General features: G+C 38.7%; 1 protein-coding gene across 1 annotated transcript; it reads right to left on the bottom strand.

Annotated features, from left to right (window-relative positions):
* Positions 1-1107: 1107 nt before the first annotated feature.
* Positions 1108-148817, bottom strand: LOC136878928 (very long-chain specific acyl-CoA dehydrogenase, mitochondrial). The gene is made up of 11 exons (XM_067152546.2): positions 148207-148817; positions 145415-145622; positions 138012-138230; positions 137051-137175; positions 112414-112544; positions 109901-110076; positions 96102-96365; positions 69197-69365; positions 60512-60699; positions 60223-60435; positions 1108-1389 (listed from the first exon to the last, which is right to left on the bottom strand). The coding sequence occupies exons 1-11, from the start codon at positions 148272-148274 to the stop codon at positions 1252-1254; spliced, it is 1899 nt and encodes a 632-aa protein (XP_067008647.2). The 5' UTR covers positions 148275-148817; the 3' UTR covers positions 1108-1251.
* Positions 148818-220653: the final 71836 nt, after the last annotated feature.

Below are 220653 nucleotides of genomic sequence, written 5' to 3'. Positions count from 1 at the left end.
GTAGACACACGTAAGGCTGCTATGAAACCATTTTGTTTCTGCTACCCAGCTTTATCAGGACTGGCTTCAACACTCGCGATCTTGGTTCAGTCTTTATGTGGGAAGTGTAGGATAAGAAAAAGTTTGATAAACACAGGAAAATGAAAGAGAACAAAATAACAAATACAGGTGGCAAGAACACAGGACAAACACAGAAGGAGGAAAGGCAGCAAACAGGTCAATATGCAGTAATTAATGGCTACAAACAAACAAGTGACAAACCAAGTCAGGTAGTGAGACAGGAACACACTATAGGATAAAAGCAATGACCTTAGAGAAAAGACGATAAGGACAAACATGAAAACACAAGAGCTATATTGCAAATAGTGGACAAATAGGTTGACAAGATGAGGAACTCACATTTTATAAAAACAATACTATATTTTTTAACAATAGTCTGTGCACATTTACAGGGGAAATAAATACAACAGAGTATACAAAAATTGTATTGATTTTAATGGTTCCCTGTGCTTCATGGCTGTACAACTTTATATTCTCCAGGGAAATATTTATAACTGCTTTTCAAGTTATGTAAACACTATACAATATTAATCTGATAGCAATAAAACCAGCTTTTGGATCGTTAGGCTATATGCATTTGCAGAGTTTCTCCCAGACATCGGCTGGATTGGCACACTCTATGATGAGCCCAAATGGCATGTTTGGGCAAAACTCTGCAAATGCACTCAGCTTAACAACCCAAAAGCTGAGTCTGTCGCTGTGAGATTTTGATCTGTGGCCATGAAAGCCTTTTCTTTGGAACTGTACAATGTTGCTTCTAAATTGCTGAGCAAGACAATATATTAAATTACTTAATCAGAGCAATCTTTCAAATCTTACACATTAAATATATAAAAATAAAGGGCTTTCTGGTAACTCTGTGCACATTACTAATATAGATTCAAAGTAAGATTATCCAAAATACACAAATCATTGACCCAGATAACCACAAAAATGTTAAAATACCAAGATAAAACTGTTGCTTAAAAAAGATAAAAAACAATGTACAAACCATAAAATGAGTGGCTGGTAATAATTGTGGAGTTCCCTATGACTTGCATAGACCAAATATATCGTGCCATGAAAACAACGGAATCTCTAAAGTTTCAATCAAAAAATCAGAACTCGGTCTCAGGGTGAAAAATCAGAACTCGGTCTTAGGGTGTAGCAAAACCAAGTCCTTCAGGTGATAAGTCCAGCTTTATCACCACTTCATAAGTTAAGAGGGTTCTTCTGCAGGACACCTCCAGCTTCACACAAGTTCTTCGCAATGTTGCTCATCATTGTGAAGTTGTTGAGGGTGTTACTATCCCTAATGGAGGCTAAATTCTGAGCAACCCGCTCCGATGCCTGCAACACAATATCATAAGGTAAATTAAAAACAGAACTTCCATATCAATTAAATTATAATTTTTCCTGAACACTTCAAATTTTTGCATCATACTTCATTTTTATCTTAGACTTAAGTATGAAAGTCAAAAGTAGGTTCAGTTCAATTTCATTTCAGGCCAGTTTCATCAAGCACTGTCAAAAATCCTTTAATGGAGTATATAACACCTTGTTAATATTTTAATGTGGTGTTATGGAAATCGTATCTCAAAGAACACTAGAACAAGCTAAGGTTAAGAGGTTAATGTTAACGATTAAGTCAGCAGTGTACAGCATTATTTTGCTATTTTGAACAGTCATCATCATCATCATCATCATCATCATTTCCCTTTATCCAGCTGTAGCCGGGTAGGGGCAAATATGGTTCCTCTCCACTTTCTTCGGTCTTTCCACCACTCCTCCTCCAACACTTAGCTTTACTAAGCATTGTAAAATCTTGAGTCAATACGGACAAAAAATGAAGTTTTTAATACTGTGTCCCAGTCCAGGTTTCTTTCTATAATGCTGCGTTGGATGGTATCCTTCCATCTCAATCGTGGTCGTCCACGGCCTCTCCTTCCTTGGATTTGCATTTCCATCACCTTTTTTGGCATTCTTTCGTCGCTCATTCGCTTTATGTGCCCAAACCATCTTAGTCGGCTCTTCTCTATTCTATCATTCATTTTTTCCACTCCAATTTCTTCCCGGATTTTCTCATTCCTTATTTTGTCTCTTCTACTCTTCTGTATCATACTCCTCACGAATTTCATTTCGGCTGCTGTATTCGACTCTCATCCTTCTTTGTCATTGTCCAATTTTCTGCTCCGTAAGTTGTTATGGGTACGTAATACATCTTGTATATAGTATCCTTTGCTTCCATTGGCACATCTTTGTCCCATAACATATTTCTTACACTATGATAGAAACAACTTCCAGCTTGAATCCTTTTACTAATCTCAGCATCCAGTCAAGCATTCTCCATTAATTCACTCCCCAAGTATTTAAACGTTTCCACTACTTCCAGGGGCTTGTCTGTAAGTCTAATCTGACCTTTCCCTTCTTTCTCCCCTCTAGTCATAACAAGAGTTTTACTCTTTTCTACACTTATTTTCAATCCACATTCTTCAATCTTCCCATTCACCACATTCAACTGTTCTTGAACCTTCCTGTCGTCTTCTCCCCAAATCACAATATCATCTGCAAATAACATCATGTTCATTTCTCTCCCTCCATATGCTGCTTTTGCTGTTCTCATGATGTCATCCATCACTATTGTAAACAGGATTGGTGATAAAACACTTACCTGTTTCAGCCCACTAGTTATTTTGAACCAGCTTGTCCTGCCAACTTGTGTTTTGAACAGTGCCGGGCATAATATTATTCATTTGTCACCTTTCACCAGTGGTCTTTCGCATGGAATAAGAGATCCCATTTGAAAGTGAACTTGCTTGGTGGTAGAATGAGACAGTAAAGTGCACTACGCACAGAAGAAAATTACGATGGAAGATGATGGGGAAAAATCTTCGGAGCAGTTATTTTACTTCACTGGACAAAATGATTGTCAATTTACTTTCTAAATGTGGGAGCATTATAAAATGTAAAAAGACAGGTGGTATATCCCTAAAGAGAAAAGGCATGGAATGAGGTAGCAAATTAATTCAATACCACTTTAATGTGACCACACAGTCAATAAAACAAATAAAATACCTGTATGACAAGCTTAAAAGAAGCGCAAAAAAAATTATAATACCAATATAAATGGTCTGTTATTGGACATTATAAATTTTCCAGCTAACTCATTCCTGGTTGCCAGCACACCAACCAAGACGCATGGCTAGTGCATACCGTGGAGGTCACTGCGTAGGCTACTTGGAGCCACCTGCAGTGCCAATACACTTGAGACTTTGTCTCATTACCAAAAATTGATGCCTGCTTGGCCATCAGATGATGTAGATGTTGATTCCCATAGGGAATCTGAAATATTTGTCCCGAATGAGTAAATTTACAATACCAATATAAATGGTCCATTATTGGATATTATAAATTTTCCAGCTAACTCATTCCTGGTTGCCAGCGTTTTGCCCCCGTGTGCTAGGCTGGGCTCATCAGTTGGTACCTAGCACACCTACCAAGACGCATGGCTAGTGCATACCGTGGAGGCCACTGCATAGTCTACTTGGAGCCACCGGGAAAAAAAGATTATTCGAAGGACAAGTCGGGAGAGGTGCTTATTCCAGCATCTACCTTTGAAGATTATTGCATTAATCGGTGATCAAGTTGAGCCTCTTCGTAACAGCAACGGCTGATGCAGAATATTAGGGCAAGCCACCATAATTTCTTTAGCACGAGGTATTAATGTCTCGAGGAAAGATAGCTGCTATACATTGCTTATTGTTGTTTCTTACATATTAATAAGTTAACCCTTTCTAACCCAAGGATTGAAGAACTTTGTTTTTGGATAACTTATTACTATATTCTTAACAAGCACTGCCTAACTAAGGTATGTACTACATTTCAAAATTTTGGGTTGAACCCAAATTGCTTTTTTGGGTGTAGGACTTCAAAGTCTCATCGGGCATCTAGATGCAGGTTTCTGGGTGTGAACTTATTTAAAATAATCATCTCACAATAGACACAATTACAGTACTCTTTTAATAAAAAGGACACAGGAGTACTATTAAATCAACATTTTAATGAAAGGGACACTTGAGTACTATTACATCAACAATTTGTACGACTAAACATAATGACGCACACAAATAATGTGGTTTATGAGAGAAAAACGTTCTTATATGAACATCTTCCCTGTCCTTGCATCTGATCTCCGACTAGCATTTCATGGTATTCCACGAAGCAGTTCTTCTTCTCACTGAGACACAGGAATACATTACAGTGTGAACATTTGGAATGGGGTCTCGATTCAACTTTTTGGGAGCTGCAAACTTCACATCGTCACCTACCAGGTATGAACTTTGGGTAGTGAATGCCTGTATTGCCCGTGCGGACATCGCGTGGAACAGAGAAGGCTGTTTTCCTTTGTTTTATATCTGATTTGCATATCACTGCCTCTCCAGAATTTCTTTTCTGTCCACGTGATACAGCCTTCCTTGTCAGCAACCCTTGCGCAACAGAGCGTCTGAACTCTAGCATGGTAATTTTGTCAATGAGGTCATTATACAACACATAGGCATTGACAAATGTAATATCCAGAACACCTCAAAATATCTTATGCCACCATTTCCTAGACTTTTGGTCCAATGGATACAAGGCACGAAGATGATCTGCAAGGTCAACACCTCCCATAAAATGGTTATAGTCTGACAATCTCTGGACACATTTTGGTTGTTTTCGAGCCATCTTTCATTGTTCTTTGCACAGTGGTGGTTTCAGCTCCATGATAATTTGAGATGAAGTGGACAGCTCTATCACCATTCCATTTATAAACTCCTATAACCAAATTGAGAAGTGATAATCACAATCCCCATGAGCCATCTTCTTGTCATCCACCAAGTTGTCTGGTAACCCACGTCTAGTATGGCGAATCGTCCCACAGGCAAAAGTTTCTTCTGACTTCAGTTTTTCCATTAACTTTAAGCTGGAGAAAACATTACATGTAATTAATCTCATATTAATCTCATATTTTATTTTAAAGAATTTTAATAAGGAGAAAAAATTGTCGAAAAATACAATCCTTCCCTGTCCCCAAAATTGCCTTGTTAACTGCAAAACACATTCTCCCAAACTGTATTCTGCAAATTTTGCATTTTGTTCCCCCTTGCCTTGATAAACTATGAATGAAAGAATATATCCCTTTTGGTCAATTACAGTCCACAGCTTGTAACCGCATTTCACTGGCTTCATAGGATTATACTGTTTTAGCGAGCTTCTGCCTTTGAATAGTATAATAGATTCATCGACACCTTCCCGCGTACCATTGTAAACCTCCTTATATCTGACATTTAGGCTGTTGATCATTGGTCTTAGTTTGTACAGTTTATCCCATTTGTTTTGTGGGACTGCATTGTTGTTATTCATGTGCAAAAAGCGCAAAATACCTTCAACTCTATTTCTAGACAGTCTCAGCTACCACTTTTACACCCAAATCTGCACTTGTAGCCCAATATTGCTTCCATGACGGTAAACAGTTGTAACCCATCAGAAAGTTTATTCCTATAAAAGAAAGTAATTCATCTTCTTGTAGGTTTAGAATCTTGCTATTCTGAGAAGCACACAGGCCTGATTGATAAGTTATATCTCTGATGATAGGTTTTACCAATGTCAGAAAGATATCTGTTGGTGTCCGACAATCTGACAGTAAATCATGGACAGCACCTGCAAAAGCAGAAATGCAGTAAATCATTACCAACTCTAATTTACAATCACTGACAGTTATGCAACTCATTACAGGGTAGTGATGCTAAACACTCATGAATTCTTAACTTCTGGTTGTTTGAATGGTTACGTTTTTGCAGCACTCCTTTTCTTCCAGCGGCGATCAGTTTCCGGAAATCTCTTTGCGGCATTTCTCTCAGGACCTTCTGCAGACGAACTGAATACAGAACTGGCATCATTTTTCCTTGTAGGGTTTTCAGCAAATTGACTCTCAGCATTTACAGAACCTCACAGAACTTCACTTGTACCATCATTTACAAAAGCAGATGTAAACACAGAATCAAAATTATTATGTGAAGCATTACTAGTATTCAAAACACTCAATACTGTTATTATCATCATCATCATCATCATCATTGCAATCTATATCAGAGTTTTGAGGGTTATCAGGCAAGTCTTTGAGTAATAAGTCACTTATATCAGCATCCGATATCACTTTTGACTTGATTACGCAAAAAGGATACCCTTATACAGGGTATGTCACTTGGCCACAGATGCCCGACGGTACTTTTCAGTCCCAAGTAGATTTTTACACTTCACTCTCATTACTTTCCAAGTCCAAGCCAACTCATCTCCGTACAGGCCATGAAGTCCCTTGGAGGGGTGGAAGGTAAAGGCTTCCACTATCCGAAACCTCGGCATTTGATGGAGTAGAGTGGTTAGCTCTATGCCCGGTAAAAATAGAACTGGGACTTAAAAGCCCTGCCAGCCAAGAAAGGGTTTGGAATATTTGCTTATTAAAATATAAATTCAAAGGAAGGGAGATCATAATCACATGGAGCCTTCACCTTGTATAACACGGTAGGCCTAATTTCTAATATGATTGTATTGCTGTAGTTAGTTATTAATGATCTGTCCAGTTAATAAATTCAGCATAAAAACCTCTGAATGGTAATATGAAAGAGATACCTTGCATAGTAATGAAAGCATCATTTCGTATTACGTATGTTATTGTTGCCATTCGTGACATTGGTGAAGAGGGACGAATAAAAACTGTTTTACTCGTAGGAATAAGTTATGGAAGTGTTCAAACCATTATCCGAGATGAACTCCATTTCAGAAATTTGCCTGCCAGGTGGGTACCTCATCTCCTCAACCAGGAACAAAAGACTTTACGCCAGGAAGTTTGTCAGAGACTCCTGCGTCGCTATGAGAAGGAAGGAGAGGATTTTTTGCATCGTATTGTGACTTGTGATGAAACTTGGGTGCACCATTACACCCCAGAGTCAAAGCAAGTAAGCATGCAGTGGCAGCAAAGAGATGAAGCAGGTCCGGTCAAGACCAAAACACACCCATCTGCTGGAAAGGTACTTGCAACTGTTTTCTGGGACACCGCAGGTGTTTTGCTGGTGGGTTTCCTTCACGAACAAAGGACAATTAATGCAACCTATTACTATTGCCTTTTGGATGAAGCAAAAGCTGTGTATCGCAACAATCAACGCCGGCAACCGATCCGAAACATCATTCTTCTCCATGACAACGCAAGACCATATACTACCGCTTTAACAGGGGAAAATCTGAAGGAAATTCACTGGACACCTCTGGAACACCCTCCACACAGTCCACATTTATCGCCCTCTGACTACCATTTGTTTGGACCACTCAAACAAGACCTGGGAGGACATCAGTTCAATGATGATGTTGATGCAAGTGTAGACGAGTTTGTGCACAACTGGCTCCGCATACGTCCCTCTTCTTTCTATTAGGAAAGCATCAAATTAAATGGGCATGAGAATCTTGCCAAGGGGTGTACGGTCCTTACGGAGCAGGTACAGAGAGAGGTAGATGCCGAGCGAAATAATGGATAGATTTTAAAACTTAATATATTCAGCTTGAGAATTTGATTAAGTTCCCTATTATATCTGACTCGTAGCATTCAATCAAATTAAAATATTCTTTGAACAAATTAATGTCACCTGGCTAATTGAAATACAATCAATTTTTATGATTGTCTATATTTTAACATGAATGATTATCTTTCAGTGAAAATCAATAAGTTCTATCCTGTTAAAGTTCATAAAGTTCTTCAAGTATTTGTTTAAATGACAAAAAAAATGAAATTCAAAATAGCATCTTTTCACTTGAAAAATGAATTTCCCTAGAGTCTTTTTAATATTTTAACAATTCAAAATATCGTAAATTTTATCTTCTTCTAATGTTCTGTGCTATAGTCTATTTTAGAATTGTCATTCAACACTTATAAAATGTAATGTGAATTCCAATGAGCGAAATAGTTCGTTGAATTATGAATGAAATCATTTATTCTGAAATTCAACTTGTAATAAAGTTAGTCTGTTCAAATTTTCAAGTTTGTTTTGAGAGGCACTCATATCACCTGAATTATCTGGATATAAGGACTGGAAATGTACAGAAATGCAGTTCAATGAACAGCATATGAAGTCCTTGGCAGCTGGTGTTGTCAGGCCATCCCCATGGTACCACGTTTGATTCCCACATAGTAACTACGTTCCAAATTCAGTGTCGAACCACGTTCCATCTCCTGCGTAGTAACCACGTTTAAATTCCATGAAGTCACCACATTCCAACTCCCACGTAGTCGAAATGATAGCAGGTTTATATGACCAAATAGGCACCCGGCCAGGGTTTCAACGTGTCACTTATGAACTTTATAAACACGAGAAAGTTCAACTTGTGAGTGGCCTATGCTTGTATCATAAAATTGGCACTGTATTTTACAAGGTGCATTTTCTCTGTTTAATCATTGGTAGAAAATTGTTATTGCTCATTAGATTGGATTCACTGTTCATGTTGAAGCACAGTTATAACATATTTACACACGAAAATCAAAGTCTTATTCGCCATAACAAGATACTTAATTGGCAGATATTTACAAGTTCCTATGACGGCAATGTTATACGATATCAAATACTGTTCACTTGTGATGAAGGTTTAGCCTTATTAAAACTTCAACCAATATTTATTACACACGTATTTAAGGTAATATCATGAAATAGATTAGTTTGACAGATTAAATGTTCAATTATTTCACTTGAAAATTGTCTTTATATTCACATGCTTATGTCTCATGAATGTTTAAAGTCAGTTTCATTCAAATATAAATACAAATTTATATCAATTAAATTTGTTCGATTTGCAGTTGAAAATACTAAGTCTGTAAAGTGATTAAATGTCATAAGTCTTTGACAACACTTTGAAATTATTAGTCAGTATCATATCACTCAAAAAGTTCCAAAGTTCCAACATGAGTTACTGTTTTATAAGTCTTGTCGAAAACTTTACCGCAGAGTTTGTACGATGTGATGTCTTGAGTTCGAACCTCGCGGACCCGTTCACATGAGACAGCATGACTACATGACAGCAGCGAGTTGAGAACTGAACTGACCTGACCTAGCAGAACCCCGTTCTTTTAACCAATTTGTCAAGGTCAGCTTCCTCCCCTTGTGGAAAAATTTTCTTTACACCTGAATTACTCTTAAGTCCATGGGCCAATATTAATGAAACTGCAGTAGGTTTGCATTTAAATAACGGCCGTATCTCATTATTTGATATCCCAATGGGCTCCAAAGTAAATTTCATCTAGTATGTTCGTCAATATCAGGTGGGGTTCACATGATAGTTGCATCACCCTCCTGCATGACGTAGCTTGCACGCTGTATGCATGTTCGAGCCTTTTCATTGCGCTCCTTCGCATGCTACAGTCGTCCCTTTGCGTTGACTTGCATTAAATAAAATTATGTTCCAGGCCATACACGGTTCCTGGTACATGTTCCTCCCTCAGTGAATAAAGAAAATTCAAAGGATTTTCATTCCTATGCTTCCCCTTCGATATATTTTTTTCAGGTTGGAGGCATTGTAGATACCTTCCAAAGTACCATCAATTTTTGCTACTTGGTATGCCCCATTTCTAAGAACTGTTACTATGCGATAACAAAGGACAAAATTTAGCATATATCCATTGTTCTGGGTTAGAGATAGCTGGTTTACGGATCAACACTTAATCTCCCTGGTTAAGGGGTTGACGAAATTTTCTGTTATGTTGTTGTCGCTCTCTAATTGTCGCGACACGTCTTGGTCTTATTAATGCATTTTTGGAAATCTTAGTTTCTTGAGAGATGACGATATCAGGTGGTATCTGGAGTACCCTGTTTCATGGCCTATCTAGTGTAATCCCACGATGCAAAATCTTGTTGATTCGCGAGTTGTAGAATTTACAACCTGCTGCATGACGAGGACTTCTATCCACCTCCAATGTCTGTCACTGCAGTAGATTCTACAAAACTTGGCCAGTTCCTTCATTATACGCTCGGGATGCCAAATTGAATAAAGGATATGGCGGATCCCCATATCATCCAGAGCTTGTTGAAATTCTACTGACGTGAACTGTGTTCCATGGTCTGTCAACAAATACTCAAGTTTTCCCATCCCAGGAAAGATGTTCTCCTTGAGTATCCTTAGTATGTTTCCAGCGTTGGCTTTCTGTATTGGCAACAACGTGGTATACTTTCAGAAGACGTCAACAACTACAACAACATGCCTGTTACCCTGGTCGCCTTGGGAAGAGGACCATATAGATCTACTGCCATTATTTCTCTGGGTTTCTTCAGAATTACAGGCCTTGGAAATTCTCTTAACAGATAATTGCTTCGTTTGATGCACTGGCACAAATCACAGGATCGTAAGATTCGGCGCACATTTTTTCTTAAATATTCCCACGTGAATTTCTCTTTAATCACATTAACAACTTTATCAGTATCGGCATGACCGAAAATAGAATGACAATGCCAAACAATAATGTTTCTGATTTTTGATAGCACATAAATGCGGCACTTGGTTTTAGCCATATCTATGTATTTCAGGAGTGATCCATTCCTGTAGCAATATGTTTGAGACGTGTGATGAATTCGTGGGTAATCATCACCAGTAATTGGAATTGATCTTTCAAAAAACCTGATTAGCTCCCTGCTCTTTCCGTCTCTGCGTTGCATGTGAGGTAGGTAACACAATTTACGTAAAAATTCTTCATCAGCATCATTGATGATTTCTATTGGGTGGGCTAATATTGCATCAGTTGGATTACGACTAAGTGCGTCAGCCAATATGTTCTTGCGACCTGGTTTAAGTATAACCTTTAAATCAAATTGTTAGATGAAAAGAGCCCATCTGGTCACTCTTTCATTTGTCATGTCAGATGATAAATTGAAGGTTAAGGCCTTACGGTCAGTGAAAATCGTGATAGGGTAGTCATAAATAACCTTCTTCCAAATTGTAAAGAGTAAATTATGGCTAATGCTTCCAGTTCTCTGATGGTATAAGACCTCTCATGCGGTCGTAGCTTCCTACTCATAAATGAAATAAATAATCTGCTATCGGGATCCTCAGGGTTGATTTGGTTATAACACCGCACTTATACCAATGGAACTAGCATCACATTCTATCAAGAATGGCCAGAAAGAATTAGGATATGCTAATTTAACATAGTTATTAAGCATGTCCTTGGTACTGGACCCTTTCATGTTCCTCTGTCCATTTCGATCTATTATTCTTCATTAATAATTGTTGAAGAGGAGCTGTTTCAGTGTACTTTGGGACAATGCTGTAAAAAGAATTGGCATAGGCCCAAGAACTGCCTCACATGCTTAATCCTCTGAGGTCTAGGAAAATCTACGATGCATTGTATCTTGGCAGGATTAGGTTGGATCCCTTCGCCATTAATGACATGGCCCAAAAATAGCACAGAAGTTTGGAATAATTGACTCTTCTTAGCGTTTATTTTGAAGTTCTTATCAGCAAGTTCTCGTAATACCAAGTGTACGTCTTTAATATGTTGGTCCAAAGTGTTAGAAGCTATCAATATGTCGTTGACATAAATAGTTGTAATGGCTTTGACCTCTTTCGAAAGCTGTTTTTCCAAGGCTCAGATCAACACAGCTCCCGAGTTCTTAATTCCGAATGGGAGGCAATTAAAAACATAGGTTACATTTTCGAACATGAAATCAGTAAACAACCTGCTTTCCGAATCTAAGTGAATGTGATAGTAGGGCAAAGTACCATCAAGATAACTAAAAAAGTTTTTGCCATGAAATCACCTGATAATATCTTTCAACAGAGGAGGACAGCCATACTCCAGGATCAAGCTCTCGTTGAGTGCACGCACATCTAGACACATTCTAATGTTTCCAGGATCAAGCTCTCGTTGAGTGCACGCACATCTAGACACATTCTAATGTTACCATCAGGTTTACAAACAATGCCAATGGATTGATATAAGGAGTGAGGCAATGTGAAATAATGCCATCTTTGTTCATTTGGTGTATGAGGACTATATTAATATGACAATAAGGAGCTAAGGAACAATACGATATATCACTAAGTAACATCCAAAATTCTACTGCAGTCACTTAGAACACAGTCATGATTAACCAGAAATGGTAGATATTAATGAAAATTATTAACATGAAAAAAATCTGCAAGGCAGAAACTTAGTCCTCATTTCTACTTGTGCTGAATGCAGCGAGTACATCCTTCTTCGTTTTGCCTCATGACTGAGGCGTCGTCACTATCATAAAATTCAGCTATGTAGCCGATGAACCATACTCCGCCATTCTTCCCTATCTAAAGCTTTCAATGTGGATACTCTGTAGGGGGCCATTCACCATACTTTACTAGCGCACTCCAAAGATATTGTTTTTTTTTTGTACCCATAGACAAATACGAGGTTTTCCTTTTCTTTTTTGGGTCACACAGGTAACAAGTTTTCCTTTTTTGCAACTTTTCATTTGAGGGTTGTGGTTTTTCTGCCGGTCCCATGGTGTACGGGTAGTGTGCCTACCTCTTTTCCGGAGGCTCCAGTTCGATTCTCAGCCAGGTCAGGGATTTTTACCTGGACCTGAGGGCTGGTTCGAGGTCCACTCAGCCTACGTGATTAGAATTGAGGAGCTATCCGACGGTGAGATAGCGGCCCCGATCTAGAAAGCCAAGAATAACGGCCGCGAGGATTCATCGTGCTGACCATATGACACCTCACAATCTGCAGGCCTTCGGGCTGAGCAGCAGTCGCTTGGCAGGCCGAGGCCCTTCGGTTCTTCTTCTGGCATTCTCATAACTCTGAGGATGCAAGCTCTCAGCTCGAACGTGAGACGAAAATCATTCCTCTTCTTTCCATTTGCGGTTTCACAAGAGAGGAGACGAGATCAAACATGAATTCTAACCTAGTTCTCACAGGATTATCCTTGAAGGCATTGTAAATGACGAAGGCATTGACAGCATTGATATCCAGGACCCTGTAGGGAATGGCCACAGGCCACCACCGTGTGCGCCATCCAGTGCAATAACCACACACTTTTCATCCAAGGCATCTACGCCTCCTTTGTTGCAGTTATAGTACATTCTAATTTCAGACTTATTAGTCTCTGCATTAATTGCACTGTCGTAGTGCACAGAAGATACAAGAATCATAGCTAGCCCCTTCTTTGGGACTTCAATCAATCGATCAATCAATCAATCAATACTGATCTGCATTTAGGGCAGTCGCCCAGGTGGCAGATTCCCTATCTGTTGCTTTCCTAGCCGTTTCCGAAATGATTTCAAAGAAATTGGAAATTTATTGAACATCTCCCTTGGCAAGTTATTCCAATCCCTAACTCCCCTTCCTATAAATGAATATTTGCCCCAGTTTGTCCTCTTGAATTCCAACTTTATCTTCATATCGTGATCTTTCCTACTTTTATAAACGCCATTCAAACTTATTCGTCTACTAATGTCACTCCACGCCATCTCTCCGCTGACAGCTCGGAACATACCACTTAGTCGAGCAGCTCTTCTTCTTTCTCTCAATTCTTCCCAACCCAAACATTGCAACATTTTTGTAACGCTACTCTTTTGTCGGAAATCACCCAGAACAAATCAAGCTGCTTTTCTTTGGATTTTTTCCAGTTCTTCAATCAGGTAATCCTGGTGAGGGTCCCGTACACTGGAACCATATTCTAGTTGGGGTCTTACCAGAGACTTATATGCCCTCTCCTTTACATCCTTACTACAACCCCTAAACACCCTCATAACCATGTGCAGAGATCGGTACCCTTTATTTACAATCCCATTTATGTGATTACCCCAATGAAGATCTTTCCTTATATTAACACCTAGATACTTACAATGATCCCCAAAAGAAACTTTCACCCCGTCAACGCAGTAATTAAAACTGAGAGGACTTTTCCTATTTGTGAAACTCACAACCTGACTTTTAGCCCCGTTTATCAACATACCATTGCCTGCTGTCCATCTCACAACATTTTCGAGGTCACGTTGCAGTTGCTCACAATCTTGTAACTTATTTATCACTCTATAGAGAATAACATCATCCGCAAAAAGCCTTACCTCCGATTCCACTCCTTTACTCATATCATTTATATATATAAGAAAACATAAAGGTCCGATAACACTGCCCTGAGGAACTCCCCTCTCAACTATTACAGGGTCAGACAAAGCTTCACCTACTCTAACTCTCTGAGATCTATTTTCTAGAAATATAGCAACCCAGTCAGTCACTCTTTTGTCCAGTCCAATTGCACTCATTTTTGCCAGTAGTCTCCCATGATCCACCCTATCAAATGCTTTAGACATGTCAATCGCGATACAGTCCATTTGACCTCCAGAATCCAAGATATCTGCTATATCTTGCTGGAATCATACAAGTTGAACTTCAGTGGAATAACCTTTCCTAAAACCGAATTGCCTTCTATCGAACCAGTTATTAATTTCACAAACATGTCTAATATAATCAGAAAGAATGCCTTCCCAAAGCTTACATACAATGCATGTCAAACTTACTGGCCTGTAATTTTCAGCTTTATGTCTATCACCCTTTCCTTTATACACAAGGGCAACTATAGCAACTCTCCATTCATCTGGTATAGCTCCTCCGACCAAACAATAATCAAATAAGTACTTCAGATATGGTATTATATCCCAACCCCTTGTCTTTAGTATATCCCCAGAAATCTGATCAATTCCAGTCGCTTTTCTAGTTTTTAACTTTTGTATCTTATTGTAAATGTCATTGTTATCATATGTAAATTTTATTACTTCTTTGGCCTTAGTCTCCTCCTCTATCTCGACATTATCCTTGTAACCAACAATCTTTACATACTGCTGACTGAATACTTCTGCCTTTTGAAGATCCTCACATACACACTCCCCTTGTTCATTAATTATTCCTGGAATGTCCTTCTTGGAACCTGTTTCTGCCTTAAAATACCTATACATACCCTTCCATTTTTCACTAAAATTTGTATGACTGCCAATTATGCTTGCCATCATGTTATCCTTAGCTGCCTTCTTTGCTAGATTCAATTTTCTAGTAAGTTCCTTCAATTTCTCCTTACTTCCACAGCCATTTCTAACTATTTCTTTCCAGTCTGCACCTCCTTCTTAGTCTCTTTATTTCTCTATTATAATAAGGTGGGTCTTTACCATTCCTTACCACCCTTAAAGGTACAAACCTGTTTCCGCATTCCTCAACAATTTCTTTAAACCCATCCCAGAGTCTGTTTACATTTTTATTTACCGTTTTCCACCGATCATAGTTACTTTTTAGAAACTGCCTCATACCTGCTTTATCAGCCATATGGTACTGCCTAACAGTCCTACTTTTAAGACCTTCCTTTCTATCGCATTTATTTTTAACTACCACAAAAACAGCTTCATGATCACTAATACCATCTATTACTTCAGTTTCCCTATAGAGCTCATCTGGTTTTATCAGCACCACATCCAGGATACTTTTCCCTCTGGTTGGTTCCATCACTTTCTGAATCAGCTGTCCTTCCCATATTAACTTATTTGCCATTTGTTGGTCATGCTTCCTGTCATTCGCATTTCCTTCCCAATTTACATCTGGCAAATTCAGATCTCCCGCTACAATCAAATTTCTTTCCATGTCGTTTCCCACATAGCTGACTATCCTATCAAATAATATCGAATCCGCATCAGTGCTACCCTTTCCCGATCTGTACAATCCAAATATATCAAGTTGCCTATTATCTTTAGAAATGAGCCTTACACCTAGAATTTCATGTGTCTCATCTTTAACTTTTTCGTAGCTTACAAATTCTTCTTTCACCAGAATGAAAACTCCCCCTCCCACCTTTCCTATCCTATCCTATCTCTACGATACACACTCCAGTGCCGTGAGAAAATTTCTGCATCCATTATATCATTTCTCAGCCATGATTCAACTCCTATTACAATATCTGGTAAATATATATCTATTAAATTACTTAATTCTATCCCTTTCTTTACAATACTTCTACAGTTCAACACTAACAATTTTATGTCATCCCTACTTGATTTCCAGTTCCCTGTTCCCTTATCACCGCTCTCTAGGCCATCCCGTTTCCCTGAATGTACCTCCCTATTACCCTTCCAAACAAATTTCCTAACTTATACGTACCACTGCGGTTTAAATGAAGGCCATCCGAGCGCAGATCCCTATCTCCTACCCACCCATTAGGATCTAGAAATTTCACTCCCAGTTTCCCACATACCCACTCCATAGTCTCATTTAAATACCCAATCACCCTCCAGTCAGTATCCCTCCTACACAGTATTCCACTAATAACAATCTCCGCTTTCTTAAACTTCACCCGTGCTGCATTTACCAGATCCCACACATCTCCAACTATGTTGGTACTTATATCAGCTTGCCTTACGTTGTTGGTACCAACGTGAAACACTACCACCTTCTCCTTCCCCTCCTCCCTCTCTTCTACTTTCCTCAACATCTGCCTCAACCTAATTCCTGGATAACATTCTACCCTGGTTCCCTTTCCTCCACACACTTTCCCCACGTGTCTAACGATGGAATCCCCCATGACCAGAGCCTCAACCCTCCCCACCTCATCTGATCCCCTCCTCACCTGGTCAGCCCTATCTTCTCTCACTGCTGCAGAAGCTACTTCCTCCTCCCTTTTCTCCTTCCCATGACCCTGTTCCACCTGTCTTTTCCTATCCTCTACTCTACATTTCCTTTTCCTACCTTTTTCCTTCCTCCTACTTCCACGCATCTCAGCAAAAGTTCCCTGTCCCTCATCTTCCCTCTGTTCTACCTGGAGTGACTCGTACCGATTTCGCACAGACACCTGTCCTGAATTCTGATCCTGAATAGAGCCCTTGGCCTGCAATCTCCTTCCCCTTATAACATTAGACCACCTGTCTTCTACAACTCCTCCCTTTCCTTCCCCTCCCTCTTGTACACCTACTGTAACCTGTACATTGTTTGAGGGAGTCCTATCTTCCTTCCTGTCTTCTGTGAGAATCCTAATTATCTCCCTCAAACTTTCCAACTCCTCCCTCATACCCCTCAATACCTCACCACACCCACAATAAGTACACTCGCGCTCCTTAGCCATTCTTTACAGGGGAAAAATTTTAAATTAAAAAATAAAGTAACTTATTTGCAAAAAAATAAATGAATGGAGGGATATATTGTCTGGGATAGTACACAACAATAAGGTAATTAATATACGACTACACTACAATACTACTTAGTCGTGCTCTATTTTTTTTTTTTTCCTACAACCCCTAACAGGATAAAAACTGATGTTAATTACTGAATATGGAAAGTAATACACAAGAACTACACAATTCCAAACTGCAATTAAGCCTATCCTAATTTCAACAATATTTTAGTAAGAGTTTCTACGGATACCTCTACTACACCAGTACTACACAAATATTTTACAATAATAAAATAAGCACACTAAATTCTAATAGGATATTACTCGTATACTACTGTACAGTACACTACAGTAATTTTTAAACTACTTTCAGACGTATCCTAGTTACGATACCGGTATCGTACCGTATGTCACTACTAAGCACAACAGAAATGAAATTTGCAAGAACTACTGTACTCAAAGATTACCAACGAAGCTAAATGCTTAGACAAATTATTATTAGTAGTAGGGTCTAATAGATACACACGAAAGATAACACACGAATATAGCAGGCAAGATACGGCACTATCTAAATGTACTGTATCTATACTACAATGTATCTACACTACACTATACTGCGTTTGGTTAAATGCTTAAGTATCAAAAGGATTGCCATACATGAAGAAAAACACAAATATAACTGGCAAGATACTATCTAATATATTATACCTTATCTTCACTACAATTCTATTGAAATGTGGTTATGTGATTATTACAGCTGGTGGATTACTATTATTTTCCCTACTCCACGGGACGGAGAAAAAAAAAAAAAAGTGTCCTTAATTAGGCCTACTGAAAAATACGAGGTTGTCTACAATAATTTCTGAAATATTTCTGTCAAAACTACTACTACTACTCCTCCTCCTCCTCCTCCTCCTCCTCCTCCTCCTCCTCCTCCTCCTCCTCCAGGGACTTGAACTGCAATTACTGGGATATATGAACTTTATTATTATTATTAGCTGATACCAAAGTAATGTCTCTGGTAAATCCAAATTGACATGATCCTACTTCTCTCATCTTTGATGGGAAAAATTCCAGTGGAATTTCCCGTTTATTCTTTTTTGAGAGTACTTCGACTCAGTGCTCCCCTATATGGATCTAACAGAAATATTATTGCTGAATTGGATTCTCATCAGCTCATGATTGAACGCTCTGAGATACGGAAGATTTTCACGCTCAATTTATCTGTTGCTTACCATGTAATCTCGAATACCACCCACCACCGAATAAGAGCCGCATCCTTATTTTGAAAGAACGAAATTTAAAAAACAAGTGAAGTCAAAATTATTTACAATCTTTGCTAACAAACATCAAATGATTAGAAAATACAAATAAAAGTAAACAAACATTTCCAGAAAGATATCCAAGATTTCATTCATTCATCATCAGTACCAACTTCAGAACTTTTATCACCATCACCTTCCCACAAAATGTCGTCAACGCTGTCATCCATAGCATTATAGGTGGGCCGACGTAAGGTTGCACATGACAGCTGCGCACAATGTTGGTCACACTGCAATGGCGCACGAAGCGATGTTGCCGCAGTAACAACAGCTGATTGCACGACACGTTGAGTTTTTAAAAACATGGGAGAGATATTTTTAATGTCATCGCGATGATATATAATACAAATGAAATCCGCCGACAAAAATCAAACTTTATACTCACCGTTTATTCATCACACAATATGATACAAGATAAATATACTACGAAGTTTTTATTATTGCGATGTTAGAAGGTACGGAAGAAATCGGCCGACAAGAATCTCACTTTAAATACAACAATAAATGTTAGAATAATTTACACCAGTGCTAACACAAAAGGTTTCAAGTAAAATCTATAAAATTTACGAAAATTCAGAAACCTTATTTTCATACCTGATTCAAGATTAAAGATACCCGTCTCCCTTAGTCTTGAAAATCATAGATTAGGGAGAGGGTATTGTTTATTGTAATCGTTTCATAATTTCATAATTTGTGATACATGCCGTATACAAAATTAGAATGAGTAACTTAAATAACTATTGTGAATAGTGTTAATAATTGTTACATACAATGAATGTTCATATAAAGCAGGTGCATAGAAATTGAACAGAGAAAGAATACTATAAACTGACTGTTGGAGTTCCATTCATATATAGTATTATGGCAGAAAAAAAAAAACCACAACATCTATTTATAGTGATATCTTTCCAGATTGTCAAAGATAACATTGCCTTTGCAGGCTGTTAAGAAAAAAGAGAAAACGGAAATTATTGTTATACAATACATAAAACTATTAGAACTAATGTAACGAGGTAGTTCCATGCTAACCCTTAAGCCTATGTACCTAATGGCTCTAGACTTCAACGGAGTTATATTGTCTAGGTTGCCTTAGGCACAATTCGGTTCCTGGCTGACATGTATCACATCCTTTCCTTCCTTCAATTTCCTGCTCCACCTTCCCCTAATAATGTTAAATAATTTTGCAATTCTATCCGGGTGCATCCATTCTCTGTTCAATAACTTTACAATTGTATACAACTGATTTTCGTTCTCAATTTTCTTTACATCCTCATCGTCTATGAATTTTTCTCGTATTTCCTTTGTCATAGGGCAATCTTTTATAAGGTGTGCCCATCCCATCTCTTCAGAGCATATTAAACATTTATTTTCATCCCTGTTCCTTCTATATGCTTTATTTTTATGTATCCCCATTAACCACCATATTATACCCCTCATTCTCTTTTTTGTTATAAACTCTACATTTATTCTCATTCTCCCATATATATTACAAAATTCTTCTAATGACCTCTTATTTCTACATTGTGTATCAATGTCTTGTTTTTCAATATCCTTAATTCTTAGAATTATTTTTTTACATATTTTCCACTACTCTATACATTCTTTTTCCCAGTAACATCCCATTCCAATCGTTTCTAAAATATTCCGTACCCCATCCACCCGGTATCCTTGGTTCTGATGTTTCATTTGGTGTTGATATGCTATCTGTAAAATTTCGCCCCCTTCTCGCAACTTCATTCTCAATCAATACTTTATTATCCTTTTAATAATGTCCACTCGCAGACTTATATCTTTGCACATCATTCTCACTCCACAATTAGCTGTAGAGCTGGGTAGACCCATAATTATTTTCCCAAATCTACTCGTAATTGTATCAAGTGAGTCAACCCTTTCTTCAACTCCCCAAATTTCTGCTCCATACAACACACTAGATTTGACTACTGCATTAAAACATTTTTATGCACTCTGTAGTCTGTATTGGGCATCTTCTTCTCCAGTATGCTAATAGCTGACAGTGCACTCATGCCTTTTAGCTTTGATCTATTTATTTGCTTTGACCACTTTCCGTTTCCACTTAAAATCATACTCAAGTATTCTACTTTATTGACAACTTCTAACCTCGTCTTGCCCATCCACCATTTTTCATTCTTTGATAATTTATGACCTTTTTTACACATCATTACCTTAGTTTTCTGTACATTGATTTTTAAGTTCCATTCTTGACAGTAGTTTACCACCACATTTATACTACCTTGCATACTATTGGGTGTCAAAGTGAGCAGAAGGATGTCTTCAGCAAAAATGAGGCCCGGAATATCCCGGTTCTCAAGACTTGGGTAAACCCCTGCCTCGAAGCCTTTCGATTGAAAGACATCATTTATAAAGAGTAGAAACAGTACTGGTGACAATTTACAACCCTGTTTTAATCCTACATTAGAGAATATTTCTCCAAATACTACGCCCTCCTTAGTTTTTATTGCGCACCTTACTTCTGCATATATATTTTCAACCGCTGTTATCTTCTGGGACACCCCTATCCCTCTCATCTTGGCCACGACCGCCCCTCTGCTCACAGAATCAAATGCTTTCTCCAAATCAATAGTAGTAATATATACTTTTCCTCCTTTCTTTTTTACATACTTATCTATTATTGTTTTCACTACAAAAATATTATCTGTTGTCCTCATCCTTTCTCTAAAACCTGCTTGCAGCCTCTCCAGAATCGATTCCCCCTCTGTCCACTTCATTATCCTTTTTGCTAACACCCCGGTATATATTTTACTTAATGTATCTAGCAACGTTATACCCCTGTAGTTGTTAGGGTTATTTTTATCTCCCTTCTTCTTATAGATTGGGCAGATCACTCCCTCTTGCCAAGATTTTGGGAACTCACCTCCTTCAAATATTTTGTTAAATAGTTTCGCCATACTTTCTAGGATATCCTTATTTTGCGCCAGCTGCTTCCAAAATTCGTTAGTGATACCCGAAATCGCTCCTGATTTGCCTTTCCTGGCTTTCCCTAGTACCTCCCTTATTTCTTCTTTCGATATTTCCTTATCTAATGCCGGCACAGTACACCCTAGCCCTACCGATATACCAATATCGTTTAATCTCGGTCTCCACCTATCTTCGGCCTCTAATAGTTTCTTATAGTGCTCCACCCAGATAGCCTGACTTATTACCGTCTGCCGCGGCAGCTTCCATATTCCACAAATCCCCTTAATTGTACTCCAAACTTTTCTACTATAATTTTGTTTTGCATTGCTATTTAATTCGACAACTCTCTGCTCCTGCCATTCAGACTTAGTTGCATGCAGTAATTCCCTATATTCTCTTCTCAAGTTTCAGAATCCCATCCTATGGTTTTCCCCCCCCATGCTTCCGGAACTCTTTCAGTGCTTTCATCACTTCATACTTTTTATGCCTGCATTCGTTATTGTACCAGCCTTTTCCTATTATATTCTACCCCTCCTTTATCCTCATCTTCTCCCCTGCCATCTTTACAGAATTTTCAATTATTTTAACTGCTGTACTCGTTTGGTTACTCTCGATCATTGAATCTATTCCAGCTTTCACTATCTGTCCTATTTCTCCATCATAATAATTCATAAACTCGTTTTTTAGCTCCTCTCTCCACCTATATTTAGTGACTATCTTTTCTTTGTATTTTATCATATTGCTTGTTGGTGTCTTACCCTCTCTAACTTTTATTCTGACAATAATTGGGAGATGATGAGACTCACCCCATTCCTTAACCTCCATACTTTTAATCACAGGCAACGCATTCCTGGAGCATAACGCCAAGTCTATGTTACTACCCCCTGTTTCCATAATGTATGTCAGGATCCCTGATTCGTCGCCATGCCACCTTCCATTCAAAATATATAGTTCTATCGTACCACATAGTTCTAGCAACTTTTCTCCGTTTTTATTACAACCCTTATCCTGGCTTACTCTCTTTTTTACATAAACCGCTTCTGTCTCCTTGTCGTATACCGGCTTCTGGTCTGCAACCCTCGCATTGAAATCCCCCATTATTAGAATGCCTGTATCCTCAAAAATATTTTGTACTCTATTGATTTCTAATGCCAACTCATCAAAGAAAACCCTTTTCGCAAATGGCGAGGTTTCAGGAGGGTTGTAGACAAAACCAATACATACCATAAGTCTGACTCATTTTCATCATACATCTTTATTCTGACCCACATCATTTCCTCCATTTCTGATTCTATCTGAATTATTCTAGCTTGCAAATCCTCCCTAACCATCACCATTATCCCACCCGGGTATCTGCCCCTTTCGGTTCGTCTCTCTTTTGACTTATAATAGACTGTAAACCCTCCTATTTCTATAATAGTTTTTGGTGGAATCCAGGTTTCCACACATGCAAGAATATGTAAGCTATGTAATAACTCTTGAAAAGCTTCATTCTGTATCTTATTCCTAAGGCCTTCAATATTGATACACCCTACTCTTATCTCTAGTTATGTCTTTCTCCCTTGTCCCTCACTCTGGCTGATCTTCTTGGACCTCGTAATCCTTGTTACACCTAGATCTTCAGTGTTCTCATCTATAGTGTTAACACCTTCTCTATCAAGGCTACCCTCATTTGCATTACATTTTCTGAGCAAGAAGTCCTTGATACTCACACGTCTGCGTTCCGGTGTTGCTTCTTTCAAAGAGTCTGCACTCAGCTGCCTCTGAAGGTTGCCTGGACTGCCTTCACTATTCGTTGTCTCAGCATCTGTTACTTCCTCTCTCTGTCCTCGTTGCATCGCTGGCTGGTTGTCCCTTGCTGCTCCGCATTCTGCTGTTCTCAGCTGCCTCGTACGTTCACCTTCCTCCCCGGCCAATGTACTCGTTGTATTGTACATATTCTTTAACTGCTCAACTCCCCAAGTCCTCGTCCAGTTACTGTCTCCCACCACTAATTTGTTGCGCCTTATGTAGGCCCTTAATCCTTCACGTCTAGCTTTGCCTAGATGAAAGTGTAGTATTTTCTGGTTCCTGAGGGCTTCTTTTTCCATCTCCTGTTTGACCCATATGTTCTCACCTTTCAACCGGCTTGTACTATGAAAAATCTTTCTCACCAGTAGGTTTGATACAAATCTCACTCTCACTGGTCTCTTGCCTTTTGTTTTCCCCATTCTCTGTAGTTCTTCTATATCGGCCTCTCTGCAGCTAATCTTCATCTTCTCGTTAATTAGCTCCAGCACTTTGAATACCAGGTCTTCTTTAGTGTTCTCTGGTAGCCCATATATAAAAATATTTTTCTTTCGAGTTTCCTCTTGTCTTTTTTTCTCCTGCCATCTCAACTCTTTTATCTCTTCCTCCATTCTCCTCACCTTATCCCTCAAACTTCATATTTCTTTATTATTTTGGACCGCCCTTTCCTATCTCCTCTTTCACCATTTCTCACAGATCGCTAGATTGCTCTCGTAATAGCTCTCTCATTTGTTCAGTTTGAGCCTTACTAAATTCCCTTATCTTCTCCATGTCTTCCCAACCAACCGCATTCTCATGATCAGGTCCAGGGTTCATCTCGAACCCTCCAATAACCAACAACACTGCCATCACTGATGCAGCCATCAAAATTGAAACCAAACTCACCTGCTGTCTGGTTCTGCCACTCATATTGTGCCTCGTATTCCTGCCTCTACCGTGCCAATGACCTATCGTCACCCGGTACAATTCTATTGAAATCCCCATGTCAGCAATCACACACTTAACAACCTTCCTCTTCGCTTGCACGATTACAACCGTCATACCTGATTCACAAAGGTAGAGGTTCGATATACTCCAGATCACTGCCATCACTACCGTCGCCTTCGTTATCATTGTCATCAGATCATCAACTCCTGACAGTCTCTGATGATGCCATGTGTTGCCATTGCCGAATTAATGAACGTTGCGACATGGCTAACTTTCTTCACCCACAAAGCCGTATCCATTCGAGCAATACTCTCCCGAACAGTCCTTTCACTTCAGTAAGGACTTATTAGTGCGTACATAATGTTTTACTTCATCCCACACTGGACCAACTCAATGAGGTTGAAGTGACAGTGGTACGGCAGCAACCTAATCACCTCGTGCCCTTGTTCCTTCGCTACCTCGTCGACTAATTTAGTCATACACATATGCGCTGGGGTATTTCTTTACCACAGCCATTCTACCAACAGTTCTTTACGGGCGCTCGAAGTAGAGGTCCTGTCCATTATTAGGGAGTGGTAAGGTGCACTGTCCATAACAACGACAGAAAGGACTTTGAGCTGTAATAATCGTACTTGTGTCTTCGTATTACACTAGCCTGAAAATAATTCCTATTACAGGAGATAGCTTCATTCGTTTCTTTCCCGGAGTGCTGTGAAACAAGTCCCTACTATCAGCCCTGTTTCCGCTACTGCTATGTACCGGTACCCCAGTCCCTTTTTACTTCTTTTCTTGGAGGCGAACACCTCTCTGCATAACAGTACAATTTGAAAGCCCTAATGTTTGACATATGCGTTCCACACCATGATCTGCGGAGAGACGGCTAGCATACGAATTTCCTCTCCCTCTCGTAAAACTCGCGAGTTCTCCGCACTAATTCTAATGCCTGACTATTAAGGGACACTCCGCGCTTCATGACTATGTTGCCATTTCCGAGATATCGCACTGCATTCGTTAAAATAAAATTTCGCAATTATCTCACAACGAAAACAAAACTTTCATAAACGCGCGAATGACACCTGACCACGTGCTAGCGGAGACAGGCAAAACGGCTACATTTCAATACGGTAGTCAAGCTAGTTATAGATGACACCACTATACTACCCATATTGCCAACAACAATCAACTGTAAATAGTTCATATTTATTTTGTGGCTCGCTTATACTTTATAACATTTTTTAAAATTATCATATTTGTGTAAGCAAATAAAAGATTATAAGCACTTTATGGCATTAAATAAGAATTAACATGAATAAAATGCGTAACTGTATCCAACAAAAAAAGTAGCAGATTGGTGATTCTGATTAACGGGTGACGTTCTTCATTTCATTTTTGTAGTGATGCCAACATGACTTACAACTGTCAAGTGCAACCTTGTGCCGACCCACCTATAGAAATGCTACATTTTCTGCAGCTCTTCTGTATAAGATCTCCAGGGATACGATTCCATGCCGTCAAAATCCACGAACACAGCAGAACTTCCAAGCGCTGAATGCGACCAGTTGGCGTCAGTGTGTAATTATCAGTCGCCATCCATTCTGTATAGAGCTGTTTCAAGGCTGCTTTAAATGGACGATTCACGCAGACATCCAGCGGCTGTAGCATAGACGTCATCCCGCCCGGAATGACTGCTAGGTCGGTTTTCCCATCCTCGATATGTTTCTTCACAGCATCTGTCGTGTGGCCGCGGTAACTGTCGAGAACATGCAAGCTCTTTTGTCCCAATAATGCACCGGGGTGACGTTGCCAGACACATTTTACCCAGTCTTCCACAAGTGAACTGTCCAACCAGCTGGAGTTCTGAGATCTGACGATAACATCAGCGGGTAGACTTTTAGGAAGCGTCTTTTGCTTGAGAACAAGGTACGGCGGCAATTTGGTTCCGTCGACGACAATACACAACATTACCATACACCGTTGTTTTTCATTACCACCTGTTCTAATGGTAACACTTTTCGCACCCTTAACGTTCCCAGTCCTGTCCACTGGCATTTCAAAGTAGACTGGCATCTGATCTGCAATGCCAATTTGGGAAAGCAAATATGCATTTTCCTTCCGCAACTGAATTATGTGATGCTGAAACGACAATAACTTCTCATCGTAGGCACCAGGAAGACACTGTGAAACTGAGGTACGCCTTCGTACGCTCAACCTATTTCTTTTATAAAAGTTACAAACCCATCCTCGGCTTGCCTTAAACACTTCCGATTAAAGTTCCTTTGCAATCTCTAATGTCTTTAGCTGACACATTTCGGTTGACACACCATATCCCAATTCCTGCCTTCCTGCCACATTTTTAAAGAGTTTTTTTTTTTTTTTTTTTCAATTTATGGAAACTGTACACTCAGTCCACGAAAAGCTCTACAATCACCACTACAGGTTAATAGCACATTTTTCTTCTTTCTCCAATCACGAATACACGACTCGTCAATATCGTATTTCCTACCGGTGGCACGTTTTCCAATAATATCAGTTTCCCGAACTACTTTCAGTTTCTCACTTGCAGGAAAAGATCGCAAACGCTTTGTGGAATTCATGTTTACACTCCGAGAACGTGCATGAGACTGACGCCAAGCGCGGAAGTAGCGTATACTGAGAGCAGAGACAGAATTGTTGCCAAGCCGCGCCGGCGGTGATGCCCGATTTACGCGCATTTGGAAAGATAAATTTCCCAAAATTTTAAATAAGTCCAGCACCCAATTTTGGAAGCAATATTCTTGAAAAAAAAAAAAAATAATAATAATTTCCCTAACTCAATTACAGTGGCCAAATTTATCTTTAAAGTCATTTTTGAAATCGAGGTTACATTTGTGGCCCTCTTCACTAACTTTTTTTTTCAATATGGCATCCTGCCGTGGAAACTGGTGTTACTAGGAATTTATTTCTCACTTGTCTTTTCCTCTTATATTCTCTGTGACTTGCTGTCACATTTTAAATTCCAATATTCTGTTTGCCTTTGAGCGCCAAGCTTCTGTTTCTCTCTTCTTCATTTGTGCTTCTCTTTAACTCGGCACGTGAAGCGCTAGTCCGTTCCTGCTTTGTGTTGCCCCCTGTGGCAGCGGGTCTAACCTCATTGGCCTCGCCAACGAGCGCACGTCTTCTTGCTTTGGGCTAGCTGCAGCTGTGAGCGAGCAGGAGTCGGCCATGATTCTCTCTGGAGTCGCCATGGAGTCAACTTGTGGAAGGGCACCCGGTGTCTTAAGGGCTTAGCCTGCAACTACGGAGGCGGATAAGCATCCTCAGATAGGATGTGATCACCCTACATTCCTTCTTAAGCTCGTCTTCAATTTGTCTGTAATCATTACTGGATTGTTGTTTCTAAGAAAATCTGCAGGCCTGTACATCTAAGCGACCTGTGCCTTCCGGGAGTGATCTGGATATAGTATTGAAGCTGTGCCAAAACGTAACATCTTTCAACTGAAAATTCAAAAATCCTTCTGGACTAAGGAATCTGCATCTTGTTGTCATCATTTTGGAACTATGCCATGAAATTTGTGAACTCTATTTGAAAATGTTTCCGTCGTAAATTTATATTTATCCTTTTTTGGGGTGGGCTTCTTCTTATGAAAATTAAAATGTCTGTTAGCAAATCGTATTATCTTTATTTGAAGAGAGTTAAACCGTCTTACCGTGTTTCGAAAGATAATGTTCCTCCACACCAAGTGTTAACCCATCCGAGTTCTTACCACAGTAGATGTACCCATTGTAGAAATAATTGTTCCTAGCAACAGTAAGGCACATTAGTTTTAGTCCATACTTGCACGACTTACTGAACATATGCATATCTTGAATCTACACCTCCCCCTGAAGCTGACCAGCATCTCATCAATACATGCAGAGGATCCAACACTGAACGAACTCGGGACAGTTTCTGACAAATGCGTCGAATACTTCAGAAATAGCTGCTGTAGGGTCGATCTCTTTGCATTCACTTCTGTCGTCAGGGTTGTCAAATCTAAGGTTTGAGGGAAGAGTTTCAAATCTGTTTTCACACATCACGCAGCGGAATATTTCCCTCCCGGTACCATCTGTCACAAAAATTGACTTTGTGCTTTCATGATTCGATTTGAAAGCTGCAGAGTAAAATAACTAACCTATGAAGGCTTTCAGCTCCACCATATCTACATTTCTCAAGTCTTGTTTGTGATTTGCACTTGCTTCTCTCTCTGGTGAGTTTTGCATTTGTCCATCGAAGAATGATACCGAGAATATAATCAGTTATAAGATGATTCCATACAGATACGGGATCAGCTTCATTACCAATTTCAACTGCACGTCATAAAGCTGGGAGTCTCAAAATACCGTGTTTCAGTGTCCGAGAATGCTTATGGACGCAGGGTTTTGATGACCATTTATATTGATTCTTGCAGTAATAATAACGAGGTTGAACTGCTTCACTATTACTTTCGTCGGAAGATTCACTCTCACTATTTTCTTCTATCTCATCATTCACTGCACTACCTACCACTTCCTAATGATTTTCACTAGTTTCAGAGTCCGAACTACGATCACCATTAATAACGATATTGTCTTCACAACTGTCTCCATCACTACAGTCCTCTTCAAGCAACTCCTGCACAACTTTAGTAAAGCTTTCACTTGTAACACGTCTTGGAAGTATCCATAGCAGTATTATTTGCGACACTAGTTCCTGCAGGTCTGTTCGTACCATAAACTTCCTTCATGAAGTATTATCACTGAGAGTATTCAAATCACACTCACTGATAAATAAAAGAGTAAGATGCGGGTTCACGGGCCGCTTGCATGCGATGAATGATGACTGACCGTTGAGACAGTTCACATCCACTGATAACGTAAATACTGAGGTCCAGTCTCACAGGCCGCTTCCTGAACATCAATCACGACTGCGTGTAACCTTGAACTTGTTACTGTCATACTACAAGGGTGAAATTACTTTTAGAACCCAATGATAAGGTAGCTAGCAGCACGAGTTATCACAACAGCGGAGTTTCCAGATGTTGAAAGTCAACCATGCCATAGTGGTCTCGGTGACCAGACCTCGGTAGTTGAAGGTTAAATTAATTAAACCAGTTTCCCTTAATTATGTCTAGTTTATTGGTATATTCAGTAATTATGTTTTCTTGAGTGTAGCATAAAATTGTATCCATCCTCTGTTCCCCTTATGGGCCATTTCTGCATGCACTGTTCGACCTTGTGACATTGCATTTTCTGCCGCGCTATAAAATGGCATCAAAAAAGATGTATCGACCACGCGAAACAGAGTTTATGCAAAGCAAACTGTGGTTCAGAAGTTCACAAGGGGCCGAACTCTGAGAAGCAGAGCATAATCATGAAAGCAGTGTGGAAGATAAGAACATTGAAATGCTAAATGGATTGTTTGAAAAAAAGAAGAGAAAAAAGAAATTATTACAAAACTAACTGCAAAGATTGAATGCTAGACGTAGACATTATCTGCGGAGGATCACAACGAAGTTGGCTAAATACAGATAAGATAGTCTGCAAGTAACTGTTAAAAAAGGAAATATAGCAGGAAATTACATATTTATTATGAAAGAACAGTGAGTGGTCAGACAAGGACCAGAATACTGATTGCTGACGAAGCAAAAGATTGCCGAATAAAAACAAGAAGAGAATTGTGAGAAGAAAGAAGATTAACAGAGAAAGAACGTCAGCAAAACGAAATATAATCTGAATTCTCTATCGATTTAAAGCAGAACTGATATTTGAGCAATACCGAACTTCATATAACATAGTTGAAAGCACTCATAGTTGCTATCAGGCATATAAGAAAAACACGAATAGACTGTTGAATTGTTGAAGACATCGATATGAACTCACACATATCATATTTATATTCTATACAGCTTAGTGCAAGAAGCCCGAGATTATGTGCTACTCGATCTGCAGTGGACCGACTTAGGGATGAGTATGCAACAGACCATCCAACCAGCCTGATGTCCCAGATGATCCAACCAACCTGATGCAGAACGGGAGACCAGCCGATCTATGGGATACAGCCGGCCAAGTGCAGCAGTAGTAGTCTGGATGACTACAGATTTAGTCAAACCCGAGAATGACAGGCTAAGTTTTCTATTATATAGTTCTTAATTAAATTAATATAGGATTTTGTGCGGTGAATATTATATAAAGTTATGTATATATATGATTTAAATAGAGTTACTGAAGTGTGATGTCAAAATCGAGTTCTCAAAGTTAAAATATGTTAGGATCAATATACCTCGATTGGAAGAAGTGATAGTGTATACTGAATGCAATGTGTTAGCTATGGAGAATTTATTACTGATAGCAGAAATGAGTAGGGTTTACCACAGCATAATGGCAGCATATGTTGAGAAATGGATATTGTAGAAGGGTCAGGTAACCTAACGTGTCATTGGTCTTCATGATAACATGATATAGAAGATATATGCTACAAATATTATTCTTAGTCGATGCAGAAACGGAAGGGAGTAATACAATATATTAGGAGGATAGATGTCATCGTGGGAAATGAGATGTGATCCAGTGAAGTGAAGATGTTTTCAATGGAAGGGCCGTTGTGGGAAATGTGTTCACGAGTAAAGGTTATGAGATATAAGAGAAATGGGTATGTTATGAAGATGTTATGAATGAAATAAATGATATGCAGGTTATAATGAAGGAAATAACAACTCGTCGAGAAGAATTTATATGAATAAGCTACAGAAGTGATAAAATAAATATGAAGAATACGTTTAATTAAGTCTGGATCGTACACAGGAAGCATTGACATGGAAAGACATCTCATTGTGGGAGTAGAGTAATATACTGAAGGGAGAGCCACCCAACACAGTTAAACGTCAAGTCAAATAGTTCACACTATATCCATATGCTGGAAATAAATATATAAGGTTAGGAATACCCTCAATAATTATCCCATGTTGATAGTGCATGAAGAATAATGTTATGATAAATTCTGACATCCATAGTTATGATTGAGGTATCCAATTGATTGAAAGACGTGAATCAATTTAAGAAGCGAATGGCATTTCATTGAAGGGAGAACTTCCACTATGCGATCAAAAATATCCGGACACATGGTTGAACATGATGTACAAGTTCATAGCGCCCTCCATCGGTAATGCAGGAATTCAATATGGTGTTGGCCCATCCTTAGCCTTTATGACAGCTTCCACTCTCGCAGGCATACGTTCAATCAGGTGCTGGAAGGTTCCTTGGGGAATGGCAGCCGATTCTTCACAGAGTACTGCACTGAGGAGAGCTAGTGATGTCAGTCGGTGAGGCCTGGCACGAAGTCGGCGTTCCAAAACATCCCAAAGGTGTTCTATAGGATTCAGGTCGGGACTCTGTGCAGGTCAGTCCATTACAGGGATGTTACTGTTGTGTAACCACTCTGCCACAAGCCGTGCATTATGAACAGGTGCTAGATAATGTGGTTGGATGGGAAGAGATGGAGAAGATAAGGGAAATCAGTAAGGCTCAAGCTCAAGCTGAACAAATGAGAGAGTTACTACGAGAGCAATCTAGTGAACTACGAGAAATAGTGAAAGAGGAGATAGGCAAGGTGACAGAAATGGTGGTCCAAAATAATAAAGAAATATCAAGCTTGAGGGATAAGGTGAGAAGAATGGAGGAAGAGATAAAAGAATTGAGATGGCAGGAGAAAAAGCGACAGCAGGAAACCCGAAAGAAAAATATTTTTATATATGGGCTACCCAAGGACACTAAAGATGATCTGGTATCCAAAGTGTTGGAGCTAATTAACGAGAGGTTGAGGATTAGCTGCAGGAAGGCCGATACAGACGAGATACAGAGAATGGGGAAAGCAATAGGCAAGAGACCAGTGAGAGTGAGGTTCGTATCAACCCTACTAGTGAAGAATATTTTGTATAATATGAGCCGATTGAAAGGTGAAAAATTATGGATCAAACAGGAGCTGGAGAAAGAAGCCTTCAGGAACCAGAAAATGCTACAATTCCACCTAGGAAAAGCTAAGCGTGCAGAATTAATGGCCTACATAAGGCGCAACAAATTAGTGGTGGGTGACGGCAAGTGGACAAGAACATGGGGGGTAGAGCAGTTAAAGAATATGTACCAACACAGCGAGTACATTGGCCGAGGAGGAAGGTGAAGGCACGAGGCAGCTAAGATCAGCAGAAGGCGGAGCAGCGAGTGACGACCAGGTAGTGAAGCGACAAGGACAGAGAGAGGAAGAAGCAGACGCAGACACAACTAATAGTGAGGCCAGTCCTGGTGACCTTCAGCAACAGCTGAGTACTGACTCCATGAGAGACACAACACCGAAACGCAGATGTACGAGTCTCAAGGACTTCTGGCACAGAAAAGGTAATCTAAACGAGGGTGCCCTCGATAGGGAATGTGTTAATACTCTAGATGAGAACTCTGATGAACCGAGTGTTACTAGGATTACGAGGTCTAAGAAGAACAGCCAGAATGAGGGGCAGGGGAAAAAGAAATAAGAGATAATAGTAGGGTGCATCAATATTGAAGGCCTTAGAAGTAAGTTACAGAATGAATCTTTTAAAGAGTTGTTACGTAGCTTGCATATCCTCGCCTGCGTGGAAACCTGGATTCCACCGAAAAGTAATGTAGAAATAGAGTTCACAGTCTATTATAAGGCAAAAGAAAGACGAACCGGCAGGGTTAGATATCCAGGTGGGTTAATGGTTATGGTTAGGGAGGATTTGCAAGCTAGAATAGTCCAAATTGAATCAGAAATGGAGGAGATGATGTGGGTCAAAATAAAGATGTACGATGAGAATGAACCAGATTTATGTATTGGTTTTGTCTACAACCCTCCTGAAGCCTCGCCATTTGCGAAAAGGTATTTCCTTGATGAGTTGGCACTAGAAATTAATAGAATTCAAAACGCATTCTAATAATAGGGGACTTCAATGCGAGGGTTCCAGATCAGAAGCCGGTGTACGACAAGGAGGCAGAAGAAGTTTATGTACAAAAGAGAATGAGCCAGGATAAGGGCTGTAATGAAAATGGAGAAAAGTTGCTAGAGCTGTGTGGTACGGTAGAACTATATTTTGAATGGATGGTAGCATGGCGACGAATTAAGGAACCTGACATACATAACGGAAATAGGGGGTAGTAGCATAGATTTAGCGCTATGCTCTAGGAAGTTAACTAATATTGATACGAAATGAAGTGGATAGTATGTAATATACTCTAGGAATGCGTTGCCTGTGATTAAATGCATGAAGGTTAAAGAATGGGGTGAGTGACATCATCTACCAATTATTGTCAGAGTAAAAGATAGAGAGGGTAGGGCATTAACAAGCAATATGATAAAATTCAAAGAGCATTAGTTACTAAATACAGGTGGAGAAAGGAGCTAAAGAAGGAGTTTATGAACTATTATGAGGGAGAAATAGGCCAGATAGTGAAAGCCGGAATAGACTCAATGATCGAGATTAACCAAACGAGTACAGCAGTTAAAATAATAGAAAACACTGTAAAGATGGCAGGGGAGAAGATGAGGATAAAGGAGGGGCACAACATAATAGGAAAATGTTGGTACAATGACAAATGCAGGCATAAAAAGTATGAAGTACTGAAAGCATTGAAGGTGTATAGGAAGCATGGGGGAGAAAACCATAGGATGAAATTTTGTAACTTGATAAAGAGAATATAGGGAATTACTGTATACAACTAAGTCCGAATGGCAGAAGCAGAGTGTTGTTGAATTAAATAGCAATGCAAAATAGAATGATGATAGGAAAGTATGGAGTACAATTAGGAGGATTTGTGGAATGTGGAAGCTTCCGTGGCAGACTGAAATAAGTCAGGCTATCTGGGTGGAGCACTATAAGAAACTATTAGAGGTTGAAGATAGGTGGAGACCAAGAATAAATGAAAACGGAATATCGGTAGGGCTGGAGTGTACTGTGCCTGCATTAGACAAGGAAATATCAGTAGAAGAAATAAGAGAGGTCTTAGGGAAAGCCAAGAAAGGCACAAAGGGAGCGATTGTAAGCAAATAGATTATGATTCGGGCATCACTAACGAATTTTGGAAGCAGGTGGTGCAGAATAAGGATATCCTAGAAAGTATGGTGAAACTATTTAACAGAATATTTGAAGGAGGGGAGTTTCCAAAATCTTGGCAAGAGGGAGTGATCTGCCCAATCTACAAGAAGAAAGGAGATAAATCTAACCCAAATAATTACAGGGGCATAACGTTGTTGGATACCTTAAGTAAAATATACACAGGTGTGTTAGCAAAAAGGTTAATGAAGTGGGCAGAGGGGGGATCGATTCTGGGGAGACTTCAGTCAGGCTTTAGAGAAAGGATGAGGACAACAGAGAATATCTTTGTAGTGAAAACAATAATGGATAAGTATGTAAAAAAGAAAGGTGGAAGTTGTACATTACTGCTATTGACTTGGAGAAAGCATTTGATTCTGTGAGCAGAGGGGCAGTCGTAGCCCAGATGAGAAGGATAGGGGTGGCTCAGAAGATGATAAGAGCGGTTGAAAACGTATATTTAGAAGTGAAGTGCTCAATTAAAACTAAGGAGGGAGCAGTATTTGGGGAAATATTCTCTAAGGTAGGACTGAAACAGAGTTGTAAGTTGTCACCAGTACTGTTCCTACTGTTTATAAATGATATCTTTCAATCAAAAGGTTTTGAGGCAGGGGTTTACCCAAGTCTTGAGAACCAGGATATTCCGGGTCACATTTTTGCTGACGACATCCTTCTGCTCACTCTGACACCCAATAGTATGCAGGGTAGTATAAATGTAGTGGTAAATTACTGTAAAGAGTGGAATTTAAAAATTAATGCACAGAAAACCAAGGTAATGGTGTGCAAAAAAGGATATAAATTGTCACAGATTGAAAAATGGTGGATGGGCGAGACGAGGTTAGAAGTTGTCAAGAAAGTGGATTACTTGGGTTTGATATTATGTGGAAATGGGAAATGGACAGAGCAAATAAAAAGATCGAAACTAAAAGGTATGAGTGCACTGTCAGCCATTAATATACTGGAGAAGAAGATGCCCAACACAGACTACAGAGTGTATTAAAATGTTTTTAATGCAGTAGTTAAATCTAGTGTTGTACGGAGCGGAAATTCGGGTAGTTGAAGAGAGGGTTCATTCACTTGATACAATTACGAGTAGATTTGGTAAAATAATTATGGGTCTACCCAGCTGTACAGCTAACTGTGGAGTGAGAATGATGTGCAAAGATATAAGTCTGCAAGTGGATATTATTAAAAGGATAATAAAGTATTGCCTGAGAATGAAGCTGCGAGAAGGGGGCATATCAACACCAAATGAAACATCAGAACCAAGGATACTGGGTGGATGGGGTATGGAACATTTTGGAAACAAAAGGAATGGGATATTACTGGAAAAGAGACTGTATAGAGAAGATGAGAATACGTTTAAAAAAATAATAATAAAAAAAAATAGTTCTAAGAATTAAGGATATTGAAAAGCATTGTATTGATGCACAATGTAGAAGTAAGAGGTCATTTGAAGAATTTTGTAATGTAACTGGGAGAATGATGATAAATGTAGAGATTATAACAAAAAAAGGGAATGAGGGGTATAATATGGTGGTTAATGGGGATACATAGAAATAAAGCATACAGATAAAACAGAGATGAAAATAAATTTTTACTATGTTCTGAAGAAATGGGATGGGCACACCTGATAAAAGATTGTTCAATGACAAAGCAAATACAAGAGAAATTTATAGATGAAGAGGATGTAAAAAAATTGAGAACGAAAATCAGTTGTATACAATTGTAAAGTTATTGAACAGAGGATGGATGCACCTGGGGAGAATTGCAAAATTATGTAACATTATTAGGGGAATGTGGAGTAGGAAACTGAGGGAAGGAAAGGATGTGATACATGTCAGCCAGCAACTGAATTGTACCTAAGGTAACCTAGAAAATATAACTCCGTTGAAGTCTAGAGCCATTAGGTACATAGGCTTAAGGTATAGTATGGAACTACTTTGTTGCAGTATGCACCGAACGGGGTACATTATTCGTATTGTGCCTTTTCCCTCACTGCCTCAAATACTCCGGCTAATAATCTAATATAAAATGTTGGATGGACAAATAAATATAATCATCTCCTAAAAATTCAGGACGACACGCAGGAAAGAATAAAATAATTACATCAACTTAGGTCTGCGACCAAATCATATTACCATCATCTGTATCTGCAAAAAAAAAAAATCATTTGTATATTCCATCCCATCCAACATGTGCATTCATTTATCTACACCGATATTGGCTTATCTCGGTGAATAACACATGAGAACCATATTTTTTATCAAATCATATATTCGTTCGCTGCACAATACCTTTCAGGGATACACATTTCAATTAACCTTTTTTTATCGTGGACTCAACTGAGAAATGCACAGCCTTTTCCCCAAATCCGTCCGCAAAACCAATTCCAATTAATTGTAACCAAGAATGAAATAGATCTTTGACTTTATCTATTGATTATTTATAAGTACTCCATCTAATATCTCTTCCAATGATGAATTGAATAAATAACAAGAATTCCAGTTGAAATCCTTATCTCCTATTTTATTGAAAGTTCGTTGTACTTGGAGTGAAGTATAATTACAATTACATATTCTGTTACATTCTTAGGAATTCCAATTCCAAATTGAAATACAATTCAATATTTTCTTATCATATTAAAAGAAATCGTTGACATTAACATATTGCTTAAAAATTATTGAAAAGTCACTGAAGTGACTGAAGCACCATGAAATATCGACGAAATAATGTTTAAATATTGCTTAAAAATTATTGAAAAGTCACTGAAGTGACTGAAGCACCATGAAATATCGGCGAAATAATGTTTAAATATTGCTTAAAAATTATTGAAAAGTCACTGAAGTGACTGAAACACCATGAAATATCGGCGAAATAATGTTTAAATATTGCTTAAAAATTATTGAAAAGTCACTGAAGTGACTGAAGCACCATGAAATATCGGCGAAATAATGTTTAAATATTGCTTAAAAATTATTGAAAAGTCACTGAAGTGACTGAAGCACCATGAAATATAGGCGAAATAATGTTTAAATATTGCTTAAAAATTATTGAAAAGTCACTGAAGTGACTGAAGCACCTTGAAATATTGGTGACATAATGTCGAAATATCAAGAATATTAACTAAGTACCACTCAAATATCAACTAGACATCATTAAAATATCATTTGAATTTCATTGAATATCCCTTCAAAATTCATATGTATGATCTTTGCTTTCTTTGTTTTCTCAAGTCTTCATTGTGTAATAACGAAAACAACATAAGTAAGTTCCATAAATACGGTTCAAAAATTACCATACAGCTATATATCGACTCAAATAAAACCGAAAATAAAATATTCTTTATACTATGTAAACTAATTTGGTCATAAAAACCATCTGAAAAAAATAAATAGGAGTAGCCTATCATAACATACATGTGCAAACAAGCTAATCAAACATCTAGGAATGCAATACTTCCATTCGTAAATAAACATCTTTCTGCGAAATTAAAACAGAAAATGGTATCGGAAATTTACCCGTCCACAAGCAGTAGTCATTTTAGTCATGAAGACGTTTCCTCCCTCCAAACATGCGTTTGACAGAACTTCAACTTAGGCTTAGCTTATTATGTGAGATTCAACCGGAAAAAAAAAAAATATATATATATGTTGACTTTCAATCGCGAATGCCTTGTTTTAGGATATAATTTTTGATGACCGTATACCATAAGTAGCCTGTAAGTTCATTAACCTCTTACAATCGTATGCATGTGCCACATAACCCGACTTCGTATACTGCTACGTAATTCACATGACGATAACATCAACTATAACGTAACATTAGCATTATGTTGCTTAAATATTACCAACTGCTCAAATCTAGTCGTATTTCACCGAATACGCATTTTGTCAATAACATTTCCTCATTACATATACACTTCCCTATCTCCATTATATAAGCCTATAATCTCTTAAGATCATAACAACGATTCCACCTAACAAAATCATTCGTTGCTTTAACTATAGTGCAGTATACGTATAATCCATTCACATAATCTCATCACCTATCATGGTTTTACGGTATTCCGTAACACAAGCAATCACATATTCTCAGCAAAACAATGCGAGTGTTAATATTTCAGGTTCTACTTACCTACTTTTGGTGTCAAGTTATCGTCAAATTAAATTCTATTAATCTAGAAGACGGTCTAATACCATTCTGCATTGCACTGGAGTTGAATTACCCAATGAAAGGCATAAATCTTCAGAATTACATCGATAACGTCGGTTTTCAAAGCTTCACATAAAATAAACAAGCACTCCTACTCGATTATAGATTTGAAACGTCAAAGACTACCTAACTCCATATCTTAAATAAGCTATAAGGATTCCTTTTTAATGACCCTACTCATAGAATTTTATCTTGAAGAATTAAACATTAACCATATTGCAATCATATATTAAATTAAATATTTACTATCGTTCATCCAAATATACGTAATTTTAACTACGAAAATTTAAATATAAGGAACTTGACTTATCTTGCTTTCGTTATTCGACTGGGATGGTCTTCATTCTGGATCTCCCGTGGCTCCCGACTCGAGTTGCGGTTCACGTCATCGTTGGTTACTGGTGACTGGCCTCGGGTGTGGGTGATGACGGCTGGCAAGGGCTCCCACCGGATTGTGATCCCATTCTTCTGGTTTAGTCAGCCATCGTATCTCCGTCGATTACGTGCGGTAAAAACATAATGAAGGATAGCATTAGGGAATAAATAATTTTGAATATATATTTTAGCTATCTAGTAAGTTATTCGTGAAGATGCAATATTTAGCCCAATACTTTAGGTATTTCTTGTTTGTCGCTAGCTTAAAGAATAAGCTGCCGATCTCTAAATCTTCTTTAAGATTTCGGCTATGAGTTCGTGTTGGCAAATCTTATGGGCGATTCACTACCTTCACGCCCGATGCTTTTACTTCGTACTTTATGGTTTATATACCGCCGTAATTATACTATTAGCAGATTTCTTCTGTGAATTCAACCTCTCCTTTTCTTGAATATCAATTCTTGCTCACAATCTCGTTCTGATGATCAATACGATTTTTTTTAAAAAGTGTCGTCTTTTTTTTTACTCGGGACAACAATCTGATTCTTTTATCACGGCCATTTGGATTGCTAAGTTCCGATCATCGCAATATCAACTCATGGCCTACTTGATTGGTTATATCTGCATTTTCTCTTTCATTATGTAACCTCCGTCATTTTTATCGCGAAGCATGGCAAGTATTAGGGATGCAACTCCCGATCATGACGCAAATCGGGCAATGAAATGGTACAAGTAGTTCTATTAGTCTGCCGTATTGCCGAATACTAATTTTCATTTTTTCCCTTTTATTAATAGCCCATAAAGGCAATATTGAGATTCTCTGAGGTTTTGTTTATAACGTGAAAAGATGTCAATATCCACAGATGTTTCGGTTTTTCTTTCATAATGCCATCTATCAACGTAACTCCAACATTCAGTTTACATTACTCTTTCTCTGTTCAATCTCTAATCATCTGTTTTATATTAATATTCATTGAATGTACCAGTTATTAACACAATTCTCAATAGTTATCTCAAGTTACTCGTTCTAATTTTCTATACTGCATGCATCACAAATTATGAAACGGTTACAATAAACAATACCCTCTCCCTAATCTATGGTTTTCGAGATTAAGGGAGACGGGTATCTTTGACTTTGGTATGCTGTTATGTATAATTTAATCCTGTACTTAAATAAGCAATAAAATTAGTTAACAAGTACCATATTTTACACTGCACAGAATTTTAAAAAGTCAGATTGATCACTAAATAATGACAATTTTATTTGTTGGTCAAGTGATGCAGAACAAAAAACGAATGGAATCGCAATAAAGCATCAAGTGACCAAGCACCATTATCTCAGATTATGACGATATATTTCAAATAACCCTAAATTGAATACATTAAGAAGAAAATTTATGTTTTTATCTTCATTTTGGTATATAATACCTCATATTTAAAAGGAAATATGAATTAATACAAAAGATATTGCGTTTGTGTCAATGTCTCAATCTACTTTTGGCGCTTGGTCAAGTGATGCATAACACCATCCAACTGATGTGTACATAAGACAATATCATGATGTTTATTTGGAATTTTGAAGGATAAAATGTCAATAATACGATTTTCTCTTTCCTAGGCTTCATATTGTATTAATAAACTGGTTGGTTAAGATTAAATGTGTGTGATATAATTATTTATAGGATGAAATTAGAATAACTTATTGATAAGTATGTATTGTGATTCTAGTCTTTCTGAAGCATTGAAATAGGTGCATAGGGATTGAGATGTCCATCACATGTTTGGATTATAAATTTCATGTATATGCACCACTCTTCGAGATTCAAGTAAAGCAAATTTTATAGTAAACATACCCTGAGATCATCTCAGTAGTCGGAGAATTTTATTTACGCCGTTATTGGACGCAAAAGGGCGCAACCTCTCTTGGTTTTAAGTAAGCTGTAACGTTCCCAATTTGTTTTTTGGTTGCTGTGGTTACCTTCCATTGTTGTAGGTCACATTAATAGGTAAATAAAGCACAAATACAGGTTAGAATTTACTCGCAAGTCATGCAAGGAGTAAGCCAGGATAGACCTGTTGACTGGACTAGAATACGGTATCGTATACGACAGGAAAACACATTTTAACATGGATTATTTAGATTACACAAAAAAACTTGAAGAAAACGTCAGGAATGTACTAGAGTGCATAGTGCACAAAAGACAAGATCCATTTTTTATATACATGGAGAGTGAGTTTGAGGAACGCTTTGGTCTTAGGAACAAATCCTTTATTTAGTTCTTCTTCCAGGTTCAACCGTATTGTTGTTTTCTGTACATTACATACAGTTTGTAGACGTTTTGAGTGCACTGCAGTATTCTTTGTCAAGGTGACTGAAATACCCCTACTCAATCCAAGGTAATCAATCTCCCAGGCAGCTAACCAACTACGAGAGTAGTTTCTGTCCTTGGCCTTAAATATCCTTCTCTCTCAGGCTGACATGAGCCCCTAGTGGTCTCTTGAGAATTCCAGAACGTATGTGTCACAGCCAGGAGGTTGGGAATTGCCAGCGCTATTAGGTATCTTTAGGTTCGTCTTGTCTGTTTATGTTGTAGCCTGCATCTTTTAATCTATGTATATTAGGCATCCAAAATTGCTGATTTCGATTTCAAAACTAAGAAACACCCAAACAATATGATGTTAAGAGGACACAAAATCAGCCATACCTAAAACCTGCTGCAACATCTCGTCAGATGCAGATAATAGTCTGAATCTTATGATTTTGTGGCTGCTATGCAGGAATCATTCATGAATGTATTTCATAGTACAATTAATGATGTGGAAATGGAAACAATTTCATAAATTCTATCTTGTCTCTGTACTGCTCAATTAAGGACTATTTAAATAAACAGAGACTTCAATGTGATGAATTTCAAGTGTTTTTACTGACTGAACCTGAAAGATCTGGGAGATTGTAGTTTCAATAGTATTATCTCCTCTGTTAAGCACATTAAAGAAAAATACAAACTAGTTGTTTTGGATGATGTGAAACTGCTTGAAGAAAATTTGGTTTGAAGTAAGAAGACTCATTTTTTTTGGAATTCTTTCAATATAAGTCATATATAGATAGGAGGAACAAGAAACAGAACACAAAATAGAATAAACATAATGGCAGGTCAGTGTGGGAAGAGGGAGCAACAAAAAGAAGAGACAAGGACAAACATGAAAACCAAAAGGTAAGGGTCACACTACTTTGAAAATAAAAGTGTCAAACTAATCTTCTATGTTATCTCAGCTCATCCATCCTCACAGGTCTACAGATATAATGATGCTATTTTACAGGAACTTTACAAGAACTGTAGTCACAGGTGTTGCATAACATTTTAAGACAAACTTTGATTAATGAACTGTGCACATAGTTTTACAACACTATTTTAGCTTTAAGGAAGTTATTTCACGATTAACATGTCTTTTAGTGACATAAAGAATATGTTGGCTATATCATGTATATTTTTACGTGCATCTACTTGTAATGCGCGTTATTTAAACAGCTTTCTTAATTCATGTATTGTCTAAGCTGAGGATGGTTTTACGCGAGCCAAAACTGGTAATCATTTATTAAATTTTGTAAAAGTACCTTTTAGAGTGTGCCACCTCTGTAATGTAGTGGTTAGCGTGATTAGCTGCTACCCCCAGAGGCCCGGGTTGGATTCCCGGCTCTGCCACGAAATTTGAAAAGTGGTAAGAGGGCTGGGAACGGGGTCCACTCAGCCTTGGGAGGTTAAATGAGTAGAGGTGGATTTGATCTCCACTCAGCTATCCTCGAAGTGGTTTTCCATGGTTTCCCACTTCTCCAGCCAAATGCTGGATGGTACCTAACTTAAGGCCACGGTTGCTTCCTTCCCTCTTCCTTGTCCATCCCTTCCGATCTCCCCCCCCCCCCCCCCCCCACCACCACCACCACCACCACCACCACAAGGCCCCTGTTCAGCTTAGCAGGTGAGGCTACCTGGGCGAGGTACTGGTCCTCCTCCCCAGTTTTATCCCCGACTCAAAGTCTCACGCTCCAGGACACTGCCCTTGAGGCGGTAGAGGTGAGCTCCCTCGCCGAGTCCAACTGAAAAACAAACCTCGGAGGTTAAACAGATTAAGAAGAAGACCTTTTGGGGTGTTGATTGGTGGAACATCCTCTGAATAATGCCTACTGTATAAAAGGTCTCCCTTCTTCGGTATCTTGAAGACTCCCTTTTTCCATTCCTCAGGGAGGCATTTTTATTCCATATCGGTGTTAGACTTTCTTCCTAACTTCCTTGTTGGCCTTCCCATATATTGTCAGCTCTGCCACTTTCTTGTTCGACTGGAGTTGACCAGTGCAATACACTGTATTCGCTTCTGGATTGATTCCAAAGTATTATATAATAGCCATTCTTTCCTCCTGGTTCTCTGTAGCCCACTATCTCTTCATATGTTTTAATAAAGAGTTCTTTGACTGTGTTCATTGTTCATTAAGGGTCTCAATCAAACCTGTTGATGATGGTTGCCTAGATGTACTTCCTCGTAAAACAACCACCACCACCACCACCTCAAACCTGTTCAATTGAACCTTAAATTCATTCTGTACTTTTGTTTTTCTAGATATCACCAAGCTGAAACTTTCCCTTCATACAGCTGCCTGTTTTATTGGAGTAACAATCTTCAACTGAAAATCAGCAATCAAGGTGATGGTCACTTTCCACATCTGCTCCACATTTATTCCTCACATCCAGGAGTGAATGTCTCTTCTCTTTTGCTTATTGCCAATTTATCAATTTGGTTTTCTCTCTGGAGATCATGTGACTCCCACAAGTGGCAGTTCTTATGTAGAAATGGTGATTCATCTATAACCAATATAAAATTACTGCACAGGTCTATGAATTTCTGGCCATTATTATTTACTTCTCTTATTCCTCGTCTACTTAGGATGACTTCTCTTCCCTCATTTTCACTACCAATTTTTGCATTTAGGTCTCCTATTAAAACCACAATGCCCTTCTTTATTCCTGTCAGTGTTGATGTCAAGCCCATCATAGAACTCATCCTTCTCTTCCTCTTCCCCTAACTCTGTTGGTGCATAGCACTGCACTATGGTTGTAGGACGAACTTTGTTTTTTATCCGTACACTAATAATTTAACCGTGTATGGTACAGGGGTCCATTCCATTATGACATTTTTTTCCTTCTTTATGATTAAAGACACCCACTCTGCTCGAATGCTGTTGATTGCTTCTCTCCCAGAGTAAATGAAGACATCACTCTCCTCTGTCCACACCTCTCCATAGCCTGCCTCCCCATCTTGTTTCACTCAACCCCCAGTATTTCCAGTTTGTATCTTTTTTGCTTCTGCCATTATCTCTCTCAGTATGCCAGTTTCATACTCTTTTTTTTTTTTTTAACTGTTAGGTTCTTCAGTTTGCCGAAACGAATTGTGAGTAATAAATTTATAAATTACCTAAAAAGAAAAGTATGTGGTAACAGTATTACACCTGAAAAAGAAATAACTTAAATTTTAAAAATGTCTCCTCCTCCTCTGCTAACTCTGTTTCCAATTTTTTTTAAGTTGTTTCTTTTACAGGTATAATACTGTTACCATGACTAATAGAATACCTAGTGTGATCACTCTACTCTCTTAACACTGTCGGTGGCCCCGCCGAAGTGTGGCACTGCAGTCACAACAAACTAGCTGTAACAACACGCGTGCCAAATAATCAACTAAGGTAATTGCGTGCGTGCGTAAAGTCATGGCAACGCCTATCGAGGGAATTTGTTTCGATATTTTCCAAAAGTCTGTGCAGTGCTTTGTGTGTACAATTAACTAGTTTTCTATTATTTCGAGAAAATTTTGTACTGTTTTGTTCCTGGTTGCAAATCGGGTTACGGAAGGAAGCCTGATGGTAGACGATTTTTTATACCACCAAAAGAAAATAATCTGTTTGCAAAGTGGACGAGAGTTACTGCGCAGAAAGATAAGCAATTTTTGGCCAAACACAGAACATATGACCTGCATTTTTCAGCAGATTTAATTAAAGATTCATAAACTTATTGAAAACTTTATCAGCCTGGTTGGCTTCATTGTGACAATGAAGATTTAATTAACTTATAAAGGCGTACTGTTTCGTAGTGAACAGTAAAAACATTCAACTTCTTCGTGTGAGGTGCAAATTAGAACTAAGAGCAGTGACTCATATTTTTCCGAATTCACCAAAATACCTATCCACTGAGGTAAAATTGTGAAAGGCACCCAGTAGGAAAAGGAATGAGGACATTATCAAAAGAATAAGGAACAAATGGCGGCTTGTCATATTCAGGTGTCGGTAGTTCTCCAAGTAATGCTTGTGTTCTCGATAGTTAAATATGCCTACGGTCCGGTTCGTTTGTGCCGATGTGATTACAGTACTCTTAAGTTTGACAGTGCGCGAGACACAGCTTGGAAAAGAGTCCTAGTGATTAATAAATGCACTTTATCTGGCCTTGTGGCTTCTCTCAACGGCTCGAGGTACTTGGTGTCGCAACACTGAAGTGAAAGGTGCGCCCGGCGGCCAAGGGAGGCCCGGCTCATCCGCAGGTATCCAGCTATGTACTAGCCGCCCTAATGCTAGCGCTCTCCGGAGATGTACAACTGAACTCAGGTACCAACCAAAGCAATCAAGGTATGACATTTTTCTATCAAAATGTGAGGAGTACGCGTAACTCGCTTGCTGACTTTAATGCTGGACTAAATGAAGGGAACTATGACTATTTGTATCAGCGAAAGTTGGCTTAACGAAACTGTAGTTGATACTGAAATATTAACAGAGATTTACATTGTATTTCGTAAGGCCAGAAATTCTGTGAACACTGTAAAACTGGATGGCGGAGGTGTTTTACTAGATGTGAAGCCTAACCTTGGACCAGTGTCGAAGACTGAGCTTGCTGGGAATTGGGAGTGTCAAGTAGTGAAAGTCAAACCCTCAACCCGGTCGTGCTGTCTTCATTGTGTGCTGCTACCTGCCTCCAGATGACCGGCTTAGTGACCTACGTCAAACATTGGGAAACATTACATCTGTTCTCAACTCGCGGGACACTGTTATTGTGTGCGGTGATATTAACTTGAGCCAATTAGCTTGGAAAACTGATGAGTCGTCGAAAGTACAACATATTATCAAACACAGAAGCAAGGAGGTATTCTTATTTCTAGAAATTATTAATGAATTTGATCTCGGTCAGATTTGTGATTTCCCAACTAGGAATGATAAATACACTGAAATACACAAGCCATACTGGAATTGACCTAGTTACAAATAACCCGCATAAAGTTCTGAAGTACGGTCAATTTCCTGTACCTGGCATATCAACTCATGACTTAATTTACCTGTTCTACTCTCTACGTGTACCAAAATACAGAGCTAAATACATTAGTTATAGGGATCTGAAAAATATCGATCTACAACAACTCCAAAATGATGCGTACAGTTTACCTTGGGAAGATATAAAGCAGGTGCAGGACACAGACATGAAAGTGAGAAGATTTAACTCTCTACTCATAGGACTATATGACAAACATGCTCCAGTTAGGCAAGCTAGAGTCACTCGCTCGCCTGCACCTTGGTTAACAAGCGATATAAAAGCAACAATGGCTCGCTGTGACGCAATGTTCCGCCGATACAAGGAAACAAATAATGAATTAGATTTCGAACAGTATCGTCTTTTACGTAACAGAACAAAGCAATTAATTCGCAATAGCAAATTTAATCACATTAAAAATGTAACACGGAACTTAAATGCACGTGAAACCTGGAACGAACTTCAAGCTATGGGTGTTGGAAAATGCAAAGAGCCACATATGCCAACTATATCTCTCGATACACTTAACTCTCACTTCGTAACTAACCCAATAAAGGAATCTCAACCTCAAAATCATATCAATATAAATAAAATAATCAGTGACCTTACAGAAAACGAAAATAATTTCTCTTTTCACTCTGTCAGTGTAAATGATGTAAAGCGTATTTTAAATTCAGTTAAGTCACAAGCTAAAGGAGCAGATAACATCCCAATAGGCTTTATAAAAAACATTATTGGCGCGGTCCTACCAATTATTACCCACATTGTAAACCACTGTCTCACCACAGGGACGTTTCCAACTGCATGGAAGGATGCTCTAGTAACCCCAATATTAAAGCATACCGGTACCACAGCAAATGCACCATCTGATTACCGGCCTATTTCGATTCTTCCCCCTCTCTCGAAAGTTCTTGAACGAGTTGTACACGAGCAGCTAGTAGAATTCTTAACCAGACATTCTCTTTTTGACCCATTGCAATCTGGCTTCAGAAAGGGACACAGTACTACGACTGCACTTCTTCGGGTAACAGATGACATAAGACTAGCAATGGACAAACGGCAGGTGACGATACTGACACTCCTTGACTTTAGTAGTGCGTTAGACATGGTAAATATAGACATACTATTATCCAAGCTACGCTCTCTGCATATCGGCCCGATAGCCCTTAATTTTTTTAAGTCGTACCTTACAAATCGTCGCCAGTGCGTAGTGGTAAACAATCAAAGATCCCAATGGGCTGTAAAATCATCCGGTGTCCCTCAAGGGTATGTTCTAGGGCCCTTACTGTTCGTCTTGCATATTAATGACATATCTTCCACACTTCAGTATTGCAACTACCACTTATATGCTGATGATATGCAGATATACAAACACACCACTACAAACAATTTACATGAAACAGTTCAGCACATTAATTCGGATATTGAAAGGCTTGCCGCCTGTGCTAAAAACAACCACTTACTCCTAAATCCTCGTAAAACACAAAGTATTATCATAGGAAACTCTAAATTATTACATATAATAATAAATATCAATCCTCCTCCAATCACAATCAATGACATTGCTGTACCGTACCTTAAAAATGTAACTAATCTTGGAATCTCCATCAATGAGAATCTGACCTGGAATGAACACGTAACAAATGTATGTAGAAAGGTTCATGCAACTCTATATCCCCTGAAACGTCACAAGAATTCTTTTTCTCAAAAACTTAAATTAAAATTAATCCAAGCACTACTATTCCCAAATTTAATACAGTACTAGTCAATCTAAATGCTGAACAAGCTTTGAGACTTCAGCGAGCACAAAACTCATGCATACGATATGCCTTCCAACTGCGACATGACACTCATGTTACACCATATTTCAAAACATTGGAATGGCTACGCATAAATGAACGAAGGAATTATCCCCTAATGACACTTGTTTACCAAGTGCTCTCGACGAACACTCCTACTTACCTCTCTTCTAATTTTCGTTTCCTTTCCTCATTCCATGAAATTAGTACCCGTTCTGGTTCCTTACTTGAAATTCCTCTAAGTCGAACGAATTCCTACAATCATTTCTTTTTAGTTACCGCATCGAGACTCTGGAATACACTCCCAATGGACATCGGCACCTTACTTCCTCTCATAAATTCAAATCTTCCTGCAGAAAGTTTTTCCTGGTAACATAAAACTGAGTTGTGCGAGTCATTGTGTGTATGTTGTGTGAATGGGTTTTCTTCATTTATTATTATTATTATTATTATTATTATTATTATTATTATTATTATTATTATTATTATTATTGTTGTTATTATTATTATTATTACTAATTATCACATTAATTGCTGTACTGATATGTAGGCCTAACTTACCGGTAGTCTTAGAATTATCTGTCTGTAGTATTATTTCTTTTTAGAATTTCTATGTCTTACTTTTATGTTTACATTTTTAAATTCTGTTTATAGTGGTTAAGTGTAAGAGAGGGCCGTAACCCCTAACTTCGCCACAAATGTAAGTCAGGAATGAATGAATGAATAAATAAATAAATAAATAAATAAATAAATAAATCAATCAATCAATAAATCAATAAATCAATAAATAAATAAATAAATAAATAAATAAATAAATAAATAAATAAATAAATAAATAAATAAATAAATAATTTTCTAGACTTAATTTTAGTCTCAAACGAATTACTTCGGAGTGGAGAGTGTGTCAAAACTGAAAATGTAATTCGCTCTGATCACCCAGCCATCGAAATCTTCCTGCCTATGCCAAGGACATTTCGCTTCAAAGCGCAAAACAAAGTCATATTTGCATGGAAGAAAGCTGATTTTTCTTTAATGAGGGACCTTTTATCCCTGTGCCCCTGGAATATGATTAACGAGTCCCACTCTGTGGATGAAGCTGTGAGCACTTTTTATGACTTACTATATGCGGTCATAAAAGAAAGCGTACCATTTCGAAAAATTAACATCAATATCCTTCTTGGTACGACTCAGAACTAATCCAGAAACTGAAGGAAAAAGAAAGGGCGAGAAGGAAATACAAAAGATCAGGCCAAGAGTGCGACTATGTGCAGTTTTCCACATTACGAAGTGAAGCGTGCTAAGTACAGGGACTATGTTAGGTCGGTAGATGATAACATCATCATAAGCCTTAAGCGCTTTTGGAATTTCATTAATAATAAAAGAAAATCTTCCCGTCTGCCTCCCACTATGCTAATAAATGGAACTGAAATCCACAAAAAAGATAAAATTCTAAACATATTTGCGCAAACTTTTGCGAAGTACCATTCTCCTGCCGAGCCCTGCAACTCAACTTTTTCTCCCCCATTTTCAATAGATCCAGTGTCTATTCAAACTTCTGTGGCAGAAATGACACGTATCCTGTCATTGGTGGATATTAACAAATCATGTGGGCCTGACGAGATACCTGGCATCATCCTCCATGAATGTGCTTCCCAACTGGCAATTCCACTATGTAAAATTATAAATAAATCATTTAAGAGTGGGTTTTTTCCAGCTGAGTGGAAAAAGAATTACGTAATCCCTATCTTTAAGACGGGTGATAACTTGTTCGATAATTATGGACCAGTAGTACTGCTCTCACTTTTATCGAAGGTGGCGGAGAAAGTCACATATAATCGCCTGTAGTCAGTACATAGACCCATCACAGCATGGATTTCTTAAAGGCAGGTCAACTGTTACCAATCTGGCAGTTTATTTATCTTCAATTTCCGATGCATTGGACAAAGGTAAACAGGTTGATGTGATATATACCTTGTTGAGAAAGTTGTCAGTGTATGAAGTGTCCGGGAGTATTTTCGAGTGGCTAAAGAACTACTTGACAAAACGAATTTGTTATGTCAAGTCCAAGGGTTTGATCTCTAACCCCTATGAACCTTCATCTGGCGTCCCACACAGATCACTGTTAGAGCCTCTTCTATTTGTTTTGTTCCTAAATGTCATTACTACAGTCGTTCAGAGCAGTGAATGTCTCTAGTACGCTGATGACTTGAAACTATACAAAGTCATAGAAGAAGACAGTGATGGTGATTATCTACAAGAGGATCTGAAGCAAATATGCGAGTGGTGTGATAAGTGGTCCCTTAAAGTGAATAAATTCAAGTGTGGTGTCATGTCATTTACTCGGAAATTAACACCTGTATTTTACAGATATAAAATCAGTGGAGAAAATTTAAATCGTGTGGAGCAGTTTAAGGATCTAGGTGTAATTCTGAGCAACAGGAATGGCTTATCCTTTGAGAAGCACACCGATGGTATTATAAAGAAATCTTTCAGACTCCTGGGGTTTATCAAAAGGAATTGTAAAGATTTCAGTAATATTGCATGTGTCAAAACTCTGGTTTTTTCCCTGGTGAGACCCTGTCTCAAGTATGGTTGTGAGGTGTGGCTCCCATATCAGAAAGGCCACATACACCATCTCGAGAGAGTATAGATAAGGTTCATGAAGTGGATTAGTTTCGTATTCCTGGGCATGCCACTCTCTTCAAGCAGGTATGAAGAATTCGTAAACATTCTTGGAATGAATACGCTGGCAACGCGCCGAAAATGCGCGAACGCAATGTTAGCAATTAAATGCTTGAAGAGTGAAGTGGACTGTCCGGCTATACTGGGGTCGATCCCACTTCGTGTTCCAAGCAGACGAACAAGGCAGAAATGTACATTCCACCTGCCCAAATGTAGGACGGTTGCGCATGAAAATTTTTGGCTCATGCAAGCCCTTAAGACAATAAATCAGCTGGAAGGGTCACAACATTTTCCACCACCCTTCTACTGCAATTCGTAAAGTTCTTCTCAAGGATCGAACGTGATAATTTTGTAAATTATGTAAATGATCTGTAGAAAACATGTGAAGATCTATATCTATTTGTATATGTATATTTGTATGTATATTATTTAATTTATTTTCTATTTTATTTAATTATTTAATTTAATTTTTTATTAATTTTATTTTATTTTATTTTCTATCACATCATCTGTAATTGGGATATCCTGTACGTGATAAATAAATATATTCTATTCCATTCAAGATCAGCCTAGCTATAGCCAAATTCACGGCCAGTCTAGTTCTCTTACCGATGCCCAAAAGCCAATAGTGTCACTCGAAAGGTGACTAAAGAACGCAACTCTTAATTTAATGCAAGCTAAAGGTCTTTTTCCACAGTCCAAGTTTCCTACCGGGGCAGATTAAAAACACGGAATGTTTAATGTTTCATGTGCTCTGTTTAAAAAGTTTTTTTTAAAAAGTATGTAAAGCACAATATTGCCTTCGATTTTCTAATGTTCCATTTTATCCCGTGTGTTCTCTTATTAAAGTCCAAAGATATTTCTTCGTGGGGACTAAGAATATTATTTACAGTTCTCTGACAGTATTATTCGTAAGTCTAAACAACTATTGGGTGTTGTATTTGGTTATCTGCGTATCAGTGTAACCTTCACTAAAACAGCTGACCGTGTAGCGTTGGTGGAGTGTGCTTGAACTCGGTGAATGATCTCACTAATATTCTATTCGTCATGCTGTTACCAGATGCTTTTCTTTTTCAGGTTGTGCCCGTTCGCACGTCCACGACAGATTACAAAATGGCGCCGACCGAAGGTATGGGCCATGTGATCTATTGCAAACGAGGAATAGTCACCTGTTGTGATGTTATAGAGGGCCATATACGTCATGGAATGGTCAAGTATTCGAGTAAAACGGACAGTGGACGATCTACAGTATTGTTTTCAAAAAAATAGAAAAAAACATTATTATTAAAAAATCTTCATCTTGAATCTTCACGACAACGAGAGCGGACGCAATCACCGTCAGCGGAATAATTCTTGAGCGGAAGCAAAGGATCGCGCATAAGAAAAGAAATATCTCAACGATTGAATAAGAATAAGTTTTCGTCAAGATTCAAAAGCAGTTCAGACGAAAATAGACGTACTGAAGTCGTTACATACGAAATTGCGGATACGTCGAAGAGCTACGAAGAAAAATAAAAATAAATAAAATTAAGGATTAAAGACGTCAGAGAAGAATAGCATAAATGGCTGTATACTGCAACATAATCTTCAACTTTGAGACTGACAAGAAGATGATCAAGATGATGTGCTAAATTCACGATGGACCGACCTGGGAACAATTCATCTTACCTTACGACCAGGCAATGACGAGGAAGGCGACGGGTAACCATCCGACCGAGGAAGGCAACGGGAATCCAGATAGTACTTCCAGAACGAAGGAGCGGATGACGTACCAGATGTCTAACCCGTGACAACCATGAGCGAGCTAAGTCATTCATAATATTTTATTGCATAATTTTTGGTTTGCCTACACATGTACCTTAGGTATGTGCCGATGGGCTAATTGTAGACCGATAAATATGGCAATGCAAGTGAGGATTACCAACGATGTGTGAGATCATTAAGTTCGTAGTTACGATTTAGTAATATAGCAATAGTTTATGCTATATCAACCAGAATACTTGTATGAAGCGTGAGGTTTGAAGAGAAATGTGAAACAGCTGATTGAAATGACATACTGGGAGATTATAGAGATTTCATTGAAGTAATGCTTAAAGTTGACGTCACGAATGGTTGTGCGCGGTGTAGAAAGAAACAAATGGAATTACGCATTGTTTGGTTCACAGAAAGGGCATTGAACTCGTCCGTAGGTTATGAGAAACTGTGACCTGTAAATATTATTAAGAAACTGTGTGGTATTTTAACGTAGTCGTGAAATTGCGAACGCGATATATCATTATGGAGGCTACGGTGTTAATATTAAATGGATGTTGTAATAAGAATATGATTATGCTAATTGGATGAAAGATTCGAATTATATATATATTGATATGAGATGTTTTACGCGATGCAGGACCAACGAGTACCTGCAAGTTAAGTTATGCCACACTACAAGTTTATTTTATGATTTATTTGCGTATGAGTGCCCACACCGCTGGAGCTACACAGGCCAAGGTACGAACTGGATTTACTAGTATAGATGTATGCTCGTGACGTAATCGTATGTCAGTGTAGATGATTGTAATGAACATTAGAATATTACGAAACTTTGAATAGCTGTAGTTAACCAGATGCATTACGACACCGATATATATGAGATTATGTTTTCTAAACCTCGCAGCATAGCGCTTCCATACTAATTGCAAGAGAGTATAGTAGCTTGCATTGTAGTTGAATGTTATTGGAATATAACTATAGAAAGGGACATTGAACCTAAAAGGACATGTGAATGACAGCCAAAAATTATGTTGAAAATTAGTTAGATAGCTAGATCAATTAATATTCTCCGTTTGAACGTACATTTCTTTAATGAACTTCAGCTAGGGAAAGGCTAGAGTAGGAGCCGTATTTAACAGGCACTAGGAAAGAATGCCTTAGTTCGTAAGTAGTTATCCACATACGAGATCGTTGCAACAAAATCATGACTTCGGATTTTACTCAAAAATTATCTTAATTTACTTAGATCTATTTTCGATTTCCTGTAATTTATTCAGATCTACTTAAATGTATTCCAATTTATTCAGACTTAATTTATTAGTGTATTTGAGAGGTATTTCGGCTGGATATTACGTCCAAGTGAGACTGGTATAATCAGACTAAAGAAAGTGAACTATCGGAACTAGTTATTTGTGTCGATGTTATACTTACATTGCAATTGCAAGGTGGACCTCAGATGTGTCCAGTGATCTATTGTAAATGTGTAAATATTGAACTTCAACTTCACAAAGGAACTGATCATCTTAATAATTTTAAAATACTGAATATTATTTTTCATTTTATTTTGCGAGCCAGCGTTGACTCATTCTCACGCTTATTTTCAGTCAATTTTTAAATAACGCGTCACTTTATATGGTACTTTAATGATTTAATATTTTATTAATAAATATCTTGTTATTTTTCTATAATTGCTGGTGTCATGAATTCTTTAATTACTGTCTAGTTTGTAAGTTATTTAATGGCTAAGAAAGGTACCGTGTAATTAAGTGTTCATTTAACCATGGTAAGTTCTCTCGAAGTCAATACTCTGATAAGGTTGTCGGCGATTATTATTATTATTATGTCGTGAGTAACGATAGGTGTCACCCGTGAGTTGGAATTCTCTTGAACTAACGTAAAGCGAATTCTACAGTAAGATTACATGTCTTACTTGCCATAAGTAAACCCTGAGGTATCCGCTGAGCGACTCCATTTCGTCAAACTAGGCGGCCCAACGACGAGTACGAAAATGGAGGTATCGTGTAAAGAATGTTAATTCCGTCTCTGCGGTTACAAGGTAGTTTATAAATTTATTACTCAAAATTATTTTTGACAGACTAAAGAGCCTAACAGTTTATTTTTGACAGACTGAAGAGCCTAACAGTTAATTTTTAAGTAAGTCAAAACTGAAAAGACATGGCTTCAAATATTGCCCCCCCAACCCCCCCAAAAAACATTTCATACATGGTTTTCACATTCTGGAATCCAATTAGTATCCTCTATTTCATTGCAAAAGTCATCTCTATCAAATCCAGCAGGCATAAATACAGTCTGGTTACTGTAATAAGTTTTTTTCAGGTGTGCGAGTTACTGTCCAGCACCCTAGTCCAGCGGAGGGACTACCTCCCGTCTGAGCTGGACCACATTTTTCTGTAGGGGTTATCTCCTATAGCCTTTAAACGTCTCTATTTACTACAAGGCAGTGATTTATTCCTTATCTAACCCCACAAAGAAGGGCTGCTTCCTCCGCCATCTTTGCCGCAGCAAAGGACTCCTCCATTGTTGCTGCCATTAAGCCCCAGAGCCCCTTTAGCAGTCGCTTTTCTGGATTCCTAAAGGGTCTTCACAGCTACCGTAACAGTCATGGGACAAGGAGCAATGCCCCACTTCATGCCATTGCTCACTTGCTACAATGTGGACATGGGGTTGGCCTTATGGGACACAAAAGCTGCCATTGGTGTATCGAAATATACACTCTAAATTGGTTTATGAGCTTGCAAAGGAGACATTCCTGGCTGCAGACCTACACATGAATTTTGACCTATAATCAACAACCTGCTGGACAAGACTACTACAATGAAGAGAGGAAAGATGGAAGGATCTTTAGCTGGAATTCTTTTCAACGGAGGACATGGCAGATCAATCTTGGACGGACGCTAATCAAGATCTCTGACATTTTGTAAATGCTCCGGCAGTATATGGCTACCACCATAAACTCTGTAAAACGAAAGTGCACTACAAACATCACCTAGCATGGATATGTGAACTTTGTGGCCTTTTCTAAAGGATATCATTATCAAGAGCAGAAAATGGGAAATATCTATAAATTCAGTACACCAAAGTGTAAAATCAGACACATTTCTTTGTTTCATTATACAGCCAAAACTTGTTAGGATGTTTTTGTATGGACAAAAAAAAATCATAAAGAAACTTCCTACAAAATGAAAAACAAAGAAAGAAGTGTTTACAAATATAATTAATGAAATAAAGAAATAATAAATTTTAAGAACACCAACATAGTAAAATATCAAGGAAAAACATTCTTTGAGACGCGAACTATGCTCATTGCTTACAATTATGTTTAAAGTTATTGTAGGAATGCCCAACATCTAGGTGATATGCACACGTTTCATGTGTGGATTGGCATGCACTTTTTCAATAAACTTTCATCATTTGTGAACTGTCTAGCTTTCTTTTCTCCATAATTGAATGTCCTGCAAACCACTATACGTAAGTACAGTAGGCCTAATTTATGTACGTTGTTACACAATTCACTTACAAACATAAGATCAACCACCAACATATCAGCTGTACACGTACATACCGTAGACTTAATTTACATACGTTGTTATACAATTCACTAACGAATATAAAATTAAGCACCAACACGTCACACGAGCTACTGTTGAGCGATCCAAACAAACACACACCCACATCAAAGATTGGCTTGAGACTAACACTGCCTGCAGCTGTAGGCCGACACGCTAGGGTCATGAAATTATGTTCTCTACCAAATCCTTACCCAGGCCAGTCGTCACTGGCACGTCGGGTGTGCAACGTGGCTGGGAATGCTAATTTAAATTTCTGGGAGTTACGAACGTACTAGAGTGTGACGCAAATGTGTTATCCAGGTTTCCTTAGCATGAAATTAATAGGACATGGACTGATACATTGGAATGACAACATAATAACCAGGGAAATGCACCAGAGAGGGATGTCTTAACCAGTTTTGACTGTATAAACACACACAATTCCTAGTTGGGCTCAAGACAGCAGTCATCATCATCATCATCATCATCATCAAGTTTCCCGGGTGTGATTTACAAGCGCTCTCCATTTTAGTCTATGTACCACTGCTCCTTCAAGACTTCATCCCAGTTGATTCCTTTGGATGTGATATCTTCCTTCACTTGGTCCAGCCATCTCCTACTAGGTCTTCCAACAGGTCTCTTTCCAGTAATCTCAGTATGCAACCATTGTTTTGCAATTCATCTTTCTGTCATAGACCAAACCATCGCAAACGTGCCCTAGTTATGGTCTCCTTCAGGGACTGATTTATTACAGCTTGTTCTCTAATCTTCTCATTTCTTACTTTGTCTTTCCCAGTCTTTTGAAGCATGCTTCTTAGAAACTTCATTTCTGAAGCCTGAAGTCTGCTGTCATCTTTTTTGGTAGTTGTGCATGTTTCCAACCCATAAGTCAATATAGGGACAAAGTATGTTCGAAACAGAGTTTGTTTTGATCCTAGTGGCACTTGTTTATTCCAGAGATGAAATCAAACTTGCTGATAGAATTGACTGGAATACGGTTATTTAATTCAAGCTCTATTCTGCTGCCACTTGATATTATGCATCCGAGGTACTGATACTGGTTTACTGTTTCCAATTGTACAACCCCCAGCATTATATTATCTTTACTTCTTTGTCTATTAACAAACATTGCAGCAGTTTTTGTAGCACTTTCAGTCCATATTTTTTCAGATGATCATTCCAGACGTTCAGCCTTTTCTAGACTTCCATCTTGCTATTTCCCCAGATAACTATATCAACTGCAAATGCAAATGCTTTAAGATCCATTTTGGTGTTCTGCTTCACTTCTTTTATGATTTCATCCATGATGGTAATGAATAGTAATGGTGAAAGGGCACTGCCTTGTTGCACTCCTCTAGATGTCTGGAACCAATCTGAATATCCATTTCCTACCTGAATAGCAGTCATCATAAAGCATTTTTATTCTCAGAATGAGTTCCATACATACATTCTTCTTTTTAAGACACCCCCATATAGTTGTTCCAGGGACAGTATCGAATGTTTTTTCGATGTCTAGAAACACAAATGTCAAGTTACGATCTTTCTCCCAGTGCTTTTCTAATATAATTTTCAGTGTGAATAGGAGGTCTATAGTTGATCTATCTTTCCTAAATCATATATTGTTCTTCTTGCAGTTGGAGTTCAATAATTTTCCTTAATCTTTCCTCAAGAATCTTAAATATTTTTAAACCATGGGACAGTGAGGTAATCCCTCCATAGTTGCTGCACTTCTTTTGACTTCCTATCTTGAACAGGGGAACTATAACTCCCTTAATCCAGTCATCTGGTATTTTTTATTCTATCCTACCATATTGCCCTTATCACCCTGTATCACCACTGAATTCCTTGTGGGCCAGCAGCTTTAATCATGTCTGCAATTACAGTGCACTCCCGATAATTCACGGTAATTAATGCACGCACTTCCGCGAATTATCGAAAACCGCAAATTAATTAGAATAATAACAGTAAGTTATTTATTAAATTGACCACCTAATCAATATAATACAATAGGTGGTCAATTTAATAAATAACTTACTGTTATTATTCTAATCAAATATCATCAATACGGATCAAAATGATATTTATTACATGTAACCGCAAATTATCCACAGTCATTTTTAACCGTGGTAAAAACAAAACCATAGGTTAAAATAATGAAATGTATTTTATGAACAAGCAGAAAATAATTATAACACTTCACATTGTATTGTAAAACACACTAGAGAACAATTACAAAATGTCATGTAGATTATGCCAACATTCGTATCTAACGAAAAATATCAGTCATCACTTTTTTTTTCCTTTACGTTGCTCCGACACAGATAGGTCTTATGGCGACTATTGGACAGGAAAGGTCTAGGAATGGGAAGGAAGTGGCCGTGGCCTTAATTAAGGCACAGCCCCAGCATTTGCCTGGTGTGAAAATGGGAAACCACGGAAAACCATTTTCAGGGCTGCCGACAGTGGGGTTCGAACCCACTATCTCCTGGATGCGAGCTCACAGGTGCGCGCTCCTAACTGCATGGCCAACTTGCCCAGTTTTTGTTTCTTAGACGATTGTTAATTTTTTCTAATTTTGATGATGCCTCACCTTTCTCCAGTCTTCTATAATTTTCAGTTTTTCACTTTTTTTTTTTTTTTGCTAGGGGCTTTACGTCACACCGACACAGATAGGTCTTATGGCGACGATGGGATAGGAAAGGCCTAGGAGTTGGAAGGAAGCGGCCGTGGCCTTAATTAAGGTACAGCCCCAGTTTTTTACTGATGGTTAACCTTTTATATTTCATTTTTCGACCACTCATATTGAAAACTCTTACTACTGACTTATTCGAAACTTCGAAAAGACTTCTGCACTCCGTTCACACTTCTCAAGTACAATAGCCTACAATACACTCACTGCCGGTGCACCTACCCTTCACTTGGCTTACAGTTCAGCGACTTTGGGCTGTGGGAAAAGGGAGGGTAAATTCCGAATGCATTTCTCTTTCATTGTCTCTGCTTCGAAGATTACGGTAATCTGTGCCATGCCACGCTCAGCTACATGCTCAAATGTTTCCAAGTTTGCAGTATTCTGGCAGCAGTGTGCATATAGGCCCACTGCTACATCATAGAGAAATGAGGTCCAGTTTCCTCACATATCAATGATTTTGTCTCCATGCATCGCATTAAAATTCTTTTAAACTAGGCAGAGATAATTTTAGTCAGCGTGATAATTAGTGGATGGAAGAATTAATACTTTAAAAAATAACTCTCCAAGACCCGCAAATTAAATGCAAAGCTTTATCCACACGCGAATTATCAGAAGTGCACTGTAGTTCAAGACAGCAGTGTAGGAGCATTTTAACATAAGATACTAAAAAGTTTCAGCTTTACAAACTAATGGATACAGCAAAGCTGAAATCAAGTTGCGTCTCCTCCATGATTAGAGGAGAAAGACGAGACACAGAAGAAACCGTATTCCATGTTCATGTGGGAAGGTTTATATCAGGACCACCCAACGTAGTGTTAACATCAGCCTAAAAGAACATAAGCATCATTGCAGCATCGCCCAACACAAAAAATCAGCAGTGGTGGAGCACGCTGTCTCCATCATGAAATGAAATTTGACAAAAACCATGGTACTGACTATCATCCACCAGTATTATCCTTGTATCAACCAAGAACCTATGGAGATAATGAAGTATGACAACTGTTCTAACAGAAAAGAATAGGGCCTACAGATTAATAGAGTTTGGAGACCATAAATCGCTGCCAGACAACAGAAGAATGAAGAGACTGGCACACAATGTACAAATCTTAGAAACATCAACCTAAGAGAGAAAAAGTTGACAGTGACTACCACCGAGTCTTCCTAATGCTATAAAAATTGGGCACCCACCAGACTGTCATGTCATCTCAACAAGAGCTACCTTAGTGTAGTTGATACATTGTCCCATTTAAAATTTATACACAGCCTAACATCCTGGAAGAACATCAAAGTTTGTCAGCTGGTATCAGCTGTAAAAGCCTGCACTAGTATTATGAAATATTGAAAGTTTATTGATTGCACCATATCACCACTGAAGGTCTCAAGACAGCATAGGACATGGAACATTTCTAAAGAGTGGAGGACATTTCATCCTCAACAAATCACAGAACTAAATATGGTATTTATAACTCTATATTCAGACTCTCAATGTCAGTACGTACCTCGCTACACCAGACTTGTGTCATAAGCTGTTCGTGAGCTGCAGAAGGAAGAGAGCGTTCCAGCGTCTTAGAAGCGCGAGACAACACCACAACCATTGTGTATGTATCAATTGCTGCATTCGCTAGACGATTCAACACAAACTGCTCTTCCACGATGTTGCGGCCATATTTGACAAGGGTAGACTCGATGGCAGAACTGAACATGGCGATGCTCTAAAACAGAAACACTCGTAACAGTGCAGAAGTAATAAGACACTGCACATTTGTAAGAAATTAACATCAGGCTTACCTTTGAAGCTAGGCCTGCCGACGATGCCAAGTTGGGGTGCACATGAGGGCCGAGAGAAGGTACGCTACCAAGACCAACAGAACGGAATGCTCTCTTTGTTGCCTCTCCAAAGATGAGGCCGAGATTGGCTGATGGATTCTTGAAAGCTTTCTGCAATTCTCTCAAATGTGCTCCAGCATACTGAATTCCTGTGAAGTTAAGATTATACTGCATTACTCGATTAGCATGATGTATTAAATGAGACTGTGCCTGTATTTTCCGCCGCTCATGCTCATGAAGAAGTGTAAAATAAAAACCTTTATCACAAAAACTCACAAAATTTGATAAAAACCATTTCATTTTCACAGCAAAAAATAAGCAACTCATTAAGAAAATATTTGGGAGAAATATTTTAAAAACTAGTTCTGCCCGTTCCACGACATAATATTGTGGAATTCAAATTGAATAGGGCAATAAGGACAATAACTGGTACAATAAAGTGTACCTCTACTGATTGCCTTCTGATACTAACAAGGAACCCTTCTAAATTGATACTCCATATATCAAGATGTGTCTCTGTGTACAAGTACAGTTTACTCATATATTCCATGCAAAACTTCAGCTATATACAACAAATTGTTTCAGTGCACAGGAGGAAGGACAACTTGACCAAAACAAGTTAAATATGTAAAAGTGTAACACAATTTGTTGTTTTATAACTTTTTGGAATGCAGAGGTAGGCCAAGGAAGAGAAGGAGAATTCATTGTGTGTATTTTGGAATTATTAAATGTGAATCTAGCATATTTTTCTTTCTTCTGTGGTTCAGAACTCAAGCTCAATTTTTGATTTCTTTAATTTGTTTACGAAGCATGACTACAAAATTTCATACACAACTAACAATAATACAAAGCACAGATTTTTCAACCACAACAGTGTAAATTCCAGAGAAGAATATCCGTACAGATTCAGGGGTGTACAAAAAATATGTCACCGATGTAAAATGTCTTAGGTGGGGAAGACCGGACGTTATTTTATGGTAGATATCTAGAACACATTAATGCTGAAAGGCACAAAACGTTTTCGTCTATGGGCGAACATACGAGTGCAATCAGTCATCAATTCACCACAATTGAACAAGTCCTCACCATTTTACGTAAAACAAAGAAAGGTAGCCTTCTAAACATGCTAGAATATATATACTGTAGAAGCCCGCTATATCGAGTATGGCATACAACGAGAGCTCCGTTATACCGACAATGTTTTCCTGTCCCTTTAAAATTCCTATATTAAACTGTATATTATCCTTCGGTTATAGTGAGAGCCCTATCACTGACGCATCCGTTATTACGAGCGATTAAGCGCGCGCGATTGTTTCCGTTATTGATATTTATGCACCCCAACGATTATGCTGCATGCAATCGATTATCTTCGGTATCGTTTCCTCACTATGTCCACTAGCAGTTCTCTCATCGACCTTCAAAGGCAATGTCGGAGTCGATTGGTAATACCCGTCGACTGCTGTTCTGTAAATAAAATTCTAATTGAAAGAGAACATATTTTCGTAATAAATGTGTAAATAACATCTCCGATAACAGTTCTTAATTTATTTATAAATTTATTTATTTATTTATTTATTATTTATTTATTTATAAATTGTAATTTATTTAATTTATTTATTTGTAATTTATAAATTGTAAATTGTAATTTATAAATTGTAATCTTGGTTCAATACGGACGAATAATGAAATTTATTAACTTAACAGTTCTTAACTCGTTAAAAATAAAGGCTAACTAAACGAAAGCTTAATTTTAATGATAAAGCAATTAAGTAAAAACGGGATACACCTCGAGATATGGCACAGTGCATAATTGATTTCTGAGGTTAGTTTATATTTTCTCGCATCTGGTTAAATTACGGAAAGGTTATCATGTAAATTTATAGCAAGAAGGTTATAATTTCTCTACTGGCGCTTGAAGTATGTGTTCATCATATGTATAGTATGGTTAAGTTAGGATAGGCGACGCTGTTTGAATAAGGAAACTGAAACGTTTGCCACAAAACGCGATTGATCATCATTGGTACGGTCTACTTTTCTCATTATGTGCATTTGCAAGCTCTCTCGTCAACATTCGAAGGCGATGTTGGAGTCGATTAGTAATGCGCAACGACTACTGTTCTCTAAAGAAAATTTGAAATGAAAGAGGATAACATGTTTTCGTAATAAATGCGTAAATAACGTGGCCGACAACAGTTGTTAAGTTGTTAAAAATAATGGCTGAAGTAAACGATCTCTTAATTTTAATGTTATATACTGAAATTGATTATGAATATGATACACCTCAAGATATGGCAGAGTACGTCTACATCACTGATTTCAGGGGATAGTTCATATTTTCTCGCGTCTAGTTAAATTTCAGAAAGCTATTCACATGTTAATTTTTAGTGAGGATAACTCATTTTTCTAAATGCGTTTCATATATGTTTTCATGACACATATACGGTTGGGTTAGGTGACGCCATTTGAAAAAGGAAACTCTGGAGTGATACTGTATTTCTCCGAATCCAAGAAAACATTTTTTCCTCAGAATCTCATGCGAAAAATCAAGGGTTATCTTGCATTCGCGGCCTGACAGTAATGAATACCACTGGCAACTACCGCGGTAATCATGCTCTTCTTTTAACCTCCGCCTACTTATTATAGAACGCTAGCTGTACGATGCCTGTGTGTAACGTCACTGAATCTCGGGATATAGTGAAGACAGAACGACATTCTATTAACCTCTACAAAAATATTTCTCAAGTCTGTAGAATGGCATCAAAACATGCCAGGCTTCGAATTCTTAGAGAGGCAACGGCTACTCAGCGGCAGAGTTTTAACGTGTCTACTGTACCTGACTCTTAGTAAAATTAAGTTTTATAGACAGCAGATAGCAGGAATATTTTTGTGATGGATAGTCGTAAATACATGGAACAGGAATTGCCAGCAAATTTTCAATGGGTCCTCGTCGATATTATGTTGCCAATTTTAAGTTACATGTTATTAAACACTCGGAAATGTAGAATAATTGCGCAGCCGCAAGAAAATATGGCATAGGCCTAAGCCAATATTTGGCATCGGCGTGAAGATAAAGCTAAGAAAATGTGTACTGAACAAACAATTCATTCAGTGGTCCGCAACAAGGATGCTTTAAAGAAGTCGAAAATGAAATTGTAGGTATGTGCACAAAAAACGCAAGAGTCGAATGGCCATACCGTGGCACAGTAAACTCGTTCATTGACCTTCAACGTCCGCGATTAGACCTATACATCGCTAGCCGCTGAAGTCAGCCGAACCTGGCAAGCGAGACATGCGTGTAGCTTTGTTGCCAGATCTTAAGGAGAAAAGTGAGAGCCTCTCTGTTGGTGAGGTGAAGTTTATGATAGACTCAGTAATGCTCCTTTTGACTACAAAGGCCGTTCCTAGAATCTGTATGTTAAGAGTTGTTTCTTATTGCAGGTTTTCTTTATAGATTCTGAAACCATCTGACTCTTAATGAATTTTCGTGCAGAAATCTCGTCTCTTGCACCACTAATATGCAGATATCCCGTTCCTTTATAATACTGGTAAGTTGTTTTAATTTCCCGGCCTGTAGAAGAGTGTTAATGTTCACTGTTCCCAAAAGGTGTTTTCTTTTCTTGGGTCGAATCTTCTGCATTGAAGCTCTGGGAAGCTCCGACTCTTCCCTACATGATGTTCCAGGCTCTCCAGAATTCAATGGCCTGGTTGCACTGCTCTTAGCAGTGGGGGATTTCCATTTCTGGGTACCCCCTGGAGTAGTTCTTCCTGAAGACGTTTCCATCATGCCTTCAGTTGAAGTTAGTTGGGAGGACAGGGACAGCCTGCTCCTCAGAGTTAAAACTGAGGTTGGAAGCCTCAGAGTTTGTTCTGGACCGCCCCTTACATGGGGAACAGATGCCTTTGCAGCCGCCCCTCACCTGGGAAACAGACGCTGCTGTTAGATAGTGTACTCATACTATTCCCCGAGTACCGTGCTGCCTCTTCCGCAATCTCCACCGTTCCGAACTCCATCTTCTCCGCTGTAGATTCCCTTGAGGTCTCCCCTCGTAACCCTGAGCTGGGACCCTTACCAGATGTTACACACCGGGTCAGTGTGCTCTGGGACTCTCATAGGCAGGGGCGCCAATCCCTGGGCAGGGCTGCCTCCGAGGAGGGTCCCTACCTGCTACCTTCTATTGTAATTTGGTCACCGGTATACGGTTCGTAGTCAGTTTCTGGAAATCTTGTACAGCGTAAATTAGGCCTAAATATTTTAAAGGTTGTGTTGCACTCGAGAATATGGTTTCGAATGCAAGTATCGATTCTCAAAAGTTCTCAAATGCATTAAATTATATTCAATTCTGTCCGTCACTAATCGCAATCAAATTGGAAAAAGAAAATATATCATAAAAACTTCAGATATTACGGTTATTCGTGACCTTGCGCTCAGCTGGAAAACGTGCTCGCTACACAAGGCAGTACAAGTGGGAAATGATACACACTTTTTAAATGTAACGTGCGCAAATAAAACAGCTACTGTTTTTCAGGCATTTTCACACAAAAACCGTAAAATTCCCAGTCTCATATCGGACCAAAACTGTAATAGGCAATTCAAGACCTCCCTTGGCTTTATGTATTTAGGGTGCAACATCTGTTCTGATCTCAATAACAATCTTATACGATAATATTCAAATACTAGATTTATGTTAAGGAGTAGTAGTTTCGATTCCTGCAAACACAGTGCCCTGAGGGAAGTGCCGAAAACCTGTTCGGCAGTGCAATCGAGAAAAGCAAAAATATAAACATCTAACCCTGAACATACATTTTACAAGTACGAAAATTTGACAAAACTCATTCCATCTTCAAGCAGAACTGTCGAAATGTGCTCTGTCTCCTTCCAATTGTTGTAGTCATTCTCTGCTTTATAATTTCTGAGGATTCTCTAAACATTACCACCCGAATGTGATGCTAAGATATTCCCTTATGCAAGTTCACCACCGATAGCTTTTCCAGTACAGTACTTGCTTTAATTATAGCAATGACGGGGCATTAACGCCATAATCCATAAGTATGCCATAGCTGTCCTTTCGCGAAATACAGTTTCTTAAAAAATGCTTGATCGAGGATTTAGCGTTGATGGGACTGAAATTTCTGGACAGTTGATCTGTGAAATAGTTTCTTCGAGTAATAGATAATGCAGGAAAACGTAGTTTCCGGGAACGGATAATCAAGGTTCCACTATACTATTTTACGATGGTTTTTAATTAATAATATACAGTAATTCTTTGCAAAAATTTCTTCACCTAAGCAATGAAAAAAGAAGCTGAAGGTGTTCCTAAGGAATAAAACATGTACTACTAGTCAGTTTATTTTAAGCAAATATATAGTATCAAAAAGGTGGAAATTCTCAATTTTATTGTATTCTCCTGATAAACTTTGATACAGACTATGAAGTATTTGCAATATTCCATCTCAACCAGGAGAACAACAACTCGTGAGTGGAGAAATTAATATGAAATTTCTTCCACCAAATGTAACCCCACTGCTGCAGCCTATGGACTAGGGAGTCCTTGAAAACATCAAGAGACTTTACCAAACAGAACTGATTGGAAAATAATTGAACAGGAAGGGGAAAAAGTATGGTTGATTTGTTGAAATCAATCAACATCAAAGACATTATTTACATGGTTGCTGATGCTTAGGATTGCATCACAAAAAACTCTTTGTACTATTTGTACTACAAACAAAATTGCAAGCAATGATTTGGTGCAAGTGGCTGCAGACACGACCTTCTGCAAATGTGAGAACAATAAGCGAGTGCTCAAATGTTGATAAGGAAGACATCAGGGAGTGGCTGAAAGACAAAAATGATGGTGGCTACGGTGCTATGATGGAAGAAGACGAAGGAGAAATTATAGCAGCATGCACATCTACAGCAGACAGTGAGAAAGAAGATGACATGGACAAAGACGAGGACGGAGTGATCACACCACAACAGCAGACGACACAATGCAGATTCTGACAAACATCATGGCATACTAGGAGCGTCATCAGCCCGACACTACTCCAGCTGAACTATTAATTATTAGGCGTTTGTGTGACCGTGCTTCATTCAAACACCACACGAATTTGGAACAGAAGACAGTGGACCAATTCTTTGTAAAGAAATGATGTGATTTTGTGATTAAAGATTTTATAATGTCTTGTGAACAATACTATGTACATAATTTTGTAACAACACATATCACTATAAACAGTAAGTCTGCTTATTTAAGGATTTTGTTCTGCTTATTACCTATATAACCTAGATTTTTTTATTGTCTGGATTGCCTTTGGTCCCAGTTAGTCCGGATAAACAAGGTTTTACTGTACTTGCATTGAATTGTTGGAGTAGCCTTCTCCTTTTATGTTTGTCCTGTGTTCCTAGTCTTTTACTTCATGTACCATATTTACGCGAATAATCCCCGCAAATTTAAAAAAAAAAAATTAAGGCACAAAATTGGGATGCAGGTTTTATTTGCGTCAATGTTGGCAATTTTTTTTCTTTCAAAATGAGCCTTCCTAAAGTTAGGGTGCTGGGATTTTCCAGTGGCGGGGATTATTTGCGTAAATACGGAATTTATCTTTCTGTGTCCACCTCTGTGATGTAATGGTTAGTGTGATTAACTGCCACCCCTAGAAGCCCGAGTTCGATTCCCGGCTCTGCCATTAAATTTTAAAAGTGGTACGAAGACTGGAACAGGGTCCATTCAAGCCTTAGGAGGTCAACTGAGTAGAGGGGGCTCGATTTCCACCTCAACCATCCTCAAAATGGTTTTCGGTGGTTTCCCCACTTCTCCAAGCAAATGCCAGGATGGTACCTAAGTTAAGGCCACATCTGCTTTCTTTCCTATTCTTCGCCTATCCCTTCCAATCTTCTCATCGCCCAGAAGGCCCCTGTTTAGCATAGCAGGTGACGTTGCCTGGGCAAAGTACTGATCCTCCTCAATTGTATCCCCAACCATATGTCTCGCACTCCAGGACACTGCCCTGGAGGCGGTAGAGGTGGGATCGCTCGCTAAGTCCGGGGAAAAACCAACCCTGCAGGGTAAAAGGATTTTTTTTTAAATCATTCCTGTGTTTCTTCAGCTTTCGTCTTATCCCCCACTTCCTACAGCAAGACTGAAGATCTGTCAAGATGGCACCTCAACAAATGTTGAAGCCCACCCTCTTGATGAAGCCAGGAGTCAGAAACAAGCTTGTTGATAAGGAGCTTGTTTCAGAGAAAGATGTAAAACTATGATTGAAGATGACAGAGACTATCTATTCTAAGATGTGGATATTGTCCTTGGTTTTCATGTGTGTCCTTGTCTCCTTTTCTGCTGCTCCCCCTTCCAAGATTGACCTGTCATAATGTCTAATACGGCATTTGTGTCTGTCATCTTCATAGTTCATGTACTAGTAAGTAAATGCTCAAGTAGGAAACCTAACAGGAGTAAAAACAATGTATATACGTATAAGAAAATGATGGATAGCAGTGACTTACAATGTAAGCATGCGTGGATAGACCATACATAAAAGAAACACATGGATCAGGCTTTGTCAGCAGAGGATAAAATCAGACACGAGTATTAGTACGTTAAAATAACACGGACTATGAAACCTTGATGATTCTGTGTGGACAATGCATCTCACACTTCCAGTTAATTACTGCATATTATACAACAAATTGGAGGAAGTTGATGATCTCAAACTACAGCTCTTTTTTTTTTTTTTTTTTTTTTTTGCTAGGGGCTTTACGTCGCACCGACACAGATAGGTCTTATGGCGACGATGGGATAGGAAAGGCCTAGGAGTTGGAAGGAAGCGGCCGTGGCCTTAATTAAGGTACAGCCCCAGCATTTGCCTGGTGTGAAAATGGGAAACCACGGAAAACCATTTTCAGGGCTGCCGATAGTGGGATTCGAACCTACTATCTCCCGGATGCAAGCTCACAGCCGCGCGCCTCTACGCGCACGGCCAACTCGCCCGGTAAACTACAGCTTCTCTGAAATCCTGATTTCTTACAATAAAATCTTGTCAACTGTTGTCTGAATTGCACAACAGTCCACAATATCCTACTTGACTGAATGCTACAACTGTAACTGAAAACACAATGCAAGGTGGAAGTGTTCTCAAACAAACTTCCAAGATATATTAGGATAAAATAAGAAGAACTTGTTAATCAATGAATTCTGAAACCAGGAAATAGTTCACAAAGCCTTCTTGTGTGGGAGTGAAACATGGACCCTGGGAAGAAAAGGAAAGGTTCAGCTGGAGAAGCAGCTGAGATGTGACTTTGGAAAAATTTAAACCAAACAAACTGGACAGAAAAAAAAGTAACACCACAGTGATGAGAGAAGTAAATGAATAGTGAAGTTCATCAGTAAAATAGAGTAAAGGTGAAAACGTTTGAAACCTTATGAGACAAAAGTTTCATTTGCAATATCATGGAAGGGATGATTCTTGGATAAAAAAAAGGAATGATGTTAATAAACTGCAGCCCCTATGAAGAAATAAAAATGCTCACAATTGACAGAGAAAGTTGGTTGCAGCAAAAAGGCATAGCCTTTAGTAAATGATTATTATTATTATTATTATTATTATTATTATTATTATTATTAGGACAAAAGTCCCAAAATGACTTACCAGTCAATGCTACAAAGAGGCGCAAAATGTCATTGGTTCCTTCAAAGATCCTGAATATTCTGAGATCCCTCATGACTCTCTCAAGCCCACAGTCCTTCATGAAGCCCATGCCTCCGAGGATTTGAATGGCCTCGTCTGTGCAGACCCAGGCTGCCTCAGAGGCAAACACCTGTGGGTGAAAACATGAACAGTTACTAAAGCATGTAATGTGGTATCGTTTTGAACAGTTATCCCAAGCTATGTTTTTACCATCACTTCAAGGAAAAAAGAAAATTATGGCAAAATTTTGTAACTAGGAGTTTAATTTGCATCCCGTGTAAAAACATATATTAAACTAGCACAACAACTTGACTAGTGATTTCAATGAGACATAACGTACACATTGTTAGAGTACACCAAACTCTCCGCTATGGACACAGGCTTCAGTGAGGGTTGTACAAAGCAATGTCTGATTCAAACTGGATAAAGGACTGTGTGACTTTAGCTGACATTTTTGAAAATAATTTAAATTAGGAGCTCCAATGAAAAAATATTTTAATTCATAAAACGGTAGGCATACTTAACAGCTTCAAGACGAAGCTCTCATGGAAATCTCAGTCATCAAAAGAATAAAAAAAAGAACTACTTTCACTTTCAGCATTGATAGTAATTATGTTATTGGTTTTACATCCCACTAACCGAGGTACACGAAAAGACCCTCCCCGAAGATTAAGATGATTCATGACCAAGTTGAGAAAAGTATTCGGGAGTACCCTGGGCAATGTCAGAAATTCACACAAAATAACCTGATGGCTGATCCTTTCTTAAAAGAAACATCCACATCCCAGCCCTTTTCAAGGCCACAGTTAATAATCATCTCTATTAACATAGAAGACATCACACCAGCCAAAGAAGAACTGCTACAGCCAGCACCAGTGTCATATATTGTGCATACAGGAGACCCACAAAAGTTGCAACATGCACAGACCAAAACAGTATTTAAATATTTCATTATTAAGGTCCACCTTTTCAATACAAACTGTACCATGTTTTACATACACATGGTAAATATACAGCACTATCTTTGTTCATCCAAACATCCAGATTCAATCAATCAATCAATCAATCAATCAATCAATCAATCAATCAATCAATCACTACTGATCTGCATTTAGGGAAGTCCCCCAGGTGGCAGATTCCCTATCTGTTGTTCTATCCACGGCATCTACAGACGGAAATGACATTGAAATCCTCACTGTGGAGACAGCTAACTGCACCATTTCATCCCTCTATAAACCAACTGGAATTTAATTCAGTGTTGACATACCATCCAATTTTCAAAATAACCATGAGCAGATTGTGAATGGCAATTTCAACAGCCATAGTAGTGTTTGGGGCTATGATCATGAAGATAAGAATGGAACAGAAGTACAAGAATGGGCTGAAATGAATCACCTGACCCTAATTCATGATGAAAAGCTACCCTGCATCATTTAACAGCGCCAGGTGGAGGGGATGTTACAATCCCGACCTCGTATTCAGTAGCAGCAGTATTAGCCGATAATGCGTAAAATCTGTCTGTTCCCAATTCACAGCATACACCATAAGTCTGCCAAATATTTACAGCTGTGAGACCTCAGAAGGTTTAATTTCAGAAAAGTAGACTGGTCCAGATTTGCAGAATTGCTGGACACTGAAGTGCCTTCCATAGAACCAGCACCAGAATTCTAAGACAATTTTATCAGGGTTGTAAAGAGATGCTCAACAATGTCTATTCTGTGCAGATGCCGAACAGCTTATACCTCCATCCTAACATCAGATCAAACCACCCTACTCGCAGGATACAACAACTTACTTGAAGAAAATCCTTTCATGAAGCAACAGTCGATGCAGGAAACAAACTCATTTTTTCAATGAGAGAGACAAAACGAGGCCAATGGATTAAAACTATAGAAAACTTGGATCTGTAAAGAGATGGTCACAAAGCCTGGAGACTTCTGAGATGCCTGAATAGTGATCCAATTAAGACAACTGTACATCATAATATCACTGCCAGTCAAATAGCACATCACTTACAGCTGAACAGGAAGAAAAATCACAAATTAAAAAAGCTAAAATTGCAAAGACAAGAACAAGAAGAGAATAATGACCTAATATCATCATTCAGTACAGAAGAAATGGAGCAGGCTATCAAACAGCAAAACTGGAAAATCAACTGGCTCGGATGACATAAGAACCGAGCAAATTAAGCACTTCGGTCTTACAACAAACAAATGCATTCTCCAATTCTTCAATAACTGCATGAACAGATGTCAAATCCTAAAGGTAGGGCGGAGGAGTCGAGTTATTGCTTTGCTGAAACCTGGCAAAAAAGGGAATAATCCAAAGGATTTTAGACTAGTTGCTCTACTGTGTCACCTTTATAAGTTGCTGGAAAGATTGATTTTAAACCGCCTAACACCTGTAATTGACTCATTGCTTATACTGCAGGAAGCTGAATTTTGCTCTGATAAAAGCTGTTGAATCTTACGCAGTATACAGAAGTTGGTTTTGAGGTTCCCAAGGTTAACAGGAGTCGATCTATCAGCAGCATGTGACACTGTCAACCACCAGCTTCTACTCGTAAAGGTCTATAACCTGACCAAGAATTTTAGCCTAACCAGGCTCATTGCCACTCTTTTACAAAACTGCACGTTTATTGTCGAATTCCAAGAACAGCGTTCTCGATGGATACTACGGAAGAATGGCCTTCCCCCAGGAAGAGTACTGGCTCGTACCATTATATATACAAATGACCAACTTACAGCTCCTAATAGCAGGAGTTTCTTGTATGCTGATAACCTTGCTCTAGCCACCCAGAACAAAGATTTTGAATCAGTGGAGAATACCCTTATAATGCCGTTGAAGGTCTCTCCATATACTACAGTATAAACCACCTTAAACCAAACCCCTCAAAGATGCAAGTAGGCGCTTTTCACTTGAGAAACAGGGAAACCACTTGCAAGTTGAAGATGGTATGGTCAGAAGTCGAAATGGAACGCTGCAACACTACAAAATATCTAGAAGCGACACCCGACAGATCTCATACTTTTAAGAAGCACGCAAGTCAAAGGTGTCCAATAGGAACAATCTCCTCAAGAAATTGGTTGGATTACAGTGGGGAGTCATCGTGATACCATCTAAACTTCTGCAATGGTGCTATGTTATTCTGCAGTAGAGTATGTCTGTCCTGTTTGGTATAGTTCCATGCATGCCAAACAGGTGGATGTAGCTCTTTATGAAACTTGTAAAATTATAACAGGCTTCCTGAAATCCACTCCTGTTGAATGGCTTTACCACCTTGCAGAAATAGCACCACCTTCTTTTCAAAAAGAAATAGCTGCCAATAAGGAAAGAAAGAAAAAAATTGGAGCAGGAAAGAACCCATCTTATCCATGGATACAAACCACATCCGCAACGACTGAAATCAAGGAAGAGCTTCCTTAGAACATCAAAGGAACTTACAACCACTGCCGAAAAAGCTAGGTTGCAACTATGAAAGACTAATACCTACTTTCCCACTGGCTACAAAAGAATTTTGGAAACTTTGCCTGCTGGCCTTGACTAGGAATGGCTGACTCGGAAGTCCCTGAATAGACTGAGATCTGGAGTGGGCAGATCAAAGGTTAATTTTAGCCAGATGGGGATACTCTGATAAGAATGATATTTAGTGTGAATGTGCGGAAGTCCAGACTGAACAACATTACTCCACAGTAAATGCACTGGAAGTAGCCAAGTTCTGGTCACAAATAATATAATATTTGAACTGTACCTTATATGCATATGTTTCTGAAATAAATAAATAAATAATAAATAAATAAATAAATAAATAAATAAATAAATAAATAAATAAATAAATAAATAAATAAATAAATAAATAAATAAATAAATAAATAAATCAATATCACTAACTGTATTTTTATGGTTTTTGGGGATGCCAAGGAGCCAGAATTTTGTCCCATAGGAGTACTTTTCTGTGCCAATAAATCCAGTGACACAAGACTGACATATTTGAGCACATAATGTCAAATACCACCAGACTGTGCCAGGATCAAACCTGCCAAGTTCAGGCTCAGAGGGCCAGTGCTCTACCACCTGAGCTTCTCAGTTCATCCCAAATATAGAAACTGTACCACAAAAATATCAGCTAGATATAAGTAATGTTAATACATTATTAAAACATTATTAAAACCTCCTTAGCTTAAATCTACAAGACCTGAACAGTATCCAACGTTTTGCAAATTTTCAGTACAAATTGTGACTATCCAAGGCCGCACTAGATAGACAGGCCACAAGGCTCGGACCGTGACGTCACGCTAGTGGCTGGCATTCATCATGGCAGTGTAGGGCCCGCTCTCACTTTCACCATGATATTGTTCATTTATTCAACCTTAACGATAAAATTGAACACTCCTTCAATTGTGGCTTTACTTAGGCTTGTATACTACACGAGTTTTATGCGGGGAGAAAACTGGAAGGGCAGTACATGTACATTTCTTTACGTAAAATTATGATGACATCTGTCACTTGTAACTCAACACGGTATCTTTAAAAGATTAGAACGCATAATACATATACAAAAAGTTTTAATGTTACTAGGAAAATGCATGATGGCAATTCACAACAAAAGTCTGAAACCTTTCTTAGAAATTAAGCTGCAACTTAAAACTTACCTAAGAATTCCTAAGGTTTCAGTTTGTACATTTTTATTTTCCTGAGGATTTCTTCTTCTCAGCGATGAGTTTATCTACGGTAACTTTTCTATTGTTATTCAATAATATATTACAAAAGATGTGTATACATCTGTCAACGAAATGTTTAAAACTATTTATTTAATCACAGCATGTTTAAACATTTTCGTTTTCCAGAACATTGTTGACAAGCGAAGTCAGAATTTTTCTCTGAGAATCCTCATGTAAAAACATTAGTATACAGGTTTACATTTTGTAGCTCTAAAAGAGTCTGGTACGGCACCTTTTTATACAGGGCAGGAGCAAGCCAAGGCCGCACTAGATAGACTCAGACATTTTTTTGTCTGACTTAGAGTTGTCAAAGTCAGGATAAGTTGTCAGCTTGATTAAGCCAGTTATTTATTAAGATTTTAAATAAATGACCAGTATCAAACAATTGTGTGTGTGTGTGTGTGTGTGTGTGTGTTTCGTCAAATGGATTTTGAAAAGTGGTTTGTAAATTGCTTTTGCACAGCTTTTCAAACATTTTCCTGTTATTATTAGAAATTATGCATGCTACCTTATAAGCTATAGGACTATCTGTTAATACTTTAAAGACTTGCAAAGTTAGTTCTTCTAAGAAATGTCATATTAGGTTCTTACATGGAAACAAATCAACAACGTCTTTCTTTTTTTAAAGACTGGATGACAACATAAAAGTTTGTGCAGTTGTAGCTAATGTAGTGTTATTTTCTCCGCTTTTACTACTAAAAGCAACTCCCTCTACCTTTCCTCCTAGCGGGCGATCTGGCCGTGCGGCTGTGAACGTGCATCGGGAGATAGTGGGTTCGAATCCCACTGTTGGCAGCCCTGAAGAAGGTTTTCCGTAGTTTCCCCATTTTCACACCAGGCAAATGCTGGGGCTGTACCTTAATTAAGGCCACGGCCGCTTCCCTCCAGCTGTTATGCCTCTCCTATCCCATCGTCGCCATAAGACCTATCTGTGTCGGTGCGACGTAAAGCCACTAGCAAAAACAAAAATAAAACCTTTCCTCCTTTATAGTTCAGCTCACGTTTTATGTAGACTCCATTCAACAAGTTACAAAATATGTCATGCTCCTTTAACAATTTTAGTTTCTTTTTTCAAGTAATTCCAATGTGAATCATCAATACCCGAATTTCCCTTGCCTAGTTTTGCAGTAAAAGACTGTGAATAACCAAGTGGGGCATTGTAAGAAACGTTGACTGTCTTATCTTCTTTTACGCCCCAGGAAATGCGAAAAATATTGAAGTGAACCATGTTATTAGAATACAGGAGTAAGATACTTTCTTTGCAAAGGCTATATTTAACTGTTCCTTAAAAAAATATATAATTTATCAGTAATGATACACTCATTAACTTCATTTTCAATTTCATCGATTATTTTGTGTACAGATTCTATTTTATCGTGGACAGTCACTTTTGAGTTACGAGCAGGTCTAAACAGGAAGTTATAAATACTTTTCTAATTTGACCATTTTAATATCTTGCCCCCATCACCTAATGCACGTATATCAGGGTTATAACTCATGAAAATATCATGTTTAATGGATTTAAAATCAAGAGCCTCGTTTAATGTTAAGGAAGTACCAATTTTCGGAATATTTTCCTCAGTCACATACATTTTGAAAATACAGACTTTGGCTGTTAAAGTTGACGGAAACTTTGTCCAAATCTAATTTGCGTTTAATACTGAAATTACCCTGAACGTCGTCGAAGTCCTTGATCCTGTCATATTCTTCCTCAGCTTTCTTTCTTTCCTTCCTCTTCCCGTTTTTCAAATTCTTCTTGTCTTTGAATAGGATTTTTGCTCGTTGTTGGAAGATTTTTTATACAGATAGGCAGGCACATTTTAAAACTTAGGAATAGCATCGTTTGAGAGTTTTAAATGGTTAGGTTTTACAGTTAAAAGAGACTCATCAGGTCTTTTAACGGAATCGTCCCTAATTACGAAACTTCGTCGAAGTGTTTTATGCACACAACTGAGCTTGCTTGCTGAAGGGATGAATTCGGTTCGATGGATAGCTATGATCCACTTTTGTTTCCGAAACACGCCAGTAGGAAATTTAAACACTGAAATATTAGGCTGTTTTGAACTGTAGTTTATTCTACAACCAGGTATACAACACGACGTGGCCATAATTCACAATGTTCACACACGTTTAAATCATTCAACACCATCGATAGCCTCACTGCTGCGAAGTTCAGATCAGCTTATAAGTCACTGGCGAGAAGTGAAGCGGCTGGCGACTAGTGTGACGTAGCGCCCGAAGTGGAGGGGGAGCCTTATGGCCTGTATATCTAGTTGGCCTTGGACTATCTCAGGTAGCATATGTGTATATATTATGAGAATTTTTTTTCACTGATGTTAACAAAGCTAAGACTAACAGCCAAATTATCCAGTAAGATTTTGCCTGCCAAGCTTAGACTTCACCACATTTCAAAGCCTTCTATTCATACCCTATGGAAGCCCAAATTAGAAGGACAAAAGTGAGGAGCCTTCACCTTCCTCTGAATGCCAGATCCCTACGGAAAAATGAGAAAACTTTAGCACATTCCTACAACTTATTTACTTATAGCAGGAATTCACTGCATGGCTCTAGTTTTAGAAGAAGGATTTGCTTGCCTTTTACATACAATGGAACTTGTGGAGGACCGTGGTAATAATACGAAAGTAATGTTTTATTTTAATTAATTTCTATTATTAATACATTAATGATCTTTAGGGTTACCAGAATTCTGGACCAAAAAAACCAGACACTTTTATTTTTTGTAAATTCAGGGAAATTATTTTCAGGAAACTCATAAAAATGGATTATTACTATCTAGTTAACATGGTAACAATACTGTATATGAAAAGACAACCAATGAATTTAAAACAAATTTCATAACAGCAATAATATATTTTAAAATGGTAGGCCTATTTCTCTTAGGTGTCCAAATTCTTTGCATCAAAGAAAAACCTCTCTCTACAGACTCCACAGGAGCAGAAATACCTGAAGATAGTAAATAAATTCCAAAATTTTCTCAAAATGAATTATGCTTGTAGCACTGCATTCTTTTTTCTTTGAAAGTTCAAACCACAGGCTTACTACCCTTCAGTTTTGTCCCCTCAGCATTTTCTTTCAATTTTTTAAGCACAAGATTCACAACTAATACTTCATCAAATAGTTTGTCAATGTTTATGGCATGAATTTCACTGGAAAGAATTGAATTTATAAACTCAGCTTATTTCACAACACTGCTCCATTCTCTAATTCATAAGATGAACCTATTTTGATCCAAGAAAACTACCCTCCTACAGTTCAAGATATGAAAATTATAAAAGTTCACAACAGTTTCTTCAAAACCCTATTGCCTCTCATTTCACCTTCATGGATCAGTGATGCCAGCTGGCCCCGCGGTGTAGGGGTAGCATGCCTGCCTCTTACCCGGAGGCTCCAGGTTCGATTCCTGGCCAGGTCAGGGATTTTAACCTGCATCTGAGGGCTGGTTCGAGGTCCACTCAGCCTACGTGATTACAATTGAGGAGTTACCTGACGGTGAGATAGCGGCCCCGGTCTAGAGAGCCAAGAATAACGGCCAAGAGGATTCGTCGTGCTGACCATACGACACCTCGTAATCTGTAGGCCTTCGGGCTGAGCAGCGGTTGCTTGGTAGGCCATGGCCCTTCGGGACTGTTGTGCCATGGAGTTTGGTTTGGTTTGGATCAGTGATGCTAACTTCTGTTTAGCTGCCTGAGGAATGAATTTATGTTCCCTCCAGATAATGAGCTACTTTTTTTAGTTCCTGATGCTGTACTTCTTTTTTTCGCTAGTGGTTTTACGTCGCACTGACACAGATAGGTCTTATGGCGACGATGCGATTGGAAAGGCCTAGGAGTTGGAAGGAAGCGGCCGTGGCCTTAATTAAGGTTCAGCCCTAGCACTTGACTGGTGTGAAAATGGGAAGCCACAGAAAACCATCATCAGGGCTGCCAACAGTGGGATTTGAATCCACTATCTCCCGGATGCAAGCTCACAGCCGCGTGCCTCTAACCGCACGGCCAACTCGCCCGGTGATACTGTACTTTAAAGAGACCTCGGTAGCACTAATATCACTTATTTCCACTTCAAGCATAGGATCATTCAAAAGTCGCAAAGAAGCAAGCATGAATAAACTCACTGGAAAAATATTGGGAAGGAAAAAAAAAAAAAAAAATCCTTATTACTCTTGGACACGAATTGCTACTCTCAGAAATGAAGAATGACTTTGAACCATCATAAACTAACAAGATTCTGTGCACTGCAGGCAAGAGGCTAAGAAACCTGGCACTGCTAGGATGGAGAACATTTTTTGTATTCTACACCAGCAAATTCACAGAAGTCCTTCAACTGAGCTACCCTCACAGTGTACATAGAGAATAATTGATAGATTTTCACAACAATAACTTCAACATTGCTCACAATTGTGTGCAGAATGCTGCAGATCAATACCCACCGATTTTATCTGCACAACATGAAACTATTTTGTCCTTGAGATCATTGTTCTGTAAAGTTTTGATAACATGTGATAATATTTCTGGAGTTTTACCAATAACATCATCAAATTTTAACAAGCTGATTTAAAGTCTAATGGGAACAAGAAAGGTCCACCTATTCAATACCATACAATGTTATAAAATAATTTATAACATTTTATTATTCTTAATACCGGTTTCGATGCTGGTGTGTATCATCATTAGCCATAAAATAAGAAAAACATACAATGACAAGATTACAAAAGCAATGCATAAAGTGTACAAAAATCTTACAAAATTAGGCATGACTTAATTAAAAACATGATCGTAAACTTTAACTTACAACCTAAACTGAAAAATATAGCACCAAATGTCTTAAAACTTTGTATACTTCCTCTTGACAAGAGATCTCTAAATCTAGAAGTGTTGAATAATATGCGAGCAGATTAAATTGAGCTTAGGACAAAAACTAATATCTCACTATTTTAAAAGTCCGAGAGCATATTTCCTTATTTCGTAACATTATTTGTATAAAAGATTTTCTTGCTGAACATCCACTGAGTCTTGAAGTAACAGATGCAATTAATAAGAAAACATTTTTTTGGTTAAAAAAGTCTGTCGTTAAAATAACATAACCAGTCAAAAGACGTAAAAACTTCTAGAACTAAAAAGAACATGAAGAAACTTCAAACACTGTTTTGCATTATAAAATACATGTCTTCTCTAACTTAAAGAACGTGGCTGGATTCGGTCTGCTGAGTATTAAATAACTTCTGTTTTTTAAATATTACATGAAGATAAGGCGGACGCCGTGTTTCCAGGGTACTAAACGATGTTCTCGGTTCAAAATGGGACCTGAAGCAGATAAAGAAAAAGAGGAGAATGTTAAGAAAGGCCTTTGAAAAAAAAAAAAAAAAAGTAAAGGTCCTGTCATAAGAATTAATGTGAATATGAGACTCACCTCTGACAGCGTGTATGATGTTTATAATCAAACGTTAAAGAAGACACCGAGAGCTGCAAGACACCGTGACCCATGTACCTGTGTTGGAGGGAAGGGAGGGGAAAGTAGATCAGGGGAGGTACTGAGGGGAGAGAGCAGGATAGGTAGGGAAGGTGGAGAAGGAGGAGCTTAGAACTGATGGCAATGAAGGAAGGAGGGAAGAGGGAGGGGAATTATGCAGGACGATGCGGTAAGAGGGCATGGCGTGAGAACGTTTTCTGTATGCTTTGAAAGACTGATTTGCTATTGGAAGCTTAATTGAGTCTGAAAAACGCTATCAAAAAATCGAACAAGACATTTGGTTTCTCTGAAATATCATTGAGATTTAAACCAGCATTAAAGTATTGATCCAGGTGAATGAAACAGCTCTCATTGATGTCAAGTAAAGTACCTTTATTAAGAACCTGTAAAACTGTGAGATCCTGATCAATGCTAGTAAAATTATGCCAAAAATTTTCATATGCTGCCCCATTGCTGAAAACCTATTGTATCTAACGGCATTAACGTGTTCCGCGTATCTGATTTTAAAGTTACGTCCTGTTTGTCCAAGATAAGAATTGCTGCAATCATGACAGCATAATCTGTACACTCCAGAATTATGAAAAACATTATTTGTATTTAATGAAGTGGATTTATGCCGGATGTCAATAATTCTATTATTAGTTCGGTAAGAAATCTTGGTGTTATGTTTTTTGAAGACGGTGACACTGTGTATTTGATTTGTAAAGGTGAAAGTCGAAAAAGTATTAACTTTGGGTTTCCTTCTCAGAAGGGTGGTATTAGGACGGTACTTAAACTTGTTAATGATTCTCTCAATGAAAACATTCTTGAAACCATTGTTTCTAGCTAACGCCCAAATTAAATTTAATTCAATTCTTTATTCAAATTCTTTTTTTGACATAGGAACTCTATAGGCTCTGTCAACCTGACTATTATAGGTAGCAGTTTTATGGGACAGTGTCACCAAAGTCTTCAAAGAACAAAACACCAAGATTTCTTACTGAACTAATAATAGAATTATTGACATCCTGCATAACTCCACTTCATTAAATAGAAATAATGTTTTTCATAGTTCCGGAGTGTACAGATTATGCTGTCATGATTGCAGCAATTCTTATCTTGGACAAACAGGACGTAACTTTAAAATCAGATACGTGCATTAGACACAATAGGTTTTCGGCAATGGAGCAGCATATGAAAGATTTTCGGCATAATTTTACTAGCACTGATCAGGATCTCACAGTTTTACAGGTTCTTAATAAAGGTACTTTACTTGACATCACTGAGAGCTGTTTCATTCACCTGGATCAATACTTCAATGCTGGTTTACATCTCAATGATATTTTGGAGAAACCAAAAGTATTGTTTGATTTTTTGATAGCATTTTTCAGACTCAATTAAGCTTCCAATAGCAAATCAGTCTTTCAAAGCATACAGAAAACGTTCTCACACAACGCCCTCTCACCGCAACGCCCTGCATAATTCCCCACCCACTTCCCTCCTTCATTGCTATCAGCTCTAAGCCACTCCTTCTCCTTCCATCTTCTCCTACTTATCCTCCTATCTCCCCTCAGTACCTCCCCTGATCTACTTTCCCCTCCCTTCCCCTCCAACACAGGTACATTGGTCACGGTGTCTTGCGGCTCTCAGTGTCTTCTCTAACATTTTATTATAAAACAACATACATGCTGCCAGAGGTGAGTCTCGTATTCATGTTAATTCTTAAGACTGGACCTTATCTTTTATTATCTTTTTTTCAAAGGCCTTTCTTAACATTCTCCTCTTTTTCTTTATCTGCTTCAGGTCCCATTTTGAACCGAGAATATCGTTTAGTACCCTGGAAACACAGCGTCTGCCTTATTTTCATGTAATATTTAAAAAAGGAAATATTTCTGTGCCTATTGACCACTAAAAGGCCTTCGATTGTATTCTGTGGCCGAAGTTGTGGTGTTCTAGAGGAAATGGGAATTCCGTCTCATCTCATTTCACTTACAAAAGGCTTACACGATAACAACTTGGCCGAAGTCAGAATTGATAGTGATCTATCATCAAGTTTGCAAAGTCTCCAAAGGTGTCAGACAAGGATGAATCTTATCACCGTGATTGTTTAACATCTATGGTGAATATATCATGAGGCATGCACTCGACAGTTGGGAAAGAGGATTTTCGATTGGTGAGAAGAGAATTAATAACCTCCGTTTTGCACACGACACCACACTTTTAGCCAGCAGTGTACAGGAGCTTGTCGAGATAACGGATCGTGTACAACAGGAAAGTCACTAACTTGGCATGGAAGTTAATTGGAACAAGACAAAACTAATGATTGTCAACAAAGGTGCAGAGATTCAGCTGCCACAGCACCTTAACAATCTCCAAAGAGTCTGTCAGTTTCCTTATCTTGGTTCAATAATCGATGATAAAAGTAGCTGCGAAAAATAAATCAAACGTCGCATCATTCTAGGACTACAGCTATGGTAAAATTAAAGAAGATCTGGCAAGATAGAGCAATATCTATGAATAAGAAGAAAAGATTAGTCCATTCGCTTGTGTTCACGATCTTCCTGTATGGATGCGAAACTTGGACCACAAAAGCTAAAAACGGGAACCAAATCAACGACTTTGAAATGTGGTGTTGGAGAAGGATGTTGCGAATACTGTGGACAGCCAGGCGAACAAATGATTGTCATCCGGGAAATTGGAATACAAGAAAGTTTATGCCAATTTGTGTACCAGAGAATCTTACAATTCTTTGGTCACATTATGAGAAGAGAGGATGACAACCTGGAAAAATAAATTGTCCAAGGAAAAGTTTCTGGCATAAGGACACGAGGACGGGTTGCAAAAAGATGGGTTGATCAAGTAAGAAAGATCATGGACTTACCATGGAGAGTTACTGCCCGGAAAACACAAGTACGTACAGAATGGTATAAGTTTATATAAGAAACAAAAAAGTCCTTGGGTCACGATACTCAGTCGTGAGTGGAACGACTGGAGAGAGAGAGAATACTCAACAGACTGAATCCAGCCACGTCCTTTAAGTTACAGAAAACATGTATTTTATTATGCAAAACACTGTTTGAAGTTTCTTCATGTTCTTTTTAGTTCTAGAAGTTTTTACATCTTATGACTGGTTACGTTATTTTAATGACAGACTTTTTTAACCAATAGTAAAATGGTTTCCTATTAATTGCACCTGTTACTTCAAGACTCAGTGGATGTTCAGCAAGAAAATCTTTTATACAAATAATGTTACAAAATAAGGAAATATGCTCTCGGACTTTTAAAATAGTGAGATATTAGTTTTTGTCCTCAGCTCAATTTAATCTGCTCACAAATTATTCAACACTTTTAGATTTAGGGGACTCTTGTCAAGAGGAAGTACTGTATATACAAAGTTTTAAGACATTTGGTGCTATATTTTTAGGTTTAGATTATAAGTTAATGTTTACAATTATTTTTTTTAAGTTATGCCTAATTTTGTAAGTTTTTTGTACACTTTATGCATTGTTTTTGTAACCTTGTCATTGTATGTTTTTCTGATTTTATGGCTGATGATGATGATGATGCACATCAGCATCGAAACCGGTACCATTTTATTATTCTAACATTGTATGGTATTGAATAGGTGGACCTTTCTTGTTCCCATTAGATTCTCGGTTCAATACGGAATTAACATGAAGTTTTTAAACTTGAATGAAGCAGCCAACCAGGCAAAAATTACAGCCATCAATATATGGGTTTAAAGATTAAAATTGGAATAATAGGCAAGGACATTAGATTTATTGCACAATGTATAAGGCTAAATCTTACCCCAATTTTTCTTAAGAATACATTAAAGCCAAATTTCTTACCCTTTCACTGGCGTAATGTTTACCTTAAGACTAACAAACTTTGGTTAAGAAATGAACTAAAATTTTTATATCGGAAGAAATCTTTCCTTAATCACCGTTTATATGAGGCTCACCTCAGAGCTACTGTTTTACTTACTGAAGCCCAATGGAACTCATTTCAAAAACAAACTTTTGCTAAGTTATCAGATATACTAGCCACAAAACAGTCCACACTAGACAAAAACTCAGAGTACTTTTAGACAAAGCTAATTCTGGAGGCTCTTCTTTCAAACAGACTGGAAATTAAGAACCTGATACTGAACTTTTGCCTCAATTCCATCCTCCTTTGATCAACCTCTCCAACATAACCTTGGATGAGGATGAAAGGGCTATTCTTGCTAAAGGTCCAAAGCACAACTGGCCATGTCCAAATCCCACCAATACAGTTACAAAACTTAGTCATTGAGTCAGAGATGGCTATTAGTAAAAAGCCACACGACCACATGACAACTTGAAAAAACAATTCTTTCTGAAAAACGTGCATTAGTCCATCATAATAATAATAATAATAATAATAATACAGAGCCTTTTAAAGTAAGAAAGAATATTCAGGACCTCAAGAAGAAAGAATCTGTTAACAACCTTATCATCTCAAAAGCTGATAAGGGCAATACAACCGTAGTTATGGAGAAAACAGAATACATACAGGAAACCAAAGCCTTTCCTAATAATGATTCCTTTCCAATTATAAAAAAGGACCCTACACAACTCATTCAAAGACAGTTAAAACAAATCTTAAAAGATTCTTCCTTTATTTTTACACAACAAGAAAAACAAAAGTTATTAACCATGAATCCGAGTTTACCAACAGCGAGATCACTTCCCAAGATTTTTTTTTTTTATTTTTTTTTTTTTTTGCTAGTTGCTTTACGTCGCACCGACACAGATAGGTCTTATGGCGACGATGGGACAGGGAAGGGCTAGGAGTGGGAAGGAAGTGGCCGTGGCCTTAATTAAGGTACAGCCCCAGCATTTGCCTGGTGTGAAAATGGGAAACCACGGAAAACCATTTTCAGGGCTGCCGACAGTGGGGTTCGAACCTACTATCTCCCGAATACTGGATACTGGCCGCACTTAAACGACTCCAGCTATCGAGCTCGGTATTCTTCCCAAGATTCACAAGGCCGGTGTCCCCATTCGACCTATTATAAATTATATGCCCAGTCCTCTTTACAAGCTAGCACTGTTTATTCAAACGTTTCTTGGTAAAAATTACAAATGTTTTCGAACAACTCTATTAAGAACACCACAGAATTAAATAATATATTGGATCATTTTGTTCTTAGTCCCTGTCACACTATGCACTTTTTCGACATAGTTAACATGTTTGCCAGTGTAAATACCAACGAGCCTCTTCCTATCACCAAGAAGAATCTTCTTGCTAATAGCCAAGTTAGTAAGTTCTATATTTTATGAGTCTTCTTAGCTTGCTAATTAAAAATAATTACTTTACTTTTGTTAATACCATTTATAAGCAGAATGGTCTGGATATGGGGTCACCGGCCTCCAGGATTTTGGCAGAGATTTATTTAGATTTCCTAGAAAATAATGCTACAGTTAACAATTTAACCTTCAGTAATATTCATTTCTGGGCCAGATTTGTGGACGATACTTTCGTAATTCTTGATGAACGGTCCACAGATGCAAAACCTACTCTTGATAATCTTAACAGTTTAGATCAAGATATAAAGTTTACCTTAGAATCCGAGAATAATAATCATTTAAATTTTTTGGACTTAACGGTTACTCGATCACTTTCTTCTTTTTTATATATCTATAGAAAACTTACTGAGACTGCTATCACCATCAGGAATGATTCTTCCCATCCTCAGGCCCATAAAACTGCTACCTATAATAGTCAGGTTGACAGCCTATAGAGTTCCTATGTCAAAAAAGAATTTCATTAACGAATTATATTTAATTCGGGCGTTAGCTAGAAACAATGGTTTCAAGAATGTTTTCATTGAGAGAATCATTAACAAGTTTAAGTACTTGTCCTAATACCATCCTTCTGAGAAGAAAACCCAAAGTTAATACTTTTTCGACTTTCACCTTTACAAATCAAATACACAGTGTCACCAACGTCTTCAAAGAACATAACACCAAGATTTCTTACAGAACTAATAATAGAAGTATTGACATCCTGCATAACTCCACTTCATTAAATACAAATAATGTTTTTCATAGTTCCGGAGTGTACAGGTTATGCTGTCATGATTGCAGCAGTTCTTATCTTGGACAAACAGGACGTAACTTTAAAATCAGATACGCGGAACATGTTAATGCCGTTGGATACAATAGGTTTTCGGCAATGGGGCAGCATACAAAATATTTTCGGCATAAGTTTACTAGCACTGATCAGGATCTCACAGTTTTACAGGTTCTTATTAAAGGTACTTTAGTCGACACCATTGAGGGCTGTTTCATTCACCTGGATCAATACTTTAATGCTGGTTTAAATCTCAATGACATTTCGGAAAAACCAAAAGTATTGTTTGATTTTTTAATAGCGTTTTTCAGACTCAATTAAGCTTCCAATAGCAAATCAGTCTTTCAAAGCATACAGAAAAAGTTCTCACGCCACGCCCTCTCACCGCATCACCCTGCATAATTCCCCTCCCTCTTCCCTCTTTCCTTCATTGCCATCAATTCTAAGACCCTACTTCTCCTACCCACTTTCCCTACCTATCCTATCTCCCCTCAGTACACGCCCCCCGTTCTACTTTCCCCTCCCTGCCCCTCCAACACAGGTACAATGGCCACGGTGTCTTGCGGCTCTCAGTGTCTTCTCTAATGTTTGATTATAAACATCGTACACGCTGCCAGAGGTGAGTCTCATATTCACGTTAATTCTTACGACAGGACCTTATCTTTTATTATTTTTTTTTTTTCAAAGGCCTTTCTTAACAGTCTCCTCTTGTTCTTTATCTGCTTCAGGTCCCATTTTGAACCGAGAACATTGTTTAGTACCCTGGAAACACAGCGTCCGCCTTATCTTCATGTAATTTTTTTTTTTTAAATTATTTAATACTCAGCAGACCAAATCCAGCCACGTTCTTCATGTTAGAGAAGACATGTATTTTATAATGCAAAACAGTGTTTGAAGTTTCTTCATGTTTTTTTTTAGTTCTAGAAGTTTTTACGTCTTATGACTGGTTACGTTATTTTAACGACAGACTTTTTTAACCAAAAAAAATGTTTCCTTATTAATTGTATCTGTTACTTCAAGACTCAGTGGATGTTCAGCAAGAAAATCTTTTATACAAATAATCTTACGAAATAAGGAAATATGCTCTCAGACTTTTAAAATAGTGAGATATTAGTTTTTGTCCTCAGCTCAATTTAATCTGCTCACATATTATTCAACACTTTTAGATTTAGAGGACTCTTGTCAAGAGGAAGTACTGTATATACAAAGTTTTAAGACATTTGGTGCCATATTTTTAGGTTTAGATTATAAGTTAATTTTTACGATCATGTTTTTAATTACCATATTTTTAGGTTTAGATTATAAGTTAATTTTTACGATCATGTTTTTAATTAAGTCATGCCTAATTTTGTAAGATTTTTGCACACTTTTATGCACTGTTTTCGTAACCTTGTCATTGTATGTTTTTCTGATTTATGGCTGATGATGATGCACACCAGCATTGAAACTGGTACTAAGAATAATAAAATGTTATAAATTATTTTATAACATTGTATGGTATTGAATAAGTGGACCTTTCTTGTTCCCATTAGATTCTCGTTTCAATACGGAATTAACATGAAGTTTTTAAACTTGAAAGAAAGCTGATTTAAACCCGACAGTTGGGATGAAATACCTTTCATATCTTGCTAGTCCAGGAACTAAATTCAAATCTAATCTATTAAAAACATCTATAGTTATAGTAACAAAATTAACAGCTTCAAGTTCAGTTGCAACATTCTTGTTTACAGATAGGGCTATCACATTAACTGCTATTGCTTCACTTTTCGTTTTTCCACAAGTAAACATTTTATCATACAATTTATTTAGCAAATTTGACTCACAACCACCCGAATTGAAATTCAAACCATGCTGCACAGAATTATAAACATAAGTGACCTCTCCAGCAGCACATTGTAAATCTTCAGGCTCATGTTCATGTTTGTGGGTTACTGTAGTCACATCTTAGTTCGTGAACCATAGGCAACGGCTGAGTGGCCTAGTAAGTGGTCCTGAGAGTCGGGATACCAGCTGTTGCTATGGAATGGGAGTGGGCATCTCGGACATTTTCTGAGTCATGGCCCTCCTTGTGCTGAGGCGGCTAGGACTATACAATTCACCGGTGGTCCATAACCCGTTAGAGGAGAGATCCTCACTTGGACTATGTGCAAGTAGGGTAGCATCCTGCTTCATGAATTTACCGAGCTCAGAACATTTTAAGCAAGCCTCGGACCTATGGGAGTAACGGAGTCCCACCCCCATTTGACTGGCGAGGGACTCCTTGGAAACAACTTGGCGAACAAAATGGAATTCGAGGGGAGCTATCAATATTAATGGGGCTTATGGAAGAAAGAAAGTAGAACTGGCTGAGTCAGCAAAGAGGATGCATTTGGATGTGCTAGGAGTAAGTGATATTCGGGTAAGGGGAGATAACGAGGAAGAGATAGGAGGTTATAAAGTGCACCTGATGGGTGTTAGAAAGGGAAGGGCAGAGTCTGGGGTAGGGTTGTTTATCAGGAATACCATTGCACGCAACATAGTTTCTGTTAGGCATATAAATGAGCGAATGATGTGAGTAGATTTGTCATTGGAGGAATTAGGACTAGAACTGTCTCCGTGAATTCACCATGTGAGGGTGCAGATGAGGATGAAGTTGACAAGTTTTATGAAGTATTGAGTGACATCGTCGTCAGGGTCAACAAGGATAGAATAGTGCTAATGGGCGATTTCAATGCGAGAGTTGGGAATGGAACTGAAGGATACGAAAGGGTGATTGGTAAATGTGGGGAAGATATGGAAGCTAATGGGAATGGGAAGCGTTTGCTGGACTTCTGTGCTAGTATGGGTTTAGCTGTTACGTATACATTCTTCAACCATAAAGCTATTCACCGCTACACATGGGAGGGTAGGGGTACCAGATCCATAATAGACTATATCTTAACAGACTTCGAATTCAGGAAATCTGTTAGGAATGTAAGAGTTTTCCGCAGATTTTTCGATGATACAGACCACTATCTGATCTGTAGTGAACTAAGTATCTCTAGGCCTAGGGTAGAGATAGTGAAATCTGTCTGCAAACGAATAAGGATAGAAAATCTCCAGGACAAGGAAATTAAACAGAAGTCATGGATATGATTAGTGAGAAGTTTCAAACAGTAGACAGTGAGCAGGTTCAGGATATAGAAAGTGAATGGGTGGCATACAGGGATGCTGTAGGAGAAACAGCAAGGGAATGCCTAGGAACAACTGTGGGTAAAGATGGGAAAAGGCGAACATCTTGGTGGAATGATAAAGTGAAAGCAGCTTGTAAACATAAAAAGTAGGCTTATCAGAAATGGCTCCAAACAACGGCCAAGGCACACAGGGATTTGTACGTAGATGAAAGAAACAGAGCGAAACAAATAGTTATTGAATCCAGAAAGAAGTTGTGGGAAGATTCTGGTAACAACCTGGAAAGGCTAGGTCAAGCAGCAGGGAAACCTTTCTGGACAGTAATAAAGAATCTTAGAAAGGGAGGGAAAAAGGAAATGAACAGTGTTTTGAGTAATTCAGGTGAACTCATAATAGATCCCAGGGAATCACTGGAGAGGTGGAGGGAATATTTTGAACATCTTCTCAATGTAAAAGGAAATCATTCTGGTGGTGCTGTGAACAGCCAAGCTCATGGGGAGGAGGATGATGATGTTGGTGAAATTATGCTTGAGGAAGTGGAAAGGATGGTAAATAAACTCCATTGTCATAAAGCAGCAGGAATAGATGAAATTAGACCTGAAATGGTGAAGTATAGTGGGAAGGCAGGGATGAAATGGCTTCATAGAGTAGTAAAATTAGCATGGAGTGTTGGTAAGGTACCTTCAGATTGCACAAAAGCAGTAATTGCACCTATCTATAAGCAAGGGTACAGGAAGGATTGCAACAACTATCGAGGTATCTCATTGATTAGTATACCAAGCAAAGTATTCACTGGCATCTTGGAAGGCAGGGTGTGATCAGTCGTTGAGAGGAAGTTGGATGAAACCCAGTGTGGTTTCAGACCACAGAGAGGCTGTCAGGATCAGATTTTCAGAATGCGCCAGGTAATTGAAAAATGCTACGAGAGGAAAAGGCAGTTGTGTTTATGTTTCGTAGATCTAGAGAAAGCATATGACAGGGTACCAAGGGAAAAGATGTTCGCCATACTGGGGGACTATGGAATTAAAGGCAGATTATTAAAATCAATCAAAGGTATTTATGTTGACAATTGGGCTTCAGTGAGAATTGATGGTAGAATGAGTTCTTGGTTCAGGGTACTTACAGGGGTTAGACAAGGCTGTAATCTTTCACCTTTGCTGTTCGTAGTTTACATGAATCATCTGCTGAAATGTATAAAATGGCAGGGAGGCATCCAGTTAGGTGGAAATGTAATAAGCAGTCTGGCCTATGCTGACGACTTGGTCTTAATGGCAGATTGTGCCGAAAGCCTGCAGTCTAATATCTTGGAGCTTGAAAATAGGTGCAATGTGTATAGTATGAAAATTAGCCTCTCGAAGACTAAATTGATGCCAGTAGGTAAGAAATTCAACAGAACTGAATGTCAGATTGGTGATACAAAGCTAGAACAGGTCGATAATTTCAAGTATTTAGGTTGTGTGTTCTCCCAGGATGGTAATACAGTAAGTGAGATTGAATCAAGGTGTCGTAAAGCTAATGCAGTGAGCTCGCAGTTGCGATCAACAGTATTCTGTAAGAAGGAAGGCAGCTCCCAGACGAAACTATCTTTACATCGGTCTGTTTTCAGACCAACTTTGCTTTACGGGAGCAAAAGCTGGGTGGACTTAGGATATCTTATTCATAAGTTAGAAGTAACAGACATGAAAGTAGCAAGAATGATTGCTGGTACAAACAGGTGGGAACAATGACAGGAGGGTACTCGGAATGAGGAGATAAAGGCTAATTTAGGAATGAACTTGATGGATGAAGCTGTATGCATGAACTGGCTTCGGTGGTGGGGTCATGTGAGGCGAATGGAGGAGGATAGGTTACCTAGGAGAATAATGGACTCTGCTATGGAGGGTAAGAGAAGTAGAGGTAGACCAAGACGATGATGATTAGACTCGGTTTCTAACGATTTAAAGATAAGAGGTATAGAACTAAATGAGGCCACAACACTAGTTGCAAATCAAGGATTGTGGCGACGTTTTAGTAAATTCACAGAAGCTTGCAGACTGAACGCTAAAAGGCATAACAGTCTATAACGATAATGTATAAGTATATATGCACTGTCTTGGTTCCACTAGAACCTGTAACAGTTTTGCAATGCTTCTGAATTCCCATGTCCTTATTTATGACACTACAGACACCAAATGCAATTTAAAACTGTGAATTACAAACAGTGCACATAACCTCATATTCATTCAAACTTTTATTATTTCTCTTTAGAAATGGATATTCCTTTACTAACTCAGTTGAGAAGACACATTTCCTCCCCCCACACCCCTCCTCTTCATCATCATCATCATCATCATCATCATCAAGTTACCACTCCAATTTTCCAGGTGTGGTTTACACGCGCTCTCCATTTTAATCTATTCATGTACCACTGCTCCTTCAAGACTTCATCCCAGTTGATTCCTTTGGATGTGATATCTTCCTTCACTTGGTCCAACCATCTCCTCCTAGGTCTTCCAACAGGTCTTCTTTCCAGTAATCTCAGTATGCAACCATTGTTTTGCAATTCTTCCTTCTGTCATGCGTTTGGCGTGACCAAACCATTGCAAACGTGCCCTAGTTATGGTCTCAATTTTCTCCTCATTTCTCCTTATTTATTATTTTTAAAAGAAGGAAGCCATACTTTCCGATGTTGATTTAGTTGAATGTAACTTAAAAGCTTTTCAGTCTGTCGAACACACAACTTCAGTATAAATATTACACTATAACATACCTGTAAAAAACCACACTATTAACACGTTGGCGACTATGAGACCCGCCGGCAGGTCACGCCAACTCTCTACTTCTGGACGGTGAGACCCGCCGGTGGTCTCACGACACATTATATATACACTAGAGCTGTATCGCGCGCCGTTCACTGATTATGCTTTCGTCCTTTCTGGTTCGTCTCTACATAAAACTAACTTCGTATACAGTGGGATATGCAGGGAGTACATAGGAGCTAGGATAATTAATAAATTATTCAATATGCTTGCTCCATAACTTAAATAATTTTCTGTGAAGAAAATATGTACAAATATAAGAATAGAGACATTCAGGTTAACACTGTTCAGAAAATCATAACTTTCAGTTGTATTGGAGTTGAATATATTTAACAGCATCGTTATTATTATTAATAATATAAAGAAAATTATATCGTACACATGGATTATTAAAACAGTTAATATTTTGTTAAACTAATGCACTGATGGTAAAAAAAAGGGAATGAATGTAACAATGTGAGGTACCACTTCAGTGTTGCTTGTGAAAACAAAGCAGGCATAACGATGGATTCTTGGGACAGTCCTCACAATACGTGGGCACTTTCTTGCAGTGCTTCCGAGCATAGGTATATCATGGATGCTCACTACTTCTGCGTAACAACTGATGCAACGTTTATGTACTTTTCTATTTCGGTCATCTTTTTCTTCTGTTTCCTTCAAAATATGATGGCGTTTTGGGAGAAGTGGAGAGAGTAGCTGCTTTTCCCACACTGTTCCCCAAAATTCCAACGACCAACTCCTCTCTAAATTTTCCAATTTGCAATTTCTTCCCCATTACTTCATTATGTAAAATGAGCGCATTCACAATAGCCGTTCCAAGCAGAAGTTACAGCGCAACTTTACGATACCACCTAATTGTTCTCCTCAGTACAGTGAAATAGCTGCTCAGTTGGTCAGATAAGTCAATACCTTGCTTCTTTGGGTTGTAGTATAAAATTGCTTCAGGTGTCACTACGTTTTCGCCTTCCCTATTCTGTTTTTCTGTATCAATTAGATCTAATTTATGTCTCGTAGAGATGAATCTCACATTACGTATATCTTTCCAATTTGCTACAACAATTCCAGAATTACTTTCTTTGTCAACTATCTCTCCCTTCTTCATTGATGGACATAGCAGTACATTTTTGGGAATATCTTTCACATTTTTTCTTAGAGTTACTACTAAGTGTGTGTCATTTTCTATCAAATACTGGGCAATCGACTAATTATTATAGAAGTTGTCTGTTACCAAAGTTACCTTGACGGAAGGGGTCTGGAATACACATGCTTGATTCGCAAGAGTTAACTTCAATTTTGTTTTCCACATCATCCTTGTCCTCCGAAATAATCTCTTGGGAGTAATTTAGAAATATTTTCCACATCCATGCCAATAATCTGGGAAAAAAACACTACTGTTCACTAGATACCCCAAGCAGGGATATAATGTACGATATGTCTCGAAATATAACTAATACATATCTTTGATTCATTTGAAACGTAAGAAAATAAGAAATTCAGCTCACTTACCGAGTCAATGTAAGAATTATATCAGCAGAACTGCATACACATTTAACATGTTGCTTCACAACACTACGTTCGATCAAAACAATGCTGCATAAAGACCGCCGATTTCAGTGAGGTCGCCGGTGGGTCACAGAGTGCACACGAACCCTGTGCGTTACTTGTGGACGATGAGATCCGCTGGGCGGTCTCAGCACACAGTGCACCCTAACGCCTATAGGCCATACTTAAGATATGTAATATTGTGTAATATATCCATTAGAGTTCAAGTATCTCCGATTTTTCAATTCTTTCCTAATGAATAAACCTGGAAAACAATACGCCGTCGTCAACGTGTTAAACAAGCAATAATACTGTAGTGTGTGTATTTTTATTCCATGTTTAATAGTATGTTATGCTATGGTGTAATATTTATACTGAAGTTGTGTGTTCGACAGACTGAAAATCTTATAAGTTACATTTCCTCTTTGACTTTTAAAGAAAAACTTGTTAACTTGTCATAGGCCTACTAATTTCATAACCAACAACAAGAAACTGTATCTAGGCTGAAAGAAAACAAACACACACACCAGGCAATTACTGTAATTAAGCTTTGGATGGCGTGGCTTGCATAGCGAAGTGAAGGCAAGGAGCATAGTGAACACACTGCAAAGGTATTAGAATACTGTTTTACAGAATATCTAGATCTTTGTCAAAGAAGAAAGAATGATGAACTTTGATGTTAAAAACAACATTGTGACTGGCTTTATAGTGCATATAGTGATGCAATCTAGTAACTGAAATAAAACTAAGTAATATTTCGACTTCTTTCAAGTATCCTGATGTTATCCTGATGTATCGAAACATTGACACTGCCCTTAAAATACAAACTGTCTCTAGAAAATACAGACGCCTAGCAACCATAACAATCTTGAATACGGTATCAGTATTTCGCACCTGTATACGGTAACAAATTGTTCAACACCTCTGAGTATATAATGTACATTTAAAATGTCAATTTTACCATTGCAATAAGAGTTACTGCATTTCTATCAAGGCAATGAATAATACAAGGGATTACTGATCAAAGAAAACAAAAATAAAACAATTCGAAGCATTACTAAATTTTGTTTTGTAATGACACTTAACACTCTAACGTAAATTTTCTTCCGCTACTCATTATTAATGTAGTTATCATCTTCCTCTGTAATTCCATTCCTTCTAATGCTGATGTAAATGATGCAATGCAATGGTGAGGTGAATTTTAGAAGACCTTTGAGATCCTTCAACTTTTCTGGACTGATAATATGCCCACAGGATACAACGTAGGCAAAAGCAAAACAACAAGCCATTTTCTTTCCTCAGATAGTCTGCTTTGGAATGTGAAGCGTGGTACTATCAACCTTACAGAAGATAGAGTACAAAGACCAAAAGATTCTCTCTGGCATAGAAAAAGTGTACTTTATGCTATTGTCCAGTGTCATTAACTACTACTTTTTAAAAGTCACTTGGTTCAGTTAAGTGCAAGACCATCCAAGAGGAAGAAACTGAGTGGTTTGTTTAGAAGCTACAACTTTCAGTATTGGCCCATTTAGAGTAAGAAATAAGTAACAACTTGGGCTTAACTAAGGCAAGTGGTCAAGTTAAACACTCATCAGATAGAAATATAACAAAGAACATGGTTTAACAACTGAAGAAAATTAAGATACTAAACAGTGCACAACATAAAATTGACAAAATGCCTAGAAGAAATAAACAAGTCAGAAAAAATACACCATTATAAGAAAGTTTTTACATTTATTTACTTCAAACACCTGACTTTGATAGCAGCGAAGCTCACAGTGAAATGGAGTGGTGTTGCAATTCCACCTCATTATATAGTGCAGGCCACAGTGCCTACTGGTTTGCCACACTGAACGGGCAGTTGCTGACTGGCTGTTCTTTGGCCAATGATTGAGGCATTAAGAAGCCCAATGTAAGTCGACCTGCCTTGGCGGAGACAGGCAACTGATCACCCATGGCTTTTTCTGGTCTGCCGCGGCAGAAACGTCGGGACCATCACATGCTCCTGGACCAAGGCCTACAAGCCTGGAAAACACTGATGAGCTGCTGTATTGTTAACAAGAAACCAACAATGGACATGGGCATGGAATCTGTGGCCACAAGGGAAGTCACTGATCTCACTGTTCACTTCTCTCTAGCAGACAGTCAGTATTCTCAAGGTTAAAAATGTTTTTCCTAAGGATCTACTTAACGGATTGATAAAAAACCACGTGCAAGGAAATACTGGATGTCTCTAACACTGACAAGTATAATAAAAAATGGAATAGCAGTTTTTACATTTATTCACTTCAAACAAAATGACAGACAAAACTTTCAACAACAATGAACATTATCTCCACATTGTGTATCATATCAACCCTTTCAAAACTCAAGGGGAACGAATGTACGGACAGACACTATATTAAAAGTTAGAAACTTCATTATATTCCGTATTGAACTGGGATTACAGTAAATTGAAAATGTTAAGGATCTGCCTTTTCAATCCAATGATAGTTTATTGAAGTGAGTTAGATCACATGTTTATACAAGATTGGTACTAGTTTTAACGCTCATTGTTCGTCATCAGCCAGTGAATCAACTGAGCAAATCATAACTAATCAAAAAACAATATAAAACATATGACAGCACCAACAATGACAAAAGTTAAATTTTAACAAGTTAAAATGATGAGAGTATGGTCATGTCATGTGTTTTAACTGGGTTACCTTCTCAGATTTTATAGAATTTTACTTTATGTTAGATGCACCATACTCTCATCATTTTAACTTGTTACAATTTAACGTTTGCCATTGTAGGTGCTGTCATGTGTTTTATATTTTAACTTGTTACAATTTAACTTTTGTCATTGTAGGTGCTATCATGTGTTTTATATTGTGTTTTGATTAGTTATGATTAGCTCAATTCATTCATTGGCTGATGATGACGCGCAATGAGTGTCGAAACTAGTACCAATCTTGTATAAACATGTGATCTAACTCACTTCAATAAACTGTCATTGTATTGAAAAGGTGGATCCTTAACATTTTCAATTTACTGCAGACACCATATTAGTAAGATAACTCTTTAAAAACTTGTATATTTAGTGTTTACCTTGGAAATGGCAGCCTCCAGCTGGAAGTCCACAGAGCCTCTGTCCATGTTACCACTGACCATGTACGCCAGAGACTCTGTCACGTACTGAAGCATTGCCATTCGAGCCAACTTCTCCTGGATTGCCCCATAAGAGTCGATGCGACGACCAAACTGGATGCGAGTGGTGGCATGCTCTATAGCCTTTTTTGTGACGGCTTGCATAGTACCAGACAGAGCAGCAGCCATACCAAACCGCCCATTGTTCAAGATGTTCATTGCAACCTACAAAAACAACAACTTGTCTAATTCATATGAATGTAACAGTCAGTGATAATCAGCTAACTCTTATGGTCCTGTATGAAGTAGTCTGAACAAGGTTTCTTTTTTTATAATTTTGCCAATGGTTGGCAACAGTGTGCTTCACATGGCTAATGCTTAGATCTGTTGCTTTCTATGCATTGTTTGTCCACTGACTGAATCTTAATTCCCCTTTGCAGTTACTGTTTTAAGGATGAATTTATTTGCATATGGTGTACTTATGAGATTCATCTGTCTTAAATCAATACAACTCCCAGGAAGCATAGTGCAAGTGTAGCAATACCTTACAACATTAAGAGAGACAGTTACTAAATTCTGTGTCGGAGTGGGTACCGTAAATCGAATTATTCTATGGCACAAACAGACTGGCTCAATTTCACGGAAGGGAAAAGAAAACTATGCCAACTGATGACTGCTTTCTCTTCAGAAGAAGTTATTAAATCCCGGGCTCCCTCAGGTAGCCTTATTTTGTGAACTGAGAGATGTGAGTGAATCAGCATTTGATCAATATTCTAGCAAACCTGAAATGAAACACCAGCTAACAGGACAAATACAGTACATAAAACACATCTCTAGGGACATGTAGTCATCAAGATTTGACAACAGAACAATACAAGAGTCTAGTTCTATGGCTAAATGGTTAATGGTCAGCATGCTGGTCTTTGGTCCAAGGGGTCCTAGGTTTATTTGCCAGCTGGTAACAGATTTTAAATTTCAATATTTAATTCCTCTAGCTTGGGGGTGGGTGTTTGTGGTGTCTTCAACATTTGAATTCATCTTAGGTAGGGCCCCATCCTTACAGACACTTGAGTCGCCTAAAGGGTGCAGCATTTGCCTGGTATAAAAATGGGAAACCACGTAAAACCATCTTCAAGGCTGTTAACAGTAGGGCTCGAACCCACTATTACCAAATGCAAGCTCACAGCTGTGCGCCCCTAACCACACGGCCAACTCACTCAGTGATTATAAAATATTATGTCTACAAAGACCTTGGTGTATTTGCTACAATGTGTCAGATAGAAAAGAGAGCAAAGAACACAAGGCTCAGAAATTAATTTGGAAATATAGTATGATGTACAGCTTGTCAAATGGGATAAAAATGATTGCAGAGTATGGCTATTGAACCTCATATTGCAGCAATAGCGTTGTCATGAAGTCATGTTCAGTTGAGACCAAGAGAATCCCACAGGTGTACGAGAAATTTTTCATCACCATCATCATCATTATTATTACTATTATTAGAAGAAAGTTCTCTAATGAAGGTCACTTTGAAGTGCAAGGGCAGATTCAATATACAGTAAAATACCAGTATAACAAAATTTTGGGGACCTCTGAAATTAATTTGTTATAATGAAATTTTGTTATACTGAAATAAGTCAATTCTTAAGAACTCGCCTAGTATTATATCCGTTAGACATTGTTGTTTTTAGGGGCGGAACTACGAGGTCATCCACCCTGTTATATCAGCTGCAGGATCTATATAACTTCAAAATACCCTTATATTAATAAGAGTTACAGTACCGACAGATGTTTCCAGAAAATCAGTTTTTACATTGTACCAGCAAGTCTACACACTGATCCAGAACATCATTTTTATAAAAAGTCTGTGATTTTCTTCTGAACAGATCCAGACACAAAAGCTTGTTCCAAATAGTCACCAACCACTGCACATGAATTTAAAACAGATTCTGGCACGTCACTTCATGACACAAGAAAATCTTGAAGGCTACGTGCCATGTTCGTTGCCTGCTGAAGAGTCAAGCTCTGTCGATCACAATCATTTTGGGGGTTGTCTTTCTCTTCCTCCTCATCGCATGGATCTCTATCATTCATAATGTCCTCCACAATTTCCTCATTGGTGATTTCTTTGTGGACTATTACATCACTATCTACATTGATGTAGTTGGTAAGACTTACCGTAGATGGCACATGCAACGTTGTACACAAACGCTTCCAATTCTCCTCGGTTTCCACATCATCCAACACTTCACTTTCTGCGATGTCTTCTGTAAAAACCGCTCCAGCTTTTCTAAAGCAGTTTGTGATGATGTCTGCATTCAAGGATTTCCATACAGCATTAAACATCTGCATTGCTTCCAATATACTGATGTTAATGTCTCTATTCATGGCAACGTTGCACAGCATTTGACGGACTACACGAGCTCGGTAATGCCGCTTTATTGCATGAATTATACCCTGATTCAGCAGCTGCAGAATTGAAGTTGTATTTGGAGGCAAAAATAAAACTTTAACATGCTCCAAATGGCGAGGCACACAATTATGAGAAGAGCAATTGTCCAATAATAGAAGAATTCTCCTCTTTTCGGCTTTCATCCGACGTTCCAAGCCCAACAACCACTCTTTGAATAGCACAGATGTCATCTATGCCTTAGAGTTGTGCCTGTATTCACAGGGCAGATGTTGCACCCCCTTGAAGCACGTTGGCTTCCCAAACTTCCCAATTATGAGAGGCTTCAGTTTGTCCGTCCCTGTGGAATTGGTGCACAAAAGAGCCGTGATACGTTCTTTTGAACGTTTGCCCCCAAACCACTTATTTCCCTTAAAATCAAGGGTTTTGTTCGGCATTAGTTTATAAAATAACGCAGTTTCGTCTGCATTATAAATGTCTGCCAGCAAATATTCTTTCAAGGCATCCTTTAGAGTTTCCAGCCACCATGAATACGCAACTTCCTTCGGGGCATCGTTAGCTTCACCATTTATAATTTTGTGGGATATGCCATATCTCTCCCGGAACCTATGAAGCCAACCAGCACTACCCATAAACTCAGGTGACCCAAGCGAATGTGCGAAAGATCACGCACACTCACATAACATTGGGCCATTTATTGGAATGTTTTTACTCCGCATTTCCACAAACCACGTATAGACGGCTTGGTCCACCTCCTTGTAGTCAGTTGTCCTGATCTTCTTACGCTGTGGACCTAGGGCATCAGCACCAATGTTTTCCTCTATCTTCGTTTTCTGTATTAAAAAGGTAGAAAGTGTTGACGGGCTAATGCCATACTTCTTCACTACATCTCCTTTCTTTCTGCCTTTCTCTACTTCCGCAAGTATTTTACATTTTTCACTCAACGAAAACTGCTGTCGCTTCTGCTTATCCATTTGCGATGATATGTACTTATTTATTTAACGAAATGCACATAAACTTTGCAAGTTTAATGATATAACCTTAACAGCAAGAAGTAGTAGTTCTCTAAGAGAGAAAGAGAAAACAAGCAGAAATCAGCCTGGATTTTTATTTATCTGATGCTATGACTGACCGCAGCTGGACCGGTCCAAATAATGACATGAGAAATCAAAGAGAATGTGAGAAGTGCTTTTAGGCTTTGCGAATTAAATACGAAGAAGAAACATGCAATACATGTTGTGACGAAACTGTCGCGTTCATTGGTGGATTATAAACATTGCGATCCTACTCAGCCAATAGTGTGACGTCTTACATTGGTTGATGGGCGAAGCCTATTGGTTGCGCAAAGCATAGCGTTCATTGGTGCATTGCAAACTTGGCGCTCCTACTCAGCTAATAGAGTGACGTCTTACATTGGATGACGGGCGAAGCATATTTATTTATTTAATAGCACACAAATGTGCATTAAAAGAAAAATACATTAATCTTTCGCATATTCTAGTAAAGATTTTGTTCTCCTGCTGCACTTGCTGAAATGATAGCGATCGCAATGTTTACCACACAACGTACACACACAATGTAGGGATGGTTCATGAAAGTCTGATCGCCGGCATAGACGATGGTGAAACCCATGTACCGCCAGCCTATTCAAAGCACTTCTCACGTCATTATTTGGACCGGTCCAGCTGTGGTCAATCACAGCATCAGCTGAATAAAAATCCAGGCTGATTTCTGCTTGTTTTCCCTTTCTCTCTTGGAGAACTACTACTTTTTGCTGCGTATGTGAAAGCTGCATTCTTATTTTCAAATCTTCCAGTAAAAAAGTTTCTTTGGATAATTCAAACGCAAGTCGTGATGGTGGCATCTTGGAGATGCCCGGTGTTCGTTTCAGAAATCTGGCCTTTACATTTTCAATAGTTCGAAGGTCAGACACCGTTAGTCTTTCCCAAATAAGTTCCATACCATATGTGAGAACTGGGCGAAGCGTATTTGTTACACAAAAGCGATTGCCTTCTCGATTGCGTACGGTGCATGTATGGAAAATGGCGATCATATCGTCTGAATAACGAAATAATGTAACAAGGAAAATGTTGGTCATAAAACAGGATGAATTTTGGTTTCAATTTGAGAAAATATGGTCAAACTGGTAAAGAAAAGAGCTCGATTTTAATTCGTTATGTTACAGGCGAACTATGTAATGCGAGTGGAATGTATTTTTTTGAAGACCTTGTTTGAAAAATATGATATGATGTTTTATTTTTATTGACCTAACCTGTACTGTATAATGTTGTAACATAGGCATTTTTAAATAGCAGAATTCTGTCTATAGTTCCTGGAAAGATCCAGAAAGTTACATAACTTTTGTACAGGGTGTGTTACTTTGTTGGTATGTGTTCTAGAAAGTGTGTTCTATCTATTCTGGAAAAATACGACTTTCACGATCATGCGTATTCTAGAATGTTAGTCAAAGTTCGCGATCAAAAGTAAGGTTGTGATTGGTGAGTCTAGGTGGCGATAGGGAACTCGTGCACGCTGATTGGCTGCCTCCAAGGCCAGTAATTCCTATATATAGTGAGCGAGGCAGTGTTCGAATGATTCTGTATCCTGAATTCTGTGGGTCTCGGTTTATCTGTCTGCGAGCAGCCTATCTGGTTGACGTCCCCCGGTTTCTGGGATGGCACACTCCTCGGGTAAGCATTCTTGAATTCCTTTCCTGCTAAAATTTCCGTAATGTTCCGATTTGCTTTTCATACAGGAGTCTGCCCTAACCTCGCCTAGATTCACCAAATTAGTTACTTATGACGCCTTAGTTTTTCAGCTGGGCTTACCTGTTCGTTTCCGAGGCATTCCCATTTCTTGTTTCACTAAAATATGTATATTGTAGTTTAACATTATTTACCTTGGGGGTTGCCTCTGGTAGTTCTGCATCACTTGAGGTACGCTAGATTTTGGATAACCTGTAAATTGCATTGTACTACTGCATTGGTAACTGGATGTACAGTTGATTTGAAATTTGAATTTACACTGCTACGAATAACCTATGTATATCACTGAACTTATAGCTCATAACTTGGAATGTATTTGTAAAATTATCTTGTAAATAATATTTTTAAAAACTAAGGATCACGGTGATTCATTTTGGAATCCGCTATCTAAACCATGTCCATGCCTTTGGTAGGTTCCCAGCCCTTTCATCTTCCCGGTTTGTTTTTCATTAGTTGGCCCTACTGATATTTCGTACATGTTTTGTTGGAGATCCGAGTAATGCTAGCTACTGTTTTTCCGAGTGTGTAGTGTTTTCTTATATTGTGTACTTTGCTCTTACCTTCCCCTTTTAACTCTGTTTGTGCCTTGTTTGGTGTTACCCCTGTAGTAGAGGTAACACGTTAAACTGAAACTACGAAATTCGTTAAAATGAAATATTTTAACATACAACAAATAGGAAAAAAGGAAGGGAGCGAAAAAAATATTCGTTATTCTGAAAATTTTGTTATACTGGTGTTTGTTACAGCGGAATTCTACTGTATGTACCAAGCGAAGACTGAACCAACATATTCAGCACATTTGCAACAGATCATAAAATTCCCTGCAAGATGTTCTGGAAGTGTTTCTTAGATGAAAGCCTAGGAACCTTAGTGCCAGTCAATGGCATGACAAAAAGTGACTAGTAGATCAAAATACTGGGAAGGAGAGCTTTCATGAGCTGCAGAAACTGTTTCCAGATGGCAACAGACTTTGCTCCATTCTGCACTTCAAAGAAAGTGAAAAGAATAATTAGTGACAAAAATATTTGTAGGATAGAGTGCCCAGGAAACACTTCTGACATTAATCCCTCAGGAAACGTGTGGGCTATTTCTAGATACTCAAAACGTGACTATTCCCCAAAAAATAATTGGAGTGTGGTATTATGATTATGAACTTTTAAATATGTGCTCAAAACTTATGGAATCTCCGCCAAATCATGACACACAACTTAAATAAACAGAAAGGAGGACATATTACGATTAATTCACATGTTACTGTACATGATGCTTCAATATATTTTATTTCACCGTCAGGTTAGTGCATAAAAGACTCATTTTTTTAAATAAAACAATAAGTTCATATGGGAGAAACATTTCATTTTCTCCAACTGAGGATATCAGTATTAAAGAGCTGGTGATGTACAAGCTCACCGATCTAACCCTTTCAGCCCTAGGTCGCACGTTTGTGCGAGCTGAGTTTTATTTTTCTAACTGCTAAACTAAGTCACTTCTGTGCTTCGAACTGGACTACAATGATTGTGCGGGTTCCGCGCTACATCATTCAACTGTTTTTTGTTTGTCTACCTGTCTCCAGGAAGCAGCGGCAGCAACTGGTAAACAATGGTGTTAAAAACTGACCATGTGCTCCCAAGGTAAGTGCTTTATATTTTTAAAAATACGACGTTGTTGGGCTATGTTTGGGAATGTGTCACTTGTAGACGTTACAGTTATTGATTTTATGACCATTAGTTAGTTGTAAATACAATAATATTAATTTATACTTGTATCAAAGTTCAAGTAGCACAATTGTGGCAGTCAGGCTTTGCTTCAGGTCAGTGGGAATTCTAACCTAAAATTGAAATATTACTTTGTAAGCAGTATTTTTGAATTAATTCATATTTATAGAATAACTACAATATTTATGCCCAATTCCATATTATTTAGGCTTACAGGTGTATCTGAGGACCGGATATTACATTGTTTGGACAACTCTGATATTAGTGATTATTCAAGTGATGAAGATGACTGGGCACCCACGGGATCAACACTTGTTCATGAATATGTGTGTTTTAACAATACCATTGTACTTGTGGAATGGAAAGACTCCCTAAGAGTTGTTGTTGCTTCTACTTGTGCCAGGATTGAACCCCTGGCCAAGGTAAGAAGGTGGTCCAAAAATGAAGACAAATATATTGAAATCGACTGCCCTTTTTTGATTAAGTAATACAATGAGCACATGGGGAGAGTAGATATTTGCAATCAACGAGACAGAATTCAAAATATTAAAATCAGAGAAGAGCTAAATATAGAACCGTTGGTACAGAACTTACAGCACGCAGGACTGAGATGGTTCAAACATGTAAAACGAATGGGAAAGGAACGGGTAGCAAGAAGGAATTGGAAAGAGAAGTTAAGGGAAAGAGACCAATTGGAAGACCGAGAAGAAGGTGAATGGATCAGATTTGGAAGGACATTAGAGAAGCTGGATTGGATGTGGTAGAAGTAATGGAGCAGGAAAAGTGAAAGGATAGAAAGGAGTGCAGGAGGCTTGTTAAGCACACCCAGGTGACTGGAGTGGGTCACTGATGATGATGATGATGATGATGATGATGATGATGATGGATTAGAATGCTACCAAGCATGGTTCAGGACAAAGGAATGGACCTTGAAATGATTCTCCACTTTCTGGATACAAGCATTGTTAATAGTTGGCTACAGTACCGGGAGATCTGCCGAGCAAACAAAGTTCCCAAAAGTATGATTCTTGATCTTCTCATTTTCGAATGACAGTGGGGCAAGCATTGGTTGCAACTCCAGACAGAGAGAGAAAAAAAGATGAGGATGACAAAGTTGAAGACAACCCGCAAGAAGGAGACAAAGATCTAGACGCCATCTCCTAAGCCCGTCTACGAAAAGAGATGACGGGTACGACCGCTGGCCCAATGTTGATAAAATAGCTTTACCACGCTCTTGTCAGTACGAAGCTTGTAAAAGTAGAACCAGAAACCGTTGCATTAAATGTGATTTATATTTGTGCATTTCAAATGATAAACATAAGGTAAAAAGTTGAAGAATGTTGAAAACATTTTGTGTGTGAGTTTGTGTATAAGTGGGTGGGGGGGGTAATAGTCACCATTGCTGTATATTTTTAATGTAAGTTTTGATTTTTAATCATTTTTATACTTGTGAGTAATGTTATTGCTTGTATTTTGACTGTAAAGTTTGTAAGTATGATGTAACACCTAACTAGGCTAAGCAGGTTAAGTAGTATTAACTAAAGCCTAACCAGCACAAACATGCTAGTCAGGTTTTGAAAAAGCATCAATTTTGGAATTTTTAAAATATTTTTCCGTGATTCTGCATGTCAAACAATGGGTATAAACATGCATTGCACAGAAAAATTCAGAAAAAAATCTCTCAGGGCTGAAAGGGCTAACAGAAATCAAAAGACTCAGTAAGTGGAGGTACGGTCACTGTTGATAAAAGGCAGTTTTCGGCGATAAATCAAGTACTAGACAATTTTCTTTTTCTCATGTGTTCATCTGGAACAAACCTGCATGTCTGTGACCACTCAGCGACACATATCCTCACTCAACTCTTGGAAAAAAGTCAGAATGGCCGCTTGTAATTACAGTATTTGTGACGGTATATTGACTCCATCAAATATCCATCCCCACAGAAAGACGTCCCAGGTATTTAATATTGGGGTTATGTGGTGGACAGATTGGGTGGGCCGCAATGAAAACGTTCAGGACATCGATGGGTCATCACGTGGGGCCGGAAATATTCATGCAGGAAGTTCAGAATAATATTTTCTGTGTGCGTATGAGCTCCATTTTCCCTATGGGAATCAACATCTACATCATTTCAGGACTTCAGAAAACATTTTGAAACACAGAAAACATTTGGAAACAGAAAAATGCGACTATTTTACAATCTGATAAATGATATGGAGTAAGTGAATTTCCAATTCAACGCACTGCTGAGATCTCCGGGATCTTACGACATCTGACGATTACGTGAACCCGGAACAAAATGGAGTAGCGGAAAGGAGAAACCGTACACTCAACGAGAGGGCCAGATGTTTATTAATGCAGTCTGGACTGCCTCTCTCTCTTCCTGGACAGAGGCTGTTGCAACAGTGAATCACATTAGAAACAGATACCCTACAAGTAAACTGGGTGGACTAACTGCTTACGAAGCCTGAACTGGAAAGATTCCAAATGTTTGTAAAGTAAAAAAAAATTGGATGTGAAATCTACTGCCTAAATCGATCAAGGAACGTGGGAAAATTCGACCCTCGCGGAATGAAGGGCACATTCCTTGGATATGCGGAGCAGTCCAAAGGTTTCAGAATTTGGTTACCACAGGAACGAAAAGTGGAAATCTCACGTGATGAAAAGTTTTTGAAAGGAAATAGAAAAGAGCAAAAATACAATCATGATATTTTCCCGACTCAGCACACAAACGTAGAGCACTTTGATGACGAAGATCCCAACATAGAGCCAGAGTAGGTTGATCCTTTCATCAATGTAAACGTAACTCCTAGACACACAGAACGTACAGAAAGCATCAAAGATTCAGATAATTCTGAAGAGAATTTCTTGGTTTTGAAAATGAAAAGAACCAGAAATACAACAATCTCGACATGCTCCAGGGAGACCAAAAATGATTTGTTCGGGATCACGAAGCAGGCCTCAAAAGCTTTATCAGGAACAAGGTGGAGGACAAATTGATTTGGTATGTCTGGCTGAGGTTCTAACGCAGATGGCTTGAAGCTGGCTGGCCACTGTTGGCACTGACGCTTGAACAAGCAATTACTAAAGCTTGGTGTTAAACCAACACCCGGCGATTCGAGCGTCTATGTGAAGGGTTCAGATGCTGATGCTCTCCTAATCACAGTTTATATGATGACATTTTAGTTTTATCACGGAACGCGAGAGAAACTGACGAGTTCTACAAATTTCTACAAAAGTCGTTTGAGGTCAAAGACCTAGGAGACATTAATCACTCTCTCGGGATTGAGTTTTCTGGAGATGAATCCGGTGTGACCTTGAAACAGAAGGATTACGTTATGGACATCTTAGATCACTTTCAAATAATTGCAAGCCCGTGGCCACACCAATTGAAGCTGGAGTTAAACTGTCAAGATCGAGTACAGAGAGATCATAGGTGCTGTTATATACCTATCAACTGCAACGCGTCCAGAATTTATTCAAAGATATGAGCTTCATTGAAGTTTCCATACTGAACGGAGATCACAGAGATGAGATAACTATTAGGTTCCACCTATTCAATACTAATTACGTGTTGATGTTACTAATAACTTTTATTCAACTTGGGACCGGTTTCGACACATATAATGTCATCATCAGCCATAAAATGAATCACAAATATATAAAGCAAAGAGATAATCAAAACTATTGTGGATTCACATTGAAATATGATCATTAAAAATCTTTAACCGTCCATTCACACCATGTGTTAAGATAAATCGCCATAACAGAAGAGCAACGGCATAATATATTTTTTTTTTGCTATGGGCTTTACGTCGCACCGACACAGATAGGTCTTATGGCGACGAGGGGATAGGAAAGGCCTAGGAGTTGGAAGGAAGCGGCCGTGGCCTTAAGGTACAGCCCCAGCATTTGCCTGGTGTGAAAATGGGAAACCACGGAAAACCATTTTCAGGCCTGCCGATAGTGGGATTCGAACCTACTATCTCCCGGATGCAAGCTCACAGCCGCGCGCCTCTACGCGCACGGCCAACTCGCCCGGTGCATAATGATTTAATCTGGAGCAGTGACACATTGAAGTATGCTTATAGTCTCTCACTAATCGAAAATTAACAGAAGGTTCATCAATATGTAGTCTTTGTGCATCCGTTTAATAGAAGGCTCCTACAAGCTTCCAAAGTAAAGTCATTTAAAACATTCACACATGCTATACATAAACCAGAAAATAAATACTTAATTGTGAATCTAAACCAGAGCGTCGAGAACTTATTTGAATCACTTGGTATGTAATTTATCCCTGATAAAAATTTTAACACTGATGAATATGAAATCAGTCAGAGGTAAAAGACGTTAGTCTTGTGAGAAGGAGATATAAAATGTTATATGTGGTAGGTCTGGAGGGGAGAAGACGGATTTGGGGGGGGGAAGAAAAATATCTTGTTAGGGGAGTAGTAGGTTTAAGGTGGGTCTTGTAAACAGTGTGGTAGGGGTTTGTAATGTGATAGGGTACTGTGTATTGCGCTAAATATTGACATCCTATTCGGAAGATTAAAATACTTAAATACTTTAATTAAAAAATCAAACAAAATGTTAGTTTTTTCTGAGATTTCGTTCAGATTCGAATTGGAGTTGAAGAACTGGTCTAAGTGAATGAAGCCGTTTTCTGCGACATCAAGAATAGGGCCTTTTACCTCTGACTGATTTCATATTCATCAGTGTTAAAAATTTTATCAGGTATAAATTACATACCAAGTGATTCAAATAAGTTCTCGACGCTCTGGTTGACGCATAGCATGTGTGAATGTTTTAAATGACTCTTTACTTTGGAAGCCTGTAGGAGCCTTCTATTAAACGGATGCACAAAGACTACATATTGAAGAACCTTCTGTTATTCTTTGATTAGTGAGAGCCAATATAAGATTTCTTGGGAGAGAAGTAGGTTTAAAACGTGATAAAAACAATCCAATCACAATTGTTTTACTCGCCAAAGTACCTAACAAATAATAATAATAATAATAATAATAATAATAATAATAATAATAATAATAATAATAATAATAAAATAATAATAATAATTTTTTTATGTCCCCACTTGTTTTTAACAATTTTCGGAGACGCCATACAAAACATACTAGGGTATATGTTAATAAAAATGGGAGACAACGAACGCACAAAATTAACGTTATGATAATAAACGCATTACCGCCACACCTGCAGATATCCATAAATGCAGCAAACTTTCCTGTTATTTATTTTTTCCCCTCGTGGAACTTTTAGCATTATCCACGCGATAGCGTACCTAACCTAAACAATGTGGTCTCTCTTATCTCATTTACAGCTGTTTCTGAAAATCCTGATGTGATAACTGTAGAGAACAAGCATGAAATATACTTAAAAATAAGGGTCTGGCTATCACCAACCGTAGTTATCAAAAGAATGCTACCAGTCACTATGTATTACATTTGGAAATACAACTCGTAATATAAGCTAGATATGAGCTGGTGGTTTGGCACGCTTTCAACAATATGGCTTTATTCAGAAGGAGTGGCTTCTGATACACATACACCAGCTGGGAATATCAGAGACCATCTCCAAAAACATTTGGGAAGAGCTTCACACAGTTTGGACTCTATAGTTGGCAACTAAACTATTTTTAAAAGGTTCAAAAAGACGGGGCTTCGAATGCTCTCGGTCTCAATTGCAGTGCAAGGCTGACGAGATGGCAGTGAAGATGACATCACTTGGAACGACGACACGCCAGTAGCAGGGAAGTTACTGGCACAAGACAATTAAAATGAAAGCAGTGATCAGGTTTGCTGTGTGATAGGCCTACTGCTCAACTGACAGAGACAAATGACTGGCTATTAAGTTATTTTGTATCAATACTGCATAATATGATCATACAAAACCCTTATCCCCTTTCTCTATGGGGTCGAGTGTGAAGTGAGACGAATCTTCGTAGCGAGTTGTTACAACCGTATGCCCTTCCTGATGCCGACCTGCGATGAAACGAATGACATGATATGAGTAACTAAAACGGACTTTATTTATATGTAGGCCTACAAGTCTTGTTGACCCTTTACTGACTGTTTACATATTTTAGAAATACTGCCTTCCAACGAAAATAGCCAGTATAATTCAAATACATTCATAAGTTTGTTAAAGAACAGTGTAGAATGTTTGCATATACAATTTATAGCTCTTTATAGCCTATAAGTCGTGTTCACTGCACAAAATTTCAGGTTATCGCATACTAGAACCCCCTTTACTTTTTTTTTTTTTTTTTTTTTGCTGTAAAAGTGGCGGGAAAGGGGGTCTAATACACGAGTAAATATGGTAGTACTTTTTTTTTTTAATTTTCTTCTTATACTCCACTGACTCTTTCCTTTCTTTATAGTTTGCTTGTTTTGTTTAATTTTCTCTATTGTGTTGTAAAATGGTATTACCATTAATACAGTATTATTGTTATTCCTGGAAAAGAAGAATTACAACAGAACCTCATCCCTGTGAACATTTTTGGATAATGACAAAATGTGAGGCGAGTGCCAGCAGTTGATATTTTCCAACTGAAGTATTGATAAAGACTGACTATATCAGAATGGCCCCTCAGTGAGTGTTGATGTCCTCCATCCTGATGAAGCTGGGAAGCAGAAATGAGCTTGTCAGAGCTGAGAAGAAATGAACATAGAAGAACTGGTACTGATGAGGAGAGAGCATATCTATTTGAAGATATGGAGATTATCCTTATCCTTCTGAGTTTTCATGTTTGTCCTTTGCCTTCTCTTTCAACACCAACCTGCCATTGCATTTATTCTATTATTTGTTCCTATCATTCTATAAGAAACTAAGAACTAGTGTTGTACACAGTACCTTAAACCCATTGCCAACACCTCCCAACACATTTTCGACAGGAATTTTGACATCCTCGTAGTAGACCTCAGCAGTATTGGAACATTTGATGCCCATCTTCTTCTCAGGGGGCCCGCTAGTTACGCCACCAAACGAACGTTCAACAATGAACGCTGTCACTTTATCTTTCTCTTCACCTGTTGTAAAGTAAGAAAAAGGCCCAACAAACAAGTTTATTTTTATTTTCATGGTAGCAAACAAAACAGTGAAAAACACCAAAGATTTTGTCTTGTACAGAGCTAAATGCTATGGAAAATGTTGATCAAAATGGAAACCAAATCATTGTTATGGACTGAACAATCCTTCTCATAAACAAAAATAATGAAAATTTTTGCTTTTGAACTTATTGTAAGAGGTATATCTGAAAACAAAAAACAAAATGTTTGGGTTTTTTTTATGGAACTTTCCCATGAAGTCCTTCTTGGTGTGACAGTCTGTTTAATTGATAAGTACTAGCTGCTTATTACCAGTGGAAAAAGGTTATGCAATGTTGTGTAATAAGATTTTACTTGTGGGACAGCCAGTACTTGCTACGTTCAGAATTTTTGGCAGATGTGTACATACTTTTTAAATCTATGCATCTAATAAAGAAATATCACCAAATATTGTCGTAATTAATCCCACTGACAGCAGAACTAATGAATTGTTTGTAGTATTCATGCTCAATAGTTCTCTGCCAAATTTGGTTGATGCCTGATTTTGTAATGCCCTGAAGATGGTTTTCTGTGGTTTCCCATTTTCACACCAGGCAAATGCTGGGGCTGTACCTTAATAATTAAGTCCACGGCCGATTCCTTCCCACTCCTAGCCCTTTCCTATCCCATCTTCGTCATAAAACCTATCTGTATCAGTGGGACATAAAGCAACTTGTTTTTAAAAAATGGAAAAATATATTCTCATTAGCTCATGAGGGGTTGCGTCAAGAGAGTTGTGTGATGGGTTGCGCATGATCGATTTGACCGCGGAGTACAAATTAGCTGTTTTTTGCAGCAAAATGCATCTGTATTGTTAAGGAAAAATATATCCATGAAACAAAACATTCGTTTTTATAATAGCAAAACAAGTTGTATTATTAAAGAAAACATATCCATGGAACAAAATATCAGTTTTTATAGCAAAACTCGATATACTGTTACCGTGAAAAAAAGAATCACCAAACTTGAACTCTTGAATCGATTGGAATGCCTACTCTTGCACAAGGAAGATGTCGGACAATGTTCTTAGCAGATGTTCTGTTTCTCAGAGGACAACGATATCCCATGTGTATATATATATATATTTTTTTTTTATCTTTCCCGACATACTGAGGACCGGTAACATCTGCAGTATCTTGCACTTCTTCACATGTAGGAGTCTCTCTTCTTATTTCTTGTACTACTTTTTATTCAACGGATTGCTCACTACCTGTGTGCTTAACTCTTGTACTTCTAAACTATGAACTACTTCATCATCTGAAGAGACATCATCAATAAATTCAATTGCACTTTCATCATGGAATAGCTGCTGCCTTGTAACTCCTCGGTTCATAGGTCTTTCTTCTTCTCGTTCTTCTCTCTGCCCCATAATCAACTATATACAATTTATATGCAACTATACGCCATTCTATGTACAGATTAACACTGGGCGATTTGGCCGGGCGGTTAGAGTTACGCAGCTGTGAGCTTGCACCCGGGAGATAGTGGGTTCGAATCCCCCTGTCGACAGTCCTGAAGATAGTTTTCCGTGGTTTCCTATTTTCACACCAGGCAAATGCTGGGGTTGTACCTTAAGGCCACGGCCGCTTCCTTCCCACTCCTAGGCCTTCCCTATCCCATCATCGCCATAAGAACTATGCGTCGGTATGACGTAAAGCAAATAGAATTTTTTTTTTTTTTTTAATTAACACAACAATAGTCCGGCTCTATGGCTAAATGGTTAGCGTGCTGGCCTTTGATCACAGAAGTCCCAAGTTCGATTCCCGGCAGAGTAGGCAATTTTAACCATCATTGGTTAATTTTGCTGGTACGGGGGCTGGGTATATGTGTTGTCTTCATCATCATTTCATCATTATCATCATCATGACATGCAGGTCGCCTAAGGTGTCAAATCAGAAGACCTGCACCTTTTGAGCCGAACATGTCCTCGGACACTCCCGGCACTAAAAGTCAAACGCCATTTCAACACAAAATAATCCACTGAAAAAAATAAACCTCAATACGAAACACTTTTATACTGACAACAAAGTCCGCGGACGACAAACGTTAGGAGTCGCGCACGGAGGAAACGACCAGGCTTACAAACAAAGCTCTCCACTAAGTGACTAGTAAAGGAAGGGAGAACTGCGAACCTAAATACGTGCAGTGGACGAGTCCACTGAAAGGCATAGGAGGGGAGGAAGCTTTATACCGTGAAACTTTTTTGAAAGAATAAAAATGTATGCGCCCAGTCTAAATGACTAAGCAGAAATTCCACTGAAATAACATCAGTTTACTCACCTGTCTTTTCATCTTTAACAGGAGTCTGGGCAAAGACAGTCATTATTTCTGCAATACCACCATTGCTAATCCAGATCTTGCTGCCATTCAAGATGTAATGTTTACCATCTGGAGAAAGCACAGCACGAGATCTGAAATCAACAGGGAGAATTCATCTTGCATTAAGTACTTTCATTGATATTGCTAAATATCCTCAACAGCATGTAAGCACATAGACAGCAGCATGTCCTATCAAATCTCCATAGAATAGCAAATACAGTAACTCAGAATCCTGGTTCTAACAGGCAATCCATGATTCCCAACGAGTAGTTTACAGGAGCTAATAATCTACACTAGTGTCCAAAAGTTAAGCATAATCACTAAACAAGGCCATACCGCCTGATAGGAATGTCAGACGGATTGCTGAACAAACGGAAACTGAATCGCACACTATATGTCACACAACTTGTCCAAAAAAACACAACAACTAACAAAACTTGGCAATGTCTTCCACAACAAAATATGCTGTTAATAGGGTGTATGGTTACCCCTAACGGCCACACATGCTCCACAGCGACATGGCATGCTATCAGATGGTCCAAGAGCTGTTGTAGCAGTTGATCCCATTCCTCTGAAAGGGCAATGCAAAGGTCTTGGAGGGTCCTTGATGGATGCGGACGGGATGCAATTCGCCTCCCCAATGCATCCCAGGCATGTTCTATAGGATTCAGATCCGCAGACCTCACTAGCCAGTCCGTGCGATGAATGTCTTCTCCAGCCAGAAATTCATCCACCAGAACAGCGCGGTGCGGTTGGGAATTATCGTCCATTAAGAGGAAGTCTGGACCAACCACACCTCTGAAGAGTGAAACGTGTGGTCTCAGTACCTCATCTCTGTATTTGCGAGCATTAACAGTGTTCCTCGGACCACCCATGAAGATGTGCAGGTCCGTACGGCCATTCAACATGATGCCGCCACCACCACCACCACCACCACCATACTGGTCCCGTTCCACGATGTTCCTATCGTATCGGCTACCCGGTTCTCTCCAGATTAATGTGCAACGGGAATCGTTCTGCAAACTGAAGCGGGATTCATCTGTGAAGAGCACATTCCTCCATTCATTCATGGTCCAGTTTCGATGTTGACGGCTCCACAGCAAACGGGCCTGTCTCTGTGCTGGAGTGAGCGGGACGCACACCGCTGGACATCGGGCAAACAGCCCTGCTGTTCTGAGCCTCTGGTACACAGTTTGCCGGGAAACGGCAACCCCTGAGATGGCAGCAAGCTCCGCCGACAATTGTCTTGCAGGTGCATTCCGATCCCGTCGGGCGGTTAAGGCCAGATATCGGTCCTGCTGTGGGGTGGTTACCCTTGGTTGACCTGGTACTGGCCTACGACTAACATCTCCTATGTCTTGAAATAGTCTCCAAAGCCTGGAAATTACTCTTTGTGGCACATTCGAGGACAACTTCGGACTGTGTCTTGCCTACTTCCAGGCGGCCGAGAATTCTACCCTGCAAAACAGGGTCCAAATGGCGTCATCGTGCCATTATGCTGTCACGTTCACCATGAGGCTACACTCCACACACTATAACAGGGCAAACACGACTGAGGGAATATGAGGCACAGCCACTGGCTGAGTTTACCTTGTGGTTACGCTGCTAGTCAAAGCAGGGTACACTCCTTTCCTATACAGAACGAACACATATTGTTGGTAGGTGCATATGTTGTGAGATTTGCGGTCTATTTCCTATTGTCCTGCTCACTCTTATGCTTAACTTTTGAACATTAGTGTACTTCAAAAACTTTGTACGGCCTATCTGCTCAATTTATTTTGCACTAAGCACCTGCGCATTATTTTGTTTTCACCACATAAACCATGTGCAAATTCAGCAAATACAATATTATATTACCATATTTCTCCTAATCCAAGACATTTTTTCTCAAAATTTCATATGAAAAATCAAGGGTCGTCTTGCATTCGCGACCTAACAGTAATGAACACCACTGGCAGCTACCATGGTAACCACACTGCTTCCCTGTGTGCGCGCAAATACTCGCTGACCTTTTCAACGTCCACATGTTTATTATACATAGCTAGCTTCGGCAGCAGGTTGTACAGTGCCTGTGTAACGTCACTGGTTCTCAGAAAATAGTGAAGAGAGAATGACATTCTACTAGCCTATAAAAGAACAGTTTCTCAAATCCGCAGAATTGCATCAAAACGTTCTCTTGCGATAACTGTAAGGTCGACCATAATATACTTCCGAATCACAGCTGCGCAAGAAATGTCATTCAAATTGAAATAGCAAGGATGCGACCCTTAGAATTCTTAGAAAGGATATGGCTACTCAGTGGCAGAGTTATAACGTGTCTACTGTACCTAACGTATAGTAAAAGGAACAGTAGAAATATTTTTGTGATGTGTCGTCGTATTGTAGACACACGTGGAACAGGTTATGCCAGCAAATTTTCAATGGGCTCTCGATGATATTATGATGCCAATTTTAAGTTAATAAATAAAGAATAATTTTGCAGCCACAAGAAAAGACGGCATAACTAAAGCCGATCTTCGGCGTTGATGTGAAGACAAAGATGGTTGAAAAATATATACTGTACAAGAAAGGCATTTAGTGGCCCGCAACAAGGACACTTTAAAAAACATGAAATTGTGAGGTACGTGCACGAAAAATGCAAGGCTGAAGTGGCCATAACATGAGATGCGATAACGAACGCAGACTTGTAAAGAGTAATTCCCTGAACTTTCAAAGGCAGTATCAGACAATAATGAAAACGATTACGGAAGCAGGTAAAATTTTCATGATATTTGTGTGTATTTATTTTTTCCCCAAATTAAATTTGAAATTTGTTAGCTTATGTGGGGGGTTTGGCTCTGAATTGAGTAGAGGCTAAATGTAACCTTGCATAAGACACTGGGGTGGGGGACATCAACCCTGACACAGCGCGTTCCAATGGCTGATAAGGGAAGTTCCTGTAGATATGCAGGACAGGTGTGAATAAAGCAATGCCAAATAAGCACCCGCGGATCAACTGAGGTCAAGAGGAAAACGATCAACGGTCTCAACGGCGGAGGAAGAATCTCATTTCTCAATGGCTGAGAGGGTGGAAGAACCTAGTGGAGTCAACCACGAAAAACAATCACTTCAGACTAACAATCTGATCTTACTTTGGAATGTTATTCCTTCCCTTGAAACATACAATTTCAATTGCAGAATGGAAAAGCCGCTGAAAGAAAGCACTACCCCAGGTGGCAGCTCGAAAGAGAAATCCACCATTGCGTTATGCAATGCATCGGGACCTAGGGTTCTGGGGAGTCCCAACCTCTGCAATAAGGATGAGTCGGAGCATCATTGGAATCCGTCCAGACTTAAGTTTAAACAGAAGTTTTTTGCAGGCACTTTGAATGTAAATTCTTTGTTGAAGGTTGGTAAACAGAAGGAATTAGAACTACTTCTAGATAGAAACGAAATTCAAATTTTACCAGTACAAGAGACAAGATTTTTGGATGAGAATGTGACAGAAACAAAAGATTATCAAATCTTTAAGGGTAAACCTGAGATTAAAATTACGAAAGGAATGCCACTCTTGGGAGCAGCCTTTTGTCCATAAAAGATTATTAGACAATGTAACTGTATTCAAATCCCGCTCAGAACGGATATCTCTTAACAATGAACTGCAAAAGTAAAAAGTATACTTTTATTAACTGTCATGCACCAATAAATGAAGACAACAAAAAGAACCCAAATAAAGTAGAGGAAATCTGGACACTCCTGGATGATGAATTATCTAAAATTCCAAAATCAAATGTGGTATTACTTGGCGATTTCAATGCCCAAGTTGAAAGAGACAGAATTTATAGACCAATAGTGAGAGAATATGCCGCACACCAAAGAACAAACATCAATGGAATGAGATTAATTACCATCTGTAAAAATTTTCAGTTGAAGTTAATGTCAACTTTCTTCAAGAAATTGCCAAGGAAAGCTAAAACATGGATTTTTCCAAATCCAATACTAGGTGAATTTCAACTGGATCATGTAGCTGTATCCATAAGAAACATGAAAGAAATTATGAATGTCAAGGTAGTGAGAAGCAGAGAATTTGACTCGGATCACTACTTGTCTAAAATCAAACTAAAATTCTTACCCAACAGAAATCACAGAAGAAGGGAAAGAGTAAACAAATATAACACAAACAGACTTCAAATTATACAAGAATGGAAACATTTCAGGAAGAAATAAAAGTATCTCATCACGGGAAGTGGCACGATTTATCTAAAGAAATAACCAGTGCAGCCCAGAAAACATTTGGGCAAGAAACCTTGGTGGAATCAGAAATGTGAAGATGCATTACAAGAGAGAAAGAACAATGGAAAAAGTTTAAATCCTCTGGAAAGACTGAGCACTATGACCAATTCAAACAGCAAAGGAAAGACACTGCTAGAATAATAAGGGGAGTTAAAAGAACTTTCGAAAAATCACAACTTATTGACCTGCAAGACAGTTTTGTTAAAAATAACTCTTTAAACTTCTACCAGACTTTTAAGAGTCAGTTAAAGGGGTATCAAGCACCTAGCTTATGCTTCAAAGATGAAAATGATAGACTTGGCCTAAGCAATGCTGAGAATTGTGAAATACTTGCGAAGCACTTTGATCAACTTTTAAACTGCCCTGAACCCGACCATAAGTTGGAATTCTCTCAAACAACTCAAAATCAGGAAGAAGATATACCACCCACTGATGAAGAAATTAAAGAAGTAATTAACAATCTGAAAAATAATAAAGCTAGTGGAGAAGACTCTATAACAGCTGAACTTTTGAAATGGTCTCAGTCAAAAATCATTGAAGAGCTGCAGTTAATCTTTGAAGATATTTGGAGAACAGAGAGGATTGCAGAAGAATGGAAAGTGGCTCTAATACACCCATTGCATATAAAAGGGGACGAACAAAAGGTTGATAACTACAGAGGCATCTCTCTTCTTTCTATTGCATACAAGGTATTCTCAAAAATATTGCTGAATAGAGTAGAAGTAACACTTGACAAGCAACTGGGTGAGTATCAAGCTGGATTTCGAAAAGGTAGATCTTGTTCAGAACAAATATTTAACTTAAAATCCATAATTTGCCATAGGATATTGAATTCAAGAGACATTGTTGTGACTTTTATAGATTTTAAAAAGGCCTTTGACTCTGTTGATAGAGAAACCATAGATAAAACAATTCGTGAATTTGGAGCGAAAACTAAACTGGCAAACGTAATATGTGAAACCCTTACTGACACAATTTCAAAGGTGAAATTTATGGGTGAGATATCCAAACCTGTTAAGATAAATACAGGGGTACGCCAAGGTGAAGGTCTATCACCCCTTCTATTCGACTGTGTTCTAGAGAAAATTGTAAGAATTTGGAACGTAAAGCTTAAAGAGCTTAACATTTTGCCGGTAACTTTGGGGAGAAAAACAAAGGCATTGAAATAAATTGCCTAGCATTTGCAGACGATTTCACTATATTGTCAGAAAACCTAACAAGTGCAACAACACAAATCAATCTCTTGGAAGAAATAGCCAACAAGACAGGTTTGAGAATCTCCGTAGAAAAAACAAAATTTATTACAAACATCAAGAATGCTCCAAAATTTTTGGCAACAGATATTGGTCCAGTAGAAAGAGTAACGAAATTAAAATATCTGGGAGAAATAATTCAAGAAAATGGTTTAGACAAATCTGCAGTAGAAGAAAGGGTACACAAGATGGAAAGAGCATATGGTATCACAAAGAATTTTTATAACAAAAAGTGTCTATCTAAAAATCTTAAAATAAGGCACTACACTACAGTGGTGAAACCGGAATGCTTATATGCAAGTGAATGCCTGGTACTAAACTATACATTAAATAAACTTGAGGTACTAGAAAGGAGAATCATGAGAAAAATCTTAGGCCCTGTGAAAACAACAGAAGAATGGAATTTAAGATCTAATGATGAAACATACAGGAACATAGAAAACATAACAGAAACCATAAGAAAAAGGAGATTGCAATTTTTCGGGAATATTTACAGAATGGATGATTCCAGATTAACAAAAAGGATTTTCACGTACCTTTGGGACAAAAAGGCAACAACTAGCTGGATTCAAGAAGTAAGGAAAGATTCAGAAAGAAATAATATAAGAGAAGAAGAAACTATGGACAGAGAAATTTTTAGAAAGAGGGTAGTAAGTATGGAAGGATTCCAAGGAAGATTGAACAAGAAGCCTGGTGCGAAGTGGTCCGAGGACAGAAGGAAACAGCATAGTGAAAGGATGAAAGAATATTGGAAGGAGCGGAAGAGAAAACAACACAGTATGAAGAACTGAACTGTGGCACGTGGTCCTTAGCAGGCCTCATCGGAAAGAAGAAGAAGAAGAAAGTTACATATATCGCAAAGCACTTTTTAAGCCCGATTTAATGTTTTTGAAGGAAAAAGTGGGGCTCGTCTTGCATTCAGGATCGTCTTGGATTCAGAGAAATATGATAATCACTGCTATCTCCATAATGCATGCTTTAACAACAAAATGTAATTTCCTGGAGAACTATTTAGAGTTACAAAGAAAATCCTTAATGACCTTCTGACATAAAATATGTCTATCATTTTGTTCCAGTAGAGGGTTCTTCCACAAAAATCCTCCAATAATTTTCAAGCTATAAAAGCTATTTTTTTTTATAATACCTCTCTGAAAAGAGGAAGGTCCAAAGAGCTAGCAAAGTCAGATGATGCAACAGGGAATGACGCAAGCATCTGCCGTTTTGTGATGAAAGAGGAGTGCGGACTAAGGGGTAAAATTAATATAACTCAGGACCATGACATGATAGCACGTATCGTAAGATATTTGCAATAAAATTTTACCATACTTGCCTTCACATATCGCACACGTTCGCTGCGCAGCAAGAGAGGGCTTGACAGAGAACAAGGAACAACCATAAGCATGGAAGTGTTGAACAAGCCAAAGGAGAGGGGGAGTACCAGCTGTAATGAATGAATATAACTGATTGGTTCTCCAGTAATCCTGCCCCCTTCCTTTGTACCATGCACATTTCCTCACCAGCCAAGTTAAATGCAGAGTACTATAGGTGTGTAAAAAAATTGAAAAATAGTTCAGAATTTTGTGAAAATCAAAATGTCTCAATATCTTAATTTAAAGAAGGACCAAGTGTACATTTCTAAAATATCTTAATTTAAAGAAGGACCAAGCCTACCAGAAATGAAAACAAGTAGAAGGAATGAATCACAGAGAATCAAACAAGCCCAAGATGTCCAAGACAAGGTGAAAAAGAACCTACATTCAAGGTAAGGAAGCTGAGCACTACAAGTCACAAACAAATACATCTAACTTACTGATCCTGCCTAGCCTATGGAGATGGATAAACCCAAAACCACCAAGATAATGTAATCAATATCTTAATCAACATCTCAATATCTTAATTTAAAGAAGGACCAAGTGTACATTTACAAAATATCTTAATTTAAAGAAGGACAAGCCTACCAGAAATGAAAACAAATAGAAAGAATGAATCAAAGAGAATCAAACAAGCCCAAAATGTCGAAGACAAGGTGGAAAAGAGCCTACATAACAAGGTAAGAAAGCTGAGCACTACAAGCCACAACCAAGTACATCTAACTTACTGATCCTGTCTAGCCTATGGAGGTGGATAAGCCCAAAACCACCCGGACAATGTAATCAAATCAATGGAGACTGGAAATAGTGCATTTTCAAAGGGCTGACAAGAGGGAGAGTCCAGTCAGAAAACAAAATCTCTAAATTTTAACTCTATGCATCACTTATTTCTAACATCATGTGAAACATTTTACACCCAAAAGACCTGCGGCTGTGGCTAAACACAGCCCCTGCTCATTTCAAATTTTTTCTTTTAGAAAAATTAATATTAAGTACACCACTGGGCTGTACGTTATCACAGGACTAACCATTTACCCATTATTTTGATTTTTAGTAGACAAAAGTACACAAAATTACCTACATACTAATGTACCATTTGAAATGGTTAATCGTTGAAAAATCAGAACAGGCTTGTATTTGAACTGAATAACTGAGATATACTAAAACAGTGTGTAGTATAGATCAGTGCATTTCATCAGATTGCAAGTGACTCTACTTCTCATGAAGCTGAATAATGAAACAATGCAAAGAGTTATATTTTTCCTGCCACGAGTTCTGACCTGAGAGAAAGGGGAAGGAATTAACACCTGTTGAGGTTAAAAATACTGTGGGGAGCAAGCTCCAAATAAAACAAAAATTAACTGTATCTGTACAAAACAGGCTGTGATAGTCATTTGTGACGTGTGCAATCGTCCTTATCGTCCTTAGGGTGTGGCACATGGAAATCCAGGCAAGTGGATTCACCCTTAGTTCTCATTACTACTTCGTATGTCTAGCTTTGTCTTTGTCACATCTGCTAAGTACTCACCGGGATGATATAATTCTCAGAGTGGTCTGGAGTTTTGAGAATAGAACTAATGTAAGATTGCTGCCCCAAGTTGTACTCTGTGAACTTTGAGTATAAAAGTGAGTAACTATCACAAGTATTTAGTCATCAGTATGATTCCAGTACAGTATAATTGACAAAAAGTGAAGCTATGAGCTTTCTTGTACATGTTAAAATTTAATCATGCGTGCAAGCGGACATTTCTCACTTTCGTGCTGTCTTGTGTGAGGCGATATTGCATTCAACCATTGCTGTGAGTATTCCAACCAGGACAATGTTAAGTACAATATGGAAACTTTCATTTTGAGCAGTGACAAATATTAAATCCCCAACTGTTAGCATGAAATTTTTGCATGTGCAAGCTTCATATAAATGCAACTTAAAGATTTTCAGCCTACCAAAAACACTAATTATAACACATCCAACACTAACACACCTGTAAGAAAAAAAATACAAAAACAAAGAATGACATGCTTTGTTCTAGAAGAACATCCTCAGATTCTATCAAATCAATTTAAATTATGCATATACATGTACAATATTGTTTACAATGCGTAAACTTGTTAATGATCAAGAGTTTGTGATATTATGAACGGATACTAACAAATAATGATTGTAGTAGGTTAATAACTTACAGAAATGCTTCTGTACTTATCTAAGCTGCTATTCTGCCGTCATTGAGAGAACAGAAACTGATGTAAACAAAGAACATCAAGTATCCATCTACAGTCTCCATGTTAATTGGAAACTGCCAAGCACATGGCATTAGCCACATGGGGTTATTGAGGAACTGTCATAATCTCACCTGATTGCTGTGATTACATTAGACCGTTGCCGAATGCCACTGATGTCGACATGTAAATGAAATTTCATGGTGATATGTATTACGAGATAAATTATATTCACTGTCCGCGAGGAATAAGCAACAAGCAAATAGTATATCACTTCTTGATATTTAACATCTCAGAAAAGAAATAAATTACGGAAAGCTGATGGATATGAAGTTATGCCCAAAACATAAATACGTAATCAATCATTCACAACAGAACATATAACGAAAAATTCAAACTTTTATTTAATATTTCAATAAAATGAAATTCTAGAAGGGAAGTATAGTTTTGGAAAGATAATATTTAGGAACATTAGAAATGAATACTTTCCCTAATTAGAATCTAAAGGGCGAACTCCTTCCAAGTCTGATTCCTCTCTTTCCTCTTTCTCACAGCTGCTCATATCATTTGGATGAATGACAAGACAGTCGACGTATGATGACGATGATGATGCTTGTTTTTTAAAGGGGCCTAACCTCTAGGTCATCAACACCTAATGGGACAAAATGAGACAAAATGTAATGACAATTTAAAATTCCAAAATTCATCCAATGACCAGAATTTAAAACTTGATGATGAAGAATGAATGGATGAATATGAATGTAAAATAATCAGTGGATCCAACGCACAATATTAAAAGTTTAAAAAATCCCAAAATCAATCCACTGACTAGAAGTCAAAAAGACGATGAAACAGGATTATGAATTTAAAACAATCAGTGGACCCGACCCACACTGCCCCACCTTCCCAGAAACTAACTTCACAGTCCAGAATCGAAGACGTTTGTTGTCTAAAGGGGTCCAAAATCCAGGTCAGCGGCCCCTCATAATGGTACTCATCATTAGTAAAGTAGAATCATGGTATTTCTCATGTAGCGGTACTAATCACAAGTAACGTAGACTCACAGCGTTACCTCACATTGTGGTACCACTCACAGGTAATGTACTACGCACATGTAACGCAGACCTATGGTGTTTCTCACATAATGGCACCACTCATAGGCAGTGATGCCAACTTTCTGAAAATAATATTCTGAGAATTCAAGCGGTAATGGCATTCCTTGTGTATCCTTTTGAACACTTCATACACTTAGATTTTAAAATCAACAAAAAATCGTAATTTGTGGTGTGTGATTCGTAAAGGCGTGATTATGATGGGTAATTCGTAACTATTACGATTGAATCGTAACAGTTGGCATCTCTGCATAGGCAATGCAAATCTATGATGTTCCCACAAAGGACGACGTCACAGAGATAACCGATACAACATGATGGGTCAAGCAGGAGGGCATGCATCCCCGGCACTCTTCAATTTGAATCGCTTCCTTATATTAATGACAATGAAGACAAATCGGTCTTTCCATATTTTTTGTACGACTTAAATTATCTGACTTTTATATTTTGGATATTTTTCATGTATGGTCTCATTGTGCCATGACCAGGCTAACGAACTACTCATATAGTAGTATTAATCACAGGGACCCATACTATCCCGTGATGTTCCTCACATATTGGGTACTAATCACAGGCAACGCCCAGACCCGTGGTGTTCCTCAAAACGCAGACCCATGATGTCCACAACCAGATACTGAAACATCCCAGCAAGGTTAGCCTCTTTTTATCTCCTTGGGGTATTCCAACCGAACCTGGAGAGAGGGGAGCCTCCATCATAATGGCGGGTACTATACGCAGGTACTGTAAACCAGTGATCCACGCACAAACTTATGATATTCCTCACATAGTGGTACTAATCGCAAGAAAAGTCAACTCATGGTGTTCCTTGCGTTCACAGGTAATCTCATGATTCAAAATTCAGTACCCCTTCGTCGGCCCTTTTAGTTGCCCCATACGACAGGCAGGGGATACTGTGGGTGTATTCTTTGTCTGAGCCTCCCACCCACAGGGGGTTGTGTGTTTGGTCTGCGAGATTTATTTTATTTCGCTCAAGTCTGCCAGCAAGCCGGTTAGAACCCCCCTATCCGCCACCTGGGACGCGCCACGAGGGAGTATCACCTTGCCCCCTGCTACAACAGCGTACTAAGTTCGTGGGACAATTGTACAACACAGACTGTCCAATTCCCAGAATCTCAGCACTTCCACCACCATGTGATGAAGAAAGGCACACCACATTTCAGCTGTTACACTCACCAGAGGTTCGTTAATATCCTGACTTCTACAAGTTTTATTATTACACGCAACATATTTCCTTACCAGGCTCCACACCAACACAATGCAGTAAAGCTTCCATTTAAGCCTTCAGAAAGAACAAAGAAGAGGTTAGAGATACAACATGACATGAATGGACGATGTCACCGAGATAACTGATACAACATGATGGGTCAAGCAGGAGGGCATGCATCCCCGGCACTCTTCAGTTTGAATTGCTTGCTTATATTAATGACAATGAAGACAAATCAGTCCTTCCATATTTTTTGTGACTTAAATTATCTGAGTTTTATATTTTGGACATTTTTCACATAGGGTCACATTGTGCCATGACCTGGCTAACGAACTACCTTGATGTCTCTGCGGTGGTATCAACCAATAAACGTTAACAAGAGCACATGCACAGGTTTACAGGAGGACTGGTTTTCTCAATGACAGCAATATAATCACTCGTCCATTACCTTCAGCAACTGTGTCTGGACTGCGGTCAGTGGCCTTGTCCAGTATTGGTAGCTGGCTGAGTGGAAACTTTTGTAGGTAATGAACTCTGTTCCATGGAGAGGGGAAGTAGGGGAGTAGTGTGGGCTATGATTCTTTTCATTGGAGAGTGGAGGGGAATGTTGCTTCCCCATGTTATAATGTATTTTTTTTAGGTATTAGAGAGTAAATGCAAGTTAATGATTTTGATGAACAGAAGTATGGAAATGAATTAAAGAGTATCTCATAAGACATTATTTTTAGTGATAAATAATAACCTAAAATGGAGTGGCATAAGATGCTGTGTAAATTCAGAGAAGAATATCCTAACCCACATTCTAGATATTTACGTCAGAGTAGCCTCCTGCAGAATACATTAAGCACTAATGCAAAATGTGTAAAATGTTGTTCAAAAGTTAATTTAGCAGGGTGAAGAGTTGGGAACTTTTTAAATTGGTATGATCACCGACGTTGGTTTGGTTAGCTTTTATTGCAACGTAAAATTCGACTGCTTCATTAACATTCAAAGATTTGCTTTTTATCTTCAATGTGTAAATTTTTTACGCAGTTAAAATAAATGACCTGGCCAGGAATCGAACCTGAGACCCTCTGAATTAAAACTCAACACAATGACTATTCAGCTAAGGAGATGGACAAACTTTCTTCAGATTATCCCAGGTAGGGCTATTTATGGGGCTGCTGAAGCCACACAAGCTCATTTTGGCTTCGGCCAGGGATTTAAAGCTGGATGCCCTTCCTGCTGCCACATGATTTTTGAGATTTAAAAAATCACAAGCCAGGACTGACCAGGATTCAAACTTCAGTGTTCTGGAGCCCAAGGGGCTCTTAACTTGGGAACGTGGGTTGGCGACCGCAGGCCCCTTATCCAATTTTTTGCCTTTCTTCCACTTACTTCTGACAAGCTTTTCACTTTCATCTATCCTATCTCACCTCCGTAGGTCAACTGCTGTTCTTTTCTGACCCCAACGGCATTAGGTTTACGAGGCCTAGGGAGTCTTTAGTTTTCATGCCCTTTGTGGCTCTATCTTCATTTTTTGAAGTGTCAGACCCTTCCATTTTTCCCCTCTGATTAGTGTTAATAGAGGATGGTTGCCAAGTTGTGCTTCCTCTTTAAACAATAATCACCACCATCGTCTTCCACATGGGAAACCAGCAGCTTGGCCACACCCACCTCGATCAACTGTGAGTAATGTGGAAAAATAATTAGCCCAAGAAATCACGAAAGCGGATGCTCCGTTGTCCTTAATTCAAACATTACTCGCTATATAATTTACAAAGTTTATTCCACCTACTCAATACCGTACAATAATTGCAATGTCTATAAATGCATTACAATATGTTATCAAGGTACTAGTTTCGACCCTATGTGGGTCATCATCAGCCTAAGATACACATGGATTTGCTGAAGTCCTAAGATAATTACATTGTGAAAATAAAATTTAAAAGAATGAACTGCGTATGTGATGCGATAATGTACATATAAAATGGTGGAGTGATGAAATGTTATAGATAAAATAATGTTGTACTGATCAATGACAAATAAAATTTTCAGGATTTACGTCAATTATAATTAGAGTGTAAGAATAGTATCACACAATTTTTACAATGATTAAAATATGCCCTTGTTAGTGAATACTCTAAAACTGCACTTTAAAAGTGTAATATGCCAGTTAAATGCGAAGTCCAGATACTTCTTTTGACTTCTAAATTTCAAGTGTATCTTCAGGTAGAGAACTGAAAGCTGAACATTGGCGCAGAGGGTGTCTGTCTTGCTTGAGGTCCAATATTTTTTGATACAGAAATTAAATGTATCGACATTCTTATTATATAATGGATCCTTGCTGTGGTGTGAGGAAAATTCCTAATCCAAGTTGGAACAAATAGAACCTGATGATGAAAAAGTTGGAATTAACGCAAGATATTTTAAAGGAAGGGAATGGTGAAAAACGAAGAAAGAAAACAAGAGTAGAGATCGGGCCAGCTAGGAAGACATCTGGTGAGGGGAAGTGTGCGAGTGAGAAAGCAGAGCCGTGGGAGCGAGAACGCTGACTTCCCCTTCTCGCTCAGTGTTGTGGCGACGTACAGTTGACCCGAAATATTTGTTATAACTGACATGTAACACTCCGCAGATTTTCAGTTAGTGAAATTCCCTTCCAGCTGTAAATTACAGACATACCTAGCCGAAATGAATGCATTTAGAAGTGTTACAGATGACAGATAGATTGAAGGAGTTAGAACATAAATTAACCTCTTATTACAGTAGCTGTCAAAATCGTTTCCATGTATCAATTTGCGTAGTCCTTATTTTTAAATTATAATTTGATGTAAAATTAACTTTACGACGCTGTAGATGTACAGTGTAGAATATGGTTTGCTATAACACCAGGCTTCATAACCTGAGCCACATCATGTAAAATAACTCGATAATAATAATAATAATAATAATAATAATAATAATAATAATAATAATAATAATAATAATAATAATAATAATAATAATAAGCTACAAGAAAATTGAAAAACCCTCAGAAACTATGCGAAGAAGGAGGATAAACTTTTACGGTCATCTTGTCCTCAGAATGAACTCTATAATTAACCGAACAGATCTTGACTTCTTCCGTAACCCAAAACAAAACCGAACTGTTTTATAGAAACTGAAAGACATGGTAGAATTAAAAACTACAGAAAATTCACTATTCGGTCGAACAGCTAAAGTAATAACTAAAGAAGAAAACATAACGTTCCAAAACAAATCTACATTAAAAGCCAAATCTACTTGTCTTGGAAGACGAGAAGAAATGAAGATCAGAAAGAATGAAGAAATACTGGGCACTAAGAAAAGAGCAACACACAGAGAAGGAATTGATTCAACATAGTCCAAAGAGGGTGAAACGAAATAATAATAATAATGATAATAATAAGAAGAATGTCCGCCTCTGTGGTGTAGTGGTTAGCGTGATTAGCTGCCACCCCCGGAGGCTCGGGTTCGATTCTCGGCTCGGCCACGAAATTTGAAAAGTGGTACGGGGGCTGGAACGGGGTCCACTCAGCCTCGGGAGGTCAACTGAGTAGAGGTGGGTTCGATTCCCACCTCAGCCATCCTGGAAGTGGTTTTTCATGGTTTCCCACTTCTCCTCCAGGCAAATGCCGGGATGGTACCTAACTTAAGGCCACGGCTGCTTCCTTCCCTTTTCATTGTCTATCCCTTCCAATCTTCCAATCCCCCACCAAGGCCCCTGTTAAGCATAGCAGGTGAGGCCGCCTGGGCGAGGTACTGGTCATTCTCCCCAATTGTATCCCCCGACCTAATGACTCACGCTCCAGGACACTACCCTTGAGGCGGTAGAGGTGGGATCCCTCGCTGAGTCTGAGGGAAAAATCGACCCTGGAGGGTAAGAAGATTAAGAAATAATAATAATAATAATAATAATAATAATAATAATAATAATAATAATAATAATAATAAAAGTACTTTTGCTTTAAGGCGAGAAAGCAGTGTTAGACTATGAATGTGACTTAACGATATGACATAATTATATAATTGTTCTCAGGTACAGAAACAAAATATAATTCATAAAAGGAAACAACATAATGGGTCTACATATGCTGAGTAACAACGTATGTACACGAAGATAACTTAAATGGCACTATAAATAATAAGTAATAAAATAATGACACTATAATTATTCACAAAATGAGCACATTCTTGTTTTATTATGTCCACTACATCACTTCAATTTCGCTGAGTCCTCCGTCATCACTTCTGTCGTCCTCACCGGATGACGTGTCGTCGGCTCCCAGCTGGATCGCAAAGGACTCCATAATGTCTTCAAAATGTTCCCCATCCCTTATGTTCCAGTCTTCGGCGGATTTTGACGCGAATTTCTGTCTAGTGAGTTTCTCTACGTCGTCAATAGTGAAGGTGACGTTGTGAGAAGCTACCCAGTTCTTCACTTTTGCCCACATTATTTCAGTACTGTTTAATTCAGGGTGATATGGGGGCAGTCGAATTACCGAGTGTCCGTACTGTTCATCTAGGACGTAGGTTTTGTGTGCCGGCTTGTGCAATTTGATAAGCTCATAAAGCTCATGTTGGTATATCGTCTCACGGTGTGGAATGTTCCTATTCACTAGGCAGGAGATCATCGTCACTTTATGTGAGCTGGAGGTTGGAGTACGATCTACTTCCTTGTTGTGATATGACGAGTAGTCAATTACGAGAACACTGCGAGGTGGAAGTTATCTTTCATATCTTTCATTCTCTTTTTAAAAAAAAGTCATTATTCATGTCATCGTGGTAGTCGCCACTCTTGCTGCCAGACTTCCAGATTAGCAGACAGTTCTCGATGAAACCCATTTCACCGCCAGCATGTGCAACTACCCTCCACTCAATACTGGGTATTTTTTAAATAAACAAACCTTTTGTATTTAACGTCATGTTTTTCCATTAGGATGCGCTTGTTAGTGTTAGTTTTTTCTGATGATATCCTAATGATCGAAGAATTCGCTTGACACTAGTGCTGGATCCTTTGAACTTTAAGTCTTTACCTAACTTTGCACGAATTTTTGAAACTGTAGGTAAACATTTTTCATCTAAATAAAAATTGCTAACAATAAGACGTACGGCACCTTCATCAAAGTCGTCCAATCCAGTAATATTCTTTGTGCGCATTCGGTTTTTGTTTGGTGTTTCAAACACTACTATCCATAGGTTTTCCTAATTCTTTCGTTTTTCGCTCTTAATCCGTACCAAAGAACTTTCTGACACTCCAATAGCTGCTGCTACTCTTTCCTGCACTTTTTTTTGCAATCTATCACGAACTTTTCTTCCATTGCGTCCCTTTCCATAAAGTCTATACTCTATAATGTTCAAGATTGCTGCACGAGTCTGACTCTTTAGCACCATACGATGCACGCTACTTTTAACGCCTTCCATACTGTTACAGATAGGCCTAACGTACACTACCACTAACCACAGTTACTACTCAACAGGAAAGTAGAAAGGAGAGCGCGGCAGCTGAGTGTTAACTTATGCACTGAACTGTCCTTGTAGCAGGAGCTCTGTTAGGAGGGGATACGCTACGCGAGATAGTCCAAAGTGCGCATGCGCTCCCAGATGTCTTCCTACCTGGCCCGATCTCTACTCACCTTGCGCGCACTGTGAACGACCTGACCGGTAGAGTGCAACTAAGGGAACGAGAATGGCATGGAATAGGACGGGAAGAAAGTTGGTGAAGGGAGGAGCAATCCAGTGGAGCGGGTGACGTGCGAGGGAGGGGCGGGGAAATGGGAAGTGGCTTAAGGCGGGGCCGACGGGTGGGAAAATGGTGATTGTATCGGCGGAGGACCTTGAATTAACTTAAAGAAAGATTATTCATCCACTCAATTGTTTTTTCTGAAATAGGTGATGAATAAATCAAATAAAATAACAGACTTTTCTGTTATTTCGTTACGGTTATAGTTAGCATTAAAATACTAGTCCAGATGTATATAAAAATTCTCAGTTATATTAAGCAGAGGGCCCTTGTCAGCTATTTCAAGAATGTCCATATCTAGTTCAATATTCATGAATTTATGATTATAATCGACCACATGTTGGCCGATAGCTGAAAATGTATTGTATTTGACTGAATTGATGTGTTTCAAATATCTTATATCAAAACTTCTTCCAGTTTGCCCTACATAAGAAATATTAGTGCAGGAGTTACATTTGAGCCTGTAAACACCTGATTTTAAAGTGAAAGTAGAAAAGGATTCATATTGGGATAGTTCTTTCTTAGGTGTTGTTTTGGGATGAAATTTATGTTTACTTCAGAGATGTGTACTAATAATTTTCTCATGATTGCTGTGTCGCAGGTTTTCACCAACAGTCTTGAGTCTTTCGCTAATTTTCAATGTATGCAAAATATTGTGCCATGGTTTTGTAATCTTTTATTCGATATTGGTTGAACTTTTCACGTACTATCATTTTAATGGATTCAGATTTCTCTAAATAAATGGAATCAAGCTTACCAATAATATGATGGATGATGTCAATACCACGAGGACCCATCGCTTTTATACATTCAGCAGTGATCACGTCAATGCCTGGAGACTTCCATGTGCTTAACCTGTTTATTGCCGCAGCAGTCTTAGATCTCAGAATGTTGGGTTTGTCTGATCAAAATGTACTGCAGCAGTTTCCTCTGGATAATAGGTTTGGTCACTGTATAGGTTTCCACAGTAATTTCTCCAAGTTTCTGCCACAGCCTCAATTTCCATTACTAAAAATTCACCAACAATGCAGATGGTCCATGTATGAGGTAAGAACTTCAGAGTGATCTGTGATTTTAGTGAACAAGTCACTGGAATCTACAAAATCTGCATGCATCTGTATTTCAGAGCAGATTTTATTAACATGTTTATTTTTATCTCGGCAACATTTCCTCTGTAGAGCTCTTGAGAGCTTGGTGTATCTGCTTGACGGCAGCAGAGGCATCCACAACTTTCAAAGTCAGTTAGAGTTGTTTTTCAACCAGTGCAAGCGTCGTTGGATATCTATCTCTGTCTTACTGAGAGTAACTTCCATTGTGTATATAATGGTGCATCTTTTACCAGGGTAACTGAACTTAGCCCACAGTGCCTCTGTTGGAAGTTCTTGCTGAATGGGCAGTTCAAGATTCTCAGAGAAAGCCAGACGATTGCAGACGGGGGGGGGTGATTGGAGCCGCAAACCACTCCTGGTAGCGTCTTGGCTGTTCTCAATGTTCCCAATCTTGGCACTGACATCACCCATTACTATGACTTCCCTGCCAGGGCCACGGCGACAGTGGCTTCAAAGAACGCATAAAAGCTCAATGTGTCCAGACTAGGAAATTTATTTTATTTTTGTAGCTCCTGTTTGGAACCGTGACCATCTGCAGTCGTGTTTCCAATCTTGGCATTGAAATCACCCATTACTATAACTTCCCTGCCAGGGACACGGCAGACAGTGGCTTCAAAGGACATATAAAAGCTCACAATTACTTCATTTTTGGCACCTGCAGTAGGAACATACCCCTGTAAGATATTTTGGTTGCAGGGTTTGACTGTGAATAAAGCTGTCAAGGACACAAATGAGAAATTCAAGCAAATATGTAGTCATTTCAAAAATGTTACACTGTTAGACATTAGCAAATTAAACCGAACATCTCATACAAGGCATGGCATGCACTTGAATGGACTTGGGAAGCAATATGTAAGCAAGTTAATAAGTAACATCATTACAAGTAAAGATCAGGAAAAGACTGTCCTAGAACTACCTAGTCCGGGAAATGTGTGTTAGATTCTGGACCCAATAACATTTCAATCGAAAATGTGGGTCCAGAATTAAATACCGGTAATGACTTGGAGGATAGGAATAGGCGGTTCAAAATATTTCATCAGAACATTCAGTCTTAAAAATAAAATTTTAGAATTACAAGTAATTTTAAATTCAATACAGGATGTTATGTTTATCTGTTTGGATGAACATTGGTGTAATGATGATGAACTTGAACTCATTAATATTGAAGGTTATTATCTGGCAAGTAATTGCAGTCGGGTTAATAAAGAGCATGGGGGAGTTTGTATTTTTGCTAAGTCAGGAATTGAATGTAAAGAAAGGAAGGATCTTTAAGTACATAATTCTGAATTAGATTTTGAACTAACTTCAGTGGAATTTAAGCTTCCCTATGGTAAAAGGGTAATTCTGTTAACTGTGTACCGTTCACCGGATGCTGATGTGGAGATTTTCTTAGAAAAATTAGATCAAGTCCTTCATAACATTTTCGGTAGGAATAGCAGCGCAGAAGTAATACTTTGTGGTGATTTTAACATAGATTTTGCTGAAGAAAACCTTCCATCAACATCACAACTACTGCATGTTCTTCAAAGCTGTAATCTAAAACACTTAATTTTTACACCCACTCGGGTAACTGCCACCTCAGCTACAACGATAGACAACATTTGTATTAATTTCCATTGTACTAAAATGCAAGCATCCAATATAAATTTTGGATTATCAGATCATCATGCTCAAATTTTACAACTAGAATTTGAGAATGCTAGCAAGCATTCAACCAAAATAAAGCAAGCACAATTAACTCGTTTTTTCTCTGCAGCTGCATGTGGCAGTTTCATTGAAAGCCTTAAACTTCAGACCTGGACTCCAATAACATTCGGTCATAGCATTGACCAAAAGTATAGAACCTTTTTAAGCATTTTTTTAATGGAATTTGAATTACATTTTCCAAAAAAACTTGCAGTAATTAATGAATCTTCAAAAAAGCCATGGATCACGAAGGGTATACGGATCTCAAGTCAAAAATGTAAATTACTAAGTAGATTAGCACAGCAGAGTTGTGACCAGGTTTTTTGTAAGTATGTTAAAAACTACAAATCAGTCTATCGAAGAGTTCTTAGGATGGCTAAGATAATGCACAATAACAAGAAAGTTAAAGAGTCGTGCAATAAATCACGAACCATATGGAAGGTAATCAAGGGAGAAACCAACAGACATGCAGTTGGAAATAAAGTTGCTGCCATAAAAAATGATAAGGGAATACAAATGAATGACCCTCATCATTTGGCTAATTATATAAATGATTTCTTTCTATCCCTACCATACAAACTTGAAAATGCAAATAAATCAGATGTATTACCAGAACTCCCAACCTTGGTGCAAAACTCTATGCAGTTAACTCCAGTAACAGAACTGGAAGTTTTTAAAATCATACAATCTTTGAAGAACAAAACTTCCACAGGTGTAGATGAAGTTCCCACAAAACTCATTAAAAAATGTGCTCCCTATCTGGTACAGCCTTTAACTTATCTCATCAATGAATCATTTTCTAGTGGTCAGTTTCCTAATCTCCTAAAAATAGCTAAAGTTATCCCAGTCTTTAAAAGTGGAAACTTACACGATTTACATAACTACAGACCAATATCAATACTTACTGTTATTTCAAAAATATTTGAATGTGCTATGAAAGATCGGCTTACTAAATTTTTAATCAAATATAACTTGTTAAATAATGCACAACATGGGTTCAGAGCTGGCAGAAGTACTTTGTCTGCTTTATCACATTTTACACAGTTGGTCGTAAATGCTCTTGACAATGATGAAACTGTGATAGGACTATTTCTTGACCTTTCAAAGGCATTTGATACTGTTGATCATGAAATATTGTTGCACAAATTATATCAGATTGGAGTTAGAGGAATTGTTAATGACTGGTTTAGATCATACCTGAATAAACGATCCCAGTTTGTTGAAATTACACATTGTAACAGTAAAGGGCATAATGAGACATATCACTCTCAGGTAAAAAGCATAGACTTAGGTATTCCGCAGGGTAGTATTTTGGGGCCTGTTCTTTTCTTGATCTATGTGAATGACCTTCCTCACAATAATCAAGTAGAAACAGCAGTTCTGTATGCTGATGATACAAACATAATTATTAATAATCCTGACCCTACGTCTATAGAAACTACAGCAAATACAGTCCTGTCTAGGTTAGAATCATGGTTCAGGAAAAACAAATTAACATTGAACTTTAAAAAGACCCAATACATGGAATTCAAGGCATCTAACTACCATGACAAAACTGCAAAAAAAACACAACCTTATATTAAATGCAAATGCAATTGAAAATACGTTGACCACAAAATTTTTAGGTGTCCATATAGATGAAAAATTAAGATGGGATTGTCATATTCAAAAAATAGGGAAGTCTCTGAGTTCTGTTTGTTTTGCCTTAAGGATTTTGTCTAATAGTTGTAGTGAAGAATATGTTAGAATGGCATATTTTGGATATTTCCATTCAGTCATCACTTACGCTATTGGTCTCTGGGGCTGTTACAAATCAAATCTTGATGTTATTTTTCGAATACAGAAACGAGCTATCAGAATTATATTGAGACGTAACAGGTTAGATCATTGCAGACCATTATTTAAGAGACTAAGGATACTCCCAGTACCAAGTATATACATCATGCAATGCATTCTACACGTGAAAAAAAATATTGATCACTTCAGAAAGAATTTTGACAATCACAATTACCAGACGCGAACAAGAAATAATATTTTTATCGAACACAAGAGTAAAACCATTGCCTTGAGACATGTAGACTCTGTTGGAATCAGATTGTATAATAAGCTTCCAAATACGATTAAAGATATTAGTCCCGTCAGTTCATTTACCACAGCTTTAAAAAATCTCCTGCTGAGTAGCTGCTTCTACAGTACAGAAGAATACATGATGAAGTGCTGGTAATGATGCTACTACTTATTAACTTGTAATCTAGTATATAGCCTTAAAAATATGTTAATGTCACATTGACTATGTTCACATTATTAACACCACACCAATATATTTTTATTTTGTCTTGTAAATATTGGTTATTAATATTATTTTAAAAAATTAAGATGTGCTGTCCTAACATTGAGGTATGTGGTGTTTCTGTTCTTTTTCAAAATGTTCACTGTTGTGCATATATTATTGTTAGTATTAGGAAATCACTTGACAACTCCTATACTGTTGGCATATTTCAAAATATGTAATTGTACAGTCTATGGAAGCTAAATAAATGAATGAATGAATGAATGAATGAATGAATGAATGGACTCTGATGCACAGGGATATCAGAGTGATGGCTTCATACCCCAGGATGAACTTACCAAGTCTACTTGGTACAAACATAGCCAGTGAGGTGACCGCTTCCATTCCAATAGGTTGCAGAGAGGCCTGCAATGGAAATACTGCATATTTTGAGCTCAATTTGTACAACAGAAGGGAAACCCCTATATGAAGAAATCCTCTTACGCTCCACGTGGCGACGCTTATGCTGGTTCAAGACTGGAAAGCATCTATTTTACTCTTGTATCTCTGGTAGCAGATTTCACATATGATGCCCAAACATCCACCATACCCAGTATATGATTTCACACTGCCCACCCTGCACGTGATTCATTGCCGGTCGTCAGCCGGATTGCAAAATGTAACACATTATCTCTCATCATAATTATATAATGGTTTTCTTGGGAAAAGTAATCTGGTAGTTTCCCGTTACCCTTCTGATTCCCATGCTGTTGGCTGAAAAGTAGTAGTTCTTCCACTTTCAGAGGCAATTTCTCACTCCCTGGACAAGCCCAGACCTTGGCAAGTCAAGTTGTTCGCTTATGCCAGCAAACATTTGGCTTCACAAGTACCGTGGATTTCAGTGACTTTTCCTCCACTGGGGATACACCGTCCTTCCTGAAACAGCTCCTCCACCTGGAGTGGTGGTGGCGCCTGTTATTCCTTTTACAAGGAAGTACCATTAAGTTTGGAGCCATTCACTCTTACAGGGAGTCAGGGTATTTTTCGTCGCCCAACACTCAGCATTGAGTCACTGACTGTTCATTTTACTGTACAGAGAAATTAATTTCACTTTGATAACATAGCCTACATCAATGAACATAAAAAAAGTTTTTGTTCTAGAAGGTTATCTTAAGTTAATTATTAAGTCGGGCTACCGATTAACCTAGAAACTGTGACATAGCTGTGTAAATACATGCATGAAATCATCTTCATTCAGTAAAATCTCAATAACATCTCTGAAACATTTTGTAAACACTTGTATCTCTGTACATTATCGCTGTAAAACCTCATAAAAACAAAATCTAATTAAATAGTATTGGAGAAGGCTTTAAATAAAAAATTTAAATTTGGTATGGCTGCGTACAGGTAGAAATTGTAGATTAAGGAATAGGAAACTAAAAATGAGATTTGATTAACATAAAACGAGTTGCACTGGTTGTATCTTCGAATAATATTGCAGAATATCAACATAGAGAAACAACTAAGTGACAAATTGAGTCATGTTTGTCCTTTTGTGTTTTCTTTCTGTTGCTTCTTCCTCTGCTGACTTCTCATTGTGTTTATCCCACAGTGTGTTACTATATCTCAATATATGACTTTGGCACTCGCTTGTTCCTTTCCAATACTTTTACTTATCCTTTGGGTTCTTTCTCTCCTTGTGTGTTTGTCCTGTGCACCTCCACGGCTAAATGGTTAGCATGCTGGCCTTTGGACACAGGGGTCCTGACTGACTCCCAGCAGGGTCGAAAATTTTAACCATAACTGGTTCATTCCAGTGACACAGGGGCTGGGTGTATGTCGTCTTCATCATCATTTCATCCTCATCACCATGCACGGGTCGCCTATGGGCGTCGAATCAAAAGACCTGCATCTAGCGAGTCGAACTTGTCCTTGGGCACTCCCAGCACTAAAAGCCATAGGCCATTTCATTTTAAAAAAATTTTTTTTTTGGCCTTGTCTTTTACTACAGATCTTCAACCTTTTGTCTCTTTCCTTTACCTGTCTTTATATAGCTTTCTTTTTATACTACACTTCCTACTCAATGAGTGTTAAAGCCCGGCCTCCTGATGAAGCTGGGAAGCAGAAATAAAGCTTGTCTGGGGTTGAGAAGAAATGAGTGTGCAAGAACTAACAATAAGAGAAGAGAGCCCACCTATTTGAAGATGTAGAGATTGTTGTTGCCCTTTGTGTTCTCATGTTCTTCCTTGTCTCTTTGTCTATTGCTTGCTCTTCAGATGCTGACCTGCCATCGTGTTTATTACGTTATGTGTTCCTATTCATGTTCCAAATTACAATGAGATTACCTGATAGAACCTGCATCACTGCCAGAAGAGGGCTCTGTCAAGCAAAATGCAGCAAACTCTCTGCCGGTTGACACACGGGGTAAATACTTGGCCTTTTGTTCTGGAGTCCCAAACAGGAGAATTCCCTTGAAAAAAGAAACCAGACAGCGCATTATAATGAAATAAACGTCCCATTCATACTGTTACATATTTGGTAGCAAAGTTGGATAAGTAAGGTAATTTTTTTAAATAAATAAAACTTATTTAAATCTGTCTTTTTTACTTAGGCCTACTGGTAATTTTCTTTTTATTGCCTAAATATTTCAATTTTAAACTGTGTATTTTAAATCAACTGACAATTTTCATAATATTCTTCTTTATTATATGTGTGTTTTTATTTCTTTTGGTGTCAATCCTTGGACTGGTCTGATGCAGTTCTCCAATCCACCTCCACCTTACTCCACCCCAACCCCACTCATCCAATTAATCTACATACTAACCTTGCCAGTACAGACCATCCAGCCCTCCAGATTACCTTTGTGTATGGAAATTAAAATATGTGAAAAGTGGAAAAGTGACAACACTAATAATTTCATTTAAATTATATCAGTCAATGGTATTAATATTTGTACAGTTATGAAGTTATAACACAAAATATTGCAACTCAAAATTAAATCGATACACATAGAAGAGGATCAAACAATATTATTAAAAGAGATTTATATTACACATTTAATATCATGTTACAGGACTACCATCAGATAAAGCTTTATCTGTCCCTAATTTATTTCGAAGTTATGAATGCACTGCACCAAAAGAAAAGTAATATATTTTTAGACCCACTGATGATGCCTATTTCATTTTGCTCATGCATTGTTAGACTGACATTTAAAATCATCATACTGTGAATTAAATAATTAAAAATCTTATGTCAGTTATGACCAACCCTGTATGTTAGTACGCAAGGATGTGTGTTTGTTACCTTGAAACCAATGGACTGGTGGGCTCCAAGGGTGATTGCAACACCAAGGTCGTGGGCGCCAATAATCTCAACAAGGCGTGCGTACTGAGTATTGGACAAGCCCAATCCACCAAGTTCCTGTGGAACCTGCAGAGCAAATGCTCCCATTTCCCATAACCCAGCCAACGATTTTTCTTCTACTTTCTCTAGGGCATCGTTCTTGGCAGGATCATTTACTTCCTACAATAGAAAATTCAAGTTAGAGCTTAGAGTTTAGCTCATACATCAACTGAGTTATAACACTACATCATTAACTTACAGGTTCGACAAGAGGCAGTATTAGGATATCAAACATGTTCTAAACCTGCAAAGGGTCAAAAACATGCTTTTGAATAATTTAGAAATTTGCCTCAAAATCTTAACAATGCTGAATAGTGTATACTTGGAATGAAGAAATTTGTATAGAATTTTGAAAGCAGTACAAGTTACATTAACTAAGTCTACACTGAAATGTAACAAGTAATGATTAAAAAAATGTTACAGACTTTGGGCTGGGAAGACTTGGAAGACAGGAGACAAGCTACATTGGTTTTTAATGACACACTAACATATTGAAGGTTTTCCGCAACGCAAGGAGGGGAATGGGATGGGACTGGAAGGTAGCATCCGTGGCTTTAATCAAGGTACAGCCTCAGCATTTGCCTGTTATAAAATTGGAAAACCACGGAAAACCATCTTCAGGACTACCGACTGTGGGATTCACACTCACCATTTTCTGAATGCAAGCTTAGGGAGATGAACTGCTCAACAAATAGTATGCTCCGAGTTGTCAGTGGAGAGATGGCTTGGAATGATATTAGTAAACGAATAAGCTTGAGTAGAGTTTTTAAAGTAGGAAAGATCATTATATAAATTTGGAATTAAAGAGAACAAATTGGAACAAATATTCATTTATAGGCTGAGGAATCAGGGAATGGAATAATTTATCAAGGGAAATATTCAATAAATTTTGAAGTTCTTTGAAAACATTTAAGATAAGGCCAGATAAACAATCGATAGGGAATCTGTCACCTGGACAGCAGCCCTACAAGCAGATCATTGATGACTGAATTGGTAAAGCCTTCTTTTTTCACTGTTATTTCAGTTTATGTTGGAAATTTACTACCGTGGTAACAACGGAGGTACTTCCCAGTCAACCTAGCTCTGTGTGTGGAAAGAAAGCAAACGTAAACTCGACCTTCTACCTCCCCTAGCCCCCAGCAATTCACCTTGCTTCCTGTGCTGGAAAGAGAGCTCTGACAGACAGCTTGTGAATAATGTAGTCATCTGTTAAACATAGTGCTGTAAGTTGCCCGTCTTGCATGTTGGTATTTATGTTGCGTAGTACAGTACTGCACATCTTCAATCAATTCTGCGGTTCAATTTCTTGTAAGAAAACTACCCTTGTGGAAAATTCTAAATTCCCATGGAGGGAATTAGATATTTTTCACCAATAGAGCATGTCACCAGCGTCAGTGGGTAGGGTCTGACACATCCCACTCTGAAGAGTCTAGTGTCAGACCTAAGACGAAACACTGGTTAATAGAGCAAACGCCTGAAAAGCCTTAAAATACCCTTAGCGGAAAGCTGTGAATTATTAGGAACGTAATAAAGCACTGTGATGATCTACCATATTTTTCACACTCTGACAACACGCTTTTTTCTACCCAGGAAATACAGTCTAAAATTTCCCTGCGACTCATGGTCTGATGGTCCACAGATATTTGTCACTTGTCACTTGTCACTTGTTATAGTACCATAACCATGATGAAGCTATCTAACAGCAAACAGTGGTAGAAGTGACCAGCAAAGAGGCTGGAAGTGAACAGGATGTTCTGCAGTCTCAGTTATATTGTTGGGTCACAGACGTGAATAGCACTGTAATCTATTTTGATAAGTGACAACACCATTTGTTAAGATGTTTGAATATCAATGCAGAATATGCAAAATAACATTAAAAAGGCAGAAACACACTCTAGATCACCGATCATGGAAAACCTTCAAGAAATGAAGTATCAGCAATTGTAAGAACCAGAAACTGATAACGGAAGTGAAAATCCGGACAACAGCATTTTGAGTGATGGTGAAAATGAATATATTGAGCACTAAAAATCAGTTGCTGTGTTTTAATTTTACAATGTGATATTTTGTGCCTGTGCTTAAACTATAAAGTTCCTTGATAAAATGTTGGTAGAAAAACATGCATAAATATCTTTTTTCCTTAAATTTACAATGTAAAATCAAGGTGTGCCTTACGGTCCGAAAAATAGAGTATTAATGTACAGGGCATTAGCACTAATTGTAAATGCTGCAATGAGGGCTATAATCACTAATGGTGTTTCTCAAAGAACAATATGTTAGATCAGGAAATCAAGTGCAATACTAGAAGCTACTGACTAAAGATTATCAGCTCCAGGCAATTAAAGACAACCATTCTCTTTTAAAATATCGGTAGACAACTTTGACTCCTTTGCACTGAAAATCATAGTTCATTTTACATAATTAAGAAGGAAGTTCTCATTTTGAGCAAGATCCATTTAACAGCCAAGAATGACAATCAGGAAATAAAGAAATGTTAAGAAAATTATAAAATCCATGAAATTCCTTTTCAAAAAATTCAAGAACAGAGACATTTTTAATGGGCATAACTATATCATTGCTTGGCACGGTAGAATTTCACAGACTCTAAAATGTAACTTGATTGACTTATCGATTGTTAATACTACTGTGATTTCAGTACCTGTATTGTTTGTACTATTGATAAATATGACATGGCACTTTGTTTGTTCCAGATAGGCCTGAAAAGTCTGGACCGATTGAGCTGAAATTTGGTAGATACAGCTTAAATCCCGAGTCATGCAAGGGATACTTCTGATTTTGATATATTTGACTGCTAGTGGGGGATTTTACAAGGGCATGTCACAAATTTGGACAATTTTTACCCTACATCAACTAAAACAATTGGCTCTCTTGAAAAATATAGTGCACCATGTTGCCTTGAAATTAAATTTTCTACAAGAATCATCATGTGAATTTACTTATGGTTTTCGAAAAAATTCAGCTTTCTTTTGTTTTTGGCTGTGGTCACCTTCACTAATAAATGGGCTACTCATTTCATGCATAAGTAGGGGTCTCGTGAAGCCACATTCATCATCATTTGTGTAAAGCCGTTCGTTTGTTAAAAGGCCAGCTGAAGAATGAGCGTGCCATTCTGCAGAAACTTTTTGGAGGCTACAGTTGTAGTGTTCAGTGTGCTAAGCATACTGTGGTCTGTAATTTATTTATTCAGCCATTTTCATTCTCATCGTCATTATATTATACAGTAGTCTTTTGTTAATCGAAACTAATTGGGACCGGAGTCTGTTCGGATTATGAAATTTTCGGATTATTATTAGAAAATATTTTCCGGTTAATGTTATTTTTACGTCTCGCTAACTACTTTTACAGTTTCCGGAGATGCCTAGGTGCCGGGATTTTCTCCTGGAGTTCTTTTATGTGCCAGTAAATCTACTTACACGAGGCTGACGTAGTTGAGCACCTTCAAATACCACCGGACTGAGCCAGGATTGAACCTGCCAAGTTGAGTTCAGAAGGCCAGCGCTCAACCGTCTGAGGAAAAAGTTTCTACAATACAGTACAGTACATACTGTAATTTGAAATGTCCATTCTTTAGCAGTTATATTAATAAAATACTGTATAAAATTACAGTAGGGTAGTTAAGAACCCGTAGAGGAGAAAACGACTAAAACTAGGTTAAAACTCGTCGAGTAGGTTCCAATCACTACGGCAAAAGAAACTAACAGACTTTGTAAAGATAAACGACAAGTGATTGATGGTTTATGATGTGTAATTATGTTTACAATTAAGTTATTCTAGTAAAATATGACCAACAAAATGCAAATAAATCTTCTTTCAATAATATGCTCTTTCATTTCAATAGAGATTTTTTTTTTTAAATTGAATATTTCAGTTTGGATTAACCAGACTTTTGGATTAACAGGACTCTAGTGTATTTACATTCCATGTTTCTATCTTTTTAGTATTGTGTACATAGGTTTAGGATTCATATTTAGTGAGTTTCATTTTTCGACATTAAGCACTTTAAACCTTGCTCATTAAGCCATACGAAGAACGGATACTTGAGCTAGTTACTTCCACAACAATGCGACATGATTATGGGTACGGAATGAAACAAATCACCTCCACCAATCACGTCTACCAGCTTATGGTTGAACCAGCCCTTAAACGGATATATTTACACTTCTGTATATTTACACACATTCTATTTACATTGCATCACAGAGCCACATTATCAACATCTGATTGTAACCCTCTTACATTGCTCTCATTTCTAATGGCTCTACAAATAATGGTGTCATTAGCGTACTGCACCATAGTGGATGATGCACAACCTGGTAGATCCAAAGTAACAAACGTCTATAGATGCAGCCGTATCGCACTATACTGTATCACACCCAAAACAACTTAAGTTTGGTCTGATCAGGCCCCACTGAACACAACACATTGCGTTTGACCTACCGGGAATGATCTCAACCAGTTTGCCTTTAATGTCATACTTACTAAGTTTTAACGACAGTCATCGATGAGGTACCGATCAAAGGCCTTACTCCAGTCGAGAGTTATGCAATCCACTAGGGAGATATTAGACTACTCCAGGGAATGTTGTCCCTCATCAACTGCCGTTGTTAAATGTGTAGTACAGGATTTTCCATGTTGATTGTTATTCAACAGGTCTCTTTCATTTTAAAAATCCAGTACATGTTTAACAATTAGACATTCCAAACATTTACACATAGCAGATATATATACCAGATAAGATTTCTGGGGATATACTAAAGACAATGGGTTGGGATAGAGTACCATATCTGAAGTACTTATTTGATTGCTATAGTAGCCCCTGTGTATAAAATAAAGGGTGATAGACATAAAGCTGAAAATGACAGGCCAGTAAGTTTGACATGCATTGCATGTAAGCTTTGGGAAGGCATTCTTTCTGATTATATTAGACATGTTTGCGAAATTAATAACTGGTTCGATAGAAGGCAGTTCGGTTTTAGGAAAGGTTATGCCACTGAAGCTCAACTTGTAGGATTCCAGCAAGATATAGCAGATATCATGGATTCAGGTCAAATGGACTGTATCGCGGTTGACCTGTCTAAAGCATTTGATAGGGAGGATCATGGGAGACTACTGGCAAAATTGAGTGCAATTGGACTAGACAAAAGAGTGACTGAATGGGTTGCTATATTTCTAGAAAATAGATCTCAGAGAATTACAGTAGGCGAAGCTATATCTACCCTGTAATAATTAAGAGGGGAATTCCGCAAGGCAGTATTATTGGACCTTTATGTTTTCTTATATATATAAATGATATGAGTAAACAAGTGGAATCAGAGGTAAGGATTTTTGCGGATGTTGTTGTTCTGTATAGAGTAATAAATAAGTTACAAGATTGTAACTGCAACGTGACCTCGATAATGTTGTGAGATGGACAGCAGACAATGGTATGTTGATAAACGGGGTTAAAAGTCAGGTTGTGAGTTTCACAAATAGAAAAAGTCCTGTCAGTTTTAATTACTGCGTTGATGGGGCAAAAATTCCTTTTGGGGATCATTGCAAGTATCTAGCTGTTAATATAAGGAAAGATCTTCATTGGGGTAATCACATAAATGGAATTGTAAATAAAGGGTACAGATCTCTGCACATGGTTATGAGGGTGTTTAGGGGTTGTAGTAAGGATGTAAAGGAGAGGGCATATAAGTCTCTGGTAAGACCCTAACTAGACTATGGTTCCAGTGTATGGGACCCTGACCAGGATTACTTCATTCAAGAACTGGAAAAAAATCCAAAAAGCAGCCTGTTTTGTTCTGGGTGATTTTCGACAAAAGAGTAGTGTTACAAAAATGTTGCAAAGTTTGAACTGGGAAGAACTGAGAGAAAGAAGACGAGCTGCTTGACTAAGTGGGATGTTCCGAGCTGTCAGCAGAGAGATGGCGTGGAATGACATTAGTAGACGAATAAGTTTGAGTGGCATCTAAAAGTAGGAAAGATCACAATAGGAAGATAAAGTTGGAATTCAAGAGGACAAACTGGGGCAAATATTCATTTATAGGAAGGGGAGTTAGGGATTGCAATAACTTACCAAGGGAGATGTTCAATAAATTTCCAATTTCTTTGAAATCATTTAAAAGGCTAGGAAAACAACAGATAGGGAATCTGCCACCTGGGCGACTGCCCTAAATGCAGATCAGTATTGACTGATTGATTTATAAATAAACAGATGTATACGAACTGCATGACAGTTGTCCACATTTTCTCTTTCACCCACTCTGAATACAAGAATGATGTTTGCTTTCTTCCATTCATCTGGCACAGTCCCACTGTTCATTAAGGTGTTAAATATTTCACACAGAGTAGGTGCCAATGCATCTGCACACCAGTGGAGAATTCTTACTGGCACATCATTGGGCTGTTCGCTACAAAAGGTCTGATTCTCTACTAAAGATTTGCTGAGACCTTGATAGCAGTGAAGTAGAGACTGGTTAGATGTGGGTGTGGATGGAGTGTCCTTGTCATGAAAATGTTTTTGCCCTTATCAGCTGTAGTGAAGTTATTTTTAAATTTACTGTTAAAATGTGTTGGCTTTTTCTTGGGGAGAGGACTTGAGGATAGACAGAGTACTGTTGCCACTTTTGTTTTTGATATTGTACACTCAATTTCATGAAAATTTCTACAACTATTTGCATCCTTTGGTGGGGACTGATACAGTTCCAGACAGTGTAATTAATATTCATTCCAAAACAACATTAGCTAACATACTAAAATAAATATGACAAAGCAAAAGATCAGTTCTGCAGATCTTTCGCTTTTGCAAATTGAACATCAACTTCAGAGTGTTATCGGAAGAACTGAAGCATAATACCAATTGGTATTATAAATTTACTCATTTGGAACAAATATTTCAGGTTCCCAATGGGAATCAACATCTTTTATCATCAGAACAGAGGCAGGCGATCAGCCAACGTATGAAGTAGTTCTGGCAAGAAAAGAAAAATAAGTCTTAAGTTCTAAGCAGTCTATAACTGGCCAAATTCTATAATTTATATTTCTTTAAAGGCAGTTCTTAGCAAAAATTTATCGCCAGGAAATCTCCATCTTGTCCCAAACAGAGCTACTTTATCGGACATCACAGCAATTCATATCTGTATTCCAGAAGGGATATCTTTGTTTCAAACTGTAGGTGATCACCTAAATGAAATACCAATGGTGGAATTTTCTATTGACTAGGCAGCCTCAGAACAACATTTACACAAAAATTCAGCGATGTTAATCTCATGGGAAACTGAATTGCCAAAATTACTCACCACAAAAAATTTTGAAGCAGGATCAACCAGCATCTGGAGAGTATCCCTCTGTTCATCCGTCAAGACATCAGGATACGGGAACACCTGACTTGTTTCTGCCACACCTCGAAATAAGTTCATGGTAAATGAATGGGATTCTTTCAAGTGTGGAGAAGGGGATTTGTGTTCCTCTCCCTTTCTTGCAACCTGTGCTGCAGTTGCAAGGCATCTAGAAAGAAACATGCAGGAAAATACATTGACAAACTACCACTTTAACTACCAGTTTAACCCTGAACCGCAAGAGAGAGAGAGAGAGAGAGAGAGAGAGAGAAACAAACAAGCAATGTACTCCACTTAGCGCTCATAAAATTTGTTTATGGTACCTTCCTTTCCTAACAGGGTCTATCAGAGGCCTCATTTCTTTCCCTGTCAGTGTCTCCACAGCTGAGCTAAAAGTAAGTCAAGTTATGTAGTGATCTCTGTAACCTCATGTGTATTGTTTGTAAAATTTGTCAATCACGAGTGCTGTACATAATTATGAGCGAGCACCCTAGTACTGCCACAACTATTTGAATGTGTTGCCCAAATTATGAACAGACAATAACAGAATGGTCTGAAGAAGATTTGAGTGATGTTGAATAATCAGACAATGAAATTGAAAGTGATCGTAAAACTGCCACTGAAACAGAGAGCGAGGATGAAGAAGGTGAACCAGCAGAACCAACAAGTGAAAATTCAAGTTGTATTTTAATGGCAAATACCAGACTGAACGCTGAAAGGCATAACGGTCTATCACGATTATGTATGTATGTAGGCTATGTATGTAGGCTATGTATGTATGTAAACTGGTACGGTCAACTTTAGCACCTCCACAAAATATCTGCACTCCTAGTCATAACATTGTAATTCAGCTTCAGCTATAAGTTGAAGGCAGTGTGGAACCAGTAACTGCATGGATGCTGATCTTCAGCGACAAAATGTTAAGTCTTTTAGTGCGATGGACAAATGTGAAACCGAGTGCTATGAGAAGTAGTTACCAAAGATCCACTCGACCTAAGTTACAAAATATTGTTGGCAACAAAATGAGAGCATTTCTTGATCTCCTTATTTATTTAGCTGTTCTCAAATGCAACAGACAAGATATCACTTAAGCTAGCTCTTTGCATCTGATGGCACGGGAAGAGAAATAATTTGCATTGTAATGTGTGGAATGAGATTTGCTATTATTTTGTGCAGCTTGTGTTTTGAGAACACTGAAGATAGGGCAGTATGAAGAGAGACAGATGCTATTGCTCCAATATCAGAGATTCTAAATATGCTGCTTCAAAACTCACAAATATGCTATTCATTTGGCACAAATGCAACAGTAGGCCTAAACAAGATGCTAAGTGGATTCAGACTGTAGTTTAACTTCCGAATGTAGCCTATATTGCTGTACCTAACTGATGCTAAAAACAGTTAACTTACTTGTATAATGCATATTTATGTGCAGGAAAGGACTCTGATGGAAGAGGTTTTTCTGATTAAGATAGAACATTTTCAAAGAAAACTCAATCATTTCTTTGCTTATTGAAACCAATACCGTTAACTAATCACAACATAACAGCAAATAATTGGTTCAGCCCCATACAACTTGTAGAAGAATTCATAAACAGAGAACTCAGGTATTGATACACTGAAGAAAAGTAAGAGGGAAATTTCTCATAATTTCTTGCCTTCCAAGCAGGGAAAGGTCAGTTCTTTTGTGTCACCACTGTCACACGTGCCCAATAAAAATAAAGTTGTATTTCTAATATCCTTCACACAAAATGGAAAAGCAAAAGACAGTGAAACAGGTAAAGATGAGGTGATTACAATGATTAAAATAGTACTAAGTCCAGTGTGGATTACTTTGATCAAATGTCCGCAAACTACTCGACAGAAAGAACGATGAGGTGGCCAATGGCTGTATTCTTCCAAACTGTGGATATTGCTGCAGTGAATGGATACATACTGCAGCAATCTTACCAAGAAAGTCCAAAAATGACAAGGTAAAACTATCTGAAAGAAGTACCAGGTCAGCTTACTAGGCCACACATGATGAGAAGACTATCGAATCCTAAAATACAAAGAGACATTCAAGGAATTCTTCCAAGACTTCTGAACATTTCTAAAGACGACACTAATAATGCAGAAGAGAGAATTAAGAAAAAGAAAACTTGTCACTTGTGCCCTCCATCAAACAAGGGGAAAACCTCTAGAAGGTTATGGGCTCTTTACGTGTCGCCCAGAAAACCTCATACAAGTGTAACAGGTGGGATTGGCTAGTATGTTTACAATGCACTAGGAATGTGTTGAGGCAGAGTAGAAGCGACTTGTGCTGACAGAAAAATACATGTGTATGTTCAGAGCTTGAAAATCGCATTATAACAAAGGATCACACTTTGATTCCTTTACAATTCCGTTATATGTTAAGTGTGTCTTAATACTGCACTTAGAATATTTAAACTACTCTAGTTATTAAAATAAACATTTATCTGGGGGCACTGTTCATGTTTATATTAACTGCTAGGGATCTCTGAGACCTGAAGTCTACGTTAGTGTCACAGAAAACATGTCCATAGTTAAGGGTTAAAAAAATCCTTACTTAACCTAAAATTTAACATATGACTGCACTTCCTTACTTAACCTAAAATTTAACAACCAGCTGCACTTATGGAATTCCAATGTGCTGTGACATTCCTGGAATGCCAGTTTTCAAAATTTTCTGCACAATGCACAGAATTTTACAACTCATACATTTACCACCTATTAACGTACCCTATACCACTTACCTCGAAGTGACTTCAACATACTGGACTGCCTTCTGTGGAACAACTACAAGTTGTCTAAGTCGAAACATCTTTTTTCAGCTTCCGAAACGGAACTTTACAAAACCAAAAAATCTAAGATCCTATAACGTCGACGCACGCAAGACCTCATATGAACTGCGCTATTGACACATTACCTTACAGACTAAAAGGAGCATAGCAAAAGAAAGACTACAGTATACACTTTAAAACTTGAACGTCATCCAATTGGAGAACTGATTTACGTAATGTATCCTTTCGCAATATAAAATGGCAATGAAATATCAAAAGCCCGACCTTCGTGCTGTAGTTGAATAGCTCTCGGAAGTACCATTTGGACGGTAATTTTTCATGTCAATTCAAACCTAGTTCACGCAGTTTCATACCAACTGGTCTGGAGCAAAGAGAGATCTGGAGTCTGGACGGTTAAAGTCAAGGTGCCGCACCTCAAAATCAAACTTCAGTTGTTCGTGGTTGTTCGGATTGGTGTTCTGTGGTTGTTCAGTAGCTCTGTTTGTGGCAACATGTGCGATTTAGAATTAATTTCATTAGCTCTTGCTCTTTCAAACAGATAGTTAACACCGCAGTAACTGTGAATACTGTATGTATACAGTGGGTGAAATAAGTAGGCCTATTGAAACACTGCATGTGCGACTTGGCACATATCTTTAATAAAAATACAAACATTAATACGGTACTTCATGCCCTAGTTTCTAAAGAATGGTCGGTGGATGCAGAGTGGGTCTCGGCCCAAAGATAATGAGTATCTCAGTCCACAAGTGGCCACGGCTGGTTCGTGCATTCTCTTTGGGTTTGTGGTCCAACAGCTCTGCACTCGGACCGGCCAATCGAGCAGAGGAGACCACGGCTCTACGGCTCTGCATTCGGGAGAAGGGACAGCGCTACACCTCATAGCTGACTCCAACCGTCGGCTGTCTTGAGAATGGTTTTCTGTCAAAGAGAATAAGTATTTTCTGTAGTTTTCCATTCCCCTGCACCAAGGCGAATGCCGTGTAGTTCATAGTATAGGCCACACCCGCTAACCACCTCACCTTCTCCGTGCATCTCCTTCACCGTCACAAATATCCCGACCTGAGAGACGGCGTTAGGCCCCATTCGCAAAGCAAACATAACCGTAAACTTAACGACGAAAACGTAACCGTAAAATTAACGTATAATTTGTGGTATTTTTTACTGTCTAAGAGGCCCGCCACCGCTTTCAGGGGAGGAATAAACACGTTTTAGTAGTAGTAGTTCTTAACGAATGTTGGCGGATGCAGAGTGGGTTTCGACACACAAGTGGCCATGGCTCGTGCGTAATCCGACAGCTCTGCACTCCGACCGGTCAACCGAACAGAGGAGGGATGACCACGGCGTGACTGTACTCCTCTGTATTCGGGAGACGAAGACGGGGTTGCTTCCACCGCCGGCTGTCCTGAGCATGGTTTCCCATTGTTTTCCATTCTCCTGCACTAAGGCGAATGCCGGGACAATTCCTAGTATAGGCCACGCCCGCCAAACCTTTCACCTTCTACGCACATCGCCTTCTCAGATAAAAATCTCCTGGCCTGAAAGTCGGCGTCACCGTCTAAGAGGCTCGCTTCCCCCTTCAAGGGACGAATTAAAACACTTAATAGTAGTCGTAGTCGTTCTTATGAAAGGTGAAGAACACCTACGAATATAAACTATGCAGTCTTTACAACAAAACAAAACGAACATAATTTTCTATCCGCAAAATTCATAGTCATACACGTTGTAACAATATCCTCAAACACACACAGTTTGACAATCCGTGACGTATTCATTCCCTGGGCATCACAACTGCTTGAAGCCTTCGGCATCAATTTTCGACCTTCCCTCCTTCAGATGATCGGTAAAGTCTTTTTCTTTGACTACCAGGTCCGGCTCTTTACACTCATCCAATATCAATCTATCACTACTGATCTGCATTTAGGGCAGTCGCCCAGGTGGCAAATTCCCTATCTGTTGTTTTTCTAGACTTCCCTTCAATGATCGCAAATAAATTGGAAAATTATTAAACATTTCCCTTGGTAAGTTATTCCAATCCTTAACTTCCCTTCCTATAAACGAATATTTGCCCCAATTTGTCCTATTGAATTCCAACTTTATCTTCATATTGTGATCTTTCCTACTTTCAAAGACACCACTCAAACTTATTCGTCTACTGATGTCCTCCCACGCCATCTCTCCACTGACAGCTCGGAACATACCACTTAGTCGAGCAGCTCGTCTCCTTTCTCCCTAATCTTCCCAGCCCAAACTTTGCAACATTTTTGTAACGCTACTCTTTTGTCGGAAATCACCCAGAACAAATCGAGCTGCTTTTCTTTGGATTTTTTTTCAGTTCTTGAATCAAGTAATCCTGGTGAGGGTCCCATACACGGGAACCATACTCCAGATGGGATCTTACCAGAGACTTATATGCCCTCTCCTTTACATCCTTACTACAACCCCTAAATACCCTCATAACCATGTGCAGAGATCTGTACCCTTTATTAACAATCATATTTATGCGATTACCCCAATGAAGGTCTTTTCTTATATTAACACCTAAGTACTTACAATGATCCCCAAAAGTAACTTCGCCCCATCAACGTAGTAATTAAAACTGAGAGGACTCTTCCTATTTGTGAAACTCAAAACTTGACTTTTAACCCCGTTTATCATCATACCATTGCCCACCGTCCATCTCACAACACTATCGAGATCACCCTGCAGCCGCTTACAATGTTGTAACTTATTTATTACTCTGTACAGAATAACATCATCTGCAAACAGCCTTATCTCTGATTCCACTTCTTTACACATAACATTGATATATATATAAGAAAACATAAAGGTCCAATAATACTGCCTTGAGGAATTCCCCTCTTAATTATTACAGGGTCAGATAAAGCTTCGTCTTCTCTAATTCTCTGAGTTCTATTTTCTAGAAATATAGCCACCCATTCAGTCACTCTTTTTTATAGTCCAATTGCACTCATTTTTGCCAGTAGTCTTCCATGTCCACAGTTTTTCTATTGGATTGAGGTCTAGTAACTGTGGAGGCGTTGCAAGTTGCTAGCGAAGATAATACAGCAACCATTCGTTTGTTATACGAGACATATGCTTGGGATCATTAGGTTCGTTCCAACATTCACATTCCTGACGATCGCCAACGAATTCAAGCATCGCCTTCCGCTCATACGCCAGTTTGGGATCTGTCAGTGGCTGGTCCCAAACTGCATCGTGTTGTAACACTTCGTGGACAGCTATCTGATATGTAAAAAAAGGCGTTCCGCGCGTATTTTGCGTTTATTTGCGTTGTTTTGTACTTTCGTAGAGGAAAAAACAGGAAAGGATATTTTTTTATGAAAAATAGTACCACTCTCTTGATTACCCGGTGCAGCGAACTTACGGCTATATCAAACCTGTCTGAGACATCTCGAAAACTGCGCGTGTGATGACCAATGTATAGCCCACCCTGCACCCTGCTGAGTTAATGAGCTCCATGTAATCTTTACTTGGTATGGAGAGGTTGCCAAACCACTCTCTTCAGTCTTGACTCTTTCTTCATGCCGAGTGCAGTCCAGTGACCTAGTGAGCATTATTAATAGCAATATATGAAATAACTGATATCTGTAATATTTATAACTTATCAGTTTAGCGTAAGAGCAGTAATATGTCGGTATTCTTCCGGCCGTGGGTAAATCCAGGTTCACAGTGTAACGAAGCGGAATTAAATCAGCTGCCTGGACCTTCTTCTTCTCCTTCCTCACCAAGAACTCCAACTAAAAGTGACGAAAATGTGATTGGCAGAGGTGTTAAATTACGGAAACAAACCGAGATGTTGGTGAGGAACATTAACAATTTCTTACGAGGTGTTTTAGGAAATGGCGGTATTATAACTGGTAAAAATTTAAATAATTTAGTATCGGAAGCGACAGGAATATGTGTTACTACGGTGAAAAAATAGGTAAAATCAGTGATGCCAATACCTACGTAACCCCCACTAAAAGGAAGGTTCAGAAGCAGAAATTTAAATTTGATAAAATAGACGATTTCACTCGGGATCTGCTTCGTCGAACAGTTTTTGAGTATTATAGGGACGGTAAATATCCAACAATAGGTGACCTAACAGAATCAATGAAACAGAAGACAGCTCGAACAGATTATCAGTTTCCATATGGGGCGAAGACACTTTGTCGTCTTCTGAAAAGTATGGGGTTTAAACACCTGTCTGTTCCTAAAAAGTGCTTAAAAGCTGAAACACCTGAAATAATTGCTTGGCGGTACAGATATCTTAAAGGTATTCAAGATCTTCAGGCCCAAGGTTGTGCTGACATATACCTAGATGAAACGTAGTTCGACAGTAACTGTTGCAGAATGAAGAACTGGACAGGTGATTCTGACAATTGTGCTGTAACAACCCCATTCAACAAAGGCGATAGAATCGTTATTGTTCATTGCGGTGAACGGTTTGGTTTTATGAGTGATGCTCTTCTAGTTACACATACTAAAATGGCGGATGCTCTCGCGGATTACCATGGCAGCATGAAATCGAAAATCTTTGAAAACTGGTTTGAAGAGAGGATACTACGACGCTTAGAAGGACCATCTGTTATAGTTATGGATAATGCCTCCTACCACAGCCGTGTATTTAACCCTAAACCCAATCAATCCTGGAAAAAAGATCGAATCCTTCAATATATGATCGATAACAATATTCCTGCCCCTCGTCCTGTTCCTACAACACAAGTAATCCTCGAAATTATTACGGAGAACACGCCTATTGGAGAAAGAAAATAGAAGTATGTTGTAGATCAATTGGCAGCCAGTTATGGACACACAGTCTTGCGTTTACCGCCATACCACTGCATTTTTAATCCCATTGAGATGGTGTGGGCGGAGATAAAAAGGAGGACCGCATCACAAAATCTAAGAAAGAAACCATTGGAAGAAATTATCAATCACTGAAGGAAGTCTTCATGCTCGTGACACTTGAAAAGTGGAGAAATTACATCAGCCACGTGGAGAAAATAGCTACAAGAACATCCAGTCCATTTTCGACAATGAGAGGATTTGTATACAACTACCAGATTCTTCTGGTTCTGGGGAGGAAGACAGCGTCGAGGATTAAGGTAAAATTTTAATAAGAAGAAATTTAATGGATTAATGGTTATGTTTATGATGATACTGGATTTAAAATGTTAAACTAGTAGTATTTCTTGTAATACTATCTTTCCATGGAATTGCTTGTTGTACTCTTGTTGTTGTTGTAGTAGTAGTATTAGTAATAGTAGTAGTAGTAGTAGTAGTAGTAGTAGTAGTAGTAGTAGTAGTTGTTGTTGTTGTTGTTGTTGTTGTAGTTGGATAATTATGTTTTAACTTTACTATCACACTAATGTAAGTCACCATTGCCACTTGTTCCCAATTGCGATGTATTTGTTAATAATTATAATAATAATAATAATAATAATAATAATAATAATAATAATAATAATAATAATAATAATAATAATAAGTATTTCTGGGTACCCACACGTCAAATTAAATAGTTTTACAAATATTTATGGATAATAAAATAAAATAAAGTAAATAAATAACAATAATCCAACGTACTTGAAGCTTTTTATTGTTTGCAAAACATCCCAAAGTGGGAGTTTAACGCCTTAAAGTGTATTAATTACCTGTAACTGTCAGAAGCTACCGTCTGGGCTACGGAGGAGCCAATAATTTACTAATTATGAATAGTTAATAATAATTCAGTTGTCTCTTCGTTCAATATGAATACATTATTATTTTCACTTTTCAAAATGGTTTTACATTACAAACTGTGCAGCCTATTGGTAGGATACAAATGGGATTTGAACATTCATTCTGTTAACAATTATATGATAATAGCAACAACAACAACAGCAGCAAATTATTATTATTATTATTATTATTATTATTATTATTATTATTATTATTATTATTATTATTATTATTATTATTATTATTATTATTATTATTATTATTATTGCTGTTTCAGCCTTATAATGTTCCGGCATTTACGTGAAATGGAAAACTACAGAAATCATTGCAAGAACAGCCGGAGGGATTTGAACCCACGGCACCTCCCGACTTCGGGTTACTAGCCCGTCACCCTATCACTGAGATAGTCCAGTTTTATGGGTCGTTTTAAGTTTGCGTTTTAGTATTCAGGGGTCTCTTCGTTACCTCATAACCTAGGCGACTTTAGATCGCCATAATACAATATGAACATTATTTTTTCATGTCTAAATTCCTAAGCTACAACAACAACAACAACAACAACAACAACAACAATAATAATAATAATAATAATAATAATAATAATAATAATAATAATAATAATAATAATAATAATAATAATTAGAGACGAGAATTATAGGCACTAAAAACGGTTACAATAGGCAGGCATATAGGCTCTTAAATGAGCCAAAATAGGCATGTAAATAAGCACTAACGTGTAAAATAGGCAACAAAATAGGAATGAAAAATACTTATAATTCAATGATACGCTCATCTATATATATAAAATAAGAGTTTTGTCTGTACATTGCTCAGAATTTGAAAATAATGGTATTTCTGTATCGGTCATGTCCATAGTAACAAGAAAATGCACTTTTTTTACTTTTCCGTAATGTCTGTCTGTCTGTCTGTCTGTCTGTCTGTCTGTCTGTCTGTCTGTCTGTCTGTCTGTCTGTCTGTCTGTCTGTCTGTCTGTCTGTCTGTCTGTCTGTCTGTCTGTCTGTCTGTCTGTACACGCATCACGAGAAAACGGCTGAAGAGGATTTAATGAAAATCGGTATGTGAAGTCGGGGGATGAGCCTCTACAATCTAGGCTATAAATCATTTTACTCACGCTGAGTGAAATGGTAGTTTAGGGGAAGGCCTAAAATTGAATTCTCAACTATTTATGTTATTAGTGGTCTATTGAAAATCGGTATGTGAAGTCGGGGGATGAGCCTCTACAATCTAGGCTATAAATCATTTTATTCACGCTGAGTGAAATGGTAGTTTAGGGGAAGGCATAAAATTTAATTCTCAAATATTGTTTTTATTAGTAGTCCTATCTTGATGAAAATCGGTATGCAAAGTCAGGAAATAAGTCGCTATAGTCTAGGCTGTAAATTATTTTATTCACGCTGAGTGAAATGGTAGTTTAGGGGAAGGCCTAAAATGTAATTCTCAAATATTTCTTATTATAAATGTAGTCGATGAATGCTAGATAACTAAGGTTATATAGTATTAAATTTCCTATTATTCATGTCTTATACATTGTTACCGTACTGGCTATGATCACCAAGATATTCGTGAATTTGGATTTTTGTTACTAAGTCCATATCAGCGCCGAGTAACGAGAAAATGGGTAAACAGTATTTAATGAAAATCCGTATGTAAAGTCGGAGAATAAGAAACTACAGTTTACTGTATAAAATATTTTACAAATCAGAGTCGAAAGAAAACTAAATGTGTAGGCCTAAAATATAGAAAGCTCATAACACTGATCAACAATGACATTACATTGACCATTGTTTGTCGTGATGTGCTTTGTGTCTTCTGTTGCCCCTCATCTCCGGTAGATAGGATTACTGCTGCGTACAGAGTATTTTTTATTTGATTTCCGTCGCACCGACATAGATAGGTTTTATGGCGACGATGGGATAGGAAAGGGCTAGGAGTGACTTAGGCCTTTATTAAGGTACAGGCCCAACATTTGACTGGTGTGAAAGTGGGAAACCACGGAATACCATCTTCAGCGCTGCCGACAATGGGGTTCGAATCCACTATCTCTCGGATACAAGCTCACAGTTGCGCACCGCTAACCACACGGTCAACTCGCCCAGTCGGACAGAGTGTAACAGCCTGCCTGAATATTGTTGGGAAGTAGCTGGTGAGTTATATAACTTTCTTCTATAGCATGCCATTCCCTTGGTTTATAAATTCTCTGATACTACTGGTACGTAACACACTGGATCATCATAGCATTCGGGCTATTCAATCCCTACTCTGAGGTACTGATTGGAATGAACAGTGTGCATATTTAGCGGAATAATGACAGATGAGTGTTCATGGAAATCTGCGGCCTGGTCATCCCAGCTCTGGAACTTTGGACTATTAGATTGGCACCGCAATCTAACCGCAGCACTGTTCGTTAAAAGTGATAAAACGTGCAGCACCGAGCTCGATAGCTGCAGTCGCTTAAGTGCGGCCAGTGTCCAGTATTCGGGAGATAGTAGGTTCGAACCCCACTATCGGCAGCCCTGAAGATGGTTTTCCGTGGTTTCCCATTTTCATACCAGGCAAATGCTGGGGCTGTACCTCAATTAAGGCCACGGCCGGTTCCTTCCCACTCCTAGCCCTTTCCTGTCCCATAGTCGCCATAAGACCTATCTGTGTCGGTGCGACGCAAAGCAACTAGGAAAAAAAAGTGCGGCTTTCCATTTGATCGAGTATTTTATATGATAGCATTGCTTTTAATCGCTACATTCATACTTACGTTTTTGTAATGACCTATGTTGATTTCAGTTAGAAAAACCACAAAGTCAGTCTTTCTGAGAATCCCGTAGCGAAGCACGGGTACATCAGCTAATTTACTATAAAATGAATTTACAACAAGCAACGTTTCAATATTTTCGGGTAACAATCTTGTTCTCCTGTCGGGAAGAATGTTTTGTACTGAGAGAAATATCTCAATATTACAGGAAGTGATTGGACAAAACTGCAATGAAGCCACTTCATCTGGTTTTAGTTCAGCTGCTTCATCTACCTCACCTCGTAGCACCCTGGCTAATTTTACCGTCGTTTTCCATCATGGATTCTGCTGCAGGACTCTTATGGAACTTTTTACTGACAGCGGCTACCTGCCCCGAGGTTGGGTCAACATTTCTCCTGACTTCTTCCACAACCCTAAATGACTCCACTGGGGGAAAGCCACTCGTCTCCTACTCGGTGATTGCTCCCGGCAGCTTGTTGAAGTCCGAAGATGCTCCAGTTTATGCAAGGGGGATATTAGCTCCCATCATTGCAGTGCACAGGTCTATAGAAAATTGTCGTTGGTCGCTGTTCACAGTGGACTAGTAAAAAAGCTGCGATGACAACGCTTTCTGTACTCGTGTCAAATGCATCGCAATATTTCTATGTTGATCTATATGGTATTTTTTCACATTTGATCTGAAAAATAATAAAAGTGACTTAAATTACAGTGTTCTTATATTCCTACAGCTGGGCTAATTGGCAATAATGCTTAGTATAAACATAATAATGGCGTATGGCCTCCGGAGAGGCTTGGTGCGGGTCTTTTTCTCGTAGACGGCCTATTAGGCGACCTGCATGTCTGTGAAGATGAGGGCCCTACCTAGGATGATTTCTAATGCTGCAAACGCCACATGCACCCAGCCCCAGAGCCACTGGAATTACCAATTAAGGTTAAAATCCCCGATCCGACCGGGAATCGAACCTGGGACCCTGTGATCCTAAGGCCAGTACACTGACCAATCAGCCAACGAGTCGGAAAGTATAAACATGCATTTATTTAATTTGAAAAAGAGAAAGACTATTCGAGGTGATGTTTCTAGAAGTACAAAACTTTAAAGTAGGAACAAGAGAATTCGTAATTTACATGGAAATATGTCCTCATAAATGTTCAGTTATAATCTGGCAGTTTTCTATTGAGTTCACCGGGTGAAAAAATCATAAAAATGACGCGAAACGATACATGAGTAGCGAAGAGGAGAGATCCTTCCTATATGCTTGCCAGAAACTCACCAAGCTGCCTCTAGCAGTATTCTTACGTATACCGTATAGAAGAATTAAAACGGAGGCACTACAAATGTCAGATTTGTGAACATTTTATATGTTGCTATTCGCCTGCTTTTGTCAACCGGGTCAGCTGTCTTGAAGACTATTTTCTGTTGCCTGCAATAGATCCTGCATCATGTGTGACCAAGAGGCTGCCACCCTCGTTGAAAGTTAGAAAAACGCGTGATTTGAAATTGTCGTGGCATGCACCCATAACCTTACTTTTTGTCACAATTTAGCAAAACTCTAGATGGGATGCTAGAGCTTACACACCCCAGACTCTCTTTGCTTGACCCCCCCCTTCTCCCTCAGCTCAAGGGGTACGAACCGTACCTCACCAATCCAGACCAACGGTCTTTCCACTGACCTGGTTTTGTAAAGTTGGTAGCCTTGTTAAACACGCTGTGACATCGTCCAAGCCATGCCATCATGTATGTCTAGCCTCTATATGATATCGTCCTAGCTGCACCACATTCGATCTTCAACCCATGTTTCGCGACGGCATAGCAGAAGCGTAATGGAGTTCACTAGAGCCTACACATAGCGGTGGTGAAAGTTACTCACAATTTTTAAAAATTACAGTTCATTTGTAGTCCGCTTCTGTGGTGTAGTAGTTAGCGTGATAAGCCGCCACCAACGTAGGCCCGGGTTCGATTCCCATCTCTGCCACGAAATTTGAAAAGTGGCACGAGGGCTGGAACGGGGTCCACTAAGCCTTGGGAGGTCAACTGAGTAGAGGTGGGTTCGATTCCCACATCACCGGGCGAGTTCGCCGTGTGGTTAGGGGCGCACAGCTGTGAGCTTGCATCCGGGAGATAGTGGGTTCGAATCTCACTGTCGAAGCCATTAAGATGGTTTTCCGTTGTTTCCCATTTTCACACCAGGCAAATGCTGGGGCTGTGCCTTAATTAAGGCCACGGTCGCTTCCTTCCAACTCCCAGACCTTCCCTATCCCATCGTCGCCATAAGACCTATCTGGTGTCGGTGCGACGTAAAGCCGCTAGCAAAAAACGGAAATTTCCCAAGAACTATTTCTGGTGACTTCCAAGAATTCCCATTTTTGTTCGTGGGCTAAACAGATCTTTAGAAATGAGAAGATAATACTGTCGAGCACATTTGTTACAATATAATGCACTGGAAGAAAACCGGCTTCTTTAAAATAGATTAAAAAGGCATCAAATAGGCATCAAGTTGGCAATTATACCCCAAATAGGCACAAACCCCTGAAATAGGCATTTATAGGCACAAAAAACCAACTAAATCTAACTTAAAGGAACCTGAAACAGATTTATATCTCAAAAGCCTACGTTTCTGAACACAGGAATAAAATAGGCAAATAGGCAAATTCCCGTTTCTAATAATAATAATAATAATAATAATAATAATAATAATAATAATAATAATAATAATAATAATAGTAATAGTAATAGTAATAATAATTTAGTTTACATCGAAAAGAATAAATTCCAAGAAAATGTTTTATTCCTGCTCTGGCTCGTTTGGTGCTAATGAGGTAGACGATTTGGCAACTCTGACTGCGGCAGACGTAGTAAATCCTATTAGCCCCTAATAGGCATCGGGCTGCCGCTGGAGGGTAGTGGTGTGAGGCGAGGTCGTTATGTTTTGTCCCCAACTATACCACAGAAAGATAAGAACTTGAAATCCAAAACACAAGACGATTCCAAATCGTTCTTGTTTTTAATAACTAAGGGGAATAAATGCACAGTTCACCGTCGCTGAGGTACTGGTATACGACCGCAATACAATAAATTACATCCTTCCGTAAAATCATTGGAATAGGTACATTCTTCACCCAATGAGTACATTTTATTATTATGAACAAATTAAATAATAATGCTATTGTTTTCATGCCCCACTAACTACTTTTTCGGTTTTCGGAGACGCAAAAGTGACGCTATGTTGCCCGACAGGAGTTCTTTTACGCGCCAGGAAATCTAACGAAACGAGGCTCTTGTATTTGAGAACCTTGTAAAATATACAAGGACGCTAACCTGGTGAATTTCATACATATTTTCACACGGTCCTTAATGCCTTTTATGTTGGTCACTTCTTTTGAACTGATCTGCAATTTCTTCAGCTGCCAAGCATATAACCCGGAAGTGATTTTAAAATTCCTCATCGTCAATATACTGCGGGACTGTTTCATACGAAAGGTAAGTTTCGGTTAGAAGGTTTATGTTTTAATATACAAATATTACAAGTTTTAAATTAGTAACTAACTTGTAGGTAGCTGTGACACCTATCATGCTCTCATTTTTCTACCATAAGAAAAAAATGTTCATGTTTGTGGGTTACTGTAGTCACGTCCTAGTTCGTCAACCATGGTCAACGGCTGAGTGGCCTAGTAAGTGGTCCTGAGAGTCGGGATACCAGTTGCTATGGAATGGGAGTGGGCATCTCGGACATATTCTGAGTCATGGCCCTCCTTGTGCTCAGGCGGCTAGGACTATACAATTCACCGGTGGTCCATAACCCGTTAGAGGAGAGTACCTCACTTGGACTATGTGCAAGTAGGGTAGCATCCTGCTTCATGAATTTACCGAGCTCAGAACATTTTAAGCAAGCCTCGGACCTATGGGAGTAATGGAGTCCCACTCCCATTTGACAGGCGAGGGACTCCTTAGAAACAACTTGGGGAACGAAATGGAATTCGATGGGGAGCTATCAATATTAATGGCGCTTATAAAAGAAAGAAGGTAGAACTGGCTGAGTCAGCAAAGAGGATGCATCTGGATGTGCTAGGAGTAAGTGATATTCGGGTAAGGGAAGATAATGAGGAAGAGATAGGATATTATAAAGTGTACTTGACGGGTGTTAGATAGGGAAGGGCAGCGTCTGGGGTAGGGGTCATCATCAGGAATACCATTGCACGCAACATAGTTTCTGTTAGGCACATAAATGAGCGAATGATGCGGGTAGATTTGTCAGTTGGAGGAATTAGGACAAAAATTGTGTCCGTGTATTCACCATGTGAGGGTGCAGATGAGGATGAAGTTGACAAGTTTTATGAAGCATTGAGTGACATCGTGCTCAGGGTCAACAGCAAGGCGATTTCAATGCGAGAGTTCCGTACATTATTTTTTTCTTTTTCTGTACAACACACAGAGTGTGATATGTTTTTTTTACAGTGCATAGAGTGTGATTCTGGGAAAACAATAGAAATATTGTTCTACTCATTTTTGTTCATTCCGTGCATTATTTTCTTTTCTTTTCTGTACAGCACATAGAGTGTGATATGTATTTATTTTTTTACATTTCATAGAGTGTGAATTTTGGCTTAGGTTGGACATTGTTATTTTCTCTTTAACGGATCAAATAGGTATTCTTACTGTAGATCTGAGAAAATAACAATAAATAAATAAATAAATAAATAAATAAATAAATAAATAAATAAATAGAACTGAAGGTTACGAAAGGATGATTGGTAAATGTGGGGAAGATGTGGAAGCTAATGGGAATGGGAAGCGTTTGCTAGACTTCTGTGCTAGTATGGGTTTAGCTGTTACAAATACATTCTTCAAGCATAAGGCTATTCACCGCTACACATGGGAGGCTAGGGGTACCAGATCCATAATAGACTATATCTCAACAGACTTTGAATTCAGGAAATCTGTTAGGAATGTACGAGTTTTCTGCGGATTTTTCGATGATACAGACCACTATCTGATCTGTATTGAACTAAGTATCTCTAGACCTAGGGTAGAGAAAGTGAAATCTGTCTGCAAACGAATAAGGGTAGAAAATCTCCAGGACGAGGAAATTAGACAGAAGTACATATATATGATTAATGAGAAGTTTCGAACAGTAGACTGTATGTGTCAACAAGGCCAGGTGGATGCATGGTGTAGTCTTGCTCCGGAATTGCATAGGTGATAATATATGTTTATTTTTAAGTATTTATGTCTTTATTATGTATGTTGAAAGGTGGTGAGGGAGAAGTATGGAGAAATGATGGTGTAAATGGCAAGGAAAATGGGGAAAGGGTGAGATGGACTCACCCGTAAGAAGTCGGGGTGGGAAGGGCCCAAGACCAATATACCTATGCTGGACATGACATGAAGACACTGAGGATGGCTACTGGGTGGCCCTATCATTGGGGGTCACATATCCGGAGTATCCGACGGACTTCACGGCATGTCCAAGGAGTACGATTAGGAGTGGAATGGTGAGAAGGAGAAATTGTCATCTGGTTAGATCTTGGGGCCTTCAGGAGGTCTCCACGGGAAGGGCCGGTCGAGTCATCACTGGGAGGGTGGCCTTCTTCTCACCAGGGGTGATGACTTGGCCAGACGGTAGGTTATCATGTGGTGTTCTTTTCTTTTTTTTGTTTATAAACTGTGGTGTCCTTTCATTTCTTTTAGGTATATTAACTATGTCTGTTTGGTTTTAAAGTTAGTAGTAGTTTGTGTGTGTGGCTTAAGATGAACGATGTTATTTTTCTCAGTCAACGGATCGATTGGGTATTTGTGTACTGTGATCTTGAGAGAAATAATAACAATAAAGTATTAAAAAAGTAAAAAAACAGTAGACAGTAAGCAGGTTCAGGATATAGAAAGTGAATGGGTGGCATACAGGGATGCTCTAGTAGAAACAGCAAGGAAATGCCTCGGAGCAACTGTGTGTAAAGATGGGAAAAGGCGAATACCTTGGTGAAATGATGAAGTGAGAGAAGTCTGTAAACGTAAAAAGAAGGCTTATCAGAAATGGCTCCAAACAAGGGCCGAGGCAGACAGGGATTTGTACGTAGATGAAAGAAACAGGGCGAAACAAATAGTTGTTGAAACCAAAAAGAAGTCATGGGAAAATTTTGGTAATAACATGGAAAGGCTAGGTCAAGCAGCAGGGAAACCTTTCTGGACAGAAATAAAGAATCTTAGGGAGGGAGGGAAAAAGGAAATGAACAGTGTTTTGAGTAATTCAGGTGAACTCATAATAGATCCCAGGGAATCACTGGAGTGGTGGAGGGAATATTTTGAACATCTTCTCAACGTAAAAGGAAATCATCCTGGTGGTGTTGCAAACAGCCAAGCTCATGGGGTAGAGGAAAATGATGGTGGTGAAATTATGCTTGAGAAAGTGGAAAGGAGGGTAAATAAACTCCATTGTCATAAGGCAGCAGGAATATATGAAATTAGACCTGAAATGGTGAAGTATAGTGGGAAGGTAGGGATGAAATGGCTTCATAGAGTAGTTAAATTAGCGTGGAGTGTTGGTAAGGTACCTTCAGATTGGACAAAAGCAGTAATTGCACCTTTCTATAAGGAAGGGAACAGGAAGGATTGCAACAACAACAACAATAATAATAATAATAATAATAATAAAAGTAATAATAATAATAATAATAATAATATCGTTGAAATAATGTATCCCATGATTGTGAGCTAACAAAACGTTACATAATTGAAGAGTAAATATGCCTACATATCACCAGCTGTTGCGTGTAGTTAAATACGTCATAGGCTCATTATGAATGTCTGAGAATGTAATAATAATAGTTACTCACCATTGAGTTATTAGTAAATGTGTACTCTTGTCTTGGAATTGCACGTAAACATATCTACCGCACAACCTCGTCTTTCGGAAACTTAATCCATGCACTCCGTTATCACTGTCGCAATTCTCCTTACAGTTGAGTATGCAACACATCAGTACCATTACGTACAACTGTATTAGCAATTGGCACCATGAAACGAATTAAAATTCTTCTAATTTCAGCGTTACATGGCCAAACTCATTGCTGTGTTATTACTGAAAAGGTTCAAGCTTGCCTCCCGATGCTGACGTCACAGTATAATCCCAGAACAGTTGTAAGCGTAGCCGACTACAGTTACAAGCAGGAGTCATGTATAAAAAAAGTAATCGCCACGTAACGAAATACCCCAGAAAGTAAATATCGCCGCCCGATGCTCTTCTTTTCTCTTTTTTGTAATGGCTGATCACTGCTGCCAACCTGCCTGGTTACATATTAAAATCACCAGACATAACCATAACAAACTAACCTCAATGTAAACACCGATAATAAATGTTTCCCTACCCTAGTAAATGATAAAAGTTAATATGAAGTAAATCAAGATATTCATAATTAAGTCGGTTTCCACGCTCAATGAGAAATTAAGAAAATAAACACCCTTTCTCACTCAAATTAATGTTACATATATCTGTCTTTATTTTGATATACAGTAGGCGTACTATAACCATATTCTTGAAAAGATGGGCGTGTTAAACGATGCAATTTATTTAATAAGTCTTTGCAGTGTGATTTTCGAAAGTTTCAGACATCCAGTGACTTCCCTTTCTTTTGCGCGAACATTTCCTTCTCTCTTCAATACCGGTAACCAGTAAGGAGTGAGATTGGGCATATTTTCAGCCTGCAGGCTGGTTATATCTTCACGGTTTTCAGGAAACATATAGGAATACTGATGTGCCAAGCTACGTGAACGGAAATTAGGTCAGCTTTCAAGCTCACTGCAGAATTGAATATTAGTTCTACTATCTACTTCTATCGTTTTCACATACACCGAGGTGCCAGTATTTCGTCCCGCAAGAGTTCTTTATGTACCAGTAGATCTAGACATGAGGCTGGCGTATTTGAGCACTTTCAAATACCGCCGAACTCGAATTCGCCAACCTGAGCTAGTCATACATTCTCTCCTTCACTCGCTTAAATTATAAACATTTCCTGCCTTTATTCTGATGTATGCATTACTATGACTGCATTCTTAAAGGAAGGGGGGAGGTAATATAGATTGTATAATCAGTTGCGATTTCTGCAAGTTCAAGGACTTACCACATAAGACATATGTCCTTCCTTTTAATAATAATGCTAACAGCTTTACATCCCACTAAGAACTTTTACGGTTTTCGGCATTTGGCATTTTAAACATATTTTCAGCTTACAAGTTGGTGTATCTCAAGCTTTCAACATTACAGAAACCAATGTACAGGAGCACTATGAGTCAAACAACGTTACCAGATTTTTACGTATATATTGGCTTAAATCACATGAAGACAGGTTGTGAGGCAAGAATTGGATAGGAAAGAGGGCTAGGCGGGTAAAAAAACTTCAGACCTGCCGACTGTGGGGTTTGAATCCATCACCATCTCCTGAAACCAAGCTCACAGCAATGTGATCAAACTGCACAGCCAGTTCACTCAGTTTCCTATGACGCGTAATAGGCCTACCACATGGGCGACCCACTTACCTGTATATGGATCTTCAATTCTTCAATTATACATGTATGCAAAAACATTATGCACCTTAGTAAGAGGTACTTCCCTAGTTGGTTCTCTGATTGGTGCACGTATAACAAATATGTTTGGGAAGAAATACTTTTATTTTATATTTATTTATATCATAAAGGAGTCATGTTGTCATAGCAAAACGAATATGCAACGAAGAAATGAATCCGAAGAGATAAGCATTATTTACTGCATTAAATATTAGTTTATTTACATGTTAAGCGATATGTAGTAGTAGTAGTAGTAGTAATAATAATAACAAACGTGTGCAATAAGGAAAAAGGAAATAAATACAAGTAAATATAAATATAATGTACAACATTTAAAGCCATTCCCATGGTCACTGAATTACAAAGCAGGGGTATGAATAAACAAACATAATAAACACGAATACTAATATTTAAAAAGCAAACAGCAAAGTCATCTCCGTACAAACCATGAAAGCCATTGGAAGGGTGGAAGGTGAAGGCTTCCACTAGCCATAACGTTGGCACTTGGTGGGGTGGAGTGGTTAGCTCTACGCATGACCGCCTTTGCCCCAATAGTTAACCTGGTACTCATTTATCATACGCAAAACATTCCTTCCAAATTACGTTAAACCCCTGTCACTCATTTATTATTATTATTATTATTATCAATAATAAAGTATTAATAAATTGCAAATGGGAAATATCCCGGTGGCAACGGTCACTTACAGTAATGTGATAATAAAGTTAACATAATTACCCAACTACAACAAACAAACAAACAAACAAACAAACAAATAAACAAACAAACAAACAAACAAACAAACAACAAGAGTACAAGAAGCAGATATATGGAAGGAAAATATAACAAGAATTACTGCTAGTTTAATATTCTAAATCGAGCAACATCATATACAAATTCACACACAACTTAAGCATTTACAGTGCTTAACAATATGGCTTACAATATTATAGGTTGACCTTACTACTAGCTTAACATTATAAGCGATAATAAAGTGAAGTTAAACCGTAATTACCCTACAACAACAACATTACAACAAGCAAGAAATACTACTAATTTAACTTTCTAAATCCAGTGTCATTATATACATATTCACACACAACTTAAGCATTTCCAGTACTTAACACTACAAATTACAATACTATAGATTGAACTTACTACTAGCTTAACACTACAAGTGATGATAAAGTTAAAACATACTACCCAACAACTACAACTCGAGTACAAAAAGGAATTCCATGGAAAAAAAATATTACAAGAAATACTACTAGTCATCTAAATCCAGCATCATGTACAGTTTCATACACAATTTAATTATTTCCAATACTTGCTACTATGGCTTACAAAACTATAGATTGAGCTTACTACTAGCTTAATGTTACAAGTGATAATAAAATAAAGTTAAAAACATTGTTAATTAACCAAGAACAACAACAATTACAAAAACATGAGTACAGCAAGCACTTCCCTGGAAAGAGAATACCACAAGAAAAAGCCTCCCAGTTTCACAATCGAAACCAAGCAGAAAATCACAAATTCAGTGCCCGTAATTTACAACTTTTACTTTTCATTTTACACAAATGGTCTTCTTAAATGACTTGATACCAGAAGGGAATCTATCAAAGACTGCCGCAGGTAATTTATTCCAATCCCTTATGGTCCTGTTGACGAAGGAAAACTTGCCCACATCCGTATGCTGGTTTCTGGCCCTAATTTTATGCTTATGATAATTTCTCGATAAATATGAGGGAGGTTCTAACCTATTCCTAATACAACTCCAAGCAGCCATTCCCGTATAGCTCTTATAAAGACCACACAGGCGAGCTCTAGTTCTTCTAGATTCAAGACTTTCCCAATTAATGGTATTCCTCCTATTCCCAGTTACGAAACGCATCGCTCTTCTTTGAACTTTCTCTAGGGAATTTATTAAACCCATCCTGTACGCATCCCAACATGCAGATCCATGTTCGAGAATGGGTCTTACAAAGTATTTATAAAATATATTTAAACCTACTAGGGTGGTGAACACATAAATAAGAATTCCAATGAAAGTATTTTCCTTCTGGACCTTCATGCCAGACAGATTTTTTTTAAACAAATTTTTTTCACTATAATATGATTTATCTATAGAGCAAAACCGCTATGCAGTGTGCGTCTCATAGCAATCAAGATGTAATTGGTAATGTACTATGTATCTGTAGAGCCTATATATGACTTTTTACAATTACCTCTAAAGTGAATTTCGGCTGTGTGACAACGCTAAAAAGACTATGGACTTTGAGATTGGCATTCCTGAAGAGGGTTTTATTCTTCCTATATAAAGGAGACCATGTAGCTAATCCACCTTCATTTCAGCCACATAAATATTCAGCAAAAATTGCAAAATCACATTAGAGGACAAATACAATTTTTTAAGTAGAAATAGTCTGGAACATAGATTAGTGAGGTTGGACATCCTGCCCGTCATCATTCAGGAGTCGCTGTTGAACATACTGTACTTGTCAAAACTAGTAAGTTTCTATTTTACACAATAATAGTGAAATGTTGATGAAGACGACATACACCCAGCCCCCGTGCCAGAGAAATTAACCAACGGTGGTTCAAATTCCCCACCCTCTCGGGAATCAAACCCACACCCTGTGACCAAAGGCCAGCACGCTAACCATTTAGCCATGGGGCCAGACAATAATAGTGAAAAAGCATGTTCACTGCAGCTATTGTTGACTGGATATTTCTTCCCTTTAAAGAATAGTGAGTACCACGAATTAATATCATGTTTTATTGATTCCTGTAAACTTTGTATGTACGGTTTTGGTTCGCCAGTTCCTAGCATATCTACTGAATGAAAACTTTGTAGACCAATGGATTCAGTTTTATGTTTATTGCCTTCAGTCGTCACGACATTGCTTTCAATGACAACAGTCGCTCAATTACAAATCCTGTCGAACCTAACCTAACCCCGCGACAATTAGTGGTTTTCGATGGATCACTACCTAACCGGTCATTATAATTTGTTTTCGGTGGATCACAACCAAACCTGTCCCTATCAGTGGTTTTCGGAAGAATACAGTGGTTTTGTCACAAGCCAGTACAGACTCTTGAACAGAGTATTGGGTATCGTGGAAATTAAACTCAATTTCGGTTTCATGTACATTACAGTTTCTCTAAGATATATTGATAGTAATTCAGTCATGTACGACGACGATGTATTTCATGGTAAAGACAGCTGCCTCTGTGGATCAGTGGTAGAGTGACGGCCTCCGAATCCCAAGATAGCGGGTTCAAACCCGGCAGAGGTAGTCGGATTTTTGAAGGGTAGAAAAAAGTCCATTCGACACTTCATGGCGTACGATGTCGGCATGTAAAAGATCTCTGGTGACACATTTGGTGTTTACCCGACAAAATTAATTAAATCTCAGCCACAGACGCCCAAGAGAGTTTCGGTTTACTCGTTCTGCCATCTAGTGGGCCTAGAGCAGGGATGGCGAACCTATGCCACGCGTGCCACTGGGTGACACGCGAACATGACATCGGTGGCACGCCACATGGACATAATAATGTTTTTATATACGTCTTGTACTACAGACAATGCATATCTTATAGTGTTTCACGTATAAGAAATAAATATCGAAAATCTGAATACTTGTTCTATTCGGACGTGCAATATGGCAACACTGCTACACTAATACGTCTGAAAGTCAAGTGAGATAAGTGTCGTTTTCTGGTGGTTTTGTATACGGACCTTGCAAACATGTTTTCAGTGCCGAAAAAATGTTAACAAAGTTAGTGACTGGATTTTTCAAGAACAGTGGACAAGGGAATTCGGATGGATAGAAAGATGTATTGCCTGCGTTCGGAAACAAGTGTATTCCCTACATTTAATGCAAAGCGCCATTTCGGGACTAATCATTCAAATGTTTGTTCCATGCCAAATGAAGATAGAGAGTTCGTTTCACAAAATATCGCACTTTACACAAAATAAACTAATTCTTTTACAACATATTTCGACCCGAGGAATAATATCAGTGTGGCTGTTATATCTGTCTCACTGCATAGTACAGCATGCATGGGAAACCGCTTTCTGACAGTGAGTTCTTGAAATAAACTGTCTTATTGACGTCCGACACATTATTTGAGAACTTTCCTAACAAACAATTAACAGAATTAAAGGAATGCCAGCCAGCTGAACTGCTGTCAAGGATAGAATAATAAGATTGAGTGAAGAAGTTTCGGAGCAATTGAAAAGTAATTTGGATAACTCCCAGATGTATGCAGTATGTTTTGATGAAAGCATGGATGTGACCTTACAAGCGAGGATAGCTGTCTTTTTTTTATTTTGCTTGCTTGCTTTTTGTTTAAAGGGGCCTAACATCCAAGGTCATCGGCCCTTTTCCGATTTTCTTGTGAAAATGTGATGAGGGAGAAATAAGTAAAATTGTTGAGCATACGAACTACGACACCGTGGAAAGATAATGAAGCTAAAGGAGGAAGTGAAGTCCATTGGAAATATTCGTATTTTTTTAAATTTTTATATCTAATCTTTATTTTCTTACAATTTGTTTCACGTCGCACCGACACAGATAGGTCTTATGGTGACGATAGGAAAGGAAAGGCTTACGAGTAGGAAAGAAACCACCGTGGCCTTAATTGAGGTACAGCCCCAGCATTTGCCTGGTGTGAAAATGGGGAAACCATGTAAACCATCTTCAGGGCTGCCTATAGTGGGGCTCGAACCCACTATTTACCGGATGCAAGCTCACAGTTGCGCGCCCTAACCGCGCGGCCAACTCGCCCGGTAATAATTTTTAATGACGAACTATGTTACAATGGGAGCGTATTAGAATATATATATTTTTACAAATAATATTAGGTACCGGTAACTTATTCCAAAAACTTACATATTTAAAAATGTATTTTTTGCAGTATTTGCAAAATACGACCCTGCAACACGCAAACAATTATATTTACAAGATATCTAAAATGTAAATAAATCAGTAAATAAATAAATGAATAAATAAATATTATGAAATAACTGGAATTTGGAAAGGAAGTCGCGGATGGGAGGGGGTTGTAAGTTGTAGCCATTTCTTAAAGGAAAATAACAAGTGGCACAGTCAACAGTGGAGAATAATAAACCCGACTTAAAATGGCACACTAGTTGGAAAAGGTTCGCCATCCCTGGCCTAGAGTATAACGGAACGTCAAAATTGACGAGCAGACAACCAGATGGCGTCAACTTGAAATGTCTGCACACGGTAGCTGAGGCCAAACGATTATTATTATTATTATTATTATTATTATTATTATTATTATTATTATTATTATTATTATTATTATTATTATTATTATTATTATTATTATTATTATTATGGTAAAGACGAATTACTTTGCAATGCTATCTATCTTAATGGTAATGTACTATGTACCTGTACTAATGTAGGCTACTGAGTGCATGATTCGAAGCAGTGTATCGATTCATTCAAGTGTCCGAGTGAATCGATTCACAGGAACGGCAAGCTCACGGCACACAAATCATGCACAATCACGGCTCAGTGAGCCACGCGACACACACGGCTCCTTATCGGCACACTGGACACTGGCGGGGAGCCGAGCTTTCGCTGCAGCGAGACACAGTGAATCATGGCACACTGAGAGAATCGTACGCAGTCACGGATCAGTGAGACACAACACACACACGGTTCATTATCGGTACACTGGACTTCGGAGCTGAACTTCCTCTGAAGCAATACATAGAGAGTCATGGTACACTGAAAAAATCGTATGCTATAATGGACTCTCGAGCTCAGCTCATTTGAAAATAATACCTACTCGCATTCACTGTCCTCTTCTTACAGGGAGTTTTAAACAATACATGGATTTATTTGCAGTGTTAAAAAGATAGAACACAATTCCAAAGTACCTAGGTTGTAAGTAGGTAGGCAATTAGGTTATTCTAATTACTGTATTAGTTTAATCAATCAGTATCTTTATAACTAGTTGATGTTCGACAATTACTTAAACTCAGCTCTCTAGCCTCCACGCCTGGCTGAGTGGCTCAGACGGTCGAGGCGCTGGCCTTCTGAACCCAACTTGGCAGGGCCGAGCTCAGTGCGGTGGTATTTGAAGGTGCTCACCCTCGTGTCAGTAGATTTACTGACACATAAAAGAGCTCCTGCAGGACTAAATTCCAGCACCTCGACGTCTCAAAAAAACCCTAAAAGTTGATAGTGGGAAACCATTTTCACACCAGGCAAATGCTGGGGCTGTACCTTAATTAAGGCCACGGCCGCTTCCTTCCCACTCCTAGCTATTTCCTGTCCCATCGTCGCCATAAGACCTATCTGTGTCGGTGCGACGTTAAGCAACTAGCAAAAAAAGATGTTTAATCAGAAAACCAGTGGGCTACTGTACATCTCCTGTAGCCTATACAAAATACGACGATTTAAAAAAAGCCTCTGCTGATAGAAAAAGACATTTTCAAAGATGACCGAGTTAGTTGGCGGTGCGTTTAGGGTCGCGTAGCTATGAACTTGCATTCGGGGAATGGTGGGTTCAAATCCTACCGTCGGCAGCCGTTAAAATGGTTTTCGGTGGTTTCCCATTTTCACACCAGACACATGCGTGTGCTGTACCTTGATTAAGACCACGGCCGCTTCCTTCCCACTTCTAGCCCTTTCCTATCTCTTCTATCCTATTTGTCGCCATAAGACCTATCTGTGTTGGTGCGACGTAAAGCAAATTGATTTATATTTAATATGTGGGCTACTTATTGTGGACACAGGTATTTTTATATGTAATTCTCTCTATATATATACAGTATGTATGTGAGTTGTGACTTTCAGAGAACTGTGGAAAACCATTAGACAGTGTATAAAATTTGAGTTATGTCAGTATTTTAACAGGCGTACAATGTTTACATCGTGTATTGATGACAGAGTGCTGTCTCCCTCTCTCTCTACCCCCCCCCCCCCCGCCCGCTCCTCCGCGCATTGCGCCACAGCAGTTCTAGATAATTTCACTCCGATTGGACACTGATCCCCACCTGCACATCTATACCGCCCTGTAACATGTAGATACACAATTCCCACAATTTTGAAATGTAATTTCGTTATATCTGAAAGGACGGGGCAATCAGAAATGTATTATTTCCAAGCAAAGTTATAACATTCTTAATCTCATGGAATGGCTCTTACAATGGTACAGCTAACTCCTCGGCTTCTCTTCCTTCTTCTTCATCATCTTATTCATCTTCCTCCTCTGATTCACTGCTTCCATGATGAATGACTAGTTCCTCCACTTCGGGAAGATCTCTCACCTCATTATTGTATAACTCGACAATCTTCTTCTCAGTGTGTTTCACTTCATTTCTCCACATCTCTGCTGTCACCTATAAGAAATATTGAAGTATCACAACCTGACAAGTATATTATAAACTCCACTTGCCCATATCCAGTAAATAAGATTTCCACTTGGCCTACCTGATCAAGAGATTCTTTCCACACAGCTGTAGCTCTGTCCAATCCGTGACCAGGTCTTGAAGCCAGTGTTTTGTTATAATACTGTTTTGCCACAGACCATACAAATTCGATGGCATTGAAAAATGAGTGGTATGGAGGAAGTCGTAAGACAGTATGGCCTTCAGTGTGCAGCATCTCGTCAACAATGTACCTGGTTTTAAAGAAACAGAGAAATATTGTTATGCATACATGAAGTCAAATACACGAGTGTAAACAACATTATCTAAACTTATGTTCACATGCTTCTGTACCTCTTTAAGTGACTTCGATTCATATTACACAACTTTGCAGCTCATCTTTTGTAGCATTTTCTGGTGGAGAAACTCCATTCTGCCTTAACCATGACTGTAAATTAAAGGAAAAATAAAAATTAATTTCTGTAACATCATTAAACATCATTCAGTAGAAGGAAATATTCAATGAAGTATAATTATCACTAATTGATCCTTCCTCCATTTCGTTGTTGGTTGATGCTCAACAAGCTTACAGTGATATGGTGCATTATCCATTACAACAACACAGGGTCCTATATTTCTTAATCCTATGATTAATTGCATTTTCACCCACATCTGAAATTTCTCGCTCTTCATAGCACCATAGTAATCCTGATTTCTTTTCAAGTTTGTAGCAAATATCAAATCAGCACCTGTAAGAATTTTAAGTTTTAGTATGAAGTTATTTCTTCTAAAAAAAGTATTCCCCTAAAAATATGATTTCTGTTGAACGATACAAAAAGCTGTCTGATTTTAAGTGAAACCAACTACTATGTAGCAAAGTCACCTGATGATGAGGTCAATGAATTACTACTTACACTACTTTATCGTAACATCTCTCATGAATGTGTCTCCATTAGTAGGCCTATTAGAAGTCCACGATCACTTGCATTAAAGATATACGTATAAACACCCATTTCAATACCTTAGAACAAATGTAATTGCTGCGAACACTGAACCTATATCAGGCAGTAAGAAATAAGAAGCTTGGAAGGTGTTTAACAGTCAGGTATCAAGCACTGATTCAGGTGGAGATTGTCGAATGCAGAATAAACATAATAAATAGGCCTACAATACAAGTAATTTACTGATACAAATATCCAGTAATATTATATGAAAATACACTGAGTAAGTTTTGATTGAAGTACCTCTCTAAGGTTAATCATTGGCCTAAAGTGAATACCTGCAAGTCTTTAATAACCAAGAGATCCCTTAACAGTGGAGAAGTCAAAATCAAAAACCACATACAGAGCTCAATGAGCGGTAAGTTATAATGCCACTTCCAATCTAGTGCCAGTCAATTTCAATCAATCAGTCACCATTGATCTGCACTTAGGACAGTCGCCCAGGTGGAAGATGTAGTTTCAGGGATAGGCCTAGTATTTTCTTCAATAATTGCAAAGAATTTATAAATTTATTGAACATCTACCTTGGTAAATTACTCCAATCCCTAACTCCCTTCTTTAAAAAAATATTTGCCCCACTTTTCATCAACTTTATCACTGTACTGTGATCTTACCTACTTTTAAAATACCACTGAAACGTAATGTACAATGTCATTCCACACCACCTATCCACCGACAGCTCGGAACATACCACTTAGCCCAGCAACTCGTCTCCTTTTACCCAAGTCTTCCCAGCCTAAACCCGACAAAATTTTTGTAACGCTACTCTTTTGTCAGAAATCACCCACAACAAATCGTGCTTCTGTCTTTTGAACTTTTCCAGTTCTCAAATCAAGTAATCCTAGTGAGGGTCTCATACACAGGAACTGTACTTAAGTTGGGGTCTTATTAGAGACTTATGTGCCCCCCCCCCCTACATCTGTACTACAAACCCTAAATACCCTCATAACTATGTAAAGAGAGATCACCTCACTATAATAAAATGAAGTAAAATAAAGTAAGAACATACCAGGTACAAAGACATCTTTCGTTCCAGCACGAACAATAACCAGTCTTCCTCCCTCACACAGGTCGACGAATTACTCCTTGAACATCATGTCCAGATTTGTGTGGTTTATTCCAGGAGTATGTGGGTGACCCTGAAAGAGAAATGCACAATTGAAACCAAAGACACTTGATGAAGATAAATTATTCCAAGATTTTTTATATAAAATGTCATATATAACATATATATTCACCATTCATAAAAATTCAAGTCTCATCCAAGAAAACAACAGATTTTGGTTTCTCACTGTCCTTATTACGCATGTATTCCCTCAGAAAACAGGATCTCTTAAAACAAATGTCTTCATTTTCTCTAACATACGCATAGGGATCACCTTTACTCCACACAAACCCCATGGCCTTCAAAATTCTTCTTAATGATGTTTCGGAGCCCTTGTACAAATAAGTGTCATAATTTGCTTTCATGTGGTCGAAAACCTTTCTTACAGTTACGACTTCTCCTGTGGGAAGAAAAAAGAGAGTTACAAGGGACTCAAAAGAGCTGTATGACAATATATGCACAAAACATTTCTGGGAGCTTATCTGACCTGCGTGCCAATTTCTATAAATAATGTTGCAATAGATTCCTTATGAAGCCACCTTACCTTTATGTAATTTATCATAAATAAACCTTGCTATCGCTTCCTTAGAAAAACTGTCTATGCCGGTCACTGGATGTTCACGCTTCCGGCGTTTACCTAGTGTAGAAAACTCAACTCTCTTCTTGAAATTTCCTATTACTTTTCGGACTAAACCGAAACTACACTGTAAGAATACACACACAGAAATATATTACATACACGTCAACAGGAATACACAAAGGTTAAGTCTACAAACCGTATCGAAGTCGACACAAGACATGGTATAGGCCTAGGCCTACATGATCAGGTTAGGTTAGGTTCAGAATGAAATACTGCTCCATTTCAACTGATTGTCATTATGCCAGAAACTTATCATAGAAACAAGATAAAAACGAACACTTACCCCAGTTAATAATACAACTCTTGCCATTAGCTTCGTATCACTACGACTGATACCTTCTTCGTCGTCTTCGTGTTTCAATTGCTCGTAGCAATGTACAAGCATTTCTTGACCTGATGGTTGTAAAGGACGTAACCTAGGTTTCCTTTTCGGAGGAGTTCTTGCAGATTTTTCTTCCTTCTTAGACATCCCAATCGAATTCTGTTCGTATAAGTATGGGACGAAATAGGAACGTAATTAATAAAATGATGTGCTCATCATTTCACGCAAACTATGTTATTAAATGCATTATCCGAACATGCCACAATTCTACTTACCTGGTATTAGCCAGATAGATTTACAATCCCACAGAAAAAGAAAATATACTTTAAATATTCTCGCAAATGTATCGCTAGTGACTTTCTTCTTCTTCTTCTTCTTCTTCTTGAAAGGTGTGGTTGGACTCATGTGTTATCGTCCAGTCACGAAAACATTAATTACTTAACACTGACACATGTATCACTCGTATTGTACTTTAAAAAGTAATAGATAGAAAAAAAGGAAAAAAACATTCCATAGGAGTCACACAAGGAACGATGATAACATATAGACAGAGGGTAAAGAGATTTATATCCTACCAAAATTATGATAAACATTTTGCAATGGAAGGGAGAGCATAAAGAGACTGTCAGAGGATTATAATATAATATGTGCTTCATCAAGAAACTGATTTATGCTGTTCACAAGAGTAGGAGTTAGAGAGGATAATAAACACGAAATACTTGTGGGGAAGGGGATGCCCATGTTAAGCAAAGAGGATAGGAAGCGCTGGCGGGGAACATCAAAAGCAGGACATTGTAACAGAAGATGATTACTGTCAGTATCAGACAAGCCACAAGCACAGGAAGTTGGGGAGGAAGATGAAAACGATTTTTATATTGGGGAGTAAGGGCATGATTAAAACGTAGACGTATAATAGATGTGATATGGCGTCGAGAGTACGTACCATAATAAAACCACGGTTTAAGAGTAATAACAGGTTGTAATTGATGATAAAAGCATCCCTTTTCTCGTGACGTTTCATTCCAATCGGACTGCCAATGTTGATATGCTATATCCCGCACTTCATGAATGAGATCAGAAGGGGGGATCGCAAGAAAAAGAGAGGGGGATTGTTGTGATGCTCGTTTAGCTGCCTGATCAGCAGTCTCATTCCCCATGATACCAGAGTGACTGGGAACCCAAACTAGAGTTATATAAACACCAGAACGAGTAAGGATATATAAGAGATACTTAACGCTATATAAGTACCAATTAGGGGAAGAGAGAGGCGAGCATAAGGCATGCAGAACATTTTGTGCATCCGTGAAAATCGTAACCTTATCATAAGCATGTGACCTGATGGTAATGAGGGCTTGTCTAATAGCAAACAATTCGGCGGTAAAAACAGAAAAGGCAGAAGGGAGGGAAAACTCAGAGAGAGTATACGGTTGGGGGATATAAAAGGCTGCTCCAACGCCGTGTGCTGATTTTGATCCGTCAGTAAAAATACTTACTTCCCTTATGTAGAGGGAAAGTCGAATACGTTTAGTTGCAAGAGGGGAAAGAGGAGTAGAATGTGTTAGACAAGAAAATGATTCAGAAGAAGATATAATTACTTGAGGACAAAAGGACTGACTGTCATAAGGGATAGAGTATAAAGGCAATGTGGGTAAACGGAGGAGCTCATCTTCTCTTGGTATAAGAGAACGAAATGCGGTATATAAAGCAGGGACACGGTTTCCACGGGGAGATTTGAAAGAATAATAAGAATGTAAAAGTCGTAGCTTGGGGATAAGCTGAGACCGGGTGACAGTAAAATGTTTGAGGACATACTTAGCGGCTATAGTCTGTCGCCGAATCTTTAAAGGCTGTTCACCGGCTTCTATTAATAAGGCATTGGTTGGTGTAGTTTTAAGTGCTCCTAAACAGACACGTAGTGCGCGGTATTGTATTGTATTTAAACGTGCAAGGGTAGTAGCAGAAGCGGTGTCGATAAAAAGAGCACAATAATCTAGTAAGGATCGAATAGTTGCTCTGTAACTTCGACGGGTGATCGTACGTAATATAGAAATAAAACGATCAGTTTTACGTTGAAGAGAGACCACATAAGGAGTCCATGATAATTTGTGGTCCAATATGACTCCAAGGTAGGGATGCTGATTAACAAAGGGGATAGTAAGACGATCAAGAAGGAGAGGAGAACGGTTAGGTGCGCGAGTATGGGTAAATAGGATTGCAGCACATTTGGAAGGCGAGAGTGAGAAACCATGTTCATGTAACCAGAGAGCAACCTCATGAAGGACGCATTCTATTTTTCTCCTACACACATCAACACTATCATGTGATACGTATAAAACATAGTCGTCTGCGTAAGCTAAAACTCGTGCGTTCTTTGTAATTATACGTTCTAAATCTCGCATATAAAGCGCAAAGAGGATACTGCTTAGTATATCACCCTGTGGGACTCCATGCGAAACGTGTCTTCCTGGAAACGGGGGGTAGGGGGATTTGAGAATGAGAGTGCGAGAAGTATATAGGCGTTCTAATAGAGAAATAAAAGCAGAGGGAAAGCCAAGCGAATCAAGGCAAGACCATAATAGGTGTAAAGGAACGGAATCATAAGCTCCTTGAATATCAAGAAAAACAGTAATAGTGCTATGTTTACGATGTCTAGCTAGTAGGAGATCAGTCAACAAAATATTGAGTGGATCTTGTGTGCTACGTCCTTTAAAAAAGGCATACTGATATTTAGGAAGGATCTGATGTTTCTCCATAACCCAGAGAAGACGCCGTAGTAGAATTTTTTGAAAGAGTTTCCTAACACAGGAACTTAAAACAATGCCACGATAACTTAAAGGAGAAGAGGGATCTTTCCCAGGTTTAAGAATTGGGACTAAATGAAAGTTGTTCCACTGTGCCGGTACCTGTAAGGTGAGAAGGATATTATTAAAAAGAGAAAGTAAGACAAGAAGACCGGTATGGGTTAAAAGTCGGAGCATAGTGTAAGTGATACTATCAGGACCAGGAGATGAACTACGAACTACTTGTAAAACGGACTGTAATTCGGACAGTTGGATGGGTTGAAGTAAAACAGAAAATTGGGGGGATATGGGACGGAAGGAAGAAAAGGTAGGCGGAATTGTGAAGTCAGGTGTTATAGAATATAGAAAAGAAAGAAGGACATTAGGCAGAATAATCGAATGCGCAGGGTGTACAGAAGTAACACGGGTAAGTGCGCGAATGGCGTTCCAAAGGGATGTTGCAGATACGCGATGATTAAGAGAGGAGATGAAGGTCTTCCAAGACTCGCGTCTCTTTGCATTAAATATGCGTTTGATACATGCATTATGACGTTTCAATGTTAAATAATTAGCTAGTGTCAGATTCTTACGATACAATTTAAATAAAGCTGTTCGCCGCAGTATTAACTTGTGACATTCGTCGTCCCACCAATGTATTTTCTGATAAGGACGGGGGCAGAGGGAGGGGATAAATTTGAATGGATGGAAAGTCTCAACATATGAAGAGAGAATGCGTAGAAGGGTAGGATAGTCTAAGGTATTGGGCGTGTATTGAAGGAAATGGGTGTGAAGGAAACTACAATACGATTGTTTATCTAAATTTCGGAAAGACCGAATATTACTGAGCTGAGAGGGTGGGGATGAGGAAAAGGGTGGTTTACAAACACCAAAAGAAATAATAATAGGGAAATGATCACTCAGATGAGTGTCACTGAGTATATGCCACACGGTATTAGGAGTCATGTGGTCATGGCAGAGCGAAAGATCAACAGAACTAGGGGGTGAACCAGGAGGGGTGAGTCGAGTTGGGGACCCGTCATTTAAAAGGGTAAAGTGATGGGATTGAGTTGCCGTAAGAAAATTTGTCCCTTTAGATGTATCTTTAGAACTACCCCAGGCAGTATGGGAACAATTAAAATCACCAAAGAGAAAAACATTGTCTATGGAATCAAATTGGGTAAGGAAGTGGGACCAGTGAGAGGTAGAGATATAAACATCAGGAGGACAATACACATTGATGAAATATATATTTCGCACGATAATACCTAAAGCAAGAGTATTTGGAATGAAATGCGTCAGAGGAAAGGGGACATATGGAATAGACTTATGAATAAAAATGGCAAGGCCTTCACTTCCATTAGTATCAAGGCGTTCGACACGAAAATCAGGAAGATGAAAAAGGGTGTTTGCATAAAACCACGTTTCTTGTATTATAATGATGTTAGCACATGTTTCCTGAATTAACAGTTGAAGTTCATGCTTTTTATGAAAAAGACTTCTAGCGTTCCACTGCAAAACGCGTATCATATAGGGTAAGGATATGAGCGATGCGATCTCGTAGTTGATAAATTACCGGTGAAATGGGAGACTCTCCTCCCACATTCTGAAGAAGCAAGAATAAGATTTGTTGGATTTCTTGATGTACTTGGTTTCTTTGTATTAACAGTTGAGAATCGTGGGATCGGGGCGGGTAACTAGGACCCAAAGTAGAGGGAGGTGATGCTGTGGGAAGAGAAGATGGTGTTGTAGCAGGCGGAGGAGAAGAAAATGGAACCCGGCCCGTAGAACCAGGGTCAGGGCGTACCAAGGCAAGATAACCAGTTCTATCATAACCCGGAGTCAAAGGCGGAGGGGCAGATTTCTGGATTGCTTGTGTAAATTTACGTTTTCTAGAAAAATCTTGAACAGGGGAAGAAGAGACTTGTTCTGGTACCAGGGGGGGAAAATCCTGGGGGTGTTGAGACGGATGATAATGAGGGAGGGAAGTCTTGTTCTTAGCATCTTAAAATGAGATATGTTCCGTGCTCATGACCTTCTTTATCTCTTGTTGGTATTTGTGTTCCGGACAAGTTATTGCTCCCGTTGGATGTGGGCCTTTGCAATACACACATTTTGCAATTTGAGATGTACAATGATCGGTGGCGTGCTCCATTGAGCACTTCCCGCAGCGTGCTACCTGTGCACGACATTGGGCCTGTGTATGACCATATCGGAGGCATTTTCTGCAAAGAACAGGGGAAAAAATGAAAGGCTCAACATGCAAGTAGACTTGGAAAAGAGACACTTGTGTAGGCAACTTTTGGGCTCGAAAAGTAATTTTAATTGACCCAGTGGGGACATAACCAACACCATCATTGGAAACAATGCGACGATTGAGACGTTGTACTGCTTTAACCGGTACGGTTGAAGTAAGATAAAGTCGAATGTCGTCTTCAGAAAGGTTCTTATCCACATCTCGAATAATCCCTACACGAAAAATATTAGATGACGGGATGTATGCCTTAAGATGTAGAGATGTGAGCAGAGGGTGGCACAGAAAATCGTTGGCTTGGCCCGCATTATTAAAAATTATTTGTAGGCGATTACGACCTTTACGGGAGATAGACTGGACGGGAATATTACGTTCATAAAAATGTCTCCCAAGGGCCATAGGATGGAGTTGCACTAAATTTTTGTTTTCCAGAGATTCAACGTACACAATATAAGGTCCAAGGTGTGAATGGGAATACTGTTCACGTTCCATAGGCGGCAGTACATTGACACCATTAGAATTAGAATTTTGTGATAATTGTGAGTCTGTCAAAATTGATTGAGTTGCCAGGTTTCCAGAAGATTCGTCTTGCATCCGAACTTCTTCCTCCTGCGCGACAACTAACTTATCTCCTAACAAAAGGCTATCACCTCCACTGGAGGCAGCCATAATAACACACGGCACTAGCACTAAAACAAGAAAAAAAGAATCCTCACAACCAAATACTGAAAACACGGAGCACACGACTAAGCGTATCGTAATGTGTAAGTATTAGGTAGCGACTGGAGGCACAAAGTTCTTCAAAATATACCAGTAAATAAACTTCAAACTATTTGCTGAAGTTCAAACAACACCTCTCACGGTTGCCAAGGAAAACAATGCTAGTGACTTTAAAGGCAATCCGGTGGCAACACGCAATTCACGCTAGAACAGATACTGAACGTTGCCAACGTGCCAGATTAACGGTAACAGTAAGACGTCGTATCGGCAAGTAGGGTCCCTAAACTGTATGGTTACCGACACTGAAAAAGACCCAACAGCAAGAAAAGTCACTATAAATCAATACCTTAATATTACAGGGGAGAAAGGGTAAGGTTGCACCCTTAGGGTACGTCCTTACACGGGGACGACTATAGGTTTGGCAACGTCCAGTGGAGGCCAAGGTGAAAGCGCGGGATCTCTCCGTGTATGATGATGTCTAGTGAACTTCGTCTCGTGTTTCGTTTAATTTTTCACGAAAATGTTCGAGTACCTATATATAACAAGATAAGTGATAGAGTAAGCATACGTAGAGCCTATATCGAAATAATGTGAAGTAGTTAGTGGGTCGTTAAATCAATAACGTTATCATTTGTGATGGTGCGGACTGAATTTGGCTCATCAATAAAATGTTTCGTGTATTCGCAGATACCCTGAAATGTGTTCTCATATATTGTAACAACTGTAGCATTAAAAAGCGTTTTGTTACGTACCTTGTTTAGTTTTCCTTCAGACGAGGAATTAAAACAAAAATGGGTTTTTCATTTTAAACGGGATAATTGGGAACCTTGGAAGGATTCAGTCGTATGCATAAAACATGTTATACACGAAAGTTTTTCAACAGGGGATAACATTTGAATGGATGAAAGCCATAACGGTATAAGTAGCATTTTGGTCATTCAGAGAAAAAGGCATTTAAACATTTTAACACTCATATAAAGCATGCTATTTGTAGTTATACCACCCATCACAAGAGCACAGAATATTACCGCTGTCGTATCTCTTTGTTGGTGAAAGGATACATCCTCCCGGAGTTACATCCTGCACTTATTTTTTAAATGTCACTTATACCGTTATGGTTTTCATCCATTCATTTGTAATAGTAAAGTCAACGTAACTATACTACCAACTAAACCTAATGAGCTTCTCCCTGTTGCATGTCCAATTATTTTCTCAAATTTGCCAAAATATTTATCATCGAAAAGTGTTAATAAAAGATCCTGAAGGTAGGAGCCTGGAAATGTAGAGTAGATTAAACAAGGAGATGGATGATATGCCAAATGTAATGCATTTACTCAAAATTCACCAAAATATGAATGTCACTGTATATGTTATCAGGTGTTGGCAAAAGAAATGACATGTTTAGCAAATGGTAAAATATCAAAGGGGTCTCAACTAAATGCATATTTATTAAATTATATAGGAACCACTCCTTGTAGTGTTAGTGTTAAATGTGTACAAATAAATATATTAAAATGCTTCACAATCTCGTAGAGTATCGTGAGGTAAGCAGTGATAGTAAACTCTTTGTCTTGGCTCATATGTTTAAGGCAACAATGAATTGAAATGTCGTATGGCTTTTAGTGCCGGGTTATCCCAGGACGGGTTTGGCTCGCCAGGTGCAGGTCTTTCTATTTGACACCCGTAGGCGACCTGCGCGTCATGATGAGGATGAAATGATGATGAAGACAACACATACATCCAGCCCCCGTGCCATTGGAATTAACCAATTAAGGTTAAAATCCCCGACCCGGCCGGGAATCGAACCCGGGACCCTCTGAACCGAAGGCCAGAGTCGGACAAAGGCAACAATTCGAACTTGGCACTAAAAGGGCCGGGCTGATTGGCTCAGACGGTTGAGGCGCTGGGCTTCTGACCCCAACGTGGCAGGTTCGATCCTGGCTCAGTCCGGTAGTATTTGAAAGTGCTCAAATACGCCAGCCTCGTGTCGGTTGATTTACTGGCAGGTAAAATAACTCCTGACCGACTAAATTCCAGCACCTTGGCGTCTCTAAAACCGTAAAAGTTGTCAGTGGGACGTAAAGCAAATAACATTATTATTATTATTATTATTATTATTATTATTATTATTATTATTATTATTATTATTATTATTATTAGTTTTACGTCGCACCGACACAGATAGGTCTTATGGCGACGATAGGACAGGAAAGGCCTAGGAATGGGAAGGAAGCGGCCGCGGCCTTAATTAAGGTACAGCCCCAGCATTTTCATGGTTTGAAGGGAAACCACGGAAAACCATCTTCAGGGCTGCCGGCAGTGGGTTTCGAACCCACTATCTCACGGATGAGAGCTCACAGCTGCGCGCCCCTAACCGCACGGCCAACTCGCCCGGTGTTTATTATTATTATTATTATTATTATTATTATTATTATTAGCACTAAAAGGAAAAAGAGTAAGGCCCTGCTCAAAAAGTTTCGTTTGGAACTGTGAAAGCAAATTATTTACTGTCAAGGAACTTTCAAATGATAACTCAGAAAGACGGTTCAGTCAGTACTTATAGCTTATTGGTTGTAACTACAATGTTACTGCACCTCAAGCCCTAGAAAGTGAGATGAAAATTAGGATTAAGGATGTTCTAGGGTTGCGGTGGTGGTGGTGATGGTGATGGTGTGGAAAAGTGAGGTTTGGCTGTAGCCAGTTAGAAATGTCTGATTCCATCAAGACAGATGTTATTGGGCTCAATATGGAAATAATAAACAAGTTAGACTCACATTTAACACGTGAATTTTTTGGTGGGCATTTGGAGATGTCAGGGGTAATATGCTGTACATTTCTGGATATACAATAAAGACAGAATCCAGAAGGATAAGCTGCGACACTTGTTTAGGTCAACTGCAGAGTAATGAAACAGGGGATCCCTATTTTGAAGAACTTCAAAGAGGTGGGTTAGTGGTGCCATCACATTGTATTGTGTGTGTTTGCAGAACAGTGGTATACGAAGACCATCTGGGTTGTAAAATTTATAAAGAATTTCTGTTTTCTCTATCCTGAGCTGCTTTAGGAAGAGATGACAATCAACAGTTCTGATTTGAACGCCGTCACTGTGGGCGTGACAATAATGGTGCGATAGATTTTTTATTGTCTACATTTTCCAATGTCTTGTTAAATAAGTGCTGAAAGCAGATGAAGAACACGAGTTATGTCAGCAGTGAGGATAAAAACACTAAACGGAGGAAGCTTTCAACGCTCCACAATAATCGAGCTTGTGAGTACTGTTCTTAAAGTGTTTTGTTTTTATTCATGTAAAATGTGTATTTCTAACTTCAGTGAATGAATTTACTGATGTGTGTTTCTTAGTACCATTTTACGAAGAGTGTGCATTTATCACAATCATCGTGTTGGTCTGTAGTGAATATGGGTGAAGTCATTCAGAATCGGACACGTCCCCTTTTCTCTCGGCCTCCGCTTGACAGATTGGTACAGCTTGCCAAGCGTATCTTCCGGCTTTAATTGTAAATGGCTCTGGTTGTGAGGCCTTAATCTAGGAGGTGTTGAGCTACCCCGGTTCCAGTAATACTGCCAACTGCGTCTAGCTCGAGCGGTCGAGGAGAGAGGTTGCGTAGTGAAGTGCGTGCTGTAAACATGGTCGGCATTGAACAGTACCGGGTCGCTATTGGGAAATGGCAGGCAAGGCAGAAGAAGGAGACCAGGAGTGGATTGGTGATAAGTACGGACGGATTAAAAATGAGTGAAGCGGTGCTGGTAGTGACAGTGATAGCGGTGCTACTGGTTATTGGGGGGGTGGAAGTAAACCCAGGCCCAAATACCAGTGGAAAATATAGTACGGAGGACTTGGCCGCACTCAGGGTGGTTGTAAGTGAAGTTATGCAGGAAAAGTGTCAATGGGATAAGGTGCAGGAAATAAAAGACATGATGAAGGAGCAAAGAGAAAGGAGATAGGGAACATGAAGAAATGGCTTGAAACGAAGACAGAGGAATCGAGCAGGAGATTAGACAATAATGAGAAAGAAATCGAGTTATTGAGAGGGGAAGTGAAACATCTGAAAGAGGAGGTGATGAAGATGAAGAAAGAAGTCGAGGGGTACAGGCAGGAGAGATTGAAAAAAGCCATATTTATATATGGAGTTGAGGAAGGGGCGAAAGAGAGCAAGATTGAGCTGATATCTAAGTTGGTGGAAGTTATACGTGATACAATGAAGATAAACTTTAGTGAGATAGACATAGATGATGTAGAGAGAGTTGGTAAAACCAAAGGTCGGAGGCCAATTAGGGTTAAATTGTGCTCATCCTTAATGGCAGAAATTGTGTTAGGTAACAGCAAGAATTTACAAGGACTGAAAATAGGGGTGAAAGGAGACATGGGAAGAGAAGGAAGTGAAAATATGAAGATCTTGAATAGGCACCTATGGAGAGCGAGGAACCAGGGGCTAAAGGCCCGAATAAGAGGTCTGAGGTTGGAGGTGACAAACGGGCGATGGGTTAGAGTACATTCAGTGACGAAGCTAAAGGAAATGGACGAAAACGAGAGGGTTGAGTGTGGTCAGAGGACAAGGCAAGATGGGAAGAAGAAAGAAGAAAAGAAGAGGAGGAGGGACGTGGCAGGAGAGGAGAGCATCTCAGAAGAGAATGGGCAGTGCAGCCGGGAGACAGAAGATCAAGATAGTGAAGTGGACGGTGAGAGTGAGCAGCAAGAAACTGGGAGAGTAGAGTGTAGCGGTGCAGTGAGCAAGAAAGGACAAGGGAAGGTGGATTCAGAAGTCCAAAATAGTGAGGGGGTGAGTGGGGGTGAGCAGCAAGAAGCGGTGAGAGCAGGGTGCAGTGGTGTAGTGAACAAGAAAGGTCAAGAGGAGACAGATCGACAGGAAGGTAAAAAAAATTATGAGTAAAGTCAGAAGTAAGAGCTTAAAAGACATATGGGGAAAAGTACGTAAAGGGATGGAGGATACAGAGGACGAGAGGTCGATAACTACTAGAAGTAAGAATAGAGGGGGAGACCAAGAAGGGAGGGAGGGAAAGTTATAACTATATTGGAAAATAGGATGTGTGAATATTGAGGGACTAAGGAACAAATTAGGAAACAAGAACGTTCGGGAAGTAATTGAAAGTTTTGATGTTGTGGCACTCTTGGAGACGTGGTTGGAAACAGGGAGGGAGATTTCATGGAAGGGGTTTAGATAAAATATAAATATAGAAGAAAAGAGAGGAATAAGGGACGAGCACCAGGAGGGATGATAGTTCTAATTAGGGAAGAAATTAGTGAAAGAGTAGAGGATATAGAGACTGATATGATGGAAACCATATGGCTGAGATTGAATTTGGGAGGGAGTGAGGGAAGGAGGAAGAAAATAAATCTAGCTTTTGTTTATTGCCACCCTAGTAATTCAGCATATGCAAATAAATATTTTTTGAAGAGTTATTGGTGGATATTGGTAGGATAAGGGGAATGTACCCAGGTGAGGAGGATATGTTGTTATTTGGGGATTGGAACGCGAGAATAGGGGAACAGAGCACAGTTCATAGTAGGGAGGATGGAATGTGTTTGTTGGAAAGTAGAAGGAGTGAGGACAAAATTACAAATAGCTATGGAGAGAAGCTCCTAGAGATGTGTGCTGTGGGAAATTTGTATATTCTGAATGGGTGGATAGAGGGTGACAGGACTGGGAAATTGACATATGTTACTGAGAAGGGTGGTAGTGTGATAGATATGGTTTTAAGTTCGGAAGGGTTGATTGAGGAAGTTGTACGAATGGAAATAAGAGACTGGATTGAATCACATCATTTCCCGGTGAGGGTTATGCTGAAAAGGGAGGAAGAGAAGTGTACAATGAAGGAAGATGAGACAATGATAAACGAGGGAGTGGTTATAATAAGTATAAATGGACAGAGAAGGTGGGCCGGGATTGGAATAGGGTAGTTAAAGAGGAGTTACATCTTCTGAAATATGGGTGGGAAGGGGCGTTAGAAGAGAATAATACTGATAAAGCCTTGGAATTGTTGCTACATCCAATAAAGATGATAGCGCAGAAGGCGAAAGCTAGAAAGGGAAATAAGAAAGAGGGGGAAGAATGGTTTAATAGGGAGTGTGAAGGAATGCGGAGGAAGGTGATGGACGCGTTAGGAGAATATAGAAGGAAAGGTGGGAGCCAAGAAAGGGAGTTTTTCTGTAGATTGAGGAAGGAGTATAAAAAGAAAATCTCTGAGACAAAAAAGACGTGGTTAGAGGAACAAATGGAAGCCATAAATAATGACTGCAAGACAAATAATTTTGAGAGAGTTTGGGATAAGATTAATAAAATTATTAAGGGTGGAAGGAATATAGAGAGAACGAGTATTGAAGAAGTGCATGGGTCAGGCACTTTGATGAGTTACTAGGAAAAAAGGGGGATGATAGATGGAGAGGTTCGGGAGAAGAAGTAATTTGGAGGAATAGGAGAGTGGCAATTTATGACCTGGATAAAGAAATCACAAGAGAGGAAATCCTGAGAGTGATAAGCAGAGCCAGAGCGAAGTCGGCCGGGGGGTGTAATGGTATAAATAACAAGTTTTGGAAGGAAATTAGTAAAAATGAGATAATGATAGAGGGCATGGTTAAACTATTCAATAGGATATTTGAGGGAGGTAATTACCCTAAGGAATGGGAAACAGGAATTATATGCCCTATATACAAGGGGAAGGGTAATAGGAACAATGTGAACAGTTATAGAGGTATATCTCTGTTGGATTCTTTGAGTAAAATATATACTGGGGTTTTAGCGAACAGAATAAGCGGGTGGGCGGAAGAAAATGAAATTTTGACAGATTACCAAGGGGGATTTAGGAAAAAGAAAAGAACAGTGGATTATATAATGATAGTAAAGACTATTTTAGAAAAGTATAAGAATATGGCTAGAAGTACGGTTTATGTAGCAGCAATAGATTTTGAGAAAGCTTTTGACAAGGTGAATAGAGAGGCCCTATTAGAGAAATTAGGCAGGCTAGGGATTTCGGAGAAGATGTTGAGGGCAGTGGAAGAAATATATAGGGTTGTCAGGTTTTGTGTAAAATTGGGAGAAGGGAGACTGAGTGGACCATTAGAGTCCAAGGTGGGTTTAAAACAAGGATGCAAGTTATAGCCAATACTGTTTATTTTATTTATCAACGATATTTTAGAGGGGTTTGGGGCAGAAAATTGGGCGGTACCAGTAATTAATGGTTTTGAAGTACCAGGACTGATATTTGCGGATGATGTGTTATTGATGACGCTAACCTCAGGGGCGATGAATAGGGCCTTAGAGTCAGTGACGCTATTTGCGAGGAAATGGGGATTGAAAATTAATGGAAATAAGTCTAAAATATTAGTAGTACAGGTGGATAAAAGAAGAAAGATAGAAGGTAATTGGGTAATTCAGGGAGAAAGATTGGAACAGGTAAGGAAGTTGGAATATCTAGGAGTTATTTTTAATGATAAAGGAACTTGGAGTGACCAGATCAAAAGGGTGAAATATAGAGGATTGGCAGCCTTAGCCTCAGTCAGAAATTTGCTAGTCAAGTACCCGGGGATCAGTTATAAAACACTGGGACTTGTGTTCAGGTCGGTAATCGTTGGGAGGGTATTATACGGCTCAGAAGTTTGGGGGCTGGATGAGAAAAGAGAGGAACTAAGAAGGATTGCTAGTAGTTTTGCTAAGTTAGTAATGGGCTTACCGAGGTGTACAGCAAATGTAGGGGCGGAATTAATGTGTGGGGAGGATTTGGAAGCAGAGGGTGTGAAAAGAATAGTTAGATATTGGATGAATTTAAAAAGACAGGAAGGTGGGAGAGTATTACAGGCAGCATATGCACAGCAATTTAAGAGCATGTATAAGGGTGGATGGTTAGAAAAAAATAAAGGGATATTTGGAGAGGATAGGATTAGGACACCTGTGGGGGGAGGTTTGGTCGAAGACAGAAGTGAGAGGGATGAATATACTGGAAAGGAGAATTAGAGATATCCATAGGCAGAAATTATTGCGGGAAAGCAGACTAAGAAATTCGCTGACGGTTTTGACGAAAATAGAGGAGATAGCAGGGTTGAATATTAGATACGTCGATAGGTCAAAACGGTATGGGATGATGTGGTGGCTTTTAGGTTTGCAAAGGAATAAAGGGTGGTTACAGGGGAGGGATAAGACAAGATGTGTACTTTGCGGAGATGTGAATGGTGATTTTCACTTGCTAAGAGACTGTGAGGTAACGAGGGGGTTAAGACATGGTTTATTGAGTGCCGAGCATCGGGAAATATTGGGGAGAGGGGATAAGAACGCAATCCTGAGATGGATTATTACACAATGGGAGAAAGGGTGTGAATTGAACAGGTATTTATGTGCGACAAAAAAGGCATGCGAGAGTAAAATGAAGGAGAGTGAGTTAGAGGGTAGGCAGGGGAATAGGGGGGTGGAATAGTTATGCATATAAGGGAAGGGGATAGTATGATAAAAATTCTAATGGATTAGGGAATATAGGGATAGAGTACTTAGTTATGTGGAGTTGGGAAATGATACAGGATTGCATGGTCTGTTTGTTTTAAAGTTAGCTGGAATGCAAGTGCTGAAATGCTGAGTGTTGTTGTTTGAGGTCAGGAACAATAATGTGACGCAAGCACAGAGCACAATAAGGACACTGGATGAATATGTTTGAACATTGAGTGAGGGACTGCTACAGCTAATGACTGCTAGATATTATTCTTATTCTTATTATCCTTATTATTATTATTATTATTATCATCATTCTTTATTATTTATTTTACTTTGCATGTGAACATGTATAGGGGCGAAGTCGCCTGTTATGTTCAATAAATGTATGTATGTACTGCCAACTGAATGGAAATGAAATCTAAATTGAATCGATAGTATGATCGATCGATATGAATTTTCTAAAACTTTATTATCTTAAGCCAAAAACTGTGTCACACAGTGACGTGCGGTGAACATATTCATTATCCCAGCTGCAAAAATTTTTAAATATAAACAATAGTAGCCCCACCACACTCTCTAAAGTCAACATTTCCAATTCATAAGGCTGCATTTTTCGTAGAAAGGTCTACCTGAGAATGAACTCAAAGAATATTTTCAACCACACGCTCGCACATACTTCCAAATTGATATTCACGGCAGCGACGACACCATCATAACTTCATCTATAGCAGATTTTAAACAATGTACTTACAGTTTCATCCGGTGACGCTTCGTGATAGTACAGTCATGTTTTCGACAAAAATACACTAGGACTAACTATTTGTTTTTTACTTAAAAATCCTAATCTAAACTAATCAGCAAAATTTAACTGGTATTTTACCGTCGTTGAAGTCTTATAGTTTCACTCGCATTCTGAGTATACGTACATCAACGACAAACGAGAGAGAGAAAATATTTGTCACGACGTATAACACACATTGTATTAATGAAGAATGCCACAGAACTCGCGATCCTTCGGCTATAATTCAAGAGGAAGATTCAATATTCACTATATACCACCATCACAGACAACCATTCACGCTTAACTCTGTTTGTGCTTAGTAAGAACATGTTGTAATTAGGATACGTCTGAACGTAGTTTAAAATTATTGTAGTGTTTTATAGAATCTGAAAGTAGTCAGAACGCAGTTTAAAATTATTGTAGTGTATTGTAGTATCTGAAAGTACTCTGAACGTAGTTTAAAATTATTGTAGTGTATTATAGTATCTTATTAGCATTAGTGTACCGAGCTCGATAGCTGCAGTCGCTTAAGTGCGGCCAGTATCGAGTAATCGGGAGATAGTGGGTTCGTGCCCCACTGTCGGCAGCCCTGAAGATGGTTTTCCGTGGTTTCCCATTTTCACACCAGGCAAATGCCGGGGCTGTACCTTAATTAAGGCCACGGCCGCTTCCTTCCTTTTCCTAGGCCTTTCCTATCCCGTCGTCGCTATAAGACATATCTGTGTCGGTGCGACGTAAAGCAAATAGCAAAAAAAAAAACAATAGTGTGTTTATTCTATCTCTGTGAAATATTTGTGTAGTATGTGTAGTATCTGTGTTATCTGTAGTAAGTCTCTTTTTAGCATTATGTTACAGTAATTAGGGTAGACTTATCTACAGGTTAGAATTGGGTAATTCTTGTGTATTATTTTCTGTTTTCAGTAATTAACAGCAATTTTCTTCATGCTAAGCTGTTGTAGGAAAGAAACATCGTACAACTAAGTAGTATTGTAGTGTTGTAGTAGCCTATATTAAATACCTTATTGTCGTGAGACCTTTGTGAACTATCCTAGACAATATTTCTTTCCTTTCATTTTTATTTTGCACAGAATAAGTTAGTTTTCCTTTTCTTTTCATTATTCAGTAAAGCAAAAGGAGTGCATGTGTAGGAACTCTGGGTGAGCCCAGGCATTAAGGAGTATGAGGGAGGAGTTGGAGAGTTTGAGGGAGATAATTAGGATTCTCTCAGGTGACAGGAAGGAAAGTAGGCCTCCCTCAAACAATGTACTGGATACAGTAGGCATAAAAGAGGGATGGGGAGGAAAAGAGGAGTTGTAGAAGACAGGTGGTCTAATGTTTTAAGGGGAAGGAGATTGCAGGCTAAGCGCTCCATTCAGAAACAGAATTCAGGACAGGTGTCTCTGAGAAATCGGTACTCGTCACTGCAGGTAGAACAACCGAGGGGCACAGTTATAGCCTAAGCAAGCATCACGTGCAAACGTGCTGGGTCGAGTGTGCCGGTAGAGCGGGAGTGGAATGTGAACGGTGAGTTCAAGAGGGAAGACGAGATTGAAGAGGAAGATGATTGGTGTGGAACAATATAGGGTACCGGTAGTTATCGGAAGATGGCAGGGTAGAAGGAAGAAGAAAACAGCCAAAATAGAAGGAGGTAAAGTGGAAATAAGATAGGTGACATGATATTGGTGGTAGCGGTGATTATGGTACTGATAGGGGGCGAGGAAGTAAAGCCCGGCCCGACGCCGCAACGAGGTGGGAAGATGTGGAGGTCATAAAGAGGGTGGTAAAAGAGATTGTGGAAGAAGTATGCCCATTTGAACAGATTAACAATATGATTCAGGAACAAGCGGGTGTTCGAAAATATGAGGCATTGGATCCAGGGAAAAACAGACGAAATAATGACGAAAGTGGGATACAACGAGAAATTGTGTCACTCAAAGAGAAAATAAGGAATATGGAAGAATAGGTGGTGAAGCTGAAGGAACGCAGGAAGAAATGCTTATTTATATATGAAGTGCCGGAAGAATAGGAGAGGACAAAGTGATGACAATTTACAAAGTTGTGGAAGTGATCCAAAACAGAATGAAAATTAACTTCAGTGAAGTTGATATAGACGATGTGGAAAGGATAGGTAAAGCGCAGGGTAACAGCCCGATAAAAGTGAAGTAGTTATTCACCCTGATGGCGGAAATAGCGATAAGAAACGCGGGTAATCTACCGAGTACAAAATTTGAATTATGAGATACATGGGAAGAGAAGGGATTTAAGAATATAAATATATAGAAATATATAGAAACATTTAGGGCCGATTGTATAAACCGCTTGATCTTAGATCAGAGACGAAATTGATCTCGGTTCACGCAAAACTCGGATATTTTTATATTGTATAAACGTTAATCTGAGATCAATTCGCACTGAACCAAGGTCAATTTTGATTGGAGAAATTTCTCCGATCTAACTCCTTGATCTTAGTTCAAGGAGTATTTTTTTCTACCTGAGATACAAGAACAGCCGATTGTTAATAAAATATTACCTGTGTTGTTACGATAAATTATTAAAAAATACACTGAAGTCTAACCTCAAACATTGCTAGCTATAGTTGTTGTCCGTATATAGGCAACATTACGCTTCTTTTACTGCAGTATAATGTAATAATTCTATAACATAACCTCGATAAGTTGCTTACGTTATTATCTTATCTCGTTTGTATTTTACAGATGTCTGATTACTCTGATTTCTCAGATGATGAAAATGATTAATTTTGTCGGGTTCCCCGTGTGTTCTGTGGAAGAGGAAGTCCAATGTGAGAACTGAGTGATAAGAAGTTTAAACTGAGGTGTCGCTTGGGAAAAGATACCGTGAAACAGCTAGAACTCAGCTTCCGTGATATTCTAGTTAAACCTACCAAGAGAAACAAACCTTTGTCTCCAATGCATATGTTATTACTAACTTTGAGATTCTTTGCCACGGGAAGTTTTCGGTTAGTCGTTGGTGATTTACTGCATGTAGACGCAGCGACACTCTGCAGAACCATCCATCGTGTATATAATCGTATTGCTGCACTGAAACACGAGTTTATCAAAATGCCTTCCGAACAAATTTACGTGAGGAAAGCCATGCGTGATTTTTTTCTATGTACAACATTTCTCTGGTATTCTAGGTGCTATAGATTGTACCCACGTAACTATAATATCTCCTGGGAGTGATAACGCAGAAGTTTGTAGGAATCTTTCTGGGTGGTTTTCGTTAAATGTCAAGTTACTTGTGATGCTCGGCTCAGGTCCCTAAATATCGTAGGAAGTTAGCTAGGATCTGCTCACGATAGCAATATCTTGATTAATTTATTTATGAGTGCATGCTCAGTTCGAAACAGAAGACATTCCAGACGGCATACTCCTGGGAGACAATGGCTATCAGTGTTGTCGTTATCTGCTGACTCTAGTACTCCATGCCGAAACAGCTGCAGAGTGAGCTTATAATCGAGTCCATAAAGCAACCAGGTCAGCAATAGAAGGCACATTTGGTGTTGTGAAAAGACGGTTCCCTTGTCTCAGTATGGGGATAGGAGTGAAGTTACCTCGTGTGTTTTTTAGAATTGGCTTTACGTCAAAATATTGCTTTACGTTATCAATTTTCAGCCAGCGGACCTGAATGTATAATTTTTAAGCCTGGTGCGTGAATTAAAACCGAATGGTATCTGACAGATATTCTATATGGTCAAATTCCGTATAAAGTCAGAAAAGGGCGTACTTTACCCATTTGGAGCCAGTGGCACTGTAGCCTGGCAGGAAGTCCAAAAAATAGACACCGGTGCCCGCTGTGGTACTCAACGTATTAAAGCAGAATATTTTAAACATCTTATAAAATATTTTCAGGCTTTTTGGAACAATAAAAAATACACATTTTTCATTTTTTTAGCACACAAGATCTGCTTCCTATTCATTATGTCTCTGAGTGATCTCACTGATGGCTCTGTCAACGTTCTCATCTCACAGTGGAATTCTATCCCAGAATCAGCGAGCACTTGTTGAAAAGCAACTACTTCACCGTGCCTGGAAATTGCAGTTTTGTTGAAGCGATTTGTTTCCAGGGGAGATGAGTAAGTGGAATTTATTCATCCTGCTTTACTGATAACATTAATAAATCATACCTACCAACTTTCCCGATTTAGGCGGTTTTTTCCGCCTCCCGATTATTCTATTATTTCTACCGATTTTAGCATTTTTTGGTGAACTTCAAACATTTGTTTTCAAATCTCGCCATTTCAGCTTTTTTTACGCGAGTGACTGAAATTCCTTCGCTCTTCGGCCGCTTTTAAACGAAATATCTACGTTCATTAATGCGAGAAATGTACACAAATGTGCGATGTTTATTGAAACCGGTATATCGCGATGCGTATATCGATCGTCAATCTCTCGTTCTCGCGTGCAATGTTCGTGTTCGTTTACACAAGACCGACTCCGTCCGGTCTTGGTTTACATCAGTCTAGTCGATTCTAGAGACTAGTCGCTAGATATGGAGTCTTTTTTAGTAAATTAGTGATAGAATTTCAATGATAACGAATAGTGACTTTTCTAAGATTTTAGGAGCCATTTGGAGACAATTCTGAATAATTTTAATCTATCTCAGAATAAATAAAGTAAGAGTGTCTGTACATTGCTCAAAATTTATAAAGAATGATATTTCTGTACCGGTCGTGACCGCAGTAACAAGGAAAAATACGTGTATTAATATTCCGTAATGTCTGCCTGTCTGTCTGTATGTTCGCGCATCATGAGAAAACAGCTGAAGGGAATTTAATGGAAATCGGTATATAAAGTCGGGGAATAAGTCGCTACAATCTAGACCATAAATAATTGTGTTCACGTGGAGTGAAATGGTGGTGTTATTTTATTATTGGCCCTATCGATAAATACTATATAATTAGTTATATATTATTAAATTTCCTATCATTTATGTCCTATACATTGCCTTGATATTGGCGGGAAGTAGCTGGGGAGTTAGATCTCTCTCTTCTTTAGCATGCCATCTCTCTGGTTCATAAATTTTCTGATACTACTGTTACGTAACACACTGGTTAATCATAGTATTCCAGCTACTCAATCCCTACTCTGAGGCAGTGATTCGAATGAGCAGTCTGCATACTTTAAATGAAATAATCACGAACCTTTTACTTTGGCGTAACAGGGGGTGAGGTAATACTACCTTGTGGCGCGTTCCAGGTGGCAGATAGGGAGGGGGTCCTAACCGGCTTGTCGGTGGACTAAAATAGAAATAGAATAGCTCCCGTGGACCAAACACACACCCCTCTGAGGGTGGGGGGCGCAGGCAATATATATATCGTATGGCTTTACAAGTACACAAAAAATTTAATATCAAATGGAAACGTCCAAATTTGACAACCAGTCCAGAGCAGTCAGAGTCACTTGGTGTAGAAGCCTCAGATCACCGTTAAATGCTCGAAGTGGACACTCCTTAACAATGTGTTCGATTGTCTGCTTCTCCGCTCCACAGTCGCAGTCAGCAGATGAACGGAAACCCCATTTCTTCAACATGTAACCACACCTCCCTTGACCCGTCCTAATTCGGTTCAGCTTCGACCAGGTTTGACGCGGCAGTTGGAATCCTTCAACCTTCATTGTTGGATCTTGAACTAAGTGAGCGTTGTTGGGTGGCTGTTCATGCCAACGCTGTCGCCATGTCGAAAGAACTGATACTTTTAAAATCAATCCAGGGTGGTTTGCGTGTTTTCAGACGAGTTGTTGGTGGGTGCTGTAGGGCATCGTACAAGGGAGAGTTCTTATGAGAAGAGATCTTCTTGAGCAAGTTTACCTTAGCTGCTTTCCTCCTTAGATCTGGTGGGGAAATATTAGCTAAGACAGGTAACCACTGAATGGGAGTAGATCTGACAGTACCAGTGATAACTCTCATGGCTTAATAACGCTGGACATCAATCTTTGTTGTGTGAATGCTGTTTTGCAATACAGGAGCACAGTATTCACCAGCAGAATACACAAGAGCGAGTGCAGCAGTGCATAAGGTGTTGGCGTCCGCACCCCAGCTACTTCCGGCAATGTCACGGAGTAGATTCACTCTGGAGCCAAGTTTCTTAGATAACGTGATGCACTGTTGTTTGAATGTCAAGGACGGATCCAGAGTGATTCCTAGATATTTGGGATTGTAGTTATGCGGTACTTTGGTTCCGTAGAAAGTCATTTGTAGCTTTCTATGTGCTTCCTTATTATTTAGATGGAATGCAGTAACCTCAGTTTTATTTGGGTTAGGTTGAAGTCTCCATTTATGGAAGTAATCGTTCAATTTCGCCAGATCACTTGTCAGTACATTCTCACAGTGCAATTAAAAGGGGTAACCTAGGGATGTTTGAATTAGAACCATGAGACTACTTATAATTAGTACCACCACGCCTGGTCACTTTTACTTGCACGTAGTAAAACTATGTTAGGTACACAATAGATTTGTGATTAGTGTTGTAGGAATAAAAATAGGACAATTGAGTAGTATTGTAGTGTCGTAGTAGCCTATATTAAATAACTTACTGTTGTGTGTTCTTTGTGAACTAACCTAGAGAATATTTCTTTCCTTTCATTTTTATTTTGCACAGAATAAGTTATCTTATTTTTCCTTTCCTTTTCATTATTTAGTCAAAAAATGCCTAAGCAGTGCGAGTGTAGGAACTGTGGGTGTGGCCAGGCATTAAGGAGTATGAGGGAGGAGTTGGAGAGCTTGAGGGAGATAATTAGGGTACTCTCAGAGGACAAGAAGGAAAGTAGGCCTCCAAACAATGTACAGGATACAGTAGGTGAAATAGAGGGATTGGAAGGACATGGGGGGAATTGTGGAAGACAGGTGGTCCAATATTTTAAGGGGAAGGAGATTGCAGGCTAAGGGCTCCATTCAGGATCAAAATTCAGGACAGGTGTCGGTGAGAAATCGGTACGAGTCACTGCAGATAGAACAACCGAGGGAAGATGAGGAACAGGGAACTGTTGCAGAGAAGTTAGGAAGTAGGAGAAAGGGAAGAGGTAGGAAAGGGAAATGAGGAGTAGTGGATAGGAAAAGGCAGGTGGGACAGGGTCATGGGATGGAGAAAAGGGAGGAGGAAGTAGCTTCTGCAGGTGTCAGGAAAGATAGGAGTGACCAGGAGGGGAAGGAATCAAATGAGGTGGGTAGGGTTGATGCTCTGGTCATGGGGGATTCTATCGTTAGACATGTCGGGAAACTGTGTGGAGGAAAGGGTACCAGGATAGAGTGTTATCCAGGAATTAGGTTAAGACAGATGTTGAAGAAAGTAGAAGAGAAGGAGGAGGGAAAGGAGAAAGTGGTAGTATTTCACGTTGGTACTAACAACGTAAGATAAGTAGGTATAAGTACCAACATAGGTGGGGATGTGTGGGATCTGGTAAATGCAGCACGGATAAAGTTTAAGGAAGCGGAGATTGTTATCAGTGGGATACTGTGTAGGAGGGATACTGACTGGAAGGTGATTGGGGATTTAAATGATACTATGGAGTGGGTATGTGGGAAACTGGGAGTGAAATTTCTAGATCCTAATGGGTGGGTACGAGATAGGGATCTGCGCTCAGATGGCCTTCTCTTAAACCGCAGTGGTACATATAAGTTAGGAAATTTGTTTAGATGGGTTATAGGGAGGTACATTCAGGGAAACAGGGTGCGCTAGGCAGCGGTGTTAAGGGAACAGGGAATTGGAAATCAAGTAGGGATGACATAAAACTGTTAGTGCTCAACTGTAGAAGTATTGTAAAGAAAGGAATAGAATTAAGTAATTTAATAGATATATACTTACCAGATATTGTAATAGGAGTTGAATCATGGCTGAGAAATGATATAATGGATGCAGAAATTTTCTCACGGAACTGGAGGGTGTATCGTAGGGATAGGATAGGAAAGGTGGGAGGGGGAGTATTCATTCTCGTGAAAGAAGAATTTGTAAACTACGAAAAAGTTAAAGATGACAAGCACGAAATTCTAGGGGTAAGGCTCATTTCTAAAGATAATAGGCAACTAGATGTCTTTGGAGTGTACAGACCAGGAAAGGGTAGCGCAGATGCTGATTCAGAATTATTTGATAAGATAATCAGCTATGTGGGAAACAATAAGGAAAGGAACGTGATCGTAGCGGGTGATCTCAATTTACCAAATGTCAATTGGGAAGGTAATGTGAACGACAGGAAGCATAACCAACAAATGGAAAATAAGTTAATATGGGAAGGGCACCTGATTCAGAAAGTGACGGCACCAACTAGAGGGAAGAATATTCTGGATGTGGTGCTGGTAAAACCAGATGATCTCTGTAGAGAAACCGAAGTAATAGATGGTATTATTGATCACGAAGCTGTTTTTGTGGTAATTAAAAATAAATGTGAAAGAAAGGAAGAGATTAAAATTAGGACTGTTAGGCAGTACCACATGGCTGATAAAACAGGCATGAGGGAGTTTTTAATAAGCAAACATGATCGGTGGAAAACGGTAAATAAAAATGTAAACAGACTCTGGGATGGGTTTAAAGCAATTGTTGAGGAATGTGAAAATAGGATTGTACCTTTAAAGGTGGTAAGGAATGGTAAAGATCCACTATATTATAACAGGGATGTGAAGAGACTAAGAAGGAGGTGCAGGTTGGAAAGAAATAGAGTTAGAAATGGCTGTGGAAGTAAGGAGAAATTTAAGGAACATACTAGGAACTTGAATCTAGCAAAGAAGTCAGCTAAGGATAACATGATGGCAAGCATAATTGGTGGCCACACTAATTTTAGTGAAAAATGTATAGGTATAGGTACTTTAAGGCAGAAACATGTTCCAAGAAGGACATTCCAGGAATAATTAATGAACAAGGGAGTGTGTAGGTGACGATCTTCCAAAGGCAGAAGTATTCAGTCAGCAGTATGTAAAGATTGTTGGTTACAAGGATAATGTCCAGATAGAGGAGGTTACTAGTACTGTACCCTTGAAAATTGGTAATTAGGCTGTATGGGAAGAATAGTTTATTATCGGGGTGGAACAATGCATTAATTTATCATTCAGGAAGGAGATTTCAACTCTGCACTGTCTCCGCTCGCCAGCGGCAGAACAGGTTTTTTTCCCGACGAGCCGGCAGCAGTCTTGGGTTTTTTGTGTCTTGTTCTAGACCCCAGCTGTGTGACACATGACTACAGGTTTACCAGGCCAAGGGCAATCAATATTTTGAGAATCGATACGTCATGATATTTCATCAATTGGATTGGAAAGTTAGCTCGATCGCAAGATTTCAACCAATGGGATTAAACTAACAGACACACCTACGTCTTGAAGAAATAAATACCCGTGTATCTGGGGAAATTTGCTCTTTTTATTCCTTACTTTTCTTCGCTTCGCTGACTTTAGCTGTTTTACCTGGCTAATTGCTTCTTGCAAGAACTTGTCTTCGTAAAATAAAATTGCCTGTACTACTGGGAGACGACCTACACGACGTTGGAAATTATAGGCATCCATTTGACGAAAGATGGCAATATTTATGCTTCTGAGGAAATTTTAAATTGTAATATTTGTTTGAAACGTCGCAGTTCAGATTTCATTAATAATCTGAGGAACATTAAAGTACGTAGAACTGTGCCATCATAAAGAATCGAGTGTGTGTGTTTGGAATTATTACTAAAACAAATTTATTAGTTTCAGCTTTTTACCAGAAGACGGAAGATCGCAAGCAGTCCTGAATTATTTCGAAGGATGGAACCTCAACGTTACGAAGGAATCTATAACTGTTCCACAGTCTAGCTCGAGCGGTCGAGGAGAGAGGTCGTGTAGAGTAGTGCGTGCGGTGAATATGGTTGGCATCGAGCAATACCGGGCCGCTATTGGCAAATGGCAGGCGAAACGGAAGAAGGAGAACAAGAATGGATTGGTGATAAGTAAGGACGGATTAAAAATGAGTGAAACGGTGCTGGTAGTGGCAGTGGTAGCGGTGCTACTGGTTATTGGGGGGGTGGAATTAAACCCAGGCCCAAATACCAGTGGAAAATATAACACAGAGAATTTGGCCGCACTCAGGGTGGTTGTGAGTGAAGTCATGCAGGAGAAATGCCAGTGGGAGAAACTGCAGGAAATAAAGGACATGATGGAGGAGCAGAGGAAGGAGATAGGCAACATGAAGAAATGGCTGGAAACGACGACGGATGAATCAAGCAGAAGAGTTGACAATAATGAGAAAGAAATCGAGTTATTGAGAGGGGAAGTGAAATATTTGAAAGAGGAGATGATGAGGATGAAGAAAAAAGGGGAGGAGTACAAGCAGGAGAGATGGAAGAAAGGCATATTTATATATGGAGTTGAGGAAGATGTGAGGGAGGGCAAGTTGGAACTGATAGGCAAGGTGATCGAAGTTCTACGTGATACAATGAAGATAGATTTCAGTAGTGGTGACATAGACGATGTAGAGAGAGTTGGTAAAACTAAAGGACGGAGGCCAAATTAGGGTAAAAATTTTTTCTACCCTAATGGCAGAAATTGTGGTAGGTAACAGTAAGAATTTACAGGGACAGAAAATAAGGGTGAAAAGAGACATGGGAAGAGAAGGAAGTGAAAATATGAGGATCTTGAATAGGCACCTATGGAGAGCGAGGAACCAGGGGCTAAAGGCCCGAATAAGAGGTCTGAGGTTGGAGGTGACAAACGGGCGATGGGTTAGAGTACATTCAGTGACGAAGCTAAAGGAGATGGACGAAAACGAGAGGGTTGAGGGTGGTGAGATGACAAGGCAAGATGGGAAGAAGAAAGAAGAAAAGAAGAGAAGAGACGTGGCAGGAGAGGAGAGCATCTCAGAAGAGAATGGGCAGTGCAGACGGGAGGCAGAAGATCAAGATAGTGAAGTGGACGGTGAGAGTGAGCAGCAAGAAACTGGGAGAGTAGAGTGTAGTGTTGCAGTGAGCAAGAAAGGACAAGGGAAGGTGGATTCAGAAGCCCAAAAGAGTGAGGGGGTGAGTGGGGGTGAGCAGCAAGAATCGGTGAGAGCAGAGTGCAGTGGTGTTGTGAACAAGAAAAGACAAGAGGAGACAGATCGACAGGAAGGTAAAAAAATTATGAGTAAAGTCAGAAGTAGGAGCTTAAAAGATATATGGGGAAAAGTACGTAAAGGGATGGAGGATACAGAGGACATGGAACGGTATAGGTTGGTTAAAGAAGGAGGAATGGAGACGAGGGATGAGAGGTCGATAACTACTAGAAGTAAGAATAGAGGGGGAGACCAAGAAGGGAGGGAGGGAAAGTTATAACTATATTGGAAAATAGGATGTGTGAATATTGAGGGACTAAGGAACAAATTAGGAAACAAGAAAGTTCGGGAAGTAATTGAAAGTTTTGATGTTGTGGCACTCTTGGAGACGTGGCTGGAAACAGGGAGGGAGATTTCATGGAAGGGGTTTGTGATAAAATATAAATATAGAAGAAAAGAGAGGAATAAAGGACGAGCACCAGGAGGGATGATAGTTCTAATTAGGGAAGAAATTAGTGAAAGAGTAGAGGATATAGAGACCGATATGATGGAAACCATATGATTGAGATTGAATATGGGAGGGGGTGAGGGAAGGAGGAAGAAAATAAATCTGGCTTTTGTTTACTGCCACCCTAGTAATTCAGCATATGCAAATAAATATTTTTTTGAAGAGTTATTGGTAGATATTGGTAGGATAAGGGGAATGTTTCCAGGTGAGGAGGATATGTTGTTATTCGGGGATTGGAACGCGAGAATAGGGGAACAGAGCCCAGTTTATAGTAGGGAGGATGGAATGTGTTTGTTGGAAAGTAGAAGGAGTGAGGACAAAATTACAAATAGTTATGGAGAGAAGCTCCTAGAGATGTGTGCTGTGGGAAATTTGTATATTCTGAATGGGTGGATAGAGGGTGACAGGACGGGGAAATAAACATATGTTACTGAGAAGGGTAGTAGTGTGATAGATATGGTTTTAAGTTCGGAAGGGATGATTGAGGAAGTTGTAAGAATGGAAATAAGAGACTGGATTGAATCACACCATTTCCCGGTGAGGGTTATGCTGAAAATGGGGGAAGAGAAGTGTACAATGAAGGAAGATGAGACAAATGATAAACGAGGGAGTGGTTATAATAAGTATAAATGGACAGAGAAGGTGGGCCGGGATTGGAATAGGGTAGTAAAAGAAGAGTTACAACTCCTGAAATATGGGTGGGAAGGGGCGTTAGAAGAGAATAATACTGATAAAGCCTTGGAATTGTTGCTACATCCAATAAAGATAATAGCGCAGAAGGCGAAAGCTAGAAAGGGAAATAAGAAAGAGGGAGAAGAATGGTTTAATAGGGAGTGTGAAGGAATGCGGAGGAAGGTGATGGACGCGTTAGGAGAATATAGAAGGAAAGGTGGGAGCCAAGAAAGGGAGTTTTTCTGTAGATTGAGGAAGGAGTATAAAAAGAAAATTTATGAGACAAAAAAGACGTGGTTAGAGGAACAAATGGAAGCCATAAATAATGACTGCAAGACAAATAATTTTGAGAGAGTTTGGGATAATATTAATAAAATTATTAAGGGTGGAAGGAATACAGAGGAAACGAGTATTGAGGAAGTGCAATGGGTCAGACACTTTGACGAATTACTAGGGAATAAGGGGGATGAAAGATGTAGAGGTTCGGGAGAAGAAGTAATTTGGAGGAATAGGAGAGTGGTAATTTATGACCTGGATAAAGAAATCACAAGTGAGGAAATCCTGAGAGTGATAAGCAGAGCCAAAGCAAAGTCAGCTGGGGGGTGTAATGGTATAAATAACAAGTTTTGGAAGGAAATTAGCAAAAATGAGATAATGATAGAGGGAATGGTTAAACTATTCAATAGGATATTTGAGGGAGGTAATTACCCTAAGGAATGGGAAACAGGAATTATATGCCCTATATACAAGGGGAAGGGTAGTAGGAACAATGTGAACAGTTATAGAGGTATATCTCTGTTGGATTCTTTGAGTAAAATATATACTGGGGTTTTAGCGAACAGAATAAGCGGGTGGGCGGAAGAAAATGAAATTTTGACAGATTACCAAGGTGGATTTAGGAAATAGAAAAGAACAGTAGATAATATAATGATAGTAAAGACTATTCTAGAAAAGTATAAGAATATGGCTAGAAGTACGGTTTATGTAGCAGCAATAGATTTTGAGAAAGCTTTTGACAAGGTGAATAGAGAGGCCCTATTAGAGAAATTAGGCAGGCTAGGGATTTCGGAGAAGATGTTGAGGGCAGTGGAAGGAATATATAGTGTTGTCAGGTTTTGTGTAAAATTGGGAGAAGGGAGACTGAGGGGACCATTAGAGTCCAAGGTGGGTTTAAAACAAGGATGCAAGTTATCGCCAATACTGTTCATTTTATTTATCAACGATATTTTAGAGGGGTTTGGGACAGAAAATTGGGCTGTGCCAGTAATTAATGGTTTAGAAGTACCAGGACTGATATTTGCGGATGATGTGTTATTGATGACGCTAACTTCAGGGGCGATGAATAGGGCCTTAAAGTCAGTGACGCTATTTGCGAGGAAATGGGGATTGAGAATTAATGGAAATAAGTAAAATATTAGTAGTCCAGGTGGACAAAAGAAGGAAGATAGAAGGTTATTGGGTAATTAAGGGAGAAAGATTGGAACAGGTAAGGAAGTTGGAATATCTAGGAGTTATTTTTAATGATAAAGGAACTTGGAGTGACCAGATCAAAAGGGTGAAATATAGAGGATTGGCAGCCTTTGCCTCAGTCAGAAATTTGCTAGTCAAATACCCGCGGATCAGTTATAAAACACTGAGGCTAGTGTTCAGGTCGGTAATCGTTGGAGGGTATTATACGGCTCAGAAGTTTGGGGGCTGGATGAGAAAAGAGAGGAACTAAGAAGGATTGTTAGTAGCTTTGCTAAGTTAGTAATGGGCTTACCGAGGTGTACAGCAAATGTAGGGGCGGAATTAATGTGTGGGGAGGATTTGGAATCAGAGGGTGTGAAAAGAATAGTTAGATACTGGATGAATTTAAAAAGACAGGAAGGTGGGAGAGTATTACAGGCAGCGTATGCACAGCAATGTAAGAGCATGTATAAGGGTGGATGGTTAGAAAAAATAAAGGGATATTTGGAGAGGATAGGATTAGGACACCTGTGGGGGGAGGTTTGGTCGAAGACAGAAGTGAGAGGGATGAATATACTGGAAAGGAGAATTAGAGATATCCATAGGCAGAAACTATTGGGGGAAAGCAGACTAAGAAATTCGCTGACTGTTTTGACGAAAATAGATGAGATAGCAGGGTTGAATATTAGATACGTCGATAGGTCAAAACGATATGGGATGATGTGGTGGCTTTTAGGTTTGCAAAGGAATACAGGGTGGATACAGGGGAGAGATAAGACAAGGTGTGTACTTTGTGGAGATGTGAATGATGATTTCCACTTGCTAAGAGACTGTGAGGTAACGAGGGGATTAAGACATGGATTATTGAGTGCCGAGCATCGGGAAATATTGGGGAGAGGGGATGAGAACGCAATCCTGAGATGGATTATTAAACAATGGGAAAAATGGGTGAATTGAACAGGTATTTTTGTGCGACAAAAAAGGCCTGCGAGAGTAAAATGAAGGAGAGTGAGTTAGAGGGTGGGCAGGGGAATAGGGGGGTGGAATAGTTATGTGTATAAGGGAAGGGGATAGTATGATAAAATTCTAATGGATTAGGGAATATAGGGACCGAGTACTTAGTTATGTGGAGTCGGGTAATAAGACAGGATTGCATGGTCTGTTTGTTTTAAAGTTAGCTGGAATGCAAGTGCTGAAATGCTGAGTGGTGTTGTTTGATTTATTGATTAGGTGTAGGTCAGGAACAATAATGTGACGCAAGTACAGAGCATAATAAGGACACTGGATGAACATTGAGTGAGTGACTGCTACAGCTAATGACTGCTAATTATTCTGATTATTATTATCCTTATTATTATTATTATTATTATTATTATTATTATTATTATTATTATTATTATTATTATTATTATTATTATTATTATTCTTTATTATTCATTTTACTCTGCATGTGAACATGTATAGGGGCGAAGTCGCCTGTTATGTTCAATAAATGTATGTATGTATAACTGTTCCAAGTCTTCATCTGCTGCAGCCATGAATAACTAAAATGTGAGGCATCATTCAGCCAAGGGGAGAGTATTACTCGAGATGAAACCTGATCCATTTTAACTGATCATCAGCCAAGTCCAGAAGCCATGTCCACAACAGATAAGATTTCAAACTATTTTTTTCTGTTCATCTCTTGTAATAATATTGTAGACGTAGTCCTTGTTTAGATATTGGCGATAATTTCTACTAGTCTTTGTAGTTAGAAATTTTATTCTTCTTTCACTGGTGTTGGTAGAATTTGATGTCTGAGAGAGTGTATTTGAGACCTGTATTTTGTCTTACTTGAGTGCGTGCTTCGTAACATTTTCTCACTGTCCCAGAATTAACATAGGAGAGTGATAAAATTATTTGACCCACTCGTTAATAATTATTAATTTATTAAATAATTTTCAGATAATTTTGGAATTATTTGGGACAGAATATCGACGTCTTCTGTAAATTTAGGATTTTCCCTTGATGATATTTGTGGTTTATCATAGATTCGAGATAGGATAGAGTCATCTATGATTTCATTAAGCTATAGCCTACGATGACGCGACCGCGCGCGCATAATAATAATAATAATAATAATAATAATAATAATAATAATAATAATAATAATAATAATGACGTTGTTACGGTCTAAAAGAGTATATAATTGTCATGAGTATAATTATTACTGTGTTTACGAGTGATTAAAATGTGCTCTAGTTGAAGTAGATGTAGGCCTGGAATATGGTCGTGACTTGAAGGTTCACATTTTACATTTGCTGATATTTTGGATTTTGAGACTTGTAAATGGATTTTATGATAGGATTTTATTTGTGTGTCCGTTACATGAGTCGATTAAGGAAGAGAGTATGTCTTTGAACATAACTTCTTCTTGGGAAGCACATATTGGTCGATGTTTTGAGAGAATTGGAGAATAATAATATTGAAGTCGTGACTCATAGACCGCATACGCGAATTCTTATTTATCTGAGACTGTAGGCAAATTTAAGGAATTCCTAGTGATGATTTCTATTGTAAAATTCTCCTGGAACATCGTTGTGAATTCTATTTCATTGAAAAGTGATAATCCTTATACCATCACAAGTCAATTGATCGTAATGATAGTCCTTATATGACACCGTCATCGGGAAATTTTCTCAAATTTCAAATAATTACAAAAATAAAAATCAAGGGCTAGGTTTCGTTAAATTTATTTGATAATATTGCCGTGGACCTAAGCTCGAATGTGAGATGTATGAATGGATGATATTTTGTAAATATGATTTTTCATGGTGATATTTCGTCATGATATGTGTACGCAATACGCGTAAATTTCTTGGATTTTTTGATGTTTTGCGGTGAGCCTATTTGACTCAGTTATAAATCTTTAAGCGATTTTATGGTGAAATAAGATAGATTAGGATCTTGTTCTTCGAGGAAAATGTTTAAGCAAGGATCATGTCAATGAACTAAGCTCACAAAGTGTAAAAAGAGTAACCTAATACATCGTAAATTTTAAGCATTGTGAGTTGTGCACAATATTGAGTCGATTTATACAAGATTAAAAATATAATATGTTGGATGAAGGATTTCAAACTAATTTAATTAAGTAATCTAAAGTATAAATAACTTATCAGAATAATATTTAATCAAAAGTGTACCGGGTGGTACGCCTCCACGCCGCTAATTCAAACTTTGCGCCAGTTGAAACTCCTCTACTGGAGGAAGTCTGAACTTTATCTACTGTGTTAATTCTCAAGTTTCTCAGAAGATGTCCCTACTTGTAAATTTTGAAGTTTCTGAACTGGGTCGTTTTCGATGTATTTTTGTTTTGCCTGTAGTAAGAAGTGTGGACATTCTCTTCCAGATGGCACTACTGAAGGACTACAATTATGCACCCTAGTGCGAAGTGAAAGAACTGTGTTTTTTGGAGAAATTTTGAATTCATAAGTTTGGTCTTTGTTAAATTTCTTTCAGTTATTATTTAAGTTGGCAATATTAACCCTGTCTTTCCGCCAGTTTTGAATTTGACCAATAAGGAATTTCTGTAATTAATTTTCCACCAATAATGCGTTTCTTCTTCATCTAGTGTAGGGTTTTTCGTTGTTAGCCAATAAAATTCTTGTGGGAGGGTGTTCTCATTCCTGAAACGCCTCGAACTTTCCACGAGGGTATATAAACTGCTGATTTTCGGGTCTCCGCGCCACTTCAGTAACATCTATCAGTGTGTAAAGTACGTAGCAGGGGGCGGGAAGCGCCTCTTTCTTCGGGCAGCAGTTCAACCACCAGGTAATGGCCGTTTAATAACTTCTTTTCTTGCTAGCTCAGCAGTTTACCTCTCGGGGCAGGTCCGAAGCCTTTTTACCATGTAACTTTCCCTAAAATGTAAAGACACTTGGTACCAATTCTATCTTTCTGAACTACATATTGGGATAGAGAGTGCTTAACCCTCTCGAGCTCCCACTCATATTGCGTTGAGGTGAACTTATTTTCGCAACCGTTTCTTCCTTAATGTAATGTAAATTGTCTCCTTCTATAGGTCACCTCTTTAGTATGGGATTAGCCCTTGCTTTAGAGCCCTAGCGCCAAGTAGGTTTTAAATAAAGTGTAGTAGGAGTACAAGAACGCCTCCTCTCAAGTTGGTATTTTTAGAGGCCATGTAATTGACCTGTTTCTTTACTTAATAGGCCTCAGTAGGTTGGGTATTTTTACCCCTGTTTTCATGTACTTGGAGGACAGCTTGAAAGTGGAGTTTGGTGTGGCCTTTGATAGGCTTGAACTTAAGAGCGGGTTGCTCTTTCTTAAAATTTGTTTCTGCGTGCCTCGAGGAGGCTTTACTGCAAGAGCTCCAGGGCATGATTGGGGTCTTCTGCCCCGTTGTTGAATTTGTATATAGTAAAGTTGAGCTCATTGCTCAAGAATTACGTGTCTGGCTCTCGGAGCCCAAATCCTGTAACACTGTAATAATTGTACATTTTTGCTTGGTTGCTTTGCTACTCTGTACCTGCCACTCTTGTTATTTCTTGATTTTGCAAAGAAAATATAACCTTGTTAAATTAACTTTAATTTCGTATTTTGAGACCTGTTCAACCCAGCACCTTCTTTCACCTCTGCACATCCACAATACTCCGTAACAAAAAGAAATGATTATTTGGTTTTTGCTATGAGGTTAAAGTTTCATTGATTTATGAGTAAATAGCAAAAATATTGTCAATTCAAATAATGATTTAAAAATCAGGTTTTTAATATATTGAGATAGGATTTTCTCAAATAAGGAGATAATTAATTTTCTAATGCGATTTAGTAAAATTCAGTTTCATATCTTTGCAGACTGTAATTTGGTGGAAAATTTCGTATGAATTCCAGCAGGGAAGAATTAATTATATTATTCCAAGATTTTAAAATATTAGATGGTTTTTGGAAAGTGCTACTAATTTTTTAATAAATGTTAAAACCCATTTTTAGTGTTTTTTCATTTGTCGTCAGTCCTTAGATTACCCCTGTCCTCAAAAACTTTTGCGTTGCCGTTTAGCGAACGTTGCGCTCCCTGGGACTCTCACTCAGCGGCTGAGCTACCCGGTAAAACGGGGGCAGTACTAAAGAAGTATTAAAATTTACCTGACAGCAATGACATTTACAGTAAGATACAAAAGTTGAAAACTAGAAAAGCTGCTGGAATTGATAAGGTTTCGGGGGATATACTAAAGACCATGGGTTGGGATATAGTACCATATCTGAAGTACTTGTTTGGTTTTTGTTTGCATGAAGGAACTTTACCACATGAATGGAGAGTTGCTATAGTAGCCCCTGTATATAAAGGAAAGGGTGATAGAATAAAGCTGAAAATTACAGTCCAGCCAGTTTGACATGCATTGTATGTAAGTTTTGGGAAAACATTCTTTCTGATTATATAAGACATGTTTGCAAAATTAATAATTGGTTTGACAGAAGGCAGTTTGGGTTTAGGAAAGGTTATTCCACTGAAGCCCTACTTGTAGGATTCCAGCAAGATATAGCAGATAGCCTGGATTCAGGAGGTCAGTTGGACTATATTGCGATTGACTTATCTAAGGGCTTTTGATAGGGTAGATCATGGGAAATGATGTTATTCTGTACAGAGTAATGAATAAGTTACAAGATTGTGAGCAACTGCAAAATGACCTCAATAATGTTGTGAGATGGACATTAGGCAATGGTATGATGATAAATGGGGATAAAAGTCAGGTTGTGAGTTTCACAAATAGGAAAAGTCCTCTCAGTTTTAATTACTGCGTTGATGGGGGGTGAAAGTTCCTTTTGGGGATCATTGTAAATACCTAAGTATAAATATAAGGAAAGATCTTCATTGGGGTAATCACATAAATATGTTTGTAAATAAAGGGTACAGATCTCTGCACATGGTTATGAGAGTATTTAGGGGTTGTAGTAAGGATGTAAAGGAGAGAGCATATTTGTCTCTGGTGAGACCTCAACTTGAGTATGGTTCCAGTGTAAGGGTCCCTTACCAGGATTACTTGATTCAAGAACTGAAAAAAATCCAAAGAAAAGCAGCTCGATTTGTTCTGGGCGATTTCCGACAAAAGAGTAGCGTTACAAAATTGTTGCAAAGTTTGGGCTGGGAAGACTTGGTAGAAAGGAGACGAGCTGCTCGACTAAGTGGTATGTTCCGAGCTGTCAGTTGAGAGATGGCGTGGGAGGACATCAGTAGACGAATAATTTTGGATGGTGTCTTTAAAAGTAGGAAAGATCACAATATGAAGATAAAGTTGGAATTCAAGAGGACAAATTGCGGCAAATATTCGTTTATAGGAAGGGGAGTTAGGGATTGGAATAACTTACCAAGGGAAATGTTCAATAAATTTCAAACTTCTTTGCAATCATTTAAGAAAAGGCTAGGAAAACAACAGATAGGGAATCTGCCACCTGGGCGACTGCCCTAAATGCAGATCAGTAGTGACTGATTGATTGATTGATTGATTGATTGATAGTACCGTCAGTGTGTGAATCAGGGTGCGTTTTACAGTACCGGTGATTAGTACCACTCTATGAGCAACACCTTGGGTCTGCCTTGCCTATGGTTATTAGCCACTACGTGAGGAGCAGCATGTTTTGAATTCTGGTCAGTGGATGATTTTGGACTTTTAAATTATCATTACATTGTACCATTAAGGGCCGATGACCTAGATATTAGGTCCCTTTAAATAACATGTATAATTTTAAATGGAATAATGACAAGGGAGTGTTCGCAGCTGTCTGCAGCCTGGTCATTCCAGTCCTGGAACTTAGAACTGTTAGATCAACAATGTGGTACTTTTCTTTAAAAGTGCTGTTTTACATTTTATCGAATATTTCATTTGCAGCATTACTTTTAATCGTGACATTCGTACTGACATCATTTTAATGACCAATGTTGACTTCAGTTGGGAAAACTATAAGGAAAGTCTGAGAATTCCATAGCGAAGCACGAGTACATCAGCTAGTTATTTGATCCAAATAGCATTGTGCTTCGCAAATCGCGTGGGTGCTTGATGCAATATATTAATGCATTTGCTAAATAATGGCATTTAAGCGAATGACCGATTCACACATGTGGAGCATGGGTTCGTACTATTTTTGGACGGCTTATCAGGGACTGATTATCTCACTCGCATACTTCCTGCGAGGTAATAGAGGTGTGTAATTTTCAGCCTTGTAGCCTCGTTATAGCAACAGTCCGGCTTTGAGACAATAAGTATTATAAATATATCATTGTATTGTATTGCGCAAGACATGTAGATTAAGTAGTTTTGACCAATTTTATCTCCTGATTTTCATATCAAAATCTCCAGATTTTTGGTTTTGTAAAGTTGGCAGGTATGATAAATGGTTGATTCATAATCAAATGAAAAATAGGTAGGCTGTATTTAGTATTTACATAACAATGTTAAATACACCTATTGCAAACTTGGACAAATTATGAAGTTCTTCGCTTATTATGTTACGATAAGTGATAGTGTAAGAAGTAAAGTCTTTTAGTGTAGGTTCGGTAAATAGATTGAGTGACTACTTGTCAGAAATTGGTATCAAGGAGGAGGATATAAAAGAAAGGACATCATTTAGGAAGAAGGTTGCGGGAATGAGGGATGCGTCTGAAGAGCAACATGCGAAGCCACGGAACATCTCGGTGGAAGAACGAGCAAGGAGAAATCAAAGACTCAAGAATCTTCGGTGAGAGTGTAAAGAGAAGGGTATCAGTCTGCGTTATAGAAGGAAGATTGTGTAAACGTGGCCCACAAGTGGCTGTATCGATAAATATATACACTGACAGAGCAAATGTAATGGGATAGCGGAGCACTGATGCGCAGGTGTGTTGTCTGCGCACCACACGCCCCCTGTGACAGGGGCAGTTGTGTAGGAGACCTTGTGAGCAGTGGCTGTGCATGTGACAGGTGTAACATGGAACGTCGTCGTGGGTTGACACCGTTCGAACGGGGTACGGTGGTCGGTGCCCGACGGATGGGAAGTGCGATTTCGGAAGTGGTGCGGGAATTCGGCTTCACACGATCAACTGTGTCCAGGGTGTATCGTGATTGGTTGAATGCGGGTGTCACCGTCCACAACAGATGAACGACCGGCCGTCCAGCCACCCTCGATGACCGTGACCGGCGACATCTGAGACGGATTGTGTTATGTTCTGAAAACTCTACTAAATATATTTATTCAGTACTTCACATTATTTTATTAGGACATGCATTTGTTGCACAGCATGGCATATCTATTCATTACAGTGGAAGTACCAATGAGAAGAACAGCTGTTCTCTCCAGAGAGTATACATCTCTGTGTCGTTACGCTGTTGTTACTAGCGCACTCACTGATTTTTTTAAAAATACACTACAGATTGTCAATAGTGACAGACGGGCAACCATGCAACAAATCACTTCTGAATTCAACACAGGCCGTGCTAGACACGACTCCCAGTGGACAATCCGTAGGAACATGGGTTCTATGGGGTATGGGATCCGGCGCCGCATACGGGTGCCACTGTTAACCCAACGTCATCGGGCACGACGACGCGCATTTGTCGTCAGCCACCATGGACACTGGAACAATGGCGTAACGTGATATGGTCGGACGAATCACGATTTCAACTGCACCATGCCGATGAGAGACACCATGTATGGCGCAGACCATATGAAGCGATGGATCCCGCCTGCCTCGAAGGTGTGGTCCAGGGCGCTGGTGTCTCTGTTATGGTCTGGGGTGCATTTTTCTGGTATGGAATGGGCCCCCTAGTTGTTCTGGAAGAGACTTTGAATGGTACACGGTATGTTGAGCTGCTCGGAGACCATCTCCACTAATTTTTAACCTTCCAGCGCCCAGACGGTTGTGCGGTGTTTCAAAATGATAACGCGCCGCCATATCGCTCCCACGTCGCCCAGGAATGGTTCCAAGAATATGCAGCGGAGGTCCAGCGACTGCCATGGCCATCCAAGAGCCCCGATATGAACTGTATCGAGCATATCTGGGATGTCTTGGAACCTAACCTCCGTGCCATGGATCCTGCACCCACGAACAGACCAGCATTGGCGGCCGCTCTGCAAACGATTTGGTGTCAGCTGCGTCCAGAGGACTACCAGCGACTTGTCGACTTTCTTCCACGGGGTCTCACTGCAGTTCGCAGGGCCGAGGCCCCACACGCTATTAGGTGACTATCCCATGACATTTGCTATGTCAGTGTATAGATAGATTAAGTGACTGCGAAATTAGTTATAGTTCAGTTCTTATGAGTTTCGACTTGACATTTGAGCGCTGCCACTTGGCGGAGGCTAAGTGAATTAATAAACAGCAATCATAGGCAGTTGACCGCTCCGATAGAGCGCGTTAGACTCGAGTTCCGGTTACCGGTGTTGTCTATCTGTAGTTTACTATAACCACGTGCTATCAGCTGTTTGTAGTATTGTGCTCAGTTCTCTTCGGGGTCACTCGGTCATTCTTGACAAAGCATGAACAATGTCGGCTAGAAGTGATGAGTTGATTGAGTGGTTGAAGGAGCACAGTATTTTGGTTCGCGTTGATATGAGGAACGGGTGTATCTCACGCATCTTGTGAAACAAAGCAAGCCCTAGTACCCAACTTACGTGATTAATGAAATTGCCAGGAGGCATGGACATAAAGTTGTTCGTCACTCAGAAATGAGTGTCATATTCCCTTTGTAGGTTTTTCTCCAAATACAGTAGAGACAATACACGACACTCAGCGAGATATCGAGGGACAGCTATTAGAGTTCTCTCTAGCGGATTGACCTGAGAACTACTGATTCTGTCATAAGAGCTCGTGTATTTTTGTGTGAAGTTTCTGGTGTTATTTATGCGTTTTCAGTGAGCTGACATAATTAAATAGTAGCGTGTGTCATTCCTTGATATCTCCTCTCAACATGAGGGAAAAGGTATGTGCTGTGTTTGGCTGCAGTAACTATGAAGTAGAGAAGAATGCGCGGTCTTTCTTCTGTTTCCCTCGTGACAAGAAAATGTTAGTAATATTGTGTTTGCATGTATATTCTTCCAGAGACAAAGATATTTTTATAGCACTTCATAATCTTCTGACCTGCTCGACCCATATTTTAACTGGCTTAAAATATAATACGCAGATTTTTTTGTATAGTGCAGCAGTTAACCTTCAATACCGACGTGTTCTTGTAGGTGTGACCTGTGGGTTTGATTTAATTCAGGAAAATACATATGCATATGAGTGTGGCTGGTTGTGTTCCAAGTTACCCCATTTGGAATGCAGTAATGCGTTGTCTAACACTGAAGAAAATATGGGTGATTTAAGAAATGTACATATTTTGTTGAAACAATATGATGATGCAAATTTGCTTTACCCTAATATAATGGCATTATGGCAAGTATTGCTTATAGGGAAATTTTGAATGTTTTTGAAGCTAAATTTATAGATTTTCTTTCTGTTAGTAGGCTTCAAGTTAAAAGGAAAATTGCACAGCTCTTAAATGTAAATTCATTGAATCATGTGTGTAAGAAATGTGTCGTAATTTTTGTTGACAAGTGTTTTAATGTGATGATACAATGCCTTTAATTGAGAAAAAAGAAAAATATAGCCATGAACGTTCAGGCAGGAATTCTGAATCTAAAAAAGTAATGCATAAATGAAAGATCACAGCAGTCCATTTCACATCTTGATTATATGTCTAATTTCAGTCTTTAAATAATAACCTGTTAAATAATTCTTCATTCATTTATCCAGAATTGCTTTAGCAACTTTGAATGTAATATCTTAGTAACACTTTCTTTCTAGACGTAATTTATTTATCAATTTCCATATTTCCATTGATATTTGAATTTAGCACGAATTTCCAGGTTAAGCCACTAGGAGCGCCACTTGCGAATTGTCTCCCATTTTAACAAGGCTAAATCCGGAAGTGTCGCGTATTGTCTCGACTGTATTTGTTTTTTCCTTCCTTTGGAGAAATTGAATCTATTAAGAATGCGAGCTCTTCTAGATAGTGAGTAGAAATTTTTCTTTCATTTTCTCGCGTTTTATCTGTTCGAGCATTGATCCATTTTTATCTTATAGCCTCATCCTAAATATGTTATGCATTATTGTTAATTTTGTGTGTGTTATGCATGTTCCTACAAAGAATAATTTATTTTGGACTCATATTTGAGTATATACGGTACCAGGAAGGCCTAGGCCCTGGCACATATCAATTGAAAAAACTTTATTTCAGCATACAATTTCCGTCCGACATGCAAACAGCTGAGCGAAGTAACATTCCAGTACGTACCAGACTCCACGAGTGAGCCAGGCGAGGTCAAGTGACGTCACCCACCGCTTGAAACTTGCCTACCCTAGAGATATTTCTCGAAATAATGTTTCTTTCGTGAACTTTTTAACGCCTTAACCGATTTGAACAGGACCAACGCTAAATTGTAGCAGACATCGTAAAAGTAAAATCCTGTAAATTTCAAAGCAATCTGTCCAGTAGTTTTTGAGTTATAACAATATAAATTTTAAGAAGATTGAGCACTCTCGGTCACATGAGTCAGAACGCCACCCCTCCCGGCGCAGATATATATGCCACTTTGTCAGGGCTGACAAGCAGTGCAGAGTCGTGGGCAGTGTGTGTGTGTGTGTGTGTGTGTGTGACAGAGGGGAGACTGACCCTCGTACAGTCTGTCAGTGCAGTCTCGAAGATAGTACTTTCCGTCGCGTTTCGCGGAGACGAAATTATGGGATAATCAATTGCCGTCGCACTTGTAAAAGACGTCGCACCGTACCGGTACTTAGTCGATCGTGCCGCGACTACCATATAATTCACAGACATTTCGAAATATAACACGTGTGAAATCATTGAAGTACGAAGTCAAATATTTGATATTCACAGACTAGAACATGACGTGTGGACTTAGTTAATTTCACATAATATTGAACTACTACAATAAACAGAAACTGTCGTGTACAATAACTAACTATTCTAGGACTCATTTCTTCTAATACAGTACATCCTTGAACTGTGTCTCTTTATTTACGTAGTGTTCGTGCCATATTAGGACACGACTTACTCCAGTGATAAACTTGGTGAATATTAAGAACTTTTTCTAAGGTAATATAATATTATCACTACCAGAAAATCAGTGTTATCTGCTAGGACAGTGATGAGAATTATTACACGTTGCTTTTTCAAGTGTTTCAAGTGGACGTTCTCAGTGACGATTTTAAATAATTTTTTTTATGCAGCAAGGACTGTAATTATTCATTTAACGCCATAAAATTAAAATACGAACTGAACTGTGTTTGACAGTGAATGATAGCATCTGTAATTACTACGCGCGCCAATTGAACTTTCCGAGTGCTAAAATCACCTCCACGAGCATCGGAAAGCTTTGTGAAATTATACAAGATCCAGCTACCTCAAACATCATCTCATCTATGGTACCCATCGAGGGACGTCAACGTGGTTTCTTCGTGGAACATCGAGTTCGAATAACTGTACGCACTCCGCGGAATGTTCCAGACTCCCATTCTCCAAATCAACATTTGTAAGCCAAATTTTCTTTACTAAGTGAGTAGTCACAAACTGACTGACTTTTTCTTATCAATCTTGAACAGTGATTTTCTCAGTGCTGCGTGTGAACAATATTTCGTAGTTTTTCATCATTTCTCAAAAATTCATCTTTAATGATAAATTTATTTTTCAAAATTTAATATTCATATTACATAGAAGAACTCTAGGATTTTCAAGTGTTCTATTTTTCAAGGCTAACAAACTAAGAAACTTTCAACAGAAATTTAAATTCTTATTTCAATTTTCAATTATAAGTGTGTGTTCATTTCATGAGTTAATACTTAGAAAGACTTTAGGTGAAGAACTGACACTTCGTGTTTTCACAAAAGTTAGAAAGACTATAGGATCAGTGATATTTATTTTTCTCGAACTGAATTCAAGAAAACTTACGTTTAAACTTTTGATTTCAAGGGAAAGATCTGAGTCCTATATTGATATTGCAGGGTAATGAATCATTCAACATTAATAAATTATTTGGAAAAAGCATAACCATCTATTATTTGCCCTGCGATTCTATCCTGCTCTGTATCGGCTCCAAAATCAACTTCCACTACCTGAGATCCTTCTCATGCCCTAAACCCAAGAACTTTTCCTAGTACAATACATTTCTGTTCATGTTGCGTCTCGTGAATCAGCTGTTTGTACTCTTAACAATTTGGCATCAATGTCTGACTTCTGGTTAACTGTCAAGTCGAAACTCGTAGAAACGGAACTATATATTTAAGACAATGTCACCTGTGGAGTAAAAAAAAAAAGGCTGCATGCACAAATGAAAAATGAAATCCACAACCTGTTTCCAGTCATTCGACCGGGTCAGGAATGGAATGAATGAAGCCCCCATCTAGTGGCAAGGATAGAAACTGCGCTGGCTGACGAAGCCTGTCGCACTCCTCTGGGGCAATGATTAATGACAGAGAAGAAATGAAATGATATTGGAGTGTGTCGCTGGATTGAAAGATGACAGAGAAAACCAAAGTACCCGGAGAAAAATCTGTCCCGCCTCCATTTTGTCCAGCACAAATCCACACAGAGTGACCGAGATTTGAACCACGGAACCCAGCAGTGAGAAGCCGGTGCGCTGCCGCTCGAGCCATAGAGGCTACTGCATGCACAAGTAAAAGAGATAATTTATAACGTGATGAAGTTCATGCAGTCAGCTTTAGCGAGGATTACAGAAGCAACGGGAGTATCTTTAGCACTTGTCATTAAAATTGCGCGTGAAGGCATTAATATTGAAAACAAGAGAGCTGGTTACATTAAATCTGGCAGAAATAGAGCCGTGCGGTTAGTTTCGTGCAGCTGTGAGCTTCCATTCTGGAGGCAGTGGGTTTGAATCTCACGATCGGAAGTCCTGAATATGGTTTTCCATGGTTTCTCATTTTCACACCAGGCAAATGCTGGGGCTGTACTTTAAGGCAACGGTTACTTCCTTCCCGCTCCTAGACTTTCCTTTCCCATTGTTGCCATAAGACTTACCTGTGTCGATGCAACATAAACGAAATTTAAAAAAAATCTGGTAGACTTATTGTTCCCAGGTACATCTATAAACTTGGAAACACTTGTTACATTCAGAGTTTTGAATAAGTTGCACATGATTTTTCTCTTGTGTTTTGTTATTCACATTTTGTACTAGATTTGCTCTATCCTGCCATGAACAATAAACTTAATGCCAGATTGTGTTAGAATAAAGTCAGTTTTTGACCAGTCTGAATATAATGATAATGACATATGATTTAGTATTAATCTGTGTGTATTAAGTAGCCCTAGTGTTTTGTTACAACCATTTATTTACTGTTTATTCATTTGTTAATGATATTTTGTTATTAAAATATTGCAAATTATGTCTGACAGTTACTCGCCATCCAGTAACACAAGTCTGCCTCTGTAGCGTAACGGTTAGTGTTTTTAGCTGCCGTCCTCGGGGGCCTGGGTTCGATTCCTAATACAGCCAGAAATTTACGAATGACTTATGTGGTTGAAATGGTACATGCTGCTCACCTCCATTGAGGGTTGCCTGAAAAGAGCTGCACCACCTTGGGATGAGGGCACGAGTTTACTTTTACTATAGGCAGCTGTATGTGGTTGAGGGCAGTAGGAACGGAATGTCAGGAGAGGCTATTACGGGGCAAGACAGCAGCAGGCTGCGAGAGTTAATGTGTACCGGCTTGTTGAAATCTAAACTGATATTTTTGTGATCAGTTATAGCAGTGACCTCTGATATCACACGATTGCACAGTTACTGTGACCCATCTCTACCTATAGAATCAATCATATAAAAAAACAGTATTAAAATAATTTCATCCACTCCTCAGTAAAAAAACAAATAGTCTACTAAAATCTCCTATTTCAAGCCAAACTATATTTCAACTGATAATGGTTCTGAGAAAATCCTCTGCACGAAGAGTTAAGAGGTTACACATGATATGGTCTACAAGATATTATGAGAACAGCCATGATTTCTTCCGAGGAAAGGTTTCATTTCTTTTTCACCTGGGATAAACAGTCTACAATTTTCAACTAATTTCTTTATAAGCCAAAGTCTTTACTGAAAATAGTACAATGGTTCTTTGTGGAATGAGACATTAAATCTTGGATAGTACTGAGCATTTTACCATATTACAGCTGAACATGAATAAAGAGTATTAATTCTGTCTTTGATCCAAGATTATTTTCTGCAGGTATGCAAAGTGAACCAATTATCATACCATTATAGATAACATCACACCAGACTTGAATGCAGGATGGCAAAAAGTACAAGTAACTCTGTAAAGCTGCTTTATTACCTGGCCTACATCTGGTATTATGCTGTCAAGGTAAAATAATCAAAGGGACATTCTAATTGAAGACTACAGCATCTTTATTCTCTTGAACTGTTTCACTTGAACATTTTGACATTAACTTGCATTCAAGGCAAATGGCTCAGAAAACATTAAAAATGTTAAACGCGGACAAGCTCCTATAGCTCAATAGTAAAACATATGAGATAAAACCGAACTGACAATTTCTTCAGTTAATGCACCATCACATTGCCACCTGGTGACTCACAAAGTTAAGACTACATTGCTGCCTAGTGACTGAGACCTGGGTGATCTTCAGAAAATAAACCATTTCTTTCATCTCTGCCTGAAGAAACTATTCCTCCTTACTATGTCTGATCAGATGATATTTTTAATTACAGTTATTTCTGTTACCAATGTTATTTAACATCTACACCAATGACCAACCACTTCTGGTGAACACAAGAAGTTTCCTGTATGCATTAGCAAGTCAAGGGAAATCTTTCGAAGATGTTGAAGCCCACCTTACAGATGCATTGAGAGAATTGGATGCCTATTACTATAACGATCAACTTTGTCCAAACCCAGCAAAAACCCAACTGTATGCATTTCATTTAGAACACAATCAACTTAACATCCCTTGACAAGGATTATGTTTAGTAAACATGCCTCATCCAAAATATCTAGGAGTCACTGTCGATCGTACTCTGACTTCTGCAGCATTGCCAGAATATGAGGCTGAATGTGGAAGCTAGGAATAAAATCTTTTGTAAAATCTCTGGTAGTACGTGGGGCTCTCAACAAATAACCCTAAGAATGGTTATTTGCATTATATTACAGTACTGCAGAATATGCCAGCCCAGTTTGATGCAAATCTACCCATGCAAACAAAGT

Source organism: Anabrus simplex, chromosome 8 (genome assembly GCF_040414725.1).
Source record: "Anabrus simplex isolate iqAnaSimp1 chromosome 8, ASM4041472v1, whole genome shotgun sequence".
NCBI lineage: Eukaryota > Metazoa > Arthropoda > Insecta > Orthoptera > Tettigoniidae > Anabrus > Anabrus simplex.
Note: the sequence above shows the minus strand (reverse complement) of the source record. Positions and strands in the feature narration are given on the sequence as shown.

Coding starts and splice junctions, on each gene's coding strand:
- LOC136878928 (XM_067152546.2), bottom strand. CDS start 148,274: ATGTTTCGACTTAGACAACTTGTAGTTGTTCCACAGAAGGCAGTCCAG. Junction 110,077..112,413: donor TGTTAAAGATGAAAAGACAG/GTGAGTAAACTG, acceptor ACTTTACAACAG/GTGAAGAGAAAGATAAAGTG. Junction 69,366..96,101: donor TGGAGGCTGCCATTTCCAAG/GTAAACACTAAA, acceptor TTTCACCCACAG/GTGTTTGCCTCTGAGGCAGC.